This window comes from Lepidochelys kempii, chromosome 5 (assembly GCF_965140265.1).
Source record: "Lepidochelys kempii isolate rLepKem1 chromosome 5, rLepKem1.hap2, whole genome shotgun sequence".
Lineage (NCBI taxonomy): Eukaryota > Metazoa > Chordata > Testudines > Cheloniidae > Lepidochelys > Lepidochelys kempii.
The window spans coordinates 61,917,738-62,144,520 of record NC_133260.1 but is presented as its reverse complement, the minus strand read 5'-3'; the positions used below and the strand labels follow the sequence as shown (position 1 = coordinate 62,144,520).

Sequence of the window (226,783 nt, the reverse complement as noted above, 5' to 3'; positions counted from 1 at the left end):
CATGTGACTGCTCATGCAGGTAAAGCACATATGTAAGTGTTTTCAGTATTGGAGGCTAAGAGAATAAAAAATGTGCTCGCAGAACAAGCAAATATGGCAACTGTTATGTGTGCAGCAATGGGGCTATTTTTAAGGCACAGAAAAAAGATTTTAAAAATAGCCTAGCCATGATCTGATTGTTTTTGTTGTTTTCCTTTCCCCTGGCCCTACCTTTTTATCTTCTTCATGCATGGTATTATGTCTAAACTTTGGAGCAGGGACTGTATATTGTATTTGATCTGTAAAGTGCCTGGCACACTTTGGGTGCAACCTAAACAATAATCCTTAGGCTTTTAAAATGCACCATGGGAGTATTCCTTTCTGCAGCGACCAGAGATGAGCAAAAGGGGGTTTGGCTTAAAGTCTCATCTAACTGAGAAAACCCCACCCGTGCAGCACCCTCCTTCCCTGAGTGATGTTGTGCATGTGAACACTGCTTATGAACCTACATTATGAGTGCAACCCAACTCCAGGACCCTTCCGCCCAAAGACAGGAGTGCTAATCCACAGCGACACCCACCATATAGTGTATTAACGCACCTTTTGGCATTCCTTACTATTCGGGCTTGTAGGGAAGAGTGGGAAGCAGGGTGTTCCTTTATCTTGTAAGGCGAAGGAAGGCACCCACACTAATTTCTAGGCAGATATGGTAGCCATGGAGCAGCTTGCCCTATCAGTTAGGAAAAAATCTTGCTGTGCAACCTCACCTTCTCTATTTGCCTGTATCAGAAAAATTCCAGTTATACAGTCATTCAGGTTAAGTTATTCTTCCCTCGGGGCATATCATAATAATTAATAATATGCTGATAAGGGAGGTTGCTGTGGGTGGTGATGGACTTGGGCTTGTACAGACTTGCACACTAGGCCAATTCTGCCATCAGGCATTCCAGGATAAATCAGAAGTAGTTCCACTGAAGTCAACAGAGCTGCTCCAGGTTGCTGTTGGTATAACAGAGGGAGGAATCTGGCCCAGGGTCTGTAGTCATAACTCGGTCAATTCATAATCTTAGCTTCACCGATACCCACTGTATTACAAATCTTACCCCTCAACAGATCTGTTTTTCCTGCAAGCTGTATTATGCTGTTAATCGGTGGAGTATTTTGGGTAATTGCCTCCCCCCCCCCCCCCTTTTTAGCTCAATTTGTTTAAAACATCAACAAAAAAGCCTTCAGAGTTACTAAACAAAATAGATGTTCAGTGCCAGCATTTACAGTGTTTTCTCTCTCCATTGGGAGTAGTTATGAATGAGTTTAATCAAGTTAGGTATCAAATTGTTGCAGAACATGGATTAGCATGTTTAGTAAAGCAGTCATTTAAATGTAGAATTGCTGGTGTGGTAACCTCTGTGCATCCTAGCAAACAAAGAATTTGTAGGCAAGTGACTTACCTACTGTAGATCTCTATTTGTCACATGGTGCTTGGCATATTTTTAAGCAGGCAATTAATATTCACCAAAGATTTTTTAAAAAGAACTTTCTGTTCTATTAATACTTTAGAAAGCAAAGCATTGATTAGCTAAAATGTGCAAGGAAATTAGTTTTTTGGTTTTTTATGTTCTATTTAACAGCACAAGAAATGCCATCATTCAAACAGAGGCAAAACCTAATTTCTCATTTTCTAAAAGGTTTGCATTGATTCTTTCATTCTTTATGGGTGATCTGTAATTCCATTGTTGTTAGATTTCTCCTCACATCTGCAATGTGCTGTAAAAATGTACCATATTTCCTTTCTATCAGCCAACAATCTAGATAAATGCCAAATTCAGAGATGAAAGGAGAAGAGAAATAGTCTAACAGCTTTGTTATCACGCAGTGCAAAGTTTGCTTACCATTTAAAATGCTATGCAGCACAGATGTGATTACTTCAGAAATCAGGAACGTAAACTTTCTATTTCCTGTTGTACAAATGAAATAAAGAGACAGAATCATGGTGGTATGAAAAATAATTTTCACTGATTACACAATTGTTTTTGCATTCAATTAACAAAATAAAATGAGGTGGAAAAGAGTGTAAATTCACACTTGAAACACATTTCGGAGCAGAAAGTTTTGAAATAGAGCCTTAATTTTTGCATGCACATATTTGCACATCTAATAACTTATGTCTGCAAATTTTGTACGCTATAATTTGTGCATATGGCTGACAGAATTTACATCCAGAAGTCTCATTTGCATGGGCAAACGGTGCACAAATGCTTCTTCCCATCTGCATTCTATGATTTTTGTGCATGAATAAATCATGCATAAAAAAGGCACACACTGGTGCTTTGTGTGCACAAAGCTGCATGCATGGAAATGAGATCAGGAAAAGGCCCTTGGCAACACTGCCCTCACATTAAAACAAACTTGTGTGACGAATGTGGTGTTACAGAATTACATGTATAAAAGGATGTGATCATTACAATGCAGACTGAGAGGAGGAATTTGGGGTAGTGTGTACAACGTTAGTACCTTTCATACTAACTAGAGATTCAGTAAGGAATACAGTTCCGATATGTTGAGCCACCCTGAGATCAGGGCCCCTGCTCTGCTGCTGGCTCTCAGTCTAGCAGGGTGTGGGGAATACACTTAGAAGCAGCATCACCTGTCACTCTTTAGTAATCCCCTCTGGCTGTTGCAGGGAAGGCATTTGCAGCCTCCATAGGGAGCATCATCCAGCCCTCCTCTGGTGGGAGACAGGTTCATTGTGAGTTGGGGCCTCAAAGGGAAAGAGGGAATGACAGAGATTGTTAGGGCTCAGAGGACAATCTCCATCTTCCACTCACAAGAAAGCTCTTATATTGGTTTAAACCCGGTTTATATCGATTTAACTTGCATCAAGCCCAAAGGGATTGGGGCAGGGGAGAAAAGAGGAAATGCACAGAGCTAAAACACAAGCTGGTCCAATATCTTGTGTTTTAGCTCTGTGCACTTCCCCCTTTCTCCCCTGCCCCAATCCCTTTGGGCTTGGTGCAAGTTAAATCGATATAAACCGGCATAGTAGTGTATACTGCAAATACAGCATAGTAGTGTATACTGTTTTATATTTAATTCTGTAAAGTGCTTTGGGGTAGTTTGTATGGAAGATGATAAATTAAGTCCATAGTTAACTTAGATATGATTTAAAAAACATAATATAAACCTTCAGGCTTCCGGTTGTAAGTCAAGCACTAAATGCCGAGGGTAGGAAGAAACTTTCTGTAAGGGCAAGCTATTCCATTGTGTTGCATCTTCTCCAATGCATCTAATAGTGTCAATTCTCAGAGATTGGATGCTGGACTAAAGGACTGATCCACTATGACAATTCCTATGTTCCTAACAAAAATTGTTGGATCCGTCTTGTCCATTGGGCTCTGCTAAGAAGTCTGCTATCAGTCTCTGTGCTGCCTTTCTTGCGACTAAGCCTTCCAGAGTCGGTTCAATCCCATTAATCCCCTGCCACATTGAATTAGCCAATAACACAGTTATCATTGGATCAGAGGCTTTTCAAAAACCTTGAGGGGTTTTTATATTCTAGTATTTAGGGTTTCTAAGATATTGTAAATACCCGATAGCCATATTTATGTCTTTAAAAAACAGGTTCCCAGGAATTGCCTTAACCATAACAATGCACTGGATTTTGAAGACACAGAAAAAGAAAACTGCAGGATATCAAAATATAACCACAATTTAAATATGTAATAACACTGAATCTCCCCTTTTTTTTCTCAAGCAAGTTTTTCTAGTGTCTGCATGCAAAACAATTCTAGACATGATTACAGGCGAATTCTATACGTGATTATAGAGAAACCTCCACATAAATATACTGCAGCTGCAAATTGTAACTAGGAGAGAAACAGTCCTTCAACATATTTAAAAGAAACTATTTTACTTTCTTACATGTGATACGTTTATACGCATCCAGAGCTACTCTATTAACTGCTAGGGTCAGACTAACAGAGTTAAAAACCTAAAGAGTTACTGTCTGATTCAAAGCCCATTGAACTCAATAGTAACTCTTAAAATAAATACTGGCATCAGACTGTGACATACTGTCTGCTATATGCCTATGTAATTTTCTTGCACTTTGCAAAATAATAAAAAGACTGATGTGTAGAGTGGATCAATGCATATAATAATAATTTTATACAGTGTTTTTAATATTCAAAACATTTGATATAATGTTTAGCTCAGTGATATCATTTAATATTATTATTATATTATATTTCTATTGTGATGGCCAGTATTGTGCCTGTCCCAGTCGTGTACTAGGGCTCCATTTTACAAAATGTTGTACATACGTATAAACAAAAGATGGTTCCTGCCCCCAAAGAACTTACAAGCAAAATAAAAACGAATAAATAATTCCCTATATATCACAAAATAAGTGGAGTGATCAGATGTAGCTTTCAGAGAGGTTTAATATTTTACTTTTTGTTCCAAATTAAAAAACTTTAACTCAATTATGTGCAGAATGAAAATCTAGAAGGAACTCTGTACATGAACGATCAGAAATAATGTTCTTCTCTATTCTTAACTTTCCACATTACACATAGACCTTTATCTCATGTTGTGTACCTGGAAGTCGCGGGGGGAGGGGGAATGTTTTGTGGTGTAAGTTCATTTCACTCATCTACTGCAGTATGTTATCTTTTGGAGCTGAGACAAGAGTTTAGCCCACAAACAGCTTAGTCTTTGTGGTTAGAGTGATCTAATATCTGCAGTTCTTAGTCATTTTCTAAAATGTTTTTAAGGTACTGTTTTTAATCCTTATTAGTTTGGAATCTCCCATGACTGTGTTCTCATTTATTGTTTGTAATGTGATTTCTAGACCTAGATTCCTCACCAAAATTCTGGTTCTGAACAAATTCTGATTCAAACGTTGCGGAAGTTTGGCTTCAAAGAAAGGACAGTGTTACACAAGAACAGGTTTGGTTGGTGAAATAGGCTGTGTCTACGCTAGGAGCACATTACTGCTCCAGAAATACTGGTCTGCTACACCAACAAAGCGCGACAGTGTGGGCATAGCGCTTATACTAGCAAAGCTTCGTGTTTTACCAATATAGTAAAACCACCCCTCAATAAGGAAAACAAATGTATGTTTATAGTGCAGTCCTGGGGTGTGATTGCAGCACAAACAGACATACCTAAACTAGGCTCAGTCTAGCTAGCTCAGGTTCCGGAGTAGTGAAGCTATAGCAGTGCCCACTTTCATGCAGGCTAGCCATCCGGGCAATTACCCCAGGGTTCTGCCCACACTGAAGCCTCTATTGCCACAGCTTCATTGCTCCAGTACCTGAGACAGCTAGATTAAAGCTCAGGTACCTCTACTCAAGCTGCCCTCAAGCCCACTGATTGCAGACTGTGGTGGCAGACATCTGTAGCATAGACGAAGCCTGACTTTCTTTCCATTTTTTGAGGAGTCCCTGAAAGCAGAGATCTTGGTGTGGGTAGCTGCTCCTCCTTCCTTTTTCCTCCTTCCTTTTTTTGGCAATAGGGGTTTACATCCCTTTGGGAAAATAAGGAGTCTATGAATATGGTCAAGGAAGTGGCTTCCCTGAGACTATCGCTTAAATCTGTAACCCAATGGAATGCTGTGATGGGGTGTCTAGACCCCACATACGGCAGCAGACACTAAAGAGTTAATGAAGAGAGCAATCATTTCCCTGGCTGTGGCTAAACTCTGGTTAGCAACAGCTGGGCAAAAAAGCTGTCACCTAGACAGAGCAGGGTAGGGTAGCTGCTGGAGAGCCACTGGGGAGGATCTCTACAGCATCAGATATGGAAAGGAAGCTGCCCAGAGAGGCTAATTTTCTGGTAGAAGGTTCAGGGATGGTTGCTACACAGCAGATGCTTGCACAGGCCATAGGTAGAAAGCAGTCTAATGGGGTAGTAGGAGACTTATGTGTGCACTCTGCCTAACATAGGGCAACTGCACTGGGACCCAGAGAAAAGAGTGGGCCTGGGTGTCCCCATACCACCTTGATGCTGAAGGAAGGCAGAGACTGCTGAAGCCCCAGATATGGGGTGGGGGGCATGATCCTAATGTAAAACTACTGGGCTTTATTTTGGTTCCTGTTTTGACTTCCTGTTGTTCCTTCCCTGGTGAAGAAGGGAGAGAGGGATGTTGGAACCCAGGACTACAGGGAGGAAGCCCATCACAGGCTGTAGGGGAGAGACTCCAATGGCCCAGCCAGAAGGCTGGAGCTGTAAAGAGAGGCCAAGTGCTATAGATCATATTTCTGAACTGGTACAATAAGGGAAACAGAGGCTAGGCCACTGCTCTCAAACACTTGGCCATAAGAGGATGCATTGAAGGGTAAGAGGCTGGACTACAAATAACTTTTGACGTTTTGTTTTCTTGCTTTTTGTGGGGGACTAGGTAGCTGTCATCACTAAGGTTGTTACACTTATCAGTCTGACTGTATGGCTAACAAAATCTAGATGTAGAACTGGATAAAATGACTTGAAAGTTTGGTGGAGTTTCTCAAAAATATTAACTTTTTTTCAAAATTTGAAACTTGACAAACAATGTTGTCAATATTAGGAATTTCAATTTTTTTTGATTAGCCCTATCTCTGTGCAAGCTTCAAAAGGGAAGGAAGCCACTGAAAACAACTGACTGCTAAGGAAACTTTTGCAAAATAGTACTTCCTGGTATATTGTTGGGTGATGGGCTGGGGGGCAGGGGGAGGGGTTTTTTCTCTGAATCAAGCAATGGCTGGTGGAGGAAAGAGGCTATAAAATCTTGTCCCGGGAATGAGGAGTTGAGGCGGGGAAATAACTCCAAAAGCTAAGCTGTACCTGTTTGCATCCTGAGGCTGAGCTGACAAACAATGTCCTTACTTTCTTTTGATTTTTAGTAAACCAATACTTTTAATGTTCAAGACTAGCTGACATGAACACTTTTGCAAAGCAGAAACCTGGAACCCTCACACACAGTTGATGGATTTATGTGGAACACCCAATGTCTGTGGTGATGGGTGCCATATAAATGCATTAGGCTAAATTAGATAATGATAGGGTGCAATGGCTGCAGTTCCATCAAGAACTCCTTTGTGATTTTATATGCAATATTACTGGGATCTCCAAAAAGAATCTTTTAAAAATGATTGTGTATAAATATCCCCTTTGTAAGAGTGTAAATACACACTAGAGTAGCTCACCTAGTTAGGGGGATGGTGCACAGGAACATTTGAGTGAAATCCAAAGACCCGTTCAATTCCACAATGTTCATGCCACTTTTTCTGTTTACTACTGGAATGAAATTCATCCCAGTGCACAAGGCCTGAGCATCAGTGAAGTCATTCTTGAACCCTATTTTGAGGGCAGTAATAAGACTTCAGTGGTGTACAGGCCTTGAGGTAGTTCTCTGCACAGGAGTGAATTTCACCCCATGTGAACATTTAAATGAATGGATTATTAGTCATATTTAAATTTGGGGAATGGCTGAACTGTATTGAAACACCTGCACTTGCATACCAACAAAGGCATTTGTGTGTGGACAGAAGTATTTATTTTTGCTGTTCATTATTCTCCTGTTTAAAATGTTTGTCGTCCAATCAGGGAGCAGAAACAATACCATGTAACTTAAGTGATCAATAATACACCCTGAAACATGAATAATCAAAGAGCACAGTCTGCAGCTACCCACTGGCTGAAATGTGTTTTGCAAAAACATATCAAATAGTTAAAATAGCAAATAAATTCATAAAAACTGAAACCAGTTCAGAGATTCTTAGGGGCAGGAGCTAAATTTATGGGGTAACTTATTCACACCAAATCATTCAAATAGCTCTAATACACACTACGAAATATCTTCTGTCTACATAAAAATAGCATAACTTCAACCCCACCAACTCAGTGACAGTTTCCTCACTAGTCTGGTTCTTTTAACATTCCTCCCTTATTGTGTTTAGCTCATTTTGTCACATAAATACAATGGAGTTTGTGTTTGTGTATATATATAATATCTCCTGTATGTTGTCTCAGGAAAAACATGTAAAGTGAGGCATGGGTATTACAGTATGCAGGATTGTGCTAATGGTGCCCTGTAGCAGTAAGTTCTGAAAAGTATTTGAGTCATAAAAGTACCATGCTCTAGTCCTTCAGAGGTAAATGAAAGTGGTCTATTGTTTCCTACTCCTATGCAGTTTTCTCTCCAGGTTCTGGCCCGCCAGTCATTTTAATCTGGCCCTCAAGCTCCCGCTGGGGAGCGCAGTCTGGGGCTTGCCCCACTCAGGCACTCCAGCCAGGGAGCAGGGTTGGGGGCCACTCCATGCGGCTCCCAGAAACAGCGGCATGGCCCCACTCTGGGCCCCACTCTGGCTCCTATGTGTAGGGGCAGCCAGGGGCTCCACGCTGCTCCCACCCCAAGCGCCGCGCCGGCAGCTCCCGTTGGCCGAGAACTGTGCCCAATGGGAGCTCCAGGGGCAGCCTCTGCGGATGGGGCAGTGCGCAGAGCCTCCTGGCCACAGCTTTGCATAGGAGCCGGAGGAGGGACATGGCCGCTGCTTTCGGGAGCTGCTTGAGGTAAGCGCCATACAGAGCCTGTACCCCTGAGCCATCCCCGCACATCCCAACCTTCTGCCCCAGCCCTGATCCTCCTCCTGCCCTCTGAACCCCTCGATCCCAGCCCGCTGCAAACTGCTGCTCCCCAAACCCGTCATCCCGAGCCCCACCCCAGAGCACACATCCCCAGCTGGAACCTCCTCCCGCCATCCAAACCCCTCAGTCCCAGCCTGGAGCATCCTCCTATACCCCGAACTCCTCATCCCCATCCCCATCCCAGAGCCCGCACCCCCAGCTGGAGTCCTCACACCCCCGCACCCTACTCCCCTGCCCCAGCCCAGAGCCCCCTCCTGCACCCTGAACTCCTCTTTTCTGGCCCCACCCCAGAGCCCACACCCCCAGCCAGAGCCCTCACCCTCTCCTCACCTGAACCCCAGTTTTGTGAGCATTCATGGCCCACCATACAATTTCTATTCCCAGATGTGGCCTCGGGCCAAAGAGTTTGCCCACCCCTGTACTAGAGCTTGCTTACACAAACATCTGTTAAAAGAACATATTTTCCCTGCACTATATGAAAGAGACCAAAATATAACAACCCCCTTGTTAGCGAATACATGACTTTGGAACGACTGCTAGTAGAATAAAATTCTAGGGGGACCATGATTCTGGTAATGGGAGGTGGAGCCTTTCACATCTGTATCCCCAGTTTATATCAGACTGGGTCAGTCTGAGTATGAAAAAGATTTGCTGGTCTATTTGAAAGGAGTTGGTGATCTTAGCATGCTTCCCAGTGGGAAAGATCCCAAAAAACACTGGTACCCTATCATCAGAGAAGCCAAGGATTGAATGGCCTTGGTACCTAACCTACCCTTTCACTTCTAAGAGTGGCCTTTCCAGAACAGGCATAGGCATGTTGGTGGAGAAGTCTCTGCTGATTTGAATGATTTGCAGTTAAAGTTTCTGCTGTACAAGTGCTCAGAAGCTATAGTGATGAAGGCCAATTAAGTACGCGGGGCCTGACCAGCAGCCTACTGAAGTCAATGGAAGATTGACCCTGAGTGACAGTACAGCTGCTGGTTAATTTAAGCTACGCAATTTGAGTTACGTTAGTAGCATAACGCAAGTCGACATAGCTTAGATCTACTTATTGCGGGGTCCACACCCTGCTGTGTGGACGGGAGACGCTCTCCAGCCGACATTGCTTCCACCCCTCGTTGAGGTGGAGTACAGAAATCAATGGGAGAGCACTGATTGCAGCAGCGCTGATTTAGCTCCGCTGTGAAGACAAGCCCTGACTTCAATGGGCTTTGGATCGGGCCCTTCAAAAAAAAAACAAAAACAAAAAGTGAATAAGACTACATCCTTAGTGCACCTAGAGGTAAGTGCAATAGAAATGGGGCTAACAACAGAACAAGCATATTAAACACAGACCTTATGAAAGTCAGTCAATGATATGTTTAAAAAAATTAGCATTTTGGTACAGCAAGGTTATCTGCACATGCATATTTCATAATTACCCGTAATTCTCTGTTGTTTAGGTAGTAATTCTTGGGTTTTGCCAGAGGCAGATCTTACTGAAAATAAGATGGATATTTGCTATTAATTTTGGAAGCTGTTGTGGTGACTTCATTATTAATCTCTACTTTTCAAAATTGTAGAGCTGAGCTGTTTGGGAAAAAGTATATATAAATGTGAAAAAAATCCATGTACTTTTTAAGTTAAAAGAATAAAAAAACTGTACTCTGAAATGCCACTAAACATGGGTTAATTTGTTTTAATTTTAATAAAATTATCAGCCACTTGGTCATGATTTACCAGAGCACTATGGGTTATTTATTATTATTTATATATTTTACTCTGTGAGTGCACAAGGCCCCACTGTTCTAGGTGCTGATCAAAGATGTTGAGGGAAAAATAAATCTAAAATGGAGGTATTTCACCTTGAAAAGTTGTTGCTGAGTACTGACACAGCTGACACACATTGGTCTCAGTAGAGGCCGAATGGGTAGCTGTTTTAGGTATGGCCCCTGTTACTGTAGTATAGGAGCACCTCAAAATCTTAATCTTCACAACATCCTGGTTGATAGGGGTAAAAAAAGCTATGTTACAGGTGGGGAACTGAGTCAGAGAGAGACTGGCTTTAATTTTGACTTGCCCAAACTCACATGGGAAGTCTGGGTCACTTCCTTTTACTTAGTTGCTTTCTTACCCCTTGTCCTTTCCTTTAGTGGGCCGTCCTCTTACAACACACACCCAGCTGGCAGGACCGTGGTGTTGGGCCTCTACTCCCCCAACCCCTCCTGCCACTTCCAACATCAGCCTCCACACATCCCACTACTTCCCCTCTTTTTCAGTTCACTTTTCTCCGAATGAGAAGACAAGAGGAAGGGGAAAGGTGGTTAAGCACTGGAATCAATTGCCTAGGGAGGTTGTGAAATTTCCATCACTGGAGATTTTTAAAAGCAGGTTGGACAAACACCTGTCAGGGATGGTCTAGAGAATACTTAGTCCTGCCATGGATGCCGGGGACTGGACTAGATGACCTCTTGAGGTCCCTTTCAGTCCTGCGATTCTATTATTCTATGAAAAGGAAGAAGAAGAGAGAAAAATGTTAACACATAATCTAATGAAACAGCCTGTTTTAAAATCCTTTTTTACTTGTAATAGTGGAGAAAGATAGTTGATACAAAGATTCAATTACATTAAAAAGAATGAGAAGTGCCTTAAGGAAGTCTGCAGCAGTGTTGCAGCTTGCTTTGACATTAGATGGTGGGAATCTAGAATAAACTGGGATTTTAGGGCCCAGTTCTTCAAGCAATTACTAGGCTGTGAAGTACTCTACCATGTGTAGTCCCATTAGAGTATGGCTTTGTCTAGATTAGGATTTAAGGGTGTGCTAGCTAATGTGCTAACATATGGGCATATCTACACTGCAAGCGATTGTAGCAGAGGTAGGCAAATACATGCTAGCTTTAATCTAGCTAGCACAGGTAACAATAATACGGTAGACATGACAGCATGCGCTTCCGTGTGGGCTAGAAACCAGAGAACATGCCAGGGACCCCGTCAAATTTATACTCTGGCAGCAAGCCTGTCCCGAAGCCCATGCCACCAGGTCTACACTACTATCTACTACTAGATCAAAGCTAGCAGGGGTATCCCTACCTGTGTTACAATCACACCTTCACCTGTGGGGTAGACAGCTCACGTAGACAAGGCAGTGTGTGCTGTAACTCATGCTAACTTGGTCCAGCTAAAGCCTGATGACACCTTCTGCTTTAAATGGACCAGTTTAACATGTGTTCAAGTCTACGGTGCCTTACCTACACTGGACTTTTAAAACATGTTGGTAGCATGTGTTAGCTAATACGAAGGCAGAGGCTATGTCTTCACTGCAAAAAAACCAACCACAACTGTGTGTTTCAATGGAAAATGCTAGTGAACATAAGGCACTGCAGCTTTCATAGAATCGTAGAATCATAGAATATCAGGGTTGGAAGGGACCTCAGGAGGTCATCTAGTCCAACCCCCTGCTCAAAGCAGGACCAATCCCCAATTAAATTATCCCCGCCAGGGCTTTATCAAGCCTGACCTTAAAAACTTCTAAGGAAGGAGATTCCACCACCTCCCTAGGTAACGCATTCCAGTGTTTCACCACCCTCCTAGGGAAAAAGTTTTTCCTAATATCCAACCTAAACCTCCCCCACTGCAACTTGAGACCATTACTCCTTGTCCTGTCCTCTTCCGACACTGAGAATAGTCTAGAACCATCCTCTCTGGAACCACCTCTCAGGTAGTTGAAAGCAGCTATCAAATCCCCCCTCATTCTTCTCTTCCGCAGACTAAACAATCCCAGTTCCCTCAGCCTCTCTTCATAAGTCATGTGTTCCAGACCCCTAATCATTTTTGTTGCCCTTCGCTGGACTCTCTCCAATTTATCCACATCCTTCTTGTAGTGTGGGGCCCAAAACTGCACACAGTACTCCAGATGAGGCCTCACCAATGTCGAATAGAGGGGGACGATCACGTCCCTCGGTCTGCTCGCTATGCCCCTACTTATACATCCCAAAATGCCACTGGCCTTCTTGGCAACAAGGGCACACTGCTGACTCATATCCAGCTTCTCGTCCACTGTCACCCCTAGGTCCTTTTCCGCAGAACTGCTGCCTAGCCATTCGGTCCCTAGTCTGTAGCTGTGCATTGGGTTCTTCCGTCCTAAGTGCAGGACCCTGCACTTATCCTTATTGAACCTCATCAGATTTCTTTTGGCCCAATCCTCCAATTTGTCTAGGTCCCTCTGTATCCTATCCCTGCCCTCCAGTGTATCTACCACTCCTCCCAGTTTAGTATCATCCGCAAATTTGCTGAGAGTGCAATCCACACCATCCTCCAGATCATTTATGAAGATATTGAACAAAACCTCTATTTAGCTAGTCCAGGTAAACCCTAGGTGGGAGGAATAGGGATGATCTCTGCTAGCTACAATGAGGTAAAAGTTACTTCACTACCATTTTACATTGAGAAAATGCATCTCATTTTGCAGTGCAGACAAAGACAACGTTTAAAGGACAGTAGCAAGTGCTTGCAGGATCCAGTTTCTTAGAGAAGGAGACACTTGATTCACAGCTACTTAAAAAGATGTGATCTTCTACTACTTCAAACAGTAGCAAGCTGTAGTCTCAGTATTCCGTACGCTGGCGTTGTCAACTAATTGAAAGAAGGGCTGATTTTAAGCCATTTTGTGTAATGCACAAAAGTACTTACTTGTAACTTTTAAGTCTATATTTGAATTCTGCTAATGAATTGAGATCCCAGTCATTTTATCTGAAGCAGTTCAGTTCACTTGAAGCCCAATAGAGTTTTATTATAACAGGCACATTTCTTCTCTCTGTGTGCCAATTGTTTCAAAGTAGAATGATTCTGAAGACACCTTTTGACTCAACGGAGTAATTACCAGATGTCAAATGTTCTGAATGTAATGAAGCAATGCAGTTTGGGTTAGCAATGGGAGGAAGATGACCTGAAGTGATATAGCTAATTCAAAATGGTGATGCGTCCACTTGAATATTAGAGTGATATAATTCCTTCCAAAATGGTTGTCACTTGCAGAGCAAACTAATGATAGTGGGATAAGATGCAAAAATAAAGCAGGAGGGTGGAGGGGGGGAATCATTTGTGAGTGGTCACAAGGCAGCTTATGCCAAAATAAGCAGAGGTATAATGAGAAAAATCTCATGTAGATAAGGCCTCAGCCCTGGTGTAAGAAGGGGCTGTGCCATAGACTGCAGTGCAGTGGCATCTGCTTTACATCAGGTCTACCTCTGGCCATGTAGGGGGCAACCCCTTGACTGCCTGCAATCAATGTAAAAATTTCAGGGGTATAGCAAGACAAATAAACAGAAAAATCTGTTTCCAACTTTTCCAATGGATTTAAAATGATTTATAGTCAGATGTGTGGCAAAGACAAACCTCCTCCATTTTAAAGTTGAATGAAGAGATGGGGTTTCACAATGAGTCATTCCACAGTGCTGGATATCTTAAGTGGCAAAGTCTGACTACCTAAAGAATATTGCTCTTTCTGTGTAGACTAGAACTCAGGTGCTTGATCATGCTGCAAACACAAAGTTGTCTGCCTGTGGGACTAAGGCTGATCTCATCACGGAAGGATGCTCTGTAGTTCATGCCATCAGTTAGGCTACATGTACAATAAAAATCATGGTAGATACAAGTTGGCAGCATACAGCTGTGAAAGTTTGGATACATTTGGTGTGTGCATACTCGGCTCCTTGTGAAGGTGCTGGATGTACTCACCAGGTATGCTTGTGTCCATGCAAAATTAAGTGCACTACGGATAGGTACCCCAGTGTACCATGCGCTGCCAGTGCTTTTGGGGACACTTTAGCAATAATTTGTAAGATAGTAATGACTCGCCCAGGGACCTCTGCGAGGTGGGGGACAAGTTCTCAACATGCAACTTTCTCCAACCCATAATACCATCCATTTCCCATAATTATCATGCAGTTTTTTAAAAATCCAACAAACCCCAAGTAGTGCTTTTTAGTCTGTGCCATCTGACAGAATGGAGCCCCCAGCTTTGCACTATTCTCATGAATGTTGCAAATACAGATTGCACAATTCTCCTGTATTTGCAGCCCCACAGAAAGTACCACAACAACCCCGGACATGAGCATATCTTTGTGGCAGTTCGCTGATGAACATAGTGAAAAACAATTCAGGGTTGCTGGTGGCAATCATGGAGCAGCTGCAGACAGTGGAGCACCATTTCTGGACCCAAGAAATGAGCACTGACTGGTGGGATCACATCATAATCCAGGTGTGGGATGATGAGCAGTGGCTGCAGAACTCTTGAATGTGACAGGCCACATTCCTGGATGTGTGTGCTGAGCTCATCCCAGCCCTCCAGTGCAGCTGAAAAGTGTGTGGCAATTGCACTGTGGAAGCTTGCAATGCTGGATAGCTACTGGTCAGTGGGAAATTATTTTGGAGTTGGAGTTGGAGTAGGGACAATTGTCATGCAAGCGAGTAAGACCATTAATTGTTTCTGGCTACACAAGACTGTGACTCTTAGCAATGTCCAAGAAATAGTGGATGGATTTGCAGCCGTACGCTTCCCCAGTTGTGGTGGGGAAATCCCTATTTTGGCATCAGCCTACCTTGCTACTGAATACATCAAGAAAGGGCTACTTTTCTATGGTTATGCAAGCATTAGTGGGTCACCAGGCATGCTTCACCAATATCAGTGTGGGCTGGTCAGGGAAGGTACTTGATGCTCACATCTTTAAGAACACAGGACTTTTCAGAAAGCTGCAAGCAAGAATATTCGTTCCCAAGATTATCATTAGTAATGTTGAAATGCCAGTAGTGATGGTGGGGGACCCAGCCTACCCCAATTCCTCTGGCTTATGAAGCCATACACTGGCCACCTGGACAACATCAAGGAAAGATTCAACTACAGGCTCAGCAACTGCAGAATGACTGAATGTGCTTTTGGTAGATTGAAAGGCCACTGGCAATGTTCACTCACTAGACTGGATCTCAGTGAGAAAAATGTCCCAATGGTTATGGCTGCCATTGGGGCCTGCATAACACCTTGCAGCAAAGGGGAAAGAGCTGCCACCAGGGTGGAGAGCAGAGGTGGAGTGGCTGTCTGCCAACTTTGAACAGCCAGACACAAGGGCTTTAGATGAGCCAAACGCGAAGCTATGCAATTGAGAGAGGCTTTGAAAGAGCACTTTGTCAGCCACAGCAGTGTTCTCAACCGCTTTCATGGAATGGTCTGCCTTGTGTAATATATGTTCTGTATTGGTGAGACTTTGCCTGCTGGTATCTATTCTGTTGGGCCAGCAGCTGTGAGTGCTACTATCAGCTGAGTGGCTCTTGTTGTACATTTATAAATATGGCTGGGGGTTTTCCTAAAGCTCTGAATTCTGTGGTGCTTGGTGTGCATGTGCAAGTAATGTTTGCTTTCTTGAGTACTGCTGTGCACTCTGTAATATGTGGTGTGACCTAAAAGATAATTTGATTCTCCAAAAATAGAAATTTATCCAGTGGTGGGAGAAAACAGTGCAGAAAATCAAAGTGCAAAAAAGCAACCAGAGAACGTTATAAAAAAAATTTAACATAATTTAACTAGGTGAAAATTTTAAAAGTAAACATTTGTGTAAACAAATATAGTCTGTTGTGGCTACACATACCAGTCTGTGGTCATTGTCATTGTCTGTGGAGCTGTGGTTTTCCTTGCTGCCCCTGGTGTGGAGTGGGAGGGGGTAAGAATGCAGCCCCGGATGCCATTTACTATTTGGGGGGATATAAGGAGCACTGAACATAGAGTTCTCTAAGGACTGCAATGACTGGGAGGCTGGGATTTTTGGACTCTAGGTCAATCAGGGTCTGTAACATTTGAGTTTGCTGCCTGAGAAGATCCATAGTGTCTTGGTACGTTTCCTGCTCCTTGTCCTGCTGGGACTCCTGGGCCTTTTGCCTCTCCTCTGTCTTTCTCCATGCTGTTGGTCACTGCTTTGGTCCATGCTTTGTTCATGGTTCAGTGCAGCACTGGCTTGCAGGATCTCACAGAACATGTTCTCCCTAGTCCTCTTCTTTCTCCTCATCAGGGTCAGGCATTCTGCACTGTAGAGGGGCCACCCCTCAAAGCCACCATGCCAGAAGCTGCTGATAAAAACAGACCAATGCACCATTAGATGTACAATCACAAGGGAAAGGTACATTTAAAAACTCCCTTTCCTTATTCCCATAAATACTTTTAACAAGAAATGCTTTACTGACCTTCAATTTTGAAGTATTTCAGTACAGCACTGCTGTCCAGTTCCACCCATGGCAAGTATGGCCTGCTGTCTGTGTGTGTGTGTGGGGGGGGGATTTTCTCTTCTACGAATCTATTACATTTTTGTCACTGTTCTAAAGGGACAACTGTACTGCAATGGCACTGAATATTGGCACTGTTTTTCATGGGCAGTGTGGTTTTAGCTGATATCTCACTTCTGAGGGTCACAAAGACACAGAGAAGACAGATGATCCTGGCATTCCAAAGTTGCCCAGATCTGATGCCACCAGTCTGTTGACTGCCATGGTGCCTGCTGAAGTCATCACAGAGTGGCACGGGAAGGTGTCCTACTGTGGAGGAAGAAATAAGACACCCATCCCTAGAAAATTTGGGAGAGGATTGCAGAGTATCTCCATGAAAGTTCATCAAGATCTCACAGGAGGGTAAAAGGGACATCTCTATCCACACAGATATTCACTCTCCATGGGCCTCTCCCCACCTAGCCCAACAGAGGAAATGAAAAGCAGATAATGACTCTGCCTCTGTTTGTACATCTACCTCTTTGCATATGAGTGAAAGAATGATAGGTCAATACCTTTTGTCTTGTTAACTTTGGGGATTGGCCGGGAGCATTCTTCAAATGTAAACATTGTAAGGAAAAATGCATGTGCACACTTACCCAAGCTCTCTTCCCCTTCATCCGTGGGCTCATCTGCACTTGCTTGGTGCAACTGGCTAGACTCCTGCTGGGTTTCCTGCCTCATGGCATGGTTGGAGTCCCCTGCTGTGTCCCTCTCCTCCTCCTTTCTGTTCATGGCAGGGGTCTCTGTCTTGGGCTCTTTTGCGATATCCACAGTGGACTGTGGGTGCTGGTGGTGTCACAGCCAAGTATGGCAGTAGTTGTAGAAGAGGCAAGTCCACGGGGCACAACCAGGTCTATTATTGCCTAGTTGTATCCCTGTCTTTCATGTGGCACTGTTGCTCATCCCTGTCATGCCCCTTTGCCTCCATCTCCCATGCAATCTGCTTGTAGATGTCAGCATTGCTATGGCAAATCTCTTGCTGTGCCTGCACAGCCTTCTCTTTCCACAGGCCCAGGAGATCCAGTATCTCCTGTCTACTCCAGGCAGGAGCACATCTACTATCTGTGTGAAGCTGGCGTGGTTGGTTGGGCAGTTGCACACAACAAAGGTAAGCTGCTAGGTGTGCTCACCAAGATGAGCAACCGGGAAAAGACATTTCAAAAATACATGGGCTTTTAAGGAGTAGATGCATGGCTTCTGGTCTCTGTGACCCATGGGTAGTGAAGTTTAAAATTGTGACTAGAGTGATCACATGGGGAATGGGGGATTGTGGGACAGTTGCTGGAGGACTGTTGTGGTCCACACAGGTCATGCAGTGTCTACATTTGCACTAAGATGACCTGTGTGGTGACCATGGCACTACACCATTCAAGGAGGTGGTTTTACTGTGTTGCCATAACAGGATGCTTATGTTGACCAGAGGCAAATTTGAATGTAGACACATGCATAAATGGTCGGCGCAAAGTGACTTATATCAACCTAACTTTGTTGTGTAAAGCAGGTCTTAGTCAACTTTAGGGCCAGCTTGCTTGTGGATTTGATTCACAAGGGCACTAATGTGTAACTAGGAAACCAGGCCATAATATGTATGTGGATTTCTGTGATTGTTGTGTCTAGAAGATGTAATTGAAAGGACACAATGCCTTATTTTTAGTTGCTTTTACAAAGACAGACAGCAAATCTCACCAGAAAAGGAAGTTATATTGTACCTGCAGCTGGGCAAATTATTCACTGCAAATTTAGCCTTTTTTTTCTATTTTGCAAAATATTCAGAAATCTGTTATCATTTATCTAATGCATTACTCAGTCAGAAGTATATGCCAAATAAGTTGGACAATTATAAGCCTTTGGGTTACTTGCAAGCTGTTAGTTTTAACTATTTGCTATTCAACATTCGTGGCATGTGATTGGCCATTAAACTCACATAGGATTGTTTTGGTCGCCTGTTAAATAACTGACAGGATTTAAACAACAAAATAACAAATAATGCATTTCCAGTATGAATTTTTGGGTTGAATATTAATTTATGCTATAATGTGTGAAACTTTTGGAATTTGCAAATCTTTCACAAAGACTTAGTTGTCTTAATGATCACAAATTATGAGTAATGGATCATGGAATACAATGAATCAGATTTGACCCTTTATATAATATATACATCCAAAAGTTAAAAGAACATTGTTAAGGTTGCAAAGTGAAGCACTCAAAAGTTAGGAAATGCCAGAATTAAGGCTGCTTGTGCAAGTTTAATTCAGTCCCCTTATATGTATAAATCCTGTAATTAAAGGACAATAGCATAATCACACTCTTTTCCTCCTGCCCCCAGAACCCTGCTTCAATCAATGCACAGAACTGACCTACTCTGAGGGTAATATGGGTTGTGTAGTGAAAGAAGCTGTGGTCTATCTGACTCTTGCCTCTTTTGTTGCACAAGTTGGAAGGTGTGATCGAGAATGAAGCGGGTGACTAAAGGAAGAGACAGGAAAGTTTTACAGTTAAGGCAGCTGAAGCAGCCCTGGAGAACTGGATTCTATTCCTGCCTCTGCCACAGCATTCCCATGTAATGCTGGGCAAGTCACTTAAACCAATTTTTTCCACAAGTGGCTACCAGTGTGTGCGGTTCATTTTCGGGGTGCCCAACTTGAGGCACCTTCATTACACAACCCTGATTCATTCCCTGAGTCTGAGTCAGGGATTTTGTAGAACAAATAGTATATGATCATGTAAGTAAAGACTGGATCATGATGCATATGCATCCATCTCTGATTAGATCACTCATGCTCCTGGAAAATTTGAAAATAGGAATACTCCATCTCCAAAAAACAGAGCAGCTTACAAGGGATAAAAACCTACCTGTGTGTGAAATGCTATACACATTGCTTACAGCATTGTAGATATTCTCATTTGTACAAAAAGGTCTGAGGGATGACCTTTTGGCCAGGATCATCAGAAACTGATGCCTTAAATTAGCCTTCTAAATCTATATACAGTCATGAATAAAAGGCCTGATTTTCAAAAGCACCCAGCAGCTTCCATAACTTTTGAAAATCTTGGTCTTTATTATTTACAGCTTATTCTTAAGAATACATGCTGTACAGTACGTTGCCTTTCATTTCTAATATTGCCAGCTAGGAAATACATGGACTTAATTATAGACATTGGACTCTCCACTCAAAAATAAAGCTGGGAGCCGCATGAGGGAAAAAAAATATTTACCATCGGAACAAATGACACATCATTTAACAACAGCTCAGAATTATTTAATGAAAAGACTCCAACAGCATGGAACAACTTCAGCAAAAACAAAGTGGATTTCTTTTTTATCCCCATCTCACAGATGAACCTGGGAAACCAGGACTGCTGTTGATGTAGCAGCTTGTTGGACTTGTTTGGTTTTGTTGATGGGTTTTGCTGGATACTTGTAACTTTTAGCTGAGCATGACACTTTTATGATATAATAAATGCAACAGAACCCCTATTTTAATGCTGTATTCAGGTTGCAAATTTAGAAACAAAAAAGTGAACAAATTAAAGGGGTGGGTCTCATGATCACATTAACTGACCCACATGACACATAACGTGTAATAGCTTTACTCAGAGTGCATAGCACCTTACTGCTGATCCGCACAGTATTTGTAGACCCACAGGAGTTCCTCCTGAGAACTCCGCCAGCAGGCCCAACTCCTCCCAATGTTTAAATGAAAACATTTTATGGCTAAAATTTTTAAAACTGCCTAGGGTATTTGAATGCCCAGGGAATTGTGTCCAAATCCTTTAGGCAACTCTGAAAACCTCAGCCTACATGGTTTATATCATAGTGCAGGGACAGTTATAGGGATAACGTGAGGTTAAAATTCATAGGGTGACATCCTAGCTCCACTGAAGTCAAATGGGGATTGACACTGATTTCAGCAGAATCCATATTTCACCTGTATTTTTAAATGTGCAAGTGTCATTTTCTATGTTTCTAAGAATAGTTTAGTTTAGTTTAACTCCAGCTTCTTCCACCACTTACCTTTACATAACACAACAGTGAATTTTTTGTCCAACCAGGGTGTAGCATAGTTGGGGATATAGTATGCACATTGCAGGTTTTATTTCACAAGATGTTTACTTTAGAGAGTTTACCGACACCTTCTAAAACTGCATACAAGATGCAAGCTTCGCTGTTTTCCTGCCTGTCTTCATCTTTCTCTGCACAACTCATACTACTAAAAGCTCCCAAACAAAAACTGATCAGAGATATCTAAGCATTTGAACCCATTTCTTTAATTTGAACTACCAAACAACGATCTCTCCTCCAGCAGATGATTTAAAGACAAGCTCGCTGGTCTGCAGACCTGCTGGAAAATGGCATATGTAAATGGGATGCGATCATCTTGGTAGGTGTATTAGAAACAGATTTTCTAATTTGGGGTGCTTATTTATTTATTTTCTCACCCATTGGAAAAATTTCTGGTTTATTGATCTGACCTAATCCTCTATTCTGTGTATTAATGGGATTCCTATGAGATGAGAGGATTTACAATAAATAATAGTAATATTTTGTATGTATATAGCATTTTTCAGACCAGAGCCTCAGCTGGTGTAAAATCAGCATAGCTCCATTGAAGGCAATGGAGCTATGTCAATTTATAGCAACTGAACATTTGGCCCTTTATCTGAGGCACTCAAACCCCCTTATGAACGTGAATGAATTAAGCCTCAGAATACTCCTGTGAGGTAGATATTGTTGACAGAGTGGCAAATTTAGGCACAGAGGGACATGACGTGCCCAAGCTTGCACAGTAAGTCAGTGGCAGAGCTGTGACCAGGACCAAGGAGTCCTAACTTCCACCTCTGTTCTCCAAACCACTAAGCAAAGCTGTCTCCTTTTGATAAAGTAAAATGTGCATTGTGCTTTTCACATGCCTGGCAGAATGATAGTGATTAAAATCTGACAAAGCAGGGCTCCTCCTTGGTTCAAGCAATAATGGTCTTCCACCAACTGATACAAATTCTTCAACAAAGAATGTTAAAAGGCATTGGAGTACAACATTCTGTGGGAGCCCTTTGGTCCATATGCTTACCAATCAGTAAATGTCAATGATTGACTTGTTTGTTCTCTCTGTGAGTCATAAATCTTTCCAAGATTGGTGGTGAGGACACCTGGATGGTTCCCAAGGCACTGTTGGTCCTATTGCGTTGTATTTTGCACAAAGCTGTACTCTTATTTCTTGTTGGTCTTATTTTCCTGTGTACTTATAATTTGTTTTGTATTTAATCTTAAAAGAATAGCAAAAGTAGTTTGGAAGGCATGTACTAATCTCTCGTTATGTGTTTTATTTGTAGTGTTTTGATTTACCAGTTTACAATAAATGGGGGGGGGGAAATGCTTTTAAAGTGGCTGAATTGGTGAAGTTCCCCCTGGATTAAATTGGCAGTACTCAATGTCACTTCTGGCTTGTGGAAACTCAGACAAGAATTGGTCATTTGAAACTGCCCTAACAGTGAGGAAGAGGTGGGCTGCTGCTGACTTCTTAGATCCCGCAGATTAAGAATACTGCTGAGAGAGTCACAGTAATTCTGAGAAAGGTGTATGCTGATAGTTTAATAAGGACCAATGTGGGTGGCAGGCACTTTGTAGATTTAATGCTCTAGATGTGGAGGCTCTCAATCCAATCCTATGAAAAGATGCTTCAGGCAAATAGAGTGAGATACAGCTATAAGAAGAGGTAGGCTAGTTTTAAGAAGGTTGAGATCTGATGCCAGTGAAGGCAAACAGAATAGATGCTTGATTACATTAATATTTTGGCTAGCAGAGAGCATAGTATTTCCAGCAAAGGCTATGGTAAGGTTCTTTGGACAAAGAGAAGGTGTGTTAACTGGTAGTTAAAGCATGCGACTGGAGTCACGAGATCTGTTTTGTTTCCTACTCTGCCTCTCACTTGCTGTGACCTTAGGCAAGTCACTTGACCTCCCTGGTTATGTCTACATGGCAAAACAGAAACCTGTAGCAGAGAGTCTCAGAGCCCGGGTCTACAGATTCAGCTTCATGCTACAGTGCTAAAAATAGCCATGTAGACACTCAGGTTCTGGTTCTGAAGCCTTGGGGAGGGGTGGTTTCAGAGCCCAAAACCAAATGTCTACATGGCTATTTTTAAAACGATTTATATAGGAAGTTTCAACAAGCTTACAAATCATTGCCATGTAAATAGCCAAAACAGAACAATCATTATAACTGTTGTCTGTTGTTTAAAAAGATATTATACAGGAACATAGTTATCAGATCTTTCTATTTAACAGGGTGTTACCATATTACAGAGTGAGCATCATTACAAAATGTCATTTCTAGAGATTTCATTAAGTTGAGTGAAATCTCAATATACACACAACAGAGCAGGCATGTCTATCAGTGTGTTAATATTCAAAAAATTGGATGAATGTGCTGGGGGGGTTTTTCCAGATGAATGTACTCTGAATATTGAATAAAGGTAACCAAATATCTAGCTATCTATCGCTCCTCTGTCTATTTTGCTGGGTACATAATTGGTGTGTTAATTTTTCCATAACCACAACCTCCCATATTTTTTGAACTATTCCTCTATGGTTGAACTATTTTTCTTTTTCCAATGAGAAGCTACCAATACTCAAGCAACAACATTTCCTCTTGTGTGACCATTTTTGCTAGGAAGCCCCAGAATGATTACCAAGGGATCATTTGGTAATAAATATCCAATAATTTGTGTTCTTTGGTTACGGATTGTATCCCGGTGCTCTCTAAAGACCAGATATGATCACCATATATGCATAAAATCTCCTCTTTCACCACAATTTCTCCAACATTTTTTAACCTCACTGGTGTGAGGTCCCACTGAAACAGTATCTTCAAGAATTTTTCTTTATTGTGCTATAGACTGAAATTGCTGGTCCTCTTTTCCAGATCAAACCCCCGTTCCTCTGGGGTGATATATCTATCCACATATTTTTACCAGTGTGTCATATATGGACACTTTGGTAGGAAAGCTGTTAGCAAAGACTGATATAAATTAGTGGGAGCTGGGAGGGGGGTTGGTTCCTAATTGACCAGATGCCATTGTGTTCTATTAAAGTTAGCCTGTTTTATACAGAAAGCTTTCTAGAGAGTTGAGAAACATAATGCTTGACTTGGAAGTAGTGGTTCAAGAGGGCTAGTTAAATTAAAGGTTTTGATCTCTAAACAAGTTAGAGAAGTTTCTTTACTGAATAGCTGGCCAAGCGTGTGAATGCCATGGCTCTCCCAATCTTTGAAGTGCTCTGGTTCACGAATTGGGTTAAGATCTGGATTATTTGCAATAGATGTCACTGCTGAGGGAAAATATCTCATCACTACTTCTATCCCATACCCACAAAGTAGCCTTTACTAAAGGATGTTTGTAAATTTCTGATGGGTATGATTTTTTTTTTATTAATCCATGCTAGTTTAGCAATATATATACTGCCACAATTTTCTTGTTCTGTAAAGACCCAGTATTTGGCTGGATAAGAGCACCCCCATGCCAATGCTGCTTTGAGCTGTCTGGCTTGATAGTTCCCCAGCACATTTGGAACCACTAGTCCACCCTGCTTAGTGGGTCTGTACAAAGTATCTGCCCTCACTCGTGGTCTTTTCTTATACCACTTACATTCTAAAAAACATCTTCTGTATTCCTGCTAAGGTTTTATCTGGGATAATCACAGAAAGAATTTGAAACAAGGAAGATATTGACACAATGTTCATTTTGACTATGGCTATTCTTCTCACTTGCTGAGGTAGTGGTTTGATATTTAAATCACAGAGTTCATCTAGGTTTTTTGAGATTTGAATGCTCAGCTATTTTATACAATTTTTGCCCATTTGTACCCAAGTGTCTTCTGGAGGACTGACTTTTCAGTTTCTGGCAAATTTATAGCTAACACTTCAGATTTGGCATAATTTACTTTAAATCTAGATGCTTTCCCAAAGTTCTGGATTTCTATAGCAAGTATTTTTAGGGAAATATTTGGTTTAGATAAAAAATATTACATTATCTGCATATAATGTAATTTTCTGATGTGTTCCTGGATTTTTTTATTCCTGTGATGGATTCATTATTCCATAGCCTCTGCACAAAAGGCTTCATGGCCAGTTCAAAAAACAGAGGAGATTGGACATGCCTACCTAGTCCCGCTGGGTATTTCAAATAGGGGAGATTTAACCCCATTAATTTTTACAGCTGGCCTTAGACTGATGTAAAGAACAATTGTCCATTTAAGGAACTGGGGGCCAAAGGCCACATGCGACAGGACTTGAAACAAAGTTCCACTCTATCAAAGGCTTTCTCTGCATCCAGTGATAACAAAAGAAATGGAGCTCTTTTTGATCTGGCATTCTGGATGATTCGAAGTACTCTCTTAATATTTTCTGACATGTCTATCCTTAATTAATCCAGTTTCAAATGGACATATAAACTGAGAGCATAGACGGCGAACAGCTAGCTAGTATTTTTGCTAAAAATTGACCTCAAAACTACTTACATTTAAAAAATCAGAGGCAGGTGTGGAGCGTAGCTTAGGATCTTGATAGGCTTAATGGTAGGTTATCCATAAGGGTGAGAGTTTTATTGCTAGAACTGAGTAAGAGATTAGCAGGTCCCCCAACATCAGGTGGTGTGACTACTCCCTTGATAGCAAATAGCCCTCTAGTAACATTACTCTCCTCCCATGATAATATATGTCATCATGGCCCCTCAAACAAGGAATCCTCCAGGCCAGGAAGGATGAGGAAGGATAAGAACTAATGAAGAAATAGTTCAGATATAAAATTAATCCACTGGAAATGCACCAAATACTTTGTTTCCCAGCTATTTTTTATGACTGGTATCACTTCTAAAAGTGAAGTTACAGGAGGGCTTCTGTCATAACCATACAGCTAAGGGTAGCCTAGAATTCCTCCTTACCTGTAAGGGGTTAAGAAGCTCAAATAACCTGATTGGCACCTGACCAAAAGGACCAATGGGGAAAGAAGATACTTTCAAATCTTGCGGGGGGAGGCTTTGTTTTGTGTGTTCTCTTGAGAAGCAGAGAAGCATCAGATCAGAAAACTCCTTCTCCTATAAACCATCCTAAAAGTCTCTCATATTACAAAAATTGTAAGTAAAAGCCAGGCAAGGCGTGTTAGATTATCTTTTGTTTTGCTTGTGAATTTTTCCTTTGCTGGAGGGAGTTTTATTCCTGTTTTTTGTAACTTTGAAACTAAGCTTAGAGGGAGTTCTGCTGTGTTTTTGAATCTTTTGTTACCCTGTAAAGTTATTTTCCATCCTGATTTTACAGAGGTGATTTTTACCTTTTTTTTTTCAAATAAAATCCTTCTTTTAAGAACCTGACTGATTTGTCTATTGTCCTAAGACCCAGGGGTTTGGGTCTGTGGTCACTTTGTAACCAATTGGTTAGGATATTATTCTCACACCTCCCCAGGAAAGGGGGTGTAAGGGCTTGGGGGGATATTTTGGGGGAATAGGAACTTCAAGTGGTCCTTTCCCTGATTCTTTGTTAAATCACTTGGTGGTGGCCGCGTACCATCCAAGGGCAAGGAATTAACAGATTCCTTCTGCCCTGTTTCCTTCTGAGAGCCAGACACGGGAGTGATCCAGGCCCATATCCAGAGAGAGGCCATCCCTCTCAATGACTCTATGAAGCCTAATCAATCCCCCTCCTCATGCAGTGGTTTCTCCAGTGAATGTACAGTGCTTAGTGAGGCCATGAGTGGTCCAAGGAAGAGCTAAGCAGAGAGCTGAGATTTATTTCTGGCTATTGAGAGCTAAATTTGGTTTGAGGGCTATATGGGCAGATATCCACCTCACTAATGTCTCTTTGTCTGTTCTCTCTTTTTTAGGTCTTAAGAATCCAATCAGGGTTATGGAGCAGAGGCATCCGCCTCAGTGCCAATCCCAGGCCTCATTCAGGTACAGGTTTAATGTTATCGAACTCTTAAGTTACTTCATAGATGTATGCATGAATGTGTGTTTACTGAGTCACTTTTCTGTTTCATCTTGGAGGGGGAAAAATGAGGAGTTAAAATATATATTGTCCATTGTTACATAAAAAGTCTGTTGTTTTCAAGAAGCTGTTGTGTACCCTGGTTTTCTTCCCTAAAGATCCGGGGTCAGAGCTGCTGGATATAGAGAATGGCTTAAATCTCTTCCCAGTCACCTGAGGACATATTTAAACTATGGACACCCTACAGACGTACCTATGTATATGCTATGCAGGCCATAGCAACAGAAGGGGTTATTCTGTCCCTGGGAAACACCACCTCCTTCCCCCAGTGACATTAGCTCCATCGATGGAAGCACTCTTCCATTGACATAACCCCCAGTGTAGACACAGCTATGTTGGCATAGCTGTGTTGGCCAGGAGTGTGAAAAAACCACACCCCCGAGTGACTCAGCTATGCTGATATAACTTTCAAGGGTTGACCAAGCCTAAAGTAAACTGGGAAAGCCACTCTCACACAGAAATAAGCATGCCCAGACACAGCGGTTTGCACCCATTTAAATAAATGGGTTTAAATTCACAGACCAGGCCAGTTCCATGGGTGCAGCTCCCATCGAAGTCACCTATACAGTTAAGAGCAGCATGTTGCTTGAAATTTCTCACAAGCTTACCTGTGCTTGAACTAGCACTGAAAATGCCCAAATCCTACTGTGTGGATGGAGCAATAGTTCTATGAGCAAACACCCCACTAGTTAATGAGATATTACTTCCTTGCTAAACCAGCTAAGGAAAGAAGCAAAGCCTCAGAGCTAATGTAACCAAATACTCACAGACAAGCTAATAGGTCTTGATAACAAACACTGGTCATATTGAATTTGAAGGGGGGTGGGTTTCTGTTTAGTGGAAGGACATTTTCCTTGAAATATAATCTTATTAGCAGCTTCAGTTGCTAAATGTTACAAAGCTTGATGTGGTCAGCAGGAAAGCATTTATAAAAGTGAATACACATTTTTTCATTGTCTTGGACCATATGTTGTACTTCAAAAACCTCTCTCTTGTCTTCTCTACCAGGCTAGCCTTAGATATATTAGGACCCAATCTTTTAGGAGCTCCATGGCACTTGCAAAGCCAAACTGCAAGTCTGAATGCTGGACTAAGAGACCTCCCTGTCTGCAGTCATGTGGGTCATTCTGTATTCTTTGTTTGCCTAAAAAAATGTGTGTTGTATTTTCCTGGTTCCGTTTCCAAGGAATTGGCTATTTGTTGTCTTGATCTGAATTTAACCCCACTCCCTTCTCTCTGCCGAGGTCTCTGGATTAGGCATAGGTAATATGAGAAATTAATTTTAATTCTCTTGCCTTCTCTCTCCTCTCAGCTCCCTTCACCTCCACAGAGACTCACACTCCCTTCCCCTCAGAACTATCTTTGTCTATTGTAATATAATTGGGGTGGGGAGCTTGTCAAATAGTACTGTCTTCATATAGCACTAGTCCTGTTAGTCAATTTCTGCGCGGGTGGTCTCATGTTTTAAACTCCTGAGACATTAAATAGGAAGGATTGCACTAGCCTCAGAGGTTTAGAATTACTAAAGCATAAATTGGGCTGTTTAAATTTATTTAGTATACTAAAAGGTGTATCTTTATTCCCATTTACCTGTTGAGTGCATTTCCTATCACAAAACTGATTTCTAGTTTAGGAGGTGGATCTCAAGGCCTGAAAATTTGATAATGGCAGAAACAAGACAGGTAAAATCTAGAGTGAGCCACTGACCCAGAATTTTGCAAAGCTTTTTGTTTCTTGCAGATTATTTTGAATTTTCTGAAACCAGCCTGGGTGTGAAGAGCAAATTCTGATTTTGAACACAGCAATTTTTTTTGTTAAAAGCACATTTTAATTTTTTGTGTAACTTTTTAGTTTTATTGCAACCAAGGGAAGGAGAGGAATTTTGAGCCTTTTTGGAAAAAAGTAAAACAGCTGATTCTTACATGTTCCCATTATTTATGCTGTGAGATTTGTTTTGTTTCACAGCTGAGACAGGGATAGTGGAAGGAGTAAAAGCTGTGTGCAGGAGCTTTCCAGTTTTAGAAGAACTGTAGGAATTAGTTTTCGTTTTTTGTTTTTTAAATGCTGTGTCTCCCCAGTGCTTATATTTACCTTTTAAGGTGAAGATTTGTAACTGAGTCTGATCCACAAACTATCAAAGCTTTCTTTTTTTTTTTCTTTTCCCCATTCTCTCCAGATACTAAAAGTGAAATCTGGCCTCATCAATGTCAAAACTCCCATGGGCTTCAATATGGCCAGCATTTCACCCTAGATATTTGTATCATGTAGAACAGGGGTAGGAAACCTATGGCACGCAAGCTCATTTTCGGTGGCACTCACACTGCCCAGGTCCTGGCCACTGGTCCCGGGGGCTCCACTTCTGGCCTGGGATACTAGCTGCCGGCCTCCTGCCAGCTGGGGTTCCATCTGCCGGCCCCTCTGCCGGCCCCAGGTCCTGGCCACCAGTCTGGGGGCTCTGCTACTGGCCTGGGGCTCTGCAACCGCCCCCAGCTGTGGCCCACTGGCCCCAGCCTGGGGCAGTGAGGGGTGCAGACAGGGGTAAGAGGGGGTGCAGCTCAGCAACCCCACCTTAAAAATTGTTCCAGCACCACTGTACTGGGATATTTTTAAGTCCTGATTTGCTGCTTACATCACTCTCACATCATGTGGAACAGCGCACTGTGTTTGACGTTGAGATTAGACTGTACGTGCAAGAACTAGAATCAGAATTTTCAAGATTTCCAGCGGTTTGGCCCCATGCTTTCTTTTCTAATTAAACCTGAAAAGTTCAATGAAAGCAACTTGGATCTGTCTGTATTTCAGTGGCTGGGTGTTGAAGATTTCAAAATGCAGCTCATTCAGTTAAAAAGCTCAGAATTGTGGGCATCAAAGTTTGGAGATCTGCAGAGTGCACTTGAAGCTACCGAGAGAGATCATGGGGCCTCTATTCTGACCTGCTGGATGTCCCTGCCATTGAAATTTAACTGTTTGAAGAAAATTGCTTTGCAATGCTTACAGCATTTGGATCCACATACTTGTGTGAACAGGTATTTTCACACATGAAATCTGTATTCTGTCCCTCTCAGAGCCGGTTAACAACTGATCACTCAGAAGCCTGTGTGCAGCTTAAAGTATCCAAATATGTGCCAGACATTGGAAAACTCAGCAAGGAAAAGCAAGGGTAAGGATCACACTAAACTGATAAGATCTGCATTTTAATTTAATTTTAAATGAAGTTCTTAAACATTTTAAAAACTTTATTTACTTTACGTGCAACAATAATTCAGTTATATATTATATATTTAGAAAGAGACCTTCTAAAAACATTTAAATGTGTTTCTGGCACACGAAACCATAAATTAGAGTGAATAAATGAAGACTCGGCACACCACTTCTGAAAGGTTGCCAACCCCGATGTAGAATAACCATCGCTTGTTCTCAAAAATAAGTCTTCGCTGCATTCAGAAAGAAATGTTATTAGTAGTCTCCTGAAGTAGGAGCAGCAGGTGGCCCAGTGATAACAGAAAAAGTAAAGGGCAGTGGTACCAAATCTTCCAAATCCAAAGATCCATAAGCAAAACTTCTGGGAACAGGAGCAGTGGTGCTAGATACTGTGCATCTGCAGTAGGTAAAGTACATGGCAAAACCACGGGAGTTTCTCACTGCGGTATAGTGAGCATCATTGTCTAAGGGATTCTGTCAGCATCCACACCCAGCCATGTATGTACATACAGTGAACTTGGAAACAGACCACAGAGTGATGTGAAAAGAAATACACAGTTACCACCAAGACCCAATCTCTCTCAAATATTTTTCACTACACTAGCTAAAATTTAATTCATGGTTACTTAATATACACATTACTATCCAGAAGGAGGCTCCCAGGGCTGCTGGCCATTGAGGTACAACATATCAGGGCAAATGCTTTGTCTCGCCCCTCTCCTTTACACGGGTTAGTAGGAGTAAAGACAGCACATACCAAGCTGCTTTTTCACCCACATGAGAGTGGGGGTAGAAATGCAGGGAATGTGTCTGGGACAGAGGCTGTCAGGAGCAGAGCAAAGAGGAGCAGGAGAAACCGAAGTGTGCTGCTTACTGACTATCCTCTGCCAGTGGGTGGTACCTTAGGAACTGTTGCCAGGTCCCATAGATTTCAGAGCGGTAGCCGTGTTAGTCTGTATCAGCAAAAACAGCGAGGAGTCCTAGTGGCACCTTAGAGCCTAACAAATTTATTTGGGTATAAGCTTTTGTGTGCTAAAATCCACTTCATCAGATGCATGGAGTTAAAAATACAGTAAGCACTATATATATATATATATATATATATTACAGCACATGAAAAGATTGGAGTTGCCTTACCACGTGGGGGGTCAGTGCTAATGAGGCCAATTCAATCAAGGTGGAAGTGGCCTATTCTCCACAGTTGACAAGAAGCGGTGAATATTAACAGAGGACAAATTACGAGTAGAGCGGACCCTAAATTCCTCTAATTTAAGACAGGGTCAAAAGGTGGGGACTGAGCAGAAAATCATTATGAAAATGTTTAAGATAATGGTCCACTAAGCATAATCTGGGTGAAGCAGAAACTCTGGCCCAATAGCTTAAATACAGTCCATGCTATGGTACTTGTATGAAACAATATGAGGACTAGAACTAGTAGAATAATGTGAGAGTGTGTGTGGGGGGGGGAATACATCTGAGTTGCTGCTATTTGTGGATTTTTTACTGTTTTTATTATCTGTACACATTTGGATGGGTACTTGGCATCCATGGAAATTATCATGAATCCCAATATAAATTTATGAAACTTTTGGAAGTGGATTATTCACCTCTAAAGAGTTTCAGTCATCCAGTCAGGGGGCAGAAACAATACCAATGACCAATTACACACCACAATATTTTTCTTTAAAGTATTTTTACAACCCGTATCACCACAGTATCTGATCACCTGCCAATCTTTAATGTATTTATCCTCACCCTGCCTCTGAGAGGTAGGGATAGGCTATTATCGTGCTGAAAGTGTCAGAGCAGGAAATTGAATCCTAGTTTCCTGAGTGCTAGAATAGTGCCCTAACTACTTGGCCCGCTTCTGTCTCTAACTCTTAGTAGGTTTCAGAGTAGCAGCCGTGTTAGTCTGTATTCGCAAAAAGAAAAGGAGGACTTGTGGCACCTTAGAGACTAACAAATTTATTTGAGCATAAGCTTGCGTGAGCTACAGCTCACTTCATCGGATGCATTCAGTGGAAAATACAGTGGGGAGATTTATATACATAGAGAACATGAAACAATGGGTGTTACCATACACACTGTAACGAGAGTGATCACTTAAGGTGAGATATTACCAGCAGGAGAGCGGGCGGGGGGGGCGGGGGAGGGGACTTTTGTAGTGATAACTCTTAGTAGTGAACAGTCTACAGGCACAGTTTGTGAACTACCCATATTCTAAAAATTATTCATACAACCTCCTGGAAGAATGCTTACTACAGAACACTTAGTTCAAATAGTAGCAAGCCTATTAGAATACCTACAATGCTACATTTGAGAGAGGTATAAGCATATTCTCACAATGGCTATGTGTTAAAGCTCACAGAAGGTTTCATTCTAAAACCAGCTGGCTGAACCACTGGAACTGACTTTTGAAAACACTGAGCTGCAATTTGCATCTCTGAGCTTGACAAAAGTCACACAGTAGCCATCTTGTCAAAGCTGCAAGAACTGAGTCTTGTATGACTTAGGCTAGAGCCAGGACTGAAGTGCAAAGTTGTGATACAGACTCAGATCCAAAACTGAACTTCCCCAATTTGAGAGTGTCCAAATCTGGGAGCTTGGTTCAGGGCCACTTCTAAAGTATTTCAGTGATCTTTCTCTTGATTACCTGTGCTAAAACCAGTGCAGAGTGGCCAGTTTTCACACACACCTTGTTTGTTAAGCCAACTGAATTGCTGGTATGTGGTTTTCTTGAATTAATTATTAAACATAAGCTGGCAGAAGCCTATGGAGTCTGCACCTAAGGCAGGCCACTGGCTGAGGCCCATGGAATTTTTAGGGAGCTGCAAGGGGAAAATAATGCACTCAATGACAAATGAAAATAGGAAATGCCAAATCCATGGAATGTGACCTTTTACATACTGGAAAGACTTGTTTGAAGAGCATAAAGAGCTAGCTAGTGAACATAAGCACATAGAAAAATACTTTCTCCTTTGTTAGTACAACCTCTAGATAGGGAGGGTTTGTAGAAGGTCAGTGTCAGAAACTGCAGACTTTAAAGCCCAGTTAAATGCAGGCTAGTAATAGGCAAAGCTCAGTGTAAAGATTGAGATTTGGCTCTTATCCAACCTTCATGAAGTTGCATGCTTTTTGAGCTCTACTCCCATATGTGGAAGGTATAAATTGGGATGGGGGAGAGGGAACAAGGGATGCACCTGTTAACTCCATTGAAATATATTGGACTAAGAGAGCATTTTGGGGCAAAAGTGTCCAACAATTTCTATTTCTTAAAGAGAATGTTTCTCTTGAACAGGTACACTTGGCAAGCAGCCCCTCTCTAGGCTCTTTATTCTTATTTATTTGTATTATTGTAGCACCTAGGAGCCCCATTTTGCTGTGTGCTTTACAAACACAGAAGAAAAAGACATTCCCTCAGACAATCCCTCCTTCACATCAGCCCCACTGCTCCCCTTATTTCCAGTAATCTGTCATTCCAGCAAGCAGGTTATTGGTGGGAGCAACCTTGCAGGCTGCTCAGCCCTTTAATGGCAGCTGTTCATTGTGGAGAGGGAAGAAATTCTGAAATACTGTTTTATTTTAATACCTTGAGGGGGTGCAAGGCTTATAAATGGTGATTAATATGATCTGGATCTGTGCCAGCCTCACAGGCCTTGTTTTAGGGGTAAGAATTAAAACTCCATGGTATTTCAAATGAATGGTGGCACTCAATATTTGTATGAACTTTGTCCTAAGGCTGTTTATTTTGTGTATTTAGCCAGACAGCTACATTGCAGTATCAGTATTAGTATGTATCAAAAAGTAAGTTTCAAGTCAGACAGCTCTACTTCTAATGCTTTTTCTTTAAAGGAAGTGCCAAAGGAAAGGAGGTGCATGAGCAAGTATTAGCTGAATAATTCACTCTGAGAGATCAGTTCAGCTGAATTGAAAAATAAGTGTGTGCATGTTTTTGGTCTGAAAGGAAATTAACATCAAATAGGAAACTGGCTATGTTCCATTTATATTTCACATAAACTTGCTATCGGAGCTTGCACCTGTCCTAGCAGTAATATTTGTTCCAACCCCTTCCATGCCAGAGTGGGGCAGTTGCCCCACTACACAGACATACAAATTCGGATACAGCTGAGAGAGAGCCTTTGCACCCAGTCCTTAGACAACCACTGTGGCTAGAGCCAGTTGTAAAATGCAGGTAGTCGCCGCATTCTAAACAGCTAAATATAGTAAAGATCCCAGCACACAACCTTTCAAGACAAGTTCTCAGTGACAGGCATGCGACAGAGCTTGCAGGAAGCAAAACAGGCCACCACTGAATTGGATAGATAAGTTAAACAGCTGTTGTGGGCACTCAGTTTTTGTGGTTTAGCTGACTCATGTCTGGGCCTACATATATGGCTTGAAGCTGTTCTCAGTTATACCTTTGTAAATCAGGAGTAACTCCAGTGAAATCCATAGAATTGGGGGCAGAAGGAGGGGGTGAGAGGTGAGAAACAGGTGCATCAAGCAGACGGAAATATACAAACCTTTTAAGATGCTTTACCATAATGGAGAATCCTAACCATATTTTTTTATTTTGCAGCACTGTTTGATATTTTAAACCTAAATAAAAACATTTGGATACTAAAAATAAATGTAAATATAATAAATGGGCAACTTAACATGAATACTTATTTTTAGTTATCCATTGATGCCACTCCATTCACCCATCTCTCTGAAATCTGATACTCTCATCTTCGATTATAGACCCTCTCCTCTTACTGTGAGAGAGAGCAGGTCCTTTGATATACATGGGAAAAGAAGGCTTAAAACTAAGAAATAGCTGAAATGATTGGAGTTCCCCTGCAGCCAATCAAAAGTCTGGAGTTAAACTTTTAAAAGCAAATGTTTTGGAAAACTAAATGGGCAGCATTTGCAGGCATAGTCCCCACACTATCATGAGCCTTCCTCACAATGACCAATATTTATATTAGAGCCTAAAGGCCCCAGCTGAGCTCAGGACTGCATTGTGTTGTACACACACGTAGTAAGAGACAGTCCTTATCTCAAAGAGGACACTGAAAGGGAATATTAGCCTTATTTTACAGATGAGCAATGGAGGCACAGAGAGATTAAACTATTTGCCCAAGATCACACAGGAAGTCTGCGGCAGAGCTAGAACCTGTACACGGATCTCCTGTGTCCCAGAACAGTGCCTTAATTGTAAGAGCAGCTTTCCTCCCTTAGCCTGCAACAGGAGCTCTTATGAGCTAGTGTGGCTCCCACTGAAGTCAATGGGAGGAGTCTTTTGGTTGACTAAAATTGGAGCTGGATATGTCCCATAGGATGGGCCTATGCACCTAAGCCAAGTTCAAGCTAGTTGATCCCACAGCAGGGGCATGGCCTTTAGAAGTACCGTTAACTCTAAATATTTGTTTTTAGTAAACATTATATAATTTAAATGGGGAAAAGCAACACACACACACACAAAATACACCTTCTCTGCAGGCAGTCTTCCTTGTATTTGAAATAATTATGCAGTTTCAGAAGTGGTCTATGAGCTCAATCCAACCCTTACTTTAAATCAACAGGTGTCTTTTCAGTGATTTCAGTTGAAGTTGGATAGAGCTCAAAGGGAGGCAGAAAAGGAACATCTTGTATTCAAACAGCTTAAAAAGGAAGACAAAATAAAAGTGTTTCTTGGTTCATCTGTGTCATCTTGTGAAATAGAACAGAACTGTGCAGTCTAAGAGAGAAATAATCAGTGAGTGAAAATTCTCAACTTTTATTCAATTACACTTGAAGCATCCATCCCAAAGTTCTCTCTGTCCCTGCCCTCAGGCCCTATACACTATCTGGTTCAACTGAGTTAAACTGGTCCTAGCACCAGTTCAGTTGAAGTGGAGGGAGGGCAGGTTATTCCATGATTGTCAGTTACAAGATTTCTTGTCGCTTCTCTCTGAAGCAATTGGTACTGGACTTGACAGACCACCATTCTGACTTAGTATGTTAACTCTTACATGCCTGTGTAAATGCTGAGCTGATGTACTCAGCAAAATTCAATTTATATACTTCATTATCAAATCTTAATGTCTTGATTAAAAGAGTTCCCCTGTAACCTGAGATGTAACTCTTACCAGTGCTGTGGGTATTTAGGTTACCTCCCCAGCATGGTAGCTGATAAAGTGCAAACTGGCTGTTATCTGTAAAACAAGTGCCTAGAATTGGACTTAGTATAGTCTCCTTAGCATTCAGCATCAGCCCCACATTCACAACTTGTTATGGGAAAAAGAAGAAAACAGACATGTGCAGAGGAGATAAGAGGAAGAGTGGGCTGAAAAGAACACATTACTCCTGGGGGGGGATTCTGCACCAAAACTTGCAAAATTCTGTGCCAAAAAACTCAAAATTCTGCATATTTTATTTGTCAAAATAATGCAGTATAATCACGCCAGTTTCAATTGTTTTGGTAATTTATTTAAACTACAATACAGGAAAAAAGTCACTAACTATTCAGCATTTCCTAAACACATGAAAATTAAGTTACAAACACTTGGTAACTAATACCCTGCATTCCAGTTATAATCCAGGATTTTCATTTAAATTTACATTACAGAACACAAAATAGCGAGGGGGAAAAAAAGGTAGAATTTCATTTTAAATTGCTCAGACTTTCACACATGAAAGTCATACAGTTTTGCTAATCATTGTCCTGGACTTGGCTGGGTACTTTGTAAAGTGCTTGTTCTGACATTTTATTGACTGCTTGGTAAATGTTTTATTTGCCCCCAAATCTTTTTTTTTAATGTGTAAGTAAAATAAATCATGAGCTACACTCTAACCCCATTGTGCCATTTTGGTGAGAAAGCACATAGATCTTCCTAGCTGAGGATTCCCTTACTGTCATTTATAATAAGGCTCCTTTACATGACTCTGATAATGTAGGGGCCTTAAAACTTTCACAGGTTTTATGCTCCTGGGAGAATTGACTGAGAATGGGAACAGTTAACTAATAGGAAATTAACAATATTACTATGTAGGCAGGCTGCAACATTTCTGCCTCAGAGAATGAGATCAGTTAACTAACAGGCAGGCTGCTACATTTCTCCCTGTAGCCTGCCTCGTGCATAATAAAAGCCCTACTCTTCCACGCCAGCGAGCTGCAGTAGCAAGTGAGAGGGGTGGAGTCTCTCTCTCTCTCTGTCTCTCTCTCTCTCACTTGTTGGCACGCATCTACGCATGCCAGCCCCACCCCTGCCCCCCAGATGGTGATCAAGCATGCATGCCCAGTCTGCCCCCCCATCTGAGACTGCTCCAGGCATGCTTAACTGAGCTGGGGAGGAAGGAGGAGGAGAATGACATGGCCAGTAGCTCTTTGTTATGAGAACCAGTTTCTGGACATCCACTGGACCCATGCGTCCAGTGGAAGTGCAGTGCTAATTTAGAGCCACCAGTCTATATCGCCCATCCCTGTCTCTAAACCAGCAGTTCCCAAACTATGGGTAGCATGCTCCATCAGCATATGGGGTCATGGCAATCCCAAGTGTTGCAGAGGAGGATGCCATTTTAGAAAATCTCTCCTGTGTGGAGGATGTCACTTTGTAGAGCAAAATGGCATCCTCCATGCAGCATGACCTTGCACATATGAGGCATGCAAGGTTATGCTGTGTGAAGGATGCAGTTTTAAAATGGAACCCTCCATGCTGTCTATGGTTGCAGAAAGCAATACATCTGAAAATAGAGTCATGCAGGGGAAAAGATTAGGAACCGCTGCTTTAAATTAGTCTAAGCTTCACCACACTGTCAGAGGCAAGCATGGCATATTGGGTGGGATGTCATAGATATATAGTATATAGATGTCATAGATATAGTATATACATAGATACTACTCCCCAGGGGTGCTGGACCAATTTGTATAGTGGGGGTGCTGAGAGCCATTGAACCAAACTGTAAACTCTGTTTAGAATGGAATCCACTTTAAGCCAGGGGGTGCAGTAGCACCCCTAGTTCCAGCACCTATGCTACTCCCTCCAAGTTATTGTTAGGTTAACTCAGCTACAGTTCTTGTTCTTTTAGTTGGCTGATTTGTGTAGAAGAAAAAGGGAATGATAGGACAATGGAATGTTCTTTAACCTTTAAAAAACTGACTTGTTCCAATGGGGAACATCTAAATTTCCAAGGTTTCCCTAGGTAGCTGTAGGAGAAAATGCAGGCAGAAGCCCAGCAGCAGAGTGCGGGCTATCCTGTTTATTGCACTCAGTGTAGCATTAGATTACCTGCCCTGTGGGCAGGTGGCATATGTGTGCATTCAGTGCAAGGAGCTCCTGGCCCTCAGAGACCGTGTAAGGGCTTTGCACGCCAGGGTGGCAGAAATGGAGGAGCTAAGGGAGGCAGAGAGGTATGTTGATGAGGCTTTCCGGGACACTGTAGATTTGTCCCACCTCTGGTCAGACAGCCCCTGCGCTGTTAAGGAGGATGAAAGACCCAGAGAAGGAGAGCAGTCAACGGGAGCAGAGGGAAATCTTCCCATGGTTGGGACCCTCCTTCCCGATGACGTTTGGATATCCTCTTGCACTGAGGTTACCTCTCCAGGGGAGGGAACTCCAGTCATTAGGAAAAGGCAGTTGCTAGTAATGGGAAATTCGATCATTAGAAACATAGATAGCTGGGTTTGTGATGACCAGGAGAACTGTATGGTGACTTGCCTGCCTGGTGTGAAGGTTGCAGATCTCTCGAGGCATCTAGATAGACTTATGTTTAGTGCTGGGGAGGAGCCGGTGGTCATGGTACATGTAGGTACCAATGACATAGGGAAGGGTAGGAGAGATGTCCTGGAGGCCAAATTTAGGCTGCTAGGATAGAGACTGAAATCAAGGACCTCTATGGTGGCATTCTCAGAAATGCTACCAGTTCCATGCGCAGGGCCAGGTAGGCAGGCAGAGCTTCAGAGTCGCAGTGCGTGGATGAGACAATGCTGTAGAGAGGAGGGGTTTAGATTTATTAGGAACTGGGGAAACTTTTGGGATGGGGGAGCCTATACAGGAAGGATGGGCTCCACCTAAACCAAAGTGGATCCAGACTGCTGGCACTTAACATTAAAAAGGTTGCAGAGCAGTTTTTAAACTAAGTGATGGGGGAAAGCCGATTGCTGCAGAGGCACATGTGGATCAAACAGAGACTTCTCTTAGAGGAGAGTCTATTGATAGAGATTCTCTTGGTTTTAGTCAGGAGGAGAGGATGGGAGAGGATAAAGTATGGGCCAGTTCAGACAAGAAACATTCTCATAAAAAAGAATCTGACACATCAGAAAATCTGACACAAGACAAATAAACAGTGACAAGTTTTTAAAGTGCTTGTACACAAATGCTAGAAGTCTAAATAATAAGATGGGTGAACTAGAGTGTCTCATGTTAAAGGAGGATATTGATCTAATAGGCATCACAGAAACCTGGTGCAGTGAGGACAATCAATGGGACACAATCATTCTGGGGTACAAAATATATCAGAAGGACAGAACAGGTCATGCAGAGGGTGGAGGGGGGAGTGGCACTATATGTGAAAGAAAATGTAGAATCAAATGAAATAAAAATCTTAAATGAATCCACATGTTCCATAGAACCTCTATGGATAGTAATTCCATGCTCTAATAAGAATATAACAGTAGGGATCTATTATCGATCACCTGACCAGGACAGTGATAGTGACGATGAAATGCTAAGGGAGATTAGAGAGGCTATCAAAATAAAAAACTCAATAATAGTGGGGGATTTCAATTATCCCCATATTGACTGGGTACATGTCACCTCAGGACGAAATGCAGAGACAAAATTTCTCAATACTTTAAATGACCGCTTCTTGGAGCAGCTGGTACAGGAACCCACAAGGGAGAGGCAACTCTCGATCTAGTCCTGAGTGGAGCGCTGGATCTGGTCCAAGAGGTAAATATAACAGGACCGCTTGGAAATAGTGACCATAATATAATAACATGTAACATTCCTGTAGTGGGAAGAACATCTCAACAGCCCAACACTGTGGCATTTAATTTCAGAAAGGGGAACTATGCAAAAATGAGGAGGTTAGTTAAACAGAAATTAAAAGGTACAGTGACTTGAGTGAAATCCCTGCAAGCTCCATGGACACTTTTCAAAGACACCATAATGGAGGCTCAAATTAAATGTATACCCCAAATTAAAAAACACAGTAAAAAAACTAAAAAAAGAGCCACCGTGGCTTAACAACTATGAAAAGAAGCAGTGAGAAATAAAAAGACATCTTTTAAAATGTGGAAGTCAAATCCTAGTGAGGTAAACAGAAAGGAGCATAAACACTGCCAAATTAAATGTAAAAATGTAATAAGAAAAGCCAAAAAGGAGTTTGAAAAACAGCTAGCCAAAAACTCAAAAGGTAATAACAAAATGTTTTTTAAGTACATCAGAAGCAGGAAGCCTGCTAAACAACCAGTGGGGCCCCTGAAAGATAGAGATACAAAAGGAGCACTTAAAGACGATAAAGTCATTGCGGAGAAACTAAATGAATTCTTTGCTTCAGTCTTCACGGCTGAGGATGTTAGGGAGATTCCCAAACCTCAGCCATCTTTTGTAGGTGACAAATCTGAGGAATTGTCACAGATTGAAGTGTCACTAGAGGAGATTTTGGAATTAATTGAGAAACTTAACAGTAACAAGTCACCGGGACCAGATGGCATTCACCCAAGAGTTCTGAAAGAACTCAAATGTGAAATTGCGGAACTATTAACTATGGTTTGTAATCTGTTCTTTAAATCAGCTTCTGTACCCAATGACTGGAAGATAACTAATGTAACGCCATATTTAATAAGGGCTCTAGAGGTGATCCTGGCAATTACAGACCGGTAAGTCGAACGTCCGTGCCGGGCAAATTGGTTGAAACAATAGTAAAGAATAAAATTGTCAGACCCACAGAAGAACATAAATTGTTGCACAAAAGTCAACATGGTTTCTGTAAAGGGAGATCATGTCTTACTAACGTATTAGAGTTCTTTGAGGGGGTCAACAAACATGTGGACAAGGGGGATCCAGTGGACATAGTGTACTTAGATTTCCAGAAAGCCTTTGACAAGGTCCCTCACCAAAGGCTCTTATGTAAATTAAGTTCTCATGTGATAAGAGGGAAGATCCTTTCATGGATTGAAAACTGGTTAAAAGACAGGGAACAAAGGGTAGGAATAAATGGTAAATTTTCAGACTGGAGAGGGGTAACTAGTGGTGTTCCCCAAAGGTCAGTCCTAGGACCAATCCTATTCAACTTATTCATATATGATCTGGAGAAAGGGGTAAATGGTGAGGTGGAAAAGTTTGCAGATGACACTAAACTGCTCAAGATAGTTAAGATCAAAGCAGACTGTGAAGAACTTCAAAAAGATCTCACAAAACTAAGTGATTGGGCAACAAAATGGCAAATGAAATTTAATGTGGATAAATGTAAAGTAACCCCAACTATACATACAATATGATGGGAGCTAATTTAGCTACAGCTAATCAGGAGAAAGATCTTGGAGTCATCGTGGATAGTTCTCTGAAGATGTCCATGCAGTGTGCAGCAGCAGTCAAAAAAGCAAACGGGATGTTAGGAATCATTAAAAGAGGGACAGAGAATAAGATGGAGAATATCTTATTGTCCTTATATAAATCCATGGTATGCCCACATCTTGAATACTGCATACAGATGTGGTCCCCTCATCTCAAAAAAAGATATACTGGCATGAGAAAAGGTTCAGAAAAGGGCAACTAAAATGATTAGGGGTTTGGAACGGGTCCCATATGAGGAGAGATTAAAGAGGCTAGGACTTTCAGCTTGGAAAAGAAGAGACTGAGGGGGGATATGATAGAGGTATATAAAATCATGGGTGGAGTGGAGAAAGTGAATAAGGAAAAGTTATTTACTTGTTCCTATAATATAAGAATTAGGGGCCACCAAATGAAATTAATGGGTAGCAGGTTTAAAACAAATTAAAGGAAGTTCTTCTTCACTCAGCGCACAGTCAACCTGTGGAACTCCTTGCCTGAGGAGGTTGTGAAGGCTAGGACTATAACAGCGTTTAAAAGAGAACTGGATACATTCATGGAGATTAAGTCCATTAATGGCTATTAGCCAGGATGGGTAAAGAATGGTGTCCCTAGCCTCTGTTTCTCAGAGGGTGGAGATGGATAGCAGGAGAGAGATCATTTGATCATTACCTGTTAGGTTCACTCCCTCTGGGGTACCTGGCATTGGCCACTGTCGGTAGACGGCATACTGGGCTGGATGGACCTTTGCTCTGACCCAGTATGGCCATTCTTATGTTTGTATGTTCTTATGTTTAGGCCACAAGGAGGTACTGTGGCAAGGAGGATGGCAGGTGTGGCCATTGGGAGGAGGAACTACTTGGGGTGGGGAGACCTCTTCAAACTACTGGAGTCTGGGTATGAGGGGGTTGGCTAGGGAGGTGAGTGAGAATTCATTTAAAAGAGGGGAGGAAAACAGAAAAGCAGAATTTATTAAGTATGTTAACCACAGATTGTTTGTTTAGCTCTACATCTAGTCCTGCCAGAACTGACCCCACCCTTCATCTTTCATCATTTTCATCTTTGGTAGATACAAAGTATCTTGCAGGTTTTTTCTACTGAGGTCATTTGAAGTAGACTTTAAAAATTAAGTTGGCACAGCTATTAAAGGTCCCGTGGCACTTTTCAAAGGAATAGGAGTTTGATCTACAGTCCATGCCGGGATTCTCTTCTCTTTCCCCAACAGTGTTAAATATATCAGTGCCACACTCCACCCCAGCTATAGCTGAATTTCAGTGATGCCAGATGTAGTTGGTAAAGCACTCTGGGGGAAATTCTCACCTGAGCAGAGCCCAGTACAAAGCCCATGCATAACATAAGTCCTGTTTCAAGCCCACTGCAAGGGGAGAAATTCATTTTTGGTTTGAGTGGTGCTATTTAAGGCCTCGACTTTGCAATTCACTGTGCCCATGGACATCACTGCACGTACATTAAACCCCTCTGAAGTCAATAAGCTAATACAGAATGAATTGCTGGATCTGGGCCTAAATGATTATGTTGTGTCAATATGACTTCCAGGCTTGATACAGATCATTACTGCAGAAAGGAATCTGGGGGTCATGGTGGATCACAAGCTAAAGGAGTCAACAGTTTAACACTATTGCAAAAAAAGCAAAGATCATTCTGGGATGTATTAGCAGGAGTGTTGTAAGCAAGACACAACAAGTCATTCTGCTCTACTCCACACTGATGAGGCTCAACTGGAGTATTCTGTCCAGTTCTGGGTGCCACATTTCAGGCCAGATTGGACAAATTGGGGTAAGCCCAGAGAAGAGCAACAAAAATGATTAAAGGTCTAGAAAACATGACCTATGAGGGAAGATTGAAAAAGCTGGGTTTGTGTAGCTTGGAGAATAGAAGAGTGACAGGGGACATGACGACAATTTTCAAGTACATAAAAGGTTATTAGAAGGAGGAAGAGAAAAATTCTTCTCAACATCTGAGGACAGGGCAAGAAGTAATGGGCTTAAATTGCAGCAGGGATGGTTTAGGTCAGACATTCCTAACTGTCAGGGTGGTTAAGCACTGGAATAAATTGCTCAGGGAGGTTGTGAAATCTCCATCATTGGAGTTTTTTAAGAGCAAGTTAGATAAACACCTGTCAGGGATGGTCTAGATAATACTTAGTCCTGCCATGAGTGCAGGGGACTGGACTAGATGACCTCTCTTGGGAATGGTGAACTGCGGCCACTGGGAGCTGTGGGTGGCCATGCAAATATAAACAAACTGACTGGCGGTCTGCCAGTGGATTACCCTGACTGGCTGCTTGCGCCCACGGACCACAGGTTGCCCACTACTGCTTTAGAGGTTATTAACATGTCTCTAATAATAATCACTAAAGAAAAGTAACCCTTGTGTCAAAGGCTATATTAATTTTTGATCCAATGTGTTTTCAGCAAAGAACCCATTCATGAGGACACTGGAAATATTATTTTCAGCTAGTTATGGTTGGTTCTATGCATTTAAACTAAATCTTCGTTGTTTCCTGTTCTTTCTATATTATTGGTGTTTTAGAGCACTCTGGTCTTCCTAGCTTTGAATCAGAAAGCACTGGAATTTCCTGCCTCACTCAAATGTGGGTGATCTTTAGCCAATACAGCAGCATTTAGTAATAGCAATACATATTCGCTAATACAATAAAGAGGCTACTTATTTGGGCTACAGCTACCATGCAGTTGGAGTAGGTGACAGTGGTGATATCCATCTCTTAAGGGAATTGCTAGAGGTCTCAGTTGGTAGCCCTTGTTGTTCTAGTTAGGAAGTGGGGACAGCACAAAACTTCAAGGCAGAGATGGGTCCAAGTGTGATTTTACATCCAGATCCAGTTCCGGACTGTGAACACTCCAGAATTTGGGGAGGTTTAGATATGAGCTCTGGTGTGACTCATATAACAGCAAGGGTCTTGTCCGTGAAATTACTGTCATAGCTACCGCCTTGCAAAGTTCAGTGCTGGTCAGATCAGGAGATTTGATTCCAGTGCAGATCTTAAAAGAAAAAGAACAAATTAGAAAGCACTTGTATCTCAGAAGAACATGTATATTCAGAAACAACTAAGTGATAAGGAAAAACTGGAACGACAGCCAAGCCAGCCAGAGCTTCATGCAAGGCTGTGGGAGGGCCACAGCAACTAGCAAAGACATGGCAAGAACTAAGAGTTAGTCTGCTGAAGCCCAAGAAAAGCCATTGTGTCCTACAGCTGTAGTATAGGTGAGTGTGAGCAGGTCAGTTTACATTTACCCTGCATCTTAATGTTTGCACCTCAGTTTTCCCTTTTGGTAGCATAAAGTAAACATACTCCATATGTTGTAATTAAAGTTTCCCCTTCTTTGTGATGTTTGCAACATAACCAAAAGGTATTCAATTCTACACCTTTGCAACAGGCTCCCTGGTACTCCTCAGTCCTTCCCAATTGCCCTTAGGGTGTCACCAATCCTTCTGGCTCCTTCTACAGGGCTCCACAGCTACCCCTAATGGCAAGGCATTAGACACTGTCTCTTTCTCAGTTCCCACTTGCAGGCTCAGTCACCAATTCTCTCAGGCCAGGACACTTTCTGCATGGAATGTCATGCTCTTCTCATGGGCCTGAAATGATCTGGAAAAAGGGGTAAACAGTGAGGTGGCAAAATTTGCAGATGATACAAAGTTACTAAAGATAGTTAACACCAGGCAGACTGTGAAGAGCTACAAAAGGCTCTCTCAAAACTGGGTGATTGGGCAACAAAATGGCAGATGAAATTTAATATTGATAAATGCAAAGTAATGCACATTGGAAAGAATAATCCCAACTAGACATATAAAATGATGGGTCTAAATTAGCTGTTACCACTCAAGAAAGAGATCTTGGAGTCATTGTGGATAGTTCTCTGAAAACATCCACTCAATATCCAATGGCAGTCAAAAATGTGAACAGAATGCTGGGAATAATTAAGAAAGGGATAGATACTAGGACAGAAAATATAATGTTGCCTCTATATAAATCCATGGTACACCCACATCTTGAATACTGTGTGCAGATGTGGTCGCCCCATCTCAAAAAAGATATATTGGAATTGGAAAAGGTTCAGAAAAGGGCAACAAAAATGATTAGGGGTATGGAACGGCTTCCGTATTAGGAGAGAGTAATAAGACTGGGACGGGACTTTTCAGCTTGGAAAAGATATAATTGAGGTCTATAAAATCATGACTGGTGTAGAGAAAGTAGATAAGGAGGTGTTGTTTACTACTTCTCATAACACAAGAACTAGGGGTCACCAAATGAAATTAATAGGCAGCAGGTTTAAAACAAACAAAGGGAAGTATTTCTTCACACAACACACAGTCAACCTATGGAACTCTTTGCCAGAGGATGTTGTGAAGGCCAAGACCATAACAGGGTTAAAGAAAGAACTTTAGATAAGTTCATGGAGGATAGATCCATCAATGGCTATTAGCCAGGATGGGCAGGGATGGTGTCCCTAACCTCTGTTTGCCAGAAGCTGGGAATGAGTGACTGGGAATGGATGACTTGAAGATTACCTGTTCTGTTCATTCCCTCTGGAGAACGTGGCACTGGCCACTGTTTAAAGACAGAATACTGGGCTAGATGGACCTTTGGTCTGACCCAATAGGGCCATTCTTATGCCTCATTCCAGTTCCTTTTTAGGCTCCTGCTTCAGCTCCATCTGGACAAGGAGCTTTTCTGGTCCCACTCCCAACCTCCGGTCTCCTTTGACTGAGCAACGGTTCCTTTTTTAGGAAGCATTAGCCCCATGCTGCTGTCATATGACTCAGGCACAGAGCACAACTTGGGCCTTAGCTCCTTTAGAGGCCCAGTTCGCTCTGTGACAGTGGGATATCTGAAGATCTTTGGGCAATGAGGGGAATTACTGTACCTGAAAAGACAAATGCTTCACCTGCCCAATATTGTGTCTTTGACTGTGGCCAAAGCTGAATGCTCCAGAGCAAGAACCATAGCTCCCTGCTCATTCACATGAATGTGTGTCAATGTACCATGTGAGAAGCTTCTGCCTGACTCAAGATGTTGATTAGTTTATCTTCTAAAGCACAAAGATCCTGTTCAGTTATTTCTGCCACAACTTTCTAAATGATACATTAGCTAATAAAATCATATGAATTCAGATGAGTCACCTATTTCATGGAAAAGACTCATATGATATAAACACTTTTCTCCAAGGAATTCTATTAATAAACAATGATTATGTTTACAAAGCTTCCAGGGCCATAACTAGGGTGGGGCAGCCTTTCAGGGTGCAAAGCCCCAGGGGTGGAAAAAATGATGAAAAAGAAACAGTAGGGAGCGCAAATATGCTTGTTTGTCTAGGCGCTAAAATTCCTAGTTACAGCTGTGCCTCCTGTCACTGGACAATTTAAAAAGAAGAGGGGAAACATCAGCTATTATCAAATAGCATGTTCTATGGAGCTTCTCCAAATGAAGAATGGCAGAATACCAAAATCTTTGGACCATACGCTAATGTTTTTGCACAGAGACTACAGCCAAATATAGAACTCAGGTTATACAGAATAGAAATGGGCTACTGTCCTAGGGTGCTTCCTGGTGCCCACCTCTAGGGATTAGCTCCATTCAGGTCTGATGTTCCCTCCTTCCAATGGATTGCTCACACTACGTCCCTCCTTATGCCATTTGCTCCCAGACCCGGTTGCTATTTCCCTGGACTCCTTCCTACTTCCCTTCTCTATCTTCTGGTCCCTTCCTCTGGGTTTACCTGCCCAAACTCCTTCCTCACAGGGAGTAACTATAGATTACTCCTTTTTTTAGCTTCTTGCCAGACTCCATAGCCCCCAAACACACATCCCTTTTCCCACGGAGTGACTGTAGACTGCTTTCCAGCAGCCCTCTTCTTTGGTTTTGTGGGGTAGCAGACTGACTTTCTGAGTATCTGACCACCATGCACTGTACTTTGTGTTGTCCATTGTTGGCTATGTATATGTTCCTTCTGTGTGCGGCACTGGCTATGGCCAGATAGTCTGTACAGAAGGGCTCAGCTGAACTGCCCAAGAAGACCACAGACTCGGTTCAGTAGCAAAGGCGTTCGGCCAGGTTTAATGTTAACAAAGCACAGTTCTAGTGTCCTATATGTGCTACAGGTACACTAATACTTGCATATCCATTACGATGGACTCGGGTCAGCAGCATGATTCTCTGCTCCCCCATTGCCCAGACAAAGACATCCCCTCTGTGACCCCTCTTTTTATACACTGATACAAACAAGTTACAGATTGCCCCTCTGACATGGTTAGTTACCTCCCTTTACTTTGTACCCATTCGTTCAATCAAAACATCTACAATCTCTATCCATCACCTGATATTTTGATCTTATCTTTAGGAAGGGTCAGTGTATCCCTGTATCATATTTGGGGAGTGTGTTTATACTAAAACTTGGTATCAAGGTGTTCAGGTACCACATTTCTGGAATGTGTTTATGTGAATATTGAGTGCTGAGGAGTGCTTGTGTTTTTGCAATGCCACCCTTGTTCTTGCCAAGTTCAGTGAACTTGCAAGTAGGCAAGTTTTATAACAGGGCCTGACTCTTGCTAACTTTGCTTTATATCAGCAGTATCTGACTTTAGTTTGGGCCTTAGGCCTTACACCAAGTCCCATGCTTCAGGTTCTCGCTTTCTACTACACTTTTGTATCTCTTTTTGTCATGACTTTTGTATCTTTGCTGGTATTCTTAAAGAACTGCAGAAAATTATTATTTAATTCACAACACCCTGTTAGAATTCTAAATAGCACCACTTCACTCTTTCTTGCAGGGTCTTGGATTACGTTTACATCGTCAACTGTTGGTAATATTTCTTGGTATTTTTTCTCCTTTGTTTTGTTTGCCCACAGTTCTTGCCGTTCGTTTCTTAGCTCATTTTTGATTATGTGTTAAAATTCCAGTTTGCTTAAGAGAGTCCTGTGTCATCCTCTGCATGATTAATAGCACTTTTTGCCTGTTTGCCAATTTGTTGCCAGCTACCCCTACATGTGCCAGGATCCATTACTATGGTTATATCCAGTTGCTAGCAGTAATATTTCATTAGGAGTATCATTTCTCTTACCACTGTAAATTCCCTGCAGCCCTGATAAGGAGTCAGACAGGATAGCCACGGCAACTGGCCGCACACCAAAGCCCAATTTAGCACTAACATAATCCTTGTTAGCTCAGCCATAAATATGGATACAAAGTTAGTTAGCCTTATGGCTTTCTTGAGTCTGAGCCGGGCACCCAGAAAGTTGTTCTCACTCTTCCTGTTCCTTCCTCTTTGGCACTATCTGTACATATGTGGCAATAGTCTCTCCACTTCTCACAAATATATTGATTTGTGAAATCTTGTAGATTTATCAGTCTTCTCCTTTTTTTCATAAGTCCATGTCTTTCTCAGGAGGATGGTTTCCAGTGATAGAGTATTTTCCCATTGCTATAGATTTTGGTCTCTTTCAATCCTTTCTTTTCATTTAGATCCTTTACCTCTATACCCTACTTACAGGCGGAATTCTGATTTTTTTTTCTTGTCCTATCTGGCCGCCACAAAATTCTCAACAATCATTATATATTAGCTTTGTGTTGTCCTCTTTGCTATTTCCTAGCACTTCGTCCCAAGAGAACATAAGAACAGCCATACTAGGTCAGACCAAAGGTCCATCTAGCCCAGTATCCTGTCTTCCGACAGTGGCCAGGTGCCCCAAATAAGGGTAAGTATAGGAGCTGTATTCTAAAAGTGATTGGCCTTTCACTGACTGATATCCATAGTACACACAGAGACATAGGAATGAAGGCACCACACATAATACGCAATGTCTGTGCTTGGATATAGTCTAATTTTCTCAGATTTGTGTTCGCTGCTCATCCAAAAGTCTAGCATCCATATTCAATAACTGGTTGAATTAACTCTCTTTCTAGCATTACCATCATTTTCTTATCCATTTCCCAGGATGTTCCAGGGATGCTTTTAAGTGCAAAAGTGGAATTAACATACTTATCCTTAATATTTTCAATATGGTCCCTCCAAGCGAGCTTGTTATCAAATAGCACATAAGAATTTGTGATTTATTTTCACTATATTTATCAGCCCACTTCTGTTCTCAGTTTCCTGGCTTTATACAAACTTAGCCTGCCCCTGCCCAGCTGAACTTTATCATCAATTAGCCTTTCAGGCCTTGGCCCTCCCGCAGCTGCAGCCTAAAAACCTGATGCGCCTTATATGGAGTGAACCCTGCATCACAGCTACCATCTTCAGGAGCTCAGATTAATTGGCATGGGGGAAAAAGAGAAAATGCTGGGACCCATTATTACGGTTACTGCCTAGGATAGATGAGTGGAATGCTGTTCCAGCAGTGAAAGTAGTTTGCTCTGGAGGAACATTTTCTTGTGCTACAGCCAGGGATTAACTTGAGTGAGCATTACCTATTGAAATCTAGCTCTGAGTGAGAATTTCTACTTGTCAGAGTAAATTCAGAAGCATTACTTCCCTATAGTTGTTTGGAAGGTAGTTGATTATCTGTGATCATTAGGAAGAGGTGAACCTTATGGAGTGATAATAACTTCTAAATGCCATATTTATTTCAGTGGTGTAGCCAGGTGGGTCCCAAGATATGAGAGAGATAAGGCGGGTGAGGTAATAACTTTTATTGGACCAACTTCTGTTGGTGAGAGACAAGCTTTCGATCTGCACAGAGCTCCTCTTTGGGTCTGGGAAAGGTGCTCAGAGAAGAAGAGTTCTGGGTGAGCTCAAAAGCTTGTCATCTTCACCAACCGAAGTTGGTCCAATAAAAGATATTACCTCACCCACCTTGTGTGTCTCATATTTATTTCATTCAGTAGAAAACAGCCCCAAGGCAAGTGTAGTTTTATCTTGCTGGAGAGGAGTTAAATCAAACTGCCAATTTGGGCCTTGTCAAATGTGTGTGGCCAGTTTCAAAATTATCTGAAAATGCATTTGTAACACTTCCCAGGGGTAGCCAGGGTTGTGAGACAACTCACTACTACCTGCCTTTAGCGGGACAGATCCTGGTCTATATCTGCTAGGGCTCAGCTCCCTGATAACCCCAGCCACGGGCAGCACAAGTACTCCCCTCACAGACCCTGGGGGCTCTGCTGTCCCTCTGCAGGCAAGCAATAGGCTCACAACAACTTCCAAGTGTAACTCTGGAGTGCCCAGCCCCTGTTCCACTGAACACTCTCACAGAACTCTGATTCTCTACTCCTCAAGGAATATTACACACCAGTTTACCAGTTTTACGTTAAGGTTACCACTCTGCTTACCTCACAGCACTTAGATATAGTAATAGTGAAAACAGGACTGTGTTTATTGTTAAAGAGCAGAGATTCAAATGAGAATATTGGAAAGAAATGGTTACATGTAAAACAAAATCAGAACATGCTTGCTAGAGCCTAAACTTAACTCACAGGACACTCCCTATCTCCTGCAGAATATCTTACCCAAGTCCTTTTCCCAGCATTTTCAGCCATGTTGGTTGAGACCATTCCCCTCCCCACTTCTGTAAAAACAAACCCACTGTCAACTTGTCCTCTCAGTTTGAAGGGGTTTGAACCTCAGGGTTCATCTGCACCCTAGATATGCCCAACCACACCTTTGATGTTCACCTGAAAATAGTGTTTCCCCACCCCCAACACCACTGTTTACCTCTTCCTGTTAATTTCCTTCTGAAGTCTCTGCAAGCTCTTCATTAGCATTTAACTCAATATGCTAATAGACTTCTAGTGTCAGATACTTCTTTCCCTGGTGGATCATTGTATATCTTCCACCTCCTGTCTGGAGCAGTTTGTCTCAAGATAGGCTGCCTTTGAATGAGCTACCTTTAGCTACAAAGCCTAGAGAACATAATTTTCAGCTTATATACATAACTCCTTCCACATTTTCTGTAAGTACATATCTCAATGATTATGACAACCAGTGTGGCACACGCTTTCAGTAGAGAACATACATGGCCCTGTACCCATATGTACTCCTGTACTCTCTGACAGTTGGCATCAAGGAAGTCCTTGAGTCACAGTGTTGTCCTTTGTTACATTTTCCATACACGCATGCTTTCTGTTTGAATTACATCTGTATGGGGGGAATTATGTATTCATTGTTTTACAGACTTTGGATGGAAAATGCCTAACCATGATCTAGAACAAACAAGTGACTTGGGGAATCTCATAAAGGAAATGTGTAGTATGTCATTAAAATTGCATTGAAATTAAGGATAATTCATTACACTTTGTGAACAAAATCTGAACTTATAGTTGCATTTTAGGGGGGTGAAGAGAAAGAAACAAGCCACTACATTACTTTTATATTAATTTTCATTTTCAATTACCTTTAGATTTAAATGAAAGAAAATATAGATGATAAACTACAATTCTTCAAATTATGGCATTATAAAAGAATTGTGAAAATATCATGGATAGAAGCATATCTAACAAAAAAGTACTGGAAATTATTAGAACTTCACAAATGCTAGGCAGAAATCTTATTAAAAGAAAGATTTGATTTGCAGGGCATATTTTAAGAGGTTCAGCGGGTGATGCAGGCTTACGGGCACTGGAAGGGAAAATTGATGGCAGAAGAACATGAGGCAGAAAAAGATCTTGGATGGATGATGTGGTATCCCGGTTGGTTCAAAAGAACTATTCATCCACAAAGAGATTACCAGAGGATTGTACAGAATGGGCTACCATGGTTGCAAACCTTCAGTGAGGGAGATGCCACATAAGAAGAAAAGGAAACAATGAGACAAAGAACAAAAGCAAAGTTTACATGAGTGCACAGTTATTGTCCTCTGTGATCGTGCTGCATCAACGCTGTCTCAAAATGGAAGTAGCCTTTGTCAGCATAGCACTCTCCTCCCGCAGCAGCTGCCAAAGGAATGGAAAAGAATCTTGACTAACTTTCATCGCAACAACTGAGAGGGAGAAGTGGCTCACTGTAAGAGATGTGATTAGATGGTCATAGCTAGAACATGGGCTCCATTCTGTTTTTGAGAGACTCAAAGGTGGCAGTCCTACTAGAACTAGACCAAGAAGCAGATGCTAATAGTAGGAATGGAAGTGGGTACTTGGTATATGGGGCCAAATTTATTGCTGCATTCTTCCAGTTTTATGACAGAGTAACCCCACCAATTTCAATAGACTTCTGCTCCAGGAATATAAACAGTTGCATCTGTGTAACATGGCAACAGCAGTGGTGAATCAGGCCCATGCTGTTTTATTTGGGTGGGGGGAGGTTTTCGATGACTTGAGAACATAATTGAAAATCCCACCATGGAATATTCAGCTTTACAAAGGAAGATATTGGGGGTGTAAAAAAATGTCTTGAGCCAAGAGAAGCATGTTATCCCCAAGTAAATCCATACTTCCTTCATCCTCGTGAGCTGCACTCCAGGAGAGACTGAAGCAATAAAAATAAAACGAATTAAACAGCAGCAGGATTGATCACAACTGGTTTGACAGCTAACAAAATAATTGCATGGCCAATTTTTTTTTGAAATGTATACAGGAGATAAGATTCAGCAGACCAAAACAGAATGGACTAGATTATACCAATGGGACTACATTACTTTCCTCTCTACCCACCTTGCTTTTCTTCAGCAGTGTGTTTTAATTTCTTAGAGCACAAAGGCGCTTATGCTCATGTTGGGTGCTCTTTAATGAGGTACAGAAAATGGATAAAAAGTTATCCACTTCTTTAACATGCCCCAAGAAGGAGTTCATTCTTCCTCTTTATTCTTGCTCTGTTCCTCCCTTCACCCCAGGCAAATGAAGCTGTTCCTTAAATGCCCACCCAAACACACCCTTCATTGATAGCATCTTGCTTCTTGCCTCACCTTAGCCCTACCTCCCATTCTGCCGTCTCCAGTTCTCCTTGCTTATTCCTCCTGACATCTCAACCTGATCTACCTTGCCCTGCTACTCCTGGACTAAGGGTGGAGATGGAAACCATGAGCATGGAGATTGGGTAAGACTTTTCCCCATAGTCCCAATTTGCCCCACTACCAGGCACTCAGAGCCCCATCCTCCTCTCTAGCATAGGATCCCCCAGAACCTCTTCTCAAATCCTAGCAACAAAGTCAGTTCCCAAAGTGGAATTAGCCAGTATTAACGGTTAATCTGGATTTTCCAATACTGTAAAATCAGCAGTATTCCCAGGTCAACATACTGTTCATTTGTTAGTGTATTACACTAATGTTGTATATTTCATTATAAAACTGTCAGTAAGTGTTACTTATAAAATATATTTATTGTAAGCTCTTTGGACCATATTTTCATATGTGTTTGTATAGTATCTACTACAACAGAGCTCCAATCTTGATTGGGGTCTCTGGATGCTGCTGTAACAGAAACATTAAATAATTTTGTAGGGAGACTCATTGCAACAGGAAAAGAACATTTTGCAACTCTGAGTGTGAAGTATGAATATTTTATTTCTGTTTGAACAGTGAATGACAGTCCCTGGAATTGGTTCTGGAATCATTTGAATAAGATTTAATTCATTACAGCTGTGTGTTTTCTTTTGGATCCTTATGTCTTGCTCCATTTGCATGCCAGCTAACAGTCAGACAAAATCCCATTTGTAAATCTCTGCTAGGCATGTGTGATGCTAATAAGTTGCAGACTTATTTTTAAATGGCAAAAGTCTGATGCATTTAAGTCACGTCTCACCCAGTTTGGTATTCCAAAATAAATAAATTTGGAAATTCACTGACAAAAATCTTTAAGACACCATTAAGATTGCCTGGTGATATGTCATGCCCTTCCAGAACATCAACTTCAGCAGAAATCAAACTCCTGAAAACCAGAAAATACAGAGTTAAGATGTACACCCACACAACCTTAACTCTGCCACCCCCACCTCTGCTTTGCCCCGGAGGTGGCAATAGCCACCTGGGATTTATCTACATGAACTCTAGCTGCATTCACTGTATTAGGTATCACCATATTGAGTGGTGGAAGGATTAGTTGGAGCAACTAGGCAGAGCTGTGACTGTGATATGAGGATTCCCTCTCCCTGCCCCCCATGTGTGATCAAAGGAAAGAGGTGCATGTGTATCCTGAAACTTGATGCCAGTTGAGAGGCAAAGGCTCACATTGACACACTCCATGTGTGACCGCTGCCAAATTGGCCAACACACCAGAGCCTAGAGCAAGAACTGCTACAGCTTGAGCGAAAGCTCTTGAGCTGGGCATCTAATGGACTCATATAGTCTGCAGATCAGGCACAGAGAGAGCCTGTCATAAACGTTTGCTTGTTGGTTACATCTGCACAGAGCGAGCCTTGGACTTGAGTGTTGAAACTGGATGAGGTACTTGTATATGAGACTTTTGAGGCCAGGAGACTAAAATCTGACAATTCTTGCAGTTGCTGTAATGGTCTGGGAGATGGCTGGTAGGGGTTACTGATATTTATTATTTATCTTATTATAAAAAAAGACTCAAAACCACCTTTTCAATTTGTCCTCCCAGACAAACTCATTACATCACAATAGCATCCAATTTACATCATTGTTGCATCCTGCCATCTTGCATCAAAGTGCCACAATGTACCATCCATTGATGTTGTGAAGGCTCCCTTCAAAAAAAAAAAAAAAAAAAAGGGTGGGGATGAGGGCTTCTGGTATTCTGCAGGCTTCTGCTGAGGCACTCAAGACTAATCAATCAGAATCAGGATAATCCCAAATTGAGAGAGGATGGGTGGCAACTACTTGCAATCCAAATGACCAATTGTTAAGCAGCAACAGAACAGGAAAGCCAAATAATAGCATAGCTTTGGGGCAAAGCATAAAAATGGTGGGAGTTTTTGGGTTGTTAGTGTTTTGGTTTTTGCCACAGCTCAGCTTTGTTAGGGGAGGTCAGGGAGGAGAGAGACTGGATGGCGCAGAGCAATGATTCTCAAACTGTGATCTGTAGATTAGTAGTCCACAGAACTCTTCTATGCTCACATATTTGATTTGATGCACAACTAAGGGTCAAGACAGTGAGCTTTTGACTTTGGAAACAACTTTTGTAAAAATAATGCTAGGTAGTCAAAGCAGTTAATTACAAAGGTTTGTCCCTAGGAATAATCTTAGCTAACAGTGTGCTTTTCATTTCCCTTCATTCACTATTGAGAATATTCTCTCAGCAGGTATGTTATTCTCACAGAATGCCTTCACCACTTTAGCCAGAGATGCAAATTATGGAAAGGATAGTCTCATTTAAAACTAGGACTTTCAAAAAAGCCACCCTATTTGGATGTCTAAGACCTGATTTACACACAGTTTTTGTACTGATATAACTGTTAGTTAGCGGTGTGATTTTCCACCCCCCAAAATAGTAATAATTATTGTGACAGATATGGCAAACTTCTGCAAGATCCTTGAAGCACCTTATAGTATTATGTTTATGTATTACTGTGAGCCAGGATTGTAGGTAACTTCTTTATGGGGGAGATGTGAAAATCCTCCAATCCCATACAGTGTCTTTGGGGTCCATTGTTTTAAATGCACAGTTTATGTATGATTGTGTTCTACCCCATGTAGGAGGGCTACCACCACTCCTCCAAGAACTAAAAATGGTGGGTAGTGGTGAAGGAAAATCAACCAGGTTGTAACCCAACCAGAGAAGTAACCAACTCCTGGGGAGGCTCACATATACTAGTTCAAACTAGATACTCCAGAGACCAACAGACCAAGAAAGGACTTTTGGGTGAATAGCCTGAGTTTAAACTGACTCAGGACCGCCCTTCTGGTCCAGCAGACACACCAGACCTTCTGGTCAATCCTTGCAGAATTGTTGGAAGGCCTTGGCCTAATGGGACCCCATAAGACTGATGGGTGACCTCTGGTAATGTTAGCACATATATAGGAACATCTATGGGTTTTAATATTTTCTGTGTAATGCTTTCACCTTATGATAAATGTGCTTGCTTATAAAAAGCAAATGTGGTAATTTATAGCTGCTGGCAATTACAGCTGGCCATAGCCTTTGAAAAGAAATCAAAGCATAAGTGCTGGCCTGGTTAGGCAGTCTGGCTTGCCAGGGATATCACAGTATAAGCAGGAAACTGTGCAGCCTGGAAAAAACCCAGTCAAAAGGAGAGAGATGACAGCTGAGGAGCTGGTAGCCTGTGGATGCCTTTGGTGAGCCACAGAGGGGCAATACAGGGGCAGATGCCCTGCTCTGTGACAGTTATATGGTTAAAACCCCTAGTACGGACACAGTAGTACTGGTTTAAAGGTGCCTTAAACACATATAGCTTATTCCCTTTCCCATACTATAAGCACATTTGTACTGGTATAACTGCATCTACAGTAGGCAGATTTACCACTTTACACTGCTATAGTGAAGGATATACAATTTTCTAGTGAAGACAAGGCCAAGAAGTCTCTTAAACTCCTTTGAAAACCCCAGCCTAACTAAAGAGTTGAAAAGTTTTTATCCATGTTTCCTGAATTATTGCCTTAATTTTTCTGACAAACTGGTAATTTCTTATCACTGTTTTAAGCAATAAAGTATTTGTGAAACAGATCGTTCCCTTTGCATTAATTTCTTAATTAATTTCTGTTTCTTCAATTTGGTTACCACAGTCATTATTCTGTTTAGTTTAATTTCAGTGCACCAGGGCCACTGTCTAGTCTGTTTCACCAATGTAACTGAGATCAGAATTTGGACCTTAAAATTGAACCGCTCTGTTGTTATGATTTTATTTGGTTCACAATATTTTTGCAAGCTCAAGCCACACAGTTACAGGAAATTAAACTTAAATGGCACAACAGAACACCAGCACTTTCTATGATTCTGTCAAATTAGGAAGGCATCTTAAAATTGCATGAGCTGATTTCCTCCTTAGATTGACACACAGCATTCTTGCCATCAAGCAACCATATCAAGATGTCTTGCACAGCTTGTGTAACACTAATAGAAAAATTAGTATACGTAGCAAGAGCAGTACGTGGAAGATGATTTTATTTGCTTTGGCTGAACACCCTCACTGCTCTCTGGGGACACTGACGTGCGCTCATGTAATCGTTTTTGCTGTTTCACATAATAAGGCTTTTTCTAACAATAGGAATGAGATATTCTGCATGAACAGATGAACCACAAAGTATGTTGTTGGCTTTTTTTAATGTCGAGGACCAGTAAACAAGCCCATTCTGGATAGTTAGCTGTTTATTGGTGACCTGAAAGGAGGGAAAATTGAGTTTGTGCCATTCCTTGCTTATAACGGGGATCTTTTCAAAATAGAAGTTGGTTGGTTTTTTTCCAGATTTTTTACCTTAGAAATATTGACTCTTTTGATTAAAAAATGATCACACCCTTCAGATAAGAGCAGAGAAATCTCTCACTCTACAGGTCCTCCAGTAGAGTAAGACTTTGGAGTAAACAAGCGAAGAAAACCCAATTCCTGTTCTTCCAACTATGTCTCGGGTGTCTGCATTAAAAAGACATTTTCAAAGAGAATTTTTTCAGAGCTCAGGTTTGGCCTCCCCTTATGCAGCTGCAGTTTGCATCATCAAAAACTGCACCCTCATTTGTATCTACAACCAGGTATTCAGAGGTGCAAGTATCCATATTTGAAATACAAGGACTCTGCAGATGTATTCAATATAAGACATACCAATGCCCTGCCCCCACACAGGACTTACGACTGCCTCATAGATCTCCAATCAGGGACTAAAACCCATTTGGCCAAACTTACCTTTTGTCACAACCTGAACTTGTGGCCCTACGGGAATACCTTTATGAAAATCTAGCAAAGAATTGTATCCATCCTTCTAGATCCCCTGCCAGGGCCCCAATCCTGTTTGTGAAGAAAAGGGAAAGTACCCTGCGCCATTGTGTAGATGAACAAGCTTTGAACACTATCACCATCAAGAATAAATATTCCTTGCTATTGCTCAATGAACTACTGGAGAGGATTGGCTCACCACAAATTTTCCAAATGTGGCACCTATATCCTGGTCTGCATCCAACAGGGCAATCAATGGAACAAACAGCCTTTTGTACTCAGTATGGAAATCTCATACTTTATGGTCTCTGTAATGCCTCCGCCACATTCCAGTACTTGTATCCCATTTTTGGACAGAATTATTCAAACTCCTGGAAGTCCCTTCTATCCCAGTTATAGTTTCTGTCCCCAATTTCAACCATCCATATCACCAATCACCCACATCTTTAAGGTCTCTAATTTGTTTCAACACATCCATCACATCCAAGGGGAATTAAAATCACACTTAAACTCAGCCAAGGAGGACTACAAACAATATGCTGACCTCCATCAACAGAAGTCTTCTTCCGTGTCAGTCAGAGACAAGATGTGGCTCTCAACTCAGCCCTTGGATTCCTTTCAGTCCTTAAGGAAACTAGATCACCATTAGCTTGGCCCATTCTGGATCAGCCAACAGATCAATCTGGTAGCCTTAAAGTTCCAGTTACCCCATACTATGAAAATACATCCAGTATTCCATGTTTCCTTGTGAAGACGTAAGTGGATAATACACAAACATCCCCCTCATCATGGTTCAGTGGCAGGAAGAATACCTGGCAATTTCCTGCAGTATCCTTGAAAAATCTTATTGAATTAAGTTTAAGTATATTTGGATTCCACTGTATTAAATGCAAAGGTTATGTATTGTTGTGAGTCTGGATGATCAAGGGACTATATTGAACAATTTGGCAGATAAGAATCGTCTTTTTTGACCATACATATGAAGATTTCCTGGGCAATATCTAGGGGAGATGAATGCAAATTCCCTACTCCCAGTTATACAAAAACCCAACCTTTTGAAGCTATAGCCTGAGGAGTTGGCCTTTGTCTGTTTATTACCCGTTCCTGGAGTCCCAAGATCACATGCTCAAACTGTATAAAGAAAAGACTACCCCATTCATAGGGGTGTGAGTTCTCAGGTAAGGCTGTTATGAACTTGTAACCATAGAAACACCCTTCTGTGTGATTGGAAGGACTGACTCTTATCAGAACCCTTATTGGAGGTGAAGGTGATCTCTGGTAACTTATTAGCGTGTGTGTAGGTTCTTTTATTGTTTTTAATATTTTTTTCTGTAATGCTTTCACCTTAAGAATCAATGTGCTTGCTTAGAAAGTACTTGTGTGGTAACTTATACCTATGAGCAATTACTTTGCTCATAGCCTTCAAAGAGAAAGCAAAGCACAGATGCTGGCCTGTTTAGGCAGTCTGGCTTGCTGGGGATCACACTGTAAGCAGGCAATTGTGCAGGCTGGAAAAAACAGTCATGGGAGGGAGAGAGATGCATGTCTACCCAAGAGAACTGATGGCTGAAAAGCCCGGAGCCTAATGTGGGTGCCCTTGGTGGACCACAGTTGGAGAATAAAGGTGCAGTTGCTCTGAACTGTGACACTATGGTCTCCCACTTTGATGAGGAGACGGAGCAACCAAAACTTGCACAAGGTGCAGCAGCAGCATATCTGAATTGAAATATTTCAGTTTTCAGGCATTCAGATTTTTGATAAAAAAATCAAAATTTTCCATGAAAAAAAATGTTTTAACAGAAAATTTTGACCAGCCCTAATCTGAGGGCACAATTTGTCCCCACTAAAGCCTACGGTAAAGGGGACACATTGCATCACTTTGGAACATACCCTTCAGATGGTGATTACAGCAGCACCAAGAGTCCTTGACGGACAATCTGTAGCCTTCCTCAGCAATGGGAGGGTCACTGTGGAACTTTTGAAGGTTGTGAGGAGCAAGTGGAGAAGGATGCTGACCCCAAGTTAGTAGTGAGTACATGAACTGCCGAGGTTGTTTTTTAAAAAATGTCATAGAAGAAGAAATAGAGCTCGGTGCAGGATTTCCCACAAAGTACTAAAGAGTGGAGGTCTCAGCATGCTTTTGCTGATTTTATTTTAATGTTTTCTCCCTTTGCCATTTAGCTCCATTTAAAATAATGGCAGGGTATACGTTCAAGCCACTTAATAGCATTCCACCCCCCTCCCCCCAAAAAAACCAAACAGCGGTTGCAGATGTTTTTATTCAGATTTTTCTAATGGGGCACTTGTAAGGAAGCCAGCTAGACTGAGATTAGAACTAAGGGGAAGGTACAAAAGGCATAGCAAACTTCCTTGCTTCTGAATACCTCTACACCTTCCGGAAGGGAAATTGGGGAGTGGACATGGGATGGGACTGGTGCTTCCAGTTTCAGAAACTGTAGCTTGGCCCAGTTCAAGTTCTAAAAATGGGCAAAGATTCATGAGGATTCTTTTTTTTCTTAACCAAACCAGTTTGCCAGTTCCCGATTGATGACAACCCAATTAGGCCTGGCATGAAAAGTAAAAAAATAACAGAGAAAAGGGTGGTAAGAGTCTGGTTTTATTACACAATAATCACTATGCAACACAAGACAATGTATGTAAGAAAGAGTGTATGGGGAAAATGTAGTATACCTTTAAGGGATGGGCTGGGCCTAGACCTGGGAATAATTAAGGAGACCGTGCCTCATCCTCAGAGCTGAGCCATATGAACAGGTAGCAGGCTAGCAGAGAGAGTGGAAATAGAGACTGTAGTGCTTTTTTAAAGCACCAGGCACTAAGGCCAACCTGACCTAGACATTTGGGTGTGAACAGTAAGTTTGGGAGTCCTGAACCTGCAGCCTGATGACTGGGCTGTTTTGTTATAATGATGAGCTGTCCTGAACCCTTAGCATGTTCTCTTTTTAATATCTGGCTAATTATGTGTTGACTTCTCCTTGTCTTGGGTTGTTAAAGTTAATCTAGCGCTGCTCCACTTAAGGAAATGAAGGTGGGGTACACCGGCAATACTACACCAGGCTGCAAAGGAGATGTGCAGGGGCTGCCTACACCTTTACAGTAAGCAATTAAACAGTAGATAAAAGCTTGATTTTAATTCCAGTAGGATTACTACTGTTACTAGAATGCACTTGTTCCAGTAAACCTGTCTCAGCTGAGCACTTACTGAAGTATTGTTTTAAATCAATCTTGGCTGTAGAATAGTAAGAAGCAACTAATATTGTAAATAATAATAATAATTAAATGCCTAATCTTCCCAACTTGTGTATAGTATAGAATTTTACCAACAATAGCATTCAAATACCTATAAGAGAACCATAATGTGATGCTAAATAAACTGAAAGCTATCCTGATTGCTTGCTCAATGCTAGCCGTACAATCAAAGCACACAAAAACACATAAGTGGACAATAATTACTTTTAACTACTGCAAATCCAATTTAAAAGATTTAAAATCCCATTAATCCCATCACAGGTTTTGCCACTTTCTGAATAACCTCACTATTCACTGTAACTAACCCCCAGAGCCAGCACAGCCTGCTTGCACAGTGCGGGCAAACATTTTGCCACTAAAATGTCCTGGGCTGCACTAAATATCAGTGCACCTATGGCAATACGGGTGGTGGCTTGAGCTACCTGCCCGAGTACTACGCAGGGCACTGGGCGACACTATGCTGGCAGCTAGCCCAAGCTGCTGCCTGTGCCACTATGGCTACACTGCTATTTTTAGCCACTAGCTCGAGCAGAGCTAGTGCATGTATGCTCACCCATACTGGGAATTACACCTCCCAGCTGCTGTGTAGACATACCCTAAAGCTTTAAGCTCTGTGCTATATGGAGCCCTTTCTCCTGTCTTCAGAGTATAGAATGTTATCCTCATCATACCACTCCAAGTCAATGGTGTCTTGAACCCTGATCCAGCAAAACGTTTTAGCACATACGTGTAGTCAATGACAGTCACTGAAGTCAATGAGACTGCTCACCTGCTTTAAATGATGTACGTGTTTAAATGCTTAGCTGGATTGAGGCCCTGGTGTGGCTGTTGCCTGGCATCTTAAAAGTAAAGCCAGAGGAAATGGAGTGTTTTGATCACCCCTGAGTTTGAAGTGCAATCACAGACCAGTCAGTGGCATCCCCTCCAATCTGCTATCATTATCATTTATTCATTTATTTAGATTTATAAGTCAAAACCAAGAAAAGGTACTTATTCTAGTGTAGGCTCTAAGTACCCTTGACGACTAGTTAAAAAAACAAGCTAACAATAAAGCCAGCAGCAGCCTCCAGCATATACAGCAGTAACAGGTTAATCCTGGTAGAAAAGGAAAGTGAGGAAAATACTCCCTCCTCCCTAAATAACAAAATGGAACTTCAGACCTTAAAAAAATGACTAGAAAAGCACCACACCGCACGGCTATACAAATTACTTAGAATCAGTTAATCACTTCTTTCATCTGTTCTGCTATAATAGGAGAAATGGAACTACAGCCTCCAAATAACCTAAAAGCTTTATGACAGCTGCAATAAACTGTTTCCATCAAAGCATACAATCCTCTAAGAGAATCTTGGAATGCAGAAACTTAGGATCTGATTCTTGGTTACTTTTTTCTTGTACCGGGAGCAGGGATGGGAGCAAAGGTGGCTTCCAGCCACATTTGTACTCTCCTGTATTCTGAGGCTGTGTACACTTGATGGCCCAATATCAGTTAGAGGAGTCTCTAATTTACAACCTACGTCCATGGCTCTCTAAGGACTCTCTGAGACAACGCTTTCCAGCTACATCCCCAACATGTCTCCAATCTCTCCCCTGTGCTGGGGGCTCTCCGCATATGGAGTATTTCTGCCCACTGCTACACTGGCTACATAACACAAAAAGTCCTTAGTATAATTGAGAGTTAGGCTTCTTGTCTGGAAACTACTCTTCTGTCTTCCCCCAGGAACAGCTCCCACCTAGAACTACATATAATAGATTATTTTAAAGTAATATCTCCTTCATGTCTGTCAATTAAAGTAGCTATTGATAACGTGACATAAAGGTCCTACTGGAGCACCTTCCTCCCCATTGACAAACAAAACGGGGGACACCTCCACTGCCAAATTCAGCAGGTATGCTTTCCAAGTGGTGTGAATAACATTTGATGGCACTAAGTTTGGACACAAAGGGTATAACACTGTTAGGGATGGAAAATTAACCCACAAGAATAGTTTGTTTATCATTCTGTGTAGAAATTCTAGTAGATCAGCTAACATAGTGTAACCAGAACCCAGACTGTCAGTAATCCCAGGATTGACCAGAAAGAACTGAACCTGCAACATACTGTGCATCTTCACAGGTTACTGGCAAAAATGGGGGGGGGGGAGGCTTATGCTCAATTTCTATGTTGCTTCTTTAGGAAGAAAGAAAGAAGTTCTTGCCCACCCTGGCAAAATCTTAATTCTTAGACAGACTGTTTGAATCTCTCTCTTTGTTTCTATTAACAACTATTTAACTCCAGTGCCTAATACATTTTTGAAGAACATTTTTGTTAGTCTTAGCCCTCATACCCCTTTAAGTTACACTGTAAGAGCTCACAATGTACATCTCAGATGCTCCCCTAAGAGTCCTTCAGCAAAACCAGAAGAGACCAGGGTTGACGTTCCTGATATTTCTAAGACACAAAAACAAGCAGAAAAAATATTTCAGGTCTTCTTAATGTAGTACTGAAAAGGAAAAATGGGGCATAAAACCCAATATTTTAAAAAATGCCTTTGCTCATGCGTGGCTTTTAGAAAATCAGGCCTAAAGTCTCTGAACCACTACCTGTGCTGAGGTTACTGTTTGGAAGACTGGGATTTCAAACTTGAGATATACTGGGGAGAAAGACACCCTGTTTTACACACTGACACAAACATTATATGCAGGGCTGGATTAAGGCCAATCCCAAACCCTAGACATGCCCCACGTAGGCCCTCTCCATTCTCTCATCCCACCACTTAGCAGCATCCTTCCTTGGGGTAGCAGGAGCCACCCACACAAGAGCTATCTCCCTGGGGCCTACCACTGCTTCTGTTTGAGCAGGCTGGGACTTCCTTGTCTCAAGCTGGGCTGAACTCTATCCAGGAAGGAGGGCTTAGCCTCCATAAACTTGAGCAGAGGAGTCTGTGGAAGGGAGCTGCCAACACCACCCTAGCAGATCTCTGATGGGGTGTTGACAGTGAGGAGGCCCCCTACCAGAATCCTGAATCCTGTGCTAGGGTGAGGTTGGTGTCTGTCCTAAGAGTCACAGATTTCAGAGTCAAGATGAATGGGCCAGTTAACACTTCTTGTGTACGCTCTGAGGCAAACTGAATATTTTTGAAGTGTTCATTTAGTTGTAGCTATTATTTCAGGCCAACTGCACACTCAAGCAGATGTCAGTTAGCCCTTAGCTAGATGGGAAAGTTTTACTGGTTGTACTAGTAAAATTATACCAGCATCTCCCTAGCTCTCTCTCTCTGACACATACATACCCCTACCTCTCCCGCCCCGTGTGAACACTTATTCCATTATGAGGGCTTTGTTGTTGTTGTTTAGATTAAATTCCTCCCCAGGAAACAAACTAAACTGAAAAAAAGGCAATTTTACACCAGAATACCAATGTCTGCACGGAGAATTATCCCAGTGTAACTGTAGCACTTAAACTGATGCCTTAGGCTACAATGAAAGAGCATTCCCATGTTGACAAGACCTTACACTCTGTTCTCATTTTCAAACTTTTCTTCACAACCATGATGTCTAGAATTTTTTGTTTGTTTTTATTTGAATTGATTTTGGTTTTCTTTATCATGAAAGTGAAGACTATGATCTCAAATATGATTCTAGGACAGGGGCTGGCAAACTTTTTGGCCTGAGGGCCGCATTGGGTTTCGGAAATTGTATGGAGGGCCAGTTAGGGGAGGCTGTGCCTCCCCAAACAGCCAGGCGTGGGTCAGCCCCTGCCCTGCTTCTCACCCCTTGATGGCCCCTCCTGGGACTCCTGGCCCATCCAACCCCCCCTGTTCCCTGACGCCCCCCCCCAGGACCCCTGCCCCATCCATCCTCCCCCATGCTCCCTGTCCCCTGACTGCCTCTGGAACCCCCACCCCTGACTGCCCCCCGCTACCCCATCGAACCCCTCCTCTCATTCCTGACTGCCCCCGGGGACCCCTGCCCCATTCAACCACCCCTTCTCCCTGTCCCAACTGCCTCCAGAACCCCTGCCCCTGACTGCCCCCCGCCTCCCCATCCAACCCCCCCCTCCTTCCTGAATGCCCCCCTGGGATCCCTACCCCCATTCAACCCCCTGTTCCCGCCCTCTGACCACCCCACCCCCTATCCACACCCCTACCCCCATGAACTCCCCTGCCCTCTATCTAACCCCCCCCCACACTCCCTGCCCCCTTACCGCGCTGCCTGGAGCACCAGTGGCTGGTGTCGCTACAGCCGTGCCACCCAGCTGGAGCCAGCCACGCCACCATGCAGCACAGAGCACCAGGTCCGGCTGGGTTCTGCAGCTGCACTGCCCCAGGAGCTCGCAGCCCCGCTGCCCAGAGCATTGCACTGGTGGCACAGTGAGCTGAGGCTCCGGGGGAGGGGGAACAGCAGGGGAGGGGCTGGGAGCAAGCCTCCCAGGCCAGGAGCTCAGGGGCTGGGTAGGAGGGTCCCGTGGGCCGTAGCTTGCCCATCTCTGCTCTAGGAGCAGGTGCCATAGGCACTGGCCCATAGTGCCTTTGTCTTTATCTGGCCCAGTCACATACATAAAATATATGTTAAGCTTTCACTAAATCCATCAAAAATGTTTTGATAGGGTCAGGTGAACGAGCTCTTATTTTAAAGGAAAAATTGTCAAGAGTTAACAATATTGTAAATAAAGGTGGTTTGGATTAGTTCACCAAACTGGGCTGCCTAGTCTTGCTTTTTTCCCTTTAACTATAGTACAGATTATCCTTTGCCAGAATTTCAGTACTAAGACTCTTGGAGAAAAGTGCTTGGAAAAGATAAATATACTACATGGAATAAGCACAGAGAACTGCCTTATGCCTTCTGTAGGTTTATTGTGTAAATCTACATAGTTGTGAAAACAAGAATAACACTGCGCAATAGTCCATATAAACTGGGACTTTCACTTTTGAATCAGTCCATATGTTGAATTACCATATGATGATGGAATAATACCTCCATGAATTATATTTGTCTACTGACTCAACTCATACAATGATCTTTGCAGTAGCCAAATGAGTAAGTGGAGAGCCAGAGCCTAAGCCCTGTAATATCCTCACATTATTTTTCCAAATTAATTTTAGAATTACAGAAAACACTGTACAATTATGCACGTAATCTTTCATACCATTTAAAGGTATTTTAATCCACTCACATTTCTGAGAGAGAGAATTTAGCACCTAGATTTTTCAGCAACAGGCACTCTAAATACCATAGATACTGTAATAGATAGATAGATCTTAGTTGGATACCAAACTATTGGTCCTGTTTGTTGCAAATTCTTGGACTAGTAATAAAGAGTGGCCAAGTAGCACCAGTGTGTTGTGTTATTTCAGCTGGGAAAGCAGCAGTATGAACTAATACCGGATACCTAGCTCAAAACAAGTTAAATCACTTTATTCTATCAGCAGGGAGCCTGTTTTATGGTCATTTAGGTAACTTGTGCTATTACACTGTATAGCAAGCATAACAGTGCAACATGTCCAAAAAAATGAAGACTTGTATTCAATAGTCTATTTTCAGATCAGAAAGCAGTTGTGAACTCATCTAGCAACTCTCTGCAGTTGAAGTAATGTGAGGAAATGATACAAAGTGGGCATGAAGTGAAAGCAAGCACTAGGTGGTTCCATCTCCATACACTCTGAATCACTGCACACACAAAAATTTAAATGCTTGGTTGTTTATGTTCTTGAGCATACAAAATTGTAATGCAGTTTCTATTCTGTAACTGTCTCACCTGAGCTGTTCCTGTGTTCTGTCAAACAAGTGTTTGTAGGAATGGGGCATGATGTGCTGCTCCCAAACAAAACAGAAGTTCCTAAATACCAAAAGCATCTTGAGACTGGAATAAGGAAAGAACTAGGATCAAGTTTCTCTGCTGTAGCTGACATCTGCTCAGTACAGCACGGAGGAATGGTCGTAAGGGAGCCAGTTACAGCTCCCAGTTCTTTGCACTGCTCTGCCCCACCCTTGGCTGCCCTAATCTAGGACCTGCTCTAATTTATGCAAGTTGGCTGCAGTTTCAAGGGACTGTTCACCAGCTGGAGATAGCTTGAGGGCCAAGCACTTTAATTACACCCCATTTCTGCCTTCAGCACCCTCTAAAACAGGATTGCAGAGAATGACCTAAGAGGTAGCTATGCCAATTGCTGGGGGACTTCCTCATAGAAGAAAAGATACAGGTGATTCCCCACAGTTTGTGCCACCTTACCACAGGCATTGTGCAGAGGGTGCTAGTGAGGAAAGCTCCCTCATGCACTCACAAATGGCCATGCACAGTCTAGTCCAGGGGTGGGCAAACTACAGCCCAGGGGCCGCATCCGTCCCTCCAGACGTTTTAATCTGGCCCTCAAGTGCCTGCCAGGGAGCAGGGTCAGGGGCTTGACGTGCTCCACATGGCTCCCAGAAGCAGCAGCATGTCCTGGCTCCTGCTCCTACACATGGGGGCAGCCAGGGGGCTCTGCACGCTGCCCCTACCTCAAGTGCCACCCCCGCAGCTCCCATTGGCCGGGAACCACTGCTGCAAGGGTGATACCTGCGGATGGGGCAGTGCGCAGAGCCGCCTGACTTAGCCTCCACGTAGGAGCCAGAGGGGGAACATGCTGCTGCTTCTGGGAACTGCTTGAGGTAAGCACCCCCCAGAGCCTGCTCCAACCCCCTGCACCAACCCTGATCCCCCTCCCACCCTCTGAACCCATCAGTCCCAGCCTGGAGCACCCTCCTGCACCCCCAACCCCTCATCCTCAGCTCCACCCCAGAGCCCACACCCCCAGCCGGAGCCCTCACCCCCACCCCTTCCACACCCCAACCCCCAATTTCGTGAGCATTCATGGCCCACCATACAATATTCATACCCAGATGTGGCCCGCAGGCCAAAAAGTTTGCCCACTCCTGGTCTAGTCCAAAGTTGGCTTTTAAATATTTAAAGGTCCCTACCACAAAAATAAAAAAATTCACTGAGATAAAAATTTCCCTCAGACTCGCCAAATACTATTTTTAAAGATATATAAATAGAAATAATTTACTTCAGGTTATATTCAGAGATGATTAGTTGCAATAAAATGTGCTATGTCTAATCATTCATCAGCCTACAATACAGCAGCTATTTATCTCTTGTGTATACGCTGAGGCAAACTGAAAGAATACTTTTGAAGTGTTCATTTAGCTGTAGAAGCAGCTACATATACTGTGATCCAATATATCATAAACAGCTGGAATAAATCACAGTATGCTTCAAAAGTATTGTATGCTGAAAGCAATACTAGCCTTTAAAAAGCCAATAAAAACATTGGCATAGCAAGGAAGCTGTGTCAATTACTATTTTATATACCTTCCTAAGGAAATTAAATCACACTTATGAGAGATAAACCAATCAAAATCTTCAAAGTGACTAGCACAATGGAAATATTTACAAAAGTCTTACATTAAGTGCTGACAAGCCCAGAAGTCAGAAAATTCAAACCTGAATCTGAAATTCCATCTTTAGCCTTGTGTCTAGTTACTGCAGCATGTGGTATGTAAAACTGCCCATTGCTTAGAGACAACTGCAATCTCTAGGCAAAACAAAATGAGTTAATCTTAACTTCTAGTTTCCTGGCTTTTGCTGATTTAAATTAATCCAGTAATGTTATTTTAACACGTTTAGTTTATATAATTTTTCTTTTAATTTTTTCTTTAATTTTGAAGAGCTCTCATGAACAAATAATGCTAAAGAGTAAGTTCACTCTGCTATGCTGGAGTTAGCCCTGAAAAATCACTCTGATGCTGCACAACTAATTTTGGTATAACCCACTAAAAATTCCCCCCAAATCACTTTTAGGTTTAAAAATCCTTGTTATATATTTTCTCCATACACTTTTTTAAATACAATAATGGCCTTTTTGGAAAGTCATTTACTAATACAGGACCTAGTGATGCAAACTCTTACTCACAAATTCAGTGGAAAACTATTCCCTTCAGAACTTTTCACACGATTGAGGATTGTCAAGACTGGGTTTGTAGTTCAGATAGGACTAGTCCATATTTTACAGATTAATGGCCTACAAAGTAACTTGTAAATGACAGGTGTGTAACTATAGCTGTAATGGTACAAGCCCTAATGTAGTTACAGCTATCCTGGTAGGACGGTGACTATACTACGGACTTCTGTCATCATAGCTACATCAGTCTGAGGTATGAAAAGGTGTGATTTGTGACCAATATAGCTTGCTCGTGAAAGCCCCTAGTGTAGACGTAGTTAAACAGGCCAAACTGTACTTTTACCTGGATTGCTTGTTTTGCTTGGAGTGGGTGGAATAAGCTATATTGACGAAAGCACACTTTTCCGGGTATAAGATGCATCCACATTAGGAGCACTTTGCCAGTATATAATATGCTGGTACAAACAGACAGGCTCACAGACCTTGTCTTCACTGTAAAAACAAAAAATAGGGGTTTTTTACAGTGGGATAACTAATGTACATTAGCTACCATGCTGTAAAATCCTAATGCAGACAAGACATTGTAATTCTTACCATAAAGTGGCAAGGCGAGATCAACACTATATACCTGACTGTGGTTGACCTTGCCTAGTTTACCCCACAGTAAACGACACTCTCCAACCTCTCTGAGGCAGGATCAAGTATACCTAGACCATCCCTCACGGATGTTTGTCTAACCTGTTCTTAAAAATCTTCAATGATGAGGATTACATAACTTCCTTGATGTAACCTATTCCAGTACTTAATGAACCTTATAGTTAGAAAGATTTTCCTAATATCCAACCTAACTCTCCCTTTCTGCAAATTAAGCTCAATACTTCTTGTCCTACCTTCAGTGAACATAGAGAACAATTGATCATCCTCCTCTTTATCAAAGCCCTTATTATATTTGAAGGTGATTATCAGGTCCCCCCTTCACCTCCCACACCCCCAGTCTTTTTTTCTCAAGACTAAACATGCCCAATTTTTTTAACCTTTTCTCATTCGTCAGGTTTTCTAAAATTTTACTGTTTTTGTTGCTCTCCTCTGGACACTCTCCAATTTGTCCACATCTTTCTTAAACCATGGCACCGAAAACTGGACACAGTACTCCAGCTGAGGTCCCATCATTGATGAATAGAGCAGGAAAAATTCCTTCTGGTGACTACATACAGTACCACACTCCACTTGATACACCCCGGAATGCCATTTGCCTTTTTTGCAACTGCATCACATTGTTGACTCATATTCAATTTATGATCCACTATAAGCTCCAGATCCTTTTCTGCAGTACTGCTGTCTAGCCAGTTATTCCCCATTTTATATTAGTCCATTTGATTTTTTCCTTTCTAAATGTAGTACTTAGCACTTGCTTTACTGAATTTCATCTTATTCATTTCAGACCAATTCGCTGATATAGCAAGATCATTTTGAACTCTAATCCTCTCCTCTAAAGTGATTGCAACCCCTCCCAGGTTGGTGTCATCCATAAATTTTGTAATTATACTCTCTACCCTTGTAACAGGTTCGGTCACAGAGACCCCCTTGGGTCTGTCACCTGATGTGCTGAATCTACCTCTGAGCCCATTTTCTCTGATGGCTTGGGACTCCAGAACCCTGCCTTGTCGAGCCAGACACACAAGCCTGCTGCAACACAGACCCAGGGTCTGAACTACGACCCCAAAGCTGCAGACTTAACTAAAAACAGTTTAAGAAGTGCTCCTGTCTCCAGCAACCAGACACCCAGCTCCCAATGGGATCCAAATCCCAAATAAATCTGTTTTACTGTGTATAAAGCTTATACAGGGTAAACTCATAAATTGTCCGCCCTCTGTAACACTGATAGAGAGATATGCACAGCTCTTTGCTCCCCCAGGTATTAATCAGTTACGCTGGGTTAATTAATAAACAAAAGTGATTTTATTAATTATAAAAAGTAGGATTTAAGTGGTTTCAAATAATAACAGACAGAACAAAGTAAGTTACCAAGCAAAATAAAGCAAAAACACGCAAGTCTAAGCCTAATACATTAAGAATCTGTTCACAGGTAAAGTCTTACTCTGAGATGTTCCAATAAGCTTCTTTCACAGACTAGACTCCTTCCTAGTCTGGGCCCAATCCTTTCCCCAGTACAGTCCTTGTTAGTTCCAGCTCAGGTGGTAACTAGGGGATTTCTCATGACTGCTCCCCCCCCCTTTGTTTTGTTCCACCCCCTTTTATAGCTTTGGCACAAGGCAGGAATCTTTTGTCTCTCTGGATCCCCACCCCTCCTTCTAAATGGAAAACCAGCAGGTTTAAGATGGATTCCAGTTCAGGTGACATGATCACATGTCACTGTAGGACCTCCTTCTTCATTACCTAGTAGCTGGAAGACACGTATATAGGAAGGCTTGCAGGTAAACAAACCCATTCACAGTTCATTGATTCTGAAGCACCCTTAACAGCTTCCACTTAACATGTTTACATCAGTAATACAGGTTTATATCTTATTCTCCTAACTTCAGAGTATAGATGTGCTAAATCAACCGCTGAGCGCTCTCTTGTCGACTCCACTACTCCACCGGAATGAGAAGCGTAAGCAGAGTTGACAGGAGAGCATCAGCTGTCGACTTACTGCAGGGAAGACACCACGATAAGTAGATCTAAGTACGTTATTCACATAGCTGAAGTTGCGTATCTTAGTTCAACCTTGCGTGGTAGTACACACAAGCTCTAAGTCAATGGAAGAAGTCTTCCATCATACTAGCACTGTCTACACTGGAGGTTAGGATGGAATAGTACGTCTCTCAGGGATCTGGATTTTTCATACCCCTGAGGCCTGGTCTACACTAGGAAATTAGGTCAGTATAACTGTGTCACTCAGGGGTGTGAAAAATGCACTACACAATTAAACTGACATAACCCCCAGCATAGACAGCACTATGTCAATGGGAAAATTCGTAGCTATCACCTCTCAGGAGGTGGATTACCTATGCCAATGGGAAAAGCCCTCCCATCAGTGTTGGTAGTGTCTTCAATGAAGTGCTACAGTGGCACTGCTGTAGCATTCTACAGCCATGTCTACATTACCACTTATGTCAGCAAAACTTATGTCACTCAGGGGTGTGAAAAAGCACCTCTCAAACAAGTTATGCTATGTCGGCGGGAGAGCTTGACATTGGGGATGGCTGGGGCCACTTATTGGGAGTGGTTTAATTATGTTGACGGGAGAGCTCTCTCCCATCAGCATAGAGCAGCTACCTGTGAGATCTTACAGCAGCACAGCTGCATTAGTACAGCTATGCCACTGTAAGCTCTCTAGTATAGACATATCCTAACTGTAGACAAGGTCTGAGAGACATAGCTATGCCTATGTAAGTTCCCAGTGTAGATCAGTCCTCACACAGATGTCCCTGCAGTTACATGTGATTCACATTGTTGACGTTTTCTTTGCAACCATATGAGCTAGACACTTATTTCTTCTATAAAATGAAATCTGAGACTCTAGGGAACAAGACCGTAGCTTGAGCGTGGTGCTGGTATGGCCTATGGGCACATACTGGCTGTTTCTTCGTCCTGGCCCTAACGTGCCCTAATACACCATTAGATCTGGGCCTTTGTGTCCACATGCAAAAGTTTTTGCAATGGTGCATGGGACGTTGTACCAGTGTTCCATCTGCTATGACTATCCTCTCTCCCTTCAAGATTGACTTCTGCCACAATGTCTACCAGAAATGAACCACCTATAATGACTTGGCTCAGGAGTGGTTGAGGAATGTCTCTGCATATGTAATTTCAAAACATATATTCATACATTTACTATGTCTAGCAAATGCACTTGCTTGGAGCTACTCTCATCACAGCTGCATTAGGTTATTGTACCATTGCAGTGCGTCTTTGCTATAGACTGAAAACACTGTCACTGCAGCTGCAACAATGTCCTTGGCCCTCCTAGCAGTAACTCTACAAGTTCATCTGCTATCTCCTTCATCAAAACCAGTTTGGGTCTGCCTCATCCTTCATCTCACCTCCAAACAAGAACGGACTGTAAACAACATCCTCATTGACCATCCCACTCCTGTCCTGCCATCAGTCCTAATGATCCAATAATGACAAAATGGCCTTGTCCGCCCCAGCCATTTCCAAAATCTTTGGAAATCCAAATCTGAATGCATGAAGTAAGCAAACTTTTTTGAGTTGTTCAAAAAACACCAGTGCTTCATGAGTTGTTCAAAAAACACCAAGATAATCATATAGAAATGACATAAAGCCTCTAAAGTTGAATACAAAATTATAAATTGGATATTTACTCACATGGCTGTCCTGTCACAGACCTATTGTGGATTGTTGCATCTATCCCATATCTCCCGCCACAGAACGTCTATGAGTTGCAGTGTAGTTCTAGCTGTGCTGGTCCCAGAAGACTAGAGAGACAAGGTGTTTGAAATAATAGCTTTTATTGGCCAATCTCTGTTGGTGAAAGAGAGACAAGCTTTCAAGCTTACTCAGAGTTCGTCTTCAGGTTTTCATGTTATAATAGTTACTAATAAAACTGTGTTATGTGTTATCTTTGCTGCTCTAGCCATTTGGAAGTAGGGCTTGCCCTAAACTGGGAGGTAAAAAGGGGTGTGATAGGCAGGGCCTTTGTCAGGACTCACACTCAGGCAGCTTCAGAAACCGTTCCCCTTTTGAGATGTCTTTTGGGGTTTTAGCAAGTCTTTGTAAGCAGCAGAAGCTTATCAGCGTTTCCCTCTCAGCTATTTTGTAACAAGAGTCAGTTCCTTACAAGATGCAGCACCTTTTCCTGGTTGCCCACTCTTCCTTTTTAAGCTTGTTTCCTCTGTCTGGAGTAGGCTCTGCAGGTGTGTCTATTTGGTAGGGATTGAGCTTGTTAGCCTTCTCCTGATTGGGATGGGTGCATAACCCACCACAAATGGAATGAAGGGTAGCAAGCAAAACTGAGACCAGCCAAGTACTGCCTCAGGTGCTTCGGAGCCTGCCTGAGTGAGTAGGTTGACAAATGATGGAGACAGTACACTGAGCTAACAGAAATATTCCTGAAGAGTTTGCAGGAGTGTTGTGGGACTCCACTGGTAAAATTAATGGAACCTTTACAGCTGCAATATTTGCATTTATTGCTAGTGCTATAATGGTGTAGCATAAGCTGGTGGTGAAATTTGCTCAGAAAAAATGCAAAAGTAGTATAAACATCACCTGTACACTGTTAAAAAATGTATGATGCTGTAAGGTATGTTACCAGCATGCCAGGGGCTTGCAATGGTTGTGGTAATGCTGAACTGTTGTAGTGAAGTCAAGGTCTGCAGCACTGTTCCCTATAAGCTGTGCGCATGTGCGCGTGCACACAGATCCTAAACCCCGTGCACACGGCGAAACACCGCATCCACAAAAATTTGCACAGAAGCACAACAATTTGCACAGAAGCAATTTTTTGCACACACAGCCTGTCAAAAATTTGCACAGAAGAAATTTTTTGTGCACACGGCCTGTCAAAAATTAGAGGGAACATTGGTCTGCAGTGGATTTGAGAGTCCAATTCCAACTTCTTGTAAACAGACTTCTCAGAGTAGGGTTATTGTGTTATAATCTGAAATGCATCCAAGGATCACCGCATCCCAAAACCACCAACCAAGATTTAGTAATGGTGATATAATTTATTCAGCAGGTGAGAGCTGGAGTGTTACACCGTGATGAAAGGTTATTTAATAGTAGACAAGACAATATAACTGATTGTCAAAAAAATAACATAACAGAGATTTTATTTAAACCGGAACAAATGTAACTGGATTCCATCTACCTACAATAACATTAAAGAGATGAAGCATATATATAATCAAAATGATTTGAAAATATATATTATATACACCCACTGTAACTTAGCACTAAGTGTACCACTGCAGCACCAGCAATAACTAAATATAACCCTCTAAATAAAGAAATATAGCTATATCTATCGCTGTATGCACAGACTATTATATAATATGTTGTTATTTTTAGTTTAGTTCAAGGTTCCCCTTTTCCCAAATATCTCACTGGGTTCTCTCTAATACCCAATTCTGTCTTTGAGCCTCAAGCACCTCTTGTGCCTTCCTGAAGCAATGGACTCAACTCCAGTAATGCTTACTTGCAGGAGTGCACATTAGATCAGACCTGTGAGGTCTGATGGACCTTTGGTTCTCCTATTCCTGATCTCCGGGACCAATGATAGGAGACAACCAGAACCAATGATCAGGAACAAACGGGAATGGATGCTCAGGAACAAACTATCAAATATGGACTGACCTGACCAGCCGACCTTAAACTAAAGGGACTCTCTTTTGCATGTCTTTCTGTGCTGCTCTACCTCAGTTTCTTCACTTACTCTCAGTTTCTCTCCAGGCTGGTTTCTTCCATCCCTCTAGCTGCCCTCTCTCTCTCCCCTGCCTCTCTCAGTTTACTGCCAGACTCTCTGTTTCTCTCCATCTCTCCCTCTCTTAGGCTCCCTTCTGCCTGCCTCTGTCCCTCCACCCCCATCTTCTCCTCTGCCACTTCCCCTACTCTGAGGGGAGGGGCCACTTCCTCTCACTTTCTCAGGCTACCTCCTCTCTATTGAAAAATTACAGTGCATTCACCCTGAACACACCCTACATCATATATACCCATACAGAGCTGAGTCCCTTTACCATATTTACATTCTGATTGTATACTCACTAATTCAGCCATTTCAGGTCTCAGAGAACTGGAATAAACACCAAAAAAATTCCTGCTCTCTCAAGGTTCTCTCTAAAGCACTATTTTTAGGAGATGTTGAATGATATCTAGGGAGGAAACCTTTATTGCTGAGGAGATTATTCTGGGGCTGGGAGCAATAGGGGATAGAGAGGAATGCTTCCAGAAAGAAAACCCTTTCCTTATGTAAAAAATAGCCATTCTGTATTGATTCTGAACATCCTACCTCCTCTTAAGAATGAACTGGAGGAAGAAGTGGGATGTGTTACCTGTCTGCTTGAACTGACTGGATGGTTGAGCAGCTTGTCCTAATTTATGAAAAGAATGGGAGGAGGGAGGGGAACCTGAGTTTTGATGGTCTGTCCCTCACAGGGCACTTTACATTAACAAATTAGGCCACAGGTGCCCATAGGAGCTACAGCAAGCGAGAGGAGGAATCCGCTAAGAGTATGGCTTTGTTTGCTGAGGATTCCTTTAGAACAGAGTCTAGCAGCATTTATGTCCCCTAAATGGCAGGTGTCCTTGAAAGGTGGAGACATCAATTTTATCTTGTCACTGAAATCTTTCGTCCAGGCAGAGCTACAGGGCCCTCCTGGTAACACCAAGGAGCTAATTAGATTTGCTTCCAACTTAATGAAATCCTGAGCAAAGTCATTAAGGGTTTAGATGGCAATAATTGACTTAGAAAGAAGCTAGTGAGATTCCATAGGGAACTACTTTATCTGACTATAGCTGTGAGATTCGTTCTATGGATGCTCTGGAAATGTAAAATTCATAAATGGTGGCTCCCAACTGAGAATCTGCAAGCTTGACATTTCTGTACAAGACCTTTTCTGTATTATGGTCCAGCACATCCCTAAGGGATACATTGGAGTCTAATGGGCCCACAGAGGATTTGTTGCAGAGTGCTGAAGGAGGAGTTAACAGACAGAACCCCCTGTTTGATTGTATTAAAAAGCTTAGCTAGTCACTTGGGCTGCCCACCAATTAGCTACTTTTGATGCCCTCTTGTTTGATTGTTGCAGTAACCATGACCAGTTCTATAAGGCCTAGAGTGATATAAAGAAAAGTGTCCAACAATTAGCTACTTTTTCTTAATGAAAACCAACATACACTTTTCTTTCTTGGAATTTTTGAGGAATAAAGGAAACATTTATCATAATTTCTTAAATTTGGCTACATTTACAAAGACCTAGTGATATAATTAAGTAGATCAGCTCTTGCTGAGAGACACTAGAGGGTTGTGCCTCTAAGGGTCAGAACCACTTCTCCATACCCTAATTTCAAACATAACAAGGCAATAGTGACTTTAAGCTGTGTGAAGCCTAAAGTGTCGCATGAAAATCTAGGTCCACTCCTGAAGATCCAGCCCCTCCCCCTATAGTAAAGCTCACTCATGAGCCATGTTGCCATAAGCTCCCTCTCCAAAGGCTGCATAGTACCTCATGCTCACCCTCCCAGGTGGGAAAAGTCAAAGGAGAGGAGTTTTTACATCTAGTAGATTTCTAAGAGTAGAAATAAGAGTAGATTTCTAAGTCTACTGGATTTCTAGTAATGAGACTATTCCCATAAATAAATATTACTCATGTAAGAAAAGGTTTGCAGGATCAGTCTGAAATTTACTAATGTAATATAGTATAACATAAGTTCCAGCCTGTTGTTTTCTTCAAGTTCATCTCCGTACTATAGCTCTTTACATGGACAATTTTCACTGATAAGTGAATTCCATAATAAATACTATGTTTGTACTTATACAGCTCCTTTCATTACAGGATTTCAAAGCACCTTACAAAGGTGGGTAACTAAGTCTCATCTCCATTTTTAGATGCAAAAATGAGGTACAAAGAAGTTATGTCTCTTGCCCATGGTCAGTGACAGAAGCATAATAAGATACAGGTCTCTCTACTCAATCACATTATTAATTTATGTATTATTACTGTAGAGACTAGGAGCCCCAGTCATGGGCCAAGAATCCATTGTGCTAGGCACTGTACAAACTCTGATTCCATATTCGACATTGCTATACCCCCTCCCTCAGTCATCACACTACAATAACCTCATCCCTGATCCCAATGTTTTTCTGCATTGTCCTAGGGTGAAATCCTGGCCCCGTTAAAGTCAATGGCAAAATCCCATTGATTTCAATGGAGTCAGAATTTCACCCTTAGTACATTATGATATTACTATTCCTCATAAGACATAATTTTCTTTTTAAAGGAATGGGTGATTTTGTATTTGTTTTTCTTTTTCTTTGATTGATAGTTGTAATATTTTAATTACACAGTAAAAATATAGTTATCTGTCTAATACAATGGCTCTCATTAGATATCTGATTTTTCCACAAAACTCACAAGTCTTCATTTCAAATGTATAGCACAAATCTAAAGCCTGGAAACTAATGTAGCAGGCAATCATTCCTAGCCAGACTTGACTGGTGTGGATGAATGAATGAGCTTCACAGAGCAAATGTAAACCAAAACCAATGAACATAAATAAGCTGTTTTCACCAGTTCCAGCCTAAATCTAAATTTAAATGTCCCTTCAACAAAATAAAAAACGTACAATTGAAGAAAAGAGACATTTTATTATAAAATATGGGACAGCAAAATCAGATATCTTTAAAAATGCACGTGGAAAACAAGGAAGGGCCTTTTATAAGCTGGCAATTATTTTATCGCAGAGTGGGATGTACAGTTCTAAGAGTCAGAAGTTATAACTGTGGTGGTATTCTGACAGAGCGTAGGAGTGAGTGGTGACTACAACTATTTATAGCAAATGGGATAAACAAACACTATTACTATAATAGCAAACAGGGCTATTTTGTAAAGAAAACACACTGAAGCATGTTCCTATTTAAGGAACGGTATCTAAACCTGTGGGACAATAAGAATGGTGCAGGAAAAGAGAAGAAACCCAAATGTCTGCTACATATTAAATTACAGGGTGGAGACTCAAAGAAATTATAGTTAGGAACAATATATTCCTCAAATTGGTTAAATGATTCTCCAGTATAATATAGGTTTATAAGACACATACTGCAAAAAGACTGAAATTCTATGTATGGGAAAATTATAATGAGAATGCAACAAATCTGATTGTATTTTAAAAGGAATCAGTTTAACAAATAAACTCTACTACTGGAAAAGTATACCAAGGTTGACATGCTAGTAATCATGCAAAAGTGAAGTGGAATACATTTTTTTAAATAACCTTTATAGTCATAATTTTAAAATATTTTTACAAATAACAAATCTAAAACAGTGAAATTCTATACCAAATAATATGAAACAAGGTCAAGGTCAAGAAAAACATGTAACACAGCAAAGATGCCCTAAACACACAAAATTGCAGATAATTTCCTATTCACACAGTTTAAAAAAAAAAAAAGTCCTTCTATTTCTAGTTAGCGTCTTATACTGCATCCTCACTGTCATGTTTTCCCAGAACTGGGAAATAAAACAAATATAACCACTTCCTTCCTCCTCATTCAGAACACCATGTAGAAAGCTAAGCAATAATCATCACTATTGTCTTCTAATAGGATTCTGTCTTGTATAGTACTCTTTATGGAAAGTCAACAAGTTTAATTATATGTTTCAGAGTAACAGCCGTGTTAGTCTGTATTCGCAAAAAGAAAAGGAATACTTGTGGCACCTTAGAGACTAACCAATTTATCTGAGCATAAGCATCCAATGAAGTGAGCTGTAGCTCACAAAAGCTAATGCTCAAATAAATTGGTTAGTCTCTAAGTTTAATTATATATATTTCAATCATATGTAGAACACTGAGAATAATTAAGAATGTATATTCTTATTTTAAAGGTGAACTGAAAAGTAAAAGTTTGGCTATGGGCTCTTGACTGCTCCTTTTTGATGTAGAAAAATTGCTTCCAATTTTAGTATTTTTTTTATTTTTATTTATTTATTTAAAGTTTCTCTCCTTATTTTTAATGTTGGAAACATTGGCTCCTCACTTCACTCCCCATATGCCAGATCCAAAGACAACTGAAAAGAAGATGATCATTTTCTTCAATTGATTTTAACCATACCAGTGCAAGTTTTTCAACATAGACAAGGCCTGAGAGGAAAGGGGATGCTGAGTCTTATGCTATCTATGAATTAGCAGCCCTACACTTTCATATATGTTGGAGAGGGACACCTACAACTCAGATTGCAGCTTCTTGAGACATCACTGTTCAGGATCTCCAAAAATCTTACTGAGATCCTCCAGCAAAAGGTGGGAAGCGAGAAACTAACATTTCTACTATTTAAAAAGGAAAAGCAGAAACAAAGTTTGACCAGTCTTTATACATCATATAGATGTATGAAAGGACAAAAACATTTTGCTTTGCAGTTCACTTTTAATAACAACACAGACTCATACACCAGAAATCCCCTAGTTAAAAGCTAAAATAACATAAAGTTCAGAGCCTCACTTTTAAACCACTTCTGCAATTCCCAGTGCTGGGCAGGCTGTGTGCCAGACAGCTCCTTCAATGTAAACGGAAAGTAGTGTGAAGGCCAATGTAATTTATGCTGACTGTAAATCTCCCCAATGGGCCAATACAGCAACTGGGGATCAGCAAGATGTAGGGAAATCTTGGCCATCTCTCTATTTCCCAACCACAACCTCCGTATTAGCCATAGGTGCGATGCAGGAGCTCTCACACCATCTCTATACCATTAGTGTTTATCCCACACTCAGGTTATGTTCCCATGACCAACTGTGCCAGCTTTAAGGTCACTTTGAATTTGGTGTGTCATGACCCAGGCCATTATCTTCAACCAAGGTATATAACAGATTTATTTTTAAACATTTCATCTCCTTTTTATTCATCTGCATTGAAGACTGTTTTAACAAGTGAAAAAAAATCATTTCACCATCACTGCCAAGGTACATGAAATACACATTTTGATATATAGGGAGAAATGTTAATGGCTTGCCTGCTCATCTTTATGACTAGATTAATTAAATGTAACTCTGAGGAAAAGAAGCAAATATTTATTAATGTTTACGTTTTAGAAACATATGCCTTAAATTTGCCTTTGTTAAAATAGGGCCTCAATCCGGCAGGCATGTACTTAACTTTTAGCACATAAGTAGTCCTAGTGTTTATAGAATCATGGCCTAAAATGTTAATAGGCAAAAACAAAAAGCTAAATACAAAAACACTATTAAAAAAATCATTCTTTGAGCTAACCTTCTATTGCGTTCAGCACTTCCAACAGAAGCTTTAAGTATAGTTATCTCAGTTTATCATTGACTTGATTATATTTTCATTCCACCCTGTTAAATAAATTACCCTCTCTTTTAATCCACTCTCCCTAGCTGAAATCTTTTAAGCAATACTTTAGTCACAATTTGCTCGCTAATTTAATCCATGAGCTACAAGAATTTATTCCTACTGACAAAAAAATATTGCTAACTGTGATTAGACGTCTTGATTCCTAGAAGTCAAATTGTCATGTCATGATTACATTGTATATAATTGACTCCAAAAGTTGTAATAGTTATTTTCCAGATAAATTATTGATTGGTTTTTCCTACTTCTTAAATCCAAAGCTTGGTTACCTTAGCAACTTTCCCATATCCACTGGGATTTAAAATGTTTCTGAGCTATAGGACATCTGATAAAAGAAAGACGGCACATCATGCTGTGCAAGGTAGGACTTTTCACATAGTTATCATGTCGATAGGTAATGTTGCTATTTTAAGACACAGCATTTAATAAATTGATTGTTATCTACAAAGGTCTAATTTCAAAGACTACTCTTTTTTAAGCAACACAAAGCAAAGGATTGTATTTAATGGTAGAGCAAATTGCATGAATAAAGAACAGTTTCATTTCATTTCATGTGCCATTTACCTTTTCTTCTACAATTTTGTTGAATCACCTGGAAAAAAAAAACACACAAGTGATGACTATTATATTTACATAATCACAAAATAATTTCCAGCTATTGTTCTTTTCATCAGCCTTTTTAAAAATAGGATCCCTGTCTGTTTTAATATATACCTTCTGAGAATAAGCATTATACTCACAGGCTAAACTACAAATTAAATTTTAGGGGAACAGCCTAACACTGCATAAGAGTAAATAAAACAATTCTACATTCTAAATAGTGCACTGTTCTTTTAATATGCCTCCTACTAAACTACATGTTCTTGGAGTTCTTTGCACTACTGTTGTACCCATCTGAGGCTGTTGGTCCCAGGATATGAGAGTGACAAGAAGGGCTGGTGATATCTTTTATTGAACCAACTGCTGATGGTGAAAGACACAAGTGAAGGAGAGCTCTGTGGAGCTCAAAAGCTTGTCTCTTTCACTAACAGAAGTTGGTCCAATAAAATATATTAGCACACCCACCATATCTCTCTTGGAGTTCTTAAAATTTAACAATGATATTACCTCTTAATTTCACAAAATCAATGACCAGTAGAGACACTAAATTACAAAATCCCAAATATATGCAAGCCCAAATCCAGCACTCTAGAGTTAAGCTGGTGTTGCAATTTAAGCCCATTGCTTCTTGTCCTATCCTCAGAGGTTAAGAAAAACAATTTTTCTTCCTCCTCTTTGTAACAACCTTTTACATACTTGAAAACTGTTGTGTCCCCTCTCAGTCTTCTCTTTCCAGACTAAACAATTTTTTCAATCTTCCCTCATAGGTCATGTTTTCACAGGTCATTTTTGTTGCTCTTCTCTGGACTCTCTCCAATTTGGCCACATCTTTCCTGAAATGTGGCGTCCAGAACTGGACACAATACTCTAGTTGAGGCCTAATCAGCATGGAGTAGAGTGGAAGAATTACTTCTTGTGTCTTGCTTACAACACTCCTGCTAATACATCCGTGGGTGCCGACTTCCCCTCTTTCCTGTGGGTGCTTGACCCCCCCTTTACCCCTGGCCCCATCCCCACTCCACCCCTTCCATGAGGCTCTGCCCCCATTCCAACCCCTTCCCCAAAGTCCCCGTCCCAACTCCTTCCCCAAATCCCTGCCCCAGCCCCACCTCTTCCCCGCCTGCTTCCTTGAGCGTGCCATGTTCCCACTCCTCCCTCCCTCCCCGAGTGTGCTAACACTGCCAAACAGCTGTCTGGTGGCGGTGGGGCAGGAAGCGCTGGGAGGTAGGTGGAGAAATGGGGATGCGGTGCACTCAGGGGAGGAGGAGGTGGTGAGGGGAGTTTGGCTGCCAGTGGGTGCAGAGTTCCCACTAATTTTTCCCCGTGGGTGCTCCAACCCAGATCACCCACGGAGTCAGTGCCTATGAATACATCCCAGAATGATGTTTGCTTTTTTTGCAACAGTGTTACGCTGTTGACTCATATTTAGCTTGTGGTCCACTATGACTCCCACTTCCCTTTCCACAGTACTCCTTCCTAGGCAGTCATTTTCCATTTTGTATGTGTGCAACTGATTGTTTCTTCCTCAATGGAGTACTTTGCATTTGTTCTTATTGAATTTCATCCTATTTACTTCCGACCATTTCTCCAATTTGTCCAGATCATTTGAGTTTTAATCCTATCCTCCAAAGCACTTGCAACCCCTCCCAGCTTGGTATCATCCACAGACTTCATAAGTGTACTATGTATGCCATTATCTAAATCATTGATGAAGATATTGAACAGAGCTAGAACCAGAACTGATCCCTGCGGGACCCCACTCGTTATCCCCTTCCAGCATGACTATGAACCACTGATAACTACTCTCTGGGAATGGTTTTCCAACCAGTTTTTCACCCCCCTTCTAGTAGCTCCATCTAGGTTGCATTTCCCTAGTTTATTTATAAGAAGGACATGCGAGACAGTATCAAAAGCTTTACTAAAATCAAGATATACCACATCTACTGCGTCCTCCCATCCACAAGGCTTGTTACTCTGTCAAAGAAAGCTATCAGGTTGGTTCGACACGATTTGTTTTTGACAAATCCACGCTGACTGTTACTTATCACTGTATTATCTTCTAGATCGGGGTGGGCAAACTTTTTGACCTAAAGGCCATATCTGGGTATGGAAATTGTGTGGTAGGCCATGACTGCTCACAAAGTTGGGGGTTGGGGTGCCAGAGCAGGTAAGGGCTCTAGGGTGGGGCCAGAAATGAGGAGTTCAGGGTGTGGGAGGGTATTCCAGGCTGGGACCAAGAGGTTTGGAGGGCAGGAGGGGGATCAGGGCTGGGACAGGGGGTTGGGGCACAGAGGGGTGTCAGGGGTGCAGGCTCTGGGCGGCACTTACCTCAAGCAGCTCCCAGAAGCAGTGGCATGTCCTCCCTCTGGCTCCTACATGGAGGCGCGGCCAGGCGGCTCTGCACACTGGTCTGTCCACAGGCACTGCCCATGCAGCTCCCATTGGCCACGGTTCCCGGCCAATGTAAGCTGTGGAGGCAGTGCTTGGGGTGGGGGTGGGGGCAACATGCAGAGCCTCCTGGCTGGAAATTCTAAGTAGACATTTCCAAAAGTAGACGCTGTGAATAACTTTTTTTAGAAACAACATTACTACTGAAAGATTATCAGTAAGATCAAATCTTTCATATGTACATTTAAAACAGTCAGTGATATTATTTCAGAGACTCTTATTTCAGAGACCTGTACCAGTGGAAGCATGTTTTTAATATGTTCAGATGAGAAAATGAATATTTAGTTGACAGACCACAAAATGTGCCCACATCATTCACCACTTCACCAGCATCATGAATTTCACCTGAAGAATCTGTTGTCTCCTAAGCTACAAGGTTCTCACAGTGTACCTAACAGTGCACAAATGACGAAAGGCGGTGCTTTCTGGTAATACTCAGTTGTTCCTCCCACCCATACACAGACTATTTCATAGTTTTCTCCCAACACAGACTCCCTTAAATTTAAAACAAACAAACAAAACCTTTATTTGTTAGATTAGGGGGCAGCCATCTGGACCTCAGGGATCTTGTTCACCCAAGTGCATCTGAAATTGGGCATTCTATGGATTTTTAACTTAAAGTGATTGAATGGCAATTAACTCAAATTAAAAAATGAATGTAGACAAAACCCATGCGAGAAATGGACTGTGACAAAAGTAGTGGGGGGGGACAAAAGTAGTGCTTAAAATGATTGTGCCCCTATTCCTGGTGACTGTGCCTATGACTATACACAGTAATAAGTACTTGCAAGATTGGGCCCTGTTTCTGATTAAAGTGACAAAACTGTAGAACATTTTTTTTAAATGAACAGAGGTCCAGCTAACTAACCAGGGACTGATCCTGCTAGAATTTAAAATCTGTGGGAGTTTTGCCATTGACCTCAAAGGGAGGAGGATTGGACCAACGGCTTTTCATTGTAAAAGCTTTTTTGTAGTTAATGTCTCCTATGTTATGGTCCCATCAATCTCTTGGGAGCCCCTGATGTTGCACTCTCTTGCACTAATGGGACTTTAGCAATGTTCTCCTGATGGGAACTCTCCCTCTCAGAACTAAAATACTTTAGGGGACCCCTTGCCACAAACAAAAGGAGTTTCCAAAGCAGGATTCTATCTTTGTCCCATTCTGTACACTAAACAAAGTAATCCTGATTTGTAGCCATTTGGCAATGACAATACAGCAACTATAGCCCGTTTCTTACTGACAGTAAAGTAAATCAAATGCTGTAGCATAGTGAAAACTAAAAAACCGTAAGTGCCTTATGATTGTTGTTACTGCATGTTCATTATCTTTTCTTTAAATAATCTATAATGTTGCAAAATGTTTAAAACTTTTTGCTCACATTAGTATTGAATAAAACAAAGGAAAGTTGGCAAGAGAAATTTCTTTTTTTTTTTTTAATCTGCAATCTGTATAATCATGCATCTCTGATCACATCTGTTTTTTCCACATTCCCTCCCTCGTCCCTTCTGCGTATGCACTAATCTATCATGCAGGCATAGGCACCGTAGGAATGCCTCAGTGACCAAACTACTGACCCTTTTACTGAAAAGCTCCTTGCCCCACAGCTTGCAGCTCTCCCTGGGCAAAAGTGGCAACAGATGGGAGAAGGGACAGGAATGTCTCCTAACTCATTCCCCTCCCTTCAACCATACTTCCCCCTCCCAACTTCAAAAAGAAGCCTGAAATATCCTAAGAGATTTCCGTCTGCTTATAAAAAACAGCCTTTAGAAAGAAACAATTAAATATACCTTTTTTTTAACTGGAAGTGGATTTCTTAATTCTGGTGACTATATGATACCATCTCATGAATAAACTAATCAGTTACTAGAAGGGGGATAGAGACTGTACAAATTTTAGGGCTCATCTACCTATAGAAGTTGCACTTTAAACTTCTAAGTGTCCATGCCAATGCTGCACCAATTTAACTACATCAGTTTAAGATCACAGCTTTATTTAAACTGGTACAACTTTGCATCCATCTATGAAGCAACTGAGAGGTGTAATTCCCAGCTGGGGTAGACGTACGCGCACTAGCTCTGCTCAAGCTAGTGCCTCAGAATAGTGTGGCTGCAGTTGCACAGGCAGCCATTCGGGTAGCTGCCCGAGTGTGTACCCAGGGGACTGGGTGGGATTGTACATGGGTGACTAGGCCAGACTGCCACCTGTGCTACCGCAGTCACCTTGCTATTTTAGGCACTAGGTCAAGCAGAGTTAGTGCGTGTACATCTCCCCTGCTGGGAATTACACCTCCCAGAGGCTGTACAGACATAACCTTTGTGTGCAAACCAGGCCTTTAGATTCTTTCTCTTAAAAAAACTTTCTTAAAATAAATACAACCAAGAAAGAAAAAAGAGAGCGGAAAGGCAGATATCAAATAATACACATAAAAAACATAGCCCAGGACATATGGCACTAATCTTGCAGCCTGTAAACCACAGGCTCATCCTGCAATCAGATCCACAAACGAGAACCTTGACTCCCTTGCAGCGTCCCATTAGCTGTGTCCACACTAGGGAATTTTGCAAAAATTCCCCACCATTGCTAATACCTGTTCAATTAAAACAGGGATAGCATTAGCTATACTGAAAGGGAAAGGCTGCCAATGACATTTTAAGCACTGTGTTTCAATTAAATGAATTGCTCTGAGCGGGGTTAGATGAGATGGTGATTAAAAATCCAGAAGCAGTGGTAGCCACAAAATTATGGCTCCCAAATTTACAAAGGTCTTAGATACATGGGGAAATTGACCAGAATAGCTATTGTGGAAATGTATTCTCCAGTAGCTATTCTGGTCTATTTCCCTGTGCAAACAAGCCCTAAGAAGACCTGGATCTGTGGTTGAAAGCAGACAAGACCATTTACTTCAGTGGAACTCTATGCAGGATCCTCATATGTGGATCCATTTGCAGGACCAGGCCCTTTGCAAAACAAAACAAAAAGCTTTGATACAATCATCAGCTTTCCCAGCTGTCCATCGCCATTCAAGAGACACACTTTGTCTGTGAGCTTTCTGGACCTGATCCAAAGTCCACTGAAATCAATGAGAGCTCACTGACTTTAAATAGGGTTTGGATCAGGCCCGAAGTGAATGAATGAATGACCTGAAACTTTACATTTCTGCTCAGGATTATTTAGGTAACTGCATCTCCTCAGATGGGGAAATTAACAAACAAACAAAAAACAGATTATATGTGGGACATGCTTTCCTTTTGCAATTGCTAAAAATATGTTTGTTTACATCAGAACAAAGATCACTATCTAATCAAATCTCATTTTCTGCTCCATAGCACACACACACAAGGCTTTTTTTTTTTCTTTCCTTGGAGGAGGGGGTTGGACAGAACGTGTCAGTCTTATTGCCAGGGCTCCTGCAGTGAGATGTTTGAGAGAGTCCTAGAGGGAAAAGCAGCAGAAAAGTCTTGAAGTCATTAAGTGAGGTAAATAGTTCCAAAATGTTGAGAAAATGATTATGCAAGCCACAGAAAAATGGAAAGAGAAGGAGGGGGAAAATACATTCAGTGCAAGGGTAAGTAATGTTTAGAGTAAGGGAACAGATGATTTAGAGGGGAGGGGAAATTCCCTGGCTTCTCCCAGGTGGGAAAAGCCACATTGGCAATGTGTTTTTTCCCCTCTATCTCTTCCTCTATCTGTGGTCTGTATTATCATTACCTAAATATATTATGACACAGTCCATGACTTCCTATATATGGAGTTGTTTATAACAGTGGTTCTCAATCAGAGGTCCTGGGCCACCTGGGAGGCCACGGGCTGGTTTCAGTGGGTCTGCCAAGCATGGTCAGCATTAGACTCATTTGGGCCCTGGGCAGAAAGCCAAGGTCCCGCCACGCAGGACTGCAAGGAATATTTCAGGGTCCTGAGCCCTACCACCCAGGACTGAAGTTGAAGCCTCAGCAACTTAGCTTTTTGGTGTCCCCTGTGGTGTGGGGCCCTGGGCAATTGACCTGCTTCTACCCCTTAATGCCAGCCCTGGCTTTTATAAGCAGAAAAGTAGTTGTTGTGGCACAGGTGGTCTGTGGAGTTTTTATAGCATGGGGAGAGAGGGCTCAGAAAGAAAAAGATTGAGAACCCCTGGTTTATAAGACACCACTGGCTATGTCTACTGCCTATATCCTACTTGTCCCTGCATTTTTACTAAGTGACATAGTCCTGCTAAGATTTACATTCTTTCTAGGAAACCAGTCCTGCAAAGAGATGTGTATCGACAGACTTGATTTCAATGGGGCATTGCACAGAGGCGTACCAACAAGAAGGTCTTTGGAGGATTGAGAAGGAGCCTTCATGAGATATACACTTACACGCAGAGAATTACACATTTTACATTCAAGAGGTTATTTCTTTTCACATATGTATTGTGTGTGTTCTATTTGTGTGTGTGTGTGTGTTATTATTCTAAAGTTTATTTTTACTAATTTGACCCAGGAGTGGGGTCTATCATTGGCAAGAGAAGCCAAAAGAAGCGTATATTGAGGAAGAATTTTGAGTAGGGAGATTGTATGACATGGAGGATCAGAAAGGACGGTCCAGAGATAGGGGGAAGCTTAGAAGAAAGTGCAGCTACTTGTGGAAGAAGGGAACAAATGGGGTGCAGAAGAAAGCAGAATTAGTAGTGTGCAGTGTCTGAGCAGGACAGTGGTGAAAGTCAAGTTATGCAGGACCTTGATGAAGAGGACAAAGAGTTGAATTTGTTGCAGAAGGAGATTCAGAGCTAACAAAAGGACACTGAGGGCCATCTACCCTAAGACAAAAGACATATTTTAAAAACATGTTAGGTAACACCTTTTAAGTAACACGTTTTAAAACTCTAGCGCAGACAGGGTAAGTTGTATTTTATCACATCAGTTGGGTGGAGTGAACCATAGGGCTGGGGTTAGAGTGGAGAAAAAAATAAGGTAGTGGTACTCCTCCAAGTTCTGCCCACAAAATGTGCTTCACCAACATAATACACCAAAATCAGTAGCCTGTGCAGATATTCCAAATATGATTTGTGTTGCCTTTTGTGGGCTCATTAAACTCGACTCCTTCTCCATGGGGCTTAAATATGCCTAGGTTCCTTGTGCTTGGCTCTTTCTTGATTTGGATGACTTGGGTCACCTAAACAAGAAGTACAGTTCTGTAACTGTCCTTCTCCTTTTTTACAGGAGGAATTAAATAGATGACATTTAAATTATCAACACTGGGCATCTGTGTTAATGGTTTCCAGGCTCACTACAGACTTATACAAACATCTGTGTGTCAGGCCGAGTCTACATTAGAAAAGTTATACTGGCATAAGTTAGAGGTGTGATTTTCTTACAAAAAGGTTATACCAGCGTAAACCCTAGTGTGGACATAGTTATCAGTTTCCAAACTATGGAAATAGTTTATTTTGCTTTCACTGTGGGGAGGATGCCATTTCAACTAAAACAGTGTAAAGCAGCCAGGGGGTCAGGTGGGTTTGTGCTCAGGTGCCTAGCATAGTAGCTCAGCAGAGATAGCACTTGTCTGTCTACCTGGGCTGGAAAGCACCCTGCCAGCTGCTGTGCAATCATACCCATAGCACAGACAAGCCTCAGTTACACTCGGTTCACATTTTTGAGGCTTTCTCCAAAACCATAGCAGTTAGAGACTGACCTCTTTAAAAATATGAAAATTGACACCTGGCCAATAATGCCACAATCCGCTAGATGCTACCCATGTAAAGAAAGACAGCACCTGCCTCAAAGAACTCACAATCTAAGGTTATGTCTACACTTAAAACACAACAGCTGCACGTCTGCCCCACTGTAGCACTTCAGCATAGACACTTGTTGCAACTCTCCCATTGATGTAGTAAAGCCACCTTCCTGAGAGGCAGTAGCTATGTTGATGGAAGAATTCTCCCATCAACCTAGTGCTGTCTACACCAGGGGTTAGTACGGTTTAACTGTGTCGCTCAGAGGTGTGAGCCCCTGAGCCACGTAGTTGTACCAACCTAATTTCCTAATGTAGACCAGGCCTCAACATCTAGGTTAACATAATTACATTAGTCAGGGGTGTGAAAAATCCATACCTCTGAACGAGATAGCTACACCAACCTAAGCCCTGGTGTAGATGCAGAGTGGTACTCAATTAACTCAAGTTAAATGACACTTGTCTAGAGAAACCCAAGAGGATGATAAAGTGATGGAGGCGGGAGAAGACAAATTAGGTGGTGAAGACAACAAAACCACTGATGTGGGTTGGGCACTTGGGTTAGGGTCTGGGGAGGAAAACTTGGATTTTGTGATGTTCTAGAGGAAGCAGCAGCAAAGAGTTGCAGCAGCATGGATGTGTGAGGCCGAGGAGGTTTACATTTCTCTATCACCATGTCAGCTACACATGAACAAACTACACCGCCTTGGTTGGGTGGGAGAAGGTGGATTCAACAACGCAGCAGACAGCACAGGGGAGGGGAAGAAGCATGAAAAGAGAGAGGGACCAGATAATCAGATCGAACAGGCATGTCACAGGCAGCCGGGGGTGTGCACGAGTTTTGCTGGGGAGTCACAACACCCGCGGGGGCACTTGGGGCAGCTTTGAACAGCGCTGTTCCCCTATCTGCCTCCTGTTATGGCAGCTCCCAGGCAGCTTTGCAAACACTGGAAGAACAAGATTTCAGAGGGGTAGCCCTGTTAGCGTGTATCAGCAAAAACAAGGAGGAGTCCCGGGTGGAGGAACGAAGGGTTTGTTCGGTCAGTCAGCAGTGGCGGCTGGAGCGCCCTGCCCGGCCTGAGCGCTGGGAGATCCCCGCTTGTCGGCGCAGCCAGGGCAGCCCCCCGGCTGGGGCAGGCGCGGGGAAGGTGATTGCACACGAGCGCACGCCAGGGGCAGGGCTGCTGCGGGGTGCGTGCGGAACGCGCGAGCGGGTCTGTGACTAACGCCGCCTCGGCCCGCAGGGACACGGCCCCGGGGACAGCGGGGGAGGGCCCGGGGGTGCGCCTCTGTCCCCGCCTCTTCCCGTGTCCCTGCCCCAACCCGGGGGCTCGGGGAGGCGGGGCAGGCGCCTGCTGCGGGGGAAGGACAGGAACCGGTCACGTGGGAAGCTCAAGCCTGGTCGCAGGGAGCGTCAATAATGACATCAAACGTGATTAAATAAATCTCTGCTGACGTCAGCACCTCGCACCTCCCCCCGCGCGGAGCCTGGCTCGTGCTGGCCTTCCGTACCGCTGGCTCAGTCGGCCGGGGCTGCTCCGCTCGGGTCGTGGGCGTGTCCCGCCGGGGCTCCGTGCGGCGCCATAGGCGGAGTGGGCGGGTCCGTTGGGCGGGTCCCCGCCGGAGTGGGCGGGGCACTGTGCTGAGTGGGCGGGGCGCGGCGGCGGCTGCGCGCTGGCGGGGATGGCTGGTACGTCAGCGGCGGGATGGCTGTAGCTGCGGCGGCGGCGGTGGTGGCGGCAGGCAGCGCGGCCCCGGCGGCAGCGGCGGCAGCGGGGTGGGGGGCAGTGTAAGATGGCGGCGCTGCGGGAGGGGGGCAGGTACGGCGTGTCCTGCGGCAGGGTCATCCAGGACAACATCACGGTGCTGCACGTCAAGCTGACCGAGACCGCCTTCCGGGCTCTGGAGAGCTACCAGGGCAACAAGGTGAGGGGCGCCCCGCGCTCCTGGGGCTGGCACCCGTCGCTGGCGGGGATGAACCCGGGGAGGGAGGCGGCGAGGGCTCGGCTGCCCTGCCCGGCGCTCGTCCTGCCCGCTCGCCCGGGAGGCGCTGCGGGAGGCGGCAACTAGTGAGGAGTAAATGTCTCTCTGCGGGGCTGTCAGGCAGCGAAGGGGTCCGGCTGGGCTCCCTTCTGCCCCGGGGGTTCCCGTGTTCACTGGCCGGTCCCTGAAGCCCCTACCGGTGGGGTCTTGCCCCAGTGGGACCGCCCCCTCTTCCTCCGTCGCCTGCTGCCGAGCCAATTCCTGTGGCACGGGAACAACACAGCTCTTCCCCCCCCCCCCCCCCGTTGGTGCCAGCTGGTGTCCCCGGAGCCAGCGGTGACCGGAGCCAGCAGCTCCTAGATGGGGCAGATTTCGCTGAGCTGTCATGTCTGTGTTTGGCTCTGCCAGTCTCCTCCTCTCCCCCTTCAGACCTGGCTCCTAGGGAAAGCGGGAGGTGGCTGGCTGTGGGGCTGAAGTGACAATGCCATCCATGACCGTTTTATTACACATCTTTATAACGCTGCTAAGAAAACTCTTTTATGGCAGCTCTCCCCCCTTCCTTCCCTGGGCCTCCCTGCAGCCAGGCAGCCCTGGGAGATTATGATATGCCCCATGTCTCCAGTGGCAATGGCTGCTGCTGCCTCCAGGGGCTATTGTTCAACATGAGAGAGTTAAAGTTGCAATAGATCTGCTGCTAGTTGGGGTGACCTGCCTTTTTGGGGGTGAGGGTCTTGTCGTTTTTGTCTCTTTGTCCTTAAATCTCTTTCTAGAGGGGGGAAATTGATCTTAGGTGTGTCTTGGTATAGTTTAAACCGATTTTAAATTCTGGATGGGAAGTTTTGTAAAGTTTCAGGCAGCATTTTACATCTTGTATAAAAAAAAACCAAAGCCCTTCTTTAGAGACTTTGTGCAGCAGGGCGATAGTGCCCATAACCTTTTTTCCTGACTGTAGTTTTCCAGTTGAAACTTGAGACCTCAAGTTGCATTTAATGGAAGTTAAAAGTGGCTACGCACTACAGTATGTCCCCGGTAGGAGGAGGAGGAGGATTAAGCTCTAATTAGACTGTCCTTTCATTGGATTTCAAGCTAAATACCTGTCTTTTCTCCTATCCCTTCACTTCATTATGGTTAAAAGAGAATTGGTGGGGCTTCTGTGTAATTTTTTTGTAGTGTGTAATGCAGGACCTGGGGAGGGGAAGGTGCTGATTGAACATTTCTTTTCTGAATATGCTTTCTTAAGTGCCAGCAGGCCTTCATCCAAAAGACCTCTTTCACTCACTGAATCAGCTTCTAGAAATGCTTCTTAAACATTATATATATAAAGAGTTAAGTGGTCACAGTAAAAGGAGAGATGAAACTGGGTGATGACTTGGCTGTAACAGGTTCTTGATTGACACCAGATGCTCTTCCAACCTGGCTACTCTTTTCCTTTACAGCCTTCTTCACACTAAAGGCTGACTCAGAACTGGATTTCCCAGAACTGACCCCCAAATTGAGCCTTTCCCTATGACTAATAGCTGCTTCTCCTTCCTCCATAATAAACAGCTTACTCTAAAATAGTGTTCTAGTGTGCAGTGCTCTGTCTCCTCTGATGTGCTGGCATCTTATGTTTGTTTTAACATGTTTGGCAGCTTGCTTTCATGTTGCACTCTTACCATTTAGCAATGTCTAGCCAGCTTGGGTTCCAGTGCTACATAATTATACCACAGCTTGTCTTTTTTTGCCTGTAAAACTGGCTTACTGTTGCCAAATCCAGAACAAGAATCAAACATTGAATTGCCACTTGTCCTATATATGATTGGGGAATTGCAGCTATTACTATGGCATGAATAGTTGGGGTTTCCTTTCGTCTGGTGGGGGACTTAATTCCTGCAGCTCTATGTGTAAACCTTGCTTCCCTGGGTTTTATGCATTATTCACATCCCTAGAATGAGTCCTGTCTGGGCAGGGTTAAAATGGTCACTAATACTCTGTAAACTTTTAAAGGGACAGCTATCCTTGCGAACCAGTGGCTTAAGGATACTTGCAGAAGTTAAATGGAGAACTTTAGAAATACTTATAAGGCTCCATCTAGTGCCACTTGGTTAAGTAAGTTACAGCATTCTTCCTTATAACTACTGACTAAATTGTGTTTGTTACCTATATAAACTGTTTCTGAGTTTTTGTGCCCCACTGTTGGAAAGTCACAACAAGTTAAATAAGTATATGGGAGGGCTGTAAAATCTATTAGCAATGTCATTAAAAGGTTTAAAGCAAACTTGCACAATGCACGTGTATTTAAATGACTAAAGTTTCTGTTGATATTTGAAATTGCAACCATATTCTAAGTTGTTAAAATCATGAAGACAATTAAAGTATCGGGGTAGCCGTGTTAGTCTGTATCCACAAAAACAAGGAGTCCGGTGACCATTAAAGTAATTATTCAAAGTGTCTTGCTTGTCGTAGTGAAGGAAGGAAACATTCTTACTGGTCCATATAACAGGTGAAATGTGTACTTATAGTCAAACATGATCTGAGAAGGAAAATATTTCAAATGTGGTTTTTAAGATCTATAACTTTTAAACAAGTTAATATTTTATATTGAAATTCTAAAAAGTAATTTTCGTGTGTATAAACTATAAATATGGTGTATAAGGTTGGAATCTGAAATTGACACTTGCATGTTAGAACAGATGACATTTTGGACACTCTGCTGGTGGCAATAAAACTGCTTTCCTCACTGCAAGTAAATGCATCTTGAATGAGATTTAATTGCCTGGGACTTACAAACAATTATGGTAAATTATAACCTTATTTTTAAGTGAAAATCAGTTTCTCAATTCTCGTGGTCTTTCACAAAATATACCGAGAAAAATATTTTTATTATCAGGCTTCATTATTCTGCAGTTTAAAAGAAAATTGAAGTATTAACAAAAGAGTGAAAAATCTGAAGAAAAATTAGTGTCTTCATAAGTACATGTTGCTGTTTTATTATCTTCATAAATGTGAATAAAAAGAAAAGGAGGACTTGTGGCACCTTAGAGACTAACAAATTTATTTGAGCATAAGCTTTCGTGAGCTACAGCTCACTTCATTGGATGCATTCAGTGGAAAATACAGTGGGGAGATTTATATACATAGAGAACATGAAACAATGGGTCTTACCATACACACCGTAACATAAATGTGAGTGGGATTCTCTCTATGGAAACTAACTCCCTAGCTGCAGTTCAAATCAGCAGGAATTGAAAATGAGAGAGGGTGGGATCTGTCACCATTTGAACAGATGGCAAGTTAAAGAACTACAAAGCTGTTACATAATACTAATTTTGTTTTAATTAACAAATTTCAAGTTGGTTTAGCCACTGAAATTTCTAGTTTAAAGAAACCTGACTAGTTTTAAAGGATTAGATCAATTTAAATAATCTTATAACAACTCCGATATTTTTCTACCCAAGCAGTCATCTACATCAGAATGCTTCCTGATTATTGAATTATATTTCAGATGCCTTTCAGTATTTTAGCAATTGATTAGAATATCTTTTTATATCGCTACAGTTTCTGGGTGGAGAAAAAAGGAGACACTCTTCATAATTAACATCTAAATGGTCCCAATTATGTCTTGCAATTCACAAGTCATTGAGATGGCTGGGGAATGAAGAGTTCTCACTCTTGCAGCTGCTATTTTTTTTTTTTTTTAGCTGGTAATACCTGTCTGTTACCTATCTATCTAGGCTATCAGAACACTTGCTTGGCTTTGGAATGCACTCTCTGCAATAGGAAAGTTTTTTTTATTGAAAATTTAGAATTTGTATTGCATAGAATTGAGGAATGCTGTAAATTTCTATTCTCTTCACCTGAACCTGTGATTCCTCTGCTCTCCCTAATATTACCAATTCTTGTTTTGAAGGCTTTCGGTGTAATACACATGAGCAACATTTCAGAGGAGGCAGTAGCCAAACTTGTGGATCTGTGAGGAGAGGGTCAGGGTCAAGGATAACCCTGAAAAGTCTTAGTGAACCCATCACTGTAGTGGCTAGATACCATGTTCGTAGGCTGCAAAGCAGTATTGCGCTTGTGTTTAATACTCAAATAGTTTACATTAAAAAAGTGACTGAAAAGCACCCTCCCTTGTTATAGCTACTAAACTAAAAGTTTGCCTCCTTGCACATAAACTGAATTCTTAATGCAAGGATTCTTAATATTTTGGTTTTAAAAAAACAAACTTAGTCATAACTGCAACAAAACTGTTAACTGAATCTCTTCAGCATGGTTCATGTTGCAGGAAATCCTGATTCTTTACTTAGCATGCACAGATTGGGATGAAAATGTAGGAGATGGGGCCAGCAGTAATCTATGATGGAAAGGTCCTAGAGCATATGGAGTGCCCTTTTTAACATTTTTATAAGGCCAAGTACACACCCACTTTCTGGATAAAATCTTGCACTGTTATACTACTATGTTTGGTAGCAATGGTGGGAGCACTAGTGTACACAGGCTCAGGTGGCTGCTGGCATTCTTACTGCTGTGTTAGGTAATCCTGATATGTGTGGGGTTAGGCAACATGATAGTGAAAATGGCTGAGCCCTGTTCACACTAGTATTCATTTCAAAGGCAGAGCTGAATGAAATACTAGTTTGCTTCCCCATGCAAAAGTAGAATGAATGCTGCAGATTATTCTGAGTGCCTTTTAATGGAAAATCCTTCAGTTTAAAAATCTCAAACATAGCTGTCAAATGACAATGGTAATTGCTGCTAGTCCTGACCAATGAGAGAATAGAGTTGAGAACATAGATTTCAAAAATCTACTACCTTAGGTTGGGTTTACTCAAAAACTAAGTAGTCAATCAAGTTTCTCAGTTGCAGAGGCAGAGTAGCTAATAACGTGAGTCCAGTATATAATCTTATTATTTACACTTGGTGCTTATGGAACTCATGCAGCTAATCATTTTTTTAAAAAAAAATTCTTCTAGGCAGTGTTTTTGCCCATGTGAGGCTTTTGATTTCACTTGAATGGACAAATCACTTGAAAATGTACACTAAGGAATAATCCTCGTTGGCAGGAACATGGACCAAAATACCTAATAGGTTTGTTTTGATTTCTGTGGTCCATGCTTCCTCAACTACCTTCAACTGGCTTTCTGCTCTTTAGTCCTCTCCAGTTTGACCATTTTTTTTTTTAAAGACCTGTCAGAGTACAGAAGGTTTCATTATAGAACAAAAGCACGTTAGAGATTTTGATGCATCTGTTGAACCAACTTGGTAGAAAAATGGTGGTACATAATTAACCTTATTCAGGGGGTGGAAGATACTTGTGCATGGAGATTGAGACATGTGAGCAGACAAGGTCTCTGCCCAGAGGATCTCTTGATAAACTAAACAGTAAACCTAGAAGAGAATAAGTTTGGTGGTTTTGTTTTCCTCCCAAAACTAGATCTTGGGTAATTGCATGGAGCAGTTCCACTACAGTTGTTTTTGTAACATTCTGCTACACAGGCTTGTATTCATTCTTTACCTCAAATGTATGTTTAGCTGGAAACTATTTTTTTTCACCCTGGGGTGAAATGTGACTGCAGCAATGTTTGAAAGACAAAAGCTACATTTTATTGCCATTTGATTTAACTTTTACATCAGTGGTTCTCAAACTTTTGTACTGGTGATCCCTTTCACACAGCAAGCCTCTAATTGTGATCCCCCTTATAAATTAAAAATACTCTTTTTATATATTTATTTAACACTGTTATAAATGATGGCGTTGAAGTGGAGTTTGGGGTGGAGGCTGACAGCTCGCAACTCCCCCATGTAATAACCTTGCGACCCCCTGAGGGGTCACCACCCCAGTTTCAGAACCCCTGTTTTACATTAAGGTGGTGATGCTCTGAATAAAGTCCATCATAGTTGTATAGGCATGAACAGTCCTGCCAGAGGGTTTCTCCCTGTGTTCACAAGCAGGTCTGAGTTATACTCGTACTGCACTTAATACCTCAGTATTTTATTTTCTCTTGGTGATCTCTCTGTCTCTCTGTCTTTCTTATTGCTATTGGCCTCTTACGTTTAGTGCAAAGTATGTGTGGCTTCTTTGTTTGACCACACAAACTACTGGATCATTTTACTTGGCAAGGGTGCTGCAAAGCAATAAAGCCTGAACCCTACTTAGGCTTCCACTTAGCAGCTGCAAGTCCACTAATTTAAGATTTGAACTTTGGGTCCTTCATGATAGTGCATCATGCTACAAAACAGATCAGAAATTCCTGCTGTCATATCAGAATTTGAGATTAACACTGGGTAAATTACTGCAGTGCAGAACTCTCTTTTTTTGAAGGTTGGGATTGAGGGAAGAAAGCTTGCATTCTGAATGGTTCTGTCCTTTTATTTAGATAACATGTTATGTTCTCATTTGCTCATTTTGGGTTGCTCTGTGATTAGAAACTTAATTCTTATGTGGCATTTTCTCAGTTGAAATAGATAACCTAGTGTGTCAGTCAGCATTCCTTTGCTGAATTGAAAACTGGTTTATATTTCAAAATCTGTGAGCTTGTCTAATAGCATATGGCTATTGCATTAGCCTACACAGTCACTACATTAGTGTCTGACTTGATGCTTTGTGAGGAACCCTGATACATAACTTTTTACTTAGAATATTAAACTAAATTTTACTCCAGAAAATTGAAACAGTGGATTGTTTCCTCTAAATTTTCTTTGTACCGGGAAGGCTACTAACTCTACTGACCACTACATTTTTGTTCTCGGGCAAGTGTTAGCTTGTATTTGTCATCCCCCTGCCCCTCCCCCCCACCCCCCCCCCCCACACACACACACACAAGTTGTGTGCGTGGAGGGGGGGACTGTGTGAGGATGAGTGCTGTGTTGTGGAGGTGAGGGGGGGTTACCCCAGGGTGATTCCTCTCCAGTATTGCACACTAGTCTCTGTCCCTGCCATTTGCAGCCTTAGGAATTTGGCCAGGAGTCAGTTTGGGGGGAGGGGGGCGCGGGTCAGACACACACCCCCTCCGGCCAGGTTCTCCACTGCTTCTCAGTAGCAACTGCCACAACCCTGGAAATCAACTGCTGGGTAAGGGCGGGGGGGGGGGGGGGAATTTGGCCCCTTCAGACTAGAGCCACTGCTGACCTGGATTGTCAGCAGAGAGCCCAGGCAGCCCTCTCCCCTAAATTCCTGTGCATGGGGCATCCCAGAACTGCTGCCTTCTCCCAGCTGTGCAAGCATGTCTGTGAGACTTCTGTCCTCCTAAAGTGCTCCCAGTCATCTACTCTGCAGGGAGGAGACTGGTCCTCATGCACCCTGGTCAGAGAGAAGGGGGGAGGGGGAAGAGCAGGTTCTTAAAGGGCCACACCACATTCCTGCTAGGGTCACACAAAGAGACATAAGCAGCACTGGAATCCTAGAATCATAGAATATCAGGGTTGGAAGGGACCTCAGGAGGTCATCTAGTCCAACCCCCTGCTCAAAGCAGGACCAATCCCCAATTAAATCATCCCAGCCAGGGCTTTGTCAAGCCTGACCTTAAAAACTTCTAAGGAAGGAGATTCCACCACCTCCCTAGGTAACGCATTCCAGTGTTTCACCACCCTCCTAGTGAAAAAGTTTTTCCTAATATCCAACCTAAACCTCCCCCACTGCAACTTGAGACCATTACTCCTTGTTTCATCATGTGGTACCACTGAGAACAGTCTAGCTCCATCCTCTTTGGAACCCCCTTTCAGGTAGTTGAAAGCAGCTATCAAATCCCCCCTCATTCTTCTCTTCCGCAGACTAAACAATCCCAGTTCCCTCAGCCTCTCCTCATAAGTCATGTGTTCCAGTCCCCTAATCATTTTTGTTGCCCTCCACTGGACTCTTTCCAATTTTTCCACATCCTTCTTGTAATGTGGGGCCCAAAACTGCACACAGTACTCCAGATGAGGCCTCACCAGTGTTGAATAGAGGGGAACGATCACGTCCCTCAATCTGCTGGCAATGCCCCTACTTATACGTCCCAAAATGCCATTGGCCTTCTTGGCAACAAGGGCACACTGTTGACTCATATCCAGCTTCTTGTCCACTGTAACCCCTAGGTCCTTTTCTGCAGAACTGCTGCCTAGCTGCTTGGTCCCTAGTCTGTAGCGGTGCATGGGATTCTTCCGTCCTAAGTGCAGGACTCTGCACTTGTCCTTGTTGAACCTCATCAGATTTCTTTTGGCCCAGTCCTCTAATTTGTCTAGGTCCCTCTGTATCTTATCCCTACCCTCCGGCATATCTACCTCTCCTCCCAGTTTAGTGTCATCTGCAAACTTGCTGAGGGTGCAATCCACGCCATCTTCCAGATCATTTATGAAGATATTGAACAAAACCGGCCCGAGGACCGACCATTGGGGCACTCCGCTTGATACCGGCTGCCAAATAGACATGGAGCCATGGATGATTACCCTTTAAGCCCGACAATCTAGCCAACTTTCTATCTACTTTATAGTCCATTCATCCAGCCCATACTTCTTTAACTTGCTGTCAAGAATACTGTGGGAGACCATGTCAAAAGCTTTGCTAAAGTCAAGGAACAACACATCCACTGCTTTCCCCTCATCCACAGAGCCAGTTATCTCATCATAGAAGGCAATTAGATTAATCAGGCATGACTTGCCCTTGGTGAATCCATGCTGACTGTTCCTGATCACTTTCCTCTCCTCTAAGTGCTTCAGAATTGATTTCTTGAGGACCTGCTCCATGATTTTTCCAGGGACTGAGGTGAGGCTGACTGGCCTGTAGTTCCCAGGGTCCTCCTTCCCTTTTTTAAAGATGGGCACTACATTAGCCTTTTTCCAGTTGTCCGGGACCTCCCCCTATCGCCATGAGTTTTCAAAGATAATGGCCAATGGCTCTGCAATCACATCCGCCAACTCCTTTAGCGCTCTCGGATGCAGCGATTGCCACATGGCCATGCAGTTTGCAGGGAACATTACTAGACACCAACATTAGGAACTTTTATTACGTAGGACCAGTTACATGTAAACTGTTCAGAGTACAGTGGATTGCTTGAATTGTTGGATACTTGATATGGGCCCATAAATATATGCTGAGTCGATATACTCATTCAAAAGTGTACCTGAAGAACATATTAAAATCCTGTTGTAAAAGGACCTGTTCTTTTGCAGTGAAGCTATGGCCAAAGACAAAACAGTCTAATTTTAACACACAAGTAGGTTGAGTTAATGACTAGGCTCCCCCAGAGTCTTTAGTTTTCATACAGGTTACAGGTCAAATTACAAATTGTCTTATCTTCACTAGGTTTTTAACTGGAATTAAGAATACACCTTCTCTTCCTAGTAAAGACAAAGTCACAGATATCTTTGCGTCAGTTACATTCTGGTAATGGTTTTTGAGGGTTGTTTAAACAAGGTGGCTTGGAGTATCTCAAGTGTTCACAAGACACCTAGCCCCATATCACTTGACAACAAACTTCCCAAGTTCCTTTGATACTATTTAACTCAGTGTGGAGGCAAGATCCTTGACCTTGGAAGCTTCACGTAGTTCTGAATGAAGTCTTAAAATTAACTTTTGTCAGCAAAACACTGCTTGGTGCATATGTTTAGCTACAAGGATGGAAATATGGCTAAGCAAAACTGGAACATGGTATAAGCAGAATTTCTATTAGCGTCATTCAAATTTTCTCTTAGTTTCATTGAAATTTTTTTCTTGTTGCTTGTTTCAGAGTGGTCAAAGTTAGGTGAACCAACTAAATTGTCTTCTGTATTAAGAAACAGGTAAACAATTAAAATTTACCATTGGTAGCTCTTTCTTGGCTTCCACAGTGAAACGTCAGGCCTATCAGACGAAGAGTATGTCTTCATTGTACTGTTAATCCAGACTCTTACCTGGGTTTTAGCCCGATCCCCTATACAATCCACACAGAAAAACCCTCTAACAGGTTTGGAGGTGCGTAAAGCTCAGGCTAGTTTATATAGCTGAGGTATAAATAGAACATGAGCTCCAATCTAATTCAGTGTGGAATTTGCTGACTTTGAAGTGAGGTTGCAGACCATATCACTGCTGATATTCCTCCAATGCCCTTCCCATAAATCCTCTCAAAAGACAGACAAGTTTTCCCGCAATTGACTTGGAGAAGGAGCCCTATAGTGTCATCACAAAGAACCATGGGATATGACCCCAAAGTCACAGGTGAGTGCAGAAATAGTAAGGTCATGGTAAAGCATATAGGGCTTGGCCTCACCAAGGCGACCCCATAGCAAACCTAGATGTTCAGATCTGAGTGCCAATCACTTAGGGTCAACAGTGTTGTGAAGAAATACCCTTTATTTGATTACTTTACTAAATTTACTACTTTAAAAAGAAATACTGTCTGAGAAGTTAGCTTAAACTAAAAATGGTGGAGTGCCCCATTTTGTTGGGGAATAGGGAACACACTACTATTAGAAAAGGAGTACTTATGGCACCTTAGAGACTAACATTTATTTGAGCATAAGCTTTCGTGAGCTACATACGAAAGCTTATGCTCAAATAAATTTGTTAGTCTCTAAGGTGACACAAGTACTCCTTTTCTAATAGTAGTGTGTTCCCTATTCCCCAACAAAATGGAACACAAGTACTCCTTTTTGCGGATACAGATTAACACGGCTGCTACTCTGAACACTACTATTAGGAGCAGCATAAAAATTCCATCAACATGAAGGTTTTTTTTGACAATGCTTTCTTTGACTGTAGCAATGTTGCTAGCATTCTCAAATTCAGAGTCCTCTGATGGTTAGTCCTGCTGCAGGAACTCACAATAATATGAAGAGCTCCTTCTTTCCCACAATCTTTAGCCCTGTGCATGTGGAAGCTCTCATCTTCCCTCCCACAGGAACTACCATCCAGTCTTTTCCTCTGCTCCTATCTCATCACCACAAACCCCACTCTGCCACTATTCCTCTTTCTGTTCTGCCCTGCCCTTCCCTCTCACCAACTCATGTCTGTCACCCCTCATTCTCGGCACTTCTCAGCCTCCTTCCCCCCCAGCTTGAGTCAGGAAGCGTGGAGGGGAAAGTTGTCTCTCAGTTCTTATGGCTAGCAGCCACAGAGGCAATAGGAGGAGCAATTTCAGGAGAAACTGTGCTCAGTCCCTTGCAGCCTGGGTTGGGGCACGTCTCAGCTGGTTTGTAGTGATGACAGATGAGTGGTCTGGCCAATATATTGGAGCTATGTAGGGATGGGTTATGATCCTTATGGATCGAATCTTCAGAAAATTTAGTTACGAGCCTCTAACAAACTTCTACTGAGCATATGTGAACTGCAGTTTTCAGAGACTTGTAACTTGGCCAAATTTAGACAGTGTGTCAGTGATAGCAACAGGTACATACCTGACACCAGGGTGACCTCTTACCAGATTTCAAATTCCTTCTACAAGACATGGGGCCCTAGAGGTTTCCAGTAAAATGGTTGTAAGGTTTTTTTTTACATGGGTAAACAATCTTTTGTTACCCTAACCCTGTCACTTGGAAACATCTGAAATATTTTGCCTGAAATTTCCCAAATTCTGTCTGAAACATACCTGGTATGGAATATTTCAGCTGAATGGCTAAAGTTTGGCAAATTTATAAGAAACTGGAAACAAGGCCTTATGGAAAGTGTTGAATAGCCATAACTACAGGCAATGCTATCAGCTATACCTATAAATATTTACTGACTTTATTATATTATGTATTGTTTGGAAGAAATAAATATAATTATCATACAATCTGATAACTTTAGATTGAAAATGTATGCAATTTTCAATCAAATAATATTGGAGCGGTGAGAGAGGAAGGGAGTTGAATCAGACCAGGAAATATGATTTTTATTTTTAAAAAACTCATGATTTGCAGGGATCTGATTCAAGGTTTTTTGAATTTGGAGTTGGCATTATTATGTAGAATGTTGAGCATTAGTTGGCATGCCTTACTGCATTTTTTAGCGCAAAAGCTACACTTTAAAATTGTAGTCTAATTTAAAATTAAAACTTTAACTTTAAAAATTACATGGGACTTCTCAACACAGATTTGAGTATATTTTTTTGCCTCTTAGTGTGTACAAGACTGGCTATATGTGTAGTATTTTTACAGTGAAGAGCTTATTTACTCCAGTTCGTTGTATTTGGATCAATCCCAGAATTTCCATTCATATAGTGTTAGGATGCCCACAGTTTTTTAGATTCTCTACTATAGCTTTTTCTGATTAAAATAAACAATGCTGTGTAGGCAATTAAAACAGGGTGCCATTAAGCATCTTCTTAAAATATTTAAAACATTCTGAATCAGAGTTAATGATTACATGCAGTACCACAACACATGCCTCTTTATTCTTTAACAGGCATCCAGAGTTGTTATAAGACAAAATTATATTGCCTTAGTCGTCTTTCTGTAAAATTTCACTGCTGCCCAACTATATTCAAGCATCTTCTCTCAATTTTTTAGGTTTGTTATATTTTGATCTAAGGAAACCAAGAAACCTATAGACTTTTATTATGTAACTTGTAAATGTAAACTTATGGAATACTTGAATAGGCTTTAACACAGTTTTTAAAATGAGCTATTTTTTGCTGTTACTTTTAATTTTCACTTAATTATTGGAACTAAAAAGTCGTGGAGTGAAGCTTCAAACAAGAACTCTAGTTTTACAGATTAACAGACACTTCACTGTCCTACTCCTGGTCTCACAAAATGCTATCTAAGTTGTCTCTAACTACTCTTTCAGGACAAATTCTGAAACAGACTTTCTGCGTTCAATTTTTTTGGAATTCTTTGTTCATGGTTTCAATTAATGTGTTCCTAACACTGAAGTTTACAACAATGTAAGTGTCAATTAAAAGAATGATGAAAGACTCTCCTTCCTTTTATGTTGGGTAATCTGCTTCTCTTTGGTTTTTTGACATGCAAGAACAGCATGTTTCTACAGTCATATAATCCCAGTCAGTTTAGTTCTCTCGGTACTAAATTGCTGAGCATGATCTGCAGTTAGCTTCTTACAGTATATTAGCTAAATATCTAGCAAGGAGTGACAGGCATTTAAAAAAAGCTCTCATTTTTCTTATTCTGGGTGAGGTTGCTGTATTGCTGAGTTACAGTTAACCCTTTTAGGTCATTTAATAATATATGTAGGGCCCTACCAAATTCACAGCCATGGAAAATGCATCATGGACCATGAAATCTGGTCTTTTGTGTGTTTTTACCCTATACTATGCAAATTTCACGGGGGAGACCAGCATTTCTCAAATTGGGGGTCTTGCCCCGAAAGGGAGTTGGAGGGAGGTTGTGGTATTGCCACCCTTATTTCTGCGCTGCCTTCAGAGCTGGGTGGCTGGAGAGTGGTGGCTGCTTACTGAGGCCCCAGCTCTGCAGGCAGAAGCAGAAAAGTAAGGGTGGCAATACCATACCATGCTATCCTTACTTCTGCGCTGCTGCTGGTGGCGGCTCTGCCTTCAGAGTTGGGCTCCTGCCAGCAGCCGCCGCTCTCTAGTTGCCCAGCTGTGAAGGCAGCACTGCCTCCAGCAGCAGCGCAGAATTAAGGGTAGCAGTACCACAACCCCCTCTACAATAACCTTGCAAAAACCCCCAACTTCTTTTTGGACCCCTACAATTGCAACACCATGAAATTTCAGATTTAAATAGCTGAAATCATGAAATTAACGATTTTTAAATTCCTATGACCGTGAAATTGACCAAAATGGACCATGAATTTGGTGGTGCCCTAAATATATGTAATCTTAGAAGATCCTCAGTTACAGTTGTACTCTGACTAAAATTAATATAATTTGAAGGATAATTCAATGTAACTATAACTTGGTTTTAAACCATGTAATGTCTGTATTGAAAACTTTAGTGTCTGTGCAGTTCAGTGACCAACTCAACATATGGAAGAATGTTAGGTTACATCTGACAAGGCAAATAGCTCTTCAAAGAAAAAAGTTGGATCCATGCTGAAAATCTTGAAAAATTATTTAATGCATATTAAACCTTTGATTGGTTTCTAAATGGTGTTATGGCATATATAGCTATTTACAGATTATGGACATCGCTTTACATCTTCATCAAACTTCTATAAATTTAGAACTACGCTAGGTTTGCCATGCTAAACAAACTTGGTACAATATACAAGTATTTCTTTTACCTAAAGGTTCAGGTTTTCATTTTATTAACACTTCTATTTTCATTTAGGAATTGAAGTTCAAGGTCAAATGTATTTACATTTCTTCAGATTATAAAACATGTAGCTTTTAGCAAACCTTTGTCTCTTGTTACTAAAAGGAATACAGCTTTGTAAATGTCTGTTTAGATCCATTTTGTAATGGCAAACCCCGTTCTGGGTTGGAATTGTGAAGTTTATTATAATATTCATGAGTTTTTTCACTGCTTTTTAAAAAAATTTTTTTATAGAATCGTATTCCTTCTCGACCCTCAATCCAATTTCAAGGACTCCAAGGGGTAAGTTGTTTTTATTTTAATTTTTAACTTGGCAGATAAAAATAATGCAGTACATAAAGCTGAGTTTTTACTTACACATCTGCCTTTTTTCTTCTAGAAGTGTTCATAATTACGTATGCAAAAGGAACAACTAATGTTTGCTCACAAATAGTTCAGAAAAGATTCAGTTACCTCCTGGGTAAACTCCTTTTCCTTTAAATAGGTTGAGATATTTGGCATGTGTTCTCCCTTAAACCCTAAACACGGAGAGGAGTTAACTTGTATTGTAAATCAGCAGTTTAAATAGAATTAGAGTGGGATCAGAAGAAATCACAAATGTAGTCTGCTTGAGAACAGTGTAGACAGGCGAGTTCTTAAACTATTGTGTCTGAGCCATCAGTGATATAAGCTGCTCATGGAGGTCTGTAAAATGAAACATTTTTGGAGCCAGCTGGTGAAGGGTTGAGCTGAGGATGGGAGTGGAAATGGGGTGTATGAAAGGATCCTTCTCTTATGAAGTGGTCCATTAAATGAAACAGTATGAAGCTTAGCGCAGGAGATCAACTTGAGTTCAGGTTATGATTTGCAGAAATACTATCATGAAGTGAAAGCATTTTAGATGATTTTCTTAAGGTGGACAGTAACCAGCCTCTATGGAAATAGATTAGCTGTTTATAAAACAGACAATGAAAAACATTTAATAAATTTGTAGTTCTACAACAGGCTCAGCTTTTTTTTTTTTTTTTTGGATTTCATGCCAATATAGTTAATGACTTGTTAGTGTTTAAATTCTAAACTTAATTGCCTATTCTCTCCCTCAGCCCCCTCTCCCATTGTCTCTTTCCATTTGTGCAGAAGCTAATGTGACTGATGTTTACTTGTTCTTATGCACTACTGAGATTTTTCTTAATTGCTGCAAAGGAGCAGTGGAAAGGTTTATGAGGTTACTAAATTGGTGATACATTTAATGCTAACACTTAAAATCTGTATGGAGTGTTGTAGCCATGTTGGTCCCAGGATATTAGAGAAACAAGGTGGGTGAGATAGTAGCTTTTATTGGACCAACTTCTGTTGGTGAAGGAGACATGCTTTTGAGCTTACACCAAGCTCTTCTTAAAATCTGGGTATTTATCACGGTGTGTCAGATACTGAATTTTTTATATAGGTGAAGTTCTTAACATGTGTAATCTGTGAATGATTCCAAGACAATTTTCCTACTTTACCATCTAAACAGTGTTAATGCCAGAAGACCTTAATGTATATTTTAGTTTTATTCATCAAGGACAGTGTTTTGGAGGCCTCTTTCCTTCCCCTTAAGAGACCTTTGCAGTACACTGGAGGAAAAATGTGTGTTCTGTGTACTGAATGCTACTAAAATTTCAGAGTCATATTAAATACATGTAGTACTTTTAGTATGACATCATTAATGCATTCTCTTCCACATGCAACAGAACAGTAAAATACACTTAGAGGAAAGGTAAAATGTTTACGTAACTGTTCTAGTCCTTCAGTTATCCTTATTTTTTTTAATGAATGTAATTTGTGCTAGTATTTTCTATTCACGAGGATATACTTACATTGTGAGGCATTACTAATAAAGCATCAATTCTGTTTTAAGGATATTCTGGTAGTTATTTCAAATTGTATCCTTTCAGCAAAGTGTTTTCAAAAGCTTCCCAAGCTTTTTTTTTTAAAAGAAAGGATTTAGCAGTGTTGTTCAGTATCCTGCAGTATTTGTTTTTGTCAAATTTCATTTTAAGTCAGCAAAAGCACTGATTAATTTGCAGTTGCTAGACTTCTAAAGTTGAACTGACACTTATAAATAAATATAAAAAAAAAATCCAAAGATCACTAATCTGTAATGCAGACATAAACAGTCTTAACGAATATTAACACTGTCGTTCAAAATGGACTAATCTGTCACTTAATTGTTCTGTGACTGAATTCCATATTTGGGGTTTTCTTTCCATTGATGTGGATGATGCCAGAATTAACTTCTAAAACAGAATAAAGAATGCAGCTGCTAAAATACCTCAGCTGTTTGTTTTGGGAGAAATATGCACAAGTCCCTAGGCTTGCTTCTCAAGAAAAAAGCACGTCAGGTGATCATTATAAATCTATTTGTAATTTCTTAATGTGTATTTTGTTAATGACTTAGGGTCTGGAAGTTTCTTATGTTTGCTCTAGCAAGCATTAAGATGTTGCATGAAGATACACTTATGAAACAGTATTTTAGTTTACTACTACTGTTCATACAATAACAGAACAGAAGTTCTAAAAACTGTCTTAGTTGTAGGTATCTACCCCCCCCCCAAAAAAAAACCTAAATGCTTTAGACCAGAAGGTGGCCAAACCACGGCTTGTGAGCCACATGCTTCTCTTCTACAGTTGAAGTGCAGCTCACAGAGCCCACATTCCTCACACCTATTCTCTGCCTACCTGACTGCGGGCGGGAGCTTAGGGTTTTAGCCCTGCAGGGATTGGGGTGCTGGGACTCGGGGCTTTAGCACCGCCTGAACCCTGCCGCCGCTCTCAGCCCTCCTGTAGGACAGAAGCCCTGAGCCCTGGTGCACCCTCCCTGCAGGCCTAAAGCCCCTAGCCCCACCACCCCATCGCAGAGCAGAAGCCCCCTAGCCCCACCACCCCGTCAGATAGGTGGAGAATGGGGGAGGTGTGTGGGACTCCAGGAAATACTTCAAGAGAATACTTAAGCCCTAGTGAACCCGATACTGTGAGAATGAGATAGAAAGAAAAGCTTGAACATGCGGGTTATATCAGGAAATTGCATCGTTCTGCATTCAGATGTTGTGCTGTGTGGTCTCCTTTAATTCCACAGAATACAGGCTGTGTTTACTGTACGCATTTTTAACAGTGAGGGTAATTAACCATTGGAACAACTTACCAAGGTCTGTGGTGTGTTCTTAATCACTGGCAATTTTTAAATCTAGATGGCTGTTAGAAATGATATGCTCTAGTTCAAACAAGAATTCATTAGAAAAGTCCTGTTTGTTAGGGTCACAATGGTCCTTTTTGGCCTTAATCTAGGAACCAAAAAGACCCCAAGCCGATTGCTACAGAGGAGCACATGGATCGGACAGAGACTTCTTTTAGAGGAGACTCTATTGATAGAGATTCTCTAGGTTTTAGTCAGGAGGAGAGGATGGAAGAGGATAAAGTATGGGCCAGTTCAGACAAAAAACATTCTCATAAAAAAGAATCTGACACATCAGAAAAGGGCAGACAAATAAACAGTGACAAGTTTTTAAAGTGCTTATACACAAATGCTAGAAGACTAAATAATAAGATGGGTGAACTAGAGTGTCTCGTGTTAAAGGAGAATATTGATCTAATAGGCATCATAGAAACCTGGTGGAGTGAGGACAATCAATGGGACACAATCATTCTGGGGTACAAAATATAACAGAAGGACAGAACAGGTCATGCGGGGGTGGGGCGGAGTGGCACTATATGTGAAAGAAAATGTAGAATCAAATGAAATAAAAATCTTAAATGAATCCACATGTTCCATAGAACCTCTATGGATAGTAATTCCATGCTCTAATAAGAATATAACAATAGGGATCTATTATCGACCACCTGACGAGGACAGTGACGATGAAATGCTAAGGGAGATTGGAGAGGCTATCAAAATAAAAAACTCAATAATAGTGGGGGATTTCAATTATCCCCATATTGACTGCGTACATGTCACCTCAGGGACAAAATGCAGAGACAAAATTTCTTGATACTTTAAATGACCGCTTCTTGGAGCAGCTGGTATAGGAACCCACAAGGGAGAGGCAACTCTCGATCTAGTCCTGAGTGGAGCGCTGGATCTGGTCCAAGAGGTAAATATAACAGGACCGCTTGGAAATAGTGACCATAATATAATAACATGTAACATTCCTGTGGTGGGAAGAACATCTCAACAGCCCAACACTGTGGCATTTAATTTCAGAAAGGGGAACTATGCAAAAATGAGGAGGTTAGTTAAACAGAAATTAAAAGGTACAGTGCAAGCTCCATGGACACTTTTCAAAGACACCATAATGGATACCCCAATTAAAAAACACAGTAAAAGAACTAAAAAAGAGCCATTGTGGCTTGGCTTAACCATGTAAAAGAAGCAGTGAGAGATAAAATGTCATCTTTTTAAAAGTTAAAGTCAAATCCTAGTGAGGTAAACAGAAAGGAGCATAAACACTGACAAATTAAATGTAAAAACGTAATAAGAAAAGCCAAAAAGGAGTTTGAAAACAGCTAGCCAAAAACTCAAAAGGTAATAACAAAATGTTTAAGTACATCAGAAGCAGGAAGTCTGCTAAACAACCAGTGGGGCCCCTGGGCGATCAAGATGCAAAAGGAGCACTTAAAGACGATAAAGTCATCGCGGAGAAACTAAATTAATTCTTTGCTTCAGTCTTCACGGCTGAGGATGTTAGGGAGATTCCCAAACCTCAGCCATCTTTTGTAGGTGACAAATCTGAGGAATTGTCACAGATTGAAGTGTCACTAGAGGAGATTTTGAAATTAATTGAGAAACTTAACAGTAACAAGTCACCGGGACCAGATGGCATTCATCCAAGAGTTCTGAAAGAACTCAAATCTGAAATTGCGGAACTGTTAACTACGGTTTGTAACCTGTCCTTTAAATCAGCTTCTGTACCCAGTGACTGGAAGATAGCTAATGTAATGCCAATATTTAAAAAGGTCTCTAGAGGTGATCCTGGCAATTACAGATCAGTAAGTCTAACGTCAGTACCGGGCAAATTAGTTAAAACAATAGTAAAGGATAAAATTGTCAGACCCATAGAAGAACATAAATTGTTGGGCAAACGTCAACATCCTTTCTGTAAAGGGAAATCATGTCTTACTAATGTATTAGAGTTCTCTGAAGGAGTCAACAAACATGTGGAAAAGGGGATCCAGTGGACATAGTGTACTTAGATTTCCAGAAAGCCTTTGACAAGGTCCCTCACCAAAGGCTCTTACATAAATTAATTTGTCATGGGATCAGAGGGAAGATCCTTTCATGGATTGAGAACTGGTTAAAAGACAGGGAACAAAGGGTAGGAATAAATGGTAAATTTTCAGATTCGAGGGGGTAACTGGTGGTGGTCCCCAAGGGTCAGTCCTAGGACCAATCCTATTCAACTTATTCATAAATGGTCTGGAGAAAGGGATAAATGGTGAGGTGGCAAAGTTTGCAGATGATACTAAACTGCTCAAAATAGTTAAGACCAAAGCAGACTACAAAGAACTTCAAAAAGATCTCCGAAAACTAAGCGATTGGGCAACAAAATGGCAAATGAAATTTAATGTGGATAAGTGTAAAGTAATGCACATTGATAAAAATAACCCCAACTATACAAACAATATGATGGGGGGGGGGCTAATTTAGCTACAACTAATCAGGAGAAAGATCTTGGAGTCATTGTGGATAGTTCTCTGAAGACATCCACGCAGTGTGCAGCGGCAGTCAAAAAAGCAAACAGGATGTTAGGAATCATTTAAAAAAGGGATAGAGAATAAGACGGAGAATATCTTATTGCCCTTATATAAATCCATGGTACACCCACAACTTGAATACTGCGTACAGATGTGGTCCCCTCATCTCAAAAAAGATACACTGGCATTAGAAAAGGGCAACTAAAATGATTAGGAGTTTGGAACGGGTCCCCATATGAGGAGAGATTAAAGAGGTTAGGACTTTTCAGCTTGGAAAAGAGGAGACTAAGGGGGGGGGGGGTATGATAGAGGTATATAAAACCATGAGTGGTGTGAAGAAAGTGAATAAGGAAAAGTTATTGCTCCCCTAATATAAGAACTAGGGGCCACCAAATGAAATTAATGGGTAGCAGGTTTAAAACAAATTAAAGGAAGTTCTTCTTCACACAGTGCACCTGCCTGAGGTGGTTGTGAAGGCTAGGACTATAACAGGGTTTAAAAGAGAACTGGATAAATTCCTGTAGGCTAAGTCCATTAATGGCTCTTAGCCAGGATGGGTAAGGAATGGTGTCCCTAGCCTCTGTTTGTCAGAGGGTGGAGATGGATGGCAGGAGAGAGATTACTGATCATTACCTGTTAGGTTCATTCCCTCTGGGGCACCTGACATTGGCTACTGTTGGTAGACTGGATGCTGGGCTGGATGGGCCTTTGGTCTGACCCAGCATGGCCATTCTTATGTTTTTATGTTATGTTCACTCGTTATATCACCTATTTTCAAAAGGGTGTCCTAACATTAGAACCTGAGGGGATATACTTCTCTACTTTGTGCAGCCACAGCCCCCACCAAAAATGTCAGCTGAAGAGCAGAACTTGATTGCACTGAAGGAGTCTAGCGCCCACAGTAATTGGAGAAAGTACAGCAACTTCTAGTTACTCTCCTAGTACAAAACAACAATCAATGATGATAAAAGGTTCCAGGTTCAGAGCTGATAATGGGAAATCCTTTTTCACGCACAACACAAAATTAGCCTGTAAATTTGATTGCCATAAGATATCCTGCCGAGAGTTTAGGAAGATTTAAAAAAGCATTGATCAGTAAATGGATAAGCATTTATAGAGTAGCTAGAGTAAATGTTAACATGTATATGCAAGAGTTTTGTCAGGGATATAAACACTCATGCATCAGGGTATGACCGACTCCTTACTAGTAGAGATAAGGAGAGAACTTTCCTTGGAGGCAGGTTGTTTCAGAAATGCCTGGTGCATGGTTTCTTGCACCTTCCTCGGGAGCAGCTGTTACTGACCACTGTCAAACAGGATACTGGATCCGATCTAGTACAGGAATTCTTATATACAGAGCAAGCAGCCACAAAGCACAAACGGAACCAAGACTGTGGAAAGAAGCTGAATTACTGTCCCAAGTTACAAGAACTAGCTGTATGCATCACTTGAGGGTTCAGAGTAAAACTTTTTAATAAGAAAGATCAGTAATCCCACATGTCTCTTATGCCCTTGTCTATCTAGACTTCTAAGAAGTTATGCTTCTTTTGATCTCCTATGATAGTGAGTACTCCTAACTATATTGTCATTTTTTCCTTGTTACAGTATTGTGCAGTAAGATGACTAAAAGGAGGGTCTGCTCATTATCCACTAAACCCTCCAATTTTTTCTACGTTTTAAAACTCCTACCTTTCCAAGATAAGTCTCACTCTCTCACAGTCCTGCACTGCACTAGAGGATCACACACTTCGTAGCTTCTGTAGGACAATCTTATGACATACACCAGGGGCTCCTTGCATTCCTCCATTCTACCCCACAAGCTCCTTGTGTGCCACCCTCCCATCCCTCTCTCTTTCTAAAAGGACTTAAGTCATGCAGAGAAAATAGATTTGCTTCTTTAAACCAAGGAACTCAGTCCTCCAGTTCAACACTTCCTGTAGGTGAGTAAATAGGGGATTAATTTAATTGGTGTGGTGAATCTCCATACAAATGTGACTGAATCTTACCTTCCTTTCTCCTCCGCCTTGCCCAAATTGCAAACTTTAGGAGTGAGTGGTACCAGAAACAGTTTCTTCTACTGCTGCCTAATTAAGTATGGATTTCTCCCTTTTCATGTTCAGTTTCATTTCACTTCCTATATAGATCCCGTCACCTCCAGAAAAATACAAACTTTTTCATATCCAGTAAAGTATAAAAGATCCAAATTCAGCACTAATTAATGTTTAATACCCTGTAATTGGCCACCTCTGCATACTCTTCATCTGTTAATCAAAGTAATACACAAATTTTGGTCTAAAATATTTGTGATTCTAGTAATCCCTGAATGTTTAGACACACTGTCTTTAATCAGCCCAAGATTCTTTTACCTTCCACGGTTGCTCCACTGGTTAACTCGGTGTTCATTAAGAGGGATTTGTCTAAACAGAAAGACAAGAGGAAAGGCAGGGAGAGGAGCAAGGGGGAAAGAGCAGGTGAGAAAAGAGAGGAAAGGAAGGCAGAAGAGAGGTGTGGAATGAGGCTAGGGTGAAAAGACTGGGGGCTTGTCTACATTTAAAAAGCTGCTGTGGCATATCAGTGAAGACACTACCTAGATAATTTACCTTCCTAAGAGGTGCTTTCTGCACTGGGGGGAGTTGGTATAACTGCATCGCTCAGGAGTGTGGATTTTCCACACCCCTGAGCAACATAGTTTATACCATCATAAATTGCTAATGTAGACTAAGCCTGAGACAGGATTAGAGGGGGTTGAAGCAAACAGCCAGTCGGCACAGGGCAGAAAAAGTCCAGTCAAAATTGTAGATAATATCTGTCCATTGGTCCCAGCTGAAGGTGCCTGTGCAGCTGCTATGCTGGCTTCAGTCTCTGGTTGGCTCTTCCCTGCAGTCTTTCCAAAACACAGTATAGCTAAGGGGAGGGGCTGCACCAAATGGGGTCTAAGGGTAAAATGGGTGTCTCCCTTATATAGTTCAGTCCCAAAGTGGGGTAGGTCCAATTTTACCTCTTCTCACATACCCCAGTGCAGCAGTACTGCTTAAGCTGCTTCTGTATTTACATGCATTGTCTAGGAAAATTTCCTGGCTTTCAGGATTGGGTGCTGTTGGGCACAGTTTAGCTGACAACGTAGATACAAAAGATGAACTGAGAGAAGCACTTAGACAAGGTCTTGGCAGTGGGCTTGGGCTGAATGTAGATGAGAAGCTGAGTTACTTGCCTGGAGGAGGAGGCGGCAGCGGCAGCTGGAAACAAAGGCTGAATTTCCTGCTTCAAGTGTTAGAGATTGTCCAAGGAGAGCAAAGGGTTATGGGAGATCCCCTCCGGTACTTTGATGGAGGCCCAATCTTTCTGAGGAGTAGCAGTTGCACATTGCATTGTACGCTGTACAAAATGGTAACTGAAGGAATTGTCCATGCTTTGGAATACATGTTTATTGAAAACAATGGGAAGGAAGATATATCCCACTTATAGGTTTGTGGAGATGAGAGGAAATGATGCAGGAGGAAAAAATAAAGGCTCTGGTCTCCCACACTAGTACTTATTCGCTGGGAAAATGTCAGATTAAATAACTCTCCCTTGAAGAGACCCACCTGTTGAAGTGTGAACTGGAGGGGAGAGGACAGTAGTAGAGGGATAGACAGTTAATTTCACTGTGCACTAGGGGGAAAAACATGTTAGCTAACTTGTATATAAATACTACTTATTTTCCTAGTTTGGACAAGACCTTGGTGATAGTATGGAATGTACATCCAGAGAACTTTGCAGAACTTTCTAATCTTTTATTGCCTTTTTGGGGGGCTGGGAACTAGTAAGGACAAAGTAGGCCTAATAACTATTGAGGCAAGGATTTCATTGTTTTCAGAAGGAGGTAAAGATAATGTATTTTGGTGGTTGTACCACCTTGGATCTATGCTTTCTGGCATATGGAGATACAGTACTTGCTAATCTGGAAATCTGTGGGAATGAGATGTAAGGGGAATATGACAACATTCTTTTTAAATGCATTGCATACCAAGTATCTACATGAATTTATTTTATTGTAAAAAAGATTAATCAGTTTGGTATATACAGTAGTCTTTCAATAGAACTTAAAACCAAAAAACATATTGCTTCCTGATAGCCAGGAATAGAACATGCAAGCTGTTCCTGCTAACACAAGTGTTGACTGAAGAATTCTTAAATCATGGCTCTCTGACCTTCTGCTAAGTGTACATCAAATAGGAAAAACAAACAGTATAAATGTCCAAAAGTTTATCTTGCGTTGAAACATTGTACTTTCATTCTGATTACCCAGAAGTCCTTGACTCGTGCACTGAAGTTCTCTGAGGATTATTTAATTTTAAAGAAAGCACGACTAATAAAAAAAAAATGTAGTAAAGTTTCTGTGATGTTCACAATGACTTGACATTTACATACCAGTCTGAGTTTAAATTCATCTCCTTACAAAACCAGGACAGATAACTAACAGATCAGCTGCAACAGAACGCGTATTACAGATTAAATTAGCCGTCTAATTTTTAAGAGCCCAGGCTTTTTACCCAGCCATTTTAGCTCACATTAAAGTAGACACGGTCTATTCTACACTAGGCTTTCAGCACACACTAGTCAACATGTTCTAACGTTACTACTTTAAATCCTGACTTAGGGAAATGCCTAGTTTGAAAGGGAGCTTCTTGAAAGAGGAGAGATCACTTGTTTTATTGGAGGAATTAAGCTGTTCCATGTGAAGGTACAGCATAAAGCCATGAAACCAAAATGGGAGGAAGAGAGAAATTACTGGGTAAGGCTAGTGGAGCTGACAGAGTACAGTGCACTAGGGTTGGGGGAAAAGAAAAGATGACAATAGAGTAGTCAAGGCTCCGTATGTGAGGACTGATTTGAACGCTGTACAGAATGAAGTAGGAAGTCAAGTTACAGGACTCAGCAAGGGACAGTGAGAACATAAGAACAGCCATACTGCGTCAGACCAACTGTCCATCTAGCCCAGTATCCTGTCTTCCAACAGTGGCCAATGCCAGGTGCCCCAGGGGAATGAACAGAACAAGTAATCATCAAGTGATCCATCACCTATTGCCCATTCCCAGCTTCTGGCAAACAAAGGCTAGGGATACCCGTCCTGGTTAATAGCCATTAATGGACTATTCTCCATGAACTTACCTTTTTTTTTTAAAAAAAACCCTGTTATAGTCTTGGCCTTCACAACCTCCTCTTGCAAAGAGTTCCACAGACTGTGTTGTGTGAAAAAATACTTCCTCTTATTTGTTTTAAACTTGCTGCCTATTAATTTCATTTGGTGACCCTCCTAGTTCTTGTGTTATGGGAAGGAATAAATAACACTTAATTTACTTTCTCCACACAGTCATGATTTTATAGACTTCAATCATATCGCCCCTTAGTCATCTCTTTTCCAAGATGAAAAGTCCCAGTCTTATTAATCTCTCCTCAGATGGAAGCCGTTCCATACCCCTTTTTGTTGCCCTTTTCTGAACTTTTTCTAATTCCATTATATCTTTTTTGAGGTGGGACAACCATATATGTACACAGTATTCAGGATGTGGGCATACCATGGATTTGTATAGAGGCAATATGATGATATATTCTGGTTTTTTAACTATCCCTTTCTTAATGATTCCTAACATTCTGTTCACTTTTTTGACTGCCGCTGCACATTGAGTGGATGTCTTCAAAAATTAGCCACAATGACTCACAAGATCTTTCTTGAGTGGTAACAGCTAATTTAGACCCCATCGTTCTATATGTATAGCTGGGTTCATGTTTTCCAATGTGCATTACTTTGCATTTATCAACATTGAATTTCATCTGCCATTTTGTTGCCCCGTCACAGTTTTGAGAGAGCCTTTTGTAGCTCTTTGCAGTCTGCCTGGGACTTAACTATCTTGAATAGTTTTGTATCATCTGAAAATTTTGCCACCTCACTGTTTACACCTTTTTCCAGATCATTTATGAATATGTTGAATAGGACTGGGGGGGACACTATTTACCTCTCTCCATTCTGAAAACTATCAGAATGTCCGTCGGAAAAAAAATCAGCTGTAGTATCTTGACTAAACCACAGATGAAAGTCAAGAGGCCAGAAATGAGAGAGATACTAAAGGAGCAGACCAGAGTTTTACCTGTGGGTACAAAGGCAGAGACTATTTTTGAAGTTGTAAAAAAAAGAAATATAACGTTTGGGGTACCAGATCCCAGAAGAGAAGCTGGTTGACAGTTAATGTGGATGAGACTGAAGTAATGCTAGTGCGATGAGGGAAGCAACGTAATCATAGAATATCAGGGTTGGAAGGGACCTCAGGAGGTCATCTAGTCCAACCCCCTGCTCAAAGCAGGACCAATCCCCAATTTTTGCCCCAGATCCCTAAATGGCCCCCTCAAGGATTGAACTCACAACCCTGGGTTTAGCAGGCCAGTGCTCAAACCACTTAGCTATCCCTCCCCCCCGATGAACAACTCCTGCATAACTGTCCTTTCTATTAAATGCATCAACCTTCAAACTGTAATAGAAGGAATGGATAGATATGTCATCTTGGTATTGTCTTCTGTACTATCCACAGTAACTGTTTTGGAATATTTATTCTGTAAATGCTTCTACTGTGTAATGTGGTGTCTCCACCAGGCACTTTTTAAAGACTGTCAATTAATATATTAAGGTGTATACACTTTCAAAGTAAACTCGAAGCATATGTGGCTGCAGTCATCTGCTTCGATCTATTTAATTGTTTTGGGGGAAATACTCTTGAAGTATAATTTTAAATGGAAGGAAGATACTCATCAATGGAGAGCTTGGAGAAAGCCAAAACAGTCTGCAAAGTACATGGAGCTGTGTGTGGGGAGGGGGAGACTTACTCTTTAGATCAAAATCTCACAGAATTTCATACAGAATTATCAATCATGCAAGGGACACACAAATAAAAATTAGTCTGTTTTATTTTTAAATATTTTCAGGTACCATGCCTGCATCTGAACTCTGCCAATTCTTGAGTTTACAATCAGTCTTTAAAATGTGAAAAAGACCATACAAATGGGAGATCATGAAACTGACTCGACACAATGCTATCAGATTATACACAGTAAACTTGGGAAAATATTTTTATTTCAATTATAGTAATTAGTGAACAATAGTAGGCTGAAAAAAATTCTGCATAGTAATATTTTTAGTGTTCTATAGTAGTCTTGCAGACTCTTAAGATAAATCTGTGATACGGGATCAAAAATGGCCTCTACAAAAGGTCTTTTTATCGCTGATGTTTTAGTATTAATCTCCCAGTTGGGAAGATAAACTGTTATAACAGGTTCTGATACATAATCCAAGATTTGTATCTGCTAATTAAACTACTTCAGTTAAATCCTTTCTCTTTAGTGTATAGCGCTCTATTGAATAGGACAAATACACATGTTTTGAGTATAAATAGCTGAGTAGTGTGCAGGTTTGGTCCCTATCTTTCTCTCTGGAGGCCAGCAGTAGTCCCAAGATGCTGCTATACTCTGTCCAACATGGGTAATCAAATCATAAATGGCAGAGACTTTTTTCCTAGGCTTTCATTTCAAGGAAGAAATTTACACAACTAGTACAATGTGTGATTTAAAACCAATCATGACTATTGGCCAATTTTATAAGCAAAATAAAAGGTGTGTACCAGAGGAGGATTCCAAAAAGGGCATTGTGAATGTTGCTTTTAAGTAAACATTTTCATTCAGGATAGGTTATTTAATGTGTTGAACCTTCAAATAGATTCCACTCTTAAATAAGAGTTTGTCAAACTGCAAAGTTTAACTTAAAATATATACTACTCAAAAACATCTGCTTTATTTTTGCTTTTATAGAACGGCATGTTAAAGCATGCATCACATGGCTTTGCTTTTCTATTGATCACGTGAAACTGATACTTTTTAAATCTCCAGAATACAGAATGTTCTGTACTATGCACAAAGCATAGGATGAGTGTATTGAACCAGGAAAGCAAGTTTTATCATGTGATTTCTTGTACAAAAAGCTATGTGTATTTTGTATTTTTTACAAGCAACTTGATTTAAAATAGATAAGTATTTGTCTGACCAGCTTTTAGTCCAGGAGAGTTTAAACAAATCCATATAACTAAGCTATTTTTAACAGTCTTATCATTAATGTTCCTGTTTTCTCTCCTCCCATCTTTGGTTTGTGCCTTGATTTTTATTCTAGAAATCTAGTCCTGTCTAAATTCCACTAAGATTAACTGTCATTTAAAAGCCAGGAAACAAGGTACTGTAGGTTCTACTTATGTTGTTCTGTTTGCTTGCTTAGCCAAACAGTAAGGCTTTTGCTTATTCAGTAATGCACCTAATCAATGCTTAACTTTTCAGTACACTAATAGTCCTGTTGGAGTCAGTTGGGCTCTACACATGACTAAAGTTAAATAAGTGCTTAAGTGCCATGCTGAATTAGGGCTGTTTTTTGTAGACGTGAGCAGGGTTCAACTTGTATAACTATAGTTATAGTCTTGTGTCCTGATAAGATTATTTTTGAGAGGAAAGTGTGCCAGAGTTAACTCATTTTATTATATCTTCATCATTTGAGTGTCAGTCATATTACAAATATTAAGTACACTTTATCATTGCGCTTGGATTTAAAGTGTAAAAAAAGTACTATACAAATCACATTGATGGGCACATGTAAAACTTCAGTTTATATTTATCTTTTAGCTTGTCAAAATTCCTAAAGCTGATCTCCCAAATGAAGTGCATAACTTTAACTTCTACTTGTCAAATGTTGGCAAAGATAATCCTCAGGGAAGCTTTGATTGTGTCCAGCAAACTGTCTCAAGGTAAGCAATACTTAAATTTGTCCTAAAAGAAAATAATACGTTCGTTGTGTGTTATAGAACAGAAACGGTGAAAGGCTGTAAAACTTTTTTCTTCAAACTACAAGTAAAATATAACTTCTAGTTAAGAGTATGGTCTCTTATAAACTATAAATATCTGCTTTTACATATCACTGTTTTTGTTTTGCTTTCCAAAAACTAACCTCTGAGTACTTTCTCACCTCACTAGTGCCATACTTGAAAAGTAGGCAGTATTGTCAATGCTTGGATCAGATCAGTGCTATTACTGTTTAAATATGGCTATACCTGGCAGCATTCTAGCATGGTTTCTCTGACCATGATGGATAAGGATTTTAAGAACTACTACACTAGTTAAAAATCTTATCCACAATTGCATGACTACCCTGTTTCAGGGGCTGGTTGAAACACAGCAATTCCTTGACGCTGTACGGTTGGGTTTGCAACAAGGCTTATACTATTCACTTGCATCTATGCAGGCAAGATTGCTGTACCATTCTGGAGTAGACACTTACAAGTGGGCCAAAGAAAATGGTGTTTCTGGTACTGTAGATGAATCCTGTCTTATAGACCAACTCCCTTGGTAATTTACAGTGTTAGAACTTGTATTGCAGACAAACAGCTATGCAGACCGATCAGGGAAATTGAGCTAAAACTCTGCAATAAACAGCCATGCTTATACATGGGCATAGATGACATAGTTCTACTCTCAATCTAGGCAGTGCTAAAAGTCTGAAGTTCTTAAACCTGTGTAGAGAAACTACTAGAGTCAACATACCAGTTCTTTTATGGTTTTAGAACACTTGTGCAGAAACTTCTTGTTGGAATTTCACACAATGTTTAACTTGTTCAGTTTTGAGACGATCCTATGAATTATGATGGAAAATGCAACTGACACTTTTAAAAAAAAAAAAAAATCCTGAAGTTTCATCACTGGAGTTGAAAAGCTTAAACTTTAAACTGCCATGGTTTGGAGTTGCCAATTGGCCAACCCAGGCTGCAGAATTACCCAGCAGTCCCTTTTCTTCTCTGGTCCCTTGTCTCCTTTATTTCTCTCTCCCACTCCACTCTCATTAGGCCACACACACAATTATTAACCATTAGCGGCCATTTTGTAAGTGATAGCGTGCCCTACTTATTTTTGTTTAAGACATAACTAAAATGTTTATCAAGAAATTCGTTAACGTGAATATTTTGGTGTTAAAATGCCAAAGGATAAACTGAATCATAACTTGAAAAAATATACTGTGCCCAATTGAAGGCTAGAGACAGCATTCAAGAAGTCAAACTCAGGGAGTGCAATTTGCCTTGGGTAATGGAATGGATATTACCTTGGCTTTTCAATATTCTAGTGCATTCTTTGAGATATAACAAACTAAAGAACTTGGAAGTTGCACAGTATTATAACTAAATTTTGTCCATAGTAGAGATGGCACCCTGCTCTAGTGGGGCACTCTAGTAGCTGTGAAATCTTAAATGTATTCTGGGTTGTTAAAGCTGAGCTTGACCTAGCTGGCATGACTTCAGGGGAGTTAAAAATAAAATGGTAAGTGAAGGAGAAATGATGTGCTGAATGTTCCTTACCCATTCTATTTGGAACATTAAGCAGAGAATTGTGGAGTTGCTTTCAGAAATGTTGCAGGTCAGCTAGAGTCACTGTCCTAGTGGTATCTGAGTAGCTCTGATCCCACAAAGAACTAGCATGGTTTTAACTAGGCATTTATGCTGTACTTGTCACAGAGTGTTTAAAACATCGTCTTGTTTTGAATTTGAATAGTCTTCCCTGCCCAGTATGGAACAGGAACTTTTATATTAAAACTGTTTGAGGAACAACTGTCTCTATAAATATTTATAGGAGTAGCACAGTTTTAATCCAGGTATGTAGGCTTCATTGTTCTTAAAGCACACTATAATGCTTGAAGGGACACTGAACTTCACATCTAGTCAGTTTTTTAATACACAAGTTACAAGGTACTACACCTGCCCTTGAGTTTTTGTGGTTTTGTTATTACACTTCACTGTTTTTCACATTTGTCCCCTGTTATATGTAAGACCCACAGAAACAAATGTGTAAACTATGAAAATAGACTCTCTGATGTGCAGTCAAATACACAAATTAAGCAAGTTGAGAAATAGAATTGTTTAATAACTGGAGGGTTAGAGAAATCTTAGGCTACGGGTAATGGTAAAATTGACACTGAGAATTAGGTTGATGGTTTTCCTTAAAAGGTTGAAGAGAGTTAATTAGAACTTCATGAATGATTAAGGCCCTGTTTTGACAGCCAAAAGTCAGTTTTTCACTTACGTTAACTCAGTTGAGTGAGTTTAGCATAATTTGAAAAGTCTTCTGAATGCTTAAGGCACGCTTTATGTCGCGTTCTGGTACCATATAACTCTTTTGGTTAGACAGGTGACTTTTTTAATTGAAATAGCTATCCTGTTTTACAACCTCTAATAGCAGTATAAGGTTGTCTTAATCCAGCATCACTGTGTCCACGCCGGGTGGGGTGGGGTGTTCTACCATTTAACTGTACTTGTATGGTTAGTGGTATAACATCTGTGTAGAGATGCCATAAAACACATTTGAAGCTGTGTTAGATGATAGCTAGGTGTGTCGTAGCCTAGAGGGATTGAAAAATGCACCTTTTTGCCCATTAAGATTTGCCATAAATGCCCCTAATTTTTATTCTGTATTGATACGTTTGAGTTCAGAATAAAGTACTTATTCTCTTGAAACTGTATTTTCTTTTAATACTTTCATAGTTCTGGAGCCTCGCAGCTCAATTGTCTGGGATTTATACAGGATAAAATTACAGTATGTGCAACAAACGACTCTTATCAGATGACAAGAGAACGCATGACCCAGGCAGAAGAAGAATCTCGCAACCGCAGTACAAAGGTCATAAAACCTGGTGGGCCATTTGTAGGTATGGTTGTATCTAACTTTTTAATCTAATAGACAATTAGAAGGTAGTAATTCTGACCGTCTTCAGGATCATAAATGTTTAGTCTACTGACACTGCTTACATCAGAGCATCTCAGTTTTTTTGGTAGCACAGCTTCACATCTATTCACAGTGCCCCACTCACTCGTTTTCCTTTTTCTCCCTTATTATGCTTCCTCCTTGTTCCCCAGTACATGCTTCCTGGATTTCCATTCTTTCCCAGAACCCTGTACATCCATTTCCTCAGTTCTGTGCTCCTTGACTATTTCCTTCCCTTCTTAGACACTTCATAGTCTCATTGTTTGTAACTACCATTACAAGTTGTTTAAATAGTACATGTGTTCATGGATTGACCTACAGTGTTTCAATTCATAAAGCTATCAATATTGCCTTAACCTGTAGTCTGGAAAAGTGACACAGTGAAGGTTTGGTATACAAGATCATAAACCTAGGAGCAACAGAAAAGTGAATTCTGTATGCAGTGTGATGCATGTATCTTGATTTAAAAATCCTTTTAGCAAGAACGCAGTTTCCTCTGATAGTAGCTTGACCACCTTATTAGCAGGGTTATAATGGGAGCTAGATTTAGTGATTTACCAGGGACAGTAATTCTTTGCTTTCGTGAAAACACTGGCAGGATCACAGAATTGGTGCCTTCCTATGGATTTTGTAGTACTTATAATTGAAGGTTGTTGTGCTTCAAATACTCTGCTCTTATTATATAGAGATCCATGACAATATAAACCATTCCATGCATGGTGGTTAGGCAGAGTCTGAAGCTGGTTTGAAATAGTACCAAGATCACAGAACCTAGAGATGCAGAGCTGGAAGAGACCACAACAGGTCATCTTGTCTATCCCCCCTACTCCCATGCTGAGGCAGGGTCAAATAAATCTTTTTTAAAAACCTCCAATGATGAGGATTCCACAACCTCCCTTGGTAACCTATTCAAGTATTTGGCTGCCTTTATAGTTAGAAAGCTTTTCCTAATATCTGACCTAAATCTCCCTTGCTGCAGACTAAGGCTATTACTTCTCCCTTTTATCTTCATTGGATAAGGAGAATAATTGATCAGCATCCCCTTTTAAACAGCAGCTTTACTATCTGAAGACTGTTATCAGGTCCCTCCCTCAGTCTTTTCTGAAGACTAAACATGTCCAGTTTTTTTAACCTTTTCTTACAGGTCAGTTTTTCTAAACCTTTTATCATTTTTGTTGCTCTTCTGAGTCACTCCAGCTTGTCCACGTCTTTCCTAAAATGTGGCACTCAAAACTGGACACAGTGCTCCTGTCAAAAGCAGGACAGAAAAGGAGGACTTGTGGCACCTTAGAGACTAACCAATTTATTAGAGCATAAGCTTTCGTGAGCTACAGCTCACTTCTTCAGATGCATATCGTGGAAACTGCAGCAGGCTTTATATATACACAGAGAATATGAAACAATACCTATTCCCACCCCACTGTCCTGCTGGTAATAGCTTATCTAAAGTGATTTCCAGCACAAATCCAGGTTTTCTCACCCTCCACCCCCCCACACAAATTCACTCTCCTGCTGGTGATAGCCCATCCAAAGTGATAACTCTTTACACAATGTGCATGACAATTAAGCTGGGCTATTTCCTGCATAAATCCAGGTTCTCACATCCCCCCCACCCTGTGTCTTACATGTGGCACTCTTGTTAATGCACCCTATAATACTAGCCTTTTTGCAACTGAATCACACTGTTTGCTCATATTCAGTCTGTGATTCACTGTAACCATCAGATCCTTTTCTACAGTACTAAAGCCTAGCCAACTCTTCCCCTTTTGTATTTGTGCATTTTATTTTTCCTTTATAAGTGAAGTGTTTTGCCCTTCTCTTTATTGAATTTCATCTTGTTGGTTTCAAACCAATTCTCCAATTGTCGGAGTCCTTTTGAATTCTAATCTTGTTCTCCAAGGTGGCTGCAACTCCTCCCAGCTTGGTGACATCTGCAAATTTTATAAGCATACTCTCCACTCCATTATCCAATTCTTTAATTAAAATGTTGAATAGTACTGGAGCTAGGACTGACACTTATGGGATCCCACTAGAAGATTCATCACCCCAATTTGACAGTAAACTATTTATAATTATTCTTTGAGTGTTTTTTCAATTAGTTGTACACCCATCTTTTAGTAATTTCATCTAGACCACATTTCCCTAATTTGCTTATGAAAATGTCAAGTGGGACCATGTCAAAAGTCTTGTGAAAATCGGGATCATGTCCACTGCTTCCCCCCATCCTCTAGATCAGTAATGCTATCAAAGAAGGAAATCGCATTGTTTGGCATGACTTGCTCTTAACAAATCCATGTTAACCATTACTTACCATTTTATTATCCTTTAGGTGCTTACAAATTGATCGTTAATAACGTAAGCCTGAAGTCCCTGTTCCCTTATTCATATTAGTGATCTAGTCAACTGTAGTGACCCTCTTTAGTAACAATATCTGGGTGTGAATTTTGCCATATTGGAATGTAGAATTCCCTTAACATGTGTAGAGCAAATGACCTCAGGAGGCACTCTCACCATGCTGTGCTCCAGCTTCCACATTCTTCTTCCTCCTCCTCCTTCATCCAGCAGTGACCTCTGAAAATCTGGAAAGAAAGAGCAAGATATTTAAATCTTAAAACAGTACTTCGCTGCCTGCATTTAACACTCAAGTCCAGTTATACTGCAGTGCTGAGTTGGCCTACAGCAAGCCATCTTAAATAGGCACCTACCTGGCCTGTTGAAACGCAAAACTGAATATATGCTGTCTGAACTGTAGACTCCAGGAAGGCATATTTGCTTGTACTGGAACTGTCTTCTGCTCCTCTGTACAGTGAGGATCAAAATTCCTTCTTCCTGTAGACTGCCTTCAAAGAACAGCCTTTTGTTGCTTTACCGACTGATATGACGGTGGGTTTTTTACTATTTTATTCCATTTTCAACATTCTGAGGGAATATTCACCTATTTACTTAAAATTGTGTTCTTTTGAACACACCATTCGCTATGGCTACATAAGTCTTATAAATCGTGTCGTCAAGCTTCTAGATGAGTGTGCTTACTACAAAGAAATAAAAAAACTAGGTTCAACAGCCCTATGTCAGTGTCGCAGGAAGTATATCCCCAGCTCCACTGAATTTTCAACCTTACGTAGGTATTCCCTTCTTGAAGAAGCTGAGACAAGGATAGTTCTAATTCCTGTTATGATAGGCTGACATTTTAGTATGGGTATGGAAGGATCTTAATACACTACAGATTTAAGACTAGGTTGCAATGAGGAATTTAACTGATCACAATTGTGTGAAACTAAAGTGACTCATTAATTAATACTGTTGTGCTAAAAATGCAAAGATGTATCTGTTCACATAGTTATGGTTATTTTTGAAACCAGGAGTGCAGATCTAAGACATTAATGTGATTCTAGGAATAGTTAAAAATGGTGGTTAGTCTACACTGCAAAATGGAAACATTTTTACTATTCCAGGAGATGACAGCCAACATAGCTGATTTCGTACCATAAATGGAGTGGTTTCGTGTGAAGTTTTGTTGTCAAAGTATTTAAGAACCTGTTTTCTGGATTAAAGAGTATCTAACCTGTGTGAAGGAAGAGGCCAGAGCCTCAGGAGTCGTAACACTCTCAGGTTTCTATTTTCCTACATGAGAACAGCCATACTGGGTCAGACTATTGGTCCCTCTAGCCCAGTATCCTGTCTTCTAACAGTGGCTGGTGCCTCATGCTTCAGAGGGAAGAAACAGAACAGGACAGTTGTCGAGTGATCCATCCAGTCATCCACTCACAGCGTCTGGCAGTCAAGGTTTGGGGATATCCAGAGCATGGGGTTGCGTCTCTGACCATCTTGGCTGATAGCTATTGATGTTTATAGCCGTAAACATTTCTAATTATTTTTATTCTAGTTATGTTTTTTTGCTTCACAACATCCCTTGGCAATGAGTTCCACTAGTTGACTGTGTGTTGTGTCAAGAAATACTTCATTGTGTTTGTTTTGAATCTGCTGCTTATTAATTGCATTGGGTGGCCCCTTGTTCATGTGTTGTCTGATAATTCTGTTCTTTACTATAGTTTCAACCAGATTTCTGATACTGAAGTTAGGCTTCCTGACCTGTACTTTTCAGGATCGCGCCTCTAGCCTTTTTTAAAAATCAGTTTTACGTTAGCGATCCTCCAGTCATCTGATACAGAGGTTTATTTAAGCGATAGGTTACAGATCACAGTTAGTAGTGCTGCAATTTCATAGGAGTTCCTTCAGAACTCTTGGGTGAATACCATCAGATCCTGGTGACTTATTACTGTAAAATTTATCAATTTTTACTCTATTGACACCTCACTCTTGAACAGTTCCTTAGATTTGTTACCATAAAAAGAATAGATCTCCCTCACATCCTCTGCAATGAAGACTGATGCGAAGAATTCATTTAGGTTCTCCACAATGGTCTAGTCTTCCTTGAGTGCTCCTTTAGCACTTTGATCGTTCAGTGGCCCCACTGATTATTTGGCAGGCTTCCTGCTTCTGAAGTACTCACAAAAACTAACAGATTTTTTGTTATCTTTTGCTGGTTGCTCTTCAAATTCTTTTTTGGCCTAATTATACTTGACTTGCCAGAGTTTATGCCCCTTTCTGCTTTCCTTAGTAGAATTTGACTTCCGATTTTAAAGGATTCTCTCCCTCTCCTTCCCCTCCCCCCAAAGAAAACCAAACAAAAACCCACTTCCTTTACTCTGTTTAGCTGTTGTGGCCTTTTTTGGTCCTCTTACTTTTTTTGTATGTTTAATTTGGGTATACATTTAGTTTGAGCCCCTGGTCTGATGTGTTTAAATAGTTTCCATGCAGCATGCAGGCATTTCACTCTTGTGACTGTTCTTTCTAATTTCCATTCAACTAGCTTCCTCATTATTATTCCCCTTTTGGAAGTTAAATGCTTCTGTGGTGTGCTTCTTTGGTTTCTTCCTCCCTACAAGGATGTTAAATTTAAATATATTATGGTTGATAATACTGATCAGTTCAAGTATGTTCGCTTGTTGGACCTAGTCCTATGCTCTGCTTGGAACTAACTCAGTAATTGCCTCTCCCCTCTTGGGTTCCAAGATTAGCTGCTCCAAGAAGCAGTCACTAATGGTGTCTAGAAATTTTATCTCTGTATCCCATCCTGAGGTGACATATTCCCAGTTAATACGGGGATAGTTGAAATCCCCCATTATTATTGGGGTTTCAGGTTTTGTAGCCTGTCTAATTTCCCTGAGCACTGCACAGTCAGTCAACATCATGGTCAGATGGTTGATATAGCAGTACATTCCTACTGCTATACTCCTATTAGTCAAGCATGGAATTTCTATCCAGAGAGATTCTGTGGAAGTTTTGCTTCATTTAAGATTTTCAGTATATTCAACTCTGTGCTTTCTTCCGTATATAGTGTCACTCCCCCACCAGTGCAATCTGCTCTCATTCCCATATATTTGTACTTTGGTATTACTGTGTCCCATTGATTATCATCATTCCACCAAGTTTCTATGATGCCTATTGTTAGATCAAGATTCTAATTTAATAACAGGCACTCAAGTTCACCCCTTTTGATATTTAGACCTACATTTTTATATAAGCACTTATAATATTTGTCAGTATTTAGTTGTCTGCCTTCATGTGATGTAATTGAATGGGACTCTTTTTTTGTTTGACTGTTTCTCTTCAGTTCCTGCCTGTACCTTATCAACTTCTATCCTCACCTCTTTCATAGGATATATAGTATCCCCTTCAATAAATCCTCCCCTAAGGGATGTCCATCTGAACCACATGTGCCTTATGCCTGTCGGCATTCCGCCAGCCCTCAGTTTAGAAACTCCTCTACAACCTTTTTAATTTTACGTGCTAGAAATCTGGTTCCATTTTGGTTTAGGTGGAGCCCATCCTTCCTGAATAGGCGCCTCCTTTCCCAGAAGGTTCCCCAGTTCTTAATAAATTTAAAACCATCCTCCCAATACCATCATCTCATCCACACATTGAGACCCTGCAGTTCTGCCTGTCTAACTGACCCTGCGTGTGGAACTGAAACCATTTCAGAGAATGCTATCAAGGAGGTCCTGAACTTTAATCTCTTGCCTAGCAGCCTAAATTTGGCCTTCAGGACCTCTTTTTTTTACCTTTCCTTATGTCAGTGGCATCTATGTGTATCCTGATCACTTGCTCCTCCCCAGCACTGCACATACATCTATCTAGATATGTCTAAAGGTTCGCAACCTTTGCACCCAGCAGGCAATTTACCATGCGGTTCTCCCGATCATCATAAACCCAGCTATCTATATTTGTGATAATCGTATCCACCTTTACTATTACCTAGCCTTCTGGGAGTGTCCAGAATGAGACATCTTCAGTGTGAGAGACATGACATGACATGACATCTGGAAGGAGGGTCCCAGCCATGGGAGAGTTTCCCTCCGCTCCAGCTTGATGCTCTTTTTCCCCTGAGATTTTCATTTTCTTCAACAGCACAGAAGGTGTCAGACTGCGAATGGGACCACTCTGTTGTGTTCCTGAAAGTCTCTTCTATGTACCAAACTTATAAGGAATTGGGTTTGGAGGAATGATCAGCTTTTAGCAAGTCTCTGATCGGAGCCAAAATAGTAAACCTATTACAGTAAAGTTCTTAGATATATTGATGCTGAGTCCTGACTATAGTGGTAAATATTTAAGTGCTAAAAAAAGAATACCTGGCCACTTTGCTTTGATTCTGGTGCGGAAGAGCTATTGCTACTAACCATTTATCTTTATGGAAAAATAGCCTGTTTGATTAAGTAAGCTGTTGAACATGTTTACTTCATTATCTTTGGAGGGGTGCCTTTACAAACATGCAGCAGCACCTGAATTTATTGGGAAGCAATGTTTTCTAGGCATGTAAAACTTTTTATTAGAAACAGAGCATTTTTGAAACTTCTATGGATTTGATTTGCAAAGGTGTTGCATTTGACAGTTTCTTTCTAGTGAGAAATGTCAGGTCAGTTACATGGATTGTTTGGGTAATGGAGGCAAAATAGTTTCATTTTTGAAATTGTATGGCACCAATGATTGGATCTGACACTCCATTAATCAATTCAGTACATGGTGTTGAATGTAAGTTTTGTTTTTTTCCCCCAATTGCACAACCAGGCTTGTATATTCATTTCCAAGTCATGGTGCTGTTAATATGTAGATTTGGGTTCCTTAGGCACCAATGGAGAACATTTTAGTCACAGGAAGTACTTAGTTTCATATGAGTTTTGTCCTCATTTAAAATATAAAATATCCCATTAGTTTGATGTTGAACTTTTCTCAGCCTGTAAATTACTTAAGAAAATATTGAAGGCATGCCTCTGTATAACAGAGCAACATATCTTGCCCTCCTAGCAATATCATTTGCATTTGAGTAATTTCATATCCAACTTTTTGAGTTCTTAAAACGATGCATTTTATGATCCCCTCCTTGGACTAAACAATACTTGTACATTTAACACTCGGAGTTAAACTTTGGGAAAAATCAGATGTTTATAAATCAGACGAGCTATTAATTTTTCCCCCTTTTTGAATTCTGGACTTAGGTAAAAGAGTACAGATTCGGAAAGCACCACAAAGTATTCCAGATGCAGTGCCCGAGAGGAAAAGGTCAACACCCATCAATCCTGCAAATACAATACGAAAGACCCACGTAAACAACAGTGTTTCTCAGCGACCATATAGAGACAGGGTGATTCACTTACTGGCACTGAAGACCTACAAGAAACCAGAGCTACTTGCTCGCTTGCAGAGAGATGGTGTTAATCAAAAAGACAAGAACTCCCTTGCAGCTATCCTTCAGCAGGTGAGAACATCTGGATAGGATGTCTTTTCTGCTCTTTCTGCTCCTTTTCCTGGTTGTTTCTTAATACAGTTCAGGATTTTACTACCATATTTCATCTAGAAAAGTGAGGGTTCACTTTGGTGAATGGCAGACACATTTATTGATATTCGCTCTTCGACAGTCTTCTTGAAAAGCTGCCATGTTTTGTAAGTACTCAAAACAAACTGGAAGTTTAATGAGTTTATAGGGGAAGTTTGTACTATTGAAGATTTCTAAAGCTCTTCATGAGTGATAGGGAACAATTGCTGGGTATATTTTTAGCTATCTTTTCCCTACTGCAGTTTTTTTCCCCAGGAGGCTTACTCTTTTTTATTACTCCAAGCTGTTTAATTGGTGAACATAGTTTCTCTTAACTTTTCTTCTCGTAACTGTTCAGACTAATTCACTAAGGAACTTCTGTTTCCATTGACGAGTTTACTAGCCCTTTTTATAAAGAGGAAAGCTGTTTTGGGGGTGATGTTTAAATGAGAAAAAATCTGCATAATCAAGAGTAGTGGCCTATAAGTTGGTGCCTAATCTCATTGAGTTCTATTACAAAATATTTAACTAGCTATCCTGGGATTGAAACTCTTATTTAAATGTTACAGTAAATGAAAATATTGGTGTTTGCTTTCTGTCAAAGAAAATTTCTTTAAATAGTTCGTTCTTCACTAAAAACATGAATGATATTTTAGAAGGAACTTCATATCTCTTTGCAAAAGAAAATATATCTGTAACATTACACATGTACTGCACACTTTCTTGTATGTATATGCATGCAAAGATAGCCGTGAAATTGAAGAAATCCCTTTTTACACTGCACTGTTCACACACTGCTTAAGCTGTGCACTGGTAGCTTTGGATGTCGGAGCACCTTGAGTGAATTACAGTTCTGTCTGGAGTCGTCATTATTCCTTCACTTCTTTAACCTTTATTAAGAACATAAGAATGGCCATACTAGGTCAGGCCAATGGTCCATCTAACCTGTATCCTGTCTTCTGACAGTGGCTGGTGCCAGATGCTTCAGAGGGAATGAACAGAACAGGGCAATTTATCGAGTGATCCGTTCCCTGTTATCCACTGCGAGCTTCTGTCAGTCAGAGGTTTAAGAACACCCAGAGCAGGGGGTTGCATCCGTGACCATCTTGGCTCATAGCTATTGATGGACATATCCTCCTCCATGAACGTGGTATTTTTTTTAATCCAGTTATACTTTTGCCCTTCGCAACATCTCATGGCAACAAATTCCACAGATTGTGCATTATGTGAAGGAGTACTTCCTCTTGTTTGTTTTGAACCTGCTATCTATTAATTTCATTGGGTGACCCTGATTCTTGTGTTATGTGAAGGGGTAAATAACACTCTTATTCACTTTCTCCACACCATTCATGATTTTATAGACCTCTATCTTATCCCCCCCTTAGTCATCTTTTTTAAGGTGAACAGTCCCTCTCTTCATGATCTCTCCTCAGATGGAAGCTGTTCAATACCCCTGATGATTTTTGTTGCCCTTCTCTGTACTTGTTCCAATTCTAATATCTTTTTTGAGCTGGGGCGAGCAGAACTGCATGCAGTATTCATGGTGTGGGTGTACCATGGTTTTATATAGTAGCATTATGATATTTTCTTATTATGAACTTTCCTAATAGTTCCTAACCTTCTGTTAGCCGTTTTGACCGGTGCGGCACATTCAGCAGATGTTATCAGAGAATTAGCTATGACTCCGAGATCTATCTTGAGTGGCAACAGCTAATTAGACCTCAGCTAATTTAGACCCCATCATTTTGTACAGTTAGTTGGGATTATGTTTTCCAATGTGTATTACTTTGTATTTACCAACGTTGACTTTCATCTGCTATTTTGCTACCCAGTCTTGTGAGATCCCTTTGTAACTCTTCACAGTGAGCTTTGGACTTCGCTGTCTTGAGTAATTTTGTATCATCTGCAAACTTTGCCATCTCACCATTTACTCTTTTTCCAGACCATTTAGGAATATGTTGAAGAGCACTCTTCCCAGTACAGATCCTTGGGGGGGAACCTGCTATTTTTCTCTCTCCACTGTGAAAATTGACCATCTGTTCCTTTGGTTCCTATCTTTCAACCCAGTTACTGATCCATGAGGACCTTCCCTCTTATGCCATGTCTGCTTACTTTGCTTAAGAGCCTTTGGTGTGGCTTTTTGTCAAAGACTTTTTGAAAAGTCCAGATACACTATATCTGCTGGGTCATCCTTGTCCATATATTAGTCGACCCCCTCCAAGTATTCTAATAGATTGGACAGGCTTGATTTCTCTTTGCAAAAGCCATGTTGACTCTTTCCCCAATATATAGTGTTCATCTTTTGTTCTCTCCATGAACGTAACTTTTTTTTGTAGCGGAGTTCTAGTTCTTTTGGAGAGGGTAGTGGATTTTTTCTTCACCAAAATTATCCTTAAGCTTGCGTTCTGTAATTTTAGGCATGCTCTTGGACTCAAAGGGTTGAGTTCTCATTTCATGTCCCGTTATAAAGAGTTGTTGGGGAAAAAAATGCTTGCTGGGATACCTTTTTAACACTCTGCTTTGCCTATCCCCACATTGACTACCAGAATGCTGTAAATTTAGTCTCACTTCATTTTATTCATCTCTAAAATAGGCTTTAGTTTAAAATTAAAAATTTTTGGTATGGCTTAATCCACCACTTACAGAATTCTTTTCATACATATTTACTGTAACTTCCATCTCCATAATGGTTAATTCATTGGCTTTTAAACCAGGAATAAGTGTTGTCCATTTGTGAATTGAGCAATAATAAATATGCTTAAATCAGTTTTTCAGACAGTAAGATTAAATTTATGTAAATTTTAAGTGTATGTAGATTGAAGTATTTTTATGCAACCTTTAAAGTGTTAGCAATTGTCATTTTCTGTATCTTACTGTAATAGTTCTAAGAGATTAGGATGACAGATTCTGAATAGTCAGCCATGGTGTAGCTGCATAGCAAAGAAATTGGACCTAGATGAAACATTGACATGTTTTTAACCTGGATCAAAGAAAGGGATCGCTAATAAACTTTGAACATCTGCCAGAACAATAAACTGAAAGTTTGAATAGTGCTTTTGTTAAAATGTTCAAGGTCAGATGTCAGTTAATTGTATAGTTTAGTCATAAGCTATACTTGTATCTTTTTTACCATAACACTCCCATCCCCTTGTAGAACCTACTGATGCTAACGTAAAATTCTAAAGGCTAGGCCTGCATAAGTGCACAATGGGGGAAGGGGGAGATGGGTTCAGTGATTTTTCTCCAATCCATCCTCCTCCATGACTGTGGTATGGAATAGCTGTCTCAATGCCTGCTACGTCCCCAGCGCATGCACCTCTCAGAAAAGTGTGCCATGCAAAGTGCTTTAATTACTACTTGGCCTTCAGAAGCTAGCAGTATAATGCTAACTCATCTTATTTCCACACTACAAAGTTTTTATTTTTAGTTCAGTAATGCTATCATTTCATCAGCAAAGTTCTATAGACCTTTTATTAGAAAGTGTTACACCATAAATCGGGTGAGCAAACTATGGCCCACGGGCCGTTTTAAGCTGGCCCATGAGCCACAGCACACGGGTCAGCCCTGCTCTGGCCCGGGCGCAGGGTCAGGGGCCGCATCATGCAGCTCCCGGAAGCTGCAGCATGGCCCCGCTCTGGCTTCTATGCGCTCCAATGAGAGCTGGAGGGGCGGTGCTTGCAGATGGGGCAGCATGCAGAGCCACCTGGCTGCACCTCTGCATAGGAGCCGGAGAAGGGACATGCCACTGCTTTAGGTAAGTGCTGCTCGGAGCTTGCCCCAGCCCTGATCCCGCTCTCCAAACCGCTCGATCCCAGCCTGGAGCACCCTCCTGCACCCCAAACCTCTCATCCCCAGAACCCGCACCTCCAACCAGAACCTACAACCCTGTCCCAGCCCTGATTCTCCCCCGCTCCCCCACTCTCCAAATCCCTCAGTCCCCGCCCAGAGCACCCTCCTACACCCCAAACTCCTCATCCCCTGTCCCTCCCTCACCACAACCCCAATTTTGTGAGCATTCATGGCACACCATACAATTTCTATTCCCCGATGTGGCCCTCGGGCCAAAAGGTTTGCCCACTCCTGCCATAAATGGTCTTGAGTACGCAAGTGTAGTAACTTTTAGTTAGGGGCTGAAACTGGGAGGCTAAACATAGTTACTGTTTGCACATGTAAGAAAACATTTTTTTATTGAAAGTACTACTATTACCTTGCTGTTCCTAACAAATGTGTCTGCTCTCTTTGATTTTAGTTTGATTTTATTTGTTTCAGACAATATGGTGGATCACTAAAAGTCTTTACAGGCAAAATATAGGCATATACAAGTCCTAGTATTTGTTTTTTGAAATACAGTATCACAACCAGCTGTGACAGAATACATAAAACACTTCAAAAATGAGACATGGAACAATACAAAACATACCTAATGTACTTGATCCACTAGCACACATTCAGATACCCTCTTTCTTTGAGACTTAGTCCAAACTTTTTGGGAGGGGAGGGCAAATCTGCATAAATCACGATTGTGTCCATATGCTTTTCAGCCTACAAGGCTCTCTTTAATATCTTGACTAGGAGTAACAGGCAAAGGCCCGGTTTCTGAACTTCAGAGGTCTGTTACAAATAGTACAGTTTGAAGGTCTAAAATGGGATTTGAAGGGGAAAAGTTGCCAAATTAATGCTTTGATGTGGCAGGCATCAGTGAGCATGGATTTTTACCAACATGACTCTTTTCAAATACACAATGTATTTCTCTTCAGGAAAGGAAGGGGGACCTATCAGAAGCTGTCTTAAAGCAGAGCATTAATAGGATGTATATGCTAACAAACAACAAGGCATTAATTAGTATGGAATTAGGAGTACAATATTTTTTCCTGGAATTCATGGATATCTGTTTTGCATGTACGCTTGGGGCTTATCATAAAATTAGGTGTGGAACAGCGCATGTACATCCCTTCTTAGTTACATTTCTGCAAAATTTTACTTGTACCCTTCTTGCATGACTAAAATGTGTTTGATACACATGGCTGAAATTGCCTTACATCTTCATTAAACCAAAACGTTTTAGGTATACTTTTAAAAAAAAAAAAAAAAAAAAAAGTCACTCATTAAACTTACAACAGTTTTTGTCCCTTTTTCATTAAAGGGAAAATTTAGTGTTGAATCAAGTATTGTACTATCTTGACACTCTCCGGTGGAATGCAACAACTTCATGTGGTTTCTAGGAAGTGTGAATGTACTAAACTCCATGACCCAGTCTCTGGGAAACAAGAAAAGCTACCTATTTTTGTCATAGTCATTTGGCTAGATAAAAAAGCTGTTCTTGCTGGCACTGCAGTATGAGTTACCACTATTCCTAAAGCTGTACCAATTTTCCCTTTTTGTGATCTAATATCATTGATATCAGCAGAACTGTGTTGGCTGCTATTCCATTAGAAATACAGGAAAAATAAACACTTGAATTATAATGTTCGAACTTGAACACTTAAAGTTAGAATTCTAAATTTGTATTTAGTCATGTAAATATGAATAAGCCTGACTAATGTACATTGACCTTCAGATCTTTTGAAAAATCAGGCCATTCTTTTATAAGTACCTAAATTCACACACCCAAGATTGAACCTTTTTGTATGCCAAAATTTTCACTATATGAAAGGTCTGTCCTTTATTGCCTTTAAAGCCGAAGGCTAGAAAATACAGAATACATTTTTTCATGGTTATATTTTCAACCTATATTTAAACTGTCCAATCTTTTCTAGTATTGTAACTTGTAGATAGCTTTAATATTTGTATTTTTAAATATATATTTGTAGGTAGCCAACTTGAATCCCAAGGACAACTCTTACACTCTGAAGGATTATGTATTTAAAGAGATCCAAAAAGATTGGCCTGGATACAATGAGATAGATAAACAGTCATTGGAGTTAGTACTTTCTAGGTAAGTTCAAGCTTTTTCTTTAATGGTAGCAATAAAAGAATACATGGTTTGAGAAGTAACAGGCTTCTTTCTTCCCAAATAATGTAAGATCTATTAGAGCATCTTTTTCTTGATTTTTTCCTTGTAACCTGGAATATGGGTGATCTTTACAGAAAACTAAATTCATCTCAGAATGTCACCAGCACCAGTCATTTGGAATCTCCTCTAAGTTCTTCTAAAGATGCTGCATCTGCTTCTCCTTCCCAGGTATTTAATTTGTGATTTTCTTTATATTGCAATATGATGCAGTCAGACTTAATACATACAAGTTTTATATTGGTGTGAAAGCTTGAATCATGTAATGAGAAGCACCCGTACCCCTTCTAATGTATGAAGAAGGTGAAGCAACTATTTCTGGGTAATTGGATGGTGGCATAGAATAAAACTTAAAAAAAAATAGTTGCACCATGGAAGACTGTGGAACTGATGTGTGGGTTTTTTAAAAAATTCTTGTCATGTAGTTCCTAAGAACCTCAACTTAATAACCCTGTTTTTAGAGATCAGATAGCATTGTAGTAAACCAGACTTCTACGTAGATGGCTCATAAAATGTTTTGTGAACATAGATTCTCAAACATAGCCTATTGCTATGGTATCTGAACTCATAAGTGACCATACAAAATGTAACTATTAATAGCATGTTGGCAAAAGTTGTGTCCTTACTCAGGGTTGAACTTGTCCTCAAAGGCTTAACTTTTTAGGTGTCAGTCACTTTCTGGTTGTTAAATACTTAGACAACAAATATACCTCATATATTGCCAAAGAATTTATCTTGGTGTGTCTTGGTACTTCAAATGAAGGCAAGATATTTTTGTTACTTAACTCTTGTACCCTGTTGTATGCTGTCATAACCATAAGGGTAGCCTAAAATTCCTCCTTACCTGTAAGGGGTTAAGAAGCTGAAATAACATGGTTGGCACCTGACCAAAGGAACCAATGGGGACAAAAGATACTTTCAAATCTGGGGGTGGGGGAGAGAGGCTTTGTTTTGGGTTCTTTGTTTCTGTGTTTGCTCTTAGGAATAAGAGGGACATCAATCCATGCCCTCCAAACCATTCTGAACCAGTCTCTCATATTACAGAAATTGTAAGTACAGCCAGGCAAGGTGTATTAGTTTATCTTTGTTTTCTCAACTTGTGAATTTTCCCTTTGCTGGAGGGAGGTTTATCCCTGTTTTGTTATAACTTTGAAACTAAGGCTAGAGGGGGTTCCTCTGTGTTTTGTGCATCTTTTGTTACCCTGTTAAGTTATCTTCCAACCTGATTTTACAGAGGGGATTTTTACCTTTTCTCTTTTTTTTTAAATAAAATTCTTCTTTTAAGAACTGCCTTTTTTTTTTTGTGTGTGTCCAAAGATCCAGGGATTTGGGTCTGTGTTCACTTTAACCAATTGGTTAGGATATTATTCTCAAGCCTCCCCAGGAAAGGGGGTATAAGGGCTTGGGGGGATATTTTGGGGGAATAGGAACTCCAAGTGGTCCTTTCCCTGATTCTTTGACTGAATCACTTGGTGGTGGCAGCATACTGTTCAAGGACAAGGTGGAATTTGTGCCTTGGGAAAGTTTTTAACCTAAGCTGGTAAAAATAAGCTTAGGGGGTCTTGCATGCGGGTCCCCACATCTGTACCCCAGAGTTCAGAGTGGGGAAGGAACCCTGGCATATGCTGTGGGTGTTCGGTCTATCTGTACTGTCATATTGTTTTGATATTTGATTTTTCTGTCATGCAGGCATTTTTATGCTGCAGCCTTTTAACCCTTAGTTTAAATGCAGTATTTACACTGGACAGGACAGAAATAGGGTGTTTTAGGGCAGCAATATTGTTTCTGGGAAAAAATTAATTTATTTTTGCTGTGGGTGTTGTTCAGATATCAGTTATGATTAAGTGTAGTCCACTGGGTAAAGGATGGAACTGAGTGAGAAGACCTGGGTTCTAGATGCAGCCTCGCAGCAGGTGTCTGAGACCTTGGATAAATCACTTATTTCTCTGTGCTTCCCTTGTTCATCTATAAAATTGAGATAATACCCACTTTAATAAAGCACTGGGAGACTTTCAGATGAAAAGCATTATTTAAGATAAAGTATCAGTGATTGCAGTAAAAATATAAAATAGCACTATAGCAAAGGCAGTAGAAGAGCATTCTTAAAAATTATTGGGTGGTGCTTTCATTTGCTGTTTTGGGACAGGTGAAATGAAGTACTGAACATCCTGTACTGAGGTCATTAACATATTTGGGATGGGGAAATAAATACATACCCGTTTCTTGCCAACTTTGGCTACTGTTTCTCATGGTAGTGAAATAGTATAAATTGTGTAGTTCTGTCTTCTCATCTGCTCAAACACACACACTGAATCTGGAAGTAATTCAGCTGTGTGGTACAGAGCTCTGCTTGGCACTTCTGGGCAGAGGCACTGCTTTGTACTGAAACATAAGCAATATATGCTTGTTAAGCAAACTGACATGAGTCAGATAGTATTTCAAAAGAACTCCAGTATTCTCTGAGGATAATTTAGACCCCAGGCTCCCTATAGCAGAAACTTGATTTTTCCTTGCCCCTTTTTGAGGTTTAGGCTTTCTGATGTGCACACTGTTCCACATGGGTTGGAACTGCCTGAATAAAACAGACTATATAGAGGCAGCAACTGTTTACTTACTGAATGTATCTGCACTGCACAAATATCTAGAGTACTGACTAACCTGTCATGTTCCAGCATGGACTGTGATACTTCCCCAGACAATGTCTTATGTGGTTCCAAAGTCTTGGTCAAGATCTGAAGGGGATCGTCTCAGGATGACAAAAATTTTTTAAAGCTATCTAGATTTATTTTTTAAGCATGAAACAAAGCACATGTTTAGTTGTGATCTTCATCTTATCTAAAGATAAATTAGAAAGCATAAGAGACTAGGTTTTAATCCGTTTGTTGTAGACATACCTTAGAATTGGATTAAATGGAAACTAATGGTCTTTTTTTATTGCAGAAACGGCTGTTGGATTCAGATTTTATTGATCCTTTAATGAATAAAAAACCAAGAATATCTCACCTTACCAATAGAGTTCAACCAACACTAAATGGTCACTTGACTGCTTCCAATGAGAGAGCTACTGCACCACCCCCACCCCCACCACCTCCCCCTGCAGCCGCTGCCACCCCAGCTCCTCCAACGCTTCCTTCAACTCGCCTTCCTGTTTCAAATCCTCCTCAACCGGTGAACTCTAACTCCAATTCCCCTAGCACTCCTGAAGGCCGAGGGACTCAAGACCTGCCTATTGATGGTTTTAGTCAGAATGGCAACAGCATCTTTGAGGACCAGCAAGAAAAATATACCTCTAGGACTCCTTTGGAAATGCCAGCACCCACTGCAGTTGAGTTAGCGTGTCCAAAGTCAACAGATGAGGTACATTCAGTGTTGCACAAAAAATCCAAAAAGAAGTCAAAAAAACATAAGGAGAAGGACCAAATCAAAAAACATAACATGGAGAGTATGGAAGAAAAGGAGAAAGACCTTAAGAAAGAAGAAATTGTCAAGCTGAAAAATTCCAGTTTGGATTCAAGTGAAGGTATTTAAAAAAGCAGCACTTTAAATTACTTTATGGATAAGTGAGACTGATCTAGTGGGTAAAACAATGGACCAGAAATAAGACCTTAGTTCCACTCGTAACTGCTACTGATTCACTAAATGTTGAACAAGTTACTTAACCTCTCTCTGCTGCCTCCTTCCATAGCTGTAAAATGGGAATAATGATAGTTACCTGCCTTTACATATAGCAATTTTCACCTGAACCAAAGTGCAAATTATTACCTTACTAAGCTTTAAGGCTATACAAAAACAAAAGGGAGGAATGACACATGTACACAAGTACAGCTATATTGGCACTCCAGACAAAATGTTGTTCAATTTTATTTTTGGTAAGATTGACTTCAGCTTTTGAATAACAGGAATAATTCATATTTTTAAAAAATTATAAACACTTCATTGTTGGATGGAGTGTTGGGTAGTCAAAAGGAGAGAACAAAAAGGAATACTACTTTGGTTTTGTTTTATAAACTATAAGGTGTTCACATACCACTTTGAATGCAGGGCAGTTTAATTATTAACTGTATTAGGCCAAATCAATTTATCAATGGGCGTCAGTACTGTTAATGTTTACTGCATTCTTCAGAGAACTGACTCTGACTTCATGGCTGTGAAATGACTTCTAAAGAAAAAGCAAACTAACTGAAATTTGATTGATCATACAGTACAATGTTCTCATTTCACAGTGGCTGGAAGACCAACCCACAGAAAATTAATGAATTTTGCAAATTAACAAGTAAAAGTACACACTAAAGGAAGAGATAATGTTGCATAACATACACTTAACTGCAAATTATTTTTAATTATAGTACAGTAGCAATTGTAGAGTAATTTTGTGTTTAAAAAAAAAAATCTAGTATTGTGAATCTTTATTCCAGATCTCTGAGAGTTGGGAAGAGACTGTTTTCTCTTTACAAAAAACCTTGCAGTTTACTCAGATGTAAACTAAAGTTTAAATTTGGACACTTCTCTCCTTCCTCTTTCCTGCTCCAGAAATTATTCTTGCAACTACTTTAAGCAGTCGTAGAGAGGATATTAAAAAAATCTTAAAATTGTGCTTGTAAAACCAAATGAAAGCTTACCAAATATATTTGCTTTCCTAATACTATTTTTTTAAAAGGTTGTGGAATGTGGCTGTTAACTCAAAATCCATAACATATCAGTTGGAGCTACAAAGTTTAATATTGACATTTAATAAACAAATATCAAGTGTAAGTAAGGGCAATTACTTGAAACGTGAAATGCAAGGTTAAAGGATCTTCTGTTAATTCAGAAGTCAGATTCAGCCCTCACCTAGTCTAAAATTGTTTCTCCTCTGGAAACAGAGCTGATTGTATGGATTGGATTCACTTTGTAGACTGCTGATGGATAAAGCTGGATCTTTCCGATTCATTTATACACACAATATGGCTGCCGTTGTAGGGGTGAAATATATGTTTCTGAAAATCTTTGTGCTCAGTACACCAGTATATGGTGGCATTCAGGGTACTGTCAGTCAGTTACAGAATTCTAAATGCCTAGTAAAATTCTATACTGTGCCTTAAATTGATATTTATGTTGCTAGGGCACCCACAACTTGCTGGGGCACCTTCAGAGGAAGACCTCGTTGTGTAAAATTTTTATTTTAAAAAAAATACTCCTTTTTAAAATTGGATTTTTGTTCATAGTACTGAAATTTGGATAACATAGGTTTTATTTGTATAATATTTATTTTGTATCTCTCACGGAATTGATAGTTCCTATTAAACTTTGCACTTCTGATTAGGCCTCAACTGGAATATTGTGTCCAGTTCTGGGTGCCACATTTCAAGAAGGATGTGGATAAATTGGAGAAAGTCCAGAGAAGAGACACAAAAATGATTAAAGGTCTAGAAAACATGACCTATGAGGAAAGATTGAAAAAATTGGGTTTGTTTAGTCTAGAAAAGAGATGACTGAGATGGGATATAAGTTTTCAAATACATAAAAGGTTGTTACAAGGAGGAGGGAGAAAAATTGTTCTTCTTAACTCCTGAGGATAGGACAAGAAGCAATGGGCTTAAATTGCAGCAAGGGTGGTTTAGGTTGGACATTAGGAAAAACTTCCTAACTGTCAAGGTGGTTAAGCACTGGAATAAATTGCTTAGGGAGGTTGTGGAATTTCTATCATTGAAGATTCTTAAGAGCAGGTTAGACAAACATCTGTCAGGGGTGATCTAGTTGATGAGTGCGGGGACTGGACTAGATGAGCTCTTGAGGTCCCTTCCAGTCCTTTGATTCTGTAGTACAAAGAATGCCATTTATAGGAAGAGTAATCTCTTGGTATAAATATAATTGCTTTACTCAGATACTTCTGATCTGAATCATATATATTCTTACAGACCTCTAACTGTTGGAGCCTGAGTGAGTGCTTTGGCCAGAATATTCTGTTGTTCAAAATAACTGTGTTCTACAGTTTAAGGGTAACACTAACTTCTCATATGTGGGGTGGTATGTTCATAAACTTGTTAGCAAAACTAAATTTAAAACTGTTTTGCCAGTAAGTTCTAAATACTGATCCCACATATGAAAATATACTTAATGAATAACAACATAAGAATGGCCATACTGGGTCAGACCAGTGGTCAGTCTAGCCCAGTGTCCTGTCTTCTGGCAGTGGCCAGTGCTAGATGCTTCAGAGGGAATAAACAGAACAGAGCAATTTATCGAGTGGCCCATCCCATGCCATTTTTACTCCCAGTTTCTGATGGTCAGAAGTTTAGGGATACCCAGAGCATGGTGTTGCTTGCGACCCTGACCATCTTAGCTAACATTGACAGGCCCATCTTCTGTGAACTTATCTAATTCTTTTTTGAACTCAGTTATACTTTTGGCCTTCACAAAATCCCTTGGCAACGAATTCCATAGGTTGACTGACTGTGTTGTGTGAAGAACTACTTGCTTTTGTTTGTGTTAAACCTGCTGCCTGTTAATTTCATCTGGCGACCCCTGGTTCTTGTGTTATGTGAAGGGGTAAATACTTCCTTATTCACTTTCTCCCCATCATCCATTATTTTATAGACCCTTCTCTTATCTTTTAATTCTCTTTTCTAAGCTGAACAGTCCGTATCTTTTTACTTTCTCCTTGTATGGAAGCTGTTCCATACCCCCTAATGATTTTTGTTGCCCTTCTCTGTGCCTTTTCCAATTCTAATATATCATTGTTTACATGGGGCGAGCAGAACTGCATGCAGAATGGATGGGGTGGGTCTACCATGGTTTTATATAGTGGTATTATGGTATTTACTGTCTTATTATCTAACCCTTTCCTAATGGTTCCTAACATTCTGTTAGGAATATGAGAAGAATTTAAAACACAAACTCTTCCTAAAGTAGAGGAAATAGTCCCATTTGTATTGCTTGCAAACAGACGGATTATTTAGGGATTACATTACTTTCATAACACCTTCCTGAAGAGCAACATATTGACTTGCTTTTTTCCTGTAAAAACCAATGTTGCCATATTAATGAGGAAATCTTCTGTTCAAAATTGAAGTCTGAATGCTAATTAGATTTGCATAAAATGCTATAAGGACTTCTTTTGTATAGAAAGTATTCAAATTAAATTATAAACTTTGCTTACCCATAGTTGGAGGAGGAGAGGGACCATTCTCGCACCAAGAAAAGCACTTTGGCTTTCCACCCTATTGTCCTTTAGTTTGGTCCCGTGAGAGTTGCATATTGATGTAAAACTTCTAGCTCCTATTGTGTGGCCACATCTGCCACCTCAGATTTTGAATTGTTGTGCAGATGCCACAATTTATCTTGATGATATAAGGTTGACCGTGGGTTAAGATTGCATTATTTTGTTGTACAGATTCTACAGTAGCTAATGTGCTTTAAACTCCTGGTATTGCATATTGTAGAGTTGGTCGTATGGCCCCTATTATAAACAGTTTTGCGCTTTAGTCATGATTACATGGTGAGACAACAGAATACAATTCCTGGGAAGAAGTGTTCCAGACACTTCAGATTTGGATCACATTAGGTATATTAGAATCTTTTTAAATGTCAACTTTTTATTTCCATATAGGTGTTAAAGAGACTTGCACTGACTCTACAGATCCTTCATCAACAAGTGAACTACCAGACTACTTTGTGTAAGTAAAATTAGGCCTAAGATTGACAAAATTCATGCCATTCACCAACAGGCAGTTCAAAGATCAACTGTGAAAGGTCTTGCGTAATTAGAAAATGGAAGAGTTACCAAAATGTGCCTTTTAAAGGGCCATGTCAGTGCTGCTGGTTCTAAAAGTAGTGCCACACTATGCATTAAATATCTAAGAATATTTTTTCGGAAGTGCTTTAAAAAGTGAAGTTCTTGAGCAGACAGGGTATTGAAATAAAGCAACAAAGTGGGTGGTAGACTTGCTCCCAGTTTAGTGGTTAAATTGCCCAGCAGGAAAGTTAAATATTGGAATCTTTGGTTTTGAATATTTTTTTACTATTATATTAAATACTCTTTATGGAACATATATAGTTAAACGATTCTGCATCAAAGAGTTTACAGACAGCGTGGATTAAAAACTGAATTATATTTTTTTTAAAATCTGCCTTACATTATATTTGAAATTTCAAATCTAAGTCCTATGCTTACTGTGATTAAGGTTATTTTGTCATAGATATTTTTTGTAAAAGTCACAGACAGGTCTCAGGCAACAAACCAAAAATCATGGAAGCCCATGGCCAGTGCTTGACTTTTACTAAAAATGCCGGGGGGTGGGCTAGGGGATTAACAGTCCTTTTTGGGTCAGGCCCCCTACAATTACGACACTGTGAAATTTCAGATTTAAATATCTGAAATCAAGAAATGTATGATTTTTAAAATCCTATAACCGTGAAATTGACCAAAATGGACCATGAATTTGGTAGGGCCCTACTGATGAAGCACTAATAGAAAAGATGACATTTTTTTACTTTTTTCCCCTATAACATTTACTTTATTTGCACCCAGCTGTTAGCTCTTACCTTTAACAGTTTAATTGTAATAAGTATAAAACTGTCTACTAAATTTTTAATACTACCTGCAATCAAATTATGGCTAAGCCTCACTTTGTGACGTCTAAACTGACTCCATTTATTCCCAAAGACTTCCACAAGACAAAATGTTCCTCCTCGCTCAGCATAGATGAAAATGTTGAAAGAACAATGGCAGGCGCTTGAGGACTGGTGATCCCCTAGGCTAATGTGCACCTTGGGAGTTTGTACTGCCCTTCACATAGCTGGGGGCCTTGTGTTGTAGAGTGGCTCAAGTTTGTCTGGTGTTGGGGCCAAGGAAGGAATTGGCCAGTCATGCCATACACCTTAGCATACTGCTTCCTGCTGAGTCTCCTCCTAATCTCAGGCCTAGCATTTCATGTTTTTTCTATGATACAGAACAGTTTGTCACTCTGTAAGTGGAGTGGGTGGTGTTTTCTGCCCTGCTTTCAATATATCTGATTTATTCTGAGCAAGATGTCTTCCTCATCACCTGTGTTCGCATTCTGATATTCCAATGAAGTCATAACACTGTGTTTAGGACTTCGCAATTTCCACGACAGGTTGTGATGTAATAAATGCAGGACTGATGTCCTTGCAAGATTAAATAACAGGAGAGGATGGGCTGTGACAAAACAAGTCCTGGCTTAAATATAATTTTTGCATTGCTACAAATATGAAAGAAACTAAAACGTGAGTGAGGGATTTCAGTGAATGTTTGAAGACTTTCACCAATATAAAAGTTCCTTTGTACAGTAGGTTAAAGTTGAATTTGTCAACCTTTTTGTCTCTAATGGTCTTTGTCACTATAACATTATATAGAGAGTGTGTGCGCGTGCATGTCTATACAGTTTATATATAACTGTAACCTTGCTGCATTTCAGTTAAATAATATAACTTTGGCTAACGTGTGTACAAAAGATCTATACAAAACACACATTAGCAATGATCATGAAATATATGCTCAGGTATGTTTCTATATGAGCTACGTATATCTAACTACAACTTTACATTTCCTGCACCCTGAATGAAAGTTCTAGGTTTATCTGGCATGAAAAGAACACCAATTACAGTTAAATCATAGGAACACTTCTCTGTTTCTGTGACCTATGGTTTTAGCCCTGTAGGAGCCTGAAGCCCTTGTGGTCGTTTTTTAAATGGTCACTGAAACTAGAGCAGCACCACCTGTAATAGGAAAATAGTTGGAAGTCAGCACTTTTTTAGTGAAACACAGTATGTGATGTATTTCTAAAGAGGGAGATTTGTGATCTAGTGCATAGTTCAGGAGTGGCCAAACTGAGCCTGAGAAGGAGCCAGAATTTACCAATGTACATTGCCAAAGAGCCACAGTAATACATCAGCAGCCCCGCATGAGCTCCCCCCCCAGTGCCTTCCACCCACCAGCAGTCCCACCAATCAGCGCCTCCCCCTCCTTCCCCACACCTCCCAGTCAGCTGTTTCGTGGCATGCAGGAGGCTCAGAGGGGGAGTGGGAGGAGCAAGGGCATGGCAGGCTCAGGGGACGGGATGGGAAAGGGTGGGGTGGGGGCAGGGCCTGTGGCAGAGCCAGGGGTTGAGCAGTGAGCACCCCCCAGTGCACTGGAAAGTGGGCGCCTGTAGCTCCAGCCCTGGAGTCGGTGCCTATACAAGGAGCCGCATATTAACTTCTGAAGAGCCACATGTGGCTCCGGAGCCACAGGTTGGCCACCCCTGGCATAGTTTATAGTTTCCAAATTTGCCTTGGATTTAAAAAAATAATTAAAAAGACTCTTCAAAGAATATTGTAAAGCTACATCAGATGTCATCCACTCAAACTGTGTTAAGCTATTAAAGCTTTGATGCAGCCTGACCACTGGCTGAACTTGAAACTGCTGCAGAAAATATCCATTTTACCATAAAACTGCTCACCAAAGAGATGCAAAAATCAGGGGACCTTGATTCAAAATTAAGGATGAGTTTTCTGAAGAGTACAGAGAGCCTTGGTTATGACTGTACATAGTGAGAAGTAAAAATGTATCAGCAAACACATTTTTCCACTTACATATGGCACCTAGAAACTAGAGTGGTGAGCATATTAAAATGAATAAATAGGTGTGAAAAACTGAGAAGTGCTAATAAATCTTAATTTTAGCTCCTTAACTCATTCCATAGAAGATTATGTGAAATTTTTCAATATGCCAAAAATGTAAGATTTAGCTGTGTAACTCTTGTCTTGGCACAGCTGAATGTTGAACATTTTCTAGAATTTAAGAACTTGTCTCAGACTGAAACTACTGTAACAGAGCCAATCTGTTGGCTAAATATGTATTTTTGGAACATTTAAAAATCAATATTTACCAGAATTCCTTGGACCAGTTCTAAAAATCCTACCTATAGCTTCTGAAGATGCTCAGCAGCTGTTTTTTTACAGTTTTATTGGTGGCTTTACATTTTTCTTCAAAATGTAAACATCAAATAACATATTACCCAGTGCTAGTTGTGCTACTAACAAAGCACTCTTTTGCTATTCTGTGAAGTTTTTTTATTCCAAAAACTACAAAAAAAGTCAACATGGATTTTCTTAAACTCATTCCTCAACTTAAAGGAGAAAGGAGTGAGGTTTTTGATGGCAGTTCTAAAGTGGCCAGAACTGAAATGCTGACTCAACCCTAACTAGCATGCTGCTAGAATATAAAACAGTGACTAATTGTAGTGTACATATGACTTCTTCAGTGCTAGAATCTCATTGCCTGCACGTTCAAATATATCAGCTGATATATTTGGCAACGAGCCCTGTGGTCACTGCAGCACATGCCCCTTCTCTTGCATATACATGTCTGGTAAAATAGTGGGGCAGGATTGCTCCTCTGTTTGCTAATCCTGCCCTCTGATTAAACTATAGCTCAGTTAAACCAGGAATAACTGCAACATTATTTCTGGCAGATGAGTTCAGTCCCAACTGGGGGCAAGCTTTCTCTAACAGTCTTTTTAACTTGTACCATCATCTTTAACACGATAAAAGATGGATCTGATAAACATGCATGAAAAGAATGAAAATAAATTTGGCCCAGCTTTCAAACTCCTTTCTCTCTCAATTCCGTGCCCCCTGGAGCAATTGATAATCCTGCCCCTCCAACAGAACTAATATGGCGGAGAAAGACAAGTACCATACCACCAGTAGATGCATATATGGAGCGAGGGTGAAGCCATGAAGTCACCACCCAAACATGGTGATGACAAAGCTAACTTACAACTTGGCATGTTGGGTGCAAATAACATTGTTACAGCTGGGAAGAGAAGGATATTCCACTTCATGTAGGAATTTTACTTTTTTTTCAAATTTTTCTGTTCTGATTCAGAATGTAAATTAGAAATGTCCTGCAAAAGGGGATGGAGCAGTCCACTTGGCAGACCCTGGAAGCCCTGTGGTCAAGGAACCAGATCAGCAAGCTGGCAGGAAAGCAGGCAGTCTCATCATAAACCAACCTGATTTCCAAAATTGAGTGGTCTACACAAAGCAATTTGATTTTGACAAACGCAAATTCCATTAAAATTCCTGTGTAGTTGGATTTTTTCTGACCAGCTATAATTATTACATTAAGGCAATGATAACACATACATGGAGTAAGCATAGAAATACTGTCCAACTTAATGACACTCGTACACTGATCAGAGTTGATAAGACCTATGTGACTTCATTTTGCTTTTGCATAAATCTAGGAGCAATAAAATAAAACAGGTCTATATTCCACTCTCGTGTACCCTCCTCTTCAGGTGGGCTCCTTCTGATGTACAGTAATGGTAGTACTTTGCTTGAGCACTCGATTCAGTGATTACTGCAAAATAAGAGTTTGCTTCTATCTTTACCCATATGAAATCCCTGCTTGCAAATCACCATAGTTGCAGTGGATCAGTTTCTGTTGTGCCAATTAAATTCAATAAACCCTAACAATAAATAGTTCTTTAAATGGACTATACTAACTCCAGCTATATGTAGTATAACATACTGCTTCTAGCAAAACAACCTAGGATTATACAAAAATAGGTCACAAAGGGAGATGAATAAACATGGATTGAGGTATATTACTAAACAGAGCAAGCCCATTAAATTTAAAGAAAGAGTCTATGTGGAGGATGTATTATGTGGAATACCAGCTGATGTAGATAGGCAAAAGTCTTGACAACATTCAAAACTCTTGCCTTATTCTTTGTTGGATTACAGTTGGTCTTGATTTTATGTATTGCCTATATTTCCTACAATATGAATCTTAATGTAGAAAGACACTATTGTTCTCATCTTATTCAAAATTACCATTTCATCAGCATTTCCTGAAAAGTTGAAGGGTACAAACTGTGTTGATTGGGCATCTTCTAGAAGAGCATTAAGCAGCAGCTTTTAGGACAACAATGTTAGTTGCATTTGAAAACTACTTCCTAAATCGCTCTTAATTTGGACTAGATTGTATCTGTAGTGTTGGGAAAATAAATATGCGTCTTTTCTGCTTCAATCTTGGACAGGGCTCATAGATTCTGGAAGTACTAGTGGAGTTTTTGGGCTATGACCAGTTGTGTGATTCATGTTCTCCTGGCTTTTGATATCTACCATAGACAAATTTGTCAATCTCCTTCAGGAGAAATTTGCCAGTTAAGTTGCTTAAAAAGAGGAATGAGCGAGAGAAGCTGGTGGCAAAGCAGTTCTGCTGATACTTTGGAGTGTAAAAAAAACTTCATAGAATCCTAGAATATCAGGGTTGGAAGGGACCTCAGGAGGTCATCTAGTCCAACCCCCTGCTCAAAGCAGGACCAATCCCCAACTAAATCATCCCAGCCAGGGCTTTGTCAAGCCTGACCTTAATCTGTAAGGAAGGAGATTCCACCACTGTCCTAGGTAACGCATTCCAGTGTTTCACCACCCTCCTAGTGAAAACGTTTTTCCTAAACCTCCCCCACTGCAACTTGAGACCATTACTCCTCGTTCTGTCATCTGCTACCACTGAGAACAGTCTAGCTCCATCCTCTTTGGAACCCCCTTTCAGGTAGTTGAAAGCAGCTATCAAATCCCCCCTCATTCTTCTCTTCTGCAGACTAAACAATCCCAGTTCCCTCAGCCTCTCCTCATAAGTCATGTGTTCCAGTCCCCTAATCATTTTTGTTGCCCTGCGCTGGACATTTTCCAATTTTTTCACATCCTTCTTGTAGTGTAGGGCCCAAAACTGAACACAGTACTCCAGATGAGGCCTCACCAATGTTGAATAGAGGGGAACGATCACGTCCCTCGATCTGCTGGCAATGCCCCTACTTATACGTCCCAAAATGCCATTGGCCTTCTTGGCAACAAGGGCACACTGTTGACTCATATCCAGCTTATCATCCACTGTAACCCCTAGGTCCTTTTCTGCAGAACTGCTGCCTAGCCAGTTGGTCCCCAGCCTGTAGTAGTGCATGGGATTCTCCCGTCCTAAGTGCAGGAGTCTGCACTTGTTGTTGTTGAACCTCATCAGACTTCTTTTGGTCCAATCCTTTAATTTGTCTAGGTCCCTCCTGTATCCTATCCCTACTCTCCAGTGTATCTATCACTTCTCCGAGTTTAGTGTCATCTGCAAACTTGCTGAGGGTGCAATCCACACCCTCCTCCAGATCATTAATGAAGGTATTGGGAAAAAAACCGGCCCCAGGACCGACCTGTGGGGCACTTCGCTTGATATCGGCTGCCAACTAGACATGGAGCCATTGAGCACTACCTGTTGAGCCCGATGATCTACCCAGCTTTCTATCCACCTTATAGTCCATTCATCCAGCCCATACTTCTTTAACTTGCTGGCAAGAATACTGTGGGAGACCGTGTCAAAAGCATTGCTAAAGTCAAGGAACAACACATCCACTGCTTTCCCCTCATCCACAGAGCCAGTTATCTCATCATAGAAGGCAATTAGATTAATCAGGCATGACTTGCCCTTGGTGAATCCATGCTGACTGTTCCTGATCACTTTCCTCTCCTCTAAGTGCTTCAGAATTGATTCCTTGAGGACCTGCTCCATGATTTTTCCAGGGACTGAGGTGAGGCTGACTGGCCTGTAGTTCCCAGGGTCCTCCTCCTTCCCTTTTTTAAAGATGGGCACTACATTAGCCTTTTTCCAGTTGTCCGGGACCTCCCCCTATCGCCATGAGTTTTCAAAGATAATGGCCAATGGCTCTCCAATCACATCCACCAACTCCTTTAGCACTCTCGGATGCAGCACATCCGGCCCCGTGGACTTGTGCTCGTCCAGCTTTTCTAAATAGTCCCAAACCACTTCTTTCTTCACAGAGGGCTGGTCACCTCCTCCCCATGCTGTGCTGCCCAGTGCAGCAGTCTGGGAGCTGACCTTGTTCGTGAAGACACAGGCAAAAAAAAAGGCATTGAGTAAATTAGCTTTTTCCACATCCTCTGTCACTAGGTTGCCTCCTTCGTTCAGTAAGGGGCCCACACTTTCCTTGACTTTCTTCTTGTTGCTAATGTACCTGAAGAAACCCTTCTTGTTACTCTTAACATCTCTTGCTAGCTGCAACTCCAGGTGTGATTTGGCCTTCCTGATTTCACTCCTGCATGCATGAGCAATATTTTTATACTCTTCCCTGGTCATTTGTCCAACCTTCCACTTCTTGTAAGCTTCTTTTTGTGTTTAAGATCAGCAAGGATTTCACTGTTAAGCCAAGCTGGTCGCCTGCCATATTTACTCTTCTTTCTACGCATCAGGATGGTTTGTCCCTATAACCTCAATAACTTCCTTGATCCCTGTGAGCTGCTCGTTCTTTTTAGAGCCTGGATGTAGAACGGAGACTACTTAAAAATCTGACAGCTGTCTTTGACATCATTGATCACAAGATAAACATACCTCTGGGTCATGAAAGGAATAGATGGAGGTGGTCCTGCTCCATTACTTAATCTGAGAGCATCCAGAGAGTACTACTGGGCAGTGTCTCATCTGCCCTAAATGCTGCTGCTGTTCCCTTCTGCTTGATATATGTGGGGCACTTGGGATTGTAGTGCCTCTGGAGACACGGACATAGTGGTTGATGGGCTTTCCCAGTGTCTGGTCAGAATAAAGGTTTGGATGAGGGCCAGTTGGCTGAGGCTAAAGTCAGACATGACCGAAGGTAACAGTGTATTTGAGAAACCTGGAAAAAAGACACAGATTATATCTGCTCTTTTGATTGTTTGCTTACTTTTAATCACACACACAGGTTGGCAGCTTGGCCTTGCTAGGCCCTCAGCTACTTTGGGGCATCTGGTAGCAACTGTGAGCAGAAGCATTTTTTTTGTGCCTGGCAATGTTGTGATAGTCCCTTTCAGCTGCAGACCTCATCATGGCTTGTTTTATGTTGCCTATCATGTTCCACAGATTCTTTAGATGACTTTGACCCTTACTTAATACAGCACAATTATTAGGATAAAATACTAATTCCTATTCAAGAGCGACACATCTGCCAAATCTTGAAATAAATTATTGTATCAATTCAAACCCTCCCAAATGCCAGAAAAAAACTGGTCTGCTTAAGCAGTGTTCCCAGAAAGTAAATGCACTTTGCTCTAGCAGATCAATACGGGAAACAAATTCTGAAATTAAGGGGCCATCATAGGAAATGAGTTGCCAGCAGCTCCGCACTTATTTAAATAGAGGTATTGGTTCTGTTTAATTTGAATGCATGTTATCTGTTCTGCGTATGCACCTACAGTTGTAGATAGTCTAATGACTTCTGAATAAAGACCATATAGAGCAAAATACTTAGACATGTATAGACTGCAATTTATCATTGAAATATTGTAGGTTCTGTTAAAGACCATTTGTAATACAGACTCTAAAAAACACCTCAACCAAAGTGTACAGTTTAATATTTGTCTATTTTCACAACAAGACAGAAGTATATTTTAAATTAGTCAAATCTTTGACTTACTGAGAAGTGGACTGCCTAGTAATGTATGGTCCAGCTACTTGCAATGAACTGTAACAATTTTATACCAAGGGCATTTCATGGAAGATAAGTGTAACTGTACTCTTTCCATTAGAAAATATATAGCTATTGTCTCATATGAGCAACGCCAGAGTTACAAGGATGACTTCAATGCAGAGTATGATGAATACAGAAGCTTACATGCCAGGATGGAGAATGTCACTAGAAGATTTATGAAACTTGATGCTCAGCGTAAGCTCCTTTCTCCAGGATCTAAGGAGTATCAGGTAAAGAGGAATAGAAGGCATTTTGTGAGCCGTTTTTACCTTTTGCTTTGTTTTTAAATCACCCTCTTCTTCCTCTCCCCAAACCCCAAATATTTAAGCATATAGCCCAATAGTCCAAACTTTCTAAAAACTAATATATAAGATAAAAATCAGACTTCACAGAAAATCCTTAGATGAATGTATAATTTGGTAGAGTAAAACACTTAATTTGGCAGAAGCATCTTTTGTCTCAGGTACTTGATCCCATCACCAAATGATTTGAAAGCCCCACAATCAACTGTATTTGTCCTCTCACCACCCCTACAGGGTGGGGAGGTGCTATTGTCCTCATTTTAAAAATGAAGAGCTGAGGCATGGGGAGGCTCTGACTTGCCCCATTTCACAAGACGTCTGTGGCAAAGCAGAGAAATGAACCGTGGTCTCCCAAGGTCTAGGCTAATCACTGAAACAAATTGCAGGGTGCCAGATCATCGAACAAACTATTGACCTGAAGTATATGCTTCTAGGTTTGTGTAGTATGTGGCATTGTAGGTTTGTGCAAGATGAGAAGTTTAGTGCTGTTTGTAGCTCACGCTCTTGAGTGGGATCAGAATATATGAGTGGGAGGAAATAAATAAATTAATGGACAGTCTCTGGAGCAGCAATGCTAAATTTTTCCCCATAACCTGCGTCCCCAAGGGGACCTGTTGTTGGCAGCAGATGGGCCAGGAAACTGTTCCTGAACTGTGGATATAGTCCTGTTATGCAGAGGAATTTGTTCCTCTATAATCTTTACTCCAACCATAGCAGTCCCATAGGACCAATAGCTATGCTGCTATTTGTTACTGGCCTCAGTTTCTCTGACCTTGCTGAAAGAACAGTGAGCAACCGAGGTTAATACTGTCTCGGGAAATATTAACTCCACAACTTTTCTTACAGGTTTTCCAGGCTTTGGGAGGGTGGGAGAAGATCCCTCCCCTTAGACGTAGGCAAGGCCTTACGTTAAGTAGCACGTGGCTGCACAATATTTTACAGGGGGCATTGAGAAAGTGGCTATACAAGAGGATCTTCAAACATAGCCACTTCCCCTCCATGGCCTTATCGCAGCTTTGTCTGCAGACTTGCTCTTCTCCACAGCAGGAGGGTGACCAGAGAATAAAGGTTTGTCTTTGCAAACATTTATTTCTTGACAAGCTGGGATGTGAATCTATTTGCTGCAGACTAACTATCCATGTGGATTAAAAGTGCATTAATGGACATCAGCAGGACCTACACGGGCAGTTAGTCCATGGCGGGCTAGTGCGGGGTAGATTCATACTCCAGCTTGCCATGAACTAAATGTTTGTGTAGACGAGGCTTAAGTGTCTGTGTGGTAAAACTGAAAATCTTCATCCCACTCTTCTACCCTTTTAATATTCAGTTGCACTTTGCAACAGTGAAATGGTCTTCAAGGGATCTTTATTTCAATTTTCTTTCTTGCAGGTAGTTCATGAGGAAGTCCTAAAGGAATATCGGAAGATCAAACAGGTGTGTACAACTGGGAGGTGGGAAGTATGGATAGGTTAAACACTTTTCATAATCATTCTGTGTACAAGGTCTGGATGCCCTTTTTAGTGATGGGCATTCAGATTAAAATGTTGCAAAAATGTTTCTGCGCCCTGACTTGTTTCTCTTTCTTTGCAGTCCAGTCCCAACTATCATGAGGAAAAGTACAGATGTGAATATCTTCATAACAAACTGGCTCATATTAAAAGACTAATAGGTGAATTTGACCAACGACAAGCAGAGTCATGGCACTAAAGCTCTGCTTGGACCAGATGATGTGAATAAACTTAAGCTTATTTATTTAAAATTCCAAATGAGTTGCTCTAAGATTCTAAAAAGATTAAACTTTTGCATTACAAAAGTTTCAGTATTAGCAGACTTGAGTTACTACTTTTGTTGTTGAGGTTGCTTCTCTGCATATTTGAAGCTGCTTTTTTCTGGTCCCTTCTTTTCCTTAAGACTTATACTTGTCCATGGAAATCATTTTACCAGTAGATACTGGGGACTTTGAAGTTCTGCACATTTAAAAAAAATGTAGCAAGTTGAAATGCTTTTGGATAAATATAAGCCTGTTTTCTTGTTAATGCAAACTCTTTGCCTTAAACGGTAGAAGGTTTAAAATTTGCACAAAATTTTTAAAGGAAGTGAAAACATTGTTTTGGAGGGTTAAAAAGAGGTGTGTGTGTATATATATGAAAGCTATATACAGCCTCTTTATCAACAACAGTAACTTACCCCTGCAATTTAAACCCCCATTGCAATGGTTGCCTTAAGGTGTTTGCTTGTGTGTGCTTAGTGTAGTTAAATTATTAGCTACACTGCTTCCCATTTTATTAAAACAACGGGAAGCACTCTGTGGCCTACCAGCGTCTGAAAGCGTGTGCTTGTACTGTATGTGTGCAAGGTTGTATGGGTGTGAGCATGATGGGGGGAGAAAAAAAGCTGCTACTTGAAGTAGGCCGAACGCTCAGGTTAAAACAACTGAGGAGTGTTGCTGTAGGTTTTTTTCCTATAAAATTTACTTCTATTGTGGAAGATGAAAGCATTTCCATTTCAACAGTTTGTCAGCTTTATTAATGTCAGGGGAAATTGATACTTTACAAAAATTAAACAGATCTATAGTTTTTGGGCAAAATTATAAAATTTGACATGTAGGTGACCTATTTATATACTGCTATAAAGTATTTTTTTGAAGAGAGATATGCCAAGAAACTATTGCCTACATGAAATGTATATTTAAAGAGTTTTCTCCTGGGTGCCAGGAATATAACAAAGAACAGATATATTTAACTATAAAATACTGTGATCATCAAACAGCACAAACTTTCATTTCATGCAGATTATTGGTTTAATTTGATTTAAACCATCACTTTATCATGTGGGAACATAAATTATTTGGTCAAAAAATTAAGCATTTTGAATTAATTTTTTGTTTACTTGTCTTACTGTATTTGTCTTTTCAAAGTGCTGCCAATTGAAAAGGGAAGCATTATGTTTACAAATCTGGTTTTGGAATGTTTGCCAAAATTTTGGTAGTATCTTTAATAAACTTTATCTCCAGCATCAAAACAATTGTTGTGTATCACTGTAAACCAGAAAATGTTTTCTAGAATTGCCAGAAAGTATACACTAAAATAACTGGAACAGTGGAGTTCGCCTTTAGTGTCAGTCCTTCTGTTATATTAACTAGAAAGATTCAATAGCTTAGAAAAGTCCCTTGTAATCAGACCTTTGTTACAGTTACACTACAGATATGTACAGATTCACTGCTTTAGTATAGAGTTGAAGTCTCTAACACAATATGTTGAGATTTCAGGTGCTTTTGCCTGATTAATTGTAATTGGTACAATCACAATGTTAAGTTTTGAATTACTAGAATGTTTGTTAAAAGTGTAAGATGCAAAGGAAATTGCATGCCTCCCATTGAAATAAATGTGTCTCTTAGGGCTGAATTAGATCCCAGACATGTTATGAAAGTAATGTGTAAACTTAAACACAATGCCTTGTCACTTGACTTCAATTTTGGTATAACAACTTTAGAGGTTGGTCCATCAGCAAAAATGAAATCACAATGGCTATATTGTTCAATCTGAACAAATAATGTATGGTTCTAAAAATGGGCTGTTTTAGGCAATAAATGTTCTTGTATCTGAAATGTAACTGCAGGGCAAAGCACAGCCTTGTAACATCTATTCTGTTGTTACTCTAGAGCAGTGACAGTATGTGTAGTAATTATCTCAGTGCCTACTTTGTTTGTAATACCATCACTTTATAAATTAGCCTACTGCAATTGAAGCATTCATGTTGTCTTTTTGTGCAAAAGGAGTCACCTGTGCTGGCACACATCTTCTGGTTTACAGGTATCTATTGCAGCTGGAGGTTAATCTTTCATAGAGGTCCAGCATTGTTTATCATTAGACCTGACAAACTACTGTAAAACCCTTAATTTAAATTTTGTTCTTTGCATTGAGCGTTTCTCAAGCCTTGCAAATATACCCAATAGCCTATGTATGGCAAAATTCAACATATCTGCTGTTTCCCTGGAGTCTACATTCCTGTTGAATAAATGTCAGAGCCTGTTGAAGTAAGGCCTCTAATAGTATTGCCCTTCCTATAAAATTTGGCCACTCACTCAAACAGATTCAACTTTTTGCAAATGGTGGCAAAACTTGGCTTGAGTTATGCTACTGTTAAGTCAGCCCTATATAGGTTTTAGTGAAATGGTGAAGGGGAGTCAGTGTGTCTGCTTTTAGGGAACCCAATGAGTCTTGCATTTAAATACACTGTGATAAAACATTTGAAACACCATTTTGATAGTTTCTGTCAAAGGGAATGAATAGCTGCCCACTAATGGCAAACAATTCATACACAAAGGGGATTGTTTTTCAGTGTTACTAGGTTGTTAGTCTGATGGGAGGAATTGAGGGGAGGAGAGTTAGCGCATTTTTAAAATTGTAGAGGTTAAGTGGTGGTTTTGAGAACATAAGTTCTCTCTCTCTCTCTCTGCTGGCTACTTTGAATTTTTTTTAAATTTGGTGTTAATTTTTCTAAGTATCCAGTTGATTTTGCAAGTTTTACAATAATTTCCCCCTCAAACTATTTAACCAAGATACTATGTAAAGCATATGCAGACATAAGTGTTGGAGGCACATTACTTAACGGGCCTTAAACAAAAATTGGATTGATTAAGCAGTTCAAATACTGTAACTTTTACTTTGAAATAATAGTAATAGCATAGCCAGTCTCTGTTTCTGGCAGTGTAAATGTGCATTCATTCCATATAGACTTGCTGTTTGCCTTTGCTACTTGGAAGTCTCCTTACAGCTAATTATTTTCATAAATGTTACTAAATTTCTTCATGTGTACCTGATGGGAAGAGATGTGGGTAGCACTTTGGTAGCCTTTTCAGTTTTGGGGAAGGATATCAAACTGACATTGCTAAAGGAAGACTGGGAATGTCAGACAGCACTGTGTGGTAATGTGAAGAAAAACAGGGCTGGAATCCCCCTTTCTGCCTTTTTTGAAGCATTGTTTTAAAACAACAACAATTTTTCAGTAATTCCACACAGACTATGTTAAGAGTCATAAAGTGAAACACCCTGGGGCATTTTGTTAACTAATGAACACTTGAGCCATTGTTGCCCCTCTGTTCTACACCAATTTAAGTTCAATAAAATGTAAACTTTGCAATTCTGACATTTGTTTTTTCTTTGATTATTTACGTCTTTACAATGAAACAATCAAACCTGCTCAGTTCTATCGCCAGAATGATTTGCTCACTTTTATGGTGTAACCACATAGACAGGCAGGAATGTTGGTGGTGCCTTACGGTTAATGGGTATGCTGCAGAGGGCAATGCAGGAGATCAGTATTCTGATGGTTCACTATATTAGTGGCTGCATTGGGGACACTCTAGCTGTGGAAGTACTTCAAATGCAGCTGTCAAGTCCCCCTTCTTATCCTCTACATTAGAGGAATTATCCATTCCCCCCACTCCAGCACTTCATCGCCCTCTCCTTCTTTTCATGTTTGGGAATTTCTCCTCTCCTCCCCCACTCTTTCCCACCTTAAGATCTCCCCCCTCCCTTTTTTCCCTCTCCCTTCATTTCTGGAGGTGGTAGAAATTGGGGAGCAGGGGGTGCAGTGTTAAAAACAGATCCTCTCTCCTGTACCTGTTGCTGTGGGGCTTGATAGTGCTCTTGTGTTGGAAAAGGATTGGGGGCTATCCCCGGCCTAAAAAGAAATAAAATATTGTTAAACCCTTGTTTTATTGTTACGACATTAAACCGTTAACTTGACACAAAACCACAGACTAACCTATCTCTAACTCCCAAGAGAACAGTCAGCCCTAAACTTTTTTTTAACACCACACAACAATTAAAGCATTTGATATGTAAAGAATGAAGGCTTTAATTTGAACAATTGCCCTTATTCCTTTTCACATTAACAGTAGAGCCTCAACAGGAAGCGCCCCCTGCTTAATAGTCCTGTCAGATTACACTAGATGGTACTTACCTCTTCTTTTTCATAGCTTCCGGGGCCAGAAAGGACCATTGTGATCATCTTTTAGTCTGACCTGTATAGCACAGGCCATAGAACTTTCCCAAACTAATTCCTAGAGCAGATCTTTTAGAAAAACAGCCAATCTTGATTTTTAAATTGTCTGTGATAGAGAATCCACCACAACCCTTGGTAAACTGTTTCAATGACTAATTACTCTTACCATAAAAAATGCACACCTTGTTTCCAGTCTGAATTTGTCTAGCTTCAGCTTCCAGCCATTGGCTCTTGTTATACCTTTCCCTGTTAGACTGAAGAGCCTGTTATCAAATATTTCTTCTAGGGCTGTTGATTAATCACAGATAACTCACGTGATTAACTCAAAACAATTAATCACAATTGCACTGTTAAACAATAGAATACCAATTGAAATTTATTAAATATTTTGGATGTTTTTCTACATTTTCCAATATATTGATTTCTGTTACAACACAGAATACAAAGTGTACAGTGTTCACTTTATATTATTTTTGATTGCAAATATTTGCACTGTAAAAATAGTATTTTTCAATTCACCTTATACAAGTACTGTAGTGCAATATCTTCATCGTGAAAGTGTAACTTACAATTGTAGATTTTTTCGTTACATAACTGCACTGAAAAACAAAACAATGTAAAATTTTAGAGCGTACTAGTCCACTCAGTCCTATTTCTTGTCCAGCCAATCACTAAGACAAACAAGTTTGTTTACATTTACGGGAGATACTGCTGCCTGCTTCTTATTTACAATGTCACCTGAAATTGAGAACAGGCATTCACGTGGCACTTTTGTAGCCGCCATTGCAAGGTATTTACATGCCGGATATACTAAACATTCGGATGCCCCTTCATGCTTCAGCCACCATTCCAGAGGACATGCTTCCATGCTGCTGATGCTTATTTTTGAAAAAAAAAAACAAAACCAACCTCATTAATTAAACTTGTGACTGAACTCCTTGAGGGAGAACTGTCTCTCCCCTGCTCTGTTTTACCCGCATTCTGCCATATATTTCATGTTACAGCCGTCTCGGATGATGACCCAGCACATGTTCGTTTTAAGAACACTTTCACAGCAGTTATGACAAAATACAAAACCAATGTGAGGTTTCTAAAAATAGCTACGGCACTTGACCCAAGGTTTAAGAATCTGAAGTGCCTTCCAAAATCTGAGTGGGAAGAGGTGTGGAACATGGTTTCAGAAGTCTTAAAAGAGCAACACGCAGATGCGGAAACTACAGAACCCGAACCACCCACAAAAAATCAACCTTCTGCTGGTGGCATCTGACTCAAATGATGAAAATGAACATGTGTTGATGGTCTGTTCTGCTTTGGATCATTATCCAGCAGAACCCATCAGCATGGACACATTCTCTGGAATGGTAGTTAAAGCATGAAGGGACAGCTGAACCTTTAGTGCATCTAGCATGTAAATATCTTGCAATGCTGGCTACAACAATGCCATGAGAACACCTGTTCTCACTTTCCGGTGACATTGCAAACAAGAAGTCAGCAGCATTATCTCCTGCAAATGTAAACAAACTTGTTTATTTTCAGAGTAGCAGCTGTGTTAGTCTGTATCCGCAAAAAGAAAAGGAGGACTTGTGGCACCTTAGAGACTAACAAATTTATTTGAGCATAAGCTTTTGTGAGCTACAGCTCACTTCATTCGATGCATGCACTTGTTTGTCTGAGCGATTGGCTGAAGTAGGACTGAATGGACTTTGTTTTATTTTTGAATGTAGTTAATTTTTGTACATAATTCTACATTTGTAAATTCAACTTTCATGATAGAGATTGCACTACAGTACTTGTATTAGGTGAATTGAAAAATACTATTTATATTTTTGGTAAATATTTGCACTGTAAAAAAAGTGAGCACTGTACACTGTTCTGTGTTGTAATTGAAATCAGTATATTTGAATGGTATTCTATTATTGTTTAACAGTGCGATTAATCACGCCATTAATTTTTGTAATCGCTTGACAGCCCTAATTTCTTCTCCGTGTAGATACTTAGACTGTCACCCCTTAACCTTTTAACTACATTTAACTGTCCTTTTGGAAAGAAAAGAGTTAGCTTAGGTGATGGTGAATAGAGCAGTTCCCCTTCTGTGAATTTTCGTGATTTCAAAGACCTTCCAGTTCTGGATCTGGGCAACCTGAGACCTTTCAAAGTTTGTTTGTGAAGAACCAGAGAGACCACTGCAGAATAGCCCACAGGTTAGGACACTCACTTGGAGTGTGGAAGACACAGCTTCATGTCTCTGCTCTGAATTGGGACAGGGCAGGGATATGAGACCTAGGTTCAGTTGCTCCTAGAGCACCCTGTATTTTGTCCAGATATTCCATCCTGGACCTGAGAAGCCTTCCTGACAAAAGTTAAGTCAAAACTGATACATTTTTGTGAAAAGTTTTGTTTCTCTTGTGAACTGCTCTTTTCTGACAAAAGTTTGGTTGAAAAATTCCTGACTAGCTCAAGTCCTGAGCTGCTGCTATTGTTAAGTGTAATTCTGTTCCCTGTAAGGTATAATATAAAACACACAAGGGGGAGAGAAAAGAATAGCAGCAACACTAGGAAATACAGCTTCTGCCTTTGAAGCTTGCTCATGGCTGGCAAATTACAGGCACAACACACACTTGTCAACCATTCTGAGACCTGGCAAACTTTTATTGTCAGGCTGTTTTAAGGCATTGCCTTTAGCTTGCTTTCCTGATTATAAACTCAGCAATGTTGCAAAAGGAGTCGTCTTGGCCAGCTAGGTTAGATTCCTGCAAGGGCTGGTCTACATACAGCTGTTGTGCAGCTTTAAACTATCTCTTTAGAGATAGCTTTTGCTTATATTGATTTCTAGTACAGAGGTAAATTTTACATGTGTGTATACCTTATGCTGGTATAACTGCATCCACACTAGAGGGTAAACCAATCTAGATAATCACTATAAAAAACTAGATGAGATTTTCAAGAAGAGAAAAAGTTTGGGAAGGAAAAAGATACACTAGGGAGGGAAGCAGGAGGAATGTCAGTCACATTTTAATAAACTGTGGAGGTGACATCACTTGGTGCCCACTCTTGCTTGGTCTGGTTAAGGTATCTTTCAGGATCAGGACCCTGAATGCTGAATACTGGTATGATGAATGCTTGGGTGCCAGGAAAGAGTGAGGACAGGCAGGCATGCTCCTTCCAGTCTACTCATCCAACTGACTCTGTCAGTAATACCTACATAGGCAATGCCCCAAGAGGGGTGGAAAACCTCAACTTCAGTCCAAACACATTTTGGGATGTCAGCTATAAACACTTCTCCCATTTCTAGAATCATTCAAAACATTATGCCAACTTGTGACTTTACCAGAGCCTTGAAGACTCCCATTGCAGTTCTTTTCACATAAACAAGCCAGTATTTCCTTTTATAAACTTTCAATAGCTGGCTGAGCTGGACTTTTATCAGGTTGGACAACTTAAAACAGGCCTCTGTCCAACAGGGGCTGGAGGTGAGGCAGCTACTACTTAGTACAGTCCAGGGGTCTTGGCAGGGATGTGGGAAGGCATGGGAGACTGGGGAGGAGCCACTGCCAGTCTGCACCCAGGCTGAAGGTCCCCACTGCTGCAAGGGAATGCAGAGGGAGGAGGGGCTCAGGTGACTGGGCCCAAGTAGACAAGAGCTCCTGATTTCTCCCAACTCTAATTCCGATCCTTCCTGGTCCCTTTGGACAAGCTGTAGAGGAGCAGCTGTGGCCCAAGTGTCTTTGACAAAGGCAGCTGTGGGCTAGATGAAAATGCCTAGTAGGTTGGATCCAGCCCATATGCCATATGTTTGACACCCCACCCTGGTTTAGAGAATAAAATGAGAATATGAGATGCAGTGTGTCAAAAAAACACCTTTTGTGGGCTGGCTTCAGCTGGATAAGACAGGGCTTGTGGAATAGTGTACTCTGAATCCAGGCAGTATTGAACAGTGCTATCAGTTTCTAACCAGTTCAGATTAAGTGGCAGGTTAGTCAGGATACTAAGAAAATAACACACCTAACTAGCAAAGGGCCTAGCAATAGTAATCCCTTGTCTAGATAAGGGAAAAAGGCAATTTAAAAAACATTAGTTAACCAATTAAGCACTGTTTAAAACTATCTATACTAGATGCTAGCACCTTTAAAAATGTTAGCTGGTTATAATCAACTCTAGGGTTTTAAAGGTTTAAAAACACCATTTTTATTAATCTATACAAGGCCTGAAAGCAAAGTGTCAAAGGCTGGGAAATGAACAGCAGGGACTTTCCGATGTTTCCAGTGTATGCTCCCCAGAAGCCCTTCCTGCCCGGCTCCTGGGCTCTCTGGGCAGCCGGCTGCCCAGGAGGCCTGTGAGCTGGGCAGTCCAGGCAACTTGATTCTGGGGAATATATTTTGTTTCAGAAACTCCAGACCATTTCTGCTGCAGAATTTAGTTTCCTGAACAGCTCTAATCATTAGCCATATAAAAAGGTCTAACCCAGTGAATCCCGTTAAGTTCTTGTCCTCCGTAATACCTTGCGCCAGTGAGCTCCACCAAGTACTTTTACATGGTATAAAAAGTATTGCCTTTTATTGATTTTAAAGTGGAATTATTCAATGGATGAGCTTTAATAATAGTTCAAAAGATGTACATGTGCCTTGAGAATGAGCCTGTTTCACGCTTTTAGTACTGAAGAACAAATACAGTGAAAACATTTTGCTGTAGGACTGCGGCCAAGTAGAAATGCTTGATAAATGCATTCAATAACTCTTGAGTGCAGCTATGTAGTTGAAGTGCTACTATCATTTTTAAAGCACTTGAGGTGCACACCAGGGCTATATCGACAGTGAGTCATTTTTCATAAGGCTGCTAGAAAATTAAATTTGACGTACCAGAAAAGGAAGTTGTTTCCCTCTACAGTACCTGGAGTTCTTTCTGATGTGTTGTCTTTACGGAGTTAAAATCTGAGGCATGTGTACTCGAGATTGGAATTTTTTGGCAGCAGCATCCACTGGGCCACACCTGTGCCTTTCAAACTCACCTACCTAAGGGCATAAAGGGGACAGAGACCAACCAACCCTTAGTTTCTTTGCTAATACAAACTCTAAATGGTGTTAGTCTGTAGTTGTGAGGAAAGCAGGGTAGGTTGTGGAATACATTGAGAGAACAAATCTGGAAGAGCTCCAGTTATTGTACAGATAAGTAACTTTCCTGAAGGTTGCCCCCTGGAAGAGAATGCAGAGAGGAAAAAGTACCTGAGAAGAAGAGGAAATGATAGCAACTGAACTAAGAAGAGGCCCAACCACAAGAGAAAAGTACAACCAACCAAAGTCTTTCTCTAGCTTGGATCTCCTTTCTTCTTAGATTTGTAGCTCTCCTTCTGTAAATGGGTAGTGACTCAGTATAATTAAGCGGAGTTGGCTATGCCTATGCCAGCTGGCCAACACTGCGCCCTACCATAAACTTGCATATTTCCTGCTTGAATTTAGCCTTAGCTTGTATTTTCTGGAGGCAAACATAAGCAACGTTACATGTTTCTCCATGAGTGATCCAGGAAACAGGAGCTGCTCCATTACCAATTTATAATGATTTAACTTTTAACTGCTGGTAACTTGTAAACTAATTGTTGGGTCACAAATGATAATGAGTGACCATCAAAATGTTCAATTCTCCTCAGCATCCCAAAGTTCAACCAGTTCCCATCCAAAGTTTTATTGGCTAAGACCAGTCCTTTTCACAAGATTTACAGATATTGTGGTTGTGGCTGAGCCAGAACTGTTGCAAAATTACCTTTGATCCTGGTCAAATCCTGGAAGTGCAGAGTCTCATGAAAATACTATTTAAGCAAAAATGTAATGAGTTTTTCGAGCCTCAAAACAGATCAATAGGTCGAATACTGGGTGAACGATTGGGTCAGTTCTTTAACCAAGCAAGTTCCCCTTTCCCTAATTCTTGCCCTTTCTTCCCTATTAGTGTTGCCGTGTCTGGGTGGTTTAATATTATGCATACATGCTGGTGATGTTGTTACACAGCCTGCCCTTTGTTCTGTATGTTCTCTAATTCTTTCCACGTAGATATGTACTTTTGTGTCTTATCTGTTTGCTTTCAGCAGTGAGAGTCAGGGAATCTTTATTTCTACCTGATTAGATTCAGTATTTTGCTACAGTCAGTGTAACTCAACACTCTTAGACCATGAGATTCATTCTCCCATAAAGGAGCAGAAAATATTAACCTTTGAGATGTAATAAAAGGCACACGAATGGGTGACCCATATGCAAGGAATAAACTCTCTCCCCTTTCTCTTTTCATCTAGATTATAATTTCTTTATTTTTAAATGAATTTAGGTGTTGGATTGACAGTTTTGGGATCTGCAGTCCTCTTATAGCTACAGAACATGAAAAGTTACCTCTGAAACTAATGATATTTTATGCAGTGACTCAGTGTTTGCCTGGAAGAACTTCCAAAGTTTTTCAGAGGCACAATGCTATAAAAAGATAATAGGTCAGATTGTCCTTGAGATGTACTACATGGTTTGAGATCAAGCTCAGTCTTAGTATGGGTTCTAGAAGACCACCTATTTACATTATAAAGTTATAATGGTTGCCTTTGACAATTGTGGTTTTTCATTATTTCTACAAGTGCTTCTTTCTAGTCAAAATATTTCAACAACATCGAAAGTGGAAGGTTTATATTAATAAGTCTGTGTACGTCTCCCTGTCCCAATACTTGACAGAACTTTTATGCCCAATGCAGTATGACTAACAATCAGCCTTATGCATCCACATGACAAATTGCATAGAGGCAAGAGTTAATTCATTTAAAACTTGGAAACCTGAATTCTACTTGATTTCCTGTAAGTCAAAGTGTGTCTATAAATAGAGGAGGACAATTCAGATAGTTATTCTTCCTATATTATGGATATCTCCAATTATTGTAACACTAAGGGCCACATTTACAAAGGTACTTAGGTACATACTGGAATTTATAGATGTTCTTAAGCAGGGTAGGTGCCTAAGTTTCATTGGGAGTTAAGTGCTTTTGTAAACCCCTACATACCTATCTGCATGTTTAGGTACCTAGACATCTTAGCAAATCTGGCCCTACATGATTTAAAAAACCCTCTCCTCGAAGTTTTGAAGGTCTTCTCCCCTTTATCACCCTACTATTTCCAACTACTTATAGTCTGATCTTTTTACTCAGGTCCTTTGTATAAATTACAGTGTGAGTTCTTAAGAGCAATAGCCTTGTCTTATTTCTTAATTCTAATGAGCCTTGCATGATTAAGTCACTGTATTAAAAACTGAGACTCAATTTGCTAACAGATTAGGCCTCAAATATGAAACAAACTTTGATTATCTTTGGCTATGCAAGAGGATCTAAAGTTACCCAGGGTGTAAATCTTGAATGCAGGGTAGCCACATGATGTCAGAACTGAATTTTATAGACACATGATTCTTATTGCTAAACTACCTAGTATGTTATATGTTAATTGCTTTCTGCCTTTTCTCTGTGATAGAAATTTGCTTCCTGCAAGACTTGGGGTACATCTACACAATGATACAAAAGCTATGGCACCAAGTCTGAGCCCCAGTCAGCTGACTCAGGTTGCAAGGATATAAAATTGCAGTGTAGACATTTTGACTCAGGGGCTCCAGCCCAAGCCCAAACATCCATCCTGCAATTGTATATCCCCACATCCCAAGCCCCACAAGTTCAAGTCAGCTGGCCTGAGCCAGCCACAGCAATGCTGTGGTTCTTTAATTGCCATGTAGATGTGGGACAGAGTTCTGAAAACCAGCAGCTGACCCAGCACTCTGGTCACTGTAAATCCAGTTTGTTCCCTTGGAGCCCAGTTGAGAAGGAATGTCTAATTTCTAGATCAGCCTGGGCTGGAAAGAGCTAAGGAGCTAATTATCCCATTAACTGCTAGCGTAGAAAAGGAGCCAAAGAAAGTGCAAGGGAAGGAGGAGAGAGAGAGGGCGGGATGAGAAAGGTTACGGGGACCAGGGTAAAGACAGATCTCTCTCATGATTGTATAACACTGTAAATGAGAATTGCTGCACAGGACTATAAGAGGGTGGGGGTTAATAAAACAAAGTACCCAGGGGTGATTACAGACCAATGGTGTCAGAGCCATTTATATGGGAAGACACGGGCAGAGGGCCACACCCTGTCACAAGTAGGGGCTTGTTGGGGATCTGCCATCGCTCTGCTGATGGAGAACATGACAGTGGAGCTGGTGCAAAGATTCGATGGTTCAGGCATTGGAGGAAACATTGCAATGGCTCCTAGAACTGCAGAAGATCCAGCAGGCCTCCCAGCAGTCCCACCACCTGCAGAGACAGTCCTTGCAACAGAAAAGCCTATGGGACTTTTTTCGATAGCAAGCCCATGCAAAGCAGCAGTTTCTCCACCAAGGTATCCCTGGAAGTACAGGTTTAGATGGAAACAGTTTGAGGTAGTGGACACATGCCACACCATCATACTAGGCATGGACTGCAGCCCCTTTCCACTGGGGAAGCAGGCTGTGGCCTGGAGTGCCCTGTGGAGAGGAATAAAAAGGAGAAACTAAACCTAAAAGGATTGGAAAAACAAACACAACCCAGAGGGAAAGTAAGAAAAGAGAGGCCTCCTAGAGAAAGAGGGGGAGAAAGAAGAAAACACAAAATTAGCTTTGCGGGATAAGGACAGCCTGTACTTGTTGACGGGTTGGATGGTCACCCAAAAGAGGAGGAGGGACCCTATGAGCTGTTTGGAGGCCTGAGAGAACCTGAGATCCTTGGTAACCAAGAGGGTGAAGGATGCCAGTGGGCCCTACCACAAAACAAAGGTGGTGTGAGAGTGGAGAGAATGTTCCAGCAGGCTGCGCCTGGTGTGAAGACATAATGGCCAAGACAGAATTATGTGGGCGGGGATTGCCCCTCAATGTGATTTTTGTGGGTGGAGAATGGGTGGACCCCATAAGGGGAGCCTGGAGGACCACCCCGGGGACAAAGAAGGACTCAATGAGAGCAGCACCTCCAGCAACAGAGGAACATCCCATAAAAGGGGAAACTTCCCCCCTGACAAGGTGGGGAGGTGTATGACGGAGTGCTGAGAACCAGGAGCTGAACCAGCATTCTGGTCACTGTAAATCCAGTTAATTACCCTGTAGAAAGCCTGACTGAGGGAAGGAATGGCTACTTACTAGATCAGCCTGGGCTGGAGAGCGCTAAGGAGACAATTAGCCTATTAACTGTAAGAATTAAGAGAGAAAAGGAGCATAGATAGGAAGCACAAGGGGAAGAGGAGAGCGAAGGGAGAAAAGCCAGCAGGGCCAGGGTAAAGGGACATCTCTGCTTGGAGAGATCTCTTCCCTCCCTTATGATTGTATAACATTGTTAATAGGAATTTCTGCACGGGACTGTAAGAGGGTGGTGGCTGATAAAACACGAATAAAGTACACAGCAGTGGCTACAGACTGGAGGTGTCAGAACTGCTTTACAAGAAGACAGGAGCAGGGGCCTGTGCCCTGTCACATGTACCGTTTGTGAGTAGGTGAGTTCAGACTTGAGTATACGTTGCAGTGTGTATAAGCCAAGTCCAAAATCACCTGGTTTATAGGAGGAGAAATGAAGAATGTCTGCCAATTGACATTCCATGGGCAACTTTAGGTAGGCAAAAAATCGCTTCCAAAATAAGTAGGCCAGAACAGTGGACTTAAGGCTTCTAAGTGTTGGGAAGGGCATCGCAGGATCTTTAATGACTACCAGTAGTCAGAATCCAGATTTTTTTTAATTTCTCATTTTCCAGCCTTGCAGCACTCCATGTTAATCCCAGATTTGGTACTGACTCAGAGGGAACAATCTCGCCTACTGAATCAACAACAACTCCACTTCCTGCACCACCTTCAAAGACCAAGTACTCACCAAGCCTGACCCTGACTGAGCTAATAAGATGTCAGAATCACAGACACAGACTGCATGGCCACAGGTTTACTTGCATGGTGTTACAGAAACCACAGCCGGAGATGTTAGTCTGTTTATAATTAGGTGTAGCCATTGAGGATTTATACCAAGTAAATCATGTGTTACCAACAGACACTGAAATGGCATCACAATTAGCAAGATGTGCTATTTGCTACAAGTTAGAGGCAGGGAGAATACTAAGTACACAGATGGAATGGGACTCCTGCTAGAAGTCTGAAGCTTCTCTCTGAGCTGATCCAAAAACGGGGTGGGGTACCTAGGAAAGGCAAGTAGTGTATTATATCTCTAGCTTTGGCCGCTGCCGAGAGAGGGTGACTGGTTGATTGTTAACAAAGTAGAGATGCAGCTCTTTAAATACAAAGAATCGCAGCAAAAATAAGGGAAGTCAATTATAAATACTTGAACAAATAGCTTTGTACGACCCAGCCTTATATGCCATCCCTTGAAGTCCAGGAAATTTCACTGTAAAGTGGGTGTAAGACAAGAAAGCCTGCTTGTAATGAGCAAACAGGCAAGTTATTGCGTGTGGCCGAAACTTGCTGTGTCCCTGTCTTCCTGCACTCTTCTGCAATTATGACTACATTGTTGCTCTCATATGATTTCAGAGTATGTTTGGCTTGTAGCTTTAAATGGCCATTTACTTATATCTGCTATTAAAATAAACTTGGGGCTGCCCCACTATCCTTGTCTTTGGCCTCTGTTGAAGGGGAGACCGCCAATCATGTGAGACTATAGGGTGGTGAGGTGATATGAACAAACGGGAAAAAAGTCACTTTCCCTTGTGATGCCAGCCCTTCAAAAGTTGCATCACCTGAGCATCTATCTAAAGTGCCTGTCACTACGATATCAAAGTGTCATAGGGTGGGATCCACAAAGAGATTTAGATGTTGCAATGCTGAACGTCACGGTGCCGAACTTTTAGACACCTAGAAAAATCACAGGCACCAACACTGCTATCTAAAAAGCCTGAGTCAGGCTCCCTGTACAATGAATGGAGAGAGAAAGGTGCCTTGGAATGTGTTCCACAAAAGCCAGCATGCTAGGTGGGGGAGCTGCCTAAACTAGTCAATGGGAGATGCCAGTGAGAGGTGTGCGAGAGCCCCACCCCTCTCTGAGATAGGTGCCTCCCTGCCGCCCACACTCAGGCACCGATCTCTGCTTGGCAATCTATGAACAGGAACCTGCTGCCACCTGTAGCAGGCGTCTTCAGAGCCTAAGTACTCTGGTTTCTTTCAGGAATGAGTTAGGTGCTTGCTTCACTTACTACAAAAGAGGAGAAGGTGGGACCCACCTTTAACTTTTATCCCAGTGATTAACACAATCAGCTTGGATGTGGGAAACCCAGGTTCAATTCTCCTCCGCTTGAGGGTTGGGGGGAGGAGAAAGGTTTTGAACAGGGGTCTCCCACTTCTCAGGGGAGTGCTCTCACCAGGGGGCTAGAGGATAGTCTGATGGGGTGCTTTCTCAGTCTCTCTAATTGAAGCTGTCCCACCGTGGAGAAGTATGAAAGAGGGATTGATGCAGGGGGACTAGATCTGGGTTCTTCCACCCCCCTAGTGGGTGCCCTAACCACTGAACTACAGAGTCCTTCTTCCTTGCTCAGGTCCAATGACCATTCAAATGTTTAGCCACAGTGAAACAGGAGACTGAGGGAGTCTCACAGCAGAATATGCCATCGGTTGGTGATTAGTGCACCCTGCTTAGAAGTGGGAAATCACTGTTCAAATCCTTTTTCCCTCTCTGGCAGAGAGGTGGGGAGTGAACACGAGTCTCCCCCAGCCCAGCTGAGTGCTTGAACCACTAGGCTAAAAGTTGTAAAATGGGCCCCATCTCCTCCTCTGGCAGCAGTGGGAGAATTCTGAATTGGACCCAATCTCCCAGATAGTCCAGTAGGCATGCTCAGAGGCCAAGCACTACATATGACTTGGCGGCTGAATGTCTCTCTTCCCCTGGTTTGTAGATTGCTCTGGGGCAGTGCACATGCTCAAAAGCAGAAACATAAGCTCCTAGGGAACTTTCACCCTGAAAATGTAGGAATCAAGTCAGTTTAGCTGCCTACAGGCATCCAGGGGGAGTTTTGTAGATTGTAGTGGAGGCAAAACTGGGACTGAAGTGCCTAAACAGACCTGGGGACTTAGATTTCCCTCTCCGCAAGAATTCAAGGCTTTGACTTGTAGCAGAAACGGAGATACTAAGGTAATAAGCGCATCTTACATGCCTCTAGACTGATTAATCACAGCACATAATTCTTTCCTTACACCAAGTCAATTGAAACTGCTCTCTAAAAAGATTAATAATGAGTACAAAACTGTTTGGGGGAATAAAATTCCCTGTGTCACCACCCGCCTTAAGGATGTGTGTCATATCTTCCTCATTCCTTTGAAATTTGCTGTGTCCTATTAAAATCTCTTGGGCACCATCTGCCTTAGCATGCAAAGGTTATTACGCCTCTTACAAAACTGCTAACTTTTAAAAACACTCCTTGTATTACACAAAGTTAGAAAAGCAAAAAAATGCTGATGTGCAAGACAAGGCTGTGTGTTTGATTATACACGATTAAAAATAAGGAGCACGCATTAGATATGTAGGTTAGCTTAAGTTCCTTTCTATAAATTATGTCATATACCACTGTAAAGCAACACACAGCCTGAAAAATGAAATGTAACTAATAATTTTGTACTGATACAGTAAAATGCCTTTTTAATCCATGTTTTAGCCAACCTTTGTCACTGCTTGTATGCACAACATATATTAGGGTACTCTGCCACAAAATAAAATCTATCAGTGGGTTTAAGGGTCCAATCCTACAAGACACTGATGGCCCTGGCCTGGCATTTATGTCAACGGATGTTGAGGGAACTCAATGCCTTGTATGATATGTTTGACATATTTCAGGAGTTTGATAGGAAGTGAAGAAGCCAATTTAGAAATAGTATTTTGGGGATCCTTCATTCATATTTTTAGTTAAAACAATGTAATCGTAATCTCAATTTTCTCAGGTTAATATTTTGGGCCCAGATTTTGGTCTGTGGTTGAGGAGTGGTGAGTGCAAAGGAGGTGATAAACCTGATCATGGGGCCATCTGGTTGCCAGGATAGTCCCAGGCATAAAGTATGTACTATGCCTACAGACTTATCCTCTACGCTGTGGGCCAGGAGCAGATTCCATGGGTAGGCAGAAACCTCAGGAGCCGTATCCACCTGATGTAAGATTCTGCCTTGCCTCCAGAGCTGTGGCCCATAGTTTTGGAATGGTTAATTTTGGGGTTGTGGGGCATCAGAGGGCATGTTATGGTTTCTCCAAACCATGCAAAACAGATTTTGAACATGGCTGACTGTACGTTCATCATCAGTTCAATTGTCAGTGCAACTTCCTGTGTTGCTTCCTACTCCGGTTATAACAGAAATATTTACATGCAGCACTGGAGAGAGACTGTGGTGGCACATCTTTGATTATGGCAGCAGGAGTTCAAGCAGCAACTTCTTGGTGGTGGTGGTGGTCACTTAAACTGTTTTTAGTCGGTCAAAGGCCTGTTTGCAAGCGAGCTAAGGGCCAGCACTGAAAATTTGACACAAACCTGATTGGTCAGTGGCACACCAGCAGCTGCACATAGTTTAAGTAAAATATGGGGTTTTCTGGTCTAACCTTAAAAGAGAGAGAGAGAGAGACGGCCTAAACATATTGTATCCAAATAAAACTCCACAAGGAACTTAGACCAGCAGCATATCATTACCTAACTTAGAAATTGGCCAGGCTACCAGAGTTAACAGACCTGGACTGTTGCAAAAATGTGAGATCATTTTTAATTACCTGAAGGGGGGCCAGGACTTTGGTTTTACACAGCACCTCCAGCAGCACAGTGTCACCGAAGAACATGCCTGGTCCATACTGACTCACAAGGAAATGCACCACTTCCTGCACCACCTAGGATTTCCCTGGAGATCTTCCACCCAAGTACTGGACACAGTCTAGCCATTTTCTATTTTTGAAGGTGTAGGTTTAGTGATATACTATTAGTGAGATCTAGTTATGTGAACAGGTGGCCACCAATAGCCTTTGTTGTTTTCTTTTAGTAAATGTTTTCTGGTAATTAAAAAAAAAAATCTCTTAGACAGCAATTCTCTCAGTAGCATCAAAACAAGCAGCTGACTCAATGGTGAAGGTTTAGCTCTGACTAGTGATGCCTCTCCAGCATTGGTTGATGGAATATTTCATTCCACAATACATTTCCAAAAATCCCTCTGTATTTTTTTAATCTTGGTATTTTAACTGCACCAGAAAGATGTGTGTAGGTTACATTTGAGTGCATGTGTTTGTATCTATTGGTAGCAATTCCACAGTTAAGGCTGCATTGAGATTTACACTTAAAACTAAAATCTCTTTTTCTCACTCTGATTAAACAGAGTCCCCACATGTGATAGAATACCTCTTCATATGCCGATTAGCTTCTCTATGTATTTTTTTCTGATCACATCTCAGACATAAGCCATTTTTGAAATTTTTAAAATTAAAAGTTCTGCTTTGCGCTACCTAAACATTTTCCCCTAGGACTGGCTCAGATTTGTCCGCTACGGCTGTTTTCTGATGCTCCCAGCCTGCTTCTCTGATCCACCAGCTGTCCTCTGCACCAGCCCAAGCTAGGCTCTTTTGGAGAGAAGAAGATAACCAGGGGCAGGCAGAGTGAGTAGGGCAAATTGGGGAGGCGAAAGAGGTTGAGCTCCCCGCAAAGGGAGGCAAACACAAGTGAAGGCAAAGTCCTGGAGCAGAGGATCTTGTGTGGGGAGAAGCTCGCTGGCTGCAGGCTGAGGCACTGTCCCCTGAAGAGCTCTATTAGCACCAGGGCTTTGGGTCCCTGGCATGCTGCAGCCAACACCTTCATCCGGAGCCCTTCAAATTCCAGTGGTTCAGTGCCAAACACGCCACCCTTTCATGCTGCTGCCTCGGCTCCATCCCACCCTGTAGCAGCACCAGAGGAGCTGGGTGACACGGTGCGGAGACACCAGTGGACCAAGTTGAGGAAATGACTTAGAGCCCCAGCCACAATTTAAGGCTAACTAACGGCTCTAGCCCTTTCTTCCAGATTGTTGTTTTTCATCCTCAGTGAGGCAACCCAGGCAAGCTAAGCATATCCCAGCCTATAGCTTGCAGGTAGCAATCAATTATTCACTGCACGGCAACCTGCTGCTCTGCACTCATTCACGGTTCTATCTGGGACTTCGATCCCAAGGATTTTTCCCTTAAGCCACCCTGCACCAAAGGGTGATTCACAACGCACAGGCTTTCATGCATCACTCAAAGTACCTAAGAGGAGCCGAAAGACAGGAATGGCATTTTAAATCCAACCAGTGGATTGTCTGTTTGAGGTCTAATCAAGCATAGTGCTACTACATCATCTGTATGGGCCTGTGAGATGCTATTGAGCAGTCCCAACAACTGCTGGCTTCACTTGGAATTGTGGACATTCAGTACCTCATGGGATTGGGCCCTTTCTCAGCTAAAATTAACATTAATTAATTAAATAAAATGTCCGGGGGTGGGAGCAGGGAAGGGAGAAGAGACGTTTTTCACTCTAAAATTTTTTTAAACACTATTATATTTTGAAAGCCACTCTCAGAAGCCCTGAGCTATCACCTACTCTTCCTCCTTTAGAATCTGTGCTCGCTGAGTTACCTGGCTACCTGGTCAGGCAGGATGTGTCTAGTGGCAACCATGTACTATAAACATCCCGATTTGTCATCTAATAAAGAACTTTATCAGCAGCTGTTTGGCTGCTGCTTTCTTATACACGCAATGGCAATAATTACTTTAGCATTTAGTTGTGTCACCTCCTTTGGACGATGCAGCATGCCATGCCTAATGCGGTTTGATATTGAGGTTTTGGCTTAAACTGTGGGGGTAATGCTGCAACCGTCACTTGCCTAAGTCCTACTAATTCTAAGTGGACCTATTGAGGCTGCTTACGCAAGCAAGTACTTGTCCAGGTGTGTACGAGTGGCAGATTCAAACCCTGAATTTGTTTTAAAATTGTCAGAATTGAGAAGTCAAATTGTATTCTTCAGATTAATTTTGGCCAACTGGTGTTACTGTGAATAGGATAGTGTTATTTAAAAGTTGTAGCTGGGTCAGTTCTGCTCCAACGTACATCAAATGGATTTGTTCTGTTTGATTTGCATCTGCTCTTCTCAATTTAAAAGGATTTAAATTGTTCCACTTGTGTTTTAAAATGTATTAATAGAGTGCCATAGGCATCATGGCAGTTTACAAATACCTGAGACTAGCTCCCTACCCTACCTTGAAGTTATCATCTAAATTAGATGGATAGCACAAGCAAGAGTCTTTGTCCTCCCAACTCTAATTACAGACTATGGAGGAGAGCCTGGATCAGTGAAAATAATTATTCTGTGGTTCAGAATTCAAATCCTCATTTACATTTCTCTGCTTCACTTCAGACCAACACCCCTGCTAACATTGGAATAAGTGATACAGTTTGTCATAGCAGCAAAGAATCAAAGTTCTGACTCAGTTGTTTAACCATAAGGCTCAGAAGCCTAAATTGCACAACAGTTGTTGTGTGCAAACTTGATGCTCCGAGCAGTACACCCAAATATAAAACTGGTGGTGCAGTAATCAAAAGAGGAATCACTGTGACGTGTGTGTGATTTATATTTTCTCAAAGTCATTTCCTTCTGATGGCCCTTCCTCTTATTCTGTTCATTTAATTCTCTTTTAATTATGAAACCTATGGGCCTGATTTTTCTCTCACACCAGTTTTATACCTGAATAACCCCACTGACCTCGAGGGTTGGTGTACACTGAGTCCACACCGGTGTAAGTGAGAGGAAAGCCTTATTTATCTGGGAGCACTGTAGTGACTTAGAATCTTGAATACATTCATAATATAACCTCAACTGTAAGAACAATTGAGCAGGATCACTAGTGCCACGAAGTTACATTGATTTTTCCAGTGGGATTATAAAGGCAAAAAAAAAAAATACATTAAGTCCACACAACAGTCGACAGATGACTGAGCAGCATCTCTGCTGTAGTAGGAGTCAATGAGCAATACTTTAGCAACGGGGGAAAATTACAGCTGGAGAATACAGGAAATCTATTCAGCTGTGCAAACATACAATAGGAACCGAGGGGGAAATGTTACTAATGAAAGCCACCATTAAATTGAAGATGCTGGACCAAATTCATTCCTGATGTCACCCCACTGAAGTCCATGTTAATACACCAACGATGAACTTGATCTCCTGTCTTCTTCTGCATGACCAAGTAAGACCAATGGCTTCTCAGCTGATAAGCAAATAGCACTGAGACCATTTTTAAAAGAGCATACTGATTATTATCATGGTGAACAAACACACACAAAGCTCCCTCACCAGAAATCACTGCAAAGATGATCTGTACACGCAGGCAGAGTTCCAAATTCATTGGAGAGGATGGATGCCAGTCTTGTGTTTAAGGCTCAGATTAGGAGACAGGGATCTTGGGATTCTCTTCCTGGCTCTGCCACAGGCTTCCAGTGCGACCTTTGCTAAATCTCTCAACCTCAGTTCTTCCCTCTGTGAAATAGGGATAATAATGCTTCCCTACCTCAGATAAGTGTAGTGAGGTGTCCAAATGGAGTACTGTAAAAATCCATACAGCTACAATATTTAGGTATCTACAGATACAGGGCTTGAATATGGTTCTGCTAAATAAAATTTAGGCCTGTGAAATACTGAGGTTGTCTGATGTTGTATGAAGGAAGGGATGAAGCAGTTTTCCCAAAAGAAGAATCAGACTTTTTACCCATCCCATGTTGCTTCAAACCCATTTGCTCTTGTATGCCTTTGAAACATAGAATCATAGAATATCAGGGTTGGAAGGGACCTCACGAGGTCATCGAGTCCAACCCCCTGCTCAAAGCAGGACCAATCCCCAACTAAATCATCCCAGCCAGGGCTTTGTCAAGCCTGACCTTAAAAACCTCTAAGGAAGGACCTTCCACCACCTCCCTAAGTAACACATTCCAGTGCTTCACCACCCTCCTAGTGAAAAAGTTTTTCCTAATATCCAACCTAAACCTCCCCCACTGCAACTTGAGACCATTACTCCTTGTTTTATCATGTGGTACCACTGAAAACAGTCTAGATCCATCCTCTTTGGAACCCCCTTTCAGGTAGTTGAAAGCAGCTATCAAATCCCCCCTCATTCTTCTCTTCAGCAGACTAAACAATCCCACTTCCCTCAGCCTCTCCTCATAAGTCATGTGTTCTAGTCCTCTAATCATTTTTGTTGCCCTCCGCTGGACATTTTCCAATTTTTCCACATCCTTCTTATAGTGTGGGACCCAAAACTGGACACAGTACTCCAGATGAGGCCTCACCATGTCAAATAGTTTTTCCAGTCCCTGGAAAAATCATGGATCAGGTCCTCAAAGAATCAATCCTGATGCACTTGCATGAGAGGAAAGTGATCAGGAACAGCCAGCATGGATTCACCAAGGGAAGGTCATGCCTGACTAATCTAATCGCCTTTTATGATGAGATTACTGGTTCTGTGGATGAAGGGAAAGCAGTGGATGTATTGTTTCTTGACTTTAGCAAAGCTTTTGACACGGTCTCCCACAGTATTCTTGTCAGCAAGTTAAGGAAGTATGGGCTGGATGAATGCACTATAAGATGGGTAGAAAGCTGGCTAGATTGTCGGGCTCAATGGGTAGTGATCAATGGCTCCATGTCTAGTTGGCAGCCGGTATCAAGTGGAGTGCCCCAAGGGTCGGTCCTAGGGCCGGTTTTGTTCAATATCTTCATAAATGATCTGGAGGATGGTGTGGATTGCACTCTCAGCAAATTTGCGGATGATACTAAACTGGGAGGAGTGGTAGATACGCTGGAGGAGAGGGATAGGATACAGAAGGACCTAGACAAATTGGAGGATTGGGCCAAAAGAAATCTGATGAGGTTCAATAAGGATAAGTGCAGGGTCCTGCACTTAGGATGGAAGAATCCAATGCACCGCTACAGACTAGGGACCGAATGGCTAGGCAGCAGTTCTGTGGAAAAGGACCTAGGGGTGACAGTGGACGAGAAGCTGGATATGAGTCAGCAGTGTGCCCTTGTTGCCAAGAAGGCCAATGGCATTTTGGGATGTATAAGTAGGGGCATAGCGAGCAGATCGAGGGACGTGATCGTTCCCCTCTATTCGACATTGGTGAGGCCTCATCTGGAGTACTGTGTCCAGTTTTGGGCCCCACACTACAAGAAGGATGTGGATAAATTGGAGAGAGTCCAGTGAAGGGCAACAAAAATGATTAGGGGTCTAGAACACATGACTTATGAGGAGAGGCTGAGGGAGCTGGGATTGTTTAGCCTGCAGAAGAGAAGAATGAGGGGGGATTTGACAGCTGCTTTCAACTACCTGAAAGGGGGTTCCAAAGAGGATGCCTCTAGACTGTTCTCAATGGTAGCAGATGACAGAACGAGGAGTAATGGTCTCAAGTTGCAGTGGGGGAGGTTTAGATTGGATATTAGGAAAAACTTTTTCACTAAGAGGGTGGTGAAACACTGGAATGCATTACCTAGGGAGGTGGTAGAATCTCCTTCCTTAGAGGTTTTTAAGGTCAGGCTTGACAAAGCCCTGGCTGGGATGATTTAACTGGGAATTGGTCCTGCTTCGAGCGGAGGGTTGGACTAGATGACCTTCAAAGGTCCCTTCCAACCCTAATATTCTATGATTCTATGAAATAGAGGGGAACGATCACGTCCCTTGATCTGATGACAATGCACCTACTTATACATCCCAAAATGCCATTGGCCTTCTTGGCAACAAGAGCACACTGTTGACTCATATCCAGCTTCTCGTCCACTGTAACCCCTAGGTCCTTTTCTGCAGAACTGCTGCCTAGCCATTTGGTCCCCAGTCTGTAGCAGTGCATGGGATTATTCTGTCCTAAGTGCAGGACTCTGCACTTGTCCTTGTTGAACCTCATCAGATTTCTTTTGGCCCAATCCTCTAATTTGTCTAGGGCCCTCTGTATCCTGTCCCTACCCTCCAGCGTATCTACCTCTCCTCCCAGTTTAGTGTCATCCGCAAACTTGCTGAGGGTGCAATCCACGCCATCCTCCAGATCATTAATGAAGATATTGAACAAAACCAGCCCCAGGACCAACCCTTGGAGCACTGCACTTGATATCAGCTGCCAACTAGACATGGAGCCATTGATCACTTCTACATGAGCTCTTCAGGTGAGGACACCTGACATGCCTTTTGCCTTACATACCCACTGTCTAACTAGCACTTCAAGGTGACCTGTGAAGGAGAACAGGCTGGCTGTTTGCCTTTTTAAATACTTTATGACATAGAAAGAAGAAATACCAGAAAGGCTGGGGGGTTAAATGTTCCTAAATATTTTTACCTTATAAATATCAAGCATACCTAGTCTTTTCACCCCTGTTTTCTGCTGGAGGTCTACTTTAAAGCAGTGTTTATCAACATTTTTGATACCCAGGACTAGCTTGCTGCCTTCCTAAACTGTGTGAGGGAGATCTCAGTGACCAGCACCAGTCCCTCAATAACAGATCAGTTGTTGAGAAACATTATGTTAAAGGACTCAGGGAAGTGGACTGGGAGATGTTCAGGCTTTTTAGATAAATCAGGATTAATGAAAAGCTAAGAGTTTTGAACAGAATATAAAACACATCTCAAGTAATCAGATTTCATTTTTCTAGTATTTGCATAAATGAGGGTAGACAAGATCTGATCTTCTAGGGGACTTATCACTGTGCCAGTTGTTTACCTGCAACTCTTGAAGTCAGCAGATGAGGATCCTCATCCGCTGACAGAAAAAACCCAAATAGAAAGTAACCTTAAGAAAAATAATTCCTTCTTTATACAATGTAAAGAAGCAATAAAGGACACAAGCTTTCGCAGATCACCCGTTAAAAGTTATGGGTACAAGTACATGCCACAGAGAAGGGGATGTGTTTGGACGCAACATGGCCACTCTGTTATCCCTATGCCTTCACCAAAGCTCTGCTGGCTGCCAACACCCACACACCCTCCAATAGACTCGTCACCTCTCACTGATATTGCAGAAGCGCAGCACCCTCTGCTGAACCCCAGCTCCCATTTAATTACATCTCGTGTAAGTAGGTGCCAGGTCCTGCTGCTAGAAGGGGAACAGTAGGCAGCCTAACTTTTCCTTCCCCAAAAAGGGGTGTGCACACTATGAGAAAACTCTCTCCTGCTATACTGCTGAACATGCCCTCCCAGCCACACACCCCTAACTAGAATCCCCTAACGTCCAAGTGATAAATATCTCTAACAGGACCCAGCTGCTGAGCCCTCATATACACACTCCAGTTAGCAAGCAGCCCTTCTGAGCCCTTCTCCCAGGCTGCCAAACCCTCTGACAAGCCGCTTTCATCAAACAGCCAGCACCAGGTTACGGAGGAGGGCAGATAAGATTATCACAGTGGTCCCTTTTGTCTTCAGAATCTATGAACCCTCTTATACCAAGTATAACCTGATGCCACTGTTCCCAGCTGGGAAATCCTCCCAGAAGATACCTACATCCCCTGCTTCCCTGGCGCAAACTTCTGCTACCATTTGTCTCTAGTTTTAGGGTAAAGGTGGGGGAAATGGGAATAATGTCTCCTAACTCTTTCCTCTATTGAAAGATCTAAGAGGGACAAATAAACCCTAACTGTCTCTCGTTCAATTTGACCACGTAGGGCCTGATCCAATGCCCATTAAAGTCAATGAGATCCTTTCTATTGGTGTCAGCGGGTGCTGGATCAGGCCCTTAATTGGCTACATTTAATGTAACGTACAGGGTAGTTGATTTAAGAAATAGCACGGCTTTATGTGGCTGAATTGTTCCTTTTTCTAATTCTCTCGTTAGCTGTGAAACATTTGATTGGGCCATGAGACCTACACAATAAGTGGAAAACAATGAGATCTTGAAAGGGGCTGACTTGTTTTTTTACTGAAAGTGAATTGGCAGTAGGACAGCCACATATGCTAATATTTTTAACAAAAAGAAATGGATGTTATTTACTAATGTGATGCTGCTACCTGCTGGACAGCATGCATAGCACATGGACATCATGACATGACAGAATGTGTATGGCAATAAAGAAGCTGATCAGAACAGAAGTTTATTAAAAGTTTCCTACCAAACACAAAAGGGCTTGATCCTGAGAAGTGCTGAGCACTTGTAACTGTTGTTAATTGAAACTATAAAGAGAATATAAACCCAAAGGACCCAGTTTTGCTTTCATGCCACTATAAATGAGGAGGAATGTCATAAAAGTCCATTTCAGAGTAACAGCCGTGTTAGTCTGTATTCGCAAAAAGAAAAGGAGTACTTGTGGCACCTTAGAGACTAACCAATTTATTTGAGCTTTCGTGAGCTACAGCTCACTTCATCAGATGCATGCCGTGGAAACTGTAGCAGACTTTATATATACACAGAGAATATGAAAAAATACCTCCTCCCACCCCACTGTCCAGCTGGTAATAGCTTATCTAAAGTGATCACCAGGTGGGCCATTTCCAGCACAAATCCAGGTTTTCTCACCCTCCCCCCCCACACACAGATTCACTATCACCAGCAGGAGAGTTTCCACGGCATGCATCCGATGAAGTGAGCTGTAGCTCACGAAAGCTCATGCTCAAATAAATTGGTTAGTCTCTAAGGTGCCACAAGTACTCCTTTTCTTTTTATAAAAGTCCATGAAAATACACCAGTCTAAATCAAAGTACCTGCAGCTGCAAATTGTTAGGAAATTTTTCAGTTAAGGTTCCACCATCAACTTTACCTGTCCTTATTTTTCAGTGTGCACCACAATTACAGAGGGACAAAATGGCTCTGACAAAATAAGAACTGGCCTAAACTTTGGCCCTTCCCTCAGATCAAAAGCCAAATCTTTTTGGAGGTTTGGAACTACCTGGTTAACCCTTTCCCCTACCTCTGGCTGGGATCTCACGCAAAATTACTATTTGTTGAGCTCCATCAGCATGCTTGACACTGCACTACATATAACAGAGCCAGCCAGCCCCAAAGACACCAACATTCTGGCTTCTCCTGTCCTATATAGGGTTTATCTCACAGTGCTTGATTGGCCACTACCCTGCCACTGTGTGGCCATTTACTCATATGCCAAGTGGGGGTAGAACACCGCCAGTCTGATCTGGTAGCATTTTACATTCACTTTGCACCAAATGATTATACAAGGTGCATGACAGTGCGGAATGAAGCCCCAAGAATTCACACTGCACCTAGGAGGAGCCACATTTCCCTGCTTTAAGCTTCCCATCTTGTCTTCTCTGCCAGGGCAGCTCCAAACGAGGCTAAATTCAAAATAGGGACCAGTGGTTACCGCCTGCTGCTAACAGGGAGAGCCACAGAACATACAAGTGGGGGAAGGGCAACCCCACAAAGAGAGAGGAAGGGATGGTATTGAGGCTTGTGCTGGATCTCAGGTGATGTTCCTGGCCAAGTTGTATGGGGCAAGATTTTCAGAAGAATTCACCACGCTACAGTTCCCATTCAGATACCTAAATGAAGGAGCTGGATTTTCAAAAAAGTGCTCAGAAACTCCCACTGTTCTCAATGGGAACTGCTCTGGTACAGAGCACTTCTGAAAATCTGGCCACCTCATTAAGATGCCTGAATGGGATCTGAGCTTTTTTGAAAAATTTATCTAGCCTAAGTTATATGGCCCTGTCTACATAGTATCTGAGCACCTCCCAATCTTTAATGTATTTATCGTCACCATGAGGTAGGGCACTGCTATTATCCCCATTTCACAGGTGGGAACTGAGGTTCAATGAGATTAAGGGGCAGATTTTTAAAGGAGTTTTAGCAACGACTGACGCAGATAGATGCCTAGTGGAGTTTGGCTCCTAGGCACTTTTGAAAATTCCATTAGGCCCTACTTGCAACTTTAGGTGCCTTAATACCTCTGAAAACCTGGTCCTAAATGACTAGCCCAAGGTCACACAGGAAGTCTGTGACACAGCAGGGAACCTGAGGCCTAGGCTAGTGTCCTAACAAGTGGACAATCCTTCCCCTCTAAAAAAAAAAAAAAAAAATCTAGCCTCAATTATGGAAGCTGAGAACCTGAAAAGTAGCTACCAGGAGGGAGCTGGAGTGAGAGGAAGGCGGAACAGAGAAAACACTATAGCAGCATGGGGTTCATTTGAATTTCGGAATGTTTCTCCTAACCAAAGCAAACCTCTGAACTGTTGGAAGTTTATCCATCACTTATCACAATAGGATCATTTCATGCTCACACAAACTGGGAACCTGCTAATCGGCAAATAAGACAATGTAACATAATACAAAGGAACTGCACCTTCTGCTCTTCTAGTAAATCCCCTCTGAGCGCATGCTGCGTGTATATCACTGCTATAGAAACAGCAAAGGCTTTGCACAGAGGCCATGTTTCAAATTAAGATCCCCAAATATTAATTTCCTTTAGCTATAAGATCACTGCTGCATATTAAATAAAAAGCATTGCCCAAGCCTGCTAGTGTGATTGCCTTGTGGATTTTGTGATGTTCACTGAATACTAATAGGTTGCTAAAAACATCTGCCAACTATGCAATATCCGTCAATCACAGTAGTTTGTAGCTTATCTAAACACCAAATATATCCCCCCACTCTCCCCCACCCATCCGGGATGCTTCCCACCTAATTTCTCCAACTCAAAGGGCCTGTGTTTAAGTGACCATCCTTCTGATGACAAGGATGGGACACAGGTTCCTATTGTGACTGACAATTCTGTGCTGTGCATTGGCGAGAAGGGAGTTAGAGCACAGAGACAACAGGAGCCAAACATGTTGCTTCTTTGGAATATCTTGTCCCTGTTGGCCTGGGAAACAAGGAGCCCAAGTCAGATCCTTGGGTCAGCAGCTCAGCACACTGCATAGCAACTAGTGGGTCAGCCAGTAAATATGTTAGGTATTAACTGGCATTTAAGTTACATACCTTATTCTTTTATACATCATGTCCTATGAGTTAGAATGAACTAACATCTCATGCTGATGATTTAACAATTATATGCTAAATTGATGCCAGTAAATTACACACATTTATTTTAAAATGATATAGTCGATGTGCATCTGCACTAAAGTAATTAAATCTATTTTTCAATTATCAGTTTATTCATATACAACATTACCTCTAACTCTCAAACATTTGAGAACATTCATTTTTACCTGTTAATATTGTACATACTTTACAATAGTAAGATATCAGATCTTAACTCCCTTCTTTATACCTTATTCATTTTCTAAATTTCTCCAGTTAAAACATCACCACATTTCTAGGTAACAAGTGAATATGTTCCACACATGCAGTGACAAATTGTGTTTTTCATGTTATCAATGACCTTTCACCAGACCTCTAGTTAATAGTTGACCTCCCCAGGCCACTTCTAACATTTCTGATCACTTGAACTGTTTCACACAGCTGCCATGTTAAAAACAAAGCAACTGTCAGAAACACTCATTCTCATGTCCCCCCATTGGGCAGTCTCACCACATTTTATTTCCCTACAGTTTTGCCATTGATGTCAGTAGGGTCAGGATTTCTCCCATTATACTGATGTGATAATCAACAAAAACTAAGGACACGTCCGCGCATACAGCGCTGCGGGGTTGCAGCTGAAGAACATCTGATGAAGACGCTCTATGCTGACGGGTGAGAGCTCTCCTGTCGACATAACAAAACTCTCTGTAAGCGACAGAAACTATGTCGGCGGGAGAAGCTCTCCCACCAACATAATGCTGTGCACACGAGCGCTTATGTTGGCGTGACTTAAGTCCTTCAGGAGGGTGGTTTATTCACCCCCCTGAGCGACTTAAGTTATGCCAACATAAACTGTAGTGTAGCCATAGGCTTAATTAAAAACTCAATTGAATTACAAAGTTATGGTCTTGCTACTATTTGAGCGTGCTTGCCACACAAACTGATCAAATATAATGTGCCAGGTTTTCGCAGTTTTTTTTTAATGTCACTTCTGACACTTGCATGTGTCTAACTTATGCCTGCAAATCTCTACCACATACTTACAGACCAGCTATGCTGAGCACTTTATGGGCTGGTGCAAATACCTTCTAAAGTCCCAGTCATACAAGCACTTAAGCACTTGTTCAGTGTTATGCATGGAGGGTGGGATTTTCAGAAGGGCAAGTCCCACTTGCATTTCAAATTCAGTGGGACTTCATTCAGTGGACATTCAATGGGACTTGTGCTCCCAAGTCGCTTAGGGTTTGTCTACATACAAAAAACAATATTGTTTTAACTATACTGGCATAGTTAAAGCAGTATAGGCCCCTAGTGTTAATACAGTCATACCAGTATAAAGGTATAGATATTCGTATAGCTTATTCCCATACAGAAAAGGGAATCAGCTATACCGGTGTAAGACTTGCCAATATAACTGCATCTACACTAGAGGGATTGTACTGGTATAACTATTTAGGTTAAAAAAACAAACAAAACAAACAAAAACAATAATCACACCCCTGACTGCCTTGTTATACCACTGCAACAACTGTGGATAGAGCAGTCCCTAATCCCAGTCTGCAGCAGTGCTAGCCATTGCTGCACTATGGCTGCTAGTTTTGTCCCTGTATCTTTCTAGGAAACATATGTTTTAGGTTCCTGCCAGAATGTGGCTTTAAAACACTGCCTCTCCTTAGTGATTGTTGTTTGGCCAGGCTTTTTTTTGTTTTGTTTTAGGGAATTACTGGGGTAATAGAAAGTTCATTGGAAGCCTCTTTGACTTGAATTGCTGAAGTTGGCTACAGTTCCCTGAATCCAGGAGGACCCTTGATTTAGCTGCAGTGTGTGAGGGTTTCCTGGGCATCAGAGGTGTTTCAATGGTTCACATTCATCATGGCTTGATTGTTTCATTTGCTGTTTGTTTCAGTTAAATTTCAAAAACTGAGACAATTTTAAAAACTTCCTAGTGGTTTTGTTTTCTTTCACCTTCTTGTTCAGATCACACTGGATACCACAGCAGCAGCCGCCGCCAATGTTCCCTCTAATTTTTGACAGGCTGTGTGCACAAAAAATTTCTTCTGTGCAAATTGTTGTGCTGCTGTGCAAATTTTTGTGCGCGCAGTGTTTCACTATGTGCATGCAGTTTAGGATCTGTGTGATTAGAGGGAACAGTGGCCACCACCTTCTGTACCCTCCCCTGAGTGCCTCTTCTCTTTGGGTGCCCTTCTGAAAATCTCACCCTGGGAGTAGTCCCATTAAAGTCACAGGATGTACTCAGAGAAAACTGGGACTGACTTCAATAGGGTCAGGATTTCCCCAATCCACATAAATTAACTAAATGTCTAGGTCTGTACAGAGCTGGTGCCTAAGTGTACACATACGGAGTACTTACAATCATACTTTAATACAAACAAATGTATGCACATAAATGCACGCACCTAACTTTGAACATTTTGTCCTATCTCTTGCCCTCATTTACTAACCGCACAGTATATTTTTATTGGTTCTTACACCCATGGTTTTCTTAAGGAAAAAAAAAACAATTAACTTTTACAGGTCAAAGATAGAAGCATTTGCACCTACCAGTACCTTTTAGAGCTACTTTCCCTAGATACTCGTTCGTAAGCCAAATTTTTTTTAGTAAAAAAGGGAAGCATCAGAGAAGGGGTCGGCTTATGAACAGGTATAGAGAGGGAGAGGTGGGACACAGCCCCTCCTCCCAACAGAGGGAGCAAGAAGAGGCGGCACAGCCAACAGAGCGAGAAGGGAAGAGGCAGGGCCAGAGTCTCTCCGCTTCTGGCCACACTGCTTCCCCCTGCCTCCAAAGCAGCTGCTGCTCCAGGGCTGGCAGGCTGCAGCTGTGCTGCTCGCCCCGCCCACTGGACCATGCTGCGGCCCTGCTGCCCAGGCTGCCAGAGCAGCTGCGGCCAGACCAGAGACATCCTCCCCTAGCCCGCCCCAGCAAAGGTGGGAAGGGATAGGATGGGAAGAGTGTGGGGGTCCTGGGCTAGGGGTGGGGTCATATGGGGGGGGCACAGGGGTTACTCCCCTGACCCCCAGCTTTCCCCCCCCCCAAAAAAATGTCCCCACCAGTTTGGTGTCCTGGCCCATCAGGGTAAGCAGCTGGCAGGCTGGGACACTTTGTTTACTTAGGTTTACCTCCGTGCCTGCGGACACTTGAGGTAAACAAACCGTCTCGGCCCGCCAGCAGCTTATCCTGGTGGGCCGGGAGCCAAAGTTTGCTGACCCCGGAATTATAGGGTCGGATAATGAATGGGTCATAAAAATTTTCCATTTTTACTTATCCATCTGGGGGGGGGGGTCAGCTTATAAACAAACCGTCTTATGATCGAGTATATACAGTATTTCTAATTCAACCAGGATGTCCATGATGACCCTAGAACAGAAGTCTGAGTAGCATACCCTTGCTCTTAGCAGACTCCTCTTTGTGAGAGATGCATAACCATATCACACCCAAATTAATCTCTGGGGTAACTCCAGGGCTTAATTCACTGTGCCTACTAGTGCTTAGACTTGACTGCAATGTGTGACAGAGACCCCTAAGCCAGAAGGATATTAAATGTCAAATATCCTTGTGGTGAACCTTTGGCTGGTGTGAGATGGGCCTGCCACAGCCATAACAATGCCAGGGAGTGAAACTCATAGAAATGCAGGATAGAATGGTAACAGCCTAATCAGCTTCACAGTGCCAGACAACAAAATAATCATACTATCCTGTGAGTTAAACAGTGTCTCTTATCCCCAGGCCCCAAAAATATAGCCTTCCTATCATAAGGTCTAACCCTAAGGTGACCTGTCATTTTGGTGATTTGGCGTCTACTCCACCATTACAGCTCATATAAATGTCCAAACCCACCCCTGCCCAGCTTTGTGGCTTCACACCCATGCATTCCATAACAGGACAATAACCTCATGCACAAAGAACTCTCATGCTTCCTATTCCAGAATGAATGGAGACCAAGTTAAATTTAACAAGTGAATAACAGTCAAAACCTCCCTCTTGCCTTATAGTCTCCTTTTGTTTTACCTACTGCAATATTAGCCATGCCCAGGTCTGGAGTGCTCTGGCAGTTACTATATCAAGGGCAGCCATCTGAAGAGCTTCTGTTCAGCTGTAAGGTTTTTTTAACCCAATCTCTACCACATGTTGTCAGGAGCTTATGTTCTGCTGCTTCCCTGTGAGATATTATGAATAATAAAACTAATCAGATGATGACTAGAAACAAAATATTCCTGACGCACTGTATAAGACACAAACTGTCACCCTCTCGTTTGGAAATACAAGCTGTTGTCTTTGTAATGTGGGTGGGTGGCAACTATCAGGAGTGACTCCACAAAGCCAAACTGTAACTCTGAATTTCCTGGCATTTGTCTGTTTGTGTCATAATCTTTACATCATTTAAACATAGGGTTGGTATCTCAGTTACTTACTTACTGAAAGCTGACAGCAGAGACCTTGAGGCTCTTTTATGTGGTAAGTACAGTAGGTACTGGACTTTTTGCCTATTGAACTCTGGTAACTCACTATTTTATTCATTTAGATTTATACAAAATATTATAAAGTACCCAGCCAGGGCTCTAGGTGCCTTAACCATGTATTATAGCCAAGCAAAAATAAATGCAGTACCAACCCAAAACCAGAAAAGAAAAGAAAAAAAAAACCACAAAAAACAACCCAGTTACAAATCTCAGTCATTGGTGCACTGTCCCTCTTTGCAAGCATCTGGTAAGGGAAACGGACTTCGCAGCTTACCCCACAGGCCAACAGATCCATGTTGTTTATGACTGACAGAAGGAGTAAATTCAAAAATACAATGCACCTCACAGAAACTGTCCTCTTTCAAACTGGGGGTCGGGGAGGTGTTCCCTCTCAGACAACTACGTTGGCTGTGGCAGCGCTGCATGGAAAGTTAGCTAGTCCCTCAAGCTAGCCCAATCCAAAATCATGGGGACCCAGGTTTTGAAAAGTGCTTGGCATCTGCAACAGGGGCAACTTTTTTGAGAAGTTCAGCTCCCATCAGGCAACCTAAACAAGGGCCTGGTTTCCCAAAATGCTCAGCATTCAATGCAGTGCACCCTTTGAAAAATCTAGCCCCCACTGTAGGTGCAAAACATCTGATAATCTAGCCTTTAAGGCCTTGTCTGTAATAGAAAAATCCCTACCTGTATCAGCAGCTGTCCCTAATAATGCATCTGCCCTGTTTACGGCAAGTGTGGATCAGGTGTTTTAATCACTGTGAGTAAAATTTTCCAAAGCACCTAAGTGACTTGGGAGCGTAAATCCTATTGAAAGTTGCTGGATCTGCCTGTCACTGGAAAAGTGACTTTCAATGGGACTTAAAAGAACCATCAGTTCTGCTATCTCCACTAGCAGTTTTTAGTGACAAAACCAAACTCTAACCCCTGTCTACAGCAGTGCAACCTCCTCCTTGCTGCACTATGGGTGCAAGTTTTACTCCTTATATCTTTCTAGGAAACGTATGTTTTAGATTCCTGACAGAATGTGGCTTTGAAAAGCTTCTCCTTGTTGATTATGTTTGGCCAGGACTTTTGCTATTTCAGGGGATGACTGGGTTAATAGAAAGTTAATTGAAAGCCTTTTTGATTGGACTTGGTGCAGCTGGTTACCGTTCCTTGAACTCTACCAGGATTTTGACTTACCTGCCATTTGTGTGAGGGTCTCCTGGATGCTAGAGATGCGCAGATGGGATGCATTCTTCATTAATTGGATTGTTTCATTGTACAAGGGGGCAGGGTTCAATTAAATGTAACTTTAGCAGCCTCATAGCCAAGATGGAGCCTGCTCTGCAGGCAGCTTTGGCCAAGAGATGGCGCGTGCAGGAATGGAGCAGGAAAGGTCCCTTTCACCCCAGAGGCACCTGTTCCAAACGCCCCAGCATGAACACACACGCACACCAAAGGGAAAAGTACAACAGATATAAGAAAGAGAAATATTTATTTACAGAGGGATGAGGGGAGAAAAACAACAAGGGGAAATATAGGGGGAGCGGTAAAACAGGGTTGCCTCCAAACCAAGGCCCCACAGGTCCAGTGGTAGCAGAGTCCAAAAAGGCAGACACCAAGCAATGTGTCTGCACACAGAGTTTAGGAGTTCCAAGTAAAGTTTAGTGGTGAGTCTTGGGTGCTTCTGGTCATCTTTGGCGCCCATAAACTTTTCCCAACAAACCCCTTTGGTGCCCTCTTCTACTGCTCTCCGCAAAGCTACACAGAGCGACCACCTCCCCACTTAACTAGCTAACAGCCTCCCTCCTTATTCCCAATGCAGAGTCACAAGCCCCAGTATTCACTGCCCCATGCAGCTCTGGGCAGCTGTGATACTGGATCCAGCTCTGGCCTGTCCTTCTTGGGTGATTCCCCCCTAGCACAGTGCTTCTCCTGGCTCCTGTCCTGGGGTGTTCCCGATTGGCCACCCTCTTCTTCCCAGGCTTTAGGCAAGTTTTCTGCTGCTTCACTTTGTGAGGGCCTATGGACTGCAGCTCTTTTTTTTTTTTTTTTTCCGAGCTCCAGAGCAACACCCTGGAGTTTTCCTTCTTTCTCTTACGGCTTCCCTCCCCCCCACCCCTCCGCTTTTAGGAAAAAGATTTAAAGGGGCCATGCTCTCTAAACCCCAAAGGGGTTACATAAATTTCAAAAACCTCAAATTACATTTTAAAAAGTGAGTAGTGATTTTGTTTTCCTTTCCCTTCTAGATCAGGCTGTTGCCGGCACCCAGTGCTGAGAGGCTGAACAACAGCTTGAGTGGTTCATTACCCAGTGTGCGACACCCAATAATCACAACGGGGTGGAGAAGCAGAAAAGTTTATTTGCAGCTGCAAAAAGGTACAGGGAGAATAAAATCTCAAATCCTGCACAACAGAGCAGGAAGTTACACAGGCTTTTATACATCCTTTTTCTCAGCATACTTATCCAATAGCAAGCTGCCCCAAGTATCCATATAGCCAGCCAATCCAGTTCCCAGCTAGTTCCCTGATTCTCTGTATCATTTGTTAAACTATACATAAAGCTGCTTTATTCAGCATTGTTCTTTCATATCTCCCCTGTTTGGCCTTGCTTAGTTTCAGGCAGTCTGACTCTGCAACATACTGTTGCAGATTCTCAGCATAACTGCTGTGTGTGCCTCCAGGCAGGGGGGCCAAGGACACTTGGGCCTAGTACGCAGAGCTGCTGCGAGTGCCTCCAGGCAGGAGGGGGGGGGGGCCAAGGACACCGGGGCCTAGTGCGAGGGGGCTTCATCGACACTCGTGGTCTTCCATCCCCTCGAGTTACCTAGTGGCCATGCCCCAGTGTCCCCAACAACTCCCCCCTTTGAGAACACTCAACAGCCTTGGCTCTGAGTTTTCTCACTTGGGCTTGCTACATTGGAGATGTTAACTTGACGGCAAGTTACATTTCCAAACCCCTTTTTTGTGGTAAGATTATTTGTGTTTCCCTAAAAGGGGAGGAACCATTACACCCACACTGTTGGCCTCCCCTGTTGGTCTTTATCCAATACCCATCAGCCCACTGTGTAATAACACAGGAGCTTTTTCCCACAGGACGCCCATAGTGATCAGATTGGTTTCGGGTAAAACATAACACTCCCTCAGTGAGTACTGCAACTGAATACTCCTGGTCCTGATAGGTGGCCTGCTGTAAAGAGGTCTTATTCCAGAACGGCGAGTTCGTTCTTTCCTGCTCTTTGGTGGTGGCTAATTCTGCTAGGGTCAGGGGCAGCATGTCAAGGGGCATTCCCGTTTTGGGGGGACAGTGGAATTGGAGCACATACCCAGCAATCAGTCTGGTTTGTTAAAGTAGCAACATGGTGCGCAAGCAAAACAAAGGAGTTATGCTCCCGATATGCACAGTTTGGAAATACCAATACAGAGAATAACAATGTTACCCAATTAATTATTACCAGAGTCTTCCCAACCCAGGGTCTCCAGTACCTGGGTGGGCCCATTTTAGCATTAAGGTGCCCGCTATTTGTGTCTTTTAAACAGTAGCTTTAGCCCGAGATCTCACTGGATGAGGAGTCAGCAGGTTGGACGGTCCACTGTCCTGCTGATGAGGGGGCGGGTACTGCCTTCAGACGAGAGTGATGGATCCAGTTCTTGTGTCCCTCGATCTTTGCCGCTGTATGGGAGACCAGCAGGACGGTATAGGGTCCTTTCCACTTTTCCTGGAGAGGCTTGTCTTTCCAGGTACGAACAAGCACAGAGTCACCGGGCTGTAAGGAGTGAACGGGAGAGTCCAAGGGGAGAGGCTGGGAATCCTTGGTATACCTGTGAAGAGACAAGAGAACAGCAGACAGGGAACACGTATACTGTGACAAAAAACCATTACCCAACTCCCATTCCCCTGACAGAACCGGGGTGCCATTCATGGGCCATGCCCTTCCAAACATAATTTCAAAGGGACTGAGCCCTAATCTACCCTTTGGGAGAACGCGGATACGGAGTAGGACGAGGGGCAAAGCATCAGGCCATCGCAGTGAGGCTTCTTGGCACACTTTTGAGAGATGCCGTTTAAGGGTCTGATTGGTACGCTCCACTACCCCACTGGCTTGCGGTCTCCAGGGCGTATGGCGTTTCCAGGGGATCTGTAAGGCATGTGAGATGCTTTGAATGATTTTTGACGTGAAGTGTGTCCCATTGTCAGATTCCATCCACAGGGGGAGTCCAAAGCGAGGAACGATTTCCCTAACAAACTTGAGGGCCACCGTTCTGGCAGTGCAGTTACGGCATGGGAAGGCTTCTGGCCATCCGCTGAACCGATCCACTATAACAAGGAGATATTTGAACCTTGGGTCCGGGGAAACTCAGTAAAGTCTATTTGCCACACTCATCCGGGGCCCAGAGCGGGTTCTAGGGCAGCTGGTGGCACAGGATGTCCCGGTCGGGGGTTATTCTTTTGGCAGACTAAGCAGTCCGCTTGTACCTGGGCAGCCAGGGGTCAGAGTCCGCAAGTGATAAAGTATTTTCCCATTAGTTGAATAAGTGCTTCCCTGCCAGCATGAGTGGTTTGATGTAGTTTCTGCAGCACTGGCCGGATTAGGCTCTTTGGTAAGAGGACCTTCCCTTCTGGGGAATGGAGCCATCCCTCCTTTTCCCGGAGACTGAATTTGTCAGTTAGCTGTCTCTCCTCCCCAGAGTACTGAGGGGTTGGAAGCTCCCCTACTGATGGGATAAGGGCATGCATATGGGCGTTCTCAGTCTGAGGGGATGGCAGGGTGGCAGCATGCTTAGCCCCTCTATCTGCCCAAGCGTTACCTCTGGCCACATCTTGATCCTCCCTTTGATGGGCTTTACAGTGTACCACCACCACTTCCGAGGGGAGTTGTACGGCTTCTAGGAGCCGGAGGATTTGGGGCCCATACTTGACTGGGGAGCCTTGGGCTGTCAGCATTCCCCTTTGCTTCCAAAGGCCAGCATGAGCATGCAGCACACCAAAAGCATACTTTGAATCAGTAAAAATGTTGACCCGCTTTCCTTTTGACAGTTCAAGTGCACGGGTCAGGGCTATTAGTTCGGCAAGCTGGGCAGAGGTCCCAGCAGGCAAACCTTCAGCTTCCACAGTGTCATGGAGGGTCACAACAGCATAACCCGCCCTCCTTTGCCCATCTATTACAGTACTGCTACCATCAGTGTACCACTCATAATCTGCATTTGGGAGGGGTACATCCTTTAAATCCGGACGGCTGGAGTACTGGGCATCTATGATCTCTAAACAGTCATGTTTCTGTTCCTCTGTTTCTGGCAAGAGAGTGGCTGAGTTAAGGGAGGGGCAAGGCTGTAGGGTGACTTCAGAGTTCTCTAACAGCTTAGCCTGGTACCGAGCAATCCGAGCCTGGGTGAGCCAAAGTCCTCCCTTTGCATCCAATAAGGCTCCGACAGTATGGGGAGTATAGATTTGCATAACCCCTCCCAATGTTAGCTTCTCCGCTTCCTCAAGCACTAGGGCAGTAGCTGCGACTGCCCGTAAACATGCTGGCCAACCCTTTGCAACCTGATCCAATTGCTTAGAAAAATAAGTCACGGGACGTCTCCATGCTCCTAACAGCTGTGTGAGCACTCCTAGGGCCACCCCCCTTCGTTCATGTACATACAACTGAAACGGCTTAGAGAGATCCGGCAGGTCCAGAGCTGGGGCTTCCATCAATTTTCTTTTCAGGATTTTAAATGCCCTATCAGCCTCTGGGGTCCAATAGAAGGGGTAGATCCACTCCTTTTACACAGTCGTACAGGGGTTTAGCCCACAGTCCAAACTCTGGGATCCATATCCTGCAAAAGCCTGCCATACCCAGAAATGCCCTGAGCCGCTTACAATATTTGGAGAGGAACTTGACAGATAGATTCCTTTCTTTTTTTTTTTGCTTGAACGCTGACGCTCCCCTTGCCTTAGCTGTAACCTGATCCCTCTCCACCTCAGACAACAAGGTTCTCCGGAGGATATTACAGTCATCTCAATCGGCTTGTGACTACTGAAGCACCCCTCAAAGACTGAAATAAACCTGTTTGGGTTCGTTGAGAATTCCCCAGCCTGTGTTTTAAAAGCTGCTAAGTCTATTGGATTGAATGGCACATGGGTGTAAACTTGCATAGTGGTAGCCTGACGTCCATCTGCCCCTGGGCAAGCCACAACAGTCTCGGTAAGCAAAGGATAGAGTCCCACCGAGGGGGCAATCTCTGTAACCCGAGGCATCCTACCCTTATAAGGTGGCGGTGTGGGGGCCGAAGGGGACATCGGCTCTGCCATTACAGTGGAGGTGGGGGTCTGGGGACTAACATTAGCTACTACCGAACCAGTCGGAGTCAGATTACAGCGCTGTAAAATATCTGGTCGAGTACATAAAGTCAGAAACAAATGCGCATACATATGTTCATTCCATTTCCTTGTTCTCTGACAGAACAGGAGTAACTGAAGGATCGTGTTGTAATTAATTGACCCTCCTGGTGGCCACCACTCCTGGTCCTCTAGTTGATATTGAGGCCAGTCAACTGTACAGAATCGTTTTAATTGGCTCTTAGTCATCGGATCCGCACCAAATACCTTCCAGTTTGCTAGAATGCACTCTAGGGGCGTACACTGTGCCCTAACCTCTGAGCTCTGTCCCTGTCCCATACCTACAGGGTAACTCTGGGCGTCCCCAGGTTCCAACAGAGCATATAATCCGGATTTTAAAAGGTTCCTACCTTATCCAAGGAACCAGTTCTTCACCGTGGCCTGCAGCTGCTCCTCCCCCATGTCTAAGGGACCGGTTCTTCACCGCCGTCCACAACAGCTTCTCCACTATATGAGTGCGTTGCACCGTTGTGCCCTCTGGGGTCGATCAAATCGCGTCTCCTCCGAGGCCCCCGATGAACTCACCGGTGCGCGCTGGGCGTCGGTTCTCGCCGCAATCCTCGACCTCCAGGAGGGGTCTGGGCAAGGCTAAATTGCAGCCTCGTCGCCCACCCAGGGACGCCAAAAGCTGTTGCCGGCACCCAGTGCCGAGAGGCTGAACAACAGCTTGAGTGGTTCATTACCCAGTGTGCGACACCCAATAATCACAACGGGGTGGAGAAGCAGAAAAGTTTATTTGCAGCTGCAAAAAGGTACAGGGAGAATAAAATCTCAAATCCTGCACAACAGAGCAGGAAGTTACACAGGCTTTTATACATCCTTTTTCTCAGCATACTTATCCAATAGCAAACTGCCCCAAGTATCCATATAGCCAGCCAATCCAGTTCCCAGCTAGTTCCCTGATTCTCTGTATCATTTGTTAAACTATACATAAAGCTGCTTTATTCAGCATTGTTCTTTCATATCTCCCCTGTTTGGCCTTGCTTAGTTTCAGGCAGTCTGACTCTGCAACATACTGTTGCAGATTCTCAGCATAACTGCTGTGTGTGCCTCCAGGCGGGGGGGCCAAGGACACTTGGGCCTAGCACGCAGAGCTGCTGCGAGTGCCTCCAGGCAGGAGGGGGGGGGCCAAGGACACCGGGGCCTAGTGCGAGGGGGCTTCATCGACACTCGTGGTCTTCCATCCCCTCGAGTTACCTAGTGGCCATGCCCCAGTGTCCCCAACAAGGCCAAGCCAATACAGTATCAGATGCAGCCACTCCTCCCCGTACCTCCCTTCCAAAGCTCTATTTGTGTCTAAGATGGGTCAGGTTGTGAAACATTTATTCTGACGCTGAACAGTTACACAAGTGTTCCTAGTGAGACTACTCACATGAGGAACTGCTCACCTGTGGGAGCCAGAAGTTCACAATCTGGCACAGAGCTCTCAATACACCCCCTTAAACTGTATTTTTTATTTACTTTTATTTACTTCTTTTGATTTATATAAACATTCCATGAATTGGGGCCCTTAGTCTGTATTCTAGGCTCATCTTGACATGTTGTAAAAAATTGAATGATTAAAAGCAGATTACTGCCGTTAACACACACACACACATATCCCTTCCATCAATAAATAACATAATCACCCACCAGTCAAAATTATAGTTAAGATCTTTATAGGCTTCCATTTGAGCAATCCCAACCCTTCACAGCTAGAGAAACAAATGGATCTTCCTAGGTCTGGACCCAGTATTAAGAACTGTGCAGGTACACACATAAGCCTAGGGAGTTTTCAATGCAGTGGAGGGGTCTTAGAACCTGCACATGAATTACCAGGTAGACCAAGTGGAAGAGAGAGTTTTCTTTTTGTTATTTAAAAAGACGTAATTGTATTTATCGTTCTTCTGTATTAGGCCCCAAGCCTGCAAACAGCTAAACAAGTTTAATATTATGCCTGGGAATAGGCCCAGTTACTTCAATGGAATTTCTCAGATATATATAATTATGTGCATAACTGTTTGCAGGATTGGGGCCATGTTCAGTAAACTGCCTTGGTCTAGTAGAGGTTAGAGCACAGGACTGGGATTTAGGATTTCTTTTCTGTCACTAAAAGAAAAGGAGTACTTGTGGCACCTTAGAGACTAACCAATTTATTAGAGCATAAGCTTTCGTGAGCTACAGCTCACTTCATCAGATGCATCTGATGAAGTGAGCTGTAGCTCACGAAAGCTTATGCTCTAATAAATTGGTTAGTCTCTAAGGTGCCACAAGTACTCCTTTTCTTTTTGCGAATACAGACTAACACGGCTGTTACTCTGAAACCTGTCGTTTTCTGTCACTGACTCAGTGTGTGACTTTGAGCAAGACCCCTAGCCTCTCTGTATCTCAGTTTCCCCATGCCTCATGGGCCTGATGCCCTGAACCTGGTGGGGCTGAAGCCCCATGTGCTGTGCCCCATGTGGGGCTGAAGTCCAAACCCCGCACCCTGCAGGACTGAAGGCCCAAGCTGCACAGGACTGAAGTCCTGAGCACCAAGGGGGTAAAGCCCCAAACATAAGGTACAGAATTACAATTTTCCTTAGTGGGGGGGAGTCCAAAGTGGGTCACCAGCACAAAAAGGTTGAGAAAAACTGCATTAGAGAGATATCCACCCTTCCGTACAGCTGAAACCAGCAGCAGGCAAGCCACCACACAAACTCAAGTCTGGCGAGAGAGGCAAGGCTTAAGGTTTAACCCTTTTTGCATACATTAGTTAATAAGGAAACATTGCAGAGTAGCCCATTTGTATAAATTTTCTCATATCACAACTCAGAGATGCTGAAATAACAGCTGATGGGCAAATTGCTTCACATTTGAAAACCATTCATCTGTTTGCAACTATGGAATTGCTAAAATAGTGCCCAGAAGCTTGGTTCATTATCTCTTTAACATCCAAGACTGAGTGAAGGAAAACTCCTCCTACAGGGTGGGGGCCCTATAAGGAAGGCAGTTTGCAGCTTACAAAAACTACAGTCACTTACTGCTTTAGCTATTACTGTTTCTGTTCTACTGGAAGGATAGAGCTGCCTGACTCCTCCTTGTGTTTGAAAGCAATACTGTAAACATGACTCGGGAGTTTGTGCAGAGCAAAATCAAACCTGATAAAGTGGCTGTTTTTATAAAGCCAACCTGTCCTTACTGCCGTAATGCAATTAAACTACTCAACAAATATTCCTTCAAGAAAGGCCACCTAGAATTCATTGACATCACCACCCAAGATGATATGGATGGCATTCAGGATTATTTCCAGCAGACAACAGGGGCAAGAACAGTAAGTTTTTCAATTATTCATATTTGATAGTTGCTTAATCGTGGTCACAGTTTTCTGATCTTTGCACTGTGCAACAGTGTGCTAGGTGCTCTGCTGGCAGAGGGCAGGTCCCTCCCTTGAGGAATTTGCAGTCTAGCTAGGTGGAATAGAAGGGAAAATAAAATACAGCCCAAGGCTTTTTTTCTCCCAAGCCTGTTTAATTGGTTTTTAATGTTCTTTGTGGTGTCTTTTGTTTTTTCTCTTGTAAAATGGCTTCCTATGTTCAGAGTAACTGCAGTATTTCTGTCTTGTGTGCTGTAGTATTTTAGATCTCTTTGGTTCACTATGCTCGTCTCTGTGGGTCTTGCTCTGTTCCAGAGCTATTGTGTAACTAGTTTAATTAAGAAGTGTGATACATTTTATAGAAACCTTTCAGCTTCCCTACTGGCTTTCTATGTATTTGGAAGGTGCTCATTGTTATGTCTATGGCATCATAGATACAATTAACCTGATTGATCCAAACAGCCAAAAGTTGTGATCCCTTGGATTGTTTCTGTTGGGAGGACACATGGATGATGGTTTCAGAGTAACAGCCGTGTTAGTCTGTATTTGCAAAAAGAAAAGGAGTACTTGTGGCACCTTAGAGGCTAACCAATTTATTTGAGCATGAGCTTTCGTGAGCTACAGCTCACTTCATCGGATGCATACCGTGGAAACTGCAGCAGACATTATATACACACAGAGATCATGAAACAATACCTCCTCCCACCCCACTGTCCTGCTGGTAATAGCTTATCTAAAGTGATCATCAAGTTGGGCCATTTCCAGCACAAATCCAGGTTTTCTCACCCTCCGCCCCCCCCACACACACAAACTCACTCTCCTGCTGGTGATAGCCCATCCAAAGTGACAACTCTCTACACAATGTGCATGATAATCAAGGTGGGCCATTTCCTGCACAAATCCAGGTTCTCTCACCCCCTCACCTCCCTCCAAAAACCACACACACACACTCACTCTCCTGCTGGTAATAGCTCATCCAAAGTGACCACTCTCCCTACAATGTACATGGTAATCAAGGTGGGCCATGTCCAGCAGAAATCCAGGCTTTCTCACCCCCCCCCCCTTTTTTTTTCTGGACACACACACACACACACACAAACTCACTCTCCTGCTGGCAATAGCTCATCCAAACTGACCGCTCTCCAAGTTTAAATCCAAGTTTAACCAGAACGTCTGGGGGGGGGGGGGTAGGAAAAAACAAGGGGAAATAGGCTACCTTGCATAATGACTTAACCACTCCCAGTCTCTATTTAAGCCTAAATTAATAGTATCCAATTTGCAAATGAATTCCAATTCAGCAGTTTCTCGCTGGAGTCTGGATTTGAAGTTTTTTTGTTTTAAGCGACCTTCATGTCTGTTTCAGAGGAACAGCCGTGTTAGTCTGTATTCGCAAAAAGAAAAGGAGGACTTGTGGCACCTTAGAGACTAACCAATTTATTTGAGCATGAGCTTTCGTGAGCTACAGCTCACTTCATCAGATGTTCCACGGTAAACATCTGATGAAGTGAGCTGTAGCTCACGAAAGCTCATGCTCAAATAAATTGGTTAGTCTCTAAGGTGCCACAAGTCCTCCTTTTCTTCATGTCTGTGATTGCGTGACCAGAGAGATTGAAGTGTTCTCCGACTGGTTTATGAATGTTATAATTCTTGACATCTGATTTGTGTCCATTTATTCTTTTACGTAGAGACTGTCCAGTTTGACCAATGTAAATGGCAGAGGGGCATTGCTGGCACATGATGGCATATATCACATTGGTGGATGTGCAGGTGAACGAGCCTCTGACAGTGTGGCTGATGTTATTAGGCCCTGTGATGGTGTCCCCTGAATAGATATGTGGGCGCAGTTGGCAACGGGCTTTGTTGCAAGGATAAGTTCCTGAGTTAGTGGTTCTGTTGTGTGGTATGTGGTTGTTGGTGAGTATTTGCTTCAGGTTGCGGGGCTGTCTGTAGGCAAGGACTGGCCTATCTCCCAAGATTTGTGAGAGTGTTGGGTCATCCTTCAGGATAGGTTATGGATGATGGAATCAGCTATTTGTTCAATGCAATCCCTGTTTATTTACAAAGACTTTGTTTCCCTGAACACACCCAGATATGGTTATCTACTGCTAGCTCCAAATCTATTTCAGCCAGTACTGGGTCAACAAGTTCTGTTGGCTTTTTCTCTGGGCCATGCTGTCTGTGCTTCTGTGGCTGTGTTTTGTGTCTGGCTTTCCTTGCTGCCTTCTGTCAGCTTTTCCGGTCTTTCTGCTATTTCTGTCAGACACCCAGATGAACACAGCTCCGATCCAGTCAATGCTCTGGCCCCTGCATTTGCTGTACAATTCATCAGGGATACCCTTTGACCCTTACAGTTCAGCTTCTACTCTGAAACCTACTCAAACCTTGCTAAGTGCATGTGTTTGGGGTGGTGGTCCTGTTGTGTCAGCTATCTGGTAATATAAATGAGCTTAACGGCTTCTTATAACTATCCTAAATGGAAGATGGTGGATACGCTCCCCCAGTTTCACAGCAGGCTCGGCACAATCCATAATAAGCCTAATATTAACTCACTCTGAACACACTGTTCTTGCCCTGTCACTTGCACTGTAAGAGTGGCATGGAATCTTAATGTACATAGACACTATGGTGATAAGCACCATGGAAAACCTGTGCACAAGAGAACCTTTCACAACACAAGCAAAGTGAAAGTATGGTCTAGTAGTTTGAGCATAGGACTAGAAGTCTTGGGCTTTAGACTCAGCTCTGCCACTCTTTCTATATATATATATATATATATATATATATATATAGCTTTAGACAGAGCGGTTATCTGAATTGCCCCACTTTATGTAGCAGTAAAGTAGCTATACTATTATCTACTTCAAAATGCCCTCATTGTGAGTCATAATACTTGTGAAGCAATTAGTATTCCCCTGGTGGAAGGTTTTCCCAACTACTTATGAAGCAACTTCCTCATTTGCAGCACAGAGGACACACATTGTTATGCAAGGTTTCAGAGTAGCAGCCGTGTTAGTCTGTATTCGCAAAAAGAAAAGGAGTACGTGTGGCACCTTAGAGACTAACCAATTTATTTGAGCATAAGCTTTCGTTAGCTACAGCTCACTTCATCGGATGCATAAAGTGCATCCGATAAAGTGAGCTGTACTCACGAAAGCTTATGCTCAAATAAATTGGTTAGTCTCTAAGGTGCCACAAGTACTCCTTTTCTTATTGTTATGCAAGTCTCACTTGTGACCCTTCAGTTTTATATTTCACAAAGTTGCACAAGGATTGGAAAACAGATTTCCTCCCAGATAACAACTTGCATAGTAGCAGGCCAGCCTGTTCTAGTAAGTTAAAAATAATTTGACTCAGGCTTTACACAGGAAATGTAGTTTTGTTTTGAACACAAAATAGATTTTGGTGTCAAAATCACTTGGACAGGCATAGAGATTTGCCTTTGAGTTGTCAATCTGCAGATATCTCATAGGGATGGGCAAGTAGAGTCAATGATGACACACTTCTCCCCAACCCTGACTATTTTTTGTAGTCCTAAAACCAAACCTCTTGAGGTTTGGCAAAGGTCCAGTTAAGAGCTTCGGGCTAGATTAACAAAGGCAAGTTAGGTGTTGCAACACCTACATCCTAGGATTCCTGTCGCTCAGTGGAATTTACAACCCCAAGTTCGTGTCCCAGGCATTCCATACAATACATGGGAAGAGTTAGGTGCCTAAGGAAAGGATTCTGATAAGAAGCCAGCCTAGGTGCCTGGACTGACCAGCCAGAGGGAGATGCTTCCGGGGGCGGGGGCCATGGATTTTCAGCTGTGAACCCTCTCCTGGAGTGAGGTGCCTAACTAGGTCAGATCTTTCTCACAAGATAACAGAGCAGAATAGCCAATAGCCTCAGTTCCACCCCTTTCCTCTGAATTTCACTCCTGACTAACTTAGATGGCCCCTGCTCAACTTGCTGTGCCTACCTCTCTCCATATATAATGACAGGTTTCAGAGTAGCAGCCGTGTTAGTCTGTATCCACAAAAAGAACAGGAGTACTTGTGGCACCTTAGAGACTAACAAATTTATTAGAGCATAAGCTTTTGTGAGCTACAGCTCATCCGATGAAGTGAGCTGTAGCTCACAAAAGCTTATGCTCTATAAATTTGTTAGTCTCTAAGGTGCCACAAGTACTCCTGTTCTCGCCATAAAACTGATGGTACCTAATGCAGGGTTGTGAATTCCACTGGGTGGCAGAGCATCTAGGGATTAGGCTTTGTAACATGTAAGTAACATTGTGAATCTGGGCCCTAATGTCTTCAGAGATCCTGCTGTACAGCTTGTTTTTCCTCGCCACTGACTAACAAATGTAATTTGTGTGCACGTCTAGGTCCCCCGTGTGTATATTGGAGAAGTCTGCATTGGTGGATATTCTGATCTGGTTGCTTTAGAAGAGCAAGGAAAACTCTCTCAAAAGCTAACGCAAATTGGTGCTCTATAGTAACATGAAGGTAAGTGAGGGGGAACATACTCGAACCACCAGGAACCAGTTCCTGTATCAGAGAAGAAATTTGAATGTCATCAGGTAGATCAATGCTACTTCTGACTCAGCTGTAACTGGTACTGTGCTTACTGCACCTTTCCAGGGAAACAAAATCAGGACACCGTCAGTTTCACTCTGTAACACAAATGCAAATGTCCTGCTGGTTGTTTTGTGAAAGGTTAGTGGAGGATAATACAAAGTCCGCTCTGCTTGCAGGGATAAGGAGGATGCAGAACCACACAAGGATATGTTATTGGTAGCTCTTATTTCAGATCCAGGTGAATACATGATGTCACCACTTTTGCCCATATCCAAATATATTTCAAGAAGATTCATTCCTGCAGAATGGTGAAGCATTGTGTTTCTCAGGTTAAAAACAGAAGCATTCTTGTGGTGGTTGGGGTTTTGTTTTAATGCTTATGCCTGACTCAGTATCATAATGGTGAGTGCTGTGATGCAGTTGACCAGCGTTTGATTCCCAGGTCCGCTCATGGTTTCTTTCTACTTGCAACAGCTTGCCTACCAGTTGACTACCCTACCGGAGAGAATGTTACACTTGCCCAAGTGTTTGACTGTTACCCTTTCCTAGCTGGTCTGTGTAGGATATAGGTTGCTGAAACCTACTGCAGCTAATAGACTCTTTACATCACAGGGCAGAAGCTCCTTTAGGAGTAGAGAGAGATGTAGCCTGACTGACAACCATGGAGAAGATGGGGCCATGGTATCATCATGTGTGCTCTAAGAGATCCATTGCAAGTTCCCACAGTCTGTTAATTTACCATATTTGTTACCTGATGGCACTACTTTTTAAAATGATACTGTCTTGTATTCCCAGTGCCTTGGAACCCTAGTCATGGGCCAGGATCCCATTGTGCTAGGGCTGTACAAACAGAACCAAAAGACAGTGTTGTGTAGTAATACAAGTGTGGCGGTCACCATTTTGATTGATACGCGGAGGGAATTGGAACCAGGGACCTACAGAGCTATAAGCACGAGCTGATACAACTTAAGTTAAATAGTCAAGGCTGTCTAGCTGGGGCTGTAACAGACTTGTATCCTCCATGGATTGAGTAGAGAGGGGGACCTGCAACACGCTCACCAGTGGTCTTTGGATATTGTATAGCCAGGGATGGATTAAATCTACAAGGGATTCATATTGGTCTCATATCAGAAACTAGAGGCAGAAGGTTGTGGAAATGAATCGGGCAGCATTGCTTAGTTAGCTGGAAGGATGTCTGTCATAATACCAGAAAAACTACATGGGAGTATTAAGTCAGTGGAAAGCTTTGTGATCCTGTGGACAGGGTACTAGAGTGGGACTTGGTAAACCTGGGTTCTAGTCCTGGCTGGACCAGGAATCTGCTGAATGACCTTAGCCAAGTCACTTCACCTCTTTGTGCCTCCATTTCCCCATCTATAGAATGGACACAACACTTACCACCTCTATAAAGTGCTTCATCACCTATGGATGAAAAGGCCTTTAAGAGATGGCTATTTATCTTGGGGCTCTAACATGTATGGGCAGGGATTGATCTTCATTTTAGTCTAATCCTGGGGGAGCGGGGGAGTATTAGGAAAGGCCACTTAACTTGCCACACTTGACTGGGGGGTAGGAAGATAAAGGTGGGTAAAGCATTGATGGGTTTTATAGAAACTCAGCATAATCTCAAACCTATGAAAATGTGAGGTAGCCACCCTAGTGCAGAACTTCCTATATATCTAGATTTACAAAGCACCAGATCTGCTGCTGCTGAAACAAGAACCACCACCACCCCCCCAAGGGTTGCAGACTGGAGAAAGCACTAGGCTAGCCGGTGCAGCACAACGTAGTCACGGTGACTGTTGCTAGGAGAGCATGAGCTGTGTGTTATCTATCACTTTTTAAAAGGGATGGGACAGAGCGCTGGGAATCCACCTTATTAGAACTGAAATCCCAGTACTGTACTGGCATCACTAGCATTGGCATAGTGACTTGAGTCACTGGGAGTGCTGCTACGCAAATATAAGTAATGCAAATATTTAAACTTGATCTGTTTTCTCTTCCCACTAACTAAACTACTCATTAAACTCAGTCTTTCTTTGTCTTTAGTGCTTCATGGAGCTCAGTGGATGGCATCTCGGCCAGCAGATAAATAGAAATAACACTCCTTACTTTACTGTAAACTTAATGTTCATGCAATACCCTGCTTACTGCCCAAATACTGGTAACTTAGATGCAGCGCCTCTAAATAACCCTCTGCTAAGCTTTCCTGCTTTCTTGAAATTTCGTATGTGCTTGCCACATTACAACACTCTCTGCCCTCTGATAGGAAAGCAATTATCTTGCCCTGAACTAGGGCTGGCCAAAAAAACAAGTATTCCACTTAATGAAAAATGTTGAAGTTTTGACACTTTTGATTTTTATATCTCCAACAAAAAAAGGGGGGAGGTGGGGCGGGGGGGGGGAGGAGAAGGAGAGACCATCCCAGAATAGCCAATAGCCCAGGGATGTGGGAGAACCAGATTCAAGTCCCTGCTCAGAATTAGGCAGGACTTGAATCTGGTTTTCCCACTTTCCAAGTAAGCTCCCTAATAACCAATGGGCTATTGGTTATTCTGGTCTCTTTTCTTTTGACCAGAAATTTCATCATAGAACTGAGGCATGTCTTGTCAAAACTGATACATTTCCATGAAAAGTTTTGGTTTCAACAAATCAGCCTCTTCTGACAAGCTGTTCATGAAAATTCCTGACAAGCTGCACTCTGGACTATGTCAGCCAATCATATCCTCAATCTGCCTGAACTCTTCATTCTGAAAAATCCCTACTGGTTTTTTTCCTTAACGATTTGAACAATAGATCTCTTAGTCAAAGACGGCTACACTTCCATGGAGTATCCTGCAGTACTTATGTCACTAATGTAACTAGACTTCTTAAATCAAATCTAAGAGCTCTTCTAGGCATGTATTCTTTTGGTAAACTGGCCTCTTCCAAAAATAACCTGTAATCTCTACTTATATCATTTCTAATTTCAGGCCAAAAATGACTGGAATTTGTGACTGCATCACCTGCCACCGGAGCCTTAACAGTGACTTTCCTGTTGCCATCTGATTTCCTTCTAAATCTACAAGAGATGTGGATATTGGGCACCTGTTCTTTTGGTGATGGTAATAGTGGTGCAATATGTTATATCCCTTCATCCTGTCTAGCCCTGGGAACAAACCCAGAAAATGGTTGGACTTTGCCTAAAGGAATAAAATGTTTGCACTTATGAGGTGTGTTTACCGTTTACCAATACAAACATTCTTTGTACTGCTCAAGCCTTATTATACTCCTGCTGTCTCCCTTCTGTGCACATTTCTCTCTCGGCCCCTCCCCCACCCTTCAGGATAGTTATCCAGCAACTCAACTCTTCCTTAGTAGTGTAGAGAACTTTAGCTGTTTTCCACTTTGACCATGTATTAAGCTGAAGCCATATAGGGGGAAGTGTAGGATGTTGATGCTTAGGGCCAAATGGGATCCTGGAACCCTGTTTGAAAGTAGCTGCTGGAGTCAGTGCATACTGACCCCAGCCATCTGCCAAGCATATGACCCTCTGGTAACCCTGACAAGTCTCTTAACAAGGGTTGAGAAAACAATATTCTCTGCTGTGCTGCCCTTATTACAACATACAGCTACAGGCAGATACTTGCAGCTCAGCTAGTTCAGAATGGGTGCAGCTGGATAGGAAAGGAATGCTACATGAGGAAGTGTAATTTTCTGGGGGAGGTGCAGTCTGCTTGTAAACTATGTTGGGTCTTTAAATGGAAATAACTTGAAAGATATTAAGTTTATTACATTCGAGCTTGGTGCCCCCCTGCTAGTCAGAAGGGGACCCCAAATGCAAGTTATACAAAGCTTATATACCTTTTAGCAAAGCATGTTACCCTCGTGCATCAGAAACCTTAGCTAATAGACAAACTCTTTCCTTATCTACCACCTCTCCCTGCTAGATACATTCCCGATGCTCAACTATTACTTCAACTACACAACATGGACCTAAAGCAATGCATCAGTAACCTTTCTTATCAGGATGGGAGGCCCACATCACAAGGCCAGGAGGCAGGGAGTTAGGAACAGACAAAGAACAGAAACCGGGAGTCAAGACAGGAAACAAGGGGGAGGGTTTTCACAGGAATGCAGTATCTAAGGAACACTCCTCCTGGTGCATGATGTGCTTGCTTTTAGACAATGGTGAGCCCCAAACCAAAATGGAGTCACATATACTAACTTTTCCTTAACAGTCCCCCCTTTTCTTTTGTATGTCAGTAAGCTATATCGAGGCTGAGTAACTGCCATGCAGGGTTAGCAGTTGCCAACAGCACATACTACACCATTGTAGGCACACAAAAAATAACACAAAAGCACTAACAGCCAAAAGAATTAAATACAAAATACGCCATCCTTAAGCACCCACATCTGGTAGCCATGAGGTGAGCCAGTTCCAGACCTCCTGGAATCCAGCACTGGTATTGTCGAAGCTGACGTGGTGGCAGAGGGCTGCTTGCTGCATGAGGATGTGGATGTCAGTTTCCACCCTGTGGTGCTGATTTACAAATACACAACAGCTTGAGTTAACCAGAGCACAAACCCCGCCCTGGTTTGCGAGGAGATAGTCCAGTGCTAGGCGGTTTTGCAATGTAGTTTGGGGTAACTGAGTTACTTCAGTTTGAAGGGTAGATAAGGCATTTGCAGTAGCATTTGCCATTAATTCCAAAGCAGCTGAAATGTTAACTATAGCTTTTTCTAGCTTGCTTACTCCTAGCTATGGCAGAAACCAGCACACAAAGGAGTGAAAGCCTGTGGGCCGTTGTGAAAGACGGTTTAAAGGAATACTTTGTCGGTTTCTCCCTACTAGATTGCGGATCTCTCCCTGGGTCAGGGTCTGGTGTACTGTCACGGCGGGTACTCTAGCCCCTAAGGTACATGTACCACACCATCCTGCCGGGAGAACCTTATAGGCTGTGTGATTGCATAACCAATACCAGCCAGACCCCTCAGGGACTGGCCAGGGGGCCCCGGAGTAAGTGGAGGGGCCTGCCACACCAGAGCTGATCTGGGTGGTGTCCTTGCACCCCACAAACTTCCCCACAAAAACTATTTTCCATGCCCTTACATCGTGACACACATAAAGCATAATTCCCCTGGGCCACCATATCAATAGACCATCTTTGGATCATAATGTTCCAGTTAAATGTAGTTGCCCATAGCTTAGCTTGAAGTATTCAATTAAGAGGGATAGGTACCCCTACCAGTGGGACCTCCTGACCCAAATATGTGGAGGTATGAATACAAATCCAACACTGTGTTCAATTCACACCCTGTTTTATAGAGTGGGTTAAATTCAAGAAGCTATTGCCCTCCCATCCTTGTACTGGACTTGGGAATAGGAAGAGGACCCCCCCAGGCAAACCATACCAATGTCGGCATCCTCCTCTATATCATACAAAAAACACACCACCACCAATGTAAGTCCAATAAACAGGAACACAAGAAGTCCTGGTGGGCTGTAAACGTTCCAGTAGCTGGAAAGCTCAGTCCATGGGTTGGGAGTGGTGTTCATTCGTGAAGTGGCTCGTCTGATGGCTTGTCAAGGTCAGGTGGGGGTCCCAGCACCAACTTAACCTAGCTATGATGGATCCAGGAACCTTTACCTGCAACTTTTAAAGCAGAATAAGTACATAACAGAACCTGGTACAGCCCCTCCCACTGGGGTTCCAGGGGATCAGTGCAGGGGATCTTTTTTACCATTACCCAGTCCCCTGGGTTAAAAGAATGAACCTGTAACCCTAAGGGTGCGGTTTGAAACAACTGAGCTTCAGATTGGTTGTCAGTCAGCTCCTTTTGCAGTCTGGCAACATATCTGGCCAAAGTTTCATCTCCATCCAAGAGGCTAGCATGTGCAGGAACATAAATTCCCGGGACTAAAGCTGGTCTCCCAAACAACACCTCAAACAGGGACAGGCCTAGGGGAATGCGTGGGGTTCATCTTATGTGCCATAAGACTATAGGCAAGGCATCTGGCCACTTAAGTCCAGTCTCCTTACAGAACTTCGCTACCATTGTCTTTATTGTTCGGTTCATGCGTTCCACCTGACCTGCAGACTAGGGGTGGTATGGCGTATGTAATTGTTGGATAATCCCCAAGCACCGGTACAATTCCTCCAAAATCTTTGCAGTAAAGTGTGAGCCCTGATCTGAATCGATGACTTCATGGACACCAAACCTGGGTACAATGTCTTTCATTAAAAACTTTACCACAGATCTTGCGTCTGCCTTTCTGGTTGGTATTGCTTCAGGCCATCCGGAAAGTTGATCCACTATGACAAGGAGGTGGTGAAACCCTGAGCTTTTAGACATTTCTGCATAGTCCATCTGCAAGCGTTGAAACGGGAAGTTTGCCCAGGGTTTCCCCCCCTTCAAGTCGGCATCAAGCCGAGTCTTAGCAGAGAAGGCCAGGCAAGTAGGGCACGAGCCGAGAGCCCGCTTCACCGCTGGATAAACATGGGGCGCCGCCCAAGATTTTAGTATAGCAGCTGCTGTGCCCTAGATACCAGCGTGACCCAAGGAATGAAAATAATAAGCAGCGTAGATAACGGATAAGGGGGAGAATAAGGTAGAATAAGCAGCGTAGATAAGGGAGTAGATAACGACGAGGGAGAATAGGTTTGTTCCCGATTCGCCAAACCTAATCAGGGCCCTCAGATCCTTCCCAGCGTTTCCAGTCTCGAAGCTCCTCCGAGGATACGTCAGTATATAACAGCATCCAGTCAGCAGGCGGGAAGGGCGTATCCAGGGGGAGGGAAGACAAAACCAGGAGGGGCTGTAAAGCTGCAGCCTTCCCGGTTGAGTCAGCTAATGCTTTGCCCTGGGATACAAAAGTGTTAGGCTGCCTATGCGCATAACAGTGAACCACTGCCACCTGGCGAGGGGACTGAATGGCATCCAAAAGGGCAGAAATTAGAGGGCCATTAGTGATTTTTGTGCCTGAGGAGGTTAAAAATCCTCATTGTTTCCAGAGCTGGCCCATAGCATGACAAACACCAAAAGCGTACTTAGAGTCCGTGTAAATAGTAACAGTCCTTCCCGAATACAACAAACAAGCCCTGGTAAGCGCGTATAACTGCACCCTGGGCGCTGAAGAAAGGTGGTACGGGGGCAGCCTCGATAATGTCTGCCTGAGAGGTAACTGAATAGCCCGAGACCCGGTGGCCATCTAAATAGTACGAGGACCCATCGGTGAAAAGGAGTAAGTCGGGCTTGGTTAAAGGGGAGTCAGCTAAATCCGGGCGAGGCTTACCATCCTGCACGACGACATCCATACAAACATGGTGAGGGGTACTGTCCTCCGGGAGGGGTAGCATCGTGGCTGGATTGAGGACGTTGCAGCGGCGTAAAGTAACATCAGCAGCAAACAGGATTAGTTCATATTTAGGAGCCTGCTGTGGAGACAATGCCTGTGTAAAATATTGTTTTAAGAGAACCTCAACCTCGTGAGGGACCCAGACAATCAGAGGGTGCCCCAAAACAATAGGTCGTGACTGTTCAACCATGACAGCGGCAGCGGCACTGGATCGTACACAGGAGACAGAGCCCCGAATGACAGGGTCCAGCTGCACTGAGTAATAGGCTGTGGAGCGTGGGCGATCCCCCAGGTATTGCAAAAGGATGCCGCTGGCCACCCCCTGGTGTTTGTGAGTGAAAAGAGAAAATGGTTTACCATAATCCGGGAATCCCAAGGCGGGCACAGAGATCAGAGCCTTCTTGGTGGATTCAAAAGCAGCTTCCATTTCCAGGGTCCAGGAGACAGGATCGGGGGTCGATGTTGTGGTGGCCTGGACTAGGGGTTTGACCAGTTCCCCAAAGGCCATTATCCAGGGTTGACAGAACCCTGCAGCCCCCAGGAAAGCCCGTAACTGCTTTTTTGTAACCGGGCGCGGGCAATCCCAAATTGCCTGCACCCTGTCAGGAGAGAGCAAACGCTCTCCGGGTCGAATCACAAAGCCTAAATAAATTACCTGATCTTTAAACAGCTGCAATTTGGATGGAGATGCACGATGACCCTTATTGGCTAGGGCAGTAAGCAAAACAACAGAGTCAATTAAACATGCATTATAATCAGAGGCAGCAATTAACAAATCATCCACATATTGAACTAGGACAGATGAACTAGGCAAGACAATATCTTTTAAATCCTCGGTGAGAATCCGGGAAAAAATAGTGGGGGATCCTGAAAACCCTTGGGGAAGATGCGTCCACGTTAGCTGCTGGCCCTTCTAGGTGAACACGAACAAATATTGAGAATCGGCGGGCAACGGGATACTGAAAAATGCCGCACACAAATCTACGACAGTAAAACAAGTGGCCAACTGAGGAATCAGTGTTAGAATGGTGCTCAGATCAGGGACAACTGGATGTGGGGGCTATAACATAACCATTTATAGCCCATAAATCCTGAACAAACCGATACACTGGATGCCCATCCGGTCCTGGTTTAGGCTTCCTTACAGGAAAAATGGGAGAATTACAGGGTGAACTGCAGGGGACTAGAACCCCCTGAATCAAATAGCTGTCAATAAGAACTGAAATGCCCTCTTCCACCTTCCTCGGCAAGGGGTATTGTTTTACGGAGGGAGGCGGTCCGTCCCTTGTTTCCAGACTAACTGGAACGGCTGATTTAAGAAGGCCTACATGGGTAAAAGTCGTGCTCCGCAAACTGTGTGGAACACTGGACAATTCAGAGAGGACATCAGGAACAGGGGTAACCGATGCCATAAGAGAAGCAACAGCCAAGTCCGGGACGGACATGCAGAGCCCCTCGGGGACGCAATATATGTGTGCCCCCAGTTTGCTCAGCACATCCCCCCTGAGAAGGTTTGCAGGGCCCTCTGGCATTACGCCAAATCTATGTGACAACTTTAAAGAACCAAGCTCAAAAGGGACAGGGTAGGATAGGGGAGCCGGGCACGGATTGCCCTCTATACCCTGCACCCAAACTTTGGTATCGGAAAGAGAGCCCGGAACTAAAGTTAAAGTGGAGAGGGTGGCACCGGTATCTACTAAAAAAGGCACAAGCTGTTCCCCAATTTTTAGATAAATTTGTGACTGTAACCCCAAATCCCATTCCAACTCTCCCAAGGTTCCCAAAATCTCCACCTCTAGTCACTGGGGGTCAACAAGGTCCTGGGGAGCGTTAGGGGGAAAGGAACAATTAGTCTCTACCTGACTTTTCCAAGGAGCCCCTCGGGGAAGCAGGGGGCACTCTCTTTTCCAATGTCCCGGTTGTTTGCAATAGTTGCAATTCCCATTCCTTCCCCGTTCCATGCTCCTCCCCGACCCGTTCCTCGCCCATGACCCCTCCCTCCTGAACCATCCCTACCCTGCCAGGGCTGGTTGCCAAAGGGTACCTTCAATGCTGCTGCCAGCATACTAACCTCTTCCCTCTTCTGTTTACGCTTTTCTTTTGCCTTTTCCTTATCTCTACTAATGAACACAAAAGTGGCCAGGCGCACTACTTCATGTAAGGGCTTTCCCGGCCAATCGGGAACATGTTTAGAGAAATACTTTTTTATATCTGATGTTGCTTAATCAACATAAAAGGAAACCATCATAGGACGGTTTTCCTCTGCCTCAGGGTTTATACCGCCCCCATATACGCGAACCTGTTTGGACAACCGAGCCAAAAAGGCGGAGGAGTGCTCATTAAGCTCCTGCTGGCATTCACGAATTTTAGACCAATTAGCCTTTTTACTACCAGCTTTGCATATAGCCTCCAAAAGGCTGTTTTTACCAGCCTTTAAAAGGCCCATTTGGTCAGTCATATTGGGATTCCAATCGGGATTAGTCAGGGGCCAAGGAGTCCGGGTATTATTCTCCCCTGCCCAGCGCCGATTGGCATCCAGAATGGAATATTTCTTGTCGGGGGATAAAGTGTGTCCAGGATTACCTGAACATCTCCCCATGTAGGACTGAACGCAGTAAATACAGACCGAATGGTTTGCAGAACCTTCTCTGGGTCGTCACGCAGGCGGGGGCATCTGCTGTTGCCATATTACTAAATCGCCTGGGCCGAAGGAGCAGTGAACATGGGGGAAGACGATCTGTTCACCACCATCCGTACCATGGCTAACAAGGGGTTGTTGAACGAGGGGAGCTTGCAGAGCAACCGGCGGGTCAATAGTGGGTCTGTATGGGTTGGGGGGGGTGGCAAGCAAGGAGGTGACGGGCATAAGTCAGAAAGCCGAGGGTAAGCCGGAGGAGGGGCAGAAGCAGGCATAGCATAGAGTGGGGCTGGAGACCCCTGAGATAAATAAGAAAAGGAGGAGGAAAGAGGATGTCCTTTCGCATGCGCATAAGCGCAGTTGTCCCATACATACCAATAATCCATCTGGGCTGGAGCTTTGTCCTCCAGCCTTTTCCTAAGTGCTGTTAATTTTTCCCCAGCAAAGGACCCATCCGGTGGCCATTCGAGAGGTGTTTGAGTTGTGAGTGCTGGCCACTCAACCTTGCACAAGATTACAACTTTCTTTTTACCTAACCCATGGGTACCAGAAATATTCCTCCAATTCTCAAGAATTTCAGCCAAAGGGGTCCCCTTACTTACACTCTGACCAGAACCCATAATGGGCTACCAAAAAGGACACCAAATGTGCCACCTTATCGCCTAAGCAATGGCTCACACTCCCGCTCCTCGGAGTTCTCAAAGGTGAACTCACCCTGTGCCGGCTGGAACTGTGCGAGAGGAGGAGTGCGGTATCGCTCGTCGGGGCGAGCCTAGGGTCCCATCTGGGTCGCCAAGAACTGTTGCGAATTATACCTGATAGGTCACGCGCAGTTCAAGTCTAGGCTGAAGCACACGAACAAAGTCCACAACTGCAGAGTTTCCAAAGATATTAAGTTTATTATGCTCAAGCATGGTGCCCCCCTCCTAGTCAGAAGGGGACCCCGAATGCAGGTTATACAAAGATTATATACCTTTTAGCAAAGCATGTTGCCCTCGTGCATCGGAAACCTTAGCCAATAGATAAACCCTTTCCTTATCTACCACCTCTCCCTGCTAGATACATTCCCTGTGCTAAACTATTACTTCAACTACACAACATGGTCCTAAAGCAATGCATCAGTAACCTTTCTTATCAGGATGGGAGGCCCACAACACAAGGCCAGGACAGGAAGTTAGGAACGGACAAAGAACAGAAACCGGGAGTCGAGACAGGAAACAAGGGGGAGGGTTTTCACAGGAATGCAGTATCTAAGGAACACTCCTCCTGGTGCATGATGTGCTTGCTTTTAGACAATGGTGAGCCCCAAACCAAAATGAAGTCACATATACTAACTTTTCCTTAACTGTTTCCACAACTGTGCTTCCTTTCCTTCCCTGGTAAAAAGCACACCCCCCCCCCCCCCAAAAAAAAAAGGTGTGGGGAGGGCCTACTGAAAACTTTTGTCTTGAGGAAATTTTGTGTTGAGAACTCACAGTACTGGTAAGGGAATAAGAACCCAGGCTGGCTGATGGGGGTGAAGTACTGTGGTAGGGACTTGGCTATGTTGGGATCGCTCTCAGCAAAGCGTGCTAGACAGCACAATTTGACTCCAGCAGGCCAGCCCAACGTGACTGTGTGAGTCTGTCATCTAAACTTCCTGGCTAGGACCAAGTTTAGACAGTCATGCAGCATTCTCATATCCATGTGTTTCCTTCCATTTTGGAAAACCCATGGAGGGAAAAAGCAATGTGGGTCTTGGCCAGCTTAATACCCTCTTCCTCTTGGAGGAATAAAGGTCACACACCTATAAGTTAGCTGGCTTTAGACCAGGGGTCTCAAAGTTCCCGCCCGCAGGCCATCTGCGGCCCGAGAACCTCCCCACTGCATCCTGCAGAGGAGAGACATAGGCGGACATGCTGCCGGCAATGTTGGCTGCAGGCACTGCCCCCCACAGTTCCCGTTGGCTGGGGAAGAGGGACAGAGATACCATCAGTAGTTGCCAGGCAGAGTCAGCCAGGGAGGCAGCATCACTTTTTTTCCACAATGAATATAAACAAGCCAAATACCGAACACAACTATCTGATGCCCCCCTTGCTGCAATCCTGAAGGTTTCTACTGCTCAGCCACTGACGCCAAACATCAACACCTGGCAATACTGCAGTTCTGTCAGTTTATCTGGCAAACACTAAAAACACTCTGGCAGGCAAAGAATAGTATAAAGTTGTATGACAGTTTTATTATTTGTAAGAAATTCAAAATCAAAAACACAATATAAACATTTTCTTTTCTGAACACCATCTTCAGTGACATTATTGGCCCGCTGGGAGGATTTGAGGACTGGTGCTGGCCCTCAGGTAAACTGAGTTTGAGACCCCTGCTTTAGACTGTAGGGTATTGCACAGCTTGTTCCATAAAACCTTTTCTATCACTCTCTCTTTCTTCTTGGTGGAATTTAGCAGACTATCAGAAGCAAATAAAATGTTCTGTTCCTTAAATTTAACATTTATCAAGTAGGGATTTCTTGAGTAACAAATGCTGCTTTTTTAAAAAAACTGTGTTTAAGCTACGCTCAGTACTGTATGTCTAGCATTATGTACAGTGTTTCCAACTATCTACTGTAGCAGCTAGAGTTGCTAGTGACTGTGTAAGTTTAATAATAGCAAGTCCCAGCATACCATGCTTTGGCTCTGCTACAGGAATTTCCCTTGCTCCACTCACAACTCAAATCAATCTCCCTCAGAACTCCACCTGCTTATATGATACTGTAAGCAGAACATCTGACTACTTTTGCAGAAACTTAGCTGACCATTTGCAGCCACAACCACTTCTGATGAGAGAATATGTTCAATACAGCATTACAATTACTGTATATGCAGGTTTCAGAGTAACAGCCGTGTTAGTCTGTATTCGCAAAAAGAAAAGGAGAACTTGTGGCACCTTAGAGACTAACCAATTTATTTGAGCATGAGCTTTCGTGAGCTACAGCTCACTTCATCGGATGCATACCGTGGAAACTGCAGCAGACGTTATATACACACAGAGATCATGAAACAATACCTCCTCCCACCCCACTGTCCTGCTGGTAATAGCTTATCTAAAGTGATCATCAAGTTGGGCCATTTCCAGCACAAATCCAGGTTTTCTCACCCTCCACCCCCCCCCCCCACAAACTCACTCTCCTGCTGGTAATAGCCCATCCAAAGTGACCACTCTCTTCACAATGTGTATGATAATCAAGGTGGGCCATTTCCTGCACAAATCCAGGTTCTCTCACTCCCTCACCCCCCTCCAAAAACCACACACACAAACTCACTCTCCTGCTGGTAAAAGCTCATCCAAAGTGACCACGCTCCCTACAATGTGCATGATAATCAAGGTGGGCCATTTCCAGCACAAATCCAGGTTTTCTCACCCCCCCACCCCCATACACACACAAGCTCACTCTCCTGCTGGCAATAGCTCATCCAAAGTGACCACTCTCCCTACAATGTGCATGGTAATCAAGGTGGGCCATTTCCAGCACAAATCCAGGCTTTCTCACCCCCACCCCCCCGGAACACACACACAAAGTGGTGTTGGAGAGCTGCCGAGCAGCCTCTTGTTCATATTCCGACCTATTCATGATGACAACATACCACACAGACTATGCTGACAGCTTGTGCCACACGCTCTCAGAGAAACTGCGGAATCACCTGATCAACATCCTCTACAGCAAACAGGGAAAGATTAAGAATGAGCTCTCAAAAATGGATACTCTCATAAAAAACCAACCTTCCACACAAACTTCCTCGTGGCTGGATTTTACTAAAACTAGACAAGCCATTTACAACGCGCACTTTGCTTCTCTACAAAAGAAAAAGGACACTAAACTTTCTAAACTACTACATGCCACAAGGGGCCACAGCAATGGTTCCCTCAACCCACCCAGCAATATTGTTAACCTATCCAACTATACTCTCAGCCCAGCAGAAGCAGCTGTCCTATCTCGGGGCCTCTTCTTCTGCCCCTCCACCCCCATGAACATGATACAGTTCTGTGGTGACCTAGAATCCTATTTTCGACGTCTCCGACTCAAGGAATATTTCCAAAATACCTCTGAACAACATACTAATCCACAGAGGCCTCCCTACCAACACTACAAAAAGAAGGATTCTAGGTAGACTCCTCCTGAAGGTCGAAACAGCAGACTGAACTTCTACATAGAGTGCTTCCGCCGACATGCACGGGCTGAAATTGTGGAAAAGCAGCATCACTTGCCCCATAACCTCAGCCGTGCGGAACACAATGCCATCCACAGCCTCAGAAACAACTCTGACATCATAATCAAAAAGGCTGACAAAGGAGGTACAGCACCTGTGAGGTGAGGGAGTGAGAGAACCTGGATTTGTGCAGGAAATGGCCCACCTTGATTATCATACACATTGTGAAGAGAGTGGTCACTTTGGATGGGCTATTACCAGCAGGAGAGTGAGTTTGTGTGTGTGTGGGGGGGGGGGGGGGGGCGGAGGGTGAGAGAACCTGGATTTGTGCTGGAAATGGCCCAACTTGATGATTACTTTAGATAAGCTATTACCAACAGGACAGTGGGATGGGAGGAGGTATTGTTTCATGGTCTCTGTGTGTATATAATGTCTTCTGCAGTTTCCACGGTATGCATCTGATGAAGTGAGCTGTAGCTCACGAAAGCTCATGCTCAAATAAATTGGTTAGTCTCTAAGGTGCCACAAGTACTCCTTTTCTTTTTGTATATGCAGGAGTATTTTATTTGTAGTGACTTATTACATTATGCAGCTGGGCTCCTTGTTCATCGTTTTCTGGGGTAGAGCTGGTTTTTTTTTGTGTTATGCATATGATGCAAGTTAGTATACTTATGCTCTCTCTTTCAGTGAAAGGCATATAAATTCCACACTATATTCTATTCTATTGACTAGTCTCAATAAAGAACATTCACTAGAAAGTACTAACTTAGACCACTGATCTAGTAAAATATTTGGCCTCCAGCACCATCCACTACAGGATTCTTCAGAGGGAGGTGGGGAGCCTATGCAGTTATATTAATCGAAGGTGAGCTGTGTGATGTTATTGACAGACTCTGTAACCATATAGATCATTGTTGCAACCAAAGTCCTGTAGTGGCACCAAATTTTGTATAAAGGGGGTCAAATAAGGTGTCTAAGACAAGGTTATGGTTTTCTGGTTATGATTATGCTATCTGTATATGTGTATCATTTTTGTAGTTGAAGTTAGGAATAATGGCTCTATACTGTCTGTATTTCAAACTTGTGCTATGCTTCTGGGTGACACCCCAGACAAGTTGGGGTCAGCTCTGCCTAGCTAGCTGATGGTCCTTAATGGGCCATCAAGCAGTACAATTGACCCATTGAGAGAAGGCAGACACACTTTGTGACTCAGCAAGCTATGCAGAGACATGCCTTTGGTCAGAACTCTGAGGTTTTTCCAGGCCATGTGATGGACAGCTTGTCCTTGGGACAAAGAAAGCAGAGACCACATGGCAAGAAACTATAAAAAGCTGCTGCAGCTCCTCCATCTTGTCTTCAATCCTGCTTCTTACCTCTGGAGAGACTTTGCTACAAACAGAATCTTTACACAAAGGACTGATGACCCATCCCAGCTGTGGATGTACTCCAGCGAATAAACTGCAGGTTCAAATCAAGTCTATCACTTCTACAAGCCTGAACCAAGAATTTTGCCATTACTGTATGTAATTGATTCCATTTAACCAACTCTTGCTCTCCTCTATATCTTTTTCCTTTTTTGAATAAATCTTTACATTTTAGATTCTAAAGGATTGGCAACAGCGTGATTTGTGGGTACGATCTGGTTTGTATATTGACCTGGGTCTTGGGCTTGGTCCTTTGGGATCAGGAGAACCGTTTTTCTTTTACTGGGGTGTTGATTTTCACAACCATTTGTCCCCATAACGAGTGGCACTGGTGGTGATACTGGGAAACTGGAGTGTCTAAGGGAATTGCTTGTGTGACTTGTGGTTAGCCAGTGGGGTAAAACCAAAGTCCTCTCTGTTTGGCTGGTTTGGTTTGCCTTAGAGGTAGAAAAACCCCAGCCTTGGGCTGTAACTGGCCTGCTTTAAGCAATTTGTCCTGAATTGGCACTCTCAGTTGGGTCCTGCCAGAACCAGCATCATTACAAGCTGCAAAGCAAAAATTAAAACAGTTAAGTTTAGACTTCACAACTAAAAATCTGCAGTACTCTAGTCATAGAGCACAGAAGTTTTGCACAGTTCACCTGTGGCACTTGTTGCCTGGAGATGTTGTGAAGGCCAAAACTCGACTGGGGTTCAAAAAAGAATTAGATAAATTCATGGAGGCTAGGCCATCAATGACTATCAGCCAAGATGGTCATGGATGCAACCCTATGCTCGGGTGCCCCTAAAGCTGGGAGTGAACAACAGGGGATACCTCACTCAATGATTGCCTGTTCTATTTGTGCCCTCTGAAGCACCTATCATAGGCCACTGTCAGAAGACAGGATACTGGGCTAGATGGACCATTGGCCTGACCCAGTATGGCTGTTCTTATGTTCTTAAAATCCTTTCTCTCAGCATAGTTTTCTTTGGGGGATGAGTTACAACAAAGGAAAGTTACTGACCTTATTGTACCTAGAGTTCTTCCAGATATGTGATCCCCATGGGTATTCCCTGAGTGTGTGCACGTGCTTGGGATTGCAAATTCTTCAATAGCAGTGGCTGTTGGTTTGCACTTGCGTGCTATGCTGCCTCGTGCTGCAAACAGAGGGTATACATGGTGATATGGCCTACCATCTCTCAGTTCCTACTCTACTGTGATTCACATGATGATCCAAAGCAGAGAGGAAAGAGGGTGGGTTGTGAATACTCAGGGACCATACAGCTCTAAGAATGCCAGTTGCTATAAAATAAGTAATAATCCCTTGAGTGCTGGTCCCTATGGGTAGTCACTGTGCATGATTCCCAAGCAATGTTAATTGAGGCAGGTGATCTGAGGTGGTACCTAGCACCATAGTCAGAAGGAGTGAACCAAAGTATGCACCAGCTGCCAAGGCGTCAGTCAGGGCATATGGCCTGCTGAACGCATACACCAAATTCACCAAGTAGCTGCCCTGCTGACTTCAGAAAGGGGGACACTATGTAGTAACACTACTGAGGCAGCCTGTGCCCTAGTTGGGTGAGCTTTGATTCACCTTGAGAGTCTCTGAGAAGAGCGGACTTTGTCCTTCATTCTCTCAGCAAATAAAGTGAACAGTGGAGGAGCTTTTTGAAAAGGCTTTGTCTGATCTGAGTAGAAAGCCATGGCCCTTCAATCAGTCAGAGAGCATAATATCCTATGCTCTCCAGTTCATGCCACTTCAGCTAAAATACTGGTAAATTAATTTGGTAAATTAATTTGATTCACATTAAAGTCGCACTGGGACCTTAGTAACAAACTTAGAATGTAGCTGGAGGAACACCTTGTTTCTGTGAAATATGGTATAAGGTGGGTCTGCACAGAGGGCACCAAGGGCATCTACCCTCCACGTTGAAGAGGTCACTGTCAAAAAGGCCACCTTCATAGCTGCATGCTCCTTTCTGTATTTAGCAAAGGGTTCAAAGGTAAGCCACAGACGTGCTGCTAGTACTAAATTTGAATCCCAGGGAGGTGTAGATCCAGCTGCTGGAGGGAAAGTTCTAACAGCGTCTTTAAGGAATTGGAATGTTGTGGGATGAGTGAAAACTGAATAGCTCTCCATAGATGGGTGAAATGCACTGACAACCATCAGCTGCATGCTCTTAAATCTAAACTGGCTGCCTCAGTGTAGAATATGCAAATTACTCTTGAACAAGAACTAGCTGATAATTCATAGAAATACATTGTATTGCTGGACATGTTTGTATAATCACCTTGCATTTGTTCTTAAACCATATTAAGACAGAGATTTATGTTGCCTTTGCTTGTGTGATACATGAATAAGGTGAGGCTGAAGGTTAAAATGTAGTCTATTAGCTGAGCCACAAGGATTTGGGCTGGGACATACCCATGTACCACGTGCTTGTTTCCCAGGAAGCAGAAGGAGCTTATTTCTGGAGAAAAACAGGCAAGGAAATTCTCCTAGTATAAAGAAATGCAGATCCAGTGTGTCATGAGATGGAAACTAATTTGTGCACAGTTAGGGAGGAAGTATGGTTTTGTTGATAAAGCTCAGAACTGGAAAGTCAGGTCACCTAGGCTGCATTCCTAACTCTCTATCAGGCTTCCTGTGTGACGTGGGGTAAATCACTTAACTTCTGTGTACCACACATTGCTCATTTGTAAGACAGAGACAACTAGAGTGAGTCAGAACCCAAAATTCCCCTTCTATGGGAAATTTTGAAATTTCCTTTTTTTTTGGTTCCAAATTAGAATGAAAAATTGAAATTTGCTGCAGAGTGAAATGGTGACATTTTGTTTTGACCTTATTGACTGAACTTTTATATTATATTATTACTACTAAAGTCAAAACATTTCAACTTGTATGTCGTACCTTATGCTAATCATAATAGTTGGAACAATCCATAAGAATGGCCATACTGGATCAGTCCAAAGGTCTGTGTAGCCCAGTATCTTGTCTTTTGACACTGGCCAATGCCAGGTGCCCCAGAAGGAATGAACAGAACAGCTAATCATCAAGTGATCCATCCCCTGTCTCCCATTCCCAGCTTTTCGCAAACAGAGGCTAAGGACTCTTCAGAGCATGGTTTTGCATCCCTGCCCATCCTCACTAATAGCCATTGATGGACTTATCCTTGCATAGCACCAACAGAACCCCTCAATGCATTTTTTTTTAAACAGAGGCACAGCCATGGGTGGCACCTAAGGGAGGCTAAGCCTCCCCAAACTTCATGCCCCCATTTGGAGCCCCTGGAAAAATCTGCCCCCACTGCGGCCCTGGGGCTGGAGTAGATCTTGCTCCCTGAAGCAACCCAGGGGTTCTGGAAGGGGTACAGAGCTTTTCTGGTCTTGGGGTCACAGCAGAGAGGGAGTAAGAGGGGGGAAGGGCCTTAGGGGGAAGAGGCAGAGTGGGAGTGGGATGGGGCCGTGGGGGAAGGGACTATGCGTGGGGTCACACGGGAAGAGGTGAACTCAGGTGGGGCCATGGGTGGAAGGAGCAGAATGGGAGAGGGGCTCCAGGCTTGGAGCTCCAGCCAAGGCTGGGAGCTCCACCCACAGAAACGGACTTTTGGTTTTGCCAATGGGTGCTACTCTCCGCCCCCTTCCCCTTGTGTGAGAAGTGGGTGGGGCCTCAGGGAAAGAGTTCGAATGGGGCAGGGCCTCGTGGTGGAGCACAGAAGGGGTCTTGGGGGAACAGCGGTGGACTGGGGGGTGGGGCCTCGGGGTGGAACACTAGTGGAGGGGCCATGATCAGGGCGCTGCAGCACACAAAAGATGAATCATGCCCTGCGGGTGCTGAGCACCCCTTATTTTTTTTTCAGTGGGTGCTTGAGCCCTGGAGCACCCATGGAGTCGGCACGCATGGCTCCACTGCAGTCCTGGACAAGGCTGAGAACTTGACCCTGGCTGGGGCTGAGCTCTCACCACTCTCCCTCATACACACACTCTGTGGCCCCGATTGAGCTCTTAGCTCCTCCCCCTTGGGGGGGGCTGAGAGTACCAAGCTGGGGCAGGCCTTGGCCAGGAGGGGCAGACGGCCAACCCCCCCAACAGGAAGCTTCACCTGCCTCCCATGGGCCTAGTTGTAGTAACAAGCTATAGCTAGCCCTCCCCACCTGCACCGTAACAAATCCTCTCTTACAAAGAAAGATGTTGGCACAAGCTTTCACCTCCCTTCCCTGTCCCCCTCAACCCTAGGATAATAGATGACTGCTCTCTTTTCCCTCTGGGATTTTATTATAGAGCATTTTGTCTTTCACAAATAGCTCCCCTTATGGAATATCTGTGACCTTAAAATGTCACTTACTTGGAAGCAATAAATCAAATTGCTTATAGGATGTGAGTCACTGAAACACTACTTGAAATGGTCAAATTGCAATAAGAAGGAAAACAACATTTCTGCTGCTGGCAGCAGACCAGATAATAATAGATCATTTCTATTTTAAATGTGTGTCTGGGTTGCTTATAAACCAACCGGGCATCCATTTTGTTAAAGCAGAGGATTTCCTCTTACTTTCATCACTATTTCGCCAGCAAGGTAGTGGCCTGCGTGCCTGTAGCCACACAACTTCCCAAGGAACTCATAGTCTTAAGAGGCATTAGAGGAGATAAAACAATTAAAGATTCAGTTGGAAAGGAAAGATGGTCTGGCTAAGGCACTGGATGGGTAGGAGACATGGATCTGAATCCCAGTTCCACCATGGAGTGTCTGTTTTACATTGCACAAGTCATTTAATTTATGTAGTCTTTCGTTCCCCATTTCATACAACAGGGGAATAACTATTTTCTTTTTCCCACCCTCTGTCTTTATTTACAGTATCTTACTACATGTATGTGTGACAGATGTGAGGCTGTGGAAGCATGGAAACTTTACATTATTGTAATGAGATGTGCCAGATACTATTGGCACATAGGATATTCATAGACTACTATGTCTATAAATGCTTTATGTATATTTGTGAATTGTGTTCTGGTGGGGGGAATTAAAATTGGGAGTGAGGGGGAAGAAAACACACTAATGCAAATCCCTGGACAGTTAAACAACTTTAGAGAAGTACCACCATTTGGGGGACCGGGGCAGGGGGAACTGTAGCTACTGGTTTTGACTAGTTTTAAGAGGCCCAGGAGAAAAAGAATACAGAATGGTAGAAAGTGGAAAGTCTAATGTAGTGGAGGGAAGACTCTCATTCAATCCAAAAATTGACATGAGACTTTAACCAAGAGTGTTACTCTGCTGTAAGAATTTGAAGGACTTTGAAATATACCAGGGTCTTCATGGGAAAGACGGGTAACAACTGGTAAGCTTAGCCTGCATATAGACTTTTTATTTTTTGGTATGTTTTGTCTGCAATGTTTTTGTCCTAAAGTAAATGTATTGTGCTTTGTGAAAAGGTGGCTGGTCATTGTTAATCCTGTCCAAGGTAAAAAAAGTTTAAAAAATTAAAAAAATAAATCAATCAGTATGTTTGAGACTCTTGCTTGTAAGACAATTGCATCTTGATCAGGGGTGGGCAATCCAGCCCTCAAGCTCTGGTCGTGGGCTTGCTCCACACATGCCGTGGCTCCAGGAAGCAACGGCATGTTCCCCCTCCAGCTCTTACACATAGGGGCAGCCAGAGGGCTCCGCACGCTGCCCCTGACCAAAGTGCTGGCTCTGCAGCTCACATGGGCCAGGAACCGCAGCCAAAGGGAGCTGTAGGGGCGATGCCTGCGGACAGGGCAGTATGCAAAGCTGCCCGGCCAGGGCCATGCCTCCAGGTAGGAGCCAGAGGGGCGACTGCCACTGCTTCTGGGAGCGGCTTGAGATGAGCGCTGCCCGGTGCCTGCACCCCTGACTTCCTCCCATGCCCCATCCCCCTGCTCCAGCCCTGATCCCCCTCCCACCCTCCAAACCCCTCGGTCTCAGCCTGGAGCACTGTCCTGCACCCCACAGCCCTCACCCCCCACCCACCCTGACCACCAATTTTGTGAGCATTCATGGCCCATCATACAATTTCCATATCCAGATGTGGCCCTCAGACCAAAAAGTTTGCCCACCCCGATCTAGATGCTCCAATGCTGTCACACATCTCGGGTAACTGCACCTTTGACCCCTTCATACCATCCTTTACAACACCCCACTTAGGGCTCAGGCCTCTAGCCAACATCTAAGTGGGGTGTTTTCAAAGATACCACAAAGGGGTCAAAGATGCAGTTACCCCACAATGGTGACAGCATGTACAGTGATTGGAGCATCTAGATCAGTGGTGGGCAACCTGCGGTACGCGGCCAGTCAGGGTAATCTGCTGGTGGGGCGCCAAACAGTTTGTTTACATTTTTACAGCCGCCTGCAGCTCCCAGTGGCTGCGGTTTGCCGTTCCCGGCCAATGGGAACTGTGGGAAGCGGAGGCCAGCACATCCCACGCCACTTCCTGCAGCTCCCTTGGCTAGGAACAGCGAACCGCAGCCACTGGGAGCTGTGGGCAGTCATTGAAATGTAAACAAACTGTCTGGCAGCTGGCCAGCAGATTACCCTGACGGGCTGCAGGTTGCCCACCACTGATCTAGATGATCAGAATGGTCCCTTCTGGCATTTAAGTTATGGCCCAGATTTACTTCAAAGGAAAAATCCTCAGCGCATAAATCCGTGTCAATCTTTAATATGCAGCATCAGGATTCAAATCCGTCCTAGCTTCATACCAAAGTATCCTGTTCTAGTTCTCTTTTCTATTACCGAGCTTCAGCTCATCTAAGAGATCAGCACTGAAGAGCACGTG

The 226,783-nt window shown here is 42.2% G+C and overlaps 3 protein-coding genes and 1 long non-coding RNA gene across 7 annotated transcripts; 2 read left to right on the top strand and 2 right to left on the bottom strand.

Annotated features, from left to right (window-relative positions):
- Positions 1-73,635: 73,635 nt before the first annotated feature.
- On the bottom strand, positions 73,636-84,858 carry LOC140911462 (uncharacterized). Of its 2 annotated transcripts, XR_012158975.1 has the most exons (4): positions 84,564-84,858; positions 82,932-83,113; positions 82,200-82,227; positions 73,636-74,077 (listed from the first exon to the last, which is right to left on the bottom strand). It is a non-coding gene; the product is annotated as an uncharacterized lncRNA (long non-coding RNA). The 2 variants fall into 2 exon arrangements; XR_012158974.1 differs by lacking the exon at positions 84,564-84,858 and having other exon boundaries at positions 82,932-83,202.
- Positions 84,859-92,076: 7,218 nt separating this feature from the next.
- Positions 92,077-171,348, top strand: ELL2 (elongation factor for RNA polymerase II 2). 3 transcript variants are annotated; one of them, XM_073344547.1, is made up of 14 exons: positions 92,077-92,319; positions 106,756-106,803; positions 120,922-121,043; positions 123,822-123,985; positions 131,598-131,857; positions 137,725-137,849; positions 138,002-138,095; positions 140,865-141,444; positions 145,513-145,579; positions 154,482-154,653; positions 155,572-155,793; positions 156,115-156,159; positions 156,316-156,394; positions 170,492-171,348. In XM_073344547.1, exons 1-14 carry the CDS (start codon positions 92,188-92,190, stop codon positions 170,614-170,616), a joined length of 2,235 nt encoding a protein of 744 aa, XP_073200648.1. In that variant the 5' UTR covers positions 92,077-92,187; the 3' UTR covers positions 170,617-171,348. The 3 variants fall into 3 exon arrangements, with proteins under 3 accessions (XP_073200648.1, XP_073200649.1, XP_073200650.1); XM_073344548.1 differs by lacking the exon at positions 155,572-155,793; XM_073344549.1 differs by lacking the exons at positions 155,572-155,793; positions 170,492-171,348 and having other exon boundaries at positions 92,078-92,319; positions 156,316-159,873.
- A 23,137-nt stretch (positions 171,349-194,485) lies between these two features.
- On the bottom strand, positions 194,486-196,430 carry LOC140911458 (uncharacterized). Its single transcript, XM_073344545.1, has one exon. It carries the CDS (start codon positions 195,848-195,850, stop codon positions 194,648-194,650), a length of 1,203 nt encoding a protein of 400 aa, XP_073200646.1. The 5' UTR covers positions 195,851-196,430; the 3' UTR covers positions 194,486-194,647.
- A 3,044-nt stretch (positions 196,431-199,474) lies between these two features.
- Positions 199,475-207,635, top strand: GLRX (glutaredoxin). The gene is made up of 3 exons (XM_073344546.1): positions 199,475-199,829; positions 204,235-204,355; positions 207,400-207,635. Exons 1-2 carry the CDS (start codon positions 199,623-199,625, stop codon positions 204,343-204,345), a joined length of 318 nt encoding a protein of 105 aa, XP_073200647.1. The 5' UTR covers positions 199,475-199,622; the 3' UTR covers positions 204,346-204,355; positions 207,400-207,635.
- Positions 207,636-226,783: the final 19,148 nt, after the last annotated feature.

Excerpts from the sequence above, each read along its gene's own strand:
- ELL2 (XM_073344547.1), top strand. The coding sequence starts at position 92,188 with ATGGCGGCGCTGCGGGAGGGGGGCAGGTACGGCGTGTCCTGCGGCAGG. Across the intron at positions 155,794-156,114 it reads AGGGTGACCAGAGAATAAAG|GTAGTTCATGAGGAAGTCCT; the intron begins GTTTGTCTTTGC and ends TCTTTCTTGCAG. Across the intron at positions 156,160-156,315 it reads AATATCGGAAGATCAAACAG|TCCAGTCCCAACTATCATGA; the intron begins GTGTGTACAACT and ends CTTTCTTTGCAG.
- LOC140911458 (XM_073344545.1), bottom strand. The coding sequence starts at position 195,850 with ATGGAAGCCCCAGCTCTGGACCTGCCGGATCTCTCTAAGCCGTTTCAG.
- GLRX (XM_073344546.1), top strand. The coding sequence starts at position 199,623 with ATGACTCGGGAGTTTGTGCAGAGCAAAATCAAACCTGATAAAGTGGCT. Across the intron at positions 199,830-204,234 it reads AGACAACAGGGGCAAGAACA|GTCCCCCGTGTGTATATTGG; the intron begins GTAAGTTTTTCA and ends GTGCACGTCTAG.